General features: G+C 37.2%; 1 protein-coding gene across 1 annotated transcript; it reads right to left on the bottom strand.

Annotated features, from left to right (window-relative positions):
* Positions 1–71,271: 71,271 nt before the first annotated feature.
* On the bottom strand, positions 71,272–263,657 carry MAN2A1 (mannosidase alpha class 2A member 1; the record flags this gene model as incomplete). Its single annotated transcript, XM_084234307.1, has 22 exons — positions 71,272–71,424; positions 73,218–73,328; positions 83,718–83,912; positions 97,197–97,330; positions 100,540–100,681; positions 104,680–104,813; positions 122,262–122,376; positions 124,989–125,111; positions 126,029–126,247; positions 129,955–130,120; positions 167,294–167,361; positions 168,590–168,704; positions 174,191–174,373; positions 178,325–178,527; positions 183,636–183,813; positions 189,530–189,716; positions 192,899–193,069; positions 200,447–200,577; positions 221,540–221,711; positions 237,879–238,023; positions 240,689–240,946; positions 263,523–263,657. The coding sequence occupies 22 exons, from the start codon at positions 263,655–263,657 to the stop codon at positions 71,272–71,274; spliced, it is 3,438 nt and encodes a 1,145-aa protein (XP_084090433.1).
* Positions 263,658–288,358: the final 24,701 nt, after the last annotated feature.

Genomic DNA, 288,358 nt, shown 5'->3' with positions numbered 1-288,358 from the left:
TATACCATGGAATATTACTCAGCATTCAAAAAAGATAAACACATGCAATTTGCAGCAACATGGATGGCGCTGGAAGGGATCATGCTCAGCGAAATAAGCCAAAAAGAAAAAGAAAAATACCGGATGGTCTCACTCATAGCAGGAATCTAGAAAACCTAAATAAGGGATCAGGAAAATGAATAACTATAAGAAAGTGAAAATCAAAATCAACAAAAAACTATGAACCAGAGACACTTTTTGGGGGGTGGGGGCCGGGAGAGGAGGGATTGGGGTCAGAATGGGGCATGTGCAGTTGTATGGGGGAATATAAAAATAAAATTTATTATTTAAAAAAAAAAATGACATTCCTCCTAGGGGATAAAAACTGGATACTACAGGGCCTCCCTGGTGGCGCAAGGGGTTAAGCACTGCACTAGGAAAAAATTCGCAGCCTCTGCAGCACGAGTTCGATCCCCAGCCAGACAGGGAGAAACCCACATGGCACAGCGGACCTCTCCTATCTCACCCACTGCTCCCCTCAGCAGTGTATTTAGTCAATCTGTCTGTTCTGTTTCTCACTCTGTCCCTGATGGATCCTCTCACCTCCCGCATCTCTGGCCTGTACCCCAGCTCTTGTATGCGTAAATAAAATAAATCTTAAAAAAAAAAAAGAAAGAATTTAGACTCCTTCATATTTTTCTCAATTATTGTATCTATATTAATACCTATACCTATATAAACTCCTGTTTTTCAGCCCCTTAGCAGCAACCCCCTGGGGACCCATCTCTGCTCAGACAGTGCTCCTGTCCTTCTTATCTTTCTTTTTTTTTTTTAATAGAGGCATGTTTTATTTATTTATTTTTTGTTTGTTTTTGTTCGTTTTGTTTATACAAGCACTGGGTACAGTCAGAAGTGCGGGAGGGTGAGAGAATTCACCAGAGCCAGAGCAGGGAGCAGAGCAGGCAGAAGGACCGAAGTACACTGCTGAGGGGAGCAGCGGGCGGCAGGAGAGGTCTGCGAGCCATGTGGGACCCTCCTCCGGTGGCCAGGGAGCAGCCGGGGATCGAACCGGCACTGCAGAGGCCGCGGGCAGCTTCGTATCCCAGCGCTCAACCTCTGCGCACCGGGGAAGCCCCCTTCTTCTTATCTTTCAATAAAATTCTTGCTTTCCTGTCTAACTCTGGTCTCAACCGTGTCATAAGTTCCTTGAGCCCAGATTATTTTAGCACACTCTTAGATTGCCTGAGTGATCTGAAGGGGAAAAAAGATAAAATAGTGACAGTGGTTCCCCGGCCTCCCTTCCTTAACATTCACATTCTGAGTCCAGGAAACATAGCATAGCACTCTGTTAATTTCCAAAGGTCAGAAGAAGGTGATGGTGGTCAGCCAACAAAGTTCCAGTGAGCCATAGCCATCTGTACATCCCTGGTGTCCCTTTCTGTGTAACAGTCCTCTCAATAAGAGTCAGTGATGCAAATGGCAGTGGCTTCCATTGCATTATTGCAGCATTTTCTCCTTAGTCCCAAGTGTGGAGCAGTACTGGGTCTCTGCCTTGGAAGCCAAGGGACTCATCAAGCCTTCATCCACTGCAAAAGGTAGTTGCAGGAACATGAACCCCCTACAGCTGCAGGGATGGACCACAGGTGCCAAGTAACCACTAAAATAGATAAGACCTCAGCCCATAGGCTTCACTTTGGAGTCCTTGGAGTGCCAGGCTTGGTTGAGAGAGGACTTGGTGAAATTAGAAATGAGGCTTTGCACCCTGAGTACAACTATTTCTCTGAATCCCCACAGGTACAAAGCCCCAAATGAGAAGAAGTCTTCAACCTTCATCCTAACCATACTCTCAAGACTCACACTGGCATGCAACTTATAAGACCTACGAGTACTCTTGCCTTCCAAATGCCCCACAAAACAAGGAACAAGAGCCCTTGTGAAACTTTTTTCTCAGTAGTGGAGAAAAAAAGCATGAATCCATTCAAAATCAGTTTCTGAAAGAGTCCAATTAAGATTTAAATTTGGGGAGCAAGAGAGCTTCCACATCATTCATGTCTTATTCATTTTTTATTGAGGTAACATTGAATTACATTGTTGTTGATGTATTGGTAGTATAGGAGCCCCATTTCAGGTATAGTCACAGTAGTGCACGCACCCCCATATCATCCAAGTCCACCAGAGTTCATTGTGCTGCCTCCTTACTTTGTTCTCACTCCTCCCCCTCCAGATTCTTCACTTCTGTAGTCAGGTTTCAAGGGTTAGTTTTTAAGCTTGTCTTTTTCTCAGCCTTTTATTTATTTTTTTTTTTTTGGTTTCTCTATACTCCACACATAAGTGACACCATCCGGTGTTTATCTTTCTCCTGACTAATTTAACCAGAATGATCTCTTTCAGCCCAATCCATGTAGCTGTAAATGGCATGTGTTTATCTTTTTTGATTACTGAGTAATATTCCATCATATTTATATACCACATCTTCTTGATCACTCATCTGTTGTGAAGCATGGGGTTGTTCTCATATCTTGGCTATTGTAAATATTGGTCCAGTAAATATGGGTGTGCATGTTTCCTTTCAAATTAGTGTATTTTAGTTCTTTCTATAGATACCTAGGAGTAATATCACTAACTTGTGTGACAGACCTATTTTTATTCTTCTGAGAAACATCCATAATATTTTCCATAGGGGCTGGAACAGTCTACATTTCTACCAAAAGTGCAGGAGGATTCCCTTTTCTCTACATTGTCTCCAGAACTTTTCTGATATTTTCTTTCTTTCTTTTTTTTTTTTTTTTTAAAGATTTATTTATTTATACAAGCACTGGGTACAGTCAGAAGCGTGGGAGGGTGAGAGAATTCACCACAGCCAGAGCAGGGAGCAGAGCAGGCAGAAGGACCGAAGTACACTGCTGAGGGGAGCAGCGGGGGGCAGGAGAGGTCTGCGCGCCCTGTGGGACCCTCCTCCAGTGGCCGGGGAGCAGCCGGGAATCGAAGTGGCACTGCAGAGGCTTCGGGCAGCTTCGCAACCCAGCGCTCAACCACTGCACCACCGGGGAGGCCCTCTTTTCTTTTTTTTTTTTTTTAAAGATTTATTTATTTATACAAGAACCGAGGTACAGGCCAGATGCAAGGGAGGGTGAGAGGATTCACCAGAGACAGAGCGGGGAGCAGAATAGGCAGAGTGACTGAAATAAACTGCTGAGGGGAGCAGTGGGCGAGACAGGAGAGGTCTGCCTCACCATGTGGGATTCTCCTCTGCTGAGATCGAACCCGCACTGCAGAGGCTGAGGACAGCTTCAGAGTGCAGCGCTCAACCGCCTGCACCACCAACGAGACCCTTCTCTGATATTTTCAATAGGGGCCATTCTCACGGGTGTGATGTTGTCTCTCAGTGGTCTTGATTTGCATTTTGCTGATGATAAGTGAAACTGAGCATTTTTCATGTCTCTGATAGTCATCAGTATGTCTTCTTTGGCGAAGAGAATATTTAGTTCTTTTGCCCACTTTTTGATTGGATTATTTGTTTTCTTTTTGTTGATTTGTGTTAGTTCTTTGTAGATCTTTGATACCAGGCCTTTGTCAGAAAATTTATGGAAATATTTTCTTCCAGTAGGGTGTCTCTTTATTTTAGTTATAGTCTCTTTCACTGTCCAGAAGCTTTGTAGTTTGTTGTAGTCCCAAATGTTTATATTATCTTTTGTTTTCATTCCCACTGGGTATGAATTCACAAAGATATTTCTGAAGCTTATGTCATGGAGTGTTTGACATATTTTTTTATATATATTTTATGGTTTTAGGTCTTGCATCTAAGTCTTCTAATTTTTGTGTTTGGTGTGAGATAGTGGTCTTCTTTTGTTCTTTTGCATGTAGCTCTCCAGTACTCCCAATACAATTCATTGAAGAGGTTTTCCTTGCTGCAATGTATTTTTTGGCTACTGTATCCTAGATTAACTGCCCATGTAGATGTGGGTTTATTTCTGGGTTCTCAATACTACTCAATTGATCTGTTTCTGTTTTTGCTCCAGTTCTATGCTGTTTTAATTATTATGGATTATAGTATAGGTTGAAGTCTGGAAGTGTGATATGGCCAGTCTTCCTTTTTTGATCAGGATTACTTTGTCTATTCAGAGGCTTTCATGATTGCTTGTGATTTTCATTAAAGTGTTCCAGTTCTTTGAATAATGTCATTGATATTTTTATTGGGATTGCATTGAATCCATGTATTGCTTTGGAGAGGATGGTCATTTCAGCAATGGTGTATCTTCTAATCCATGAGCAAGGAATATCTTTTCTTTGTATGTCCTACTAATTTTAATAATGTCTGGTAATTTTCTTTGCATAGATCTTTTATGCCCTCTGTTAGGTCTACTGCTACGTATGTAATATTTTTAGTGTGATTGTACATGGGCTCGCTTTCTGATTTCTTCCCCTCCTAGCTCCGTGTTTGCATATAGAAAGGCTACTGAGTCCTACTGATGTTTGTGTATTGATTTTATAACCTGGCTTTTGCTGAATTGATTTACTGTTTTGAGTCTTCAGTGGAGTCTTCAGGATTTTCTATGTATGTTATCATGTTGTCTGCAAATAACGATAGTTTACTTCTCACCCAATTTGAATTTTTTTAATCATTATCTTGCCTAACTGCTCTTCCCTAAGACTTTAATATTACATTGAATAGTAGTGGTGTGATTGAACAGCCTTGTCTTGTACCAGAACTTCATGGAAAATCATTCAGTTTCTCACCATTGAGAATGGTATTAATTATAGATTTTTCATACATGACTTTTATTATGTTTTGTTACATTTATCCCATTTTTCCAGGGGGCTTTTTATCATAAATGGATGTTGAATCTTGCCAGATGCTTTCATGGCATCTCTTGATACAATCATCTTTTTTTTTTTTAATCTTTCTTATTGTTGATATGGTCAATGTAGGGTAAGTAAAGTATCAGGCTTTTCCGCCCTCCTGCCATTAGATTGAATGCATGCCTGATGGCGGACACCTGGAGTAGGGTGTAGGCACGTGTACACCTGAGCTGAGAGACTGGGCTTATACGGGTGGTGTCACTGGACGCCAGCAGAGTGAAAAGAAAGCAGAAGGAGAACGAGCAGGAGCGAAAGGAGCAGAGAAGCAGAGACCACAAGAGAACACCCGAGAGCGGAAAGAGTGAAGATTCGCCAGGGGCTAGGAGGCCTGCCAGGCTCCTGGCCCCCAGCACCCCTGTCTGCCATGTACCTGGTAAAGTCCCAATAAAACCCTGAAAAAACCACTGAGGGCTCCAGGACTCTTCCTTCACCTGACTGCTCAGGTTCATAGAGATCCTGCTCAGTGCCCATCCTGCCACTACAGTAAATTACATTGATTTTTTTTTTTTTTTTTTGATGTTGAAACACCCTTATGCCCCTGGTGTGAATCCCACCTGATCATGTTATATAATGCTTTTAATTTTGCTAATATTTTATTTGCTAAATTTTTATGAGGATTTTTGCATTGTTCATTAGGTAAATTGGCCTGTAGTTTTGATTTGTTATGTATTGTGTGTGTGTTGTCTCTGTTTGGTTTTGGTATTCAAGTAATTTTTGCCTCATAAAATGTGTTTGGAATTACTTCCTTTTTCAATTTTTAAAAATAATTTGAGCAGGTAAAGTATTAGTTCGTATTTGAACCTTTGGAGGTTGGGTAGAACATATTTGTGATGCCATCTGGTCCTGGACTTCTGTTTTTTTGTGATAGTTTTGATTACTGTTTCAATTTCTTATTATTTATTTGTTCAGTATTTCTATTTCTTCACTATTTAGTCTCATTTGATTATATAATTCTAAGAATTTGCCCATCTCTTCAGAGTTACTGAATTTGTTAGTGTGTAAATCCTGTTCATAGTAGTCTCTATTTAGCCTGTAAATTTCTATAGTTTTTACTCTTTCATTTTTGACCATATTTATTTGCAATTTCTCCATTATTTTCTTATTCAATGTAGCTAGAGGTTTGTCTATTTTGTTTTTTTTTTTTCTGAAGTTTTTTTTCTTTTTTTTAGATTTATTTATTTATTTATACAAGCACTGGGGTACAGTCAGAAGTGCTGGAGGGTGAGAGAATTCACCAGAACCAGAGCAGGGAACAGAACAGGCAGACTGATGAAGTACACTGCTGAGGGAAGCAGCAGGCACGGTAGGAGAGGTCTGCGTGCCATGTGGGACCCGCACCTGGTGGCCGGGGATTGAACTGGCGCTGCAGAGGTTGTGGGCAGCTTCGCAACCCAGGGCTCAACCGCTGCGCCACCAGGGAGGTCCTATTTTTTTTTTCTAAGAACCAGCTTTTAATTAATCTTTTGGGTTATCCTTTCTATTACATTTACTTCTGCTTTGATTTTTATTATTTCTGTTCTTCTAATTGCTTTGGGTTTTTTGTTCTTCTTTTTCTAGTTCCTATAGATAAGAGTCAAGGCTATCTATTTGAAATCTTTCTTGTTTCTTGATGTAGGACTGCATTAGTATATACTTTCTTCTCAGTACAGCTTTTCTGCCTTGCACAAGTTCTGGAAGGTTGTGTCCTTGTCATTTATCTTGAGGTAAATTTTTATTTCTTCTTTGATTTCCTCATTAACCCATAGTTTTTCAGTAGTGTATTGTTCTGTCTCCACATGTTAAAACATTTCTCTGCTTTCCTTTTGTAGTTGATACCCTTCTGGTCTAAGAAGATGCTTGGAATAATATCAGTGTTCATGAATTTGTTGATGATTGTCTTGCAGCCAAAATGTCATCAATCCTGGGGAACGATCCTTGTGCACTTGAGAAAAAAGTGTATTCTGCTTTATGGAGGAACGGGATTTTACAGACATCTACTCAGTCCACATGGTCTGATACTTTGTTTAAAGCCATATGTCCCTATTTATTTTCTCACATTGATTTGGCCTTTGGTGAGAGTGGATACTGAAGTTTTCTACCACAAATGTGTTTTTTTCAATGTTTGTTTTCAGAGTTAATAGCAGTTGCCTAATATGTTTGTGCTCCTTCATTTGTTGAGTATACATTGATGAGCATTAGGTCTTCCTGTTGTATTATTCACTTAAACAGTATATAGTGTCCACCTCTATTATCTTTTTTAACTATGATTTTTTTTTAAACTGATATAATATGACTGTCCCTGTCTTTCTTTGGGCCCCATACTTTTGTAGGATTGTTTTCTCTACTTTGAGCCTATATTTATGTTTGGAGCTCATGTATGTCTCCTGGAAACAGCATAAATAGAATAAAGACACAGATTTATATTTCTTAAATTCAGTTTAAAAGAAATTAGAACCTCATTTATTGACTAATTTCTCTGCACCCAATCCATAATGGACAATAATAAGTATTTTCCGCAAGTGTTACTAGATTTGGGTATCATATGAATGAAAGATGGTATCTTTTATTTTATTCTAAGGAGAATAAACAAATACCTAGGACATCATTGTTGAGGAAGAGGAAGGAACACAACATTAAAATCTTTTTGAGTTGGAAAAACAGAAGTGAGTACACTCAGAAATCTCTGTAAGACTTCAAATAAAAAATCTTTGTGTGACTCTTTGACAGAGCTGCACTTTCTCTAAGAGGTCCATCGGGCCATTGCAGTGTTCAAGTAAGACCTCCTTTTTCTTGGCATTGCCTTGTTCCCTGCTCACCACTTCTCTCATGCCCCACACTCCAGGATTTCTGTAGAGACTCAGCCCTCATAGTCCCATAACAGCCTGGCAATTCCATGGGTATCAGGAGAATTGTATGTTATCAGGCTTATATGAGATTAAAGTTAGTCATTATCTTAGAAGAGAGTTATCTCATGATGACAAAATCCCTCGGAGTTCACTGTAGAGAACTTTAATTTCCACATTCAAATGAGATTTGAATTTGATCAGGCATCAATTAAACACATCCCATTATGCTGTGACCTAACTTCTGAAGAGGCACAGCTTGCTCTGTGCTTATTCAACTTTTGGGTTTTGTTTCTACCTAAAACCATCATCAGAGGTTATAGTTCAGGCTCATAAATAAGTGGCAATACATTTACAGTAAAACCTAGGATTTTGATTGATGCTTTTAACAAGAACCATAATGTTCTAAATTACATACTCATTTTCCCTGGTAAACTTAGTTTCAATAAGTACAACACCACGTGGCAATTAAGGGCAACCAGGCAAGCCTGGTCACCATCTCATTCAATCACTTTTAACTATGTCAATTCAGGCAAGTTAATTAACCTTTCCAAGTTCAGTTTCCTCATTTGTAACATGGGAAATAATAACGAGATATTGAATACAAAAAACCTATAGCTCCCATGCCTGGTATAAAAGATATATTCCAAAAAGTGGCAGTTGCATTTAGCAGTATCACCCTTAGTATACAAATCATTTTCCACAGTTATTTGTTTATTTAGTCATCAAATACTTGTTGAGAACTGTCCATGCTATAAAAGAAGGTAATGGAGATAGAGAAATAAACATGTGTGGTCTCTGCTCTCAAAAGAGCTTCTCATTTGAGGTGAAACTTATTTCCCAGCAAGATGACACCGTGTTATTAGAACATACAAGTGTTCTGATAATATTGGAGAAGGAGCAACAAAATTTGACTGAAGAATTCAGAGACTATCTAGATGAGTCAGCAGTTGAGCTCAGATTTGAAGGGTAAGCTTGTGTTTAGGACACAAAACAAGGAGCATGTGCTGGCTCTCAGAGACATGGAAGGGCACAGCTTACTCATACAACTCTACACACAGGTCTGTCAGAACTTAGGAGATTTCAAGACAAAGGTAGAAGAGCAAGAGCTAGAGGATTAAATTCCATTGTATGTTCTCTATATGGAAGTAAAGGGTTTAACAGTTTTGCACATTGAAGACAAGCCAACTCGTTCATTTATACCTAGTCCTGAGATCTACTTCAATGGTTAATTGTATGGGCCAACTTGACTGGGCCCCAAGATGTGCAAATATCTGGTGAAATATTATTTCTGGGTATGTCTATGAAAACACATCCAATTTGAATGGGCATCAAAAAACTTGTTGAGGACCCAAATAGACTAAAAAGGCAGGGGAAAGTTGAATTTGCTCTCTTTGCTTGATTGATTGCGTTGACATCAATCTTTTCCTGCCCTCAGACTGGGACTCACACCAGCAAGTGCTCTAAGTTCTAAGAAATTTGGAATCTTTTGACTGGGATTTTTATCAGTTTCTTTCCTGAGTCTCCATCTTGCAAATGGTAGATGGTGGGACTTCTCAGTTAACATAATTAGGTGAACTATTTTTTTATAAAACATCTCATTAGGTATATAGATAAAAGGATGGATGGATAGATAGATAGATAGATAGATAGATAGATAGATAGATAGATAGATAGATAGATAGATAGATCTATAACTCATTCTGTTTATCTGGAGAACTAAATCTGTGCAGAGCATATGCTCATGTCACTAAATGTTATTGAAAGGTAAATTAATAAATGAATAGACTATCCCAGGATAACTGTGTCACTTTCAGTAATAAGATCAAATGTTGAGGGGGACAGGATTAAAGAGGGGAAAATGGAAATTTCCACACAAATCTGGTCCAACACCCTTTGTATTTTCAACAGGTCAAACCCCAAAACCCTTTTACTCATTTTACACATGTTAGATCACGGGCCATTCCTGAACACTTTTCCTGTTATGCGACTATCCTACTATCCTACTTTATTCTCAGATTTATACTCATTGCTACCTGAAAAGCAGCAAGTACTTACTGTAGGTAGGACTCAAGCATCTTTCCAAACAAAGAATTTAAGCACATGATTCGGAAATCCAGACGAGCCAGTGTCAATGCTCAAGTCTGGAGGCACTTCTGATGTGGCAGTTGCAGAAGGACTGGGCTGGTGGTGTGAGCAATGGAGGTGACCCTGTCAGGTCATCTAGGAAATGGGAAGAGAATTAATCCAGGAGGATGCTCTTATCCTCCCAGCACTGCATTTTTCATTCGTCTTTTTTTGTTTGTGTTCATTATGTGCATTGCTATGGGCAGAAATATTATCCAAATGTACATTCTATACTTTGAAAATTGTTGGCATACAAATAAATATTGATACCAATGAAAATTGTGAACATATAAGCCCAATTCAGTTGACTGATGAAGAAATATGTCATACAGAGTGTTGGAGACCCCTAAGGCATGAGATGCTGAGGCAAGTAGAACGTCAAGGTTGTGACTGGGAGACTGGTCAACACAGACTGGAAGACTGGCCCATGTCCAGAACAAGATGTCCTTTCTTGTGTCAGCAAAGCTAGGTCTGAGAAACAGGCAAGATTAGAAAGGGAGTAGAATATACCTGGTAATGCAGACCTTGCCAGTGGATGTGTGCCCCCACAAGTCTAAATACTAAGAGATTGATTCATTGAGGGGAGGGGATATGTTTGTATCAATGAAAATGAGTTGCACCTGGCACTTGGGAGGCTTGTTCTCAGGATGAGAAGTCTAGATCCTCCTTCTCCTAAATGCTATTTTGTGTCCGTCATTTCTTTATTACTTAGTTCTTTCAGATTCCTCTCTCAATCCTTTTCACCGGAGCTGGCCTCTGGTAACAGAGGGACCTTGTGAGGTTCCAGTTTTCAGAATTCATCTACAGACTCCTTGGGCACAATATTGTACCATAAACATAGTAAATCAGGTGGCATGGACAGCATGATTTTCATAGTCATTGTTTTCAGTAGGTACTGAAAAGTAACTGTAGGTAATAGCTTTAAAAATGTAGGGTAAGGTGGTAGGTTTTAAGAGTGTAAAGTAGCACAACCGTGTTAGTTACAAAGGGAGGAGAGAAAGAATGCATTGGCCCAGTGGAGTGCCCAATAAAGGGCTTGTCAAAATCTCTTTCTTGGAAAAAAAAGTAATTTAGATGCTATTTCCCTGACTAAATCGAACATTCTTTCTGAGTTCTTCTGTTTAGTAGAGGATTCACACTAGAAATTATTAACCTCTACTGGAAAAAGAGAAACATTAGTAATAATTTTTTTTAACTTTTATACTCAATCATTTTTCTGACCTCTGGCATGAGAAGAGAGTACCAGAGAGAAGAAATGTGTTTTGAAAGTCATTTTTTGTTCACTTGAAAGAATCTACATCTGCCAGGTCAAACAGATCTCTGCACCTGTGCACCATTAAAACACCCAGACTTTTTTTCTCTTTTACTTTTTCAAGGTCTTCCTAGCAATGTTAGCAGACATGAGAAGATTTGTTCTCACATGTTGGTCAAAATCACAACTTTTTTTTAAATTAAAATTCTCAAGTTTACTGAAATCAAACTATTAATGTGTATTGATTTTAATTGGTTTTTGCTTTTTAATTCAATTTAAATTTTTTATTTAGCTAATATTTGTTTATATTAAGAGGCATAGGATTACATTTCCTCAGATGCATGTCATCATACCTCACTCACCACCCAGTCATCCTCACTCCTCCACCACAGTGCATGGAGCCTCCTTCCCACTACTCTTCCTCCTCACCTTCCTCTCACTATTTTGTAGCCTCAATTTCATAGACAGATGGCTAGAGTTTACTGTAGGTTGGGTTTTGTCTGACCCTTTGTTTTCTTTCTCGATATTCCACATGTAAGTGAAACAATCCAGTATTTGTCTTTCTCCTTCTGACTTATTTTGCTATTCATAAACTCCTCCAGTTCCATTCATGTTGTTTCAAATAGCAAGAGTTTATCTTTTTTTGTTGTTGCTGAATAGCATACTATTGTGTGTATATACCACATCTTCAGCTATTTATCTCTTTGAACACGTAAGGTGTTCCCTTAAGTTTTCTATTGTAAATAGTGCTGCAATGAACATAGAAGTGCATATATCCCTTCAAATTAGTGCTTTTGCATTATTTGAGTAGATACTTAGGGATGGAATTGCTGGAATTTCTATTTTTCAGAAGCCTCCATACTCTTTTCCACAGGAGATGCACCAGGCTACATTCCTACCAATGGTGTAGAGGTTTCCTTTTTCTCCACATCCTCCAGGACTTGTTTCTGGGATTTTTGATATGGACCATTCCCACAAGTGTGAGATGCTCTCTCATTGTGTTTCAATTTGCATTTCCTTGGAAATATGAAATAGTTAGCATCTTTTGATGTATCTGTTTTCATTTGTTTGTCGTCTTTGAGGAAGTGTCTATTTCTTCTGCCCATTTTTTTCGTTGGGTTATTTGTTTTCTTTTGTTCACTTGTATGAGTACTTTATATATCATATGTGTCAGTCCTTTGTCAGATGTATGATATAAAAATATTTTCTCCCATTCAGTGTAGTATCTTTGTTTTTATGGCAGTTTCTTTCACTGCTCAAAGCTTATTTGATGTAATCCCATTTGTTTATATTTTCTTTGGTTTCTCTTCCTATTAGCAATGAGTTCACAAAGACTTAAAGCAATATCTGAGACTGTTTTGCATATGTTTTCTTTAATGTATTTTATAGTCTCAGGTTTTCCATCCATGTCTTTGATCTATCTTGAATTAATTTTTGTGTGAGGTGTAAGATTGTGATCTAGTTTCACTCTTTTGCATGTGGCTGTCCAATTTTCCCAATACCATTTTGGGAAAACTTTCCAAAGTATACTCTTTTCCAAAGTATACTCTTGGCTTCTTTATTGTAGAGTAACTGTTCATAGATGTATAGATTCGTTTCTGGGATCTCAATTCTATTCCATTGGTCTGTGTGTCTGGTTTTGTTTATTATCATACTGCTTAGTATTTGGTTACTATAGCTTTGTAGTTAGTTTGAATTCTGGAAGTGTGATATTACCAAACTTTCTCTTTTTTGTCAGGATTGCTTTGGCTATTTGTTGTTTTTGTGGTTCCATGTGAATTTCAGTAATATTTGTTCTTTCTTTAAAGAATACGATTGGATCCTTAATAGAGATTGCACTGAATCTGCATGTTACTTTGAGTGAGATGGCCATTTTAACAATGTTAATTCTTCCATCCATGAGCATGAATATTTTTGCCTTTCTTTTAACAATGTATCATAATTTTCTTTGTATAGTTCCTTTACCTCTTTTGTTAAGTTTAAGCTTAGATATTTAATTCTATTTAGTGTGATTGTGATTGGCTTGTTTTCCTGATTAATTTCTCTCCTAGATCATTGTTTTCAAATAGAAACAGAAATGATTTGTATATTTTGATTTTTTACCCTGACACTTACTGTATTGATTTATTACTTAATTTTTTTTTTAAGATTTATTTATTTATTTATTTATTTATACAAGCCCTGGGAGCAGTCAGAAGCACAAGAGGGTGAGAGAATTCACCAGAGCCAGAGCAGGGAACAGAACAGGCAGACTGACTAAACACACTACTGAGGGGAGCAGCGGGCATGGTAGGAGAGGTCTGCGCGCCATGTGGGACCCTCGCTGGTGGCCGGGAATCGAACCGGTGCTGCACAGGCCGCGGGCAGCCTCAGAGCCCAGCGCTCAACCACTGTGCCACCAGGGGAGGCCCTCAATTGTTTTTTTAATGGACTCTTTCTGGTTTTCTTTTACTAATATCATGTCATCTGCTGGTAGTTTTACTTCTTTTTTTTTTCTTTTTTTTTTTTTTTTTACCAACTTGGGTTCATTTTATATCCTGCCCAAACTATCTTTCTGTTGCTCTAGCTAGGACTTCCAATACTATGTTGAAATATAGTGGTGTAAGTTGACAATCCTTTTTTGCACCAGATCTTAGAAAAAAATATTTCAGTCTTTCACGATTGACTATGATGTTGGTTGTGGTATATGTCATATACGGTCTTTATTATGTTGAGTTATGTACCTCCAGTTTTTTGATGGTTTTTAACCATAAAAGGATGTTGAATCTTTTTAAATGCTTTCTCTTCATCTATTGATATGATATGATTTTTTATCTTTCCTTTTGTCGATGTGGTAAATAGTACTGAGTCAGCTTTTTTAAAAATTTTATATATATTTTTACATCATTTTTCATTTTTGTACAATGTATGCATTTTCATCTTGGTTATAGTCCCTGTAAAATTCCCACCACCCTTGTTTTGATCCTACTCCCTTCTCCCCCCACCCCCATTTTACCATGTTTGTACCCCTGGAATAAATCCTACTTGGTCATTATACATGATAATCTTGATATTGAATTCATTTAATATTAAGACTTTTTTGAGGATTTTTGCTTCAATGCCATGCTTTTAATTAGATTCCACAGTGTTTAGGGTAAGTAGTCAAAATCACTTTGTATTAGTCTCATTAACAGTTTCACATTTGGAGTCAGACTTCCTGGGAGTTGCAGCCACTCATAAGAGTGACCTGGGAAAAATTAGGAAGGGCCCACCATCTGTACTGTCCCAGAAATCCATGGCAAGAAAATGCAATTTCCTATGTTTTTTTTTTTTTTTTGCTTTTTTCAGGTTTTTTTTTTTTTTCCTTGTAGAGTTAGCATAATCCTTTCAAGGAGATCTATCTTTTGTATTCAGTGAACATATATTAAGACTCTCTATGCACAGGTACTGTGGGAGACAGCAATAAGTATTATTTATAGTTTTCATTAAAGATGGTTATATCCCATAATCATCTTATGAGACTTTCAGATAAAATACTATGGGAATTCAAAAGAGGAAGCTACTGATCACTTCAACTCAGAGGATAATTTGGCATTTGAGTTCTGCCTTAAATGGTGGATGCAATTTGGACCTATCTGGAGTGTTTTCTTGAAGTACTGAAATTTGCAAGTATTTTTCCTATTTTTTTAAAGTTATCATGCTAAATGTTTTAAAAGTAAAACATTCAGATAAGCATTCTCTGTGGCAATGGAGGTTCAGGACCAGCAAATATTTCATCAAACAACGCACAAAGCGTTTCAGAGAAGAGAGGACCAAAACACAAAGAAGCACACTGAATTTCCTAGATTCCCATTTGTACTTGCATCATGCAGAAGTTTATATAAGCAATGCATAACTTTGGCATAAGCAATAGAAATTTATATTTCTCAAGAACTTTTAGGGACTCTATGACCAATGAAGATATGTTCAAGGCCCTGTCCCAATCCAAAGCCCAGTCTAAGGCTAGGTGTGGGGAACTTGGGAAGGAATGACCCTTAGACTGGAAGTACTTGTAGGGAAGGTGGACTAGCTATTAACCGCAGTCCAACTTTCTAGAGTTGCCTAGCTAAAGATAGCAGATGTAAAATCATGCAGAATCTCAGGCATAGGGTTAAATCTGGCAGTTCCCTGAGATATGAGATGGGTCATGGAGATATTTTATTTTTAGTTGTGGTTAAAAATACATATCATGAAAGTCAACATTTTAAAGATTTTAAGTGTACAGTACAAGATCTTTAAGTATTTTATGTTGTTGTACACCCCACCCAATCTCGAGAACCCATTTCATCTTGCAAAACTAAAACTTGATAGCCATTAAACAGTAACTCCCCATTTCTCCTTCCCTAGACACTGACAGCCACCACTCTATTTACTGTCATTATAAATTTGTTTATTCTAAGTAGCAAACATGAGTGAAATATTAGAATATTTGTCTTTTTTTTGTAATTTGGTTTGTTTCACGTAGCATAAAATCCTCAAGTTTCACCATGTTGCTTTATGTACTAGAATGTCCTTACTTTTTAAATGTGTGTAATATTCCACATTTAAGACTATGTATATATACCATGTCTTCTTTACCCACTCATTCATCACTGAATACTTGGATTGCTGCTAGGATCCTCCTTTTAGTACTTTTAGATACGTATCTAAGGCCCCATCAAACTGTTTTCCACAGCAGCAGCATCACTTGACATTACCACCAACAGTGAATGATGGTTCTCATTTTACTACCACATTATTTCCATTATTTTCTGGTTTTTTGGAAGTAGCATTCTAATGAGTATGAGATAGCACAAGGACTTCAAGAACTTATGCTACTGTACTCAGTAAACAAACATGCCCATGCAGGGTGGTCTTTATTAAACCTGATAGTCAGTATGGTTTCAGTCACCTAGTTTAATGATACCCCCTTACCATGCCTGCATAATAAAGCAGAAGGGAGGCTTTCCAGGGAAGTGTTGCTTGTTGGGTCAAGCATACTGGCTCCCTCACAATTCCCTGACATGTGTATGTGTTACCCACTGTCTGATGCTATTGTACTGCAACACTATGGAACATTTTCAAAAAGTAAGGACTGCATTCGGCAAACTTGTAAGAAATGGAGCCTATTGCTCAAAAAGGCAGTTGTTAGGAGGTGAAGGTGAAGGGGACATGCTTAATCTCACTTCTAAAGCCTAAAATCCAAGCAGAAGACAGTGCAATACACATTGCCAAAGGCAATCCCACTAATTGGGGGTTACACACTATGGAAAGCAGAGCGGGTTCTATCCTGAGCCTAAAACAATCTATAGGTCAAAGAACCTAAACTTTCTTAGTGACGCTGAATAACACAATTAGCCCATCATATTATAGGAAGAACTGTGGGAAGGAGCAAGATACTAAAAAAATTTTAAAACACTGATGTGAGCATTTTGGAGGTGGACAATTGAATTGTTTTCCTGGTCCATTTAGAAAAATGCCCAGGATTCGAGTAAAAAGCTTCAACCAATAGAAGGATGACTCCGTTAAACGTAAATAGGCTCCTTTTTTGTCTGGCATCTCTAGCCCTCAGATCACACTGTAATTTACCCCAAAGGTCATTGTTCTGTTCAATAAGTGACAAGTCAGCTTGATTTGTGTCGTCGACTTGCGGCCACGCATCCAGATGCTAGGTTCCGTCAGTGTAATCGGAAAACGTAAGCATCCAAGCAATTCTTCCCCTGGTTCATAATGATATTTTGGGATACAATCTGCTATATAAAACAGCTGTTGTTGATTTACTTGGGACACATGCTGATTTTACGTCAAACAGAATATTATGTAAACTTCTCCAAGGAGTCCTAAGGAAAAAAAGAGGAATATAGAAGATCAGAACACCATTTATAAATGTTTGCCTGTATTTAAAATCCCCTGTGTAAAATTTTTCAGGCACCCCAGGAAATAATTTGTCTATCTGACTTCAGATTTCCCATCTCATCATCCATGCTTCTATGCTGATGTGAGGCAAATAGAAAAAGGAAAGCATTCCCCTACTGACAGTGCAGTACCCGTTACACTGATGATGCCTTTAGTAAATACTGAAATAATAATGAAAATTATATAAACCTTTATTTATTTATTTATTAAGATTTATTTATTTATGCTTACAAGAACTGGGGCATAGGCCAGAGGCGGGGGTGGGGTGGGCATGGCGGTGAGAGGATCCACCAGAGACAGAGCAGGGAACAGAATAGGCAGATTGACTGAAATACTCTGCTGAGGGTAGCAGCGGGCGAGACAGGAAAGGTCTGCTGTGCCATGTGTATGTGTTACCCACTGGTAGCTCCCTGGCAGGCTGGGGATTGAACTTGTGCAACAGAGGCTACAGACAGTCCCACAGTGCTGTGCTCTAACCCATTGCACCACCAGGGAGGCCCTATAAACCTTTATTTTTAATAAGGCACCTCACCTCACGTTCTCTTCCTTTTTCAAACTTCCTTTTATTCTCTATTCTCAGCCAACTTCCATCATCTTCATCTTTCTCCAAATTAAAGCTTATCTGGTTGAACACATTTCCTGTGCACATAGTTTCATTGAGAACAAAGAGCACATCAAATTGTGACTATTGTGAGAACATAAAATGGGTCTCTTAATTTCCTATCAGAAAGACTGACAGAGGTAGACAGTTAATAAATTCCTAAATAATTAAGTTGAATGAAAAGTCTAAGGAAGTTGGCCTCTACTCTGCACTCAGCCCTGTCTTCTGCCTTTCCACTGACCTTGAGAAGTTACACACATTCTAGTTACAGTGCCTCTTTTCTTGCTTTGTGTATCTTATCTGGTTACCAGGTTCCTAGTTCTGCTTTCTTCAGTGTGCTGAATCAACTATCTAGTTCACTCTTTTGCCACCTCACCCTTCTCCAATCTTATTCCAATTGCTTCAACCCACAGTCCCCATCCTGACCCATCTATATTTCAGGAGGGACAACAAAAGAAGAACAAGGTTTTTATGGTTTCACCAAAAAGCTAATTCCAAAACATATCCAAATGATCATTTTCCATTATATTCAATAATACACTGATATATCTAAGATGTCTTAGGGAGAAAAAAAAACACAGGAATTATTAAGAATCAGTCAGTACACAAAAAATGCTATTCATTATCACTATGAGAATAAAGACTAACCTGTTCCTTTAGTCAATACAGCACACTACTTCCTGTATAAAACAGTATAAACGGTTAAATTGCTTTCAGACCCTAAAACTAAAAAAATTAAATACTTATTAAAATTCTTCTCTGAGACTTCCTTCTATGGATACAACAGAGGTTGGGCTTATCTACTAACCTTGAAATGAGCTCTACCTAGAGTCTGCATATACAGATGAGGGTGTTATCCAGAGGCAAGAGACTCACCAACAGAAATTCAAAATCCCAGTTATCTGAAGAAAATTATCCTCATTCTTTTATGTATACGAACTGCTCTGTAACTAGTCAATGGACTTCAGTCAAGTCCTAATTTCTTTGCCTGTAACCCACTGTCAGCCAATGTTTCACTGCTTTGTTCTCAGCTCTGGTCCCCCCAAACCAACGTAACCTCATTTTCTTCTGAAGCAAGGAGGTAGATTTGAGTTTACCTCTTATGTCCTTGCCAACTGACCAGCATTAAAGTGTGTTTTTTTTTCCCCTAAAAAGTCCTGGTGTCATAATCCAGTGTATGCACATCACATGGAAAACCCAATGCTGGGTAACAATTGGGGACCCTGGGTGGGACTACCTCCTCCAGCTTCTGCAGCCCATGTAAAGAGCAGATCCCCCACTGCTGATCCTAAGTGGTCACCGAGACCTTTTTTCCTAGAGGCTCAGAAAGCAGATTCCCCTGCTCTGCACTGTGATCCAGGCTTCTTAAGTACATTATATTGTGAAAAAAGAAGTAGCTCTAAAATTAAGACATATCTCTAGTCTCATGATAACCTCATGGAATATGCTTGTACTTTATTTTTCTATTGGTCTCCTAGGACTGTGTATTCAAGTTCCACCTTAAGAGAGATTTTAGTGGATTAGAGTCCCAGCTGTGGGATGGAGCCCAGTGAAAATTTGGGTTAGAGTCCAAGAAATAAGGACAATATAAAAAGGACAAATGCTAAGAAACTAAAGTCTGGTCCTGGTTTCAAACCCAGCTCAGGTTTGAGTCTCGAGTAATCTGGTTTAATCTGTGTTGTTGTGTACCATTTTTATTTGTATGTTTGTACTGTGCTTTAACTGAATTTGGCTGAAATGGTTGAGTGGGAGTTAAATTTCTCCGGTAACTGAGAAAAAACCCATTAGCATATCAGATTATGAGGGTCCTCAGATTCAAAAGATGAGAGACACTGCTCCCTCCAGCCCACTGGGTGACCTTGTGGAGGTGTCAGTAGCCATATCTATAATAGGTAGTCATTTCGTAAGGCTTGCCGCTAAGAAAAGAACATATCGCATTCCTGGGTCAGAAGGAATATCTAAATGCCAAGAGGTAAAGGAAGAATGCCTAATATCCCCTTAGAAGCCTGAAATTCAATTGAGTACAGTGCTATGGGCATTGCCAAAGGATTCCTACTAATGGAAAGCAGTGCAAGAGGGAAAACAGCAGGTTCTGAAATTACGCAAAGCTGGAAGATGTCACAGTATGTGGCTCCTCATATGTGAGTTCATAGTTACAAGACACCACTCAAGCTAGGAGTGCAACAACATGGAGTAGTAACAAAGAGGGGAAAAGGAAAGCATTTCTAAGAATTTCTAAATGGTCGGCTGTCCTATCCCAGATAGTGTCCACGGTGCCCAGTAATCCAAATCAAAGGCTGCTCATGCAAGATGGTAATGTCCCTTCCATAAGAGCCTGGAGTTGGTACACACTGATGAGTGGTGGGTGACCTGGATTCAATTCACAGTGGTGGCTGAGGTAGTGACATGTGGCACTGATGAAACAGCTGTGCACCAGAAATCCAAAGGCTGGGTTGGAGAGTTGGAGGCAACAGCACCAGGAGGTGGTGCCAGACACGCTGGAAGTAGAGACAACTGTCAAAGGGTGGTGCCAAAAGGATTAGAAGTGGTTGACAGCTCTTAGAGGTAGCCCAGCATAGGTCAGCAATGCCAGGCAGCAGGCAGCAATGTGGAGGATTAGGCACCAGTGTTAAAGCTCTTTCAGAGGAATTAGAGCAGCGGCACTGGTCAGCAGGTGATGTGGAAGCAGAGCCAGAGACAGGACAGTGTTAGCAGCAGAGATAAGCAGGCTATTACAAGCAGATTTAAGATGCAAAATTCTTAAGCTGAATGAAGGTCTTGGTAAAAGAAGACCTCAATGAATGAGTGTCCAATGAGAACTCGTGATCAATGAATGGAGCTGGCTACTGTGACTTTCAAACTGGAGTGATCCATTTTCAAAACTGCTCTAATTTCCAAGATTTGATTGGTCTCCATGCGAACTCAAACCTGATTGGCCCTTTTACAAAACCACACAGGTTTTAAAACCAAACCCACCAGTGTATGTAACTCAAGCTGCACTGTGGTCAGGTTTCTCTTGCAGTAGCAAGCCCTGCAGCAGAGCTAAACAGGAAATTTCTTCTGCTCTTGAATGGTGCTGGCCATGTTCAAACCTGACTGATGAGTCTCCAAAACCACCACAGTGTTTCAAAGACCCAAACTCATCTCATGCCGGCTAACATGGTGGCGGCAAAGAACCCCACAGGTTCCTTGACTGCTTGACTGCTGAAGTGGGTTCCTCAGCATAGCTGAGTCTGCTGCATCTCCAAACCGGGAGGTGCAGGGTATATGTGGGGGTTAGGGAAAGAACCCTCTTTCACTTATATCCTGGCCTAAATTAATCTGTAAGTCATAGAACCTAAATTTTCTTAGAGGCACTGATAATAAACTGAACAGATTATATTAGAGGAATAACTGTAGGATGGAAGACAGGGAATGCCCACCAGGTAAAACACATAAGGGACTGATCCTCCCAGCACTTTGGGTAACACAACCCCACAACCTGATGTTCAGAATTCTCTGAGAACAGAAAAGGTCTGCCAGCCAATTGGTGACACTGTAAGAAGACATTCCCAAAAGAAAAACATTAACATATCTAAAATAAATCCATAGATTAAAATCAATTCACATATATAATTCATAATATGTGTGTGTGTATATATATATATATATATAGGGATACGAGATATATCCTTTATAATTTATTTATATGTATATATTTTACATCGTTGTTCATTTTTAAACAATCGTTGCTTTTTTTTCCCCTCAGGTGTAGTCCCCATAGAATTTCCTCCACCTTTTCACCTGTACACCATCACTCTTTGTCCTCACATGATAGAAAGGCAGAGGGAGATGTCTGAGGTCCCTTTTAGGAACATTAGCCTATTCATGAGGATTTGCCTTCACAACCTAATCATCCCAAATTCCCCTCTCTGAACACCATCACTTTGGGGGTTAGGATTTCCACATATGAATTTTGGGGAACACAAACTTTCAGATGAAAGCAGAACACCTGCATCCTAAGCTTACATCATGTATTAAAGATTCAACAGTAGACTTACAAAGTCTTTGGTCATTCAGGAATTTACATTTAGTTTGAAAGACAACAAAAAGCAAGTAAAATAAAAAAATAAAATATGTAACCTCAGATACTAATAAATGTTCTGAAGAAAACAATAATCAGTTTGAAGGATCATAGTGGAAAAGCAAGGGTCAAGTACTATTTTAGATAAAATGCTCTGGAAAGGTCTTCTCAATCAATTTTTCAAAGATCTAAAACAGACCCTGCAGCTTGTGAATACAGTAATTGTAAGGGTCTTGAAAAAGAAATAATTTTGGAATGGTCACTGAAACCAAGAAAGCTCACACATCCAGTATATGTAATAGGGACAGAAGTTGGAAATTAGGTTAGAGTGCTAAGTAGAAGCCAAATTACATAGGAGTGGTTGACCATGATCAAGAGTTTGGATTTTATCATAGAAGTTATAGGAATGTATTTGAGGATTTTAAGTGAGAAATTGCTGTATCTGATTTAAGTTTTAAAAAGATCAGGCTATTGTGGAGACTGGGCAGTTGAGAAGAAGTGAGAAATTCATTAAGAGGCAATTGCACAGATGACAGATAATGATATAGAATAAAAATTTCAAAGTGAGGAGTAACTAATTTGGGGGAGAATTTGGAAAATGGACAGAATGTTGCTGATAGGATATGAAGGAAACAAAAGATTCAAAAGTAAACCCTATAATTTTGACCTGCATAACTGAGTAGATGTATTGGATATGCTTAGTTTGAGAAATTTATTAGACATTAAAGATATCAGTGAGGAACCCTGAGATAAATTTGGAGTTTGGAGAGGTTAAGACTGCAGTCATAAGGTATATATAATATTTAGAGAATGAAACTAGGTGGAATCATCTAAGAATATAGAGAGGTTGGAGACATGAGTCCCAAAGCACCCCATTATAGTGACCAGAAAGAGAGGAGACACCAGCTCAGAAGCCTGAGAAGTACTTGAGGCACTAAAATGAATATCAGGAAATTACAATAGACTAGAGAACAAGTAAAGAGCATTTCAAAAATAAGAATTGATGATTTATATGAAAACGATGCTGAGACTTTACAAAGATGTCATCAAAGTGGTGACCACTAGATCTGGTAATAGGAGACTAATTGATTATGTTACAGAATGGTTTCAAAGGAATAATGAGGACAAACTCAAAGTTTTGTTTTTTTTTTTGAGTCTCTTTTTAACTCATTCTTTTGAGTTTTGTTTGGTACATATATACAATGGAATATTACTCAGCAATCAAAAAAGATAAACTCATGCAATTTGTAGCAACGTGGATGGAGGTGGAAAGGATCATGCTCAGCGAAATAAGCCAGAAAGAAAAAGAAAAACAGAGGTTGGTCTCATTCATAGCAGGAATCTAGAAAACCTAAATAAGGGACCAGGAAAAAGAATAACTATAAGAAAGAAAATATCAAAATCAACAAACAACTATGAACCAGAGACACACTTTGGGGGGAGGAAAGGAGGATTGTGGTCAAAATAAGGGGGGTGCAATTGTATGGGGAATATAAAAATAAAAAAAATAAATTGGTAACTTAAAAAAAAACAGACTCAAAGTTGAGAAAATATGAAAAGCATAGATAATTCTATTTTTTTCAAGATATACTAAAAAAGCACTAGGTAGAACAAAGTATGAGACGAAGTCAGAAAGATTTTGTGCACACAATTTGTTTGAAGATAATAAAATTAAGACTATTTGTATACTATGGGGATGAGCCAATGGACAGAGGAGAAAATTGATGATAGATGTTATGGACTGAATGTGGCTCCCCAAAATTCATACATCAAAGCTCTAATACCTAGTGTAATACTACTTGGAAGACCAGCCTTTGGAATGTGATTAAGTCATGAGGGGGGAGTGTTCATGAATGGAATTAGTGCCTTTCAAGGAGAGAGACAACAGAAATGATATCTGTCTGTCACATGAGGATACAGTACAAAAGGACAATCTGCAAACTGCAAAGAGGACTCTAATGAGGAATTAAGTTGGCCTGCACCTTGATCTTGGGCTTTTCAACCTCCAAACTACAAGGAAAAAATTTTGTTGTTTCTGTCACACAGCCTATGGAATTTTTTTCTATAGCAACCTGAACTGACAAAGACAATGCAGGAAGGGAAATGAAGAATTATTGGAATTAAGGAGGATGAGCTCCAGTTAAAGGGATAGAAATATTGTTTTATATTGGCAAAAGAATTCAAATCTGAATGTTTTCTTTTCAGAATAAATATATTCATTGCTTCTTTTTTTTTCTCCTTCAATGAAGACACCCCTATGGGCTATATAAGAAAGATAAGTGGAGAAAAAGAGACTCCCCTACACTGCTGGTCCAACCACTATGGATTTCTGTATGGAGGACCCTCAAATTACTAAAAGTGAAGATACCATATGGCCCAGAAATTCCATTCCTAGGAATCTGCCCAAAGGACATAAAAACATTAATTCAAAAGGATACCTGCACCACTAGGCTTATTGAAACACTATTTACAATAGGAAAGCTATGGAAACAACCCAAATGCCCCAAAATAGATGACCGGATCAAGAAGATGTGGTACATATACACAATGGAATATTACCCAGCGATCAAAAAAGATAAACTTGTGCCATTTGCAGCAACATGGATGAGCTAGACAGGATTATGCTCAGAGAAATAAGTCAGAAGGAAAAAGAAAAATATCACATGGTTTCACTTATAGGAGGAATATAGGGGAACCAACTAAAGGATAAGGAAATAATAATAATCAGCAGGCAACTATAAACCAGAGACACTCTGTAAGGGAAGGGGAGGTAGAAAAATCAAAATAATGGAGAGAAAAGCACATGGGACTATGGAGATGGTTCATGGGTGAATCAGTGGTGGGAATTTTATAGGACTACACCTGTAAGGAGAAAGCATACAAGCATGCATTGCAAAAAAATAAACAATGATGTCATATGTATATGTGTATAAATATATATACACACATATATAAATAAAAAGAAGAAAGATAAGTATTATTCCTTTCATCTTTTCACACACCAGGAAACTGAGACAATAATGGTTAAGTAACTTGTCTGAAGTCAAATAGCTAAAATCCGGATCAGAACCTGGATTCCTATTCAGCCTCTTTGTGCCCCCTCCACAGTTCATAATGCTTCTCCACACAGCACATGTATTAGTGATAGGAAAATGGAATGCCTCTCTTGGGGGGCCTATTCAAAATCACTAGTTCAGTATCTTGTGGAAATTAAGTAAGGCAAACTTTTGACGAAACCATTCAAAATGAGTTTCCTCAACTTTGATCTGCACCTGTCCTTTCCCCAATCAGCCTAGTCCAAAGACTGAGCTAGCAGATGGTTGTTATAACTTGTCAGGGGAGCACTACTGTCTTTTCTCTTCTGCCAGTCCTTCCAGATGCATTTCTTCTCAAATGGCAGTCTTAGCAAGTATATAGTTCATTCTGCTAGCAAATAGGCAAGGGACAGACTAGAAACATATTAGACAGTCGAGGGAAGATGGTCTGTAATTATCAACATGCCAGGCCTACTACCCAAATGTACAATTAACAGTGGACAATTGTTCTGGGCTGGACACAGTCCTGTAATGGTCAGATCAAGGAATAGTTCACAGTACTTAATTAAATTTAGACATTTTAAACTCTCCTCTCCTCAATATAAATTAGGAATTTGTGTAAGCTTTCTCCCTTAAAAAGATTTTTCATTTTTTTTTGTTTGTTTTCTATCTCCTACCATCTAACTTTAAAAATATGCTCAGATTCTTCCAAGGATAAAACCAGAGTGAGAGACAAAGAGGATATGAATCCGAAAGGTGGTCTTTGCTATTTTGCCACATCTGCTTAAAATCCCACAGCTGGCACTGAATCCTAGAGATTACTGGAATGACTAATGAATCACATAGCTCCCGATCTTAAATGTGCTTGTGAAAATGTTCAGGGATTTGACCACAACTTTTCAACATCAAGAATGAGAAGTGTAAGAGCTCCCAGAAATCAACTTGCTCATCTCTTGCCAGGTCTGAATTTTTCCCTTCTGGATAAGTTCTAGCAGATGCTTTAGCAAGTCTTATTTTAAACATCTTAAATGATGGCATCCCTCCCTTTTCCACTGAAAGGCTATTTCACAGTCCAGTGGGTCTTATCACCAGATTGTATTTTCCAGAAAGTTGCCTAAAATTCATCTTTTGTTAATTTCTTAGCATAATACACATTTATTCACTTTGATGACTCACCTGCAAGCAGCCTCTCTCCCTCATTGACAGTTAAGAACGGGAATCTACAAATGAGAGATCATCAATCAATCACTTCCTCTGTTCCATTTCCTGTTGGATAAATCCAGCATGCCGAGAATCTTTGGGCACTGAACACCTAGTCTTTTTCGGTATCTTTTACTCTGTCTTTTCAATTATCACTTCATCACTCTCAGACACTGCATGGACCATTCCCATCTACCAAACTTGGCAGGAGACCCAGTCAGGAGACTCAGTCATCCACAGAGTGCAGTAACTCACTGATTCCCTCGAAGTTTCTTACATTCCACAATCAGCCCTTGCCGAGTAGATACCGTCAGCTGAAGGGACGTGCTGCAACAAACGGTCAAGGGTGATGACTCCATTCATGCCTCGGTGACTCCATGTTTCTGCCACCGATGTTTGGTCATTCTCCTGCTAGCTCCTTCCTACTCCCCAAACTTACAGGAACTTTACTTTCAGCCATCCTCCTCAGTCTAGTAGCTACATTTGGCTCCTTCGCTTTGACTTCCAAACTTTCTTCTACTTCTTTTTTTTTTCTACTTTATAAATCTCATGTTGGTCTTTATTGCACTTATTATATATGCATATGTATATATATGTGTGCATATATATATATGGTAATCACTTTCATCCTTTTCCCTTTTGAACAAGCCAGTGAAGATATAAAACAGAGACTTTCTTCCAATTTTTCATATACCAGAAACAGAGAGCATGGTCACATGACTTATCTGAAATCAAGCAGTTAATATCAGAATCAGAGTGGGGCCCTGATCCTCCCAATCCCCACTCCTTTTCCACACAGCACACATGTCAGTGACAAACAATGGAAATAGGACTTGCTATTGATTCCTGTTTTTCTAGGGAGGGGCTTCATAAGCAAAACACACTTATTTTATGTGCTATGAGGAATCAACAGTCTGGCTTTCCTTTTTTATAAAAATTGTTTGTCTTGAGTGTTATTTTAAATAATTAAAAGATAAATGAATAGTTTATCTCAGAGATAAATTTTTCCCTTTGTATTTAGGGCAATTGTGCTTTATTATCTTGAGATACTTAAGTACATTATATTGAAAAATAGTTAATAGAATTTACATTTTGAATCCACAAAAATTCCATTAGGTTAAGAATTTATAAACACAACTTTTTTCTTGCTCAATTCTTGCTTAAACTAAACATCCCTCCTACACACACAATCAAGCAAAAAGCTTTCGTCTTCATGAACTAATGTCATTTGAGTTGTTCTGCTTTAGAAGCCACAGGACTAGAGTAAGAAAAAAAAAGCACCAACGGGAAAGTGAACAAGCTCAGGAGGATATGCCTTAACATACTTGCATACTGCTAACTAAATCACTCTGAATTTCCCATGATATGAACTACGGTCTCCTTCGGTGTCTATACCGGATTTTAAGAGCTTTTGTTTCACTACTCCATTTCAGTTTACTAAAAAAATTAAAATTAAAAAAATAAAAACACAGGGTTTCACATTTATGGCCAACTGCTTATCCTAAGCAAATTAAATTAAGCCCCTGGCATGCTGCTAAAAGTTTGTTTCGCCTAATTGAGCAGCTAATGGGTATGGATGAATTGAGGTACAGAAAAAAACATTCTTTTCAAAGAATCTGATTAGCATGCTCTGAAATGGGCAAAGAAAAATGTTTATGCAGTTATTTTTATAAACATGTTCAAATTCATTTATTAAATTCAGGGAAAATTTTAGTTCTGTCCTGTCTTCAGAAAGGTGTTATTCAATAAGGTGAAATGCTTAATGCTAAAAAAGAGGGCTAAAACCTTTCCACAAAGATGGCCAGTAATGCGGCAACACTCTACCATCTTTTATTACTCCTAGTGGAAAGTGAGCTCTTGCCAGTACCAGTTCGTGAGTAGGTCCCCGCTTGGATGAAACTCAATTGTTCTAATAAATGGTCCTGGTAGTACTGTGCCTCTAAAGCAACTGGTAGTAGGATGGAAGAGCAAAGAAACAAATAATTGAGGAAGATTGTCGGAGATATCAATGACCTAGAACTTGTTGCATTAGTTCCCTAACATTTTGCTGTGTTTGCTTTTACAGCATTCAATGTCAGGGCAGATAGTGATTTTTCCCTATAAATCTTCTACATTATTATATCCTTTTATTTTATTTATTCATTCATTCATTTATTCATTTATTTATTTATATTTTACATCATTGTTCATTTTTAAATAATGTTTGCTTTTTATTTTCCTCAGGTGCAGTCCCCATAGAATTTCCTCCACCAATTCACCTATGCACCATCACCACAGTCCCCTGTGCTCCTCCTTTTGCCTTCCAATCCCTCTCTCTCCCCCTCCCCTACAGGATGTCTCTGGTTTATAATTGTCTGTTTGTTTTTATTTTGTTGTGTTGTGTGTTGTGTTGTGATTATTTTTCCCCCTGATGTCTTATTTTATTTGGTTCCTCTATACTCCTTCTATAAGTGAAACCATCTGATAGTTTTTCTTTTTCCTTTTGACTTATATCACTGAGCATAATTACTATCTAGTTCCATCCACGTTGCTGTGAAAGGCATTAGTTTATCTTTTTTGATTGCTGAATAGTATTCCATTGTGTATATATACCACTTCTTGATCCAGTCATCTATTTTTGGGCATTTGGGTTGTTTCAACTTTTTACCTATTGTAAATAATGCTGCAATAAACACAGGGGTATAGGTATTCTTTTGAATTAATGTTTTTGTGTCCTTTGGGTAGATCCTTAGGAGTGGAATTGCTGGGATCTACATTGTTGGTAGATCAATTTTTAGTAGACTGAGGAACCTCCACACAGCTTTCCATAGTAGTTGGACCAGTTTGCACTCCTAACTATCAAATCAGCAATGTAGGAGAGTTCTTTTTTCACCACATCCTCGTCAACATTTGTTGTTGCTAGTTTTCATTTTTTTTTTTTTTGATATGTGCCATTCTTACTGGTATAAGGTGGTATCTCATTATGGTTTTGATTTGCATTTCCCTGATTATAAGAGATGTTCAGCATTTTTTCATATGCCTGTTGGCCATTTGCATTTCCTCTTTGGAGAAGTGTCTTTTAAGTTCTTGTGCCCATTTCTTGACTGGATTGTTTACTTTGTTTTTGCTGAGTTGTGTGAGTTCTTTGTATATCTTTGTGATCAGTCTCTTATCAGTTGTATAGAGTGCAAAGATTTTTCCCAATGAGTGGGGTGTCTCTTTGTTTTGGTTTATGTCTCATTTGCTTATGTCCTTTAAAAATAAGTTTTTATTGGGGCCTCCCTGGTGGTGCAGCTGTTGAGCGTGGGGCTGCAAAACTGCCTGCAGCCTCTGCAGCGCCGGTTCGATCCCCGGCCACCGGTCGAGGGTCCCACATGGCGAACAGACCTCTCCTGCCGCCCGCTGCTCCCCTCAGCAGTGTTTCTCAGTCTGCCTGCTTTGCTCTCCCCTCTGGCTCTGGTGAATTCTCTCACCCTCCCGCACTTCTGACTGTACCCAGTGCTTATATAAATAAATAAATAAATCTTTTTAAAAAAATAAATAAATAAGTTTTTATTAACAACAAACAAATGCATGTATTACTTTCCACATGTTATAATCATAAAAGGAACACCAAAAAACCATACTTACCCAATTCACATGTCACTCTAAAGCCACTTTAAAGATAGCAATTTTAAATGACCGCTATCATTGTGATGAATTTGACTCAAATCCCATCTATTTTTCCTGTATATCTACAAGTTTCTTAGAGTTTTATGTTTGTTTACCTTAATTTAGATTTTCTTTTCAGCTCTCCTGCCCATTTATGATGAAAGGATGGGGAAAATACCATGAGTAGAGACCAGTATGTTTAAGACACACACAAATAATGTCCCAGAGGTGCATTACCTGAAAACTGAAGTCAGACTGATGTGGGGATAATTCCCCAGCAAATGCATGACTCACTGGTCTGCTATGCATTTGCATTATATGGTCCAAAGAATTTGTCAATTACATTTAAAAAGAGAAATAAAATTTACTGTTTCAGGTACTTCCTGAACCTTCAGTAAGTTTCTGCTAGAAGTTTGTGAAGCTGAGTAATTTGTTTTCAAATGAGCACTGAGCTGATTGTCAGAGACACAAAAATGACCACCTTAATATAATTTATATTGAGCTAGGGCCATAGCATCAAGCAGACACTTTCAAGTTTCAGAAAATTTATGAAACTCATTTGAATTATAACTTCCACTTCTACCCCAAATTCTTATGTAAAGTTCCTAACTATCAAACCTCAGAATTTGAACCTAGTTGCAGACAGGGTAATTACAGAGACAACTGAGTTAAAAATGAGGACAATAAAGTGAGCCCTAAACCAATTTGATTGCTATCTTTACAAAAAGAGGAAACTTGGAGACAGATACTTATGGAGGGGGGATGATATGAAAACACAGGGAAAATACACCAACCTACAAGTCAAGGAGAAAGGTCCCCTACAGATTCCTCCTTTTAGTCTTCCATAGCAACTATTCTTGCTCACATCTTGATTTTGGACTTCTGGCTTCCAAGAATTTGAAGGATACAACTTCTGTTGGTTAAGTCATTCAGTTTGTGGTACATTATTATGGGAGCCCTAGAAAATTAATACAGATACTCATTTACTCATCCATTTCCTACACTCATTAAATAAATAATAGACACTGACCTGAAAAAGCTTCCACATGAGGCTTTCTCACCTCCACCTAGGCTACTGAGCAATTTTCAGAGAAAAAAATTGTGATGCCAACTTTCAGTCTGACTTAGATTAAAATCATTCTCACTCCTGGCTTTCATAATATTCACTTATTTTTTTTTTGCCTTTTTAAGGATATATAACTTTTCTTCTTACAAACTAATATTAGCCCATCAAGTCACTTCTTTCCACACTGAGATCAAAGTTCCAATTATATTTTCTTCTGGGTACACAATAACAGATGCTAACAGCACATCATTTTGCTGTTCACTTACAATAGCAAATGCATAGTCAGTATAAAGCTTCCCTTTATATAACATATGTATGTATACACACACATACACAAACACACATATACACACACATACACACACACACATACACACATCTATCTACTTTTACCCTTTCCACAAATTATAGATATGTGTTCTGAAGTGTCCATCCTGAAGATCATAGGCAGAGCTCTCACCTGTAATGGATGGGAAGAGAGGAAGTATCTGAACACATATTTATCATTCAGTGTATTAATATAAAGTTAAAATATATATTACCTTAATTCTCAAAACAATCTTATGAGGCTATTATTAATAATAATAATAATATTATATTATTACTTTCATAGAAAAAAATTATACAAACTCTGATTAGAAATAGTCACCCACATCTGTGTGTCCTGGTCAGGACAGACACCTTCCTTCTCCCACAAGTTTTCATTGCAATCCCACCCCCACACATATCCAGGTTTCCTCCTCTACTGGAGCAAACTTCTTAAAGGTCCAGGTGAAGGACTAATGCTTAGCCCTTATGTCTAGAGCAGAGTTTCCTCCTTGAATGTTTCCATGGAAAGACCATTAATTGGGCCAGGAGCAGTGGAATAGCACTTAGACACAAGAGATCTTGTCTCCTTCTTGTCAGGGCTCCCTTCGCATGCCATTCATCTCATGGACCCAGGGAATGTTTAATGAGGCTGATTTGGATCAGTGGAGATCAGTATTTAGGCTTTTCTCCAAGACCTCTAAAATGCCTGGGAACCATGCCCATTTTTGTCAAGGAGTTCAGTGCCTATTGTTATTTATTTTTAAAGAAACCTCTCTAACATTTTTGTAATTGCCAGTTCTATTGAAAGCTCTTTCAATTACTCAAATCAATTCAATCAGAATCTACTGAGCACCTATCCTGTACTTCAGGCATAGCAGAAGGAGGCAAGAAAACCACAAGTAATGTGAAGAGGCAAAGATGAAGCTATAAATGAGCTCAGATTGAGAGTTGTAGGAATTTAGACAAAGGAGACATCACTTCTGGTTGGGCAAAATCAGAAAAACCACATAGATAAGGAGTTGGCATTTGATACAGACCTTCAGAAATGCATTCAGTCCACCTCTTAGTCAACAAACATTTAGTGAACATCTACTGTGTACCAGGCATCGGCCATGTAGATGGGCACACACCCTCAACCCCTGCTGCCCTCAAGGCATCTTCATTCTAGTGATGAATTAGAGAATTCAATAAAACAATAAAACAATTAATTAATTATAGCTTGTTATTGAGCTAAGAATTGAATAAGCAGAATACATCAATATTATAAACAAGGTAGATGATATTGGTGGTGGGATACTGTATCTATTTGGCAATGTGGACAAAAAGATCTGATTAAAAAAAATTAAAGATATATTTATTTATGCATACAAGAACTGGGGTATAGGCTAGAGGTGTGTGTGGTAAGGGGATTCACCGGAGACAGAATGGGGACTAGAACAGGCAGATATATACTGAGGGGAGCAGCAGGTGAGTCAGGAGAGGTCCACTGCACCACATGGGCAGCTCCCTAGTCAGGGATTGAACAAGTGCTGAAGTGGCTGTGGATAGCTTCATAGTTGCATCTCAACCCCTTGTGCCAGCAGGGAGGCCCAAAAAGGTCTGAATAAAGAAGTGATCTTTAGTGGAGACATGAGGGATGAGCTAGGATCAGCCATTTGAAGAACAGTGTCAACACATTCAAGATATTGAGAGCAGTATGTGAAAAGCTCCTAAATAAGGAAAAGAATTTAAGATTATCTAGAAAGTCTCAAGAGGCCACTTTGAAGGGAGATTAGAAGCAATTAACAGTACAGGCCAACTTGAGAAGAGGGTAGAAAAGTGGATGAAATCAGGTCTTACAAGGCAGTTGATCTTTGGAAGTAGCCTGGATTTTTCTCCTGATTTCAAGAGTACCTTTGATGGGATTTAAGTTAGGTAGGGGCATGAGGCTAATTTGCATTTTAAAAGAGGAATCAAGTCAAACTACCAAGGGGAAAATGGACTCAAAATGGCAGTGAATTGCAATCCTACACCCACACATACATCCAGGTTGATGCATTCAAAACAATGTGTTTTACACAAAGGTGAAGTTGGGACAAACAAAGGTAGACAAATTTTAGATAGACTTTAGATTAAATAACAGCAAGAAACTACCAGATGAAGATAGAGCAGGACAATTAACTAGACAAAGCAAAATAAGCAAACAATGCAACCTAAACAAAGTTTCAGATGAGAACAATGGTGGGATGATATGGCTTTGAGGATACTAGAATTTCCTAGCAACAGAGCCATGAGAATAAGAGCATTACTCCCACTCCTGAATTCCAGCTTTATTTCCCACCCCCACCTCATAAATGTTTTGAGAGTTTATAAACACCTAATCAAACACAAGACAATGTATTCCAAAATGTATTGTGTGTAATAATTCTTACACAAGATCCTTCTTGAAAAAAGTGGGTCTTTGCGGTCAAATAAGTTTAGAAAATGACTTTGACATCCCCTTCCTGGAGAATTATAAAGTTACTTGACACACTAAAGACTCTGAGATGTCCTTCAACATAAAAATTTATTTAATTTTCTCAAAGGTTAGCACATTTTTCCCATACTAATAGAACTTCAGGTCCTTTATTCCATAGAATAATCCTAGGGATTCTGTGGAACCACTGCCTTGACCTGCACTACCAGCCGCATAGTGCAGAATCCAGAGAAAAATAAAAAAGATCCTGGCCTCCTTATTCAAAAGTCATTCAAAGGTCATTACTCAAGACGGGCCTCCCACTGTGGCTCAGGCGATTGAGTGCAGAGCTGTGAAGCTGTCCGCAGCCTCTGCAGTGCCAGTTCTATACCGCCGGCCTGCAAGAATCCCACATGGCGCAACAGACCTCTCCTGTCTCTCCCACTGCTCCCCTCAGCAGTGTATTTCAGTCAGTCTGCCTGTTCTGTTGCCCACTCTGTCTCTGGTGAATCCTCTCACCCTCCCGCACATCTGGCCTGTACCCCGGGTCTTGTATGAATGAATAAATATTTTTTTTAAAAAAAAGAATCTCAAGGCACCTCAATCTGAGCTTTGTAGGGTCTACCTCTTCATTGTAAGTCCCCGAGATGTACCCAGGAAGTGCATCCCACTCATTGCTCAGCCACCAGTGCCTCAAGAGCAGACAATCTCCCCAGTCTGGGTCATCAGGGGTCTTCAGCAAGCACCCAGACCTAGATCTTCACCAAGGGCCCCTGCCGCAACCATAAAGTTCATCAACTCAGCATTCAGCTACCAGTGTCTCAGGGGCAGATAGTTGCCCCAGCCCAGGCTGCTCAGGACCTTGATCTATATCTGGGAACTTTAATAACCCCCCCAGAAATAGGCCCAGAGTCAGAAGAGGTCCACTGCACCATGTGGTTAGCTCCCTGCCTGGGGATTGAACTCGTGCTGAAGTGGCTGCGGATAGCTTCATAGGTTGCTTCTCAACCCCTTGTGCCACCAGGGAGGCCCAGCAGGTGAGGGCCTCACCAGGTGAGGTCCCAGCAACTCGGCCTGTTGACCCAGCACTGCCCTAGTCATCCTAACCACCAGAACAAGGCCCAGGAGTGCTTTGGGAGAGGCTATAACACAACCCCAGATCCTTCAAGATCCCAATATCTGTACCTACTATCAAGTAAACATTCAGAAAAGTGGAATAGAAGGACTCACTTATAACAAAAGCCCCAACTACAGCAGAGCAAAACCAAACCAAACTATGGGGAGAAAGAAAAATATAGATGGCCAAGCAAGTCCTCAGGGGAACAATATACCACAGAAAGAAAATGAAATTTCAGAACCAAACTACAAAGTTATGGAAAAGCTTTTTTACCTATCACACATAGAATTCAAGATGGCCATGATCAAATATGGAAGAATGGGAACAATACAAGGAAAACTCAGAAAAAGAAATGAACATTATGAGAAATACAATCAAGAAACATAAGATTGAAATTGAAACTTTAATGCCTTTTGCAGCAACATGGATGGAGCTGGAAGGGATTATGCTGGGTGAAATAAGTCAGAAGGGAAAAGAAAAATATCAGGTGGTTTCACTTATAGGAGGAATATAGGATAATCAAATAAGGAATCAGGGGAAAAAAGACAAAACTAGCAGGCAACTATAAGTCAGAGACAATCAAAAAGAGGGGGAGGGAGAGAGATTAAAACAAGGATGGGAAGAACACAAGAGACATGGTGATGGTTCATGGGTGACTTGATGGTGGGAATTTTATGGGAACTAAACCTTAGAGAAGAAAGCAAACTGCACAAAAATGAATAATGATGTAAAATATATAGAGAAATAAATAGGAAAAAAAGAAAGGTTTTTTTTGTTTTTTTTTTTTTTTAGGATTTATTTTATTTATACAAGAGCAGGGGTACAGGCCAGATGCGCGGGAGGGTGAGAGGATTCACCAAAGACAGAGCAGGGAACAGAACAGGCAGACTGACGAAATACACTGCTAAGGGCAGCAGGCGAGACAGGAGAGGCCTGCTCGCCATGTGGGTTGCTCTGAGGCCAGCGGGGATCGAACCACCACTGCAGAGGCTGTGGACAGCTTCACAGCACTGCGCTCAACCACCAGGGAGGCCCCAGAAAAGAAAGTTTAAACACGAAAATAACAGAATTGCAGGAGGAAGCAAAAATCAGGACAAAACTATAGGAGTGGAATAAATCAAATGAAAGAACAAATCAATAATCTTGAAGACGAAAAAGAAGGAAGAAGCAAGATAGATAAAGAGAAACAAAAGAAAGACAATGAAGAAACACTTCAAGTGTTATCTGACTCATGAAGAAAAGAAATATAAGAATTATAGGAATGACAGAAGGAGAAGAGAGAGAGAAGGAAACTGAGAATCTAATTAAGGAAATAGTGGAGGACAACTTCTAAAACCTGAAGGAAATTAAGATGTAAATACAAGAAATAAGAAGACCACCAAGCTGTTTAGGTAAAAGTAAACCACACAAAGACACTTAATAGTAAAACTTCCAAGAGTACAAGACAAAGAAAAAATAATGAAGCTGAAAAAGTTGAAGAAACAGAAAACCTGTTTATATAAAAGAATACTGATTTATGCTAACATAAGATTTCTCTGAAAAAATACTATGGACAAGAAAAAAATGCAATATCATACTCAAAATTCTTCAATGAGGGAAAAAACAATAAAAGGCAGCCAAGATACTCTCTCCAGCAAGTCTCTTCTTCCTGTGTGATAGAAAGATAGGGACCTTCTCAAACAAATAAAATCTTAGGGAGTTTGCATTCACTAGCCCCCCACCTCCAGAAATATTAAAAGATGCTCTAGAATATAAACCAGGGCCTCCCTGGTGGTGCAGGGGTTAAGTCTCAGTGCTATCAAGCTATCAAGCTTTCTCTAGCCACTGCAGCAAGAGTTCCATCCCCGGCCAGGGAGAAACCCACATGGCACAGCAGGCCTCTCCTGTTTCACCGCTGCTCCCCTCAGCAATGTATGTCAGTCGGTTTGCCTGTTCTGTTCCCCACTCTGTCTCTGGTGAATCCTCTTACCCCCTGCACCTCTGGCCTACACCCCAATTCTTGTATGCATAAGTAAATAAATAAAAATAAAATAAACAGGTTATAAACCAAAGAGAGGTATGAATATAAAGAAATTAATAAGGAATTAAATACAGCTAGGGTCAAAATGTCAGTGTTGGACATTTACTTGCCAATAATCACTCTAAAAGTCAATGAACTGAACTCACCAATAAAAGACACTGAATATATAAAGCTGAAAGTAAAGGGATGGAAAAAAATACTATAAGCAAGTAATACCCAGAGGAAGGAAGGAACAGCCATTCTTATGTTACACAAAATAGACTTCCAGCTTAAAAAAGTAACAAAGGAGTGGAGTTAGGTAATGATCAAGAGGACAATATAACAGGAAGACATAACACTCATCATTATATACTCACCAAACAAAGGAGTACCAAAATAAATCAGACTACTATTATCAAATCTGAAAACAGACATTAGAGAAAATACATATTTGGCAGGAGACTTCAACATACCAATGGGGAGAGCAATGAGAGAATTTTTTTTTTAAATAATGAAAATTAGTGCCACAGATAGCTGAGTCAAAAGGACGAGGGCATGAGAAGTCTCGAGAAGTTTGAAAGGGTGGCTGGGGAGAGAGATTCTTAGACTTTCTCTGCTCTCCTCAGCACACCACTGCTTATATTAGCAGAAAGTTACAAAGCAAGATACAGAACTTTGGAATAGCAGTTCATTTTCTTATTTCTAAATATTCAGCATATTTCTAGCATGCATTCACCATCAAGTTTCTGCATTATCAAATTGTTCTTTTCTCACACTTTAATTGACACAAGAAAGAGCATCTGATCTAACATAGGCCAGTATTCCAACCTGTGCTGATGTTCTCCTTGTCTCAGCACTTCACACCTTAGGAGTCTCCAACAAGTTGTGCCTGGAAATAAATCTTAAAATGAGTTGGATATTTTTCTTTTTCCTTTTGGGTTATTTCACTGAGCATAATTCCTTCTAGCTCCATCCACGTTGCTGCGAACAGCATGAGTTTATCTTTTTTGATTGCTGAATAATATTCCATTGTGCATATATACCACATCTTCTTGATCCAGTCATCTATTTTTGGGCATTTGGGTTGTTTCCAGATTTTACCTACTGCAAATAGTGCTGCAATAAACATGGGGGTACAGGTGGTCTTTTGAATCAATGTTTTTGTGTCCTTTGGGTAGATTCCTAGTAGTGGAATTGTCAGGTCGTACGGTAGCTTGCATGATTTACTTCTGACTTGCTACTGAGGACAATTTCACTTTTTTTTTTTTGTCATCATATCGGTTTACTGCAAATTGTCACAGAACCTAACTACTTCCCTAAAAGCATTGTGGGAACAAAATATGGATTTAATAAATACAAGAACTTCCTAATTAGTGATGATTAAGAGAAGGGAAGAAAAGACAATAATTATCTGACTCTTGCCCTGTTTGAAAAAGAAATAAGTATTTTCTATCCACATTACATAAAGCATGTAACATAGTGTAAGTACTAATAGCTATACAGAAAAAAAAGTGTCTTTTCTCCCCTAAAGGTAAAGAAGTATATGTGGAAACAGAGTAAGCAAATTTTGGGAAACCTTCAATGCCCTGTGAAACTATAAAGCAGCCTTTGTAAGGATGCTTAGTTCCCCAAGAATAAAACAAGTGAAGTCTTTAAAGGACAGGACAAAGATGAAATCTTGAATGGGCCAACCCCAATTTCAGGGAAAGGATGTAGATGTGGGTAGACAGAACACAAGACCTTAAAAGGAATCAATAGGCTTAGAGAGAAAAATATAGAGAATCTACTCTTTTCCTACTGTGTTAGTCAGGGTTCTCCAATAGGATATTGTATATGTATATGTGTCTGCAAATGTGCATTATATGCCCTTACATAGATACACAGAAATGTGTAATTTTGTAAGGAGTTAGTTCACATCATTATGGAGGCTAACAAGCCCCACATCTACAGAGTGAGTTGGCAAACTAGACACCCAGAAGAGCTAGTGATGTAGTTACAGTCCAAGTCCAAAGGTCTGAGAACCAGGAGAACTATTGGCATAATATCCAATCCAAAGGCCAATTTCAACAATCAGGAAGATATAGGGCAGGAACTTCTGGGGATCACTGTGTGAAAAGGACCTACGTATGAATGATGTAAACATGTAAGATGGGAGCTAAGACATGAGAGGGGAGGGGAGAGAGGAGAGAAGGGAGAGTGAGAGAGAGAGAGAATGTTGATGTAATGTGACGTGATTTAGTGTGGTTTAATCCCTTAACTCAACTTTGCCTGGACATTTTAGTTCCATGAGTTACATGAGTTGTTTGAGTTTCATTTCATGCTTAAGCTGATTTAAGGTAAGTCCTTTTCTTTGGTAATCAATGAGTCTTGACAGATGCTGTGAGCACATTATGCTCAGTGAATAAGCCAAGGGAATGGACTTCTCTTATCTAAGAAGCAGAGAGCAAGCAACTGGCAGAGCAGATTTGCTTTCCAAATGGTCCTTTGAACTGAGTTACAGCATTGCTGAAGGCAGATGAGTAAGCTGGATTTAGCTCCTGAGGCTGAAGTTAAATCTATCAAATACTAATGTCATACTATTACCTAGAAATAATTCTGTTCATGAAATTCCATCACTTTGACATAAAAATCATCTTGTGTCATTTAATATTAGTATATACAGTGTACTGTCAGGACTGGGATAGGAAAGAGTGACAGAGTTTAAAATCCCATTCCTATTGTTCTGGGTGCTGGAAATAAAATTTGGTTTACTGTGTCATTCCAAGGATAAGTTATAAGTACAGACTGAGGCTCTCTTGATATGATCAAGATGGTGGAATAGGAAAACTTGAACATTCCTTCCTTCCACAGATGCTATGATTCAACAGTAATACAAAGACCACTACTCTTTGTGAGAAATCAAGATACTAGATGAAAAGCTCTTGTGTGCTACACAAGTGAAAATCAACCATATAAAAATCAGTAGCAAAAAAGGATAACCAGTTTTCACCGTGATCTCCACACCTAGTATTGCCCCATGAACAGGTGAGAACCCCAAGCACATTTCTCTCTAAGGAACAAAAGAGTTAGGTCACGTGTCTTAAATTTTCTGAGTGTGACCCAAGGACTGGCTTGTATCTTGTCTATCTCAGATTGTTGACATGACCCAGCATTCATTTGTCTCCTTGGATTTCTGAGAATAAAGTAGTGATTGGATTGGTATGCAAACACTCACTGCAGTTCCTCCCTCCAATTCAGAACAGTGACAAGGCCAATAAACCCCAACTCACAATTTTTCCCTAAGAAGGTAAAACAATGAATTATATGTTCCAAAATTTCCTAGTGTTTTCTTCAGTTAACTGACTACAGACTCACCTGTATTGGAGAATTGATAGGACCTTACATACAATCAACTTCTATGGATTACAGAGAAGAAATATAATAGTTTGATCTAGCATAAAAATAATAGCCTCTACTTCCTACCCAGTGTACAGAAAACAGGCAAAATACCCTACACAGACCCCCAACTTCTTTTGGACAGAGAATTCAAGAATAGAACTTTCGAGGAACTACATAAGGAACTGACTTCAATCTCACTTGTCTCAGAATAGAACCTGTCATATACTAGGTCCTACCAGTTCTAAGAACAAAGAAAACAGGTTGGACCAGATGAAGCTTTGAGAATTTTCCAGAATCTTTGGCTGTACAAATTGTTGAAGATTTTCTCTTATACATCAGTCCATGAGACTAAGAGAAGTGGCTGTTAGCATATAATACACAGACACCAACATAGAGAGTCAAGGAAAATAAAAGAAACAAAAACATATATCACCAAATATAAGTTTAATTGCCAGATGCTGACCATAATGATATGAAAATATAAGTTTTACCTTATAAGAGAATTCAGTTACTATTATGATAATGCTACAGAACAATGCATGAGCAGAGTGAAATTTTAACAGAGAGAGAAAATATTTAAAACTGCCAATGATACAAATCACATTGCTACAGAAAACTATAACAGGAATGAAAAAAATACATTAACCAAAGACACCTCAAGAAAAGAAAACTAACATCGAATATCCTGTTACAGAGAGACAAAAAAATTAATAATACCAGTGAATCAAATTCAACAGTACATTAAAGGGCTTATACACTATGACCAAGTATTATGTACCCCTGGGATGCAAAGACAGTTCCACATATGAAAATCAACACACCACATTAAAAGTATTAAAGGTAGAAAGCACATGATCATTTCAATAGATGAGGGAAAAAGTGATATAATTCAACATGCTTTCCTGATAAAAATGCTCAACAAACTAGAAATGTGCCTCAAAATGACAAAAGCCATGTATGAAAAGTCTAAAGCTAACATACTCAATGGTGAAAACCAAAAACTTTTTTTGTAAAATCAAAAAAAAATGCAAGGATACCTGGGAAAGGAAATTAAAGGCATACAAATTAGAGAGGCAAAAAATAGATTCCTTGTTTGGCAAAATGCATGATCTTACATATACAAAACCCTCAAGAATTCCAAAAGATTTTAAAACTAATAAACAAATTCCCTAATGTTGCAGGATACAAAGTCAACAATTAAAATTCAGTTAAACCCAAATACTAAACCATCTAAGATTAGGAAAACAATCCCAATTATAACATGATCAAAAAGAATAAAATACTTAAAAATAAACTAAAAAAGACATGCATTCAAAACTAAAAATAATGATGAAGGAATTTAAAGAAGATACAAATAAAAAGCCATTCTATATTTATGGTTTGGAAGACATAATAATGGTAAAATGTGCACACTTTCCAAAGTGATCTATAGACTAAATTCAATTCCTATCTAAATCCCAGTGACACTTCTTATAGAAACAGAAATTCCAATACAATCCTAAAATTCATACAGAACCACAAAAGACTCTGATTAACCAAAACAATCTTGATAAAGGAGAACCAAATTGGTGGTATCATGACTCCTTATTTCAGAATATATTACACAGCTATAATAAGCAGTATGGTATTGGCATAAATGCAAATGTACTGACCAATAGAACAAAATGGAGAGCCCAGAAATAAACCCACACATATACAGTCAAATGATCTTCAATAAAGGTGCTAAAAATATACAGTGGGAAAGGGACAGTCTCTTCAACAAATGATGTCAGATTGGATATCCCCATGAAAGGGAATGAAATTAATTCCTTATCTTACACTTCACAAAAAATGAACCCAAAATGGTTTAAGACTGAAACATAAAAACTCCTAGAAGACAACACAGAGAAAAATTTTATGTTTTGCTTTTTGCAATGATTTTATAGGTGTGACATCAAAAGTATAGGTAACAGAAGCAAAAATAAACAAGTAGGATTATATAAAACTTAGCTTTTCTATAGCAAAGGAAATAATCAATAGACTGCTAATAACAAATCAATAGGTAATTTATGGAATGTGAGAAAATATTTGCAAGTCATGTCAAAATACATGAGGAGCACATACAATTCAATAACAAAATAAAATCAAAGGCACTAATAACTTGATTTAAAAATGGGCAAAGCGTTTAAATAGAATTTTCTCCAAAGAAGACAAAACAAATGATTAATAGTTAAACAAAAATGTGCTCAACATCAAAATTATTGGTGAAATGAAAATCAAAATCACAATGAGATATCATATTACACCCATTAAAATGGTTATTATAAAAGACAATAGGTTTTGGTGAGGATATGGCAAAATTGGAACCCTTGAAAATTGTTCATAGGAAAGCAAAATAGTGCAGCCATGGTGGAAAACAGTATGAATACTTCTCAAAAAATTGAAAATAGAACTATCATCTAACCCAGCCAATCTCACTTTTAGTAATGTACCTGAAAGAAGTGAAATTAGTATTTCCAATGATATTAACAGTTCCCTGATCAATGACTGCCCCTCTGTTCACAATAGTGAAAATGTAGGAATAATCTAAATATCCAAGAATGGATAAGTTTTGCCAATATAGTATATATATATATATATATATATATATATATATATACAGTAGAATATTATTCTACCTCAAAAAAAAGTAAATTTTGCCATATACAACATGGAAAATCCTTGAGGACATTATGCTGCATGAAATAAGCACTATGGACAAATAGTGCATTTGTCCATTTTTGTATCCAAAGTAGTCAAATTTATATACACAAAGAATAGAATGGTGTTTGACATGATTGGGGGAAAGGAAGAAACAGGGAGTTGCTAACCATTGGCTATAAAATTTCACTTATGAAAGCTGCATGTTCTACAGATCTGATATACAACAATGTACCTATAGTGGACAACAATGTATTGTTCACTTTAAAATATACTAGGAGGATAGATTTCATGTTGTAAGATTTTACAATAAAACAATATAAGATAAATTTTTTAACTAAATGAAAGAGGCATAGAATTGGGAAACTGGAAGTATTAACATGTCAGTGATACTTTTAAAGAAGTCCAAGTTGATTATTAGATTATTTAAAATGAATAAGATTTTTAGATAATAATTTAAAAGATGACAATATTCCCTTTATAGTAAGCATAAGACTGTAGCTTAAATATAAAAAGTAGTATGCATTGCTTCAATAAATTTATAGGTAAATCAATAGGACAAAACAAATAGTCAAGACACCTATAGTGAACAATACAAGTATATATAGAGATGATATAGATTTAATCATTTAGTGTAAGATAAATGCCATATCACACTTTAATGGAGAAAATAATAATCTCTAATAAATAGTGTTGTGGCAATTAGGTCATTATTTGGGAGGGGAAAAAGCTGTTTTAATGAAATAAAACTTCTGATGACTTAGTAAATTTTAGCAATTTACCTCAAACAGATGAAAAAAAAGTATATAAAGTTTATTAGATCTTAATCATTGGAATGCCTTTTACAGAATTAACCAATGTAAGAACCAAAAGAGAAAAAGACAATAGAATTGGTCCTAAAATGAAAAAAAAAATTCTGATAGTATCTGAAGGGAAGATGGTATTAGAGAAGGTTTCCTTCTTCACTCCTAGGAAGGTAATCTAAGGGATCCAAGGGGACACTGGACTCAGAGGATCCTGAACGTTTGGGTGAAACTTGGGCACCTCCTGGACATCATGCAGATGATGACAGTAACACTGAAGAAATTCAACACTGAAGGTAGGCAAGAGAAGCATCTGGAGACTGAAACTGAGGCAGGAAGAGGCAGTGCAAACTTTCACTACTACATTTGACTGGTTGCCCTGGGAAGGGGAAAGTTAGTTGGTGTGGAGATACACCCTTGACTACGAAAAGATATATTCAGAGACACAGAAGTGAGCCAGACAGGCAAGATTCACAGTGAAGAAGATAGCAAGTAGAGCAGTGCTGCTCTCTCCTCCAGTCCCTATGGACTCAAGCTGATCCTGTAAATTGGCATTGAATATCAAGCCTAAGGATCGTGGAGCTACAGGTCTGGAAACCTAGTAAGGAAGGATATCATTAGTCCCACAAATATAGGACAAACCTGTACATCACTTTTACCAGTGACAGGACCCCTTCAGGCCAATCCCCACCCCCCTCAGTCAACTCAGAGATACAAATTGGTTGCCCCAGACAAAAAAGCACCATCTGCTGGAAAAGTGAAAATTCTGCACACTTAGTATATTTGAATAGATAGCATCCTTAAAAACTACAAAGTGTAGAGATGGAAGAATACAAAACATGACACCTTGAGGGCTTAGAGGAACATATTACCACATAGAAAGAAGAAATGTCCACAATCCAACTACAAAAACTTAGAAGAAATTTTCTTCCTATCAGATAAAGAGTTAAGAATTACCATTGTAAAATACTTCAAAAGAATGAGAGATAACAAAAAAGCTGATCAAATACACACACATACACATACCTATATATAAGAAAACTAAGAAAAAACAATAGATGCCCTGAGATAAATAATATTGAAAGAAAATAGAAATTGAAACTAAATAAGAATATAAGAGAGATGTGGGTGTTAAAAGTACAATAAAGGGGAGAATTCTGGAGAAAGCTATGGACCAAATGGAAGTGTGTCCTTTACATGTTTATTAAGCCCATTTGTTCTAATTCTTTGAAGTCACCAAAGTGACCTCAAAGATGATAATGCACAAAGAATCCAGGTATAAGAAGAAAGAGAAATATGGAAAAAAAATGAAGAAATACTTCATGAAGTCTCTGACTCCATGAGAAAAAGCAGTATAAGAACATTCTGTGTCATGGAAGGAAAAGATAGAGAGATAGGAACAGAGAATAATAGAATAAAAATAATAGGGAAAAAAACAACTTTGAAACTGGAAAAGAAACTAAATATACAAGTACATGAAGTTAAAAGAACGTCTGATTAGTTAAATATAATGGGATATACACAAAGATACATAGTAGTGAAAATTCTAAGAGCTCAAGACAAAGAATATTGAAACTGGCTAGAGGGAAAAATCAGATAACCAGTAAAGGTACCCCCATCAGGATTATATCTGATTCCTTTGAGGAACATTACAGGTAAGGAGATAGTGGAATGATGCATTTAAAATACTTAAAAATAAAAACATCCAGTCAAGAATACTTTATCCTACAAGATTGTCTTTCACATATGAGAAATAAAGGCCTTCTTAGACAAACAGAAGATGAATTAGTTTGCAAACATTACACTTCCCCTGCAAAAAAAAAGTTGAAAGGAGCTCTGTCATATAAATTGAAGAGAATAACATCCATAAAAAATTGAAAAATTAGATAAAACCAAAATACTAAGGACAAATTGGCAGGGGCAGATGATCATATATCAATAATCACCCTAAATGTAAATATACATAATTCATAAGCAAAAGGCACAGACCAGTTGGTTGGATCAGAAAACAAATTTCATCCTTCTACTGTCTCCAGGAATGCACCTGAACTACAAAGATAAATATAAACTCAGAGTAAATAGTTAGAAAAAGTATTCTACAAGCAAAGGGGACACAAAGACAGGGACAGCTATATTCATCTAATAAAATATATATCCAGTTAAAAAAGGTAACAAAAGACAGGATTGGACATTATATAATGATTAAGGGAAATGTAAATCAAGAGGACATAATATTCATCAATATATATTTACCAAATGAAGGAGCATCAAAACACATAAGACAATTATTATCAAATCTGTAAACAGACATTGGTAGCAACACAATAATAGCTGGGAACTTCAACACACCACATTCACCAATGGACAGATGAACTAGACAGAAAATAATCAAGGAAAGAATATCCTTAAACAAAGAATTAGAACACATGGGCTTGATAAACATGTAAAGGATACTATACCCCCACAAAGCTAAATACACATTCTTCTCAAATACACGTGGAACATTAGCATAGAACATGCAACTTATTTTTGTATCCTGTAACTTTACTCAACTAATTCATTGTTTTAATAACTTTTTAGTGGCATCTTTTGGATTTTCGATGTATATTATCATATCATCTGTAAATAATGATAGTTTTAGTTCTTTTTACCTATTTGGGACACCCCTTATATATCTCTCTTGCCTAATTGCTCTAGATAGGACTTCCAATACCATGTTGAATAGCAGTGATGAAAGTGGACATCCTTGTCTACTTCCAGATCTAAGTGGAAAAGCTGTCAGTATTTCACCATAGAGAATGTCAGCTATTCATTTGTTTTACATAGCCTTTATTATGTTGAAGTTATAAGAAGAATAAATCAAGAAAACAATCAAAACCACAATGATATATCACCTCACACTTGTGACAACAGCCCGTATCAAAAACCATAAGAGTTGACAAGGACGTGGAGAAAGAAAGACCCTTATCTCTGTTAGTGGGACTGTATAGTGGTCCAGTCCCTTTAGTGTGGGATTTTCTCAAAATATTAAAAACAGTTTTACCATATGGCCCAGCAGTTCTACTCCTAGGTGTCTTACAAAGACATAAACCTAATTTGGAATGATACACCTGCTCCTATGCTCATTGCAGCACTATTTACAGTAGCCATCTTATGGAAACAAACTAAATGCTCAAAGATAGGAAATGAAATATAAATAAGTTCTATATATATACAAGGTATACTATTACACTATAAAAAATATCAATTCTTACCATTTGTGTCAACATGGATTGAGCTGGAGTACATAATGCTAAGTAAAATAAGTCAGAAGGAAAAAGACAAATACTGGATGGTTTCCCTTATATGTGAATATAGAGAAACAAAAGACAGGATCAGATAAAACCAAAACAATAACAAACCCTAGAAAACTGATTGGCCTGGGGGTTGCAAGAAGGGTGGGTGGAGGGAAACAGAATAGGAATGAAGACATAATTGACTAAGGTGGAGGATTATGGGTACATTGGTGGTAGATGTGGTATGAAGACATGCATCTGAAATGCGGATCCTATGCCTTTGAATCGCACACAGTTTTGCAAACCGATGTTACTTCAATTAAAAATAAACAAAATAAACATGGTGTCTTGCAATTGCTTGAGGGAGGGGGTAGAAGAACAACAAACTCCCAATTCTCTGGTCATCTCGAAGTCTTTTCCAGTCAGGACAACTTCAGGTTTCCCTCTTCCCCTCTCCTTATAGTTGAATGACCATAGGAAAGTACTTAACTTCCTTGAATCTCCATTTCCTCAACTTTGAAATGGAGATTATATTATTTCCTAGTACTGTAAGGAAAGCATCTTTCCAGGTAGCATACACTGGCATAGCAGTATTGATTGCTAAATTATTCAACTAAATCAGCATAAGTTGGTAAATATCACTGCCCAAGCCCCCATAAGTTTCCCCATGGCCTCCTACTTACACTTCTCCATTATCTTCCTACTAAAGAAACAGGGGATCTTCAGGTCCCTGCCTTAGCACAACTCCGGGGTACTATTTGAATCATCCATAAAGAGTCTTATAAGTTGTTAAATATTTTGAATATCATCCTTGGTTGTGTAAATTAAGTACAAATAAGAAGATTCACAGGGGTTGAAAGAATAAACTGTAGAGATTCGTAACTGTTTTTTTTTTTTTTCCTTTCAAGAAACATAATTGTAGTAACCTATCCTGGTCAAAGGGATATTTTTGCCACTTGGGACCAAGATATGTCCTCTAAGAAGGTAAGAGAGACTTGAAGAAAAGGTGAAAGAAGAGCACAGAAAAGCAATTCTCTTGGCCTTTGAAGCACTGTCTACCCAAAGTTCTGAGGAGTGGGCAAAGTGGTCACTCATTAAGCATCACTATGTAACTACCAAAAGTGATTTTCCCTAGTCTTGTTACTTACATGTGAAGAACAGAACAAATCTTCTTACAATAATAAAAATAGATTTTTCTAAAGAGAAAGTGCATGGTATTAGATTTTAATAGTTCATCTGAATGATTTTGACGCATTAAGTTTAAGAGTTGAACTTCCGACCTGTCTCTACCGTGCCTGTTGGTCAGCAATTCTGACACACAAGAAAAAACACTCTGCTTCACGATGGTGGTGTTTTCTGAAGGACATTTTTTTAATTCCTTAGGAAAAACAGGACTTTCATAGTTTACGCAGAAATATTTAAGGTAACAACCACTGATTCTGGTAGACATCACAAATAATAGACAATCAACATTCTTACTCTTCCCCAAAACTTGTTTTTATATGAGATACTATTGAGAAAACTTCTAGACACTGATATTTATTTGTTAAAAAAAATAAGTAAAAAATTTTTAGAAATATGCCCATTAATGATGCTAAAATGAATATAACTTACTCAAGAATTAATTTTTGTGTGTTTTGATTAGTATGCTACAAAAATTACATGCATTATACAATTTCCAGGCAATTGCTATTTGCATGGAATAAGAATTTTATTAGTGGGATATAACTGAGATTTTCTTAAATGTCCTATTAAAAATGTAACCATTTTAACACTATGTTGTATTCATTTTCAGTCCCTGGGGAAAAGGAAACAATCTAAATCTGTGTTCATGTCTTTTTTGGACACTTAATTGTCCCTCTTGTACTGATTTGGAAATATAGTGTTTGATTTGATATTCAAAAGTCCCCAGTATCCCTAAAGACAACCTTATGAACTATTATTGGTTTTGTTTTGTTTTGCTTTGCTTTGTTTTGTTTCTCCAGGATCAGAAAACCTTAACTCATAACCAGACTTTTCATGAGGGTAGCTAGTACTTTTCACAGGTGTTTCTTTCTGTGATAAAGAACAAATTAAGTCTCCAAAAAGACTCATCTGCTAGCTTTTTCTGATGACTTCTATTTCAAGGTCTTCTCTCTCTAATTAGCCTCCCCAAATGGACTGTTTAATGCATAACTAATCTTGAACTTGCTCTTTTCTCTGACTGAAGAGAAAATTGCACTTCATTTTGTTGAGCTATAGTGCTTATGCTGCACATTTATCAACGAGTGATATTTTAGATTCTAGATGGCAGCTGTTCAGTTTCCTCATTGGCAATATTAGATTGGGAATTGCTAATGATGAATATATAAAACCTCTATAATGTGCTATCTAATCAAATTTATTCTAAATATTTAGTTTCTTAAATGCAAATTATTTTCCAACATTTAATAGTCTAATGTGAACAATAGTCATTCTTTTTAGGATCTAGAGGTAAGTTGAGCATTTATAACAATTTATCACACAGTCAAATAACTCATTGATAACAATGTAATGAGTACAATGTGCTGATTCTATTATCTTCCTACCTCTGTATCTATAACATTTAAATATATTTCTATATATATACACATATATATTCTCTCTATGTATTTCTACATATATTTCTCTCTCTATATATACTCAAATTTTTTTAAGGATTTATTTATTTATACATATAAGAAATGGGGTATAGGCCAGAGGTGTGGGGGTGAGAGGATTCACCAGAGACAGAGTGGGGAACAGAACAGGCATATTGATTGAAATGCACTGCTGAAGGGAGCAGCGGGCGAGTAAAGAGAGGTCTGCCATGCCATGTGGGTAGCTCCCTGGCCAGGGATTGAACTTGTGCTGCAGTGGCTGTGGATAGTTTCAAAGGTAGTGTCTTAACCCCTTGTGCTACCAGGAAGGCCCTCTATTCTTTCACTTTAAACAGTAGATAAAATACTTCCAAAAATTTGTCTGAGAAAAAATGTAGCTGTGCTGACTTTGTGTTGTTTTACCAAAGCCATTTTTTTGAGTTTGCCTTTTTTTTTTTGTTTTTGTTTTTCTGCTTCAAGTAAAGAAGCAAAAAAAAGTAAGTACATAAAAGCTGAAATACAACTGGCAAATAGAGTTCACCACATGATTCCTTTCAATTTTGATAACACATTTCTGTAGGGAGCAAGTAACAGTCTTGTCTGACTATATAAGCAGGCAAAGTTCCCTCAAAGAGAGCAGATACCTGCAGAGGAACTGCAGGACAAGTACTGAGGGAACCAAGAGCCCAGGTATGTGAACGAGTTCCCTTTTTGAAAATATAGCCATTATCTTTTTATAATAGTTTTGACTTGAAAACCCTTAGGGTTGGGGATAGGAAGATATAAAGCAAGAACATATCAAATTAGAAATTAACACATAATCAAAGAATGAATATATGAAATAGGTGCCATGGGGTTGACTTTGCAGATAGAGGAGGAACTTACCAGGTAGAAGAAGAGAAGAGAAAGTTCACGACACAAGCAAAAATAGAAAGATATGAACATTCAGTGATTATATACACAGCACCCCACCACCCACTTACACAGATTGGTCTCCTAATGATTGCAACAGGAAGGTAGAACCAGACTTGCTCAGTTCATGCTGAGGTTCTAAGACAAGAGGTGAAAATTACTTCCAGATTCAAATGATGCCCAAGACTTATAATAGACATGGTTCACATCCAATTTTGCAACCCTTAGCCACTCTCAAAAGAAAAGTATAAAACAGTTGAAATTAAATACTTGGAAAATAGCAATTACAGAAAAAAAAAAAATCCCCCTCACAGAGATATCTGCCACAGTGCTGAGTTTCATCCCTTCCTGTACTACCAACCTCCCAACACCAACCCGGAAAGGGATTAATGTTGGTCTCTCCTAAATTGAATCTATTGAGAATGCTTAAAATAGACCATGAGTAGAACCTGCAATGTAATCCCTGATAATAGACTGTGTAAGTCATACTTGAGAAATCTAAAAGTTAAATATACAGACTCGATTATATTTCTAACAGGTTAACTCCAGGAAAATTGAGCTGTGTTTTGAGGAAATATTTCATCAAAAATGGGGGTAGAGGGCCTCCCCTGGTGGCGCAGGCGGTTGAGTGCAGCACTGTGAAGCTGTCCACAACCTCTGCAGCACCGGTTAGATTCTGGCCGGGCAGCAAGGGTCCCACATGGTGTGGCAGATCTTTCCTGTCGTGCCCGCTGCTTTTCTCAGCAGTGTATTTCATCAGTCTGCCTGTTCTGTTCCCCAGGCTCTGGTGAATCCTCTCGCTCTCCCGCACATCTGGTCTGTACCCTGGTTCTTGTATAAATAAATAAAATCTTTAAAAAATGGGGGTAGAACAAAATGCTCAGGGGGTTATGAGAGGAAGACAGAATAATTAGCAAAAGAAAATCATTATTTCAAGGGAAAGTTGGTGACAGATTCCGAGCATGCTTATTCCCAAAAGAATCATAAAAAATACCCCAGGAAAAAGTCAACTTTAAATGTGTAGATATTTAAATTGATTGGTAACAACCAATAAAGACCTTCCCTAACACTTTGCCTCTGCTCCTTTCCTCTCATCTTTTGAGGGAGGAGGACATGTAAGTACTGGCAGAGTCAGGAAGCCAATGGCTTTCCATTCACCTCCCATTTGGGGCCCTGGCAGGTGAAGCTGGAGGAGGCGAGATAACTTTAGCTTTTGATAAAATGTGAAGCTTTGATTGGACATACTGGTGACTGAATTGAGACTACCCTGGATAGTAAAGGATATTTTATTAAAATATAAGTTAGGGCTTCCCTGGTGGCACAGGGTTTAAGTCAGCTATTAAGAGCAATATGATGTGGTATAAGCATTCTTCAGCTTACACAACAAATATGAAGACAGTAACATTTATAGATGGATGACTGATCTTGGTTCTGGGTCCATATGTGTCTCCCATATAATTCAGGAAACTGATGTCCAAATAAAAGCAGTAATACGTGAGTTTGGGTATGTCAGTTCTTCCAGAACATCAACACCAAAATGTGCCCACTACCAAAATTCTTGTGGCGCTGTACTGAGAATGCAGTTACCAACTGATCTAGCCATATGAGTATGAGCAACAGCTTTTAGAGAGTTGTGAGGAGAGAAATGGGCATAATGTGACCACAAAGCAAGATCAACTAGCCTGGTGTATCTTATATATCATCCCTACCAACTCTCCATCCTCTTCTCCATGCTGTGTATAGAAATGGACTCTTTTCACTAATGAACTACAAATAAGCTTTATTACATACAATCTTTCTCTGCCACTAACCAGTGGAGTGATGAAGACCATGATTTGCTCTTTGCCTCAGTTTTCTCATCTGCTAAGTGAGGCATAAAAAATATTTCATTTAAATGAAGAAAATGAACCCACCACTAGAGACATGTGATTCAGTAGATAAAGGGTTCCAATCTGCATTTGAGCATATTTAAGATGATGTTGATGCAGATGGTCCAGGAAAAAAAAAATTTAGATAAATGACATGTAAATTTTCTTGCACTTTAATCCTCTTCTCTTGTCTACCATGCATATTTATTGGACATTTCAGAATGCATAGTGCCTTATAAAAACCAGTATGCCCAATCAAAATATTTTTATTTGACATCTATATTCACTAGATACTGGAACTGAGTAAAAAGTATTGGGATCCTTGTCTTCATAGAACATCACAGCATTATGGTGCTTGTACATGGTAGGTTTGTTTTATCATTGTTGGTAGGACACTAGATTATTAGATAAAAGACCCTCATGTTATGACTCTGATTCCATTGATGACATATCATGAGGTCTACAATTAGGAGTTGCTAAGTTTCACTATTATTGGACCAAATATACATACTTCTTACAAGTCTCTGAGAAGTTAATCATGTGGTAAAGAATGTTGGTGTAAACCAGACCAATATGATATTGTAGGAAGATCCTTGCTTCTTTCCTGGGAGAATAATCTGTAAGTTAACTCATACAGGTACTTTGTTTTTTTTTTTTTTTTAAGTTTTTTTTTTTTTAAGATTTATTTATTTATTTATACAAGCACTGGGTACAGTCAGAAGTGTGGGAGGTTGAGAAAATTCACTAGAGCCAGAGCGGGGAACAGAACAGGCAAATTGATGAAGAAATACACTGCTGGTGTTCTTTGGAATTGATGTTTCTGTGTCCTTTGGGTAAATACCTAGGAGTGGAATTGCTGGGTCATATGGAAGCTCTATGTTTAGTAGGTCCAGAAATCTCCACACAGCTTTCCACAGTGGTTGGACCAGTTTGCACTCCCACCAACAGTGCAGAAGAGTTCCTTTTTCTCCACACCCTCGCCAACATTTGTTGTTGCTAGTTTTTTTAATATGTGCCATTCTCACTGGTGTAAGATGGTATCTCATGGTAGTTTTGATTTGCATTTCCCTGATGACAAGTGATGTTGAACATTTTTTCATATGCCTGTTGGCCATTTGCATTTCCTCTTCAGAGAAGTTTCTTTTAAGCTCTTCTGCCCATTTTTTGACTGGATTATTTTCTTTGTTGTTGTTGAGTCTCATCAGCTCTTTGCAGATTTTTGTGATCAGTCCTTTATCATTAGTGTTGGGTGCAAAAATGTTCTCCCAGTTGGTGGGGTTTCTCTTTGTTTTTGTTATTGTCTCTTTTGCTGTGCAAAAGCTCTTTAATTTGATATAGTCCCAGCTGTTTATCTTTGCCTTCACTATCACTGCTTTGGGTGATGTGTCTGTAAAGATGTCTTTGATGTGCAAATCACGTAGTGTTTCGCCTATATTTCCTTCTATATGCACTGTTTACAATAGCTAAGCTTTGGAAACAACCCAAATGCCCAAAAATAGATGACTGGATCAAGAAGATGTGGTACATATATACCATGGAATATTACTCAGCATTCAAAAAAGATAAACACATGCAATTTGCTGCAACATGGATGGCGCTGGAAGGGATCATGCTCAGCAAAATAAGCCAAAAAGAAAAAGAAAAATACCGGATGGTCTCACTCATAGCAGGAATCTAGAAAACTTAAATAAGGGACCAGGAAAATGAATAACTATAAGAAAGTGAAAATCAAAATCAACAAAAAACTATGAACCAGAGACACTTTTAGGGGGGCGGGGGCGGGAGGGGAGGGATTGGGGTCAGAATGGGGGGCTGCAATTGTATGGGGAATATAACAATAAAATTTATAAAAAAAAAATAAAAAAAATAAAAAAAAAATAATAATTGCAAAAAAAAAAATAAAAAAAAAAAAAAGAAATACTGGAATAATGGAAAAAGTAAAAAAAAAAAAAAAAAAAAAAAAAAAAAAAGAAATACACTGCTGCGGGGAGCAGAGGGCATGGCAGGGGAAGTCTGAGTGCCACGTGGGACCCTCGCGGGCAACCGGAGATCGAACCAGCACTGCAGAGGCTCTAACCAGCGCTGCAGAGGCTGCAGCCCAGTGCTCAACTGCTGCGCCACTGGGGAGGCCATCAGACAGGTACTTTGACCAGAGGAGCCTGTGGTTTGGGGCAAAACTATAACACCTCTTAGACATCAGAGACCAACAGGGACCACACTGGAAGGAACACTGAGGAGATTCATGTTATAATTAAGAAGCAGGTGGGGAAAAAAGCCTGGAGGATTATTCCAGGGTGGGAGGGTGCAATACAACCACAGTGCTGCCAATTGGCCAGTTTCCTTGGGGGGGGGGGGTGTGAAAACTGGAGTGTGAGGGAACATTATTTGACTGAAGGGAAGCAAGTGCAGGGCAGCTAGGAAGCTACCTGGACCAGGTTCCCAGTGAAAAGAACAAAGTAGTACATCGGGATGCACTCCCCTTCCCCAATCTTAGGAAATGGGTCTAATCTTGTGAAGTTCATTGACAGTTTGGAAACTGCAGAGACACAAAGAAATGAAAATATATTCCCTGATTATGTTGGCAAAAATGGATATGATTAAAATGGCCATCTTATCCAAAGCAATATATAGATTCAGTGCAATCCCCATCAAAGTTTTAATGGCTTTCTTCAGAGAAATATAACAAACATTACTGAAATTTATACAGAACCACAAAAGACCCTGAATATTCTACAAAATCCTGACCAAAAAAAAAAAAAAAGAAAAGAAGAATGGTATCCCATTCCTATACTTCAAACTATCCTGAACAGTTGCAGTAATCAAAACAGCATGGAATTGAAATAAAAATAGACACACAGACCAATGGAATAAAATTGAGTGCCCAGAGGTAAATGACACATATTTGAACAGTTAATCTACAGCACAGGAGTCAAGAGTATAAACTGTAGAAAGGAAAGTCTCTTCAACAAATTTTGTTTAGAAAACTTGACAATCACATGCAAAAGAATGAAAGTAGATTACTATCTCATACCATATACAAAAATTAACTCAAAATGGATTAGATTTGGATTTAAGACATAAAACCGTAAGATACACAGAGAAAACACTCCAGGACATTGGTTTCATTGATATCTTTGGAAACTCAACTCCAACAAGGGGGAAAAGAGCAAAAATAAACAGTTGGGACTACATCAAACTACAGATCTTCTTCACAGTGAAGGAATATATCATTAAAGTGAAAATATACCATACTGAAGGGAAGCAAACTTTTGCACACCGTACACATGACAAGGTGCTGATATCCAAGATCTACAAAGAACTCATACAACCCAGTAACAACAATAACAAGCCCAATCAAATAATGGGGAAAGGCAGCTCATCTCTTAAGACTTCCCATCTGTGTCTATGCAGTTGTCTCTCTTTTTATTTCTCCTTCTCCTAATAAACCTATCATTTGGGAAAAAAATGAGAAGAGTTACATTCACCTTTTACCAAGGCACACACATAAATGACCAATAGGCAACTGAAAAAATGCTCATCTCCACTTATCAGGAAAATTCAATCAAAACCATAATGAGATACCATCTCACATACATAAGAATGGCCTCTATCAAAAAGACGAGAAACAGCAACTATTGGTGAGGATGTTGATAAAAGGAACTATCATACATCACTGGTAGGAATGCAAATTGGTCCAGCCCCTATCAAAAACAATATTGTGGTTTCTCAAATCATTAAAAATAGATCTACCATTGATCCAGCAATTCTACTCCTAGGTATCTAGCCAGAGATTATAAGTACCCTTAAGTACCCTCATTTGAAAGGATATATGCACTCCTGTTCATTGCAGCCCTATTTACAAAAAGCAAATTATGGAAACAACCTAAGTGTTCAAGAACAGATGAGGGCATAAAGGAGATCTGGTATATAGGCAATGGAACACTACCTAGCTATTAAAAAAAAAAAGAACTCTTACTATTCATGATGGCATGATTAGAGCTGGAGAGGATTACGCTAAGCAAGATAAACTAGAAGGAGAAAGCAAAACTGGATGTTTTCACTCACATGTGGAATATAGGGGGGAAAAAATGGTTCAGACAAAACAAAACCAAGCCCTAGAAATATGAATGCATAATTGAAGCTACCAGAGTGGGAGGAGGCATGTCAATCACAGAGGAAGGAGGTGATCCAAAGGACTATGGTGAAGAATCAGAGATACCTTGGTGGTGGGTGAGGTAACATGTCTGAAGAGATGTAAACATGTAGCTCTGAATCATATACAGTGTTGAAAACCAATGTTTTCCTAATAAAATAATAATAAAGTATGCTGGTGTAGATGGTTCAAACATTACACATTCTGATTAAAACAAAACTTTTTTTTATCCTTCTGTTATCTAAGAAAGCCTCAGTTGTGGACAGTTTGAAATTTTATCTCCATCTAAGTTTCTGCCTTCTTTCTTTCACCTCATCCTTCTCACACTGGCATCTGAACATAAGGATAAACTTATGTGTGACATATACAATAAATGAAATATCCTTTGAATCCTTGCTGATCTCTAAAATGTTTAGCTTGTTTGGGCTCATGCCCCAGTCAGTACCAGTGGTGGCACCCAGGGAGACCTGCTTTCCCCGACCTGTTTCCTTCAAATACCATGCTGACACCCTCCATAGAAGGGTTGACAAACCTTTTTTTTAAAAAGATTTATTTATTTATGCATACAGAAACTGGGGTGCAGGCCAGAGGTTTGGGGGGTGAGAGGATTTACCAGGGATAGAGCGGGGAACAGAACAGGCAGACTGACTGAAAGACACTGCTGAGGGGAGCAGCGGGCAAGACAGGACAGATCTGCTGTGCCAGGTGGGTTGCTCCCTGGCCGGCCAAGATCCAACTCGTGCTCCAGAGGCTGCAGACAGCTTCACAGTGCTGTGCTTAACCCTTTGCACCACCAGAGAGGCCCAACAAACTTATTTTAAGGACCAGATAATAAATATTTTAGGTTTTGGAGGGTATAACTCTTGCAATTATTCATCTCCTATCATATTATCAGAGAATACAATTGTTTACAAATAGAGACACAAACACTCAATCTGCAGCACAATGAACAGAGGAACAGAATTTATATTTTAAAGGTTGAGGTGCATCATCAGATTTTCTACAGTTTACATTCCTTCAAAAGTATATGAAGGAGGGCCTCCCCTGAGGCGCAGCAGTTGAGCGCTGGGTTCCAAAGCTGCCTGCAGCCTCTGCAGTGCAGGTTCTATCCCTGATCAATTGCCAGGTGAGGGCCCCACATGGTGCGGAGACCTCTCCTGCCACCCGCTGCTCCCCTCAGCAGTGTACTTCGTCCGTCTGCCTGTTCTTCTCCCCGCTCTGGCTCTGGTGAATTATCTCACTCTCCCATGCTTCTGACTGTACCCACTGCTTGTATAAATAAATAAATAAATCTAAAAAAAAAAGATTGTTTCAAAAAAAAAAGTATATGAAGGAGTCCAACTTCTTACACCTCGTTATATGAGTTTTTATTGTGACTATTTTATTCTTTGATAATCTGAGAGGTAAACGATCACATTTTTTATTTGCATGTTTGATTATTTGTGAAGGCAAATATCTTTTCAAATGCTTATTGGTAAAATGCATTTCTTCATTTGGGAATTTGAAATATATATACTTTGTCAAATTTTTATGTTAATTTTTTATTTCCATAAGTTCTTTATGCATTAGAGATGTTAATTTCTGTCAGTAATCATCCTTTCCCATGGCATCCAGACTTAACTTTGCTAATACTCATTATATTCAAAAGTACTTACTTCTTCAATGTACGTTCCTCTCTCCGTAAGATCAGGCTTAAAATTGTCACATAAGGTGTTTTATTTCCAGCACAAAATCTGGTTCATAGTTAGTGCTCCAGAACCACTCAATATATTATGAATGGCAATATATTGCAAATAACTACTACTATAATTGTTTCTTCTAGCACTTTGCTATTTATGGCACACCACTTTAACTTTTATAATCAAATTTGTCTATTTGTTTACAGCTCTCAAATTCATACCATACAAAAAAAGGCCTTCACTCCCAAATTATTAAAATATTCTCCTGTGTTTTTCTACATATTCATTGCCTTAACTTTTGCAATTGAATTTTTAGTTTGAAAATTATTTTTGCATGTATTGGAGGTAGATACACATTTTATTTTTCTCTAAATAAAGATCATACTATTTATTGCTATACCTCCTTACCACTAACATGAAATGCAATTTTTATCATGTATTATGCAGTATAGCTATATATATGCTATATATGTATATTTTAGTATGTGATAGAACAAACTTCATTTTTCCTCCTTTAAGACTTTTTTTTTTTTGCTAGTCTCATACAAGGACATTTCCAGGTAAATGTGCTGTCAATTTTCAAATCTCTGTTGAGTTCAGTCATTCCCCAAAGAAAGCCAATAAGCTGGGCATTAGATCAGGGAAAATTATCTTGCAATCTGGCTTCCTCATTAGCTCTCTGACTCTAGGATACACAGCTTTCAAAGATCCAGAATCATACCTGTCTGACCTGCTTCCACAGAGGTATTGTGAGAGGAGAGAGTGTAAATTGATGTGCATATTAAAAATGCTCTAAAAATTAGAAGTTCCTGTGATGTGCAAATTATTCATATTCTCTGTTATTGACAAGTATCCAGCTATTTCATCTTGAAGACTTTATTCAAATTGACTGGAATGGGAGAAGTAACATTCTGTAGCAAATCAGTGAAAAGTCTTCCTGTTTTTATTCCAATTTGTATTCTAAATTGTCAGTGGTTAGGTAATCCCACAAAATGAATCAAACACTGAAGATGTTCTCCGCTAGTTGTGTCTTTCTCATCTTAGCATAGTGCCAAATATGTCACACATCAACACAATCCCACAGCCCTTCACTCTGACTGGATCCCAGGGGCCTGGGGACAGTCCCAAGTGCTTCTTCCGAAGGGGCAGTGGGATTGGCTGGATATATTCATTTGGGGACCATATTGGTTTCCTAGGGTTGCTGTAACACATTACCACAAACAGCATGACTTACGAACAGAAAATTATTCTTTCACAATTCTGGATGCCAGAATCTGAAATCAAGGTATCATCAAGACCACACTCCCTTTGGAGATTCTAGAGGAGAATCATCCCTTGCCTTTTCCAGTTTCTGGTAGCAGTCACCATTAGTTGTGGCTGCGTTACTTCTTTCTGCCTCTGTGGTCCATTCCCTTTTCACTGTGCTTTCTCTCCTATTTCTCTGCTAAGAATATTTGTCATTAGACATAGGGTCAGTCCACCCGATAATGCAGGATGACCTCATCTCAAGGTCTTTAATTTAATTATATCTGCAAGGACCCCCTTTTTTTAACAAATAAGTTAACATTAATGAGTTTCAGGGATTGGGACTTCTGGGGAGCCACTATTCAACTCACAGCAATGATTTGTATCATTAAGAAGAGGTAAATGCAAAGCAGGTTCAGTGCCTGCCATGCTTTAACTTGAGAACCAATAAGATACACCTGACATTAGCAAAAAGGAAAGTCATTCCTCCTCAGCGATGGATGGACATGACATTCAGACACTTTGAGTTTCTGAAATAAAATTATAGCTTTCTCAGACTCAAACTTGACTGAGTTTAAAATCAAAGATGATGTATTTTCAATTGTCTTCTTCCTGCTCCTACTCCAAATCTTCATATTCTACATAGAAGAGGGTCAAGACAGTATGGAAAGCTGGTTTCCTGTTTCAAATCTCTGTGATGAATCATGTAACAAAATAGAAGTCCCCTCACCGCCTTCTCATCTAGTGTTCTTCATGAAAGAAAACAGCCCAGGTACCGCTCACAAGGCAGTCTGATTATTTTCTTTCTCTTAATCTTCCAGAACAAATCTATACCAGGACTGATTTCTAGCCATAGATGACCAAAGGCTAATTTCTTGCCTTAGCTTCTGTTCCACAGGACTCCACACCAATCTGAACTCCCGGCATTTAGAAACTGCCCATGCTGACTCACAAATCAAAACCCAATGGTGTTTACATAATCCTTGTAGAATTTTCCACTCTTTAAATTCAAGCTTCCGACACTCTAGAGAAAGCTTCGGATTTATGTTGTTTCAGAAGGACTAGGAATTATAAAAACAAAACAAAAATGAGTTTTTGTGCAAAACGGATAATTCTGTTCCCATCCTCAAACATTTATCTTCCCAAAGGTGCCATAACCAAAACTTGGAGAAATAGAACTTCAAAAGTTGTTTGGCAAGAGCTTTGAGGGTTGCCATGGAGAACCAGTAAAAATGTGTTTTATTTCACATGCTAAAACAACTTTTGGCAAAGCCAGAGAAAGTGTTTAGGAAACCTTCTAATTTGGAATTTTGGCACTGTGGTTTTAATTAGTAGATCAGATAAAAGGATTTCTTATGAGGTAAAGTGACTTGTCCAAGGTCCCATGGCTACTTTTTAACAGAATTGCAATTAGAATCCAGATTGCCAGGCTCCCAGTCTAAAGCCCTTTCCAGTACCGCTGACAAATGTCCATTCTCTTCTGCAATTAAAATATTCCCTGAAGTGACAAACTTAGGGAGGTCGCCTCAGATGGTGCTACAGGTCGATAAGAGGTCTTTTTATTTTTTTTTCCCATAAAGGGTCCTTAGTAAGTATTTTCAGCCTTGCTATCTATATGGTCTCTATCACAAGCACGTCACTCTGCCTTTGTAACTGTAAGGCAGCCTTAGATATGGTATCACTGTGTTCTAAGAAAATTTTACCAAAACAGGTTAGTGGACTGTAGTTCTCAGTCTACAGTCTTTAGTCTGCATTCAACAGACTAAAATTGGAATTCAATTGCGTTAACCTTCATTTTTCTAGTATGTAAAATGGGTAAAATAATAATACATCCTTTGTGGGTGACATAGGAATTAAATGACATTTATGTGCTTTCAGTGCCTGGCACACAAGACAATAAATATTGACTAATATTATTGTTGTTGTTGTTAATATTATTATTACCTAATCACAATCAACAAGCAACTATAAACCAGAGACACATTGTGGGTGGGGGATTAGGGAGTGGAGAGAGGAAGAACTAGAGCCAAATAAGGAGGAGGGTGCAATTGTATGGGGAATATAACCAAAATGAAAATGCATACATTGTACAAAGATGAAAAACAATGTAAGAATTATATAAAATAAAATATTAAAAAAAGAAACATATTGTCAATAATAACAAAAAATATATATATTATTATTACCGAGGGGCTGGCGGCTCCCAGCCCAGCCCAGGGCTCCGGTTCATACCTGGGGCTCTGGGGCAGGCCCCTGCGCAGGTCCAGGTCCAGGGGCACCAGGTTGTGCCCTGGGCCGGGCAGAGCCGACGGCGGCAGCCCCGAACAGTGAATGATACCCCCAAGTGACCATTAAAAGCAACCCTTCCAGGGCCTCTCTGGTGGCGCAAGGGGTTAAGCCCCACACTATGAGGCAATCCGCAGCCTCTGCAGCATGAGTTTGATCCCCAGCCAGCCAGGGAGCAACCCACATGACGCAGCAGACGTCTCCTGACTCACCCACTGTTCCCCTCAGCAGTGTATTGTATTTCAGTTAATCTACCTGTTCTGTTCCCCGCACTATCTCTGGCAAATCCTCTCATTCACCCCCAGGCATCTCTGGCCTGTACCCAGAGCTCTTGCTCTATGCATAAATAAATAAATCTTTAAAAAAAAAGTGATCCCTTCCCCCCAAAAAAACCCAATATTATTACCACCATTACTTTACTTCTGACCAGATCATCTGAAAAAGGTAGAGAAACAAAAGAATCACTTACTGGTTTTTCGTTTTTTCCCTTGCCCCCAGATAAGTCAAGATCTGTTCACTGCCATGAGCCTCATTGCCTTACAAGAACTATCAGGTTAGCTGACTCATAATCACACAGATGGCTCCCAGGGTCCATATGCCCGAGATAGACACTCTTCTATTTGAAATCCTGGCAAGTTCTGAACTCTTACAGCCTCCTCACTCTCTGACAACAGGTGCTTAAAATACAAGTAGTTTTCTTTTTAAACCCTGAACAGCTTTCACTTTCATTGTTAAGATCTAGGGATTTTAATGAAGCCAGGTGCATAGCTTCACAGCCCAGTCATTGTTGCTGGTGTCCCCTCCTCCCCCCTTGTGTACCTTCTAATCTGAATTTTTGTACCCCAAAGAGCTCCACTTTCCTGTTCTTGTTAAAGCTACATGACAGAGGCTACAACTTTGCTGAAACCTCACTCACACCAACATGTTGTGGATTCAGGCTATATTGTAGGCAAGTTTTCACCTTACGTATTTTGTGCTGAATTACAAAACTTCATCATTAACTTCAGTAATACAAACCCAAGAGATTACAAGATGACAAGGTTTTACTAAACTTTAAAATAATAGACCCTTTAAAGCTAAACGAATTTTAATAATGTGTCTCATTAATTCTTTAACCTCTTATCAGGGTGACAAAATATTCCTTAGTTTATGGTTTACAAATTAATCTCCAGAGAGAGTCCTAAAATAGACTGTGGACAGTGAAAGGAGCTAGTTACTTCAATCCTCTGGAGAATTGTTCTGTCCGAAGTTAGATTAGAGGCTGTTTCACTAATAAGGCTTCATTGCATCACAAGAGAGCTCTCGAGTCAGCAGGCCTATATATAAGAACTTTACATTGCACAATTGTCTTAAGTATCACATGCTAAAATTGAAAAAACAACAACACAAATTCAGAGGTACATGTGATTTTTTTTCCTGTACAATTATTGATAATTATGTGTAGTAGTATTAAGGCTCCCTAAAAACTACACATGTGCTCCTTTCCTCTCACATTCCTAAATGTGTTCACAGACCAGTCATGGTGCGCATAATTTTCCATTTGAGTTAATCCTGTGGAGTCCAAAGTCCAGATACAGATTACATGGAGTCTTTAAATTAGACGAAGCATTCCAATTTAACTTCCAATGATTTCCCGTCACAAAACTTCCACAAGTCATCAGATGCCTCCTGTTTGAGTTATTGATGCCCTGACACCCTTGTCTCTCATGCCTCATTGGTGATGTAACATCCCTCCAGGCAGCTCAGGTCTCCCACTGCTTTGTCTTCCATCCTTATCACTCTAGGAAAAAGCAGTGTCTGCTTCAGTATCTATCAGTTGCACCCAATGCTAACATGCTCTTATCACTCTCTATCTTAGGAGACCTTAACTCCAAGCAGGAGCGCAGAATTATTAAAATCCCCCTTTCCCAGAGTCTTAGCACAGGTCCTCTGCCTAAATAACACCTTCAGTTAATGTTGATTGAAATCTCAATGCAAAATCTAAGATTATCCTGAAAGCCTATTAAAGGGAGTCCCATACATTCAATGATGATGATTTTGTAGATTTTACTGAAGAAAATAGATTGTAACTTAAAGTTAATGTTATTAACTGCACTTGAAGACAAAATGAATGAATCAAGTAGTTTTTCTTAAAGTCATGTTCAAACAGCTAGCCCAAAGTGATTTCAATCCTGCATGTGGCAAGGAAACTCATCCCCCCAAAAAGGAATGTGCTCTAATCTGCTCCAGGGAGAAAGTTTTGGATCAAAACAAATACCTCCCTTCAACTTTAGATCATGCTTTGAAAGCCTACCAACAAGGCTCCATTGGGTTTAGTTGAAAGAGTTTAAGATCTCCAGACCTTCGACACATCTTGCTTGTTAGCATTGTACTTAGACTTGGAGCTGGAAAATGAACCCCAAGGCTAAGCTTGTGAACAATGAGAGTGTTTTAGTTCAAACATAGAATTGGGGCTGGTTCCTGTGAAGCAAGATCAACTTTCCAAATGCCCAGAAAAACTGGAGCAGAGGCTAAGAGGACACAAGGGCTGGGGCAGGAGTGATGAATCAGTGGGGACTAGCTTCTTTGAACATGACAGATACCTCTAAATATTTTAAGATTTTTCCAAATAGATTTACATAATTGAAGGACAAAAGTGAATTTCTGAATCTCCAAACAGGTGAAGAGGGGAAATTGAAACAGTGCTTGCTATTTTAAAAGGGCATATTCTAAGTGCTTTCCATGGAGCCTGGTGTTCTTGGCCCCTATATGCTATATAACTTTCCGATTATTTTACTCATAAGCTTTGGCATATGCCAAAGGAAATGCAATCTTCTGGTACTTTACTAGTATACATATCCTTGTTTCATTTTGCATTTTTTAAAAAAAAACCTTTTCACCCATTATATCTGAAAAATAATTCTACACAATTAAGTGCCATTTTATTAAACATTTTTTAAGATTTATTTATTTATGCATATGAGAACTTGGGTACAGGCCAGAAATGCAGGGGGTGAGAGGATTCCCCACAGACAGAGTGGGGTACAGAACAGGAGGACTGACTGAAATACACTGCTGAGGGGAGCAGCGGGCAAGTTAGAAGAGGTCTGCTGCGCCATGTGGGTCACCGCCCTGGCAGGGGATCAAACTCATGCTGATGTGGCTGCGGATAGCTTCACAATGCTGTGCTTAATCCCTTGCACCACCAGAGAGGCCCCTTATTAAACATTTTGGGCTTGGGCCTCCACTGGTGGCACCATGGTTGAGTGCTTGGCTGCAAAGCTGCCCGCAGCCTCTGCAGCGCCAGTTCAATCCCCTGCTGGTGGGCGAGGTCCCACATGGCACACAGACCTCTCCTGGCGCAACTGCTGCTCCCCTCAGCAGTGTATTTCGTCAGTCTGCTTGTTCTGTTCCCCGCTCTGGCTTTGGTGAATTCTCTCACCCTCCCGCACTTCTGACTGTACCCAGTGCTTGTATAAATAAATAAATAAATTCTTAAAAAAAAACATTTTGGGCAAAGTGTGCAAGGTGGTGGGAACAGTAGGGACAAAGTAAAAGGCTGTATTTTGAGGAACTGATTTACAAGCAAGCAGTAGTCAGACAAGTATGCATATTTGATAGTGAAGTGCAGTGAGAGGCAGCAGTTGAAATGGTCCTCTCTCTTTAATGGCTGCAGCAGCTCCAGCATCAACACCTACATAAGACTGCCTTGAACAACAACCTATGAGGATAAGATGTTCTCTCCTTTTGAAGAGGTGGCAGCCTCTCCCAGAAGCCCAGACTGACTTCCAGGACAGTTTACTGGCCAAATGGTGTCACATGTCAACTCCTAAATATTCATGCAAATTGGAGAAATTACCATGACTAATTTAGAACAGTTAACAATTACCCTCCTGATGTCCTATATGAATAAAATCAGGATTTTAATAGCAAGGAAGAAGGTAGAGGGGCAGTGATACTCAACTAGTGTCTTCCACAGGAGGTCACTTATTTTGGGGAGATTAGGAATGCAACTTGAAATAACTATAATTTCTAGTCATGGGACCTTCCGTAAAGTTATTAAGCAGAAAAAGAAGATTAACAGATAAATACAATGAAGATGTAAGGAATTTTGCAGCTTCCTATTCTGAAAATTGTAATTTCTGTGTCTCAAAAATTACTGGTGATAAGTATATTTTCTTTCATTTACTAACAAATTTTTATTTGCCTCTGAAGCTTCAAGCTTGTGCACATAATTCTGAACAGGTGATTGAGGTTCTTGCCTTCTGCAGAACTTCTTTTCTAGTTGCATTTCTTATTAGTATCTTATATGTACCATATATTCCAGGCCAGTGCTGTCCTATACAGTAGCTGTGTATTGCTATTTAAACTAAACAAAAATAAGCAGGTGGGGGAAGAGGAAAATGGGGAAGAGACACAACAGACTATGGTGGAGGGCTATGGGTGTCCTAGGGATGGATGTGGCGACTTACAGCTGAAGAGGTGCAATACTGTAACTTTAAATCATGTACAGTGTTGTAAACCAGTGTTACCTCAATCAAAATACAATAAATTTAGCTAAAATAAGATTTTCAGTTTCTTAGCCCCACTAATCAGACTTTAAATGTTCAGGACCCATCAATGGCCAATGGCTACCATAATGGTTGGACAGTGTGTATGTAGCACAACCATCCCATACTGGGTAGGTTAATTTTTGGTTCGAGCAGCTGTGTTGGTGTCTTCATGCTCTCCACTGTTCGTTGCCACACTCCTTGGAACTCTGCTATTCTCCATCACACTCTCCGTCCACTCCACTGCGCTCCTCCCGCCTTGGCACCATGCCATGCAGCTTGGCCAAGTGCACTTATGCGGTGGAAGGGTGAAGACCCTGAAGCTTTTTCCTTTACCCCACAGCGTATAAAGAACCTTGTTATTCAACAGGTTTCCTTGCATAGTGAGGCTCAAATAGAAGAAACTGCTTCTAGTTGCTGTTACCATGTTGTAAGGAAAATCAGTTAATTCAGTATCTTTTTTTTTTTTTAAGATTTATTTATGCATACAAGAACTAGGGTGTAGACCAGAGGTGCAAGAGGTGAGAGGATTCACCAGAGCAGAGTGGGGAGCAGAAAAGGTCTATTCACTGCGGAGGGGAGCAGCGAGGGGGAACTGCTGCGCCATGTGGATTAGCTCCCTGGCCAGCTGGGGATGGAACTCATGCTGCAGTGGCTGGACATAGCTTGATAGCTGTCTTTAACCCCCACATCACCAGGGAGGGAGGCCCTAATTCAGTACCTATTTTACCTTCCAAACAACAGATAGCCTGTAATCTTGAAATGTATCAATTGTTTTCCACCTTTTGGATTTCCAGCAAACAGATGGGCCTTACATGTGCAACGATGTATCAGTTATGCAACTATAGGTACATGACAGTATGAAGGGGGCTAGGATGCTCAGTTGCTATTTGGTCTTCGCTCTGCCTACCAGCCTGCCCTCCTGTCTGAATAGAGGGTCCCCTGCTTCAGCATTAAAGGCATGTCAGATATATCTAAGGTTCTAAGATTCTATTTGTTTGCCTGAATTAACAGTGAACCTGCCCAGCCTGGTATGGTTGCACAATACACCTCATTCCTCTTTCTAGTCTTTATGGGAAACACAGCTATTGTCTGTATCTGCTAAAATCAAATGCACCTTCTAAAACTATTTCAAGTCTACCACTTCCATAGAACCTTTTCTGAAACTGAAATTAAGAGTGTTTTGTGCTTCCTTTAAAGCCACACATTCGATTTTTTTTTTTCCTCTGCAGTATATTTCTATTGTGCTTGCCTTTTTACTGTCTAAAGTTTCATAGCATCCAACTCCCTTGCTATACAATTCCATCTTCTGTGGGGTGGTGGTGACATTATTTCTCACTCATTTTGTTCATGTGATTTAGCTGAAACTAACTGTAACCTTAGCCACTGTTACTATCATGTGGCCAAGGACTTTTGCTAAAAAACTAGATAAAGGTGCTATTTCTACTGGGGTCACTATTCTGATTGGGTTCTCTGACAGCCATGTTGCCATCAAACATGCAGTACTTCTGTGAGAATCAGGAAAGAGAAACCAAGAGATAAAAGAGATCCTGAATGGCACCATCTCATACGTGGCTACAGCTATCTTTGGAATGCTCAAGCTACCCCTGAACATTATTTACCCGGGACGGGAAATTACCAGTTTTTTGCTTAAGCTGGTTAATACTGAAGGATCCTTGCCCATTACAACCTCTAAGGCACCTGCTTTGTCATATGGCAGCAACTCAGTCCTGGCTAGTTCTCTCCCCATTCCCCTCTAGCCATCCATGGTCACGATCATTCTTAGTTGGTTTCTTATTACAGTTCTGCAGGAGGTATATGAACATATATCTAGTTAAACTAAGTATTTCTTTACCAGTTTTAATATTATAACTTTTTAACATGTTGATAGCCAAATATTAGGGAGCCAAAGACATTTCTCATCTGCTTATGAAATCTCTTTATTAGCATTTGCTTTTATAATTTTGCATATATATTAAAAATTAACATGATTAAGCTCTTTATTAAGTCACCTTTAACAAATCCAAACTTCTTAATTCTTAATTAACATTCGCCTCACTATGCTACATGTACCAGGATATTTATCCTTCGCCAACCCCTACCTGTAGTGTTGTTTTTTTTTTTTATGTTTAGGCTGCTTTATTCTCCTAGCTATTATAATGCTGTTATGAACATTGTAGAACATACAGTTTTTTGCATTGATGGCATCATGTTCTTTGTCTAGATGCCCAAGAGTAGGATTTCTGGATCATATGGTATTTCCATTTTTTTTTAATTTACTTGTATATATTTTATATCATTGTTCATTTTTAAATAATGTTTGCTTACCACCACCCCACCCCAGGTGTAGTCCCCATATAATTTCCTTCACCGATTCACCAGTGCAGCATCACCACAGTCCCCTGTGCTCCCCCTCCTTCCCTCTGATCCCTCCTCCCCTGCAGGATGTCTCTGGTTTATAATTGCCTGTTTTTGTTTTGTTGTGTTTTGTATTGTTATTATTTTTTTCCACCTCTGGGTTTTAAAGCAACCCTCTGAACGCCACTAAAGCTGGGTGCTAGTAAGGGCTGGTGGGTTGTTGAAGCACCCCCAGACACATTCTTCTAATTCGCCTTACCTCTGGTTTGGCTCACATGGAGCTTGTTAGTTTCATGTCTTGGCTTACTCCCCTCCTCACTGTGTCTTGGAATACATGGACTCTGACCATAATCTGCCTATGTTCTAATTGGCTTAGAAAACCTCATGGGTACTACACTACTTCCTAAACTTGAGCCTCAAAGGTGAAAGAACAGGCCATCACTCATCCTAGCCCTCAAAATGTTTTTGTATCTTGTTTAAAAAAATTAGATTTAAGAACATACTCTAGAGAACCATGCACATAAGGTTTATCTTTTATTAGAGATTTTATATTACATATTCCCAAAAAGATATATAAAATCTTTCAAGAGAAAATATCAAAACTTATCGATTCCAAGGTAAGCATATAATCAAAAGGAAAGCAAAGTTTTTCTTCTAAGGAATGTGAAAATATTTTAGCACAAGTACAATAAAGACAAGGGAAGGTAATTACAATGTTTTTACAATACATTTATACCATTTTATTTTATTCAGTATTTGTAGAAAAGAAGGATGCTTGAGTTATCAAACACTGCAGTTATAACCCCGTATTAAAAATTAAAAAAAAAAAAGTGAATGAACTTCTTGGTCAACTGAACATCTGTGATAATAAATGTAATGAAACCTAAGCAAACAAATAAGTCACAGAGATCACGACTTAAGTATATGGTTTTTAGTGTGTGCTAGAAACACTAAATTATTTAATCAGTTCTTGACCACAACCAAAGCAAAAGCATCCTCTCTTCATTTCCCTGATGATTTATTCTAAAAATGAAAAGCAGAAACTTGCTGGTTAAAGAGAATTTCTGCTTTACTTGTGAACAGTTGGTGGCAACACACATTGAGTAAGACCCTGGCTGAAGTGGAACAGATCCATTTCAAACAACCAGAAGTGCCAAAACCACTGTTATTGCATCAAGATTGTTTACTTCAACTAATCAGAATTTCTGGAACAATTAAGTACATCCACTTAACCACAAAACACAGGGAACTCCCAGAGGAAGGTTTTACATTTAAGATGCAATGAAAACACTGATCTTATTCCTGGGATTTGCTTCTAGCAATCCTAACATCTGTAGATGTCCACAAAAAGGAAGCATTTTCTTTTTTCAGTTGTTTGTCTCCCCAGAATGAGAAAGGAAACTTACAGTACATGTTTATTGCATGAAATTATTCCCTTGTAATATCTTTATCAACACTGGTAGTGTTTCTTTAACTATTAAAGGCAAAAGAAGTTTATGAATTTAACATAACAATCTCAGGAGCTGCATCTTGATTGAAAATCCAGATGATAATCAGACTACATAATGACAAAGAAATTAGGTTTTAATTTCTTTACAAAGAGGTTAGAACACAGGAAGCTTAAAGTCAGATAATACTAAGTCTATCAGCTAACACAAAGAGAATTTTGCAGTGTAGAAAAAATCCTGCTAAAATTGAATGTTGAAAATGATGCCAATGTTGCTTTTATTTTAATGTCCAGTTAACAATGATCCCAAATAAATTTTATCAGAAATATTGTAATGGCACATGGCTTCAGAACTTCACTTTGAGGTTAGCGCATACACAAGTTTGGAATTCACTGAACAAATATTCTTTAAATAAGATAAATCATGATGGATTACATATAAGTGGGTGTAAAACAGGGTCTATTTTAAAGCATTCTCTCTTCAATATGGTTAACTCCCATAAAAATGGAAACAATATGTGAATTTTGCATGTTACCAAACCCTTGTTTCAAGTTGCAGTCTCCTTGGCAGCAGCATATTTAATTAACAGTATTTTTCTTCCTTGTTTTGTTTTCTGACATCTTAGTACATTCAAATAGTCAAAACGTTTAGAGTAACATCACCACAAATTCAATGAACCCAGTCAGAATGTGGCCAGCAATATCAGGCAAAAATTATACAATTTATGTATAGAAAGCACTCATGCCCTCCCCCAATCCATAACCTCCCCCCTTCCCCAAACAGTAATATGGACACCAAAAAATTTAACAAGACTTATAAAAAAATAAGGCACATTTATTTTTATATGGTAATGTTAAAATAGAAAACCCCTTTTCAGAACATCTGTATTCAAATGAGCTGTGTAAAAAGACACCTTGTGGTACCTAAAGTAGGTTATGGTACCTATGGAATTGCTTCTTCTATTTTAGTGACAATGGAATAAATTGCACCTATCCCACATTGTCAAGTAATGAAAATATGCTTCTTTTTCTACTATTGAATGATTTAAAATCTGATACTTCTGGAAATACTTAGAAAGGGTGGGAAGGGTAGGGTCAAGTGGTATATTAGAAAAAGGTGTGAAAATCAGCTATGTGTGTATATATATATATATATATCATAAGGGTTGATGGATTGCACTTTTCCACATATTTCAACACATAAATTTTTTCTCATGTGTATGAATAATTGCAACCATTTTGGCCATTAGCTATTACCCACCAGCTTTTTATTCCATTTTGGTAAAAATGGGTATTTTAGTAAGACTAACAAAGGATCAGCAATATGAATACTTAGAACAATCTCTTCACAACCCCAACACAGATATAATTAGTTAGCATATAACCTGAGATACAGTATGTTGAGAGGTTGTCTTTAGACATTTCTTCATTTGTAGAATCAATTCATACTTTAGTTGGCAGATCATAGAGGGTACTTAAAAAAAAAAATGGTTCATAGCATGGCTTTTCTTTTTAACTGAACTGATTGAAAAAAAAAATCACAGAACTCATGTTCTCACAGTAGCCAGAAGCTTAAATAATGTGCTTCCTTATTGCACGTAAAATCAAGAAGTATATAAAAGCTAATGTTTCCCAATCCAAATACGAAGTCAGGTTCACCTCAACTGGATTCGGAATGTGCTGATTTCCATGGGACTCAACTTGATTTCACTTATATTCCGGGCATCTGGAGGTGAATGCATCAAGGATAATGATGAAGGTATGAAACTTGCAACGGTAAACTTGCTAAAAAGTTTCTGTACCAATATCTAAAAAAACAAATGATAAAAATGCATATTTAGATTACCTTTGGACAAAGATTAGCTATGCACTTCTGTTTAGAGAAAAGTAGTGCAGGTAAGACTAAAACAGTATATTTGAAGTTCTCTTTAAGGAAAAGAAAAAGGGAGGTGGGCAACGGAGATGAAAATACACCTGCAAGCGCTTTAAAACGAAGACCCTCTCTGGAGGGAGACACAGGGAATTGGTAACAATGAGGGTGACCTGACTGGCATTCATTTTCTGTATTGCTTGAAAACTTAACTATATGCAGGGGCCACTTTTTCCATTTAAGAAAGGGCATTGGTGAGCCATAAAGCTGTACTCTCTTTCATCCTATATTTACCTTAACAGTGGTTGTGCTCAACCGTTTTTTCCCTATTCCAACAGAGTCGAGAGACAGGGGACACAAGGAAGACTCAGGGTATCAGAGTCATTTTTGTAGGATGAGGATACTTAGAAAATACTACCCTCAGCCACCAGGTTATTCTAATAATATGGTTTTCTGGATCGTACGACCTCCTTAAGGTTCAATGCCTTAATATTTGTATACACACGCTCACAAATATATTCAGAAGGTCAATAATAAAGAGGAGAGCAAATATAATTTAAAAAGTAACAGACATTAGTGTGTCTGTTAAAGTAAAAGAAATTCCAGATCCCTATCACATTTTCTTTTTCTTTTCAGACCTGATGGTCATGTTTTACAGGACTGGAACAGAATCACTTGAATCAGGTCTACAAAATATGTTTGGGGTTTTGGAGAAGATTAGGGTCAGCTGAGCTGTGCAATGAGGCAGACCTGCCTGAGTGCTAGAACCAGCCCAGTGGCTTTCTGTGAGTGACAGCCTGCTCAGAGTCAGAGGCTCACTTCCTTCTAAGGACAGGCTTCATGGAACTGTAAGCAAGACAAATGTAAGAGAAATTTAAATGGGCAGCCAGCAAGCAGTGCCATCCTGAGGATCTGCTCAATCAGCAACGTGGACTCATAAGCAAATCTGGCTTAATAAAGATCTTGAATAGTATTGTTCCCATCTGATAATAAGTGACTGGAGGAATTACAACTGCCTGGTGGGCCATGACTGAATTATCCCACTGGCCATATTTTCTTTTTTTAAAGATTTATTTATTTATGCATATAAGAACTGGGGTACAGGCCACTGGTGTGGGGTATAAGAGGATTCATCACAGACAGAGTGGGGGAGAACAGGCAGATGTACCGAAATAGAACGCTGAGGGGAGCAGCAGGTGAGATAGGAGAGGTCTGGTGCACCATGTGGGTAGCTCCCTGCCTGGGGATCAAACTTGTGCTGCAGAGGCTGCTGATAGCTTCATAGTGTGAAGACAACCCCTGGTGCCACCAGGGAGACCCACTGGCCATATTTTCAATGTTCCCTGTTGCTTTCCTATTGCTACCCTACTCTGCTTTGATTATTATAAAATTTGCTTTGGCTTCTGGAAAATTTGGATTTGTGATTGCTGAACAAGATCATACACGATTATGTCTGGGAGGAGGAAATATGGTGGTGAAGGAAAACAGAAAGTAACAGTTTTGTAGTTTGGAAATGGAAGGCCTCAGTATAAATGACAACAGGGTTTTCAAATGTACATATGCACCAGATGTGCATTCTGATGTCAAAAGGAGCATAAAGGTTGAGGAAATGCTTTCTCAGGATGGGAAGACTTCAGCTAATTTGTAGCTGAGGGGAACGAGTCAGTGAAGAAACCATGAAACATTACCATATTGTCAGAATTATTTGCAGAAAGTAAGGATTTCACTCACCTTTCCCTGGGTAGTGGAACAAAACAGCCCTGTGTCTCTGTGAGAGAAGCGGCAATCAAATCCCCTCCTGTGGAGGATCAAGGCTGCCTCATCGGGGTGTTTGCCGTCCACCTGCAAGAGAGCAGAGCACCAACATGCCAGAGAGACATTAAAAGGACTGTTAACACAACTGCATCCTTCATTGTCTTGCTGTCAGCACCCCCAAGCGACAAATGCTCATTTTATTTAGCAGTAAGCCAGGTAAGCTCATTTGCCCAAGGAGTCAGATGATAACTTGTTCTAAGGCTCCTTGTGACATTACCAAGAGCCTAGGTTTCTCTCATAGCTACTGAATATGGGTTTCCTTTTATCCACATATTACATACTTCAGAGTTTCCTCAAATAAAGCATTTAATTTTTTATTTTAACATATACATTAGTTGACTAAAGTGACCTGAATTTATTTTTTTTTAAGATTAATTTATTTATGCATATAAGAGCTGGGGCACAGGCCAGATGTGGCAGTTGGGGGAGGGTGGAGGAGAATCCACCAGAGACAGAGTGGGGAACAGAATAGGCAGATGGACTGAAATACACTGCTGAGAGGAGCAGTGGGTGAGTCAGGAGAGGTCTGCCTCGCCATGAATTTAATATTTATCTGATTGTTGAATGATGTACCATCCACTTTGAAAGTGAAACATGCTCCTTTATTGAGTATGAATGGTCGCTTACTGCATTAACATCCTTAATCTTTAATATATTATTTTATATGAGACATTTAAATTAATTAGTTATGCTTATCACTTGGTAAGCCAACCACATTTATTAGTGTATTTTCTTGTTCAGGCAAAAAGAAAAATAGAGAATGACGAATATATTGTTTCTTGAAGTAAAATTTCTTGATTTCATTTAAAAAATGCCATGAATGGTTCAGGTATTTGGGTATTTTAAATATAAACATTTTTTTTTAAAGATTTATTTATGCATATAAGAACTGGGGCACAGGCCAGAGATGTGGGGGGGGTGAGAGGATCCAGCAGAGACAGAGTGGGGAACAGAACAGGCAGATTGATTGAAATACACTGCTGAAGGGAGCAGCGGACAAGACAGGAGAGGTCTGCCTTGCCTTGGGGGTTTCTCCCTGGCCAGCTGGGGATTGAACTCATGATGCAGAGACTGTGAATTGCTTCACAGTGTGGTGCTTAATACCTTGCACCACCAGGGAGGCCCTAACTATAAACATCTTAATAAATTTTGCTTCCTAACGTGGGACGATGTTTATGATAATAAGCAAAACGAATTAAAAATCACTGCAATGTTTACGTAGTTATTCAAAGGAGAGTTGTGTATTGCATGGTGCTGACAACATGAGGGAAATGATCGATTTTCCTTTTCTGTGACTACAGATATGGATATGTCCAAGTTCTTGATCTTCCTCACTAGGGGACACATTTTTTAATGTGCCATAGAGTATCTTTTCTGAAAAACTGCCAGCATTTCCACCCTAATTTGATTTTAATGTGCCTGAACAATTTAAAGCTGTCCTCACCTCAGATTCTTGGCTGGAATAACCTGTTTTATGACATTTCACACTGGTATTTTGCAGTGGTACTGCTAAGATTTTTGTTTGAAGGAAGAGAAAAAAGTCATTTAAGGAACTCTGAGTCATCACAGGACCACATAATACACATAGCAAATTTAAATCATATGATAAATATTTGTAATTAAATTTCAATAAACTTCAGTCTCAAAATAGCACATGAAAAAATCCTTCATTTATTATAGTCATAAGATCTCCAGAGGAATAATAAAGAATAACGGTGAACCCTTGGAATAGTATTTGTTCTTCCTAAGCATCAGTTTCCTTGTTTGTTAAATGGAGCTAATGTATGTCTACCTCCTCCAGGAAGCTATGGTGTGGGTTAACCCACGCAACATTCTGTAAAGTAGCTTAATGGATAGAACAGAATATATTAGTACAGAGGATGCAGAAATAAGTGGCTTAGTATCCAGGCTGGGAGTCAGACAGTGTGAGATTTGGATCTTAGCTCTGCAATTTACTAGCTGCTGATTTCAGCAAAACAGGTTTTCTTTTACCACCAAAATGATATGAAATGAAATAGCATAACAAGGACTTTAGCCCAGTTAAGGGTGTAGCATAGGCCATCCTTAGTATATATGTGCTATTTTTACTTCTATCTATGGAATTCAAATAAATCTTGGTGATTATTTTCGTAATAGCTGCAAATTAAATATTCCAATTTAATGCCTAATTTATAAATTTCCTTTATTGACATAAATTTGCAGCTAAAGAATCAGAGAACTCCCCTCTCATTACAAGTTATAATTGTATACAAAAATTACACCAAAGTCCAAATTCAGACCCCACTGGTTTGATGACTATAATGAGGCTCTTCTACAAACACTTTTCATTTTAACCTAAAGCAGTATAAGAGATTTAAACAAGCACTACAAAAGACATAAAAATTTTCATTGATGGAAAAGTTGTACTTTTTGTAAAAAATAAATGACATCATTTTTATAGGAACTAGAACATCAAAAATAGCAATCATCTTGTCCACATTTTTAAAAATTAAATGTTCATGAAAGTATCAATTTTCAAGCTCAAGTACCTGAGGCCAAGCAGCTATTTTTTCCAGGTTCAAAATCTGTCTAGACATTTCATTTCCAAAAAAAACTATTTTTCAAAGTAGGGAAATTATGACTATGCATGGAGCACAAGATACTTCATAACCTCATACTATATGTTATAGGACAGTAATAAGATTTTGAAGGTAATAAGATATTCATTAACACATTAGTATATTGGGACTTCACGAAAGGAGGGAAGGCTATAAAGGGAATTTACAAATTTTGAAATCTCACCAAACACTGTGCTAGGTGAGCATATATTAAGTATCTTAGTAAAATATTTCAAATCACAGTTGTGGTGTTCCAAAGTCACACAAGGAAAATCCACTGCTGAACTTATTTCAAAGGATGAACCAATAAATATCCAGCTCCTAGTCTGGTGTGGCCAGGGAGACTTCTCTAGCATCTGGATCGACATTGGGAAGTTGGTCTGGTTTGCATGAATGAAACAACTAGGCCTTACAGTAAGCTGGATCAAAGACAAGGTTTGGGACTGTTATGAAGGAGTTACATGACTTTGAGTATCACTTAACTCCTAAAAATTCAGGGAGGTAGGCCAGAATCATGAAGAGCCTCTGAGAATTGAAGGCCAATCACAGTGACAGTAACTAATTGCAGCTAACATTTATTGAGCACCTGCTGTGTGTGTGTCAGAGTCTGTGCAGAATGCTTTTCATGGATGAAATCATTTCATCTCAGAACAACCTTTAAAATAGTTGAGGTGGTATTCAAGGTTGGTCTACTACTTTTAAATATGCAGGAATATTCCTCCCATAAAGCATTATGTCTCATACTCCAATAGCAATTATCACTAATAACCCACCGTTAGTCTTCCATAATATTTTGCCATCGATGGTTGATGTATTCATCTATGAGTAGCCCATTATTACTGAGTAGACAACAGAAAAACAGGCAGTGTATTTATTCCTCAACATTTTCAGCACTCTTGTTCCCTTTTGTTTCTCAGTAAGAGGAAAGGTTCTGGAGTCAGATACACCAGAAATGCATCTCAGCACGACCATTCACTGGCCTGTTAGCCAGAATGTGTATCTATCATTTCCAGGTGAGGTCATTCCCCCTCGTAGAAAATGGGGTACAAATATTGCCTACTTTCAGGAGTGTTATGAGAAATAAGTAAGATTCTTAACATAGTGTGTGGCATGTGGTAATTTTAGGTATGTTGTTTTGAAATATCTGAGGAATTAGTAATGAAGTATAAAAAGAAATACAAGCTAAACTGACATCAAGAAATACCTTGGCAATAAACTTTGACATTCTCCGATTCATAAAAAAAGTGCTGCCATTTTTACTCCATTATTACTGTACTAACCACTCGTGACAGACCCACCACAGCTGAAAACCTTTGCTGTCAAGCATTCAGTGCTTACTACATGCCAGATGCTGTTCTAAATGTTTTATAAACATTAACTCATTTAATCCTCTAATGTTGCTAAGGTGAATACTATTATCATTGCCAGGTTACTAGTGAGGAAATTGGATTTAGAGAATTGAGTGACTTGTTCCAAGTGACTGGTCAGCAAGTAGAGAAAATGTACTCTAATGGGGATGCTCTGACTCCAAAGTCTGTGCTTTTAACAGTTTCATTCTCCTGTCTTTGTACAAGCGAATGGTTGGTGGTGACAGATACCAACCAGGAGAGGAAAAGGGAGAACTACTTTCAATGTAATGTAACAAAATGCTATAAACTAAAGATCACTCCTCTATGTTTGGGAAAAAAAAAATCTAATCTATGACTCCAGCAGAGCTAAAAACATGATATATATCAAAACATATAAATTCAGAAAGAAAGGATTTGAAATTTTAATTGCTACCTATTCAACACCTATCCATCATCCCATTTTAACAAAATTTAAGGCCATTTTGAAAATTGCATATGCCTGACAGGCTCTCTTCAGAAAAGCAACAGGCAAGGGTTCCTCCACCAACATGGATGAGAACTCAAAATGTGAATGTGAGCTCTTCTCCCATAACAAGGGAAATCTGATTTATCCATCAATACAGTGAGGCTCACAAATCAGTAAAAGACTATTGAACATTGTATGTGTACATATTCTTTTCTGAGGAAAGAGAGGGGCCCTAGCTTTGACCACATTCCATAAGAGGGGTGTGGTTCCCCTCCCCCTACAACCTCCCTTCCTCACAAAAGTATGAGGTAGAAGAGATTTAGGCACAGCTAAATACCTGCTGGGAAGATTTCTCCAACCTGCACAGATTCCTTAAAAATGCCTAATAACAATCATCATTCAGTGCATTCTGGCAGCCGGACAGGTTAGAAAATTATAGTGTTCTAAGTCCTGCAACAGGAAATAATCAGTAGAAATTCACTTTCCAGGGCACTCATTAAAATGTCCCAATAACAGTTATCCTGTTTTGATCAACAAACTAACATGACAGAAAAGGAAGCAGAATAGCTGTTGTTAGATATGCACAACAAAGAGATATTTTGCCACAATTTTCACCTTTCCAGAAGCTAGGGAGATCAATAAAGCACCAATCAATTCTTATAAGAAAGGCAAAATAAAGTAAAAGCCTCAAACTGCCTCTTATAGAAAAGAAGGGGGGGTTATAAACAAGTCAGGAAAGAAAATCTTATTCAATAAGTGGTGCTGATGTTGAAATAATTATTTGTAAGAAACAGTTAAGGAAAAACCAAAATAAATTACATAATGAATAATTTAAATACAATATATAAAATATTAAATATGTCTGAGACGTTACTTAAACTTTTCATGCCTCAGTTTATTCATTTTATATAGAAGGCAGGAAGGAGGAGAATGATAATGGCAACAGTACCCGTCTCGTAGGAAGTTATTTATGAACATTACAAGAGTCCATGTGTGGGGCCTCCCTGGTGGCGCAGGCAGTTGAGCACTGCACTGTGAAGCTGTCTGCAGCCTCTGTAGCACGGATTCGATCCCAGCCAGCCGGCGAGAATCCCACATGGCGAAGCACACCTCTCCTGTCTCACCCGCTGCTCCCCTCAGCAGTGTATTTCATCAGTCAGCCTGTTCTGTTCCCTGCTCTGTCTCTGGTGAATCCTCTCACCCTCCCGCACATCTGGCCTGTACCCTGGTTCTTGTATAAAAAAAATAAAATAAAATCTTAAAAAAAAAAGTCCATGTGTGGGGTCCCTCCAAAATGATACCTGGTAAAAGTCATGTCTATGTGACCTAATATTAAGTAGCCTTACATAGGCTATTAATCAAAAATAGATCATCTGCTATGTAGACATTATGGTGAGGCATCCTTTGTTTGTACTGTCCTAACTAATCTGAATAAAAACTGTTAATTAACAGTCATTTTTAAAGACAAAGACAATGAGGCTTAAATGATCTAAGGAGGTATATCTAAGCTAAATACTAGAGGTCTTATGCCAGATAACAAAATTTTAACTAACTTACATAATCTTTAAAATCTAAACACTTTTTCTCTCATTTGCATAGAATGTGAAACTGAAAAGAACACATGGCAAAACTATATCTATGTACCTAAACATATAAGCAGTATACATAATCTGAAAAAAGATGGTCAAACTCCATATCATTTTTCAAGACATCAAGGCAGAATGGCTTCATGAAATGCTGTTGAATGGCTTAATCGAGTTCTTCCCTGGTCCTGGAAAGTGAGCATCCCAGGATGAACCTGTAATTCTAATATACAGAACCTAACCCATGATCGGTCCTCCCAAGTTTCTCCCAGCATCCTCTCTACAAAGATTCCCTTCTCCTTTAATCATCATCCTTTTCTGGTGACATGCATTCCTGTCTAGGGCACTTAAGTGGTGCTCCCGTTCCCCAGTTTTTTAACTTTTATAGAAGTTTCTTTTTAATATTTTAAGCTCTTAATAGTACAGGGAAAGAGGTTGGTGAAGAGAAGGATTTGGAAGCTGGGTCTACAGGATGAGAAGGTTAACAGTTAAATTTCTAGAGAGAGACTATGCTGTGAGCAGAGTTTTACGAAAGGTCTACTCTCCTTTCATCTGACTACAAATATATAGCATTCCCCACAAAAACAAACAAACGAATATGAGGAACAGATGCAGCAACTCTTAAAAACGCAAATATTATCCTCTGAGATCACAGACAACACTCAGATCTAGAAGATCTGGATGTAGGTCCTGATTCTATCAGTACGTGGGTAGTTTTATTTCAATCATTTGATCTCACTAATCCTTACTTCACCAACTTAGTAAGTGGTGGTAACTCTACAATTTCTAGTATCATGTAGAATTACCGATTCCGAGGCTCACTGCTCCAGACCATCAGAATCGGAATCTCACAGATGGGGAAACCTGTTAGAAGTCAATTTTACAAGTCTCCCCAGTGTTATCTACATACTGTGAATCTGAGGATAAGTAGTTGGAAATGCTGAGCCACCTAAATGGACAAGTACACCTCCAGTACCCCATCATACTTCTGTCACTGATACTATACCCCATAACCCCTTACTCCATGAGGAGCCACAGAGAGTCACTTAAGTTTAGAACTGAGGAGTCTTCAGACAGCGGCTGGGGGAGGGGAAAATAGGCATGGTCTCCATCACACAGCTGACAGAAGAGGGTAGGCAGGAAGCAAAACATGTCCTTCTCATGTCAAGCTGGTCCTCAGATGCATTTCTCACAGAAATACTGTAAGGTGGTAGTTAGGAAAAGGCTTACTTAGATACAGGTCAATGTAGACCTCTGGACTGGTTTGTAACTCAACCAATACGTCAACATTATTTCAATGGGAAAAATGTATTGCAATATCTAAATGAGCAATTCATTATTACATGCTGGCACACAAAAGCAAAAACACAATCAAAGTGTTTAGGTTTGGCTTCTGGATTTGTACCAAGGTTTCTTTGAATCAATACCTACATTAGAGTCCACTGATGATTATCTTCCTATTATCAGAGGTCAGGGGACAGAGAGCAATTTTTAAAGAAATGATATGGACAGACCAATCAATCCCTTGGATTACTAATGAGCTTTTAAACAACCACTAGAAATTTGTGTTCAGATTCAAAGTCTAACACAGAAACTGGTATCAATTGTTATGATAATACAAAAGAACATTTAGTTCTGATCAGGGGGCCAGCCCAGTAGTTAACTTCGGAATCATGCATCTGTCTTTGCCCTTATTAGTCAAAACTCTACATTCTTAGATTGCTCCCTAGTCCCAAGTTGGCATATACAGTAGGCATTGTTACAGTAGCAATGTATGTTTACAAAACGCTTTGGTTTTCAAAGAGCTTTCCCAGCATTTATACTTCTCAAGATAGAAGCAGGCATATCCAGTTATCAGCCCCATTTGAAAAGGTGGTTGAGCCAGCATCACTTACTCACAGGGAGTGGAGGGAATGAATCTGTGCTGAAGTGAGAAACACAAGTGGAAGTCAGGTGGTCAATGAGTAGAGGCAGACCACAGGGGGCCTGAATGTTCAGGGGTCTGCACCAATTCATCAGGCAGTAGGATTTTAATCAGGGATGTGGTCAGATTTGCATGACAGGAAGAGACCCAATGGCAGGCAGAAGGTAAAGCGAGGCAATGACTAATAAGGGACGACCTGGAAACAGATGCTAGCCTTACACTGTGGAGGGTAAAGCCCTTATGCTCATTGACTCTAGTCAGCTGAAGTTGCTTCCAGAAAACAATCATTTTTAAGCAATCTTGAAAAAGAGTTATTCAGAAATGAAGCTAAGTGATATGACTGCCAAGCTCCTCAGGCGACCTAGGATCCTTCCAGATGCTCTTTAACACCTGTGCCCAAAGGAGGTGATCAGAGGGCCAGAGTCTTTGATGCCTCTGTTCTGTCCATTTATTCCCTTTAATGAATAATTAATGACAGGTTATCTCAGCAAGGGTGTCCATCTGTAGGGTATTCTTGTTGACCCACAAAAGACTGTAGGAAAATCCTAGAAAAACAGGTTCATTCATTCAACAAATAGTTACTGCGCCCCTAGTACTATGTACAGTCATGGCTTTAAGCAGGAAAATTACAGGATGATTGTGAAAAAAGTTTTCTCAGGTTCTCAGGCTGTTTTTTGCCATGACCTTCTAGCACAGGTGGCTTAGTAGGTAACATGTAGCCTTGAGATGTATTCTGCATGTGTGCAAAGCAATAATCTAGGCATAAATTTGGCCCAGTGCTGGCTTTGTCTAGAAATCATATAAAAGCAAATAAGGCTTCTGCGGGGTGGGAGGCGGGTAGATGAAAGCTCTCACTAGTACTACTGCAGCCAGAGCCCAGGGGGCTGCCATGACCACTACTTACCACTGGCCACTGCAATTGCTGTTGCTGCTGTTGCTGCTGGGCAGCCCGAGGAGGCTGCCTGGGAGGGGAGGGCCACCCGGTTACCCAGAAGCTATTGCTGCCACTGCCCACATACTATGCTGACCACCCACAGATGCTGCAAATGTTGCTGCTGTACCTTGCCTCCTCCTCCTTCAGTGCAGACTTGTTGCTAGCCCTGCCAAAGAGCATCCTGACTTTTCTCTCTTCTGCTAGCACAATGAACCCAGGCAAGGATTGAGCTGGTACCCAACAAGGATATAACAGGAATCAAACAAAAGCCCAGCTCACATGCAGCCCCCATTCTGATTACATCTCCTGCCTTCATACTTGCTTTTAGTGCTGCCTAGATCATCTACCCCAGAAGTTTGTGTGATTCTTTTATTTTCTCACTTCCTTCAGATTTTTCTCTTTTCTGTAGGGCTCTCTCCAAATACTCTATTCAAATTTGTTTACTTTTTTCAAAATGCCCTTCCCTCCTCCTTTTTTTTTTTTTTGTTTCTCCATAGAAGGTATCACAATTTAACATATATTTTGTAATCAGATTTTTTTCTTTAATTACTTTTCTCCTCCCATTAGAATCTAAGCTCCAGAGAGGTAGGGATTTTTGTCTGTTTGGCTCACAACTATCCCCAAGTGTTATTAGCAGTAACTGGCACATAGATGCTGGTTATTTACATGGCAATATACACATGGGCCTCTAACATTCACTTTTATTCATTATTACAAGTCATATATATCTTTTCCAACATAGTCTGGCATAAGTTCCATATCTTGGACATACAATTTTAAAAGTCCTAAATGTCCAAATGTGTAGGCATTTATCTTGACTTTACCTGGTTTGCTCTAGTACTCTGTCCTTAAACTAAACGTTTTTCTTCACTTATGTTGTCTTCAAACATGAACAATATCTTTATACTCAGGTTATTTATTTTAAGATACTTGCCACAGAATCCGTAACCTCTAACTGTTTCCAGCTAAGCATATGTCATTTTACAATATCAAGATAGTTCCACAAAATGTAAAAAATGATATCAAGTGTCTAGTCTTTCTCCTTTTCAAATCCAATTTGACTTTAAAAGTAGGCATTTATGTAACCTAAAGCAGTATAAAGGAATTTAAATACTTCCCTAGCTCTTTCTCTAACATATCTTTATATTTCTATGAATAGTTGACTTCTCAAAGCAAAGGTCTTGGTTGCAGTGATTTTCAAAAGAAATAGCTGAATATACAAAATATTCAATACAGAAATAATTAAACTCTGCTTTCTATTTCTCTAGCTCCTGAGAAATACTAACAATGAGAAATGAATGGAAATGCTAGTGGACCTGATCTGAAGGCATGGTTTTCCCATCTACTAGATATCTGGACTCCAGCCAGCTTTAGCTTCCGTATCAAGAATAAAATTAATGAGTAACAAGATATAGTCTAAACTACAGAGTAGTAGACAAATGAAAGGCATGATGATTTTACTTAAACATGATGTCCTCTTTATGATTCCTCAAAGCATAGTAAAGCTTATAGTATTTTTTCTTCTTCCCAATCCCCAAATATATTTATGAAAACTAGATATACCTTTGACTGTATTGTCCTCAGATTAACCAGATGAATATCACAAGGCAAGGATGACTGCAATGGAGAGAATTCACCAAGCAGCTGAAGGGTGGGCATGTAAACCTTTTCTGCCATTAAAATGATGGCATGATTCATAAAAGAAGAAGTTATGTGGCTAAGGAGGGAAGGAAAACTGACCGACTTCTTTTCTTCTTCCTATCAAGAAAAAACAAAAATGCTTAAGAATGACATATTTGTCCTTCTCATCATATTAACTGAATTACCTATAGGATTTAAATAGAAAAAAATGCAAATACTTTGATTTCATTACATTTTAAAAATATTAGTCTTAGAAAATGCATGGCAGATTATCAAGTTCATTTCTAAGCAATACAAGAAAATGTGCAGTCTACTTAACTTACAAATTTAGAAATACTCCTTTTCTCTCGCTTTAATATTAAAAATCTTGTTATTTTTCACAAATATTTTAGAACAGGCATAACTTCTTCAACCTACACAAAACCTTAAAAGTAGATTGATTGTTCATATATTTTTCACACTATCAAATGATATCTCTTTCCCCCTAGGTCTTACCCATCATATACTCATGGCTTCATTTATACACTTACTTACCATAAAGTCATGTACTAATCCAAAGCTATGTTCTATAAATGTTACCCAATGATAAGAATTCTTTAAAAACTCTCAAAATAAATATGGCTTATTCATATACAAAGATATCTAGAGCATCTGTTTTCTTTAAATTTTGGTAAATCACTGTCAATTGCTTCACTCCACTTTATTTCAAAACCAGGAATGTTATAGAATAGTTATCAAACATTTACATGGATTATAGTTTTAAAATGCTTTAATGTTTGCTATAGTGCATACTTATAAACATTTCAGAATATTCAAACATTAAGTCTACCATGACTGGGATATCCATATGGCATACACAATTATTTAAACCATAAGTTTAAGAGTGAGTAGAAGCTTAATCAATAATGCCTAAGGTCTAAAAGCAGAGAAAAGCAGTGAAAAGAAAAAAAATAATTCATGTAGAAAGGTCTTTTGACCTTTTTTTATAGGTGGTATTTTTATAAGTGGTATTTCACTGATAACTTCTGATTTTGCATTCTTTTTGTAATATAGGCCTCAAATCAAAGGCTTAGCTACTATCTGTGTGAAAAGACAAGATTTATTGAAGACACAGAGCTTAAAATTCAGAATGTCAGATTAGCACTGAACAGAGGGTGTTAGCAAAGAGTGATGAGCATCTTGCCAACAGCAAGCTGTAGATGTCATTACAATTCAGACCATGGAGAAAAAAATTTTTTTAAAAGACAGCAGAGGGACACTACAGTATTAAGATACTGACAAAAAAATATTAGATCTGAAAGAGTTGTAAAAAAATGTATTTATTCCACATTCCCATTTGTAAAGGAAAGATTAAGAAATGCAAATAACATGTTCTATAATACTGAAATTTAATGCAGTTTATAGAATAACATTACATTTATTCTACAATTTATTCTAAATGAAAAAGAGGATATTTTCAACAAGACACTTTCAATGTACCCCAAGATCAAAAGACTGCATAATTTAGATCAGGATTGCTGACGGAAACATTTTTAAGTAATAAAAGATGAAAGTTTCCAACAGAAAGGAAAAACACCTGCTTTATAAGGTTCAGGAGGCATGAAGGCCATTCTAGGACAAGAAACATTCAGAAAAAAGCTCTCCAACTTTGTCCTTTCCTCTTGGAGGAATCCCTGGACATTTTAGTGGGATACTTCTTTGACTGGTGAGCTACATACCTCAGAAGCAGAAAAGCATGTATTTCCTGTTCTCTGACCCTCAGGGATTCCCCACACTGACCATCTATATAATGACATGCAGAGCTTTAAAAAAAAAATGTATCTCTGACCCAAAACCCTATTTACTGAATCAGAATATCCAGGAGGTGTGGTCCTGGGAAGGTAAAGCTTACAAGCCTTCCCAGGTAAATCTCACCTAGTCAGTCCCAAATTACTCTGCACCTGTGTTAGGAAACACCACTCCAGACATACTCAAAAACTTCTAAGATTACAGAGAGCTCTCTTTGGAATCAAAACTAAGTCTCTTTTCTCATCTAGTTTTAAATTAAAAAAAAAAAAAAGATTCAAACTCAAGGACATTTTAATGAAAAGTCTTTTCAAAGGAGACAATGTAATGAGCATAAATCTGGCCTCCTTGGTGGCACAACGGATTAAAGCACAGTGCTGTGAAGTTATCTGCAGCCTCTGCAGCTCTAGTTCAGTCTCAGCAGGCTAGGGAGCTACCCGCATGGTGCAGCAGAACTCTCTTGTTCTCCTCTCAGCAGTGTATTTTAGTCAGCTTGCCTGTTCTGTTCCCTGTTCTGTGTCTGGTAAATGCTCTCACACACCCCCTACCCCCCGCACATCTGGCCTGTGCCCCATAAATAAATAAAAATGCATAAATAAAAAAATCTTTAAAAAATACTTCAAGAACTGTGCAACTTACTGTCCTAAGAAAAGATAGGTTTATAGAATTGTGGTTCAAGGTCATAAAAGCACTATAAACAAATAACACTGATGGAAGATAGGCCAAGTGGGGCAAAGTCCCATAGGAGGCTGTATTATTTACCCACATATTATAGTATTTATAGCAATAAAGGGCTCAACAAGACATTTAACTGCTGAACTATTGCTATTTTTATTAATACCCTAGAAAGGTAATGTTTTACCTTTAATGTTTTACAGTTAGCCTTATAAGGCCAATAAAACTTTGGGAAAAACCCAAATGTTATGACATACCTTTGCTATTGGAAATTTTATGTTTCTTTAGGCTATAGGTAAATTTCTCAGTCTTACAGTAATTAATATACTACTATAAACATCATTTGATTTTATGTTGGTTAGAAGACTTCAGACATGTATACTTTTGTTTTCTCCTTGCAGCTTACCTGAAGTCAAAATCATTTCCAGCACATTTGCATCCAAATTACATCAAGTTATGATCATCTCCACTGTGGTGTAGCCCTTTCTTCATAAATCAGAATTTATTGCCAGGTTCCCTATACTCTTCACTCAATCTACCTGAGTTATCTGATCCCTAAACATCAAAGGTTTCCATTTCTTCCACTTAAGAACTCACTAAACTATGTAAGATAGTAAAAATTGTTTTTTGGTCACCTTTATTTATTCATTGGTACAAGACTCACGGTGAGAACTTGATAACTGTTTGTGGAACTTAAACTACTACTGTAACAAGAAATTACAATATAAATAAATGAAAAATATATGGGGGAGGGGAGAAAAGGCGGGATAAAAAGACAAAAGAGAAGAGAAAATGATGAAAATATGTTGAATCATAACGTTTAAAGATATATATCATTCAGCACAGAGCTGAAGCTTGGTGGTCTACAGGCCAAATTTGCTGTAGACATGTTCTGGAAAATACCCTGCTTGGAGTTAAGTTGTGTCTCCTAGGTGTGATGTGCCCTCAAATTTATCACAGATCCTCAGGTCATCTAACTTAAACATTTGCTCTTAAACCTGACCAACCTCAAAATACCAACACTCTCCTGTGCCTTACAAAATTATAAGTTTTCCATCTGTATCTCCCAACCTCCTTTCCTTAAAAGAACTGGTATTCAGAGGTAAAATGATATTATTACAATGCTTGAACACTTCTAGTAATTCTAATCCCTACCAGTCACCAGCAGAAGGTATAGGGAGTAAGTAACAAAGGAAAATATCCTAAAGGGGCTATTGTCAAAGAGACACTTTCTGTTTTCCACTGCAGTTGAACTGTACCATCATTACCATGGATGGTAGTCAACCCATGCAGCCAGTCCTCCATGGGCATCTGCAGAGATTACTCTCATGAGGCTTTGGAGGGCCCAAGGTCTCCCATGAAAGCACCTTCCTGGTCCAGAGTGTCTATTCACCTCAGGTTCTACCATTGATAATTCAGATAATAGTGTCTGAATTGAAAATAAAAACACTCCCTAAAAGATTTAAATAATATGTAACATTTCGTAAATATCTTTTAATGTCATTAGAAATTAAAATGCATTTTCTATTCTTTAGAGCATATTTTCATTTAAAAGAAATTATTTATTCAAGCCTAAGAATCTATAGTTGAGCAAAAGAAAATTTTAACCAACTTAGATTTATAAAAACATTAGAATAGGGGGGCGGAGCAACATGGCGGCGAGGAGACGCTGCGAGTAAGATCTCCCATTAAAAAAAGTTAATAGGGAGGAAAAGCGGCAGGTCCCAGTGAGAACTGGGACACGGAAGATAAACGGACGACTCCAGCAAACTGCCCGAAGAAGAAAGTTGCCATAAAAGAGGACGAGAAGGGAGGGAAGCGCAGAACCCTGCTCCCCTCCCCCGCCCACAGAGGCGGCACTCTCCGACCGGCAGAAAGGAGGGAAACAACAAACCAAAACGGCCAACAAGAAAAACGGACGCAGCAAGTGGGACTGTGAGTGGAAAGGAACTATTGCAGCCACCACACCCCGTGAACGGGAGAGGCGAACCCTGCAGGATCCGCCGCGGAGGTGAGCTCCAGCCGCCATTAAAGAGAGCCCCGCCCACCAGGAGGAGAGCAGCACCAGCACACAGCCCCGGCCACCCGGTAAGGTTGCCTGCGGAAAGCGGCGCGGATCCGGACCGGATCGCAGCTGCCCAGGTCCCCGCGCCTGCGACCTAGGCTTGCAGGGAGACGGCGGAGGCCCTCCCTGAGTGAGCAGGAACAAGGCGCCCAGGCAGGGGAGCGGGATTCAAAAGGCGCCATTCCCGCGCCACTGATCTGGGCTACAGCCTGCATCCTGGAACTGAGGGCTTTGGAACTGAGACCCGGGGCACGAAATTAGGGGGAGACTGCGGAGGCCCTCCCTGAGTGAGCAGGAACAAGGCGCCCAGGCAAGGGAGCTGGATTCAAAAGGCGCCATTCCCGCGCCACTGATCTGGGCTACAGCCTGCGTCCTGGAACTGAGGGCTTTGGAACTGAGACCCGGGGCACGAAATTAGGGGGAGACTGCGGAGGCCCTCCCTGAGTGAGCAGGAACAAGGCGCCCAGGCAGGGGAGCGGGATTCAAAAGGCGCCATTCCCGCGCCACTGATCTGGGCTACAGCCCGCGTCCTGGAACTGAGGGCTTTGGAACTGAGACCCGGGGCACGAAATTAGGGGGAGACTGCGGAGGCCCTCCCTGAGTGAGCAGGAACAAGGCGCCCAGGCAAGGGAGCTGGATTCAAAAGGCGCCATTCCCGCGCCACTGATCTGGGCTACAGCCTGCATCCTGGAACTGAGGGCTTTGGAACTGAGACCCGGGGCACGAAATTAGGGGAAGACTGCGGAGGCCCTCCCTGAGTGAGCAGGAACAAGGCGCCCAGGCAAGGGAGCTGGACTCAAAAGGCGCCATTCCCGCGCCACTGATCTGGGCTACAGCCCGCATCCTGGAACTGAGGGCTTTGGAACTGAGACCCAGGCACGAAATTAGGGGGAGACGGCGGAGGCCCATCCTGAGTGAGCAGGAACAAGGCGCCCAGGCAGGGGAGCAGGATTCAAAAGGCGCCATCCCCGCCCCACTGATCTGGGCTACAGCCTGCGTCCTGGAACTGAGGGCTTTGGAACAGAGACCCGGGGCACGAAATTAGGGGCGTGGGTTCCCCACGACGGTGGGGCACAAGGCAGACACAGCACCCCAAAGCCGTTGAGGTGTACCCTACCATCCCCGCTCTGCTCCCTGTCCCACGGGGTGGAAAATCAGCTCCCCAAGGGCTCTAGGAGAGATCTCTGGCACCACCTAGCGACTTGAAGCCAGCAGAGGCTCCTGAAGGAGCTAGTGGCCAGCTGGGGAGTTTGCCCACACCGGGCCCCTTCCGAACAAGTAGTCTGAGCCCACAGGGAGAGCGAGCACCCACAGCCGGGGCAGACCAGGTGCGCAGAAGAGTGTGCCTGAGACCAGACACGCAGGGAGTGTGTCCCACATCACCATTTTAGAACAGGGACATTTCTTCAGTAAAGACTACCTGCAGAAGGCTTCCTCAGGAGCCAGAGGTGAGCGGGGGAAGTTCGCCCACGCCAGACCCCCTCTGGCCTGCAGTCCAAGCCCAGAGGGGAGCAGGAACCCACCGCCGGGGCAGACCAGGCGCACAGGGGAGTGTGTCCCTACATCGGCATTTTAGAACAGGGACCTTTCTCCAGTAAAGACTGCTTGAAACTGACAGATGACTCCTGGAAGAACCAGAGGGGAACAGAGAAGCCCACCCAAGATGCCGGCCAGTCCCAACTACACAGTGTCCCAACGCATACGGCAAATTAGAAAACAGACAGTAGGGAAGAGAAGAACCACACGCAACCTAGCAACTCTCCAGAGAAAAAGCACACCACAAAAAGAAAACCAGCCCCCAGATTGCAAAGACAATAACTTGGAAGAATTTCTGAGCCTTCCAGAAAGAGAATTTAAAATTGCCGTGATTAAAAAACTAACAGAAGTCATAAAGGAAAACAATGATAAGGGAAAAATAATCAACGATCAGAAGAATGCAATTGAGTCCCTAGAGAGGGAAAACAATGGTCAGAAGAAAGAAATTGAGTCCCTAAAGAGGGAAGTAAAAGAAATGCAGGAGATCAAAGAATTAATGGAAGAACTAAAGAATTCTGGGAAAAGCAATGAAAGCAGAATAGATGAAATGGAAGAACGAATAAGTAATCTTGAAGACATAGAAATAAAAAGAACCAAAACAGAAAAGGAAAGAGAAGTACGAAGGAAAAAGAACGAAGAAAGACTTCGGGAACTATCTGACTCCATGAGGAAAGGAAATATAAGAGTTATAGGAATACCAGAAGGAGAGGAGAGAGATGTAGGAACAGAGAAAATATTCAAAGAGATAATTGAAGAGAACTTCCCAAATGTGAAGAAGGAGCTGAAAATTGATATACAAGAAGCAAGAAGAACACCAAACTTCCACGACGAAAGGAAAAATACAGCAAGACACATAATAGTAAAGCTCCCAAGAATCCAGGACAAGGAAAAAATAATGAAGCTGGCAAGAGGGAAGAAACAGATAACATTCAAAGGAAAACCAATCAGACTGACATCAGACTTCTCCGAAGAAACACTACGGGCAAGGAGAGAGTGGAGGGACATAGTCAACAGACTCCAAGAAAACAGATGCCAACCAAGAATACTCTATCCCGCAAAGCTCTCCTTCCTCTTTGAAGAAAGAATATGGACCTTTCCAGACAAACAGAAACTCCGGAATTTCATTGCAACTAAACCCCCACTCCAAAAAATACTACAAGGAGTCCTAAAGCCAGAACCTCAGAGGGACGAATAACAATGAAAGAAGGCCAAAAAAAAAAGTTATTAAAAGAATAAATAAATAAAATCAAAGGAAAGACAAACACAATGGCAAATACAGATGTTAACATATCAATAATAACTCTGAATGTAAATGGACTAAACTCTTCAATAAAAAGACACAGAGTTGCAGCCTGGATTAAGAAACAAAACCCAACCTTTTGCTGTCTCCAGGAAACACATTTAGCTACAAAAGATAAAAATAGGCTCAAAGTTAAAGGATGGAAAACAATCCTACAAGCAAATGGACCAAAAAAGAAAGCAGGAACAGCTATACTTATATCAGATAAAACAGATTTCAAACTCAAAAAGATAAAAAGAGACCCCAAGGGTCACTACATTATGATCAAGGGGACAATACTTCAAGAAGAAATAACACTCATTAACATATACTCACCAAACGAAGGAGCACCAAAATATATCAGACAACTGTTGTCCTCTCTGAAAACAGACATCAGAGAAAACACATACGTAGTGGGAGACTTCAACACACCACTATCAACAATGGATAGATCAACAAGACAAAAAATAAGTAAAGAAACTAAAGCTCTAAATAAGGACCTAGAGCAATTGGGCTTAACAGACATCTATAGAACACTAAACCCCAAAAAAACGGAGTACACATTTTTCTCAAGCGCACACGGATCATTCTCCAGGATCGATCACATACTGGGGCACAAGACAAACGTCAACAGATACACCAAGATTGAAATCATATCAACCATCTTTTCTGACCATGAAGGCATCAAACTAGAAATAAACCATAAAAAGAAGGCAAGGAACTTTCCTACCTCATGGAGATTAAAAACCACACTACTGGAAGACCATTGGACTAATGAGGAGATCAAAGAAGAAATTAAAAAATTTTTTGAATTGAACGACAAGGAGGACACCAATATCCTAAATGTATGGGATGCAGCAAAAGCAGTAATAAGAGGAAAATATATAGCAATAGAAGCTCACATCAAGAAACAAGAAAGAACGCAAAGAAACAACCTAATCTCGAAGCTCAAAGATCTAGAAAAAGAACAACAAAAAAACCCCAAAACCAGTAGAAGAAAAGAAATAATAAAAACCAAAGCAGAAATAAATGAAATTGAAACTAAAAAAACAATCCAAAAGATCAATGAAACCAAGAGCTGGTTCTTTGAAAAAATCAATAAAATAGACAAACCCCTAGCCAGGCTCACAAAGGAAAAAAGGGAGAAAGCACAAATAAACAGGATCATCAATGAAAGAGGAGAAATCACAACGGACACAGCAGAAATCAAAAGAATAATCAGTAACTACTATGAACAGTTATATGGAAACAAGTTCAACAATCTAGAGGAGATGGACAAATTCCTACAACTCTACAATCACCCAAAGCTAGATAAAGAAGAAATAGAACACCTAAACAGACCAATTACAATTAGCGAAATTGAAATGGTAATAAAAAACCTCCCCAAAAACAAAAGCCCAGGACCTGATGGATTTACAAATGAATTCTACCAAACATTCAGAGACGAATTAGTGCCTATCCTTCACAAACTCTTCCAAAAAATTGAGAAGGAAGGGACAATACCAAACACGTTTTATGAAGCCAACATTACACTAATACCAAAACCGAACAAGGACAACACAAAAAAGGAAAACTACAGGCCAATCTCCCTAATGAACACTGATGCAAAAATCCTCAATAAAATTTTAGCTATCAGAATCCAACAATGTATCCATAAGATAATTCACCACGACCAAGTTGGATTCATTCCAGGGGCACAAGGATGGTTTAACATCCGAAAATCAATCAACGTTATCCAACACATCAACAAAAAGAAATATAAAAACCATATGATAATATCAATAGATGCTGAGAAAGCTTTCGACAAAGTGCAACACCCATTCATGATAAAAGCCCTTGAAATTCTTGGGATACAAGGAACATACCTCAACATCATAAAGGCCATCTATGACAAGCCAACAGCCAGTATCATTCTCAATGGTGAAAAGCTGAAAGCAATTCCATTAAGATCTGGAACAAGACAAGGATGTCCACTCTCACCATTGCTTTTCAATATAATACTGGAAGTCCTAGCCAGGGCAATAAGACAAGAGAAAGACATCCAAGGAATCCAAATAGGAAAAGAAGAAGTCAAACTATCACTATTTGCAGACGATATGATATTATATATAGAGAACCCCAAAAACTCCACAGAAAAGCTAATTCAACTCATCAATCAGTTCAGTAAAGTGGCAGGATACAAAATCAACACGCAAAAGTCAGTAGCCTTCCTATACACAAACAATAAATCTGAAGAAGAAGAAATCAAAAAGACCATCCCTTTTGTTATTGAAACAAAAAAAATCAAATATTTGGGAATAAATCTAACAAAAGAGGTAAAGGACCTATACAAAGAAAACTATAAAACACTGTTAAAAGAAATAGAAGAAGACACAAAGAAATGGAGAGACATCCCCTGCTCATGGATTGGAAGAATAAACATTATTAAAATGGCCATCCTTCCAAAAGCAATATACAGATTCAATGCTATTCCAATCAAAATTTCAATGTCATTCTTCAAAGAAATAGAACAATTATTGATGAAATTCATATGGAATCACAAAAAACCCCGAATAGCCAAAGCTCTCCTGAAAAAAAAAGAAGGGAATGGAGGCATCAGACTCCCAGACTTCAAACTATACTACAAAGCCATAATCATCAAAACTGCATGGTATTGGAACAAGAACAGACATACAGACCAATGGAATCGAATAGAAAATCCAGAAATAAACCCACAGATTTATGGTCAACTAATCTTTGACAAAGGAGCAAAGAATATGCATTGGAGCAAAGAAAGTTTGTTCAATAAATGGTGCTGGGAAAACTGGGTCGCTACATGCAAAAGAATGAAGCTTGACCACCACCTCACACCATACACAAAAATCAACTCAAAATGGATTAAAGAACTAGACATAAGACCTGAAACCATAAAATATATAGAAGGAAATATAGGCGAAACACTACGTGATTTGCACATCAAAGACATCTTTACAGACACATCACCCAAAGCAGTGATAGTGAAGGCAAAGATAAACAGCTGGGACTACATCAAATTAAAGAGCTTTTGCACAGCAAAAGAGACAATAACAAAAACAAAGAGAAACCCCACCAACTGGGAGAACATTTTTGCACCCAACACTAATGATAAAGGACTGATCACAAAAATCTGCAAAGAGCTGATGAGACTCAACAACAACAAAGAAAATAATCCAGTCAAAAAATGGGCAGAAGAGCTTAAAAGAAACTTCTCTGAAGAGGAAATGCAAATGGCCAACAGGCATATGAAAAAATGTTCAACATCACTTGTCATCAGGGAAATGCAAATCAAAACTACCATGAGATACCATCTTACACCAGTGAGAATGGCACATATTAAAAAAACTAGCAACAACAAATGTTGGCGAGGGTGTGGAGAACAAGGAACTCTTCTGCACTGTTGGTGGGAGTGCAAACTGGTCCAACCACTGTGGAAAGCTGTGTGGAGATTTCTGGACCTACTAAACATAGAGCTTCCATATGATCCAGCAATTCCACTCCTAGGTATTTACCCAAAGGACACAGAAACATCAATTCCAAAGAACACCTGCACCCCTATGTTTATAGCAGCACTGTTTACAATAGCTAAGCTTTGGAAACAACCCAAATGCCCAAAAATAGATGACTGGATCAAGAAGATGTGGTACATATATACCATGGAATATTACTCAGCATTCAAAAAAGATAAACACATGCAATTTGCAGCAACATGGATGGCGCTGGAAGGGATCATGCTCAGCGAAATAAGCCAAAAAGAAAAAGAAAAATACCGGATGGTCTCACTCATAGCAGGAATCTAGAAAACTTAAATAAGGGACCAGGAAAATGAATAACTATAAGATAGTGAAAATCAAAATCAACAAAAAACTATGAACCAGAGACACTTTTAGGGGGGCGGGAGGGGAGGGATTGGGGTCAGAATGGGGGGGCTGCAATTGTATGGGGAATATAACAATAAAATTTATTTAAAAAAAAAAAAAAAAAAAAAAAAAAAAAAAACATTAGAATAAATTTAAATCAATTATAGTCCAAAGAATTTTAAATAGGAATAAACAAATGATTTAAGTTCTAAGACGAAGTCTTATAGATCTGAAATGAAAATTCTTATTGTCAGAGTTAACAGAAGTGTTATAAATTACGGCAGAAAAATCATAAAAGCCAGAAATATTTTCAAGAGGAAAAAAAGATAGTAATTAGCAGCACCCAGAATATGACTAGGCTTTACAATTTTAATCCTAACACTAAGGTGGTACTTGTTTTAAACTATGACTACCAAGAACTGGTGTAAGTTTTAACATCTAAAATGGATATTAAAATCATCTTCCTTAAATATTCTAGATGTAAGAAGAACTCTCTGCTTTAATTAGCTGTTACAAATTCATTCAATCAACTAGTATTTTATTTATAAATGCCTAACACAGGCTAGGAAGTCCTGTGGGGCACATATAAATCAAGTAGACAAGTCCATGGAATCTCATGGGGGGAATAGAATACACATATGGTGACTAGGCAGTAAGCAGTGATTGTGATAAATATAATAGCATAATGTACCATAACAGCTCATTAATTTACACATTTTTGTAGTCACTCACATAATATATTTTAGGTGTTTCCTTTACCAGGAATCTTAGAAGCAGTGAGAGACCTAGTCTCTTATCAGGGAGTTTACGGTCCAAAGAAGACAGTGATCAAATAATCACCATATATATGGTTTTGAGGGAGCATAGAAGAGGATCTGATTCATCAAGAAGTAATTAACAAAGTGAGTTCTGATCTAAACTGAGCAAGGAGGATAAAAATAAATGTGCAAAAGCCTGTGGAAGTGGAATGTATGAGAAGCACTTTGGATGAGAAGAAAACCCATGAGCCCAGAGCATAAGGCAACATGAGCAGAAGGCAGGGTTCATGGCATTAGGGCTCTGTAGGCCATAATAAGTATTTGGGCTTTTAAGACATCAGAGAGACTAAGCAGGGGAATGTGAGGTCAGATCTGGTTTCTAAAAAACAAAAACACTGTTTACTGCTGAAGAACAGATATGCAAGAATAGGGGAGCAGAAAGGATGTGTACAGGCTACATTCAGGAAATACATGATGCTATTTTAGTTTAAGGTGGGCAACAAAAACAAGTTTACAGATTTGAAGTATTTAGGCAATGAGACAGCTAACAATGGTGATTTCTGCTAAGGTAAAATGGCCAATGAGAGAGTTTCTATCAGAGATGACTTCTGATTGGATGAAAAGCGTTGGTTGGTGGTTACCAAGAGAGGAAATACTGGAAAAGAGCCAGTTTGGGTGTAAGGGAAGTTATGAGAGTGAGTTTTGCGTATTGGAACTTGAGGCGCACTGAGAAAGGTAGAAAAAAAAATATCAGGAAGCAAATAGATGAGTCTGAGGTCAGAGGTGAAACCAAAGCTGGGGATATATATTTGTGGATTCCATCTGTGTGAAGGAAGTCACCAAAGCCATATAAGTAAAAGAGATTACAGAGGGATTGAAATTATACAGGGAGAAAAGGAGAAAATGTGGGGGCACACTTGATGGCTCTGTTGTATGGTCAGGCATTTTAACATGAAATGGGGATTTTTTTGCTTTGAGAAATGAAGTAAGAGAACTAAATCCATTTTCAATTGATGAACCTAAGATTACAATCAGTACGCTATGATTTCAAATACATTTTACTAATCAAACAAATTTCCTAAGTACATGATGAGCTCCTTTTTAAATCTTATTTAGCCCAACCCTTCAACTCATTTCTTTCTTTCAAACTAACTGCAGAAAATTTCACCTCAGTTGATTCCTTAATATTATCTTCTACATAATAAAAAATAAAATAAAATGACCTATAAACAAATCTAATCTGAGATACACACACACACACACACACACACACGCAAAATCTTCATTCTGTGAAGACAGGCTAAATTTATTATAAAGTTCTCAATATTGGAAATTATTAAAAAATAAAAAAGTGAAAAGTTATAATCTCAAAATTTGGGTGGCAAAGGACAAGTATCAGAACAAGAAAATTAGTTTTTTTTTTCCTACCATATTTATGGCACTTCTTTTTTCTAGTAGTATTCGAAATAAGCTAGCTGTGATCTTGTTATCATGGACACCTTGGTCAAGGCCACGATTGTCATCTTGCATGAGTCTTCGATCCATGATCACTTCAATCTGACCTGACAAACAAACAAACACAAACCGGCCAGGGTTATTTAATACAAACATACAGAGAAGATCAATCAACTACAAGGCACAGTCTTGGTTGAAGTTTCTCTTCCAGTCAGGAGATAGATCGATAACACCACCCACAGCACTGTGGGCTTTGTCTCAATAATAGCTCAAAGCAGTTAGTATAAATTTATAGAACAGGATATTTTCTCAATTATTCATTAATCTGTAATAAAATCTGATAAGACATTTTAAAATGGACAGGGCAGATGAAAATTAAAGTGAAACTTAAAAAAATCTAAATAGTAAATTAAATCTTCCAACATTTTTGGTGGCAGCATTTAGAATATAAAAATGTGTATGAAATTCATGAGGAAATGCGTATCACACATGGTGTAATGAGACAACTATAAAGGGTATGAACCTGAAAAGGATTTGAAATAAAATTTAGGTTACATCATGTGGTGAGTCTTTGAAGAAGCTCTAGAACTTGAAGACCCCACAACTTCCACGTAATCTCCCTGATTACTACGTCAGTGAGAGCACCACACTGCCTCCTCAAGCTCAAAAAGTAGTCATATTAGGCTTCTTTTTTTTTTATGCAATAATTCCACATCTCCACTAGTTTAAATTGTATGCTAGTTAGGAGACTATATTTAAACATTAAAAAAAAATCACTCAGAGCCACAGTTATGTATGTAGGATTATACTAAAAAAAAGTTGTATATATTTTAAAAATATATGTACATTCATTCACGAATCCATCTATCTATTCTTTCTTTTTTTAAAGATTTATTTATTTATTTATTTATTTATTTATTTATTTATTTATTTATTTATTTATTTATTTATTTATTTAGACATACATACATACAAGCACTGGGTACAGTCAGAAGCGCGGGAGGGCGAGAGAATTCACCAGAGCCAGAGCGGGGAGCAGAGCAGGCAGAAGGACCGAAGTAACTGCTGAGGGGATCAGCGGGCGGCAGGAGAGGTCTGCGCACCATGTGTGACCCTCCTCCGGTGGCCAGGGAGCAGCCGGGGATCGAACTGGCGCTGCAGAGGCTGCAGGCAGTTTCGCAACCCGGTGCTCAACCGCTGCGCCACCAGGGAGGCCCTATCTATTCTTTCTTAATGCTACTGTATTAAATGACTATTTGGAATAAAAGGGCAATGCAGAAAATATTTTAATAATTATTACTCTTATACAGTTGCACCAGTTGTACCTAGTTTCTTTGTTCTCAGTTTTGGTATCTGGCATATAAAATTGGCACTGATGATCAGAACTTTCCTTGTTACTACATTCACATTCTATAAGAAAATTGTCTGGAACTTGCTCCTTAGGCACTGGGGATATGAAGTACAAGGCAGTCTTGGTTTAAGTTTCTCTTCCAGTCAGGAGACCAGTTTGATCATTTCATACCCAAACTAGTACATTAGTATCTGGCCATTTCTAACTCTTTTCCCTACCTCCAAATGTTAGTCCATATAATATCTGACACTCAGTAATTTCCTGGACTGTATTCAAATTGCTTTTATGCTTACAGCCCCCTCCCCCACTTTTCTCTTGCTCATTTAAATCTTTTTAATTTTTTTAATTTTTATTGAAGGATCATCATTTTATATCCTTGCTAGTGTTTTGATCATATAGGATTCCCCCTCAGGAGTAGTCACCACAGCACTTCCATCATTGAAACATATGTAGACCTGTAGTTCTTCACCACAGTCCATTGTGCTCTACGTCCCCCCAAAACCTCAGAAAGCTGCAGCTTTCAAAGGTTGGTTTTGTCTGACATACAGTTGTTTGGTTTTTTAATATTTCACATACAAGTGACACCACCCAGTTACTTTTTCCCTTCTGGCTTATTTCACTTAGAATCATCCTCTCCAGCTCCATTCATGTTGCTGTAGTTGGCATGAGTTTATCGGTTTTAATCACCGAGTAGTATTCCAATGTGTATATATATCACATCTTTTCAATCACTAGGAACAGGGCCAGAAGATCGTTCTTTCTCAGATGATCTTTATCAGTAAAGAGAAATGACACTGTTTGGTTCCTCACTGCTTAAGACCTAATGGCTAGTCCCCTATTTAGAGGCCAACTTTGGAAATTTAAGACAGGATTTAAAAACGGGTGGTTCAAGAGTTACATTTAGCAGAGATGTTTTGCTTTGATTTTCAAAAAGTTTTGTCAACATTCACAACTGAGCAGTTTCACAAAAAATTACAGACTTCTGGATTCGTCTTCAAACACTGAAAAATTTAGCAACGCTGGCCTCCCTCCCCTTGGTACAATGGCCGGCACTAGGTAATGACTGCCCCACTATACACCCTCAGTGCACTCTCCAGTTTACTCAACTCCCTAAACCTTTGTTAAATCCCTGATGTAAGACCATTATTTTTCTTCTATTTGTGTTCATGTCTTTATGGCATGATCTCATGATTATGCCTAATGAAGACTACAAAGTAAAATGTGAAGCAGTGTAGTTTTTGTGTGTGGAAGCACAGAATGTATTTATAGATCACATATAAAATGTGGGCTTGTGTCAAGGATACACCAGACATCAGCATTCATTTATTATCTCCCTGACTCCAGGAAACATTGGTATTAGCAATAATTAGTACTAAGGAAAGAAGAATGATTGATGACATGTAAATGATACTTAAATATATGTATTATGAAGAATAAAGGCCTCCCAGCAGCAAGTTTTATAAAAATTAATCAAACTCTACTACCCATTTTCTCTTTTGGAACCCTAAAATCATGCTTATCACCTCTGAATCCCTGTATCAATCAGTATCTTCTCTACTGCCTTTTTTGTTCAAGTCATGGTGACCTAGAAAGATTTTGAAACAGAAAAGAACCTAAGCTTGAACTATAATCTCCCACCTTTGCAGACTCAGGCAAATTATCTAAATGTTGGGGTCTGAATTTCCTTATCCATGAAATCATGACAAGAGACTTATGCAAATAGCCAGCTACCAAGAGTAGTGAATTAACTTTAAAAATAATCATGATGCAGGGTCTTAGGTTTTCCATTCTTTTTCTGAAGACTGAGGAAATTCATTATTTTATATTGTTCTCACAATCCTCCAAAATTAATAGTATGGTTTTCAAAACAAGAAATCTGAAGATAATAATCAAAATATATGACCAACAAAAAGTAACACACTTGGAATGGAAATTTATAAGAATAAAAAGCTAAACAATACATACCACTTTTCAAACTCGAAACACCCAGAGACTGAGCAGAGAGCAGAGATAAGCGGTTCTCGGCATCCTGGATATAAGCCATAGTAGTCATTGGATAGACATTTGCTTGAAGAGGCAATTTGCTCATTGTCATTCTAGGTTGAATCTGTAAGACCAAGCAATTCTCTTAAAAAAACAAATCAGTAATACTTACATATGTACTTTAAAAAGTTAGTATTGACTACAGATGACTTTTCTTCCAAAAAGAAAAAAAAGGTACAACTTCCTTTCTCAGTCAGAGGGAGAACTAATTTAAAAATTAAAACATTCCTTAAAACAACATAAAGAAAAACATGAGGATCTTAGAAAGTAATTTTAAGTGAGAGAGATAAAATTTGTCCAGATTTTTCAAATAGGCATTCCTCGGGATAAAAATCCTTAACAAAAGTCTTTTAAACCCTCCAATATTTGCATAAAACAAGTTATAAAGGTATTAAGTATTCATTTCTGATCTAAATCTAACAGACTGCTTTTGTAATGAATGCTAAGCATAATATCTTTCTATTCCCTTTCAAGAAATATCTTATAATTCTTAAATCACTTTTATTAAATACCACAGATCTCCTCCTCAAATCCTCTAACACATTACATTATAATAACCAAATGAGTATTTATTTTTAAAAAACTAATCAATGATTACTCTTCCTGTTCAGTTTCAATGTAGATAATTTTCAAATATCAATTTTTATTGGTCTTGTATCTGAATGCATGAAATACCACTCTAAATTCATTTTTTTGATAAACACTGACAATGTACTGAGTGAGTCTGGGTCACGGAGACTCACTCAGTCTTCAGAAGGAGACATCAAGTGGAGACCCTGCTATCAGGAATCAGGAATCTTATTCATACAACATAAAAATTTCATGTCTTTTGGGCCTCCCCTGGTGGCGCAGCAGTTGAGCGCGAGGCTGCCAGCAGCCTCTGCAGCACCAGTTCGTTTCCCGGCCGCAGGCGAGGGTCCCACAAAAAAAAAAAAAAAAAAAAAGTCATGTCTTTTAATGTCCTTAAAGTTGGGAAGTACAAAGTTAACATCAACAAAACATAGTATTGGGTATTTATTTATTTATTTATACAAGCACTGGGTATAGTCAGAAGCGTGGGAGGGTGAGAGAATTCACCAGAGCCAGAGTGGAGAATAGAACAGTCAGACCAAAGAAGAAGTACACTGCTGTGGGGAGCAGCGGGTGGCAGGGGAGGTCTGCGAACCATGTGGGACCCTCTCTGGCAGCTGGGGATCGAACCGGCACTGCAGAGGCTGCGGGCCGCTTCGCAGCCCAGAGCTCAACCGCTGCACCACCAGGGGAGGCCCAGTATTGGGTATTTAAAAGAGGAAATCTTTAATGCTCACAACCCTGTGGTATGTCCTCCAACTTACCAGTTGTACTCAACAGTGTCTTGCAAGCTCCCCCGCTCCCCCAACCTTGGTCCATTTTCACCCAAAAGCTGAAAGAGGTCTCTGTACATATTAGTTATACCGGATTAGAGAGGGCTCTAATCCAAGGACTCCTGTCTTTGTAAGAAGGAGAAAATTTGAACAGCGACATATTTAGAGTCATAAGAATACCAAGTGACAATAGAGGAAGAGATTGGAGTGATGTGTCTTTAAGTGTAGGAATGAGTGCTGAGGATGGTTTGAAACCTCCAGAAGCTAGAAGAAACAAGGAAGGGAGTGTGGTCCTATCGACACTTTGATTTCAGACTTTGTGTCCAAAACTGTGAAAGAATACATTTTTGTTGTTTTGAACCACTAGTCCGAGGTATTTATATCATAGTGCTATGAAATTAATAAACTGGTCAAAGGGCCTCCCCGGTGGCACAGCGGTTGAGGACCAGGTTGGGAAGTTACCCGCAGCCACTGCAGAGCCGGTTCGATCCGTGGCTGCTGGGTAAGGGTCCCACATGGCGTGCCGCTATCTCCTGCCGCTTGCTGCTCTTCAGCAGTGTATTTCGTCAGTCTGCCTGTTCTGTTCCCCACTCTGGCTCTGGTGAATCCTCTCACCCTCCCGCGCTTCTGATTGTACCCAGTGCTTGTATAAACAAACAAACAAACAAACAAACAAAAATTTAAAAAAGAAATGTTGGTTTCTTAATCTTTAAAAAAAATAAACTGGTCAAGAAAAAAACTGCAAAATGTTAAAAAAGAAAAACTAGGTGAAAGAATTCCCCTTTTCAATTCCAATCCTCCCATTTCAACTTACAAAAAGACATTTTATTTATTTTTTTGAAGATGTATTTTTATTTATTTTTGCAAACAACAACTAGGGTATAGGCCAGAGGTATGGGGGGGTGAGAGGATTCACCAGAGACAGACTGGGGAGCAAAACAGGCAGACTGACTGAAATACACTGCTGAGGGGAGCTGCGGGTGAGACAGAAGAGGTCTGCTGTGCCATATGGGTCAGTTCCCTGGCCGGGGATCAAACTCATGCAGCAGTGGCTGCTGATAGCTTGATAGTGCTGAACCTTAACCACTTGCGCTACCAGGGAGGCCCTAAAAAGACATATACATAAACAGCCATAACTTGTTTTTTTCTTCGTTGCAAACAGCCATAACTTGTTTTTTTCTTCGTTGGGTCAAGATACCAAGCTTTGCCCAAGTATTCCTCTTTTCAAATCTTAAAAAAATGGTCTTTCTTAAAAGCAGAAATATTTAGGTTATAAACTTAAAAATAATATTTTCCAATTTATTCAAATGAACGATCCTTAAAAATAAACATTTTTATTCATTTTCACTAAGTTTTTTCATTCATATGTACACCCACACATAGAAATAATTGCTTCTGTAAGATTTCAAGAAAAGTCTTTCTTTTGTGTAAAAGAAAAATGAATCACCAAAAAGTTGGAGCTTCATTTAACAACCAAACAGCTGTAGTAGAATTAACATGTTAATTTAAAATGTATGCTGCAAATTTTATGCTTTGGAAAAGGATTAAATTTAACTTTTGCAGGAAATCATAAAAGAGAAAATAAGCATAATTTCTTCCACTCATTCTAGTTACAGAACAGAAAAAAAAATACTTGTCATGAAATTTTTTCTACTCTTCTTTTTCCAAAAATTTCTAAAATACTAATGCCTCAGAAACCTGGTTTTAATAGTATCATGTCAAAGACATGCTATAATGTATACACTCTGAATACAGGTATTTAGGTAACAATCAAAAGCTCTGTAATAAATTATCTAACTGACAATCTGAAAAATATTTATGAATCAATTGCCTTATTACCATTTCAAACTATTTGGTGAATATTTTGATTAAAGACATACCTACCAATAAATAAATGTTTTAAAAATAGTCTCTCAAACATTTGTTTTAACTTTGGGATTCTGGTTGAATACAGAGGCTACAAGTTTCTTTTGAAATTCAGCTTTACTGTGTGGAGATTTCTTGACCTAATAAAGATAGAGCTTCCATATGATCCAGCAACTCCACTCCTAGGTATTTACCCAAAGGACACAGAAACATTAATTCAAAAGGGTACCTGCACCCCTATCTTTATAGCAGCACTATTTACAATAGCTAAGCTATGAAAACAACCCAAATGCCCAAAAATAGATGACTGTGTCAAGAAGATGTGGTATATATAGACAATGGACTATTACTCAGCAATTAAAAAAGATAAACTCATGCAATTTGCAGCAACATGGATGGAGTTGGAAGGGATCATGCTCAGTGAAATAAGACAGAAAGAAAAAGAAAAATACCAGATGGTCTCACTCACAGTAGGAATTTAGAAAACCTAAATAAGGGACCAGGAAAAAGACTAATAGCGAAAAGTAAAAATCAAAATCAACAAGCAACTATAGACCAGAGACATACTACAGTGGGGAGTGGGGAGAGAAGAAGAGGGATTAGGGTCAGAAAAAGGGGTTGGGAATTGTATGGGGAATATAACCAAAATGAAAATGCATACATTATGCAAAAATGAAAAATGATGTAAGAATTATCTAAAATAATTCATAAAAAATAAAATTCAGCTTTATTTTAGAAATAATTTGTAATTCTTAAGGTTATTTTCAAAGAACCCATAATTAACTGCTCATTATCATATATAAAAGCTTCACACTAGCATAACCATCACTTAGATATATTAAAAGAACATTACCTGGTATCCATTTAGGTCAGTATAAAATTTATTTTGGCTGTTTATGTTAGAAGAAATCCTCATTGCAATCTCACGGTTATATTCTTTTCGGATGTCCACAATATTGGAAACTTCCAGAGACTGTCCTTCTATTCCTAAATTTAAAAGAATATACACATTAATTGAAAGAGATAAACTATCTCTCTTTATTACTCAGTATTCCTACCAAAATTACAAATTGCTTTTTTTGATTTCCTAACTTTACCATTCATCACAAGCTAAATAGTGTCACAATTCAAAGATATCCTTTTCTAAAACATCAGTTGTAGATTAACATTCACTAATGGGAAGAGAAAGATGATGAGATTGGGATGAGATAAATGTAGGTGATATAACATGTAAATGATTCTCCAAAGTGTCCTACAGTGAAAGACATTCAAAAGGAGAAAAGGCCAGCCATACTCTAGTTCAGTGCACCTTTTTCTACATTGCCATTACCCAGTGCAGCCACTCCAGTCATATTCTTCACCATTCTTTCCTTACGTACTGGAAATTCTGAGCAGTAAGAAATTTATAGTCTGTTAGTTCAAGAGACAGGGGAGCCAATGAAATGATTTATCGCCAAAACTGGTATTAACATATTTGTAGTTGTATAGTATAATCTGGACAGGTCCCCAGAAGTTAAATCAATTTTAATTGAGTTTGATATCTCTTAGGAACCCCTTGTTATAGAATGATTCATTTTCCCTCTGCTATATAAAAGCAGACAACATCTTGGAAAGATCCCAGATGCATGAAACATTTATTGCATAGGACTACATTGTTTACAAATTTCTATCTCATTCTCTCTTGAGAATGCTCAGGTGATTCTTTGGTTAGATCTACTTCAGAGATGGAGAGGAGAGTTTACAAAGAAATCCAATGCTCTTAATATCAATTTGCATGTTCACTGTAAAATCTTAAGATCTTCTAAGAAGGAGAACAATTAAGAATATGATCAACGGGCCTCCCTGGTGGTGCAAGGGGTTAAAGCACAGCACTGCGAAACTATCCACCACCTCTGCAGCATGAATTCGATCCCTGGCCAGTCAGAGAGCTACCCACATGGCGTAGCAGTCCTCTCCTGTCTCTCCTACTGTTCCCCTCGCTACTGTATTTGAGTCAATCTGCCTGTTCTGCTCCCCACTCTGTCTCTGGTGAATCTTCTCTCCCCCCACACCTCTGGCCCATATCCCAGTTGTTGTATGCATAAACAAATAAATATTTATTTATTTATAGATTTATTTCTACAATAGCTGGGGTACGGGCCAGAGGCGCGGGAGGGTGAGAGGATTCACCAGAGAGAGAGCGGGGAGCAGAACAGGCCGATGGACCGAAAGCAATGTTGAGGGGAGCAGCGGGCGAGACAGGAGAGGTCTGCTGCACCATGTGGGTATCTCCATGGCTGACTGGGATCAAACCCATGCCGCAAAGGCTGCAGACAGCTTCACAGTGCTGTGCTCAACCCGCTGCGCCACCAGGGAGGACCACAAATAAATCTTTTTTTTTTTTTTTTAAAGAAGAATGTGATCAAAAGAAGAAACTGGTCCTATTCCATTTCATACAACTGAGGTTTTCTGAATTTCCAAGAATCCCAGACACTTATCGGCGGTCATTAACCGCCTCTCTCTACCCTTTACACACATTCTGTCACTCTGAGCTAATCATCAACACACTCTTTAGACTAAGAGAACTGTGTAAAGAAACCTGGGGTAGGAAAAGGAGCAATTAAGGAAGACTTTTTCTAAGAATCAAGAGGAATACCTAGAGCACAAAGAACGTGACAGTAAATGAAGAAAGGAAATTCAGTAAATAGGGAATTTTATAGCAATATGGCCCATCTCAATAAACATGAAAATCTCAAGTAAACCAATCTAACTTTATATCTAAAGGGATTAGAAAAAGAAAAAGAAACGAACCCCAAAGTCAGTAGAAGGAAGAAAATAATAAAATTCAGAGTGGAAATTAACAAAATAGAAAACAAAAATGTACAAAAGATCAATGAATATAAATTATCTTGAAAAAAAACAATCAACAGAACTGACCAACTTTTGACCAGATGCACTAAGAAAAATGTAAAAAAAAAAGACTCAAATAAATAAAATCAGAATTTAAAGAGGAGGCTTATGATAGATCCAAAAGATACAGAGGATCTTAATAGTAATGTAGCATATATATGCCAATGAATTAGGCATCTTAGAGGAGGTGGATAGCTTCCTTGAATTGTACATCATCCTAAGACTCATAAAAAATGAGAAAATTTGAAGAAGCTTATAACAATAAATTGAAACAGTAATCAAAAACTTCCCACAAAATAAAAGTTAGAGCCAAATGGCTTCACTAGTGAATGCCATTAAGCATAGAAGGAAAATCTGATACTTAACCTTCTCAAATTCTTCCCAAAATATCAATAAGGAGGGAATGTTTCCTAACTCCTTTTATTAGGCCAGCATAACACTGACATCAAGATTACAGTATATGAAAATTATAGGCCAGTATCTCTAATAAGCATAGATGCAAAAATCCTCCAGAAAATATTAGCAAACCAAATTCAACAATACATTAAATAGATCATATACAAAGAGAAAGTGGGATTAATTCCAGCAATGCAAGGATAGCTCAACATACACAAATTCATTCAAGTAAAATTAAACATAAAAATTAATAGATGCAGGAAAAAATTAGATAAAATTCAACATCCATTTATGAAAAAATAAAAATCTCCCAATAAAATGGGAATAGAAGGAACAATCCTAAAGATAATACAGGATACCATGCCTAACCCATAGCTAATGTCATAATCAATGGGAAAAACATACGATTTTTTTCTCTAAGATTAAAAGAAGACAAGAATGCCCACTCTTGCGCCACTATTATTTAACATAGTAGTAGAAGACCTGGCCAGAGAAATCAGACAAGAAATAGAAATAAAAGCAATTCAGATTGGAAAGGAAAATGGAACGCTGTTACGATATGCAGATGACATGGTATTATGTATAGAAAAACCCAAAGAATTAAAAAAAAAAAAACTGTTAAGAAATAAAAAAACAGTAAAGTTGCAGGCTACAAAATCAATACATAAAAATCCATTGAGTTTCTATATGTAAACAATGAACTAGCAGAAAGAGAAGTGAAAAAGAATACCATTTATTACAGCATCAAGAAAAATGAAAGACCTAGAAATAAATTTAGCTAGTACACTGAAAACTATAATATAAAGACATTGACGAATACACAAAAATAAATGTAAAGACTTTCAGCGCTCACAGATTGGGAAAATCACCATTGTCAAAATGGCCATTCTACCTATAGCTATACATAGATTCAACACAATTCCTATGGCATTCTTTGCAGAAATGGAACAAAATATCCTAAAATGTGTATGGATACACAATGACCTTAAATAGCTAAGGAAATCCTGAGAAAGACAAAAATTGAAGTATGTTCCCTGGTTTCAAACTATACTACAAAGCTACAGGAATCAAACAGTGTGGTATTGGGAAGGCGGGGCTACAGGAGGTTAATAAAAAACCAGGTATAGGGAACAAGGGACTAGAATCAAGAGCGCAGAAATAAAACCACACATATATGGACAACTAATTTATGACAAATGATCAAAGAGCATATAACAGAGAAATAAAAGTCTTTAATAAACAGTGCTGGGAAAACTGGATAGTCACATCCAAAAGAATAAAAGTGTATCACTATCTTACACTATATACTAAAATCAATTCAAAATAAAGACTTAATGTAAAATCTGAAATCAGATAATACATCGAAAACAGGTATTAAGCTCTTTGATATCTACTTTAGTGATGTGTTTGTGGATTTTCTCCAACAGCAAGAGAAACAAATGTAAAAATAAACAAATGGGACATCAGAATAAAAAGATTCTGCACAGCTAAAGCATCATCACTAAAATGAAAAGGCAGCCTGCTAAATGGGAAAAATAAGTCAAACAAGGTGTTAATGGTCCAAATATATAAACAATTTAATGACATAAAAACAAATGACTTAATTAAAAAGTAGGTAGAGGATCTAAACAGACATTTCACCATAGACAAACTCAAAGCCAACATACACATGACAGTATGTTCTATATCACTAGTACTAGCAAATTGTAAATAAAACCACAATGAGATTTTATTTCATAATAGTTAGAATGGCTATTATCAAAAAGTCAAAAAATAAGTGTTGGTGAGAATATGGAGAAAAGCAAACCCTTGTGCACTGTTGGTGGGAATATAAATTGGTGCAGTCACAATGGAAAATAGTATATGATCCAGGAATCATATATCTAGGTGTTTGTTTACCTGAAGAATATTAAAATGCTAATTTTGAAAAGATATATAGATATATATACACATCCCTATGTTAATTGTAGCTAATTGTTCATTGTAGCTGTTCATTGTTAACTGATTCTAGCACTATCACAATAGCCAAGATATGGAAATCACCCTTTTGTCTCATAACAGGTGAGTAGACTAAGAAGATATGGTATATATAAACAATAGAATACTATTCAGCCATATAAAGATGAAATCTTGATGCCTGGGACAATATGATTGCATCTTGAGGGTATTATGCGAAGTGAAATAATTCAGAAGACAGACAAATACAGCATGATTTGACTCATTTATGGAATATAAAGAAAAAAGCAATGAAACAACCAAATCTCAGACTCTTACAACAGAATGGTTGTTAATAGGGGGGAAGAAATGGGAGGGTATAGGAGGGAGGTTAACTGGTAGTGAATGGTGAATGTATATTTAGTGATGGGAGTGGGATGATATATACAGTTGCTGAGGTGAGCAACTGTGCACTTAAAACCTATACGCGGTTGTACATTAATGTTGTCTCATTAAAAAGAAAAAATGAGAATAAAAGGCAAAGACTGCCCTATGGAACTTGAGAGGTGGGGGAGGAGAAAAAGGAAGTTTGAATCTGGAATTTGTGAAAAAGAATGTAACCACAGATAGTCTAAGCACAACAGGTTTAGATGAAAATCACACCGGAAATTACAAAATATTATTAATAATATGACAATACTATATGGTCTGAAGCCTCTAACAACAGGAGTTTTAGAATGCTCACAGTTCTTTTCTAGTAGATGTTCTTCCAACTTAAACTCCATCAGAGTAAATTTCAATTTCTTACTATGATCATAAAATTACAATGCATGTCATTCATGGGTAAGGGTGCCTTTTTTTAATTTTTGGTTTATGGTCACAGTCAGACTCACTATCCTTTGAGATATATACACACACACACACATTCTCAGAAGGAAAAAACTCAAGGCCAACATACATATGACATTACGTTCTATATCACTATTACTAGGAAGTTGTAATTCTGAGAATTACAAGGAGGATCAGTTAAAATAGCTAGATAACTGGTCCAAATATTTTCACTACTATTGGGAAGTTAAAAGTAAAAAAAATCACATATACAGATGATAGAGTAACAGTTTATTCTTGAAATGGAAATTTATTATTTTAAACATAAATTTTCCTTTCAGTATGCTTATATTAACATGAATTTTGTCCAAAACCAATGAAGTTTATAGAGTTTTAATACACAAGTTTACAAATGAACCAAAGATGCTATGGAGACAAAATGCAGCACTAGGGACTCATGTCCCATTTGGGAGACAGGCAGATCACAAGTAAATTCTAATCTTCTGGAACCATCTTAGGAGCCTTAGCACAGCTTTATATTTTTTCCTCTCTAGAGAGCATATTCTTGCCAGGTCAACAGAATACATGAAATGAAACACAGCCTTGGGTTCATTAATTTCCAGTCATGTATCTCTGGAAAACACTTACCAAAAAAACATGCATCAAGAAAAATAAAAAATTAATAGTTTTGTTACCTCTAGCAATAATAAATTATTTCCATTGAGAAAATCTTTTCCAAGTTCAGTATTATGTTTAAATGCTGTTGTGGCAATAAATGCCTAAAGCCCATTTAAAGCATCTGTGTCCATTCACAATCAGCAAGACAGCCCTTTAAAGTGTGTGCTAGGACAGACTTTTAAGATAAAACTTATTATATACTTATTATGAACAAACTGAATAACCCCAATAATGGTCTTAAAGCAAGGAGGTGTCTCTGAATCCCACAGAAAATATATTATTTTTAAAAGAGTAATTTGGGTAAGGAAGATAAGAGGATTACCAACTTTCCCTATTCTGTGTCAAGAATTTCCTAAGGTACATCATTCTCAGAAAAGTTCACGAGATAAAAGAGGTAAGTCCCTGGGAAGCAGGGTACCAAGTCAATGGTTCCAGTGTTCTGATGGATATTTGCAGCAGCAAGAAGCACTTTTACCAACGCAATTCTATCTGGGCAAAGATTGTCGGGCCTTTCTAAGGGCCTCTGATTTTCCTTTGTAAGGTCCTCTAGTTTTTCAGTTCTAGTGGGGGGAATAAATGGATTCTACTATAAGAGTAGTCCATGGATGAGGGAGTCGGGTGATGCTAGCCCCAGATTTCAACAAAACACATAAGCGTCCTGAATCCTTGAAGAAGAGAGAATGGAGACTGCTTATCATAATAGAACAGGCAACGGAAGTAAGACTAGACCAGAGCACAGGCGGAAAGCTGTCCCCCAAAAAGTCAAGAGTATTTCAGAATCCTGGAGCTTGATTTTTCTCCTTCCTGGAGACTGTTAGCTTCTCACAGACTGTCTTACACATCTTCTTTGTGTTCCAGTTTTTAACACCATTTTTTTTTTGAAGATTTATTCATCTATGCATACAAAATCTGAGGCACAGGTCAGAGGTATGGGGAGTGAGAGGATTCACCAGAGACAGAATGGGGAGCAGAACAGGCAGATTGACTTAAATACACTGCTGAGGGGAGCAGCAGGCGAGTCAGGAGAGGTCTGCTGTGCATGTGGGTGGCTCCCTGGCTGGGGATCAAACTCATGCTGCAGTGGCTGCAGATAGCTTCAGAGATTGTGTCTTAACCCCCTGTGCCACCAGGAAGGCCCTTTAACACCATTTTGGGTCTCTGGTAGGTGCTGAATCACTATTAAACAGAATTAGCTAAGATGTGAGGGGCTGTCCCTTATCAAGTAGAAGTTAGCTGACATGAAAAAGCAAGATGGGTTATTTTCATTTTGAGCAAATATGTGTATATTAGAATATAACAACCTCATGAGTAGTGACGATGTCTTATTTATCTGTTTCTAGCACATAACGGGTGTGCAGTAAGTATTTACTGAATGAAGGGCGGCAGCTCTATGGGAAAATGACAACAGCCAATGACTGCTGAGTCCTTACTATGTATCATATGCTTATTATTTTCTTTAGATCTAACATCTCACACAACCTAACCCTAAGCCTTGAGAAAATTCTTCGTTCCAGATCACAAGAGTGGCAGAATCAGGACTAAGCTTCTCAATCATCAAACCAACCAGTAGATAAAGTTGAAGTCACTTTGGGATAAAGGGAATAGTTACTTGCAGTAACTCCAAGTACAAAGTTGACCTCTAGCTAATTTTTTAAAAAGGCGACTGGTCACAATCTGAAATCTGATATTGTACAAGAACTATGAAATTGTAAACTGATGAAATGAAACTAAGGGTAAGGCCTTCCAGAACACAAAGCTTTAAAAAGTCAATAATACAATAAATATTAAATACTAAAGATATGGTTATCACTTATAAGTTCCTCCTCACTTATCCTTCTCTATGAGCACTAAATATAGCACAGTACGTTCATCTTGCACAGGAACAAGTGCAAAATGGGACACACATGCCAACTGTTTTTCCTAGAGGGAAATAGGTAGGCAAATGAAAAGGAGAGAGCTCCCAGTTCTGGTGTAAAAAGGCCTTAAGAAAAAGGATACTGGAACATTTGTAGGGTGTGATGAATTTTATACTGAAAACAGACACACAAACACAATATATCTTTACATGTGCATGTTTGGATACGTGCATCTGTCTGTGAAGACATCTGTATTACCTCTTTTGAGTAGCGAATAGGAACAAGGCACAGACTCCAGGGGGATTTTAACTTCTATCTGTAATGTGTGAAATTTCTGTCAAAAGTGTACATACATATTATTTTGATACATTAAAAAAATAATTTTAAGTACTTGTAAAGGAAGAACATTGTCTAAGAAGGGTGGGAATAAGTAAACCTAAATTGGGAACAGGGTCAAAGATCAGGTGCTGGGCCCGGTCAGAGCTAACATGTTTCCAAGTGCGATAGCCTCAGGCTTAAAAAGTCATCTTGAAATACTGGTGTTCTAAGAGTCTTCTCCTCCAAAGTGGATCAGGAAATGAATAGACAGAAAAGAAAAGACATCACTCGCTTCTCTTAGCTGCTTACCACTAGTCTTGAGGAATCCAAGAAGTTACTCCAGTTTGCACAGAAAAAAGCTGGAAGGCATCTCTCACACATCTCTCACGTATAAAAGATGAGGTGGAGGAAACATCCAGAGAGTTTAACATGAGGAATGCAGATTGAAAGCCTCGGGGTTCACGGCTTTGAGAGCAAGTGATGGCCTTTGGAGAACCTAGGTGGTCATTCAATCTGTACAATCTCTGTACCATCAGATAATGATAAAATCTATGTTTAATAGTCAAATCCAACAATGTCCAGCAGAATCTAAGTTGGTCTAACTTTCTCTTCCAAGTCACCTTATTGTAGTAATTTTGAAATTCAAAGTATAATTTTCCAAGGAATATACCTAATTATCACCAGTCACCAAATCCAAATGGTTACAGTAGTGAGAAGAGAAAGACAGCAAGAGTCCTCACTTACACCCCAGCAAGAATCAACTATCTTATTTATTTCTGGCATTCAATGTGTGATTAGGGTCTTATATCAAGATTAAAATAATAGCCACTGGCCACCAGGAAAAGGAAACATATGGTGAGAACCCAAAGAGAGGTGTGTAAGTCTTCAAACAAGTACAATTGAAGTCTGACATAAATATGAAATTATATAAATCCTGGGGAAAAAAAAAAAAGCAAGATTACAAGGAAGGTCTTCAGTGAGTGTTCTAAAAACACGGGTCAGGTTCTTGGGCTAAAATTGAACTTTGCTCACTATTTGTGTCCTGGTCCCTTTGCCTGCAACCTCTGTCTAAACAGAGAGGTGATGGAGCTGACACTTCCATACAGAAGTAGAATGGTAACAACCAGGACTTCTATTTTGAAAATATCCTCTTCAGTCTGGGGAATATGCTGGCTTGTAACTAACTCATCAAAAAAGTGAAGATATCTTTCCCACTATGTATTCACTTTTGTTGTTATGGTGAATTTATCCAATTTAACTGGGAGCTGACAATTATGGTTATTAATTAACACACGCTGTTTAGTTTATCACAAACATTTAAATGACAATTATCACAACAAAGATAAATTTAGTAGGTCATCATGGAGATGTTTCTACAAAGCAGATATTATGATTATATTTTAAAAAAACTGCCCATACCTGGAAGTATCAAGTATAAAAGTAGTAATAATTCCCACAACTGTATGACCTTTTCTCCATGCTGACTTATTTGACTTATCATCCATTATAAGATCTAATTTATCCTCTCAGGTACTTGCTGATTTCCAGGTCTACTAATGTTCACATTGATTATTCTCCACAAGTGAAAATTTTAGCATCTGCTTTCATGAATACAAATTTTAGATTTCATTCCGAGTCTCAAAACAATTTTGCAACAATTTATTTTATTTATAAAACAATAAATAACAAGTTTACTAATTAATTAATAGCTAGGCACCAGTTCATATATTTTACATTTCTCATTTCAATAATAAAATAACAAAAATAAATGCATAATGGGAAAGGTACACCACTTTGATCATACAGATTGCAAATTCTGGTTAAAGATTATACCAGCTAAGTATAATATACTTGAAGAAAAGCTAATAATTAAAAGATATACAACAAAACTCAGAAACTGCTTGCCCCCCTACCCCTCCCAATAAACACTGATTTTAAGAAAAATAGGTTTTTTTTAAGCTCTGTTTTGGAGGACATAACATCTACATGAGTAATATTTTAAAAAATCCAAAATAGACAAGGTCTAACATAAACCCTCTCCTGGGAGGTAAAGAAAGCAGTTCACAGCCCTGGAGATTTCCAGTTACTTTCCCCTCAATCCCAGTAGGGGCTGGAATGGGAGAGGCAAGCAGAGGCAAGAATGCCGGAGTTATCACAAAAGTCTATCTATATCTTCCCCATTCTCTACCCCCATACACACACTGAAGGTCATTCTGAAATTCTCTAAGCCTGTTATCCCAATCAGCTCCTTCCCAAGGTGCTCTTAGACAGGATCCCAATTTTCCTCAAATTCATCTACCTGAAACAGGCCTGCCATGGAGGCAATTTGGTTCTTCCTTTTTTTGTTTTTACTAGGCTTTCACTATTCCTTCTTCCAACTGAGAAAGAAAAAAAAAAAAACCAAAAAAAAAAAAAACCAAAAAAAACAAAGCAGCCCCAAAGATTTCTCAACACCTCAATTCTACAAGGTGCTGGACAAAGACAATTTGAAGTATTAGCATCTGATTGAATTTTAATGACTGAATAACAAATATTTTTGCAAAACATATAGGTTCCAGTTGTTTGCTTTCAAAAAATTGAAGGTGTACCTAATCAAGTTGATTAAATTTAATGTTTGACAATGGATCACTCTGATTTATGGATTATAACTCAAAAGGAGTCAGGAATTCAATCACATTTCTGTAACGGAACAAAAATGACATTCCCACTTACTTACATTAACAACACTCATTTGTCTTATAACTGTAAAAACAAAAGATAAGAACAGAATAAATATGAAGCCCATCTTATTTTAGTAATATGTAATATATACCTATAGTGAAATCAGTATTTGATAACACAAAGGGTACAATATACCTCACTTAGAGAAGTATTCCATTAAAATATATGAAATAATTTATCAAAAAAACACATTGTCTTAATTTTATAGTGTTAATAGTTTTTATAACTCAAAACAGAAAAAATATTTAAGCATCTTAGGATGACAGAATTTTTAAATTTAAATTTATATATGTATATACATGTATATATAGCAGAAAAATAATGAAGGGCTGACCAAGAACAAAACTCTCAAGCATAAAAAATTACATTAAGATAAAATTCTGTTGGGTAAGATGGAAGTATGAATTCACAAAGAAATGATATGAAATCTATCTGTTAAGGAAGAGCTTGTTTCAGTTTTGTAAAAAATGCATGATTTGGTATAAAATTACTACCCACTAGATTTGTTTATTTGAAAATGTCAGTATTTACCATATATCCGGAATTACATTCTTCGTAATTACTTACAAGTATAAAGAAAAACTAGATTGTTACAGAAAAATATATACTAGTCACAGAATTCTTCAAATCTAGGAAAAGGGAGTTAGATTTAACCAACCCAAGGTCAAAAGATCTTTTCTTCCTTTCTGCCCTGGCAAGTGATATTTCTTCAGGACCTAACATCTCAAATCTTCTCCAACTCCCATGAAAACCCTCTCCCATAGCACTTATTGTCTAACTCATCTGGCCAGCACATCTTCTTGGTTAGATATACAACACTTATTATGTGCCTGGCTTTCTGTACATTAACACTAATGAATCCTCCAACATTCCTATGAAGTAGAGTTTTAATGTCACCATTTTCAAGGATGATGAAACCAAGGCCAGGTAGAAAATAAGTTGCACAAGGCAAACAGCTGCAGCACTGGCCTGGAGGTAGGAATGAAAGACTTGTTGGCTGACTGAGGAGCCTGAGCTCTTAACCAGCACCCTTTCCCTGGGCTTCTAAATCCTCTGCCCTTCATCTAAGTTTAGTATATATAACACATATTTAAGGGGAATGAGGAGGATTCCTTGCTGAAAAACTATGCTTTCAATGCAGCAGCTGCCATCACACAACCCCAAAATAACCTCTGAGTTCTGAATTGTGTAACCAAAATGCTTACAGTCCCTTAAAATAACTTCCTCTTTCATGTCTGCAGGGAATAATCAGATTCGACACATAGCTACTTATTTCAATTTTCAAAAGTTTCAAAATCCTTAGCAATTAACTGTATATTTTGATATTCTAGAAATGGAGTTACCTATGTCTGCCTAGCTGTAACTTACTTAATTCTCTTTACTCTTGAACTAAATGGGTAACATAGACCTGGAGGGAAATGAAAGATTGATTGCAAACTATTTTAACATCTGCATGAATCTTTTTATGGAAATAAAAACAATTTTAGTAAAGCTTAGAGATGTTGTTTACAAGTTGGAGAAAACAAGTGGGGAATCTCCAAACAATTCACTGGTCCTTAAAAGATGAGTTTAGAAGTAGGGAGTCAAGCATGAGACACTTTTTATGATACTAACTTTCCTGACGATTCTTAGATGGTTATATTTAGTTGACCCACTAGTCTTTCTATAGCTTAAGAAACTGAGTTCCTAAGAAATAGAGGATAAACTCAAGGTGACTCTAGTTAGTTGTGAGGTAAAACTGTAAAGATTTAGAACTGTAATTCCCAAAGTTTTTCTCTGTTTAGCTAGATGAAGTTCATTTTGGCTTTCTAAAGTTCAAGGGACATGTTACAAATCCACTTAGATTACTCATTCAAAATAAAGAAAACTACAACAAGCTTGGATAGCTAAATCTGCCCCCACAAGGAAATTATTCTGTCATTTTAGTCAAAGGAAAGTCTTTTCTTCTATACTTCTTGATGGCAGTTTATTACATTTTACTTCCAAGTAACTTGCTTTCTTTTAGCAAGAAACATTATATACGGGGGTGAAAGTATTGCATTTAAGTTTTATTTCTCTTAAGTGCTGAAACATGGTTTATATACACATACTCACTTACAAATACCTGCCTAGGAGAACATAGGCTCCGGGGAGGGAGGTGAACCCTTGGAGATATACATCATAACAGATCTGGAGTCTGACCCTTGTGCCAATGAAAATGTGTATGACACATTGATTACCCACAGCAACTTAATTTTTCAAAGTAGTTGATGATGTCAGAAAATGAGGGAACTATCACCTAAAAATAACAGCTTGAAGACAAATGAAGCCAGAGCTAGCAAATGTCATTTACTGATCATTATGTCACTGCAAGGTATGCACTTTTTGTGACAGTGTAATATCAAATATAACAAGAGAAAACATGGGTTTCTACTTGTCTACCCTCTACTCTAAGAAAATTAACACCAAAGCTAAAGTAGCCTATCTGGTAATAAATGTTAACTGCAAGAGAAATTAACCCCAACCTCTCCTACCATTTTCCTACAGAAAATTATCATTTGCTACAAACAAAATAATCTTTTAGATATCATGAAACAGTTCCAAAAGGCCATTTTATTAAATTATGGTTGCTATAAAATAGATTCTTATTTGATATGATAGAAAACAAAACACTGTATTGTTTCATTAAAAATCTCTGCTCTTTTGGAGCTTTTAAAGTCTGTGGTCCAAAGATTTCCTCTAATTTATAATTTCTAGAAAACTTTTAAATATAATGTCTGAAGAGTAATTTAAAAAAAAAAAGAGTGTACTTTAGTAGTTTAAATGATTTTAAGAGACTAGCCTGCACCTCTAATCATTTTCAAAATCTGGAGTGAATGCAAATTGAGAAATTAAAGTTAAATACCAAACCAAGAACAAAACCAAAAGTCAGATTAAACCTGGGCCTCTCAAGTCAGTTTGTTTTGAAATCAACAGTGACCATACAATGGGTATAATTGGGAAATGGTTGATTTTTGTTCTTGATTTTGTTTTCTCCCTAAGCTTAACTTGACCAAATTACTTTGGGTCAAAATATTCAAAGAATGACTAAAATAGACATTGAAGAATTTAAGAATATTTTGCCAGCCCCACATACTTCATCTTTAAAAAAAAAAAAGATTTATTTTTATATAAGAGCTGGGGCACAGGCCAGAGGCACAGGAGGGTGAGAGGATTCACCAGAGACAAAGCGGGGAGCAGAACAGGCAGACGACCGAAATACACTGCTGAGGGGAGCAGCGGGTGCAACAGGAGAGGTCTGCTGTGCTATGTGGGTATCTCCCTGGCTGGGTGGGAGTTGAACCCGTGCTGCAGAGGCTGAGGACAGCATCACAGTGCTGCACTCAACCCGCTGCGCCACCCGGGAGGACCTACTTTATCTTTTTTAAAGAGTTTCAAGTAAACTGAATATGAAAGATTTAGTATAGACACTCAGTAAAGATAGCACATAACATTAACTTGCTTTTTGTTTCTTTATCCTTGCTGCTGAGCAATAATTAATGATTTTGTGATCTTAACAGATTAAGTGATCTAATACAGTTATGGTATATAATAAAAAAATAATACGAGTCTCTGGTTCCCATACCCTGTTTCTTTTTGGATCATAAATTCAGTACACACAATAAATAGGCTCTATACATACATACATACACATCCAAATAACTATATCTGGCCAATTTAAAGTGGAAAATAATAGCTTCCCAAATAGTTTAATAAGTAAATTTGAGAATAGATAACTTCTGTTTTTTAGGAAATATTAAACAAAAGTCAAGTTACAAAAGCATGTAAGTTGACTGGACTTTTCTTTTGCCTCCATGATGAAAAACTACATTTTATCTATGCATCTTGATCAATGACCCAGAAACCTGGTTTGTTTAAGGTCAAAGCTTAAAACACAGGAGGGTTTTCAAGTGTCCCATAGTACTGTTGTTTTACTCTGCATACCCAACACCCTTTCAGACAGTTTGAACACCTAGAGTCAAATACTTGAAGATTTTAAATTTCTGTTACAGGTATCAATTAGTGTTTTAATTAAAACCCTAAGTAACCTAAGCCCTGTCTATGAAAGGACAGATTGGCCACAAAGGCTATTAATGAAAGGATCCATCTCCATAATTGGGATTAATTTTTCTAGGAGGGTGATTTGTTAAGAGGAACTCAAATATAAATATAGGAGGGTATACAGTTTGGAAGAAAAGCCTTTCAGGTGAGTTGGTATCTTCATCTCCCACCAACTACAATCATGTCAGAAAATAAATAAATAAATAAATAAATAAATAAATAAACGTCCTGGGCTTGGAAGAGCAAAAAGAAAGATTGACATGCCACTGTGAGTAGTGACGTACGCTAGTTTCAGATTCAGTCTAGGCAAGCACGGTGGTAAAAGTGATCTGGAGAAGCACTCCAAGTTAACTTCACATTATATCTAACTTAATTATCTGTCATTTCCCACAACATCCTGAATCTTTCTGCTTTCAAGTTTAAAAAAAATCTACTATTTTTTTTTATTGTACTAATAATACTCAAGTGCCCTGTTTAGAATAACTTCTATTTCTTAACTGACTAATAAGAGAGCTGTAATGCCACCTTGGAGGGACGATAAAGTAAATTAAGGCTCAGTGGCCCCTGGTCCTGAGCATTCTGAGCATTCTGAGCTACCCAGTGTGGGTGAGGAGAAAAGAGGAAAGGAGAAAAGACATTACTCTGATGAGTGTATGCTGGAACAAGTCAAGGCAAATTAGAGCTTAATTTCCAAATCCACAAATGAGGCATGCTGGCCAGTTAAGCTTACAGTCACCGCTGGAGAAGAAGACCCTCTAAGGATTTACAGAAAGCATCCTTTGATATGAAATCCAAATCTTCTGACAACCTAAAAGAACTTAGAAGCTGCAATAATAGTGATGGACACAAATAAACAAAAGCAAAAGCAATTAGCAAATACATTTGATTGAGAAGTTACAAATTTTTGATGAGCTGTTTAGCACTTAATTTAAGATACAGACAATCCCTAAATATAACTGATGAAAAGCAGTGGTAAAAGCCAAACTTAATGACACAGGTCTATGCCAAAGTGTCTGCCATATTGTACTCAAGGAAGACTTTCACTAAGCAAAACTTTAAAGAAAATTTAAAAGCAAAAATGTGCATCTCCTGTGTGATAATGCCATTTTCTATCCTTCAAAATAAAACTCTGGGGCCTGCCTGTGGGCGCAAGGGGTTGTCTCAGCACAATGAAGCCATTGCCAGCCACTGTGGCATGAGTTTGATCCCCGGCCAGAGGGCTAACCTACATACGGTGCAGCAGACCTCTCTGGTCTTGCCCGCTGCTCCCTTCAGCAGTTTATTTCAGTCTATCTGCCTGTTCTGCTCCCCACTCTATCTCTGGTGAATCTTCTTAATACCCTAACCTACACCCCAGCTCTTGTATGCATAAATAAATAAAAAAAATCTTTAAAAAAATGAAACTTTGGCCATAGTGAAAAAGTAATTTTAGAGCTCTCAGGAACATTAAATAATGGCTCACATAAGAGTTCAATGGGGTGGACATAAATATTGTTGCTGACTTATTAGAGGTTTTTGGAAACTGAGTAAAAGATCATTTTAGAAATAAAAGTAAAGTCACATTTAGGACTCAAAGCACGACTTTTCCTGCCTTCTGGAAGAACTTTTATTTCTTGATTCAATATACTGATCATGGAAACATTATTTCCAAAGAAATCAAATGTGAAAATGTCATACCTGAAAGTCTAACAAAAGGCAAAACATTAATGCAATTTGAAGATAAAAGTTAAAATAAAACAAAAGTAAATTTAGACACTGGAAATGGAAAACTGGCCTTGAACTATTCAAGACATTCCCTGAACATAGTATTCCTTTGCTTACTCCTAATAGCTAGAGAAGTAAGTAGAGTCTGTCCATACTTTTTAATCACTAGTTCGTGAAATGTTCCATTGTTCACCTGTAATGAAGAGCCAGATGATAGAATATTTTTCTTTTCCAAATTATTTCAGCTTAGATAAAAGCAAAGAAAAACTTTATGGGGCCCTTTTTCTAAAACTTGATGCCTAAGAGTTCTGGTTACTAGGATTATATTTGTGGTTGGAAAAGTATTCCATTCTAAAAAACAGTAACTTCAAAATCAACCAACCCTTACTTCTGAGAGTGCTTGGAAACCTAAGCTCCACACAGATCCCACCAAAGGACCAGAGCCACAGACCACAGTTAGGTCTACAAAGGGATCAAAGCTGTTTGCTATCACTTTGGTTAACAAAGATACTTCTCCATATTGTCCTAAAAGCAATAAAGAACTGTTTGATTTCATACTCTATTAGCTGAAGAGCTATAAAAAACAACCCAACTAGCAAAGAACATTTTCTTATAAATTCCAGTGATGTGGTGTTGTTATGTAGTCAGTATGTATGGCAGGTCATGTTTATGCCATTGCCATGGGTAGTCAGTGATCCACATATTTAAAAGCAGTACGTGATATAACTTCCATTTTACAAAATTAATAAAACAACATTATTTTTTGATTACAGAAATAGTTTCAAGGAATGAGCTCATGACTAAGACAAATACTGTGGTAAGAAAGAAAAAAACATGTATATACAGGAAGTTAAATGTGATACCATTTTAGATGATGGGAAGGTACATACTACAGTTTAAATTATACCAAGTGTATGATAATAAAGTTCAGACAGGTCATTACATCATATCCAAAAAACCAATAACTAATTTATTAAAAGTGACACAACAGCTAGTAACATGTGTTTAACAACTACATTTGTTTTCTTACCCTGTATGTGGTACAATCGGACTCTATGGACAACATGTTCAAAAAAGCAAGTCACATCTGAAAAAAACTTCCCATGCTGCACTCTGACCAAGGGTGGTGTTGTGTAAATATAAGGCTGAAAAGAAAATGACATTTTTAAGAAAAATATGTGGACTTAACATTTTCAAAAAATATTATGGTTGTTTCCAAAATATTAACTACACACACACACAGACGCACAAACACACACATATATTTGCAATTTTAAGTGAAAAGCAAGCTTACAAGATATTAGAATATGCACTCGCTATAAAAATGAAATGTCAGGTTTTTCATTAAACCAAAATTGCTGAAAATAGAAAATATAAATGTTCACAATTTGATTGACCCAGATAATCTACCAATATTCCTCCCAGGTATAAATATTTCTAATTAAAATCCTTTATATTGTCCAAATGTTATTTATTAGAAATAGCAATAGTTCCACAGCAGTGACATTTTCCCAGGCAAACATTTATTACATCCACAACCCCCTAATGTTTGGAGGTCATGGCAGATGTCCAAGCAGACCACAGGGAGTCATCTAAACAACATGAAGAAAGATTCAGAAACACAGCTTACTCAGAGTTAGGTTTAACTACGCAATAAAACATATTGTCCTCTTCCATGAAATAACAAGATGAATATTAAGCAAATTTACAAACTTGGAAAAAGGGATGGCGATCAATGGTTTAGTTTTCATTATTCAGAATCTAAATTCAAGAAAATATGGGAGTAAAAGGCATACCTTATGTGAAACAGAATGAATTTAAAGTATTTATTAAGAGTTAGCTTTGAATATTATACTGCTTAGAAAGCTCAATAGCAACATAAAGTACTACATTTGCAATGTGACTATTTAAGTAGCATCAGATTTTTCAGAACTGTGTAATTATCTTCCAAATTTACCTGTTTGGCTAGAGAAAAATATTCAAATGTTAATATAATTTTTTATGGTTTACAGTTATTGTACCTAATTACAACATAGCTAGAAAGTAATGGACGGGGGAATGGAACCTTTGACAGTGATTTCAGGGATTCTGCCTGATACACCCAGCAGTCTTTTCCCTGATATTCTTTTATTTTCCCTTTGTAAACATGTAATTATCTTTATCTTTCTATTTAAATTGAGAACAATTTGAATATAAAATAATTTAAAACAAATTAATTTACTATTGTCCATGCATAATATCCCATAGTATGGCTTCTTATTTTTTTTAAGTATAAAAACAATTTAAAACAAAATGATAAAAGTAGTTAACTGAGAACACACTAATACAGTTTATTCTGAGAATTCAACATCTATTTGTAATACCATTATGATCTGTAGTTCATCTTTAAATTATCATCTAATTAAAAAAATGAACAAGAAAGTAGAGTCCTTAGTGCAGCCTATACACTTCCTTCACATCTATATTTTAATTTTGATTAGCAGGTTTTCTAAATTGTAGAACAAAGGTAACTTTTTCAGAAGGCAAATCACTAGACAACAATATTTGGAGAATCTTTAACATATTTTTACATGGGGAAAGCCTGTAAAAAAGCAAAGGAAATGCTGAAGGAAAAAAAATACAGAATTGACTACATAAATTTTTTTTTTAAAGATTTATTTATTTATTTATTTATACAAGCACTGGGTACGTCAGAAGTGTGGGAGGGTGAGAGAATTCACCAGAGCCAGAGCGGGGAGCAGAGCAGGCAGAAGGACCCAAGTACACTGCTGAGGAGAGCAGTGGGCGGCAGGAGAGGTCTGCGCGCCATGTGGGACCCTCCTCCGGTGGCCGGGGAGCAGCCGGGGATCGAACCAGAGCTGCAGAGGCTGTGGGCAGCTTCGCAACCCAGCGCTCAACCACTGCGCCACCAGGGAGGCCTGATGACTACATAAAATTTTAAAACTAAGAGAAAAATAATGAAAATAAGTGCCATATGGGGGAAAATTATGCAGTTTAGTAAAAAGAATTACTCTTATTATATTTACTCTCTTAGCAAATTTCAATTATACAATAATACGGAGTTGTCCATTATAGTCATCATGTTATACATCAGGTCCTCATGCATTATTCATCTTATAGCTAAAAGATTTTAAATACAATAGTGTATATTATAATTGTGTTTTCAAAGAACACACTATCAGATTGTGATCATAGTGATAGATAAAACATACACATGAAACAAAACTTGAAAATGAGTGAAAATGGATTATGCACAGAATAAATGTATAGTATTGACAGTAAGTTTTACAAGTTTGTGAAATAGTTACAAGTTTAGTGTTTTCTTCATTTTTTAAAACATGTCGGAATTTGCACAAATTACCTTTATAGTCAAGGATGAGATTTTTTTTTTTTTATTTAGTGCTAAAAGGTAAGGAGATTAATGGCCCAGTGGGCAATCTATTTTGCCATATAGTTAGATATTTTATACTTAATATATGCCATATTACCTACATATATAATGCCACAACAGCACTCTAACCCCAAATCAAATCTAGCTTTATGCTGGAGAGAACTTGTTCATTGCAGCATACTAGCTGAATTCAAACTCTGAAAATTATTTATTTCTCAATATTCAATTACAAAATGCAAAGTGTCAATAAGATACAACAGTGATACATTCCAACTCCTGAAAGATGACAAAATGAGACACACATTTTTTCCCCTCATTACTCTTTCCATATGTATATTTTCCACTGCTCAGTTCTCCAGCACTCACCTTGGCTTCACCATCAGGTAAGAAGAGGTAGGCACCACTTTTGTCTTTTTTACTTGTCGTTCCATACCATGAAAACTGCACTTTTACTTCATGTCGTTTACCATCTTCTTTACTTATTATTTCCTTAGGATAAAAAAAAATACATTTTAAGGCAATTCACTATTAAGGTATTAATTATATTGTACCTGTCATATGCACACAATTAAAAAATTATCTCAGGATAGACTAAAAAATGCTAAAAATCAGCTTCTAATATTCACAATTCTTGGATGAATACTAAAAATGTTATACTTAGCTTTGGGATTGAAAACTTTTCACAACATGAACCAAAAAATCAGAATACACTTATCAGGCAAAAAGAGATATACAAATTAAAAGAGATAGGCCAGTACTTTCCAATTTTCTGTAGCAAAGTAGCCAGCATAATTTTATTTCTAATATACATGGACCAAAAGCTTTGTAAAATATAGCAAAAGTGAACTACTGGAAAAAATAAAGTGCTATACCAAATATGTACTCATATTTTTACTAGTAGATTCAATAGGCATAAATTTACTTTACTAAATTGCTTTCAAAGTTCCAAAAACACTTCTAAACAGTCACAACTTTATACTTATCTTCTTATGCGCCAGTAATAAAGCAGCATAGACCATATTTGTTGGGGGGTAAGCAGTCACCTAATTTCCCAGAACTAATAAAAGAGATTAGCCCCCACATAGAAAAACCTCTGTGAACCCCAAACAGGTAGAAAAACATATCGTGGTATATCATGTTACTTCCTCTCATCTCCTCTACACAAAAAGGGAAAATCTTAGAAGCAGTTAGGAACTATAAGACAATACTGTCAGGAATAGGTTATCAATACATAGATAAACTGTCAGTAAGATCACAGATTAACACATAAAGGCAGATCCATCCTTTTTCCCAGATTATCTGAAATAGTCCTACTTAAATAGACTTTTCTACCTTTATCTAAGTAATCGGCACATATAACAAATGTGATAAACCTTCTATGAATTTCAGAATGGTTCAGAACATACCTCCATAAGCCCTGAATGAGCAAACCGAAGTTTAATAAAGGAGTTCTCTAGAGTTATATCTTCTTCAGCACTTTTTGAAGTTTTGATGTTGAAAATTCCTTTATCTTTTATGTCACCATTATACAGGCCATACTTAGCTAAATGTGTGTTCGAATTTGCTAATTCCAAAATCCTATATACTTTCAGTCCCAATGGTGGCATTTGTGCTAGAAAAGAGATCTTTAAAAAATAGAAAAGAAATTTATTAAAGAGACATGTAATCTACTGAAAGGAAAATCATTTAACTTCTAATAAAACAACAAATGACCATGTGTTTTAAAAAGAATATAATACTAAAAATGTGTTTTGATAACATACGGGTTAGAGGACTCACATCTCAGTTTATCCAGGGGACCTAATAACTTCAAGTTAGGAGGGCCATCAAAGGCATGAATGTTTTCATTTGATATATGAAATTATCTTAATAGGTGCTCTTAATGGATGCTCAGAGTAGGAAATTCTCCATGAAGATACATGAAGATAAGGGCTTACTATGCATAGTAATTTTTCATAACTATTAGGACTCTTTTTATAATACTGTGATATTTCAGTACATTAAAAATTAAAGTGATAAATGGACTAACATTAAGCATTTTAGTCTAGTCACCACCAGTCACTGAATGCCTGGGGTTTAGCAGACAATGACCAGGCACAGAGAGGATGCGCACACTGGAAACTCAATCTGTCTTCCAGTAAATATTTTTACATGAATTTTACCCCTAAAACTTGACCAAAGCTTTTCCTTTCTACGTAAAAGATTATGACTTTATGAAAGCATTTAACAGTGGCTCTTAACAAGCAGAAGAAATTCTGTTTTAGAGTTTATAGCTTATGGCTAAAACCTCAGAAGTGGTTTAATTTTTTTTTTATTTAAGTTTTGAACAATATATGATTTCTCTCTGTAGATGTGGTCACCATAGTTTTCAGAAGTAGTTTAAATTACATTCCAGACTTTAAAAGCTCAACCTTTCTAGTAGCCTGAGAGTTTGGTCTAATACTGCTTATTTTAGGAAATTTTCCCCCAAAGTATCCAATACTTGAGTTCAGAATCTCCATTATTATGTTTCAGAAAGGAAGACTATTACTTATTTTTAAGAAGTCTTTTTTTTCTGGTATGTTATATAAAGTTGAAAGTATTCAAAGTTATTTAAAAGGGTGGGATTATTTTAATTTAAATGTGCATAACTGTCATGAAAGTTTGACCCAAAAAATTCAAAATTTCATGAGTAATGATCATAATTCAATTCAGGAAAAGGTTACAATATAAATACAATGACATACAACATAATTATTAATAACTTGTGCTAATAATAATACAGCATAACAGGGCCTCCCTGGTGGTGCAGCAGTTGAGCTCTGGGTTGCAAAGCTGCCCACAGCCTCTGCAGCGCTGGTTCGATCCCCGGCCAGCGGTTGAGGGTCCCACGTGGCGCACAGACCTCTCCTGCTGCCCGCTGCATCCCTAAGCAGTGTACTTCGGTCCTTCTGCCTGTTCTGCTCCCTGCTCTGGCTCTGGTGAATTCTCTCACCCTCCCGTGCTTCTGACTGTACCCAGTGCTTGTATAAATAAATAAATAAATAAATCTTTAAAAAAAAAGTTAAAAAAATAATACAGCATAGAAGGCTCCCGGAGGAGCCAGAGGTGAGCTGGGAAGTTCGCCCACACCAGGCACCTTCAGGCCTGCAGTCCGAGCCCAGAGGGGGAGCGGGAACCCACCGCCAGGGCAGACCAGGCACGCAGAGGAGTGCGAACCCGCATCGCCATTTTAGAACAAAGACCTTTCTTCAGTAAAGCATGCTTGAAACCAGCAGATGGCTCCTGGAAGAGCCAGAGGTGAGCTGGGAAGTTTGCCCAAGATGCCGGCGGCCAGTACCATCAACACAGTGTCCCAATGCACACGGCAAATTAGAAAACAGACAGTAGGGAGTAGAAAAACCACACGCAACCCAGCAACTCCTCAGGAAATAAGCACACCACAAAAAGAAAACCACCCCCCAGATTGTAACGACAGTAACTTGGAAGAACTTCTGACCCTTCCAGAAAGAGAATTTAAAATTCTCATGAATTGGATTGGAAAAATAAACATTATTAAAATGGCCATGCTACCAAAAGCAATATACAGATTCAATGCTATTCCAATCAAAATTTCAATGTCATTCTTCAAAGAAATAGAACAATTATTGATGAAATTCATATGGGATCACCAAAAACCCTGAATAACAAAGCTCTCCTGAAAAAAAAAAAAAGAAGGGAATGGAGGCATCACACTCCCAGACTTCAAACTATACTACAAAGCCATAATCATCAAAACTGCATGGTATTGGAACAAGAACAGACACACAGACCAATGGAATCGAGTAGAAAATCCAGAAATAAACCCACAGATTTATGGTCAACTAATCTTTGACAAAGGAGCAAAGACTATGCATTGGAGCAAAGAAAGTTTGTTCAATAAATGGTGCTGGGAAAACTGGCTCGCTACATGCAAAAGAATGAAGCTTGACTACCATCTCACACCATACACAAAAACCAACTCAAAATGGATTAAAGAACTAGACATAAGACCTGAAACTATAAAATACATAGAAGGAAATACAGGTTGAAACACTACATGATATACACATCAAAGACATATTTACAGACACATCACCCAAAGCAGTGATAGTGAAGGCAAAGATTAACAGTTGGGACTACATCAAATTAAAGAGCTTCTGCACAGCAAAAGAGACAATAATAAAAACAAAGAGAAACCCCATCAACTGGGAGAACATTTTTGCACACAACACTAACGATAAAGGACTGATCACAAAAATCTGCAAAGAGCTGAAGAGACGCAACAACAACAAAGAAAATAATCCTGTCAAAAAATGGGCAGAAGAGCTAAAAAGAAACTTCTCTGAAGAGGAAATGCAAATGGCCAACAGGCATATGAAAAAATGTTCAACACCACTTGTAATCAGGGAAATGCAAATCAAAACTACCATGAGATACCATCTTACACCAGTGAGAATGGCACATATTAAAAAAACTAGCAACAACAAATGTTGGCAAGGTTGTGGAGAAAAAGGAACTCTCCTGCACTGCTGGTGGGAGTGCAAACTGGTCCAACCACTATGGAGACCTCTGTGGAGATTTCTGGACCTACTAAACATAGAGCTTCCATATGATCCAGCAATTCCACTCCTAGGGATTTACCCAAAGGACACAGAAACATCAATTCCAAAGAGCACCTGCACCCCTATGTTTATAGCAGCACTGTTTACAATAGCTAAGCTTTGGAAACAACCCAAATGCCCAAAAATAGATGACTGGATCAAGAAGATGTGGCACATATACACCATGGAATATTACTCAGCATTCAAAAAAGATAAACACATGCAATTTGCAGCAACATGGATGGCGCTGGAAGGGATCATGCTCAGCGAAATAAGCCAGAAAGAAAAAGAAAAATACCAGATGGTCTCACTCATAGCAGGAATCTAGAAAACTTAAATAAGGGACCAGGAAAAAGAATAACTATAAGAAAGTAAAAATCAAAATCAACAAACAACTATGAACCAGAGACACTCTATGTGGGTTGGGGGGTGGGGAAGGGAAGGATTGGGGACAAAATAAGGGGGTCACAATTGTATGAGGAATATAAAAATAAACAAAATTATATAAAAAATATATAAAAATATAGCATAACATATGTAATAAAATTAATGTACTGGAAAAGAGGAGCTATTTTCCTTCATTTTGGCCAGCTAAACCTTTTGATATTTACAACTTTAAGCACTTCACATACACTGTAGCTCAAGGGGGCATGCATTTTCATTAAACTATCAATATTTATTGGTTATACTTCTATAATTATGCCTCTTTAAGTTCTATGGTGACAACATACCTCGTAGGTTGTCTGTGAAATAGTGCTCGCTGCTTCCCACACTGCACTAACTTGAATGTCCACAGGCTTTCCAGAAGCAGAAGACACTTGTACTATGGGTGAACTCACGAAGACAGAGACCACTGTATTTCGCTCTTGATCTGAAGGATTAAAGACCACAAGATTCCTGCAAAAAAGAGCTGCTTTACTACTGGAGCCTGAAAATATTGTTCCTTACTTCACACTTTTATTAAGACCTCAGTTCTCGAGCCAAAACACAGAGAATTGTAAGGAATATTCTGGTAAAACCTTTGAAAAAAGGGCAATTTAAACACAACAAAATCACACAGAGCGAAAGGTTATGAGATGATTTACTTTCTAAGAAAAAAATGTTATACAAATGGAGGATATTAATAGAATTGTGATAAATTTATTTCCATATCCCAGAAAATTTAAGATTGTCTGAATCAACTCTATACAAACTAGTATTCCAATCACTGCCTAATCTCACTGAATAAGAAAATATATAAATGTCCTGCTTGCAATTTTGCTATTAATTTTAATTAAATTCCTGACATTCACTTTAGATCACTCACAATAAAAATGTATGGCTACACATGCAAAATCACATAATTCACACATGGATTATGTATGTGTATATACATACATATATATATACACACACACATATACACACGTATATCTTACATGTATTTATTCTCAAAGAGAGGTGGTTCTGGAAAAAAAATTAAAATTAGGGCTAAAACTTTAATAAATAGTTGCTGAAGAAAATATTTGACTTGACAGCTAGGAAAAGGAAAACAAACTGCTAATGTAAGTCAGGGGAATATTTGCAATTATGCGCAATGCTCAATAAATGAATGAACTGGGAATTCTGGCAGAACTGTTCCAGAATTTTTTTCAAAAAATATTTTATATTAGTACATTCTAACATCCTTCATGTAACACATTTTTTTACAAGATGGCTTTAAACAACTATTTTTATATACATAGTTCACAGCATAACTCTTTGAGGAATTAATCACTTTTCCTGATGATCTGTGCTCTCAATTCTTTGATATTTAAATAATTATCAGTTGAAGAATCTTTCAACAGCATAACTCTGCCAAATTCTCCTTGTTTCATGACTTTGCCTATAGTAGAAACATTTTAACCATGATGTCACAGACTTCATGAAATCCACAGGCTTTACAAATTTGTGATTTTACTTTATAATCAATTTGTATCATATCACCTTCAAATAAATCAAGGGGTATTTCAAAGAGGATGTCTGACAAACAATATAACTCAGATTCACTAGTGGATCTTTTCATGCTCTAGAATATGTTTATTTCCTATACAATTTTGTGACTGCAGGACATAGAAGTGAATAGTCAGATAGCAACTGCTTCCCAGTGGTTTACAGTCACTAGGTGTATCAGAACTGGTAGAAGCAAATTCGCACTGCTTATTTCAAACATCAAAAAGTCGAGCAGTGCTGTTTTATCCACATATATGTACTATATATTTCAAGTTTATTACAAACCTTCCATTGAAAAATTAAATTAATGCCTACAGTTACCAAACTTAAGTGAAGATTGTTTATTGGGAGAAGCACTTGTGATTGAAACAGTATTCTCATAAAACAATGGTGATAATACGACAGTGTCTTCAATTTCTATTAGGTTTATAGTATGCAACTGAATCACAGAACCTAATTCATATCAGTTATGTTCTTTGATTATATTAGCATATGTATATGAAAGATGAAAGCAAGTAGAATCTAACAAATGCAGAGCAAACTGTATCCAACAATGTATTAAAAGGATTATACATACGACCAAGCAGATTTATTCCAGAGACACAAGGAAGGTTCAACATCCAAAAATCAATTAATGAAATTCAACATATAAGCAAAAAGAAAAATAAAAACCATATGAGCATATCAATAGACGCTGAGGAAGCATTTGATAAGGTTCAACATCCATTTATGATAAAGGCCCTCACAGTACTCAGGATAAAAGGAACGCATTTTAAAATAACAAAAGCCATGTGACAACATCATTATTTTTTTAAAGATTTATTTATTTATACAAGAACCAGGGTATAGGCCAGATGCACGGGAGAGTGAGAGGATTCATCAGAGACAGAGTGGGGAACAGAACAGGCAGACTGATGAAAGACACTGCTGAGGGGAGCAGTGGGCAAGACAGGAGAGGTCTGCGCAACTTGTGGGATTCTCGCAGCGGGGATCAAACCCGCATTGCAGAAGCTGAGACAGCTTCACAGTGCAGTGCTCAACTGCCAGCGCCACCAGGGAGGCCTGAACATCATTCCTTTATATATATATATATATATATTTTAATAGAGGCATGTTTTATTTGTTTGTTTGTTTGTTTATACATGCACTGGGTACAGTTAGAAGCGTGGGAGGGTGAGAGAATTCACCAGAGCCAGAGCGGGGAGCAGAGCAGGCAGAAGAACAGAAGTACACTGCTGAGGGCAGCAGCGGGCAGCAGGAGAGGTCTGCGCGCCATGTAGGATCCTCCTCCGAGGGCCTGGGAGCAGCCGGGTATTGAACCGGTGCCGCAGAGGCTGTGGGCAGCTTCGCAACCCAGCGCTCAACCGCTGCGCCACCGGGGATGCCCCTGAACATCATTCTTAATGATGAAAAACTGAAAGGCTTCCATTTCAGATGTGAAACCAGACAAGGATGTTCATTCTCACCACTGCTTTTCAATACAATACAATACATCCTTGCTACAGAACTAGGTAAGAAACAGAGATATATGGAATACAAACAGGAGGGTATAAGTACCATTATTTATAGATAATATAATAATAAGTGAACCCTAAGAAATCTATGAAAAAATTAAAACAATAAACCAGTTTAGTAAAGTAGCAGGTTACAAAATGAATACACAAAAATAAGTAAGCTTATATGCAAAAATAGGTCTGAAGGGGAAGAAATTAAGAAAATATCCCACATACAATTGAAACAACAAAACACCTGACACCTGGAAATAAATCTAACAAAGGAGGCGAAAGACTTATACAAGGAAAATTACAAATCACTGTTACAAGAAATAGAAGACATAAAGAAATGGAAAGATACTTCTTGCTCATGGACTGAATTTCAAATTCAATGCAATTTCAATAAAAATCTCAATTGCATTCTTCAAAGAAATGGAACAAATATTGCTTAAACTCATTCATATGGAATCAGAAATAACCTCGAAAAGCAAAAGCTCTCCTGACTAAAAGGGAAGAACAGAGGTATTATACTCCCAGACTTCAAACTATACTACAAAACCATAATAATAAAAACAGCATGGTACTCGAACAAAAACAGACACATAGACCAACGGAATCAAATTGAACACCCAGAAATAAAGTCACACATATATAGTCAAACAATCTATGACAGAGGAGCAAAGAGTATATATTGTAACAAAGCAAGCCCTTCAATAAATGGTACTGAGAAAATTGGACTGGCACATGAAAAAGAATGAAATTAGAATCCTATCTCACACCATACATAAAATAGATAAGACTTGAATGTAAGACCAGAAACCATAAAACATAAAGAAGAAAACAAAAGCAAACACTCTGTTATATATACTTCAGAAACATTTCATCTCCAGAAGCAAGGGATACAAAGGAGAAGAAAACAACTGGCACTACATTAAACTAAAAAGCTTGTGTACAGAAAAAGAGGCAGTATCCAAAACAAAGAGGCATCCTATGGAATGGGAGAAAATATTTGCATACCATACAACTGAAAAGGGATTGATATCAAAGACATGAAAGCTTTCACAATTCAACAAAACAAAGCAAATAACCCAGTCAAAAAATTGGGTAGAATAGGGCCTCCCCTGTGGCGCAGCAGTTGAACACTGGGTTGTGAAGCTGCCTGCAGCCTTTGCAGCTCCAAAACGATCCCCGGCCGCTGGCGAGGGTCCCACATGGCCCGCAGACCTCTCCTGCTGCCCGCTGCTCCCCTCAGCAGTGTACTTCGTCACTCTGCCTGTTCTGCTCCCTGCTCTGACTCTGGTGAATTCTCTCAACCGCCCGTGCTTCTGACTGTACCCACTGCTTATATAAATAAATAAAAATCTTTAAAAAAAAATTAAAAAAAAATTGGGTAGAATAGCCAAAAAAGATACTTCTCCAAAGAAATGAAAATGCCCAAAAGGCATATTAAAAACTGTTCATCATCACTAATTATCAGGGAAATGCGCTTCAAAACGACAATCAGATACCACCTCACATGAGTGAGATGGCCCATATTAAAAAAAAAACAAAACTGTAAACAACAAATGCTGGTAAGGATGTGGAGAAAAAAGAACCCTCTTACAGTGCTGCTGGGAATGCAAACTGGCCCAGCCACTATGGAAAGCTGTGTGGAGGACCTTCAAAACACTAAAAATGTACCTAAGTTATGATCCAGTGATTCCACTCCTAGGACTGTACCCAAAGAACAAAAAATAAAATAAAAAACACTAATATGAAAGGAAACCTGAACTCCTATGTTTATTGTAGCACTATTTATAATAGTCAACATATGGAAACAACACAAATGCCCCAAAACAGATGACTGGATCAAGAAGGTATGGTATAGGACCTCCCCTGGTGGCACAGCGGTTGAGCGCTGGGCTGCGAAGCTGCCCGCAGCCTCTGCAGCACCGGATCAATCCTCGGCCACCGGTGAGGGTCCCACATGGCGCGCAGACCTCTCTTGCCGCGCCCACTGCTCCCCTCAGCAGTGTATTTCGTCCGTCTGCCTGTTCTGTTCCCCACTCTGGCTCTGGTGAATCCTCTCACCCTCCCATGCTTCTGACTGTACCCACTGCTTGTATAAATAAAATAAATCAATCTTTAAAAAAAAGAAGGTATGGTACATATACATGAAGGTTTCCCTTTCAGATGTGATCACTACTCAGTGATCAAAAAAGATAAACTCATGCCATATGCAGCAACACAGATGGAGCTGGAAATAAGAGAAATAAGTCAGAAGGAAAAAAATATGAAATGGTTTCATTTATAGGTGGAACATAGGAAAACTGAACAAAGGGTCAGGAAAAAGACAAAACTTGCAAGCTGAATATAGATTTGAGGCAAACAGCAAGAAAGGGGAGGGGAGAAGGGTCAAAAGAAGAGAGGGAAGAGCACAAGGGACAATAGTGATGGTTCACGGCAGCTGTGGTGATGGAGAAGTATGGGGACTACATCTGAGGGAGAACAGAGATTTAAGAAAAAAAAAATGCAAAAATATGCATAGTTAAAAAAAATGAAGTCATGTTGTGAAAAATAAATTTACAAAGTACAGTGAAACCCCTCTGTACTAGGTGAAACCTCACTTTATCCACAGAAACAATTCTCAACCAACTTATCTGAAGGATTTGTCAGTCTGTACCATCCTACTGTCCTCCACCAGAGCTTACGTTCATCTGATTCTTTTCTAATTATAAGCACATCTGGAGAATCACAAAACGACTACCTTCTATCAAATGGACTATAATACTACAATCTTAGAATGGAAAGGGAAAATGTTGAGGATCATGCATTCACTGCACCAATGATGCTCAAATCAGTATCCTAGAAAAGAGTGATTTACTGGTCCTCCCTGGTGGCGCAGGCAGTTGAGCGCAGAGCTGTGAAGCTATCCACAGCCACTGCAGCATGAGTTTGATCCCCGGCCAAGAGCTACCCACATGCCGCAGCAAGACCTCTCCTGACACTCCCGCTCTCCCCTCAGCGGGTGAGTATTTCAGTCAGTGTATTTCAGCAGTATATTTCAGTCAGTCTGCCTGTTCTGTTCCCTACTCTGTCTCTGGTGAATCCTCTCACCCCCCACACCTCTCACCTGTACCCCAGTTCTTGTATGTATAAATAAAATAAATAAATCTTTTAAAAAAAGAAAAAGAAAAAGAGTGACTTACTACTGAACATCATGTTCCCAGAGGTTTAGAGATATCAAGTGATGAACTCTAGAAGGCATGGTCTGAGGACTTATGCTAGGCCTGCCTCTTAACTGTATAAAAGTCGTGAGGCAGAGTTAGGTATTGAGCCTAGAATTCTGAATGCCAAGTTCTTTGGATGCTCCAGGTCATAAAGGCTTAGATAATCAAATAGAACATGTGCCCATGCAATAAATTAGATAATAAGCATACAAAACACTGATTCCTTCCCAAGGGAAATGGGGGAGGGGGGATGACTCACATTTAAAGCAAGTAATTTTAACCATACATTTGGTTTTGTGCAATATTAAATTGCTTTTTATAATAAGCTGTGAACTAGGTTCTGTTTTGTTTCATTTTAGTAGCTAATTAGTATTTGACCGTAATGATGTTTCTACTGTACTGAATGATTATGTAATTATCATGCCAGGAATCTATTCAAAAAGTAAATGTGCAGAATGTATAATGAGTATAATGTGGCACTAAGAAAATAATTTTTTAACATAATTAGATATTCCCAGCATGTTCTTCAAGTGCATCACCACACAAATTTATCTAACACACAAACTCTATCTATGTACATTTTATGTAGAATATAGACAAGGCATGGTCATGTATGAATTATTTCCTTGGGAAATAAATATACCATCCCAAATTACCTAAATTTTCATTGCTATTGACATGATTGGAGGGCAAACATTTGTTAAATGCTGATATCTCCAAACATGGATTCTTCTGATTCCTTCAGCTATGAATGAAACCAACTGTTCTTAATATCGCATCACAATATTATACTAAGTTATTGAAAATTAATATTTGGTCTGCACTAAGAATATTTATATACAGAAAATGGCTATAGTTAATTCCTATGTTCATTGTAAATTGTATAGGAAACTCAGAACTCTTTTCTCCCCAATTTCCCCCATATTTGCATAAGCTTCCTATCATCTGTCACCAAGTTAGGTCCAGTCTCCTAGTTTTCATGACACTAAATATTCACAACTTGTAGTTATGGACAATTATCTCAACACCTTATATACAATGAACAGTCTTATACTTCATGAGGACAAAATGCTCTCATGTTACCTGCCAATCAAATTAGAGGGCAGACAAGGATCTACTACAGAGAAACATGAAAGGACACCTATTGCTCATGTCAAACTGTAAAAATCAATTTATGGAAGAACTAGAATTCTACTGTAAACATGACTCTGTACTTGAAATTGCAATGTAGATGAGTATCTTTAGAATTCTTTCACTCCTTTTGTAGAAATAATTCATGTCACGTCAAGAAAGGCAACTGCAATAAACCCTCTTTGAGGCAAATCTAAACAGAGGCCCCTCTGAACACAAGACTAGCACTACACAGGTTTCCTTCTAAAAATGAAGGGCAGAATGGAAGGAATATGCTCACTAGTCTGTGTGACCTTGGAGTTGTCACTCACAGTCTTTCCTGTATGGTGGGCCAAGGGCCTCAGGCCTTTATTGGCAACCCACAAAGCACAGTCTTCATCTTTCCTACTGGACAGAAGTAGAGGTTCAGTGAGCTCAGGTATGTTGCCAAGACTCATCTGGCTAAAACATGCCAGAACAGGGCTTAGATCTCAGTCTTACTCCCACAGTCATCTTAATTATTTCACTAAAAACCAAAGCGAGGAAAGATTTTTTTGAGAGTTGGTGTTTTCTGTGGAGAGTCCCTTAATTCCAAATCCGTATGTGAAGAACTATCTCCTTACCAATGTCAAAGATCCCCACAGAGTCTCTTTTTAAGAAGCTCAATATGCTCAAAGGGCTATTTACATTTCAGTATATTTGACAAAGAAAATGTATAAAGTGGAATATTGTAACAAAAAATATCTTGCAATATATACTAAGGAATTACCTTATGTATTCATTGCATAAGATGAACAAAAATAACAAGGAAACATTTTAAAAACAGTACATATTTTTATGACTGTGCAAGGAAGACACAAAGGAAAAATATTTATAGGTCCCCTATAACTGCTATTAATACTATTAAACCAGTTACTCAAACAATAGGTTAAGTAAAAAAATAACTAATTTCATGTACCTAATGCAGAATATATTCTATCCTAATGTTCATTAGGATAGAATTATACTCAATACATAGCTGATGAACAAGTAATTCACAAAAATTTCACTAGAAGACAGTGTGGAACTTAGTAGTTTTAAAGGATCACTTTCATTTAGATAATTTCAAATCCTAAAAAATGCCTTTAAGGTTGACATGGTATGTAATTAACCCCTTCATAAATATGGGGGGGAAATGACAGATGCAGGATCATAGGTAAAGAACAGAGTAGAGCTAAATGTGTCTGATTCTTAATGACAGCATATGAAAAAATACATTTGAGACAAGAATAAATTCATTTTATCTAAGTCTCATTAAAGAAGTATAATCCAAAGAAAAAAGAAAGTAGTACTCTTTTTACAGTATTCTGAGTATGGAAGCACATGGAATTATGTTTACAAAATTGCCATTTCTACATTCTAAATCCTTTCAATATAGTCTATCTAGTTTTTGTTGTAATGATTACCCTATTAGACATCAGTAAGACAAATCAAAATACTAAATACAAAAGGAGCCTTTCTGAGATATAGCTGCAAAAATCCCATTTAATTCTGTGATACCTGGGATCTAGAGTCAGATAACAGTCAGACACACCCAAGCTCAAAACTCCAGTATGGCACTTAGAATTTCAGTGGCGTTGGACAAGTTATTTTATTTTTCTAAGTCTTAACATCCTCATCTGTAAAGTCAGGAACAAAATTGTTCAGGTTTGATGGAAATGTGTCTGGAAAATCACATAGCTCAGACCTTATCCAAAGTAAAATTTCAACAGCAATTAATCTCTCCTTTCCCTTGTAAGACCCTCCTGGCATTCTGACTAGAGAGCTGGGTATGTGAATCATACTGCATGGTAGAGTAACTGCTTTAATTAACTCTGATCCTAAGCTGCCTTTAGTGCTTTTTTTGTGTGGGGGGCATATATAGATCTAACTGAAATACAAGAACAAAAGCACACGTGATAACACAGATGCCTTAAGAGTTTGGAAAACATGGTGGGAGTGGGTGAATAAATGCACAGGTGCACAGAACATACACGATGAAGTAACCATGTGGTGTATAGTTGAGTGAAAACATTTAAAAAGTACAGAAGGACATATACCTCCTGGTATGTGTACAGTTATAAACTTATGAGCGTGAATACATAGTTTCTGTCATGGAAGGACCTATAGCTTAGGAATGGAAAGAGACAGACTCTAACTGTTAAGTTCAATATGATCAGGTAGGTAACAGACACAGGTATGTATAGAGGGTTCTGTGATACACAAAAAAGGTAGCAGTTATTAGGATGATTAAAAATTAATCAAGAAAACATTCAAAAGAAAATAAATTTTATACAAAATGACACCATACCTAGATGAGAAAACTAAAATACTGCAAAAAAGACAATTCTCCCAAATTATTGAATGAATATGATGCAATGCCAGCCAAATGCCAATGAAATTCTTGTTGGGAGAACAGTGAAGACAGAAAGAGTCACTGGCAAGGCAAAACAATTCTGTATCTACAATACCTGCAATAATGATGAGCAAGACAAATGGATGAACAGATCTATTTAAATAATATGCTAACATTAATTTCAGCTGAATTTTAAAACATTACAAATGATATAGAATTAGTAAGGAAAAAACATAATTTTGTGGTATAAAAAGTCTTTCTAGGGCCTCCCCGGTGACGCAGCAGTTAAGCGCTGGGCTGCGAAGCTGCCTGCAGCCTCTGTAGTGCTGGTTCGATCCCCAGCCAGCAGGCGAGGGTCCCACATGGCAGGCAGACCACTTCTGCCACGCCCGCTGCTCCCCTCAGCAGTGTATTTCGTCCGTCTATCTTTTCTGCTCCCTGCTCTGGCTCTGGTGAATTCTCTTACCCTCCCGTGCTTCTGACTGTACCCAGTGCTTGTATAAATAAATAAATAAATCTTAAAAAAATAGTCTTTCTAACCATAATATAAATATATACTGAAGTGAAATTTGACAGATTAGATTACTAAATTTTAAAATTTTTTCTATCTTAAAAATAAGATTAGGGCCTCCCCTGGTGGCACAGCAGTTAAGCACTGGGCTGCGAAGCTGCCTGCAGCCTCTGCAACTCCAGTTCAATCCCAGCCTCCGGTGAGGGTCCCACATGGCTCGCAGACCTCTCCTGCTGCGCCCGCTGCTCCCCTCAGCAGTGTGTTTCATCAGTCTGCCTGTTCTGTTCCCCGCTCTGGCTCTGGTGAATTCTCTTACCCCCCCCCCACGCTTCTGACTGTACCCAGTGCTTGTATAAATAAATAAATCTTAAAAAAAAAAAATTAAAAAATAAAAGGAAATTTGTAAAGTGCTATGACAAATCAATAAATAAAAAGTGAGCATTTTTCTGCAAGCAAATTAAAGTTGGAAAATAAATAACTCTACTTAGAGGAGAGATGGAATAGCTGAAGACAAGACATGAGGTGTCTTGGATTGGTCAACTAAGAAAAATCAGATAAAAAAATGTAGTAAACATCTACCTGAAGCAAAAGAGAACTGCTAAGAAGGAAAAAAACCTCTGAAAAGTACATTTCTTCATAAACATTTCACAGGAGCGCATGCCATTTCTAAGCACAGTACAGTCTATGTTCTGCCAAATGCCTAGAACACACTCTAGAAAATGATCCCCTAGAGGCCAGAGAAGTCAAAGGGCATCTGTTAATGACGTAGGAAACTTCAACTATACATTTGCTTTTCTCGCAAGGACATTGCAAATAATATTCAAAAACAAGCCATCACAGATGATTAGATAAAGAAAACGGGTCTATAAATACAATGGAACATTACTCAGAATAACAGATGAATTCCTAACAACATGGTTGGACCTGGAGTGAAGTAAATCAGATGTACAAAGATAAACACTGTGATTACACTCATATGTGGGACATAAATTAAAAAACAAATGATCTAAATAAAACAAAAATAAACTTTTAGACTTTAAGACCAATGTAGCCATTACCAGAAGGAAGGGGTCAAGTAGGTAAATCTGGGAAAAGGGCTCAGCTGTCTGATGAAGGATGGAATTGAACTTTATGGTAAACTTGATGTAGTATACAGACACAAATGTTGATTTTCAATAATACACACCTAAAACTTATATAACATTATAATCCAAAGGTACTTCAAATAAAAAGAAATTAAAAAGGGAGGCTTAAAACCTAAAAGAAAGCTACTGAAAAACAAAGGAGAAATATTCCATACAATTTTAGCGACTAGCAGTGTGTAGAGCCAACAGAATATATCAGGTTTTTAGAAGGAACTGTGATGAGCTAGATGAACAAGGCATTGTGTGAACTGGCCTCAACTTACCACAATTGAATATGAATGAATGGTCTCTAGAAGAACATATTTCTTGATAGTTCTATAACATTTTCACACAATTGAGCCACTTATATAAAATTCCCAGACATCATGAAAGACTGAAAAACATGATCAAACATCAAGAAGAAAAAGACACAAGAATCAGAACTGTACATATTGGAGTTAATGGATGCAAAGTACATCAGTACGTGACAGCACATGTAAGAAAGCTGAATATTAAGTTAGAGGAGTGATAAACATACAAAATAAGACAGAAATCTGAGAAAGAGGTGGGATTTTTTGGTTAATATATTTTTTTTTAATTCCACGGGGGAAGAGTGGGTGGTAAACAGAAGTAAAAGTCCTCTGTGACTTACTGTTTCCACTTACAGTTGGACAGGTATGGTGTCATTCTGAAAACTGAACACAATGAAGTATGGGTACTAGGTAGAGGTTTCAAGGTGAAGGTGATATATCCAGGTTTAGATTTATTCAATTTGAGATGCCTAATGAATATTTATATAGATTTACTTGAATGCTCCTAAATATCTACAACATCCAGAATCCATTTATCTACTAGAAATACAAAAATTAGTTTTCCAGCTATGATAAACAGAATTGCCCCCTGAAAGGATACCCACATCCTAATCTCCAGAACCTTTTTATATGTTACCTTACATGGCAAAACAGACTTTGCCAAAGTGATTAAGAATCTTGGGACAGTGAGATTTCTTGGACTACCCAACTTGGCAGATATAATCAGATGGGTCCCGATAAGACAGATGCAGAAGCAGTCAAGTGACAACAGAAGCAAGAGGTCGGAAAATGAGTGGAAGGGGCCACAGGTCAAGGAATGCAGGTAGCTTCTAGAAAATAAAAATAAAGATAAATGCAAATAAGCAGATTGTCCCCTAAGAGTGCCCAGAGGAAAAAGCCCTGCGAGTTTCCAATGAAAATGATTTTGGACTTTTGACCACCTGAACTATAAGACAATAAATGTGCATGTGTTTTTAAGAGACAAAATTTGTAGTAATTTGGTACAGCAGCAAAAGGAAACAAATAAGCCAAGTCAAAACACTGATATTCTCCTCATGCCCACTTGGTACATTCTGTGCTGGTATCTGAGATCCAAAAGGTGTTTAATTCTCCCCCAAGGCTGTGGGAAGTTCTCTGTGTTATACCTCTTTAGTCAGCTGTTAGATGTTCCCTTTGGAAGCAAAGTGAGGAACCTCTTCTATCACCATCTTAGTGATAATAGGGTTTATTAAATAGGCAAACATTTAACTATTTTTCCATAAAAAATCTATCTCAAAGCCATACAATAGCAATCCTACTTATCTTTATATACCAGAAATTGAAATTTACATTTGTAAACAAAAAATTCAGGTAATAAGCATGACCTCATCGATGAAGAAAAACAAATTCAACACTAATGAACAAAATATTCTTTCTATCAGCAATAAAAATTAGCATTGAATACAGTACTACATAAATATTACCTGACCTTGCTAACAATTTCACAATTTTTCCCTTTATTTGGGAGAAATGATTTTCTTAAAACTCACTGACAAAGATATTTTGAAGCTACCATGTCACTGACAGGCATTTGTACAAGGTTAAGTTACAAAAGGAAGCAAACAGCATGTGTGAATGAAACCATACACAAAGCTGCCTTTCGCAAAACAATGTGATTGCAGAACCTAAAATGGCTGTTGGCAATTAAGTATTAAGTTTCTGAAAATATCTACAATCTTGAATTTAAGAATGCTATATTACCAGTAAAAATTTTTAAGTTAGATAAAAGTATAAGATTTGAGAAAACTTTCTAGGAAACATTACTTTGAGTAGATAATTGTTTATTTTACAATACACAGAAAGCAATAAGTCAAAAATAAAATTGCTTCTTAGACAAATACTGTAAAAGAAATAGAAGAGGACACAAAGAAATGGAAAGATATTGGGTGCTCATGGATTGAAAGAATTAACACTGTTAAAATGGCCATCTAACATAAAGTGATATACAAATTCAATGTAATCCTTATTAAAATACCAATGGCATTTGTCAATGCAATACAACAAAATTAAAATTTGTATGGAGGGCCTCCCAGGTGGCACAGTGGTTGAGTGCTGGGTTGTGAAGCTGCCCCCAGCCTCTGCAGCACCAGTTCCATGCCTGGCAGCTGGGCTCCCCTCAGCAGTGTACTTTGTCAGTCTGCCTGTTCTGCTCTTGGCTCTGGCTCTGGTGAATTCTCTCACCCTCCCGGGCCTCTGACTGTACCCAGTGCTTGTATAAACAAACAAACAAACAAATAAATAAATCTTTAAAAATAAAATAAAATTTGTATGGAGCCACAAAAGACCCCAAATAGGTCAATTCTGAGAAAAAAGAAGAAAATGGATGTATCATGCTCCCTACTCACATTATACTGCAAAGCAATAATAATCAAAACAGTATTGGACCAGAATTAAAACAGACATTCTGATCAATGGGACAGAATTAAGAGTCCAGAAATAAATCCAAACATATATGGACAGCTAATTTATAATAAAGAAGCCAAGCATATATACTGGTGAAATGAAAGTCAATAATGTTAGGTAAACCGGACCGCTACAGCTAAAGAATGAAACTAGGCCACTACCTACTACTATACAGAAAAATTTATTCAAAATGAGTAAGAGACTCGAATATATGATCCGAAACTATAAAATATTTTAAGAAAGTATAGTTACTATGCTTCTTGACATCAGGCAGAGAAATAATTGTTATTTTTATCTCAAAGAAAATTTCATTTGGCAGGTAGTTGTTATTCAAATGTAACAGTCACAATAACAATAATACAAACAGCTAGTAATATTTAATGAGTATTTAGACAGTGCCTATCATAAAATATGTGCTTTCCTTCAATTAGCTCTGCTCAGCCTCCTCATCAAGTTAAGAAGTCTTAAAATCATAACCAACATACAGATGTAAATTTACATTTACACTTTGCAGAATGATTTATTATACTGCTTATAGTTTTATATCCATTTAAGTGGTAGAGCCAGGATTCAAAGTTAAACTGTCAGGCTCTTGGGCATCTTGAAGGTAGAGGAGAAGGCCCATTCTCTTCTCCAGTGCTAAAACACTCACAGTGCATGTGTGAGGAGCACACAGATGTGCCATCTGCGGCACTCAGAATTCCATCAGAGTCCCATTTCCCCAAGGTTCTCAGAATACTGCCTCGTCATAGTGTTCTATATCCATCCAGAAAATAATCTTTACTCTAAGAGTCTCCAACCACATTTAAAGGCAGAACTGGGATAATGAGGGTTTATTTGAGGTGATAAAATAGAGGCTAACTGCGCCAGCTATTATAAAAACGTATGGTACTCTTTCAGTAGATTCTGACTTTTTGTAAGAAATGGTAAAAATGGAACAACTATATAATAGGTATTCATTAGTCATACTTGGAGAATTGTTTTTTATTTCCCAGTTATTGGACAAACTTGGTTATATTCCAGAATTTTCTATCGAAAAACTTGTTTCTCAGTTTTAATCTAAAGTTTAGAAATGGTTTAGATTTTAACAGAGAATAAAACCCAGTGTCGGTTGGAAGTGAGCCTGGAGCTCAAATCCTTTAGACCCTTCTCTCCCCTATAACAAATGACTAAGGTTTCAAAAAAATCAAGGTGCTTTGTGACATAGGTGGGACTAGAATGAGCTCATGACCCACATTTCAATGCTCCCTTCACAAGATTTGCTTTTTCCTGTGTCTAATAGTGAGATCACCAGTGCACAGCTCACTGGTATGGACATTTTTAAGAGTATCATGAATGTTATCAGAATTTGTAGATCCAAATGCATCTTAATATTACAAATTAAAGAATTATTTTTTTTATTTTTTTATTTTTTTATTTTATTTTATTTTATTTTTTTAAAGATTTATTTATTTATTTATACAAGCACTGGGTACAGTCAAGCACAAGAGGGTGAGAGAATTCACCAGAGCCAGAGCGGGGGGCAGAACAGGCAGAAGGACCTAAGTACACTGCTGAGGGGAGCAGCGGGCGGCAGGAGAGGTCTGTGCGCCATGTGGGACCCTCCTCCAGTGGCCGGGGAGCAGCCGGGGATCGAACTGGCGCTGTAGAGGCTGCAGGCAGCTTCGCAACCCAGCGCTCAACCGCTGCGCCACCGGGGAGGCCCACAAATTAAAGAATTAAGCCTCAGAAGCACTATATATTACCAGGGCTGTATGATAATGGAAAAAGTATTTTTAAAAGTATACATAGTTATAATCAAAGTAGAATCCACATGTGATGTTATAACTTTTATACAAAAAAGAGGTCTGAAAAATCTTGTAACTACCTATAAGGCATAACAGAAAACAAGTCAATGAAAAGAATAAACATTCTTTTCCCACTAATATTCTAATATTTTTGATACTATCGTAGTAAAAAGAAACAGAAACAAAAACTGTACATAATTTAGCTGACCCCAAGAGTGTTGTCACCGATTAAGTTCCTTTCACTGAGGGAATTCTGCCTAAAACAAAAAAAAACATCTGTTTTACCAAAAACATTAAGATGGCCTATTTTCCTGTCAATTCAGAAATCACATCTGTAGTCATTTTCTGAAAACACAGCAAAAGACATTGTATTTATGGGTGACTGCATAAGGAATGATATTCAATCAAATTGCAATTTTCATCTACTCAAGGAAAATTTCATTTCTCCAATGACTATAACTTTAGAGCAACACATTATAGAAACAGGCTGATTTTTCACAATTAAAAAGACTTCAAAAATTAATACAGTAAAATAAGTTTCTTTTGTTGCTAAAGACAGAAATGGCAGATGTTTACATTTACTTTGTATATATCTGTCAACTCAAATCTATCTTGTGTGAGATTTTCTGGTGAATAGAAGAGAAAACGACGACAGCTTTTTATCAATGCTACATTTCTTCATGCTAGTGAACCATTACATAACAGGTAAAAATATGAAAACGACTAAACACAAACCACTTTCTATTTTCCTGGGAAAGGCCCAAACAATATTGGTCTTGCAACCCAATGAACCAACTGAGAAAGATAGAAAACACTAAAGGTAATATTACCTTAAACACGATATCATGGGGCTAAAGAACATGTTTCAAAGAAAAACACATAAGGCACCCAACTGCCTATAATCTGAGTATATATTAAGTATTAAAAAAAAAATCCAAAACCCAAAGCATGTTTTATAGTCTATAAAGTAGCCACACTGTATATATATAAATCTTGCCTAAAAAAAAGTAATGGAACTCTTCAAAAAATGACGAAATTATTAAATATAAAGTCTGTACTATTTTTTTATTAACCACAAAATTGCAAAGTATTAAGAAGTTCAAGATGGATTTGAATCCCTCTCTGAGTTTTTCAGGATCAGGACACCTTCACTAAAAACCTTTTCCTTGTTCCCATTGTAGCACAAATCTATTAATCTGCATTTAGAAGGTGAAAAGAAAAAAAAGATTGCTGAGAGGAATGGAAGACTTTGAAATATGCAATATCACATTGTTCTATGCTCTGAATTGCTTTGAGTAAACTGGTTTTATATTAGCAATTTCAGAAGACATGATGTAGACCAGAAGGCGACAGAAAACAGAGGACCAAGTATACAAAAACTAGAAAAAAAAAAAAAAAACAATGAATGAATCTCTCATATAAGCCTACCCCAATACAAATCATTTTTTAAATATCACTCAGATTCCACATATTTTAACACTTTTTTAGTTTATCATATACCTCCATAACAGGGGGAGAAACTTTGTCGTTACCGTAATAACAGAATTATTTGAAATTTGGACTATCTGACAAACTCAACAAAACTAATGCCAGCAATTCTTTAACACTACTTCATTTCCTTTCCAAAGTATTCCTCAGCTTCTCTAAAGATACGGGTTTCTGGAGATTATAATCTCTCCGAGATTATAAATGGTAATCTCCATGCCACCACCGCCTGTATCAAAGTAGGTCATCATAACCCTACATATATCCTGTGTATGTTTCTTAATGACGGTACATGACAAGGAAATTACAAGATGTTATAAACACACAAAATCACCTCAATTTCATTAGACAAATCACACAACTAAACTCTCTTTGTAACTGAATCCACTACAGAATAATATGATAATAATAAGCTATAACTATATGGCCAGTTAAGAAAGTTTGATTTAAAGTATAAACAATAAAACAGCAATTAAAAAAGTCTAACCAGGCAATTTAGCAGGTGTTCACTAAACATATAACTACTTTGACATTGCTTTAAAAGAAATAAAATTTAAAGCAACATTTAAAATGCAGTCTGTTCAACTACGGGTACAAACAAAATCTGAGTCCAATACAACCTTAAATTTTGCAAATTCACAGAAGTATAGGATCCTGGGAAGGAAGATTATTGAAAAATTCACATAAAATTGATGAAAAGAATGACTGAAGATATCTTGGCCTGAAAGTCTTAAGTAGATAAATGCCACATCACTTAAAGATCAATGTGTGAGACTGATAGTAGTCCTACTGATAAATATGTTCAAATTTCTAAATGACAGTAAAAATGCATTATAATTAATATAAAATTATATTATTTAAAGCAGCCTAAGGTAAACTTTAAATGCCTAATGTGAAAATTATAAAAAGTATTATTTCAGGTAATACCAAATGGGGTAAAACTAAAATTTTTTTTATTTTCTTTTTGTTCCATTTTTTAAAAATTTTATACATTTTTATATCATTTTTCATTTTCACACAATGTATGCATTTTCATCTTGGTTATAGTCCCCATACAATTCCCACCCCTCTTGTTTTGATCCTACTCCTTTCTTCCTCCCCTGTAGTATACCCCTATATTTATAGCAGCACTATTTACAATAGCTAAGCTATGGAAACAACCCAAATGCCCAAAAATAGATGACTGGATCAAGAAGATGTGGTACATATACACCATGGAATATTACTCAGCAATCAAAAAAGATAAACACATGCAATTTGCAGCAACATCAATGGCGCTGGAAGGGATCATGCTCAGCGAAATAAGCCAGAAAGAAAAATACTGGATGGTCTCACTCATAGCAAGAATTTAGAAAACCTAAATAAGGGACCAGGAAAAAACCTAATTATAATATAGTAAAAATTAAAATCAACAAGCAACTATAAAACTAAAAAAAAAAAAAAAATGATAGGAAGCCTGAAGCCTGAACACTCCAGAGTTAAGGAAGGGACTCTTGCAAAGAGAACATCAATACCTAAATAACTGTGCTTAGAGAATGTGGCATTGAAGGATGAAGAGTTATCCAGAACTACAAATCAACAGTGAAGATTTCTTGAGAGACAGTTTCCAGCAGACTTTGAAAGGCATAAGAATCTGAACAGAGAAAATGGTAACACACTCAAGCATGATGCTAATCACAATCCAATGCAATCATAAAAGTCATAGTGGTTTCTTTATTAGAGAACTTGCTAATTATTCTAAATAATGTCATAATTCTTCCAAATCATTACTCTACAAGTCTGCAATCTCTCTCAATATCCAAAAAGCTCTCAAAATTCAAGATATTTTCAAAACTCATTTGGTGGTAAAATCCAAAGTGAAATGTCATGAAGTTATTAATACTTATCCCATTGGATCTGAATATGCAGAAATTATTAAGGATTTGGTGAGACTTCATATGATATAATATGCCACATTGTTCTTCTAAAGTTAAAAAATTCTGAATTCACAAATATAATTAGCCCTAAAAATTTTGTGTAAAGGATTGAGGGCTTCGATTTAGGGGCAGGATATACAGAATCAGAATCAAAAACTACTTGTAAAGATTCCCTGCCTGTGTGGGTTTTAAATAAGAAAGAATAAATAAAGGAAAGGAAAACTAAGGGTGAATACAACTCAGCACAGGGTTGCACAAGGCAGAAACACAAAATGCAACTGTCACTGAAGAGCTAACTGAACCACTGAATAAGTAATTTTAATATCATCTTAAATAAGATGACATTAAGAAAAATAAATGTTTAATACTTCATTTTTTTAATTGTGCGACTATCCTATATACCAATAGGATTTATATGCTCTTATTTTACAATCTTTTACCTTCTCTCTCTCCCAATTCTTCATTTTGCAATATCTAATTATGTCTTGGTTTCAGAATAAATAGAAAATGTTTCTTTAATAAGTGATTGATATGGTTTTTCTTCCTACTGATAAAATGTCTTGAGAACAAATTTTTAAGAAGCTTTCAGCACCCAGAACTGATTTATTTATCATAGGTCTGTTTCTACAGGGTATATAGAACATAACTCAAAACTGAGCTAAAGAGGTCAGGGAAGAGAAGCCAATAATCAGAAAATATGACAACTGCCTTGGGGTACAGTTAACGAAGATAATGAGCAGATGCTGCTAGTTGCCTACTCAGTAACCACTCTTATATTCTCCTTTACTGAGAGAAACCCAATTGTATTCAGGAAGACAACAATCGTAGCTGAAAAATGATCAAAACAAACAAAAAATTTTGAGTGCCTGTGCTAGGGATGTTCATGTGCCAAGGCTCTGGCCAGCCAATGAAATGTAATAAAAAATTCTGTAGGTGGAACTTCCCATCAAGTTATTATAGCTCTGGGCCTCCCTGGTGGCACAGGGATTAAGACGCAACCTATCCGCAGCCACTGCAGCACAAGTTCCATCCCCGGCCAGGGAGGTACCCACATGGTGCAGCACACCTCTCCTGACTTGCCTGCTGCTCCCTCCAGCAGTGTGTTTCAATCAATCTGCCTGTTCCATTCCCCACTCTGTCTCTGGTGAATCCTCTCACCGTCCCCCTGCCCCCCAAACACCTCTCGCCCATATCCCAGTTTTTGTACACATAAATAAATCTTTTAAAAAAAGGCATTGTAGTCTTACTTTATGACAGACTCAACTGACATAAGTTTTATCCTTTCCCCTTCTTTGAATAACAGACAAGAAATTTCCACATAGAAAGGCATAACCTTGAGACTGTGAGAACAACTACCACAGACTAAGGATGGTAGAGCTGAAAGGTAAAAGGAGTCTGGCCTTTACATGACCTCATGGAACATACCTTGGAGTCCTGCAAGACCTATTTTGAAATTTTTTCGTAAGAAAATTTAACTGTTTTTGTGAAACCAATGTAGTAAGTTTTATCTGTAGTTGGATGCAATCCAAAGTGAAATACTGCACACACAAGAAATAATAATGAGTAACACAAGGAGGGCAATAAGTACTAAAAACCTTATATAATCTTAAAAGAAGATAGTACTGAATGCAAGATGACTCTACTAAAGCAATAATTTTCCCATAAAGATTTATCACTATAGACATACTTTTCTCCTTAAAGTTTGATTATTTTAAAATGTCTATCTATGAATTATTCACATAACTTCTTTCTTAAAATTTTTACGTTGTTCATAATTTTCACCTCACTTTTTAGTTTTAAATTAATAAACTCTCCTATGTGCCAAGCACTTCTTATTTCACTCAACTATTCAAAGTTCTTTAATTCAAAAAAGTCATGATCATTTTCTTCACAGAACTTGAAAGGTAGACTTTATAAAGACTTAAGCTTACCTCAGAATTTACCAATCCTATGTTGTTTACATTACAACAAACACTAACCTGGGCATCTTTTTTTAAACTTTATAGAATTTTATGATAGCCTATCTGACCAATTTATTAATGGTGATTGTTAATGGATATGTAAGATTTTTAAAATATTTGTTCGGGCCTCCCTGGTGGCGCAGGCGGTTGAGCACAGCGCTTGAAGCTGTCCACAGCCTCTACAGTGCCGGTTCGATCCCTGCCAGCTGCGGAGCAACCCATATGGGGTGGCAGACCTCTCCTGTCTCGCCTGCTGCTCCCTTCAGCAGTGTATTTTGGTCAGTCTGCCTGTTCTGTTTCCCATTCTGTCTCTAGTGGGTCCTCTCACCTTCCCACACATCTGGCCTGTACCCCAGTTCTTGTATAAATTGTATAAATAATAAACCTTGGAAAAAAACACACACGAAAAATAAAATATTTGTTCATATAATAAACCTAGGTGCTGTATCCCTTTCCAAAATTTTCTTCATCTATATATGATTACATCTGCAGGACAGATTTTTCAGGTGCAAAACCCAGTGCAAAATGCTCCGGGCACACATTCCAGCGTCACTTTTCTGAAACATTATCAAGACAAACATTAGAATGAGTACATGCATAGTCCTTTGGAGGCATACAAGTCAACACTTTGGGGCCTCCCTGGTGGCACAAGGGGTTAAGTATCAGCACTATGAAGCTATCAGCAGCCACTGCAGCAGGAGTTCAATTCCTGGCCACAGAGCTGACCCACATGGCACAGCAGACCTCTGCTGTCTTGCCCACTGCTCCCCTCAGCAGTGTATTTCAGTCAATCCACCTGTTTTGCTCTCCACTGTCTCTGGTGAATCCTCTACCCACCCTGCACCTCTGGCCTACACTCTAGCTCTTGTAAGCAAAAATAAATATATCTTAAAAAAAAAAAACACAACAAAAAAAAACCACCTAGCTCTCACTTATGGACATCAGGGAAAGGTCCCAGAGGATGTTACATCTGAGTCCTAAAAGATAATGTGGGATTCAGGGCATCCCTGGTGGCGCAGGGGTTGAGTGCAGTGCTGTGGAGCTGTCCAAGGCCTTTGCAGCGTGAGTTTGATCCCCGGCCAGCTGGGAGCAACCAACATGGCACGGCAGAACTCCTGTTTCGCCTGCTGTTCCCCTCAGCAGTGTATTTTGGTACATCTGTCTCCTCTGCTCCCCACTCTCTCTGGTGAATCTTCTCACCCCCCACAACTCTGGCCCGTACCCCACTTCTTAAAAAAATAAGAAAAAAAAGATAATACAGGATTAAAACGATAAATATGTGTATGTTGCTTTTGGAGAACCATCTTGTCTTCAATGTTATTTTCTCTTAAGATTAACATTAAGTTTTTCAGTGTTGATGTCCTTCCTGTGTTGCCCATTACTCGCTCTGTGTGTGTGTGTGTGTGTGTGTGTGTGTTTATGGGGATGGAGTATGAGAAGCTTTTGGTAATGGTTTGTTGTTTTTTCAGGTAGCAAAGGACTACAAGTAAAACAAAACATGTCAGAGAATGGATAAATTAAGGGCTGGAACACAAAATGTAGGCTGGAGTGAAGTGCAAGATGATGCTTGAGAAACTAAAATGCAGACACACAAACCAAGTTAAAGACTGAATTTTATCTGTAGGACAGCAGAGAAAAGAAAGCTCTTGAGCAAGGAAGTTATAACATCACTACTCTTATTTGCTGAGTGCCTATAAGTGTTAAATCCTATACTGTTAACTTATTCACAATGTAATTTAATGCTTCCAACAAATATATGAGGCAGGGATATCTGCCACAGAATTGTCACAATCATTCAGGGATGATTGATAAGGGATGGTAACAGCCTGAAGTAGTGTAGTGGTATTGAAGATGAGAAATAAGCAAAATTCAAAGTCATTCAAGAAATAGAATGAAAACCTGGTGTTTGGATACAATTGGAAAATAAAAGAATCAAGTATGAAATCAAAATGTTCAGAAGAAGTTAAAAAAAAGAAAAGAGATAATCAGGCTAATATCATAATTTATTGGCCCAAGCAGTACCCTTTCAAGAGTAAAAGGGGGCACTAATGTAAAACTGGAATATGTGGTCACTCTAAAATTATGGTCCCGGTTTCTGGCCTGGAAACCTGAAGGGCCATGCTAAATTTTTTGTTTCAGACCACAGAAAACATTCCAGTAGGAAGGAGTTCAGTTTTAAACACACTGAGATGGAGTTGTGAGTGATCAGCCTGAGGGAGCTATTTATCTAGCCTGTGAGCACGTGTGGAACTCCAGAGACTTTCCTCAGTAGGGATATATATTGGGGTAAGTCAAATGTACGCTGGCAATAAATGAAGCCAATGGATGTTAAATATCACTTTCATCCAAAGTTTCTATCTTTCAAATCATCCTCAGACAAAATAATTATTTAAGGATTCATATATGTTCCTTCTTCTCTACATCTTTCAGATGCTAACATAACCCATAACTATAGATCAAATTTTGTTAACTACCTTTATACTACAAAAGTTCTGTCAAAAGTAGATAGACTGGGGCCTCTCTGGTGGTGCAAAGGGTTAAGTCTCAGCACTATGAAGCTATGTGGATAGCTACTGTAGCACAAGTTCAATCCCCGGTGGGGTGGTGACCCACATGGCACAGCAGACCTCTCCTATCTTGTCTGCTGTTCCCCTCAGCAGTGTATTTCAGTCAATCCGCCTGTTCTGTTACCCATTCTATCTCTGGTGAATCCTCTCACCCCCTGCATCTCTGACCTACACTCCAGTTCTAGTATGCATAAATAAATAAAATAAATTGTTAAAAAAAAACTAGATAGACATTTCTACTTTCAGTTTGTTAAACGAATTTTCAATAATCATTTGGAGTGCAGTGTATCTATTCCCAGTGCCTTGATTTTGATAAATATATTGGTACATAGTTACATTTATCAAGACTATTTTTAAATTCTACTTTTAAAAATGTTTTCATATTTGAAAATGTCCTTTTGTTGCCGTCACATTTTGAGTATAAAATGACTCAAAAATCCCATTCTTATCATCACAGAGAAGCAGCAGTCTAGATTTTGTCCCCTATTATATAACATCTGTCTTTCTTGCATGGATACAAATGTCCTTTTCCTTTTAAGAGTTTCCAAGACGTATGAGGGATGTATCTCTTTTCATTTACATTGCCTAGAAATTAGTTCTTTTCATATATAAACTTCTCAGTTCAGAAAATTTTTCATCATTCACATCTTTGCTCATTAACTGTTCATTTTTTCCCTAAAGAAAATCTATAATTCTTTACTGAAATCTTGTGCCCAAACTTATCATCTTCTTGCTTATTGATTCTACTCATCTTCCTTTCTTCTATGTTCTTGAAAAGAATCTCTTGGTTTTAATTTTCACGGCACTGATACACTCTTTCACAATGAAAACTTCATTCTTCAGCATCATTAAAGAAGACTGTCACACTCCTCCCCAACATCTTTTCTTATCTCACTCCTCCCCATTTCCATATAATCTCACCATGTTTTCAGTGCAGCTTTCTTTTTATTAGACCTCATGATTCAAATTTATAAAGATTCCCAAATAATATTTTTTCTAGTCTCTGTAATAAATCATTTTTTTAAAGATTTATTTATTTATTTATTCATACAAGCACTGGGTACAGTCAGAAGCGCGGGAGGGTGAGAAAATTCACCAGAGCCAGAGTGGAGAACAGAACAGGCAGACCGAAGAAGTACACTGCTGAGGTGAGCAGCGGGCGGCAGGAGAGGTCTGCGTGCCATGTGGGACCCTCCTCTGGTGGCCGGGGAGCAGCCAGGGATCGAACCGGCGCCTCAGAGGCTGCGGGCAGCTTCGCAACCCAGCGCTCAACCGCTGCGCCACCAGGGAGGCCCTGTAATAAATCATTTTAAGAGGTAATATGGCCTTCTGAGTCTTCATGTCACACCCATTTTTTGTCATTCTGATAGAATTTTTCATAGGTTTCCTATAGCTTCCTATTAACTATCCACATAGAAATAGACTTCCATCCAGATTCTGTGTATACTAAAGATACTCTTGGTCATTTTGATTGTGGTATTGGTAGAAGTCCCTCTCTTATCTAGAGTTAGTTCATTTGACCTACAGTGTGCCAGATATTTGCCAGGAGAATTGAAAGCAAACAAGCTCCTTGCCCTCAAGGAGTTAAGTAATTTTTGCAATAAGATAAAATAAATTAAATCAGTGTTAATTATGTCATAAGTTAGAAGATGCATAGATGGAGAAAAGAGTGAATAACAAGTTCAACATGTGTATACATGCAGCCTGATACATATTGTCAAGAGGCTACCAACCAAGGTGGCGATGCAAATGGTCTTCAGTCTCCTATACCAGCTCTGGTACTCTAAACAAAGAACTTCTTTCTTTAACAAAGGAAAGCATTAAATTCTTCAGGTTCATGGCACTATCAACAGAAATTCCCTTCAGTGGGCACTTCTCTGGATCAAAGCTCTACCATCAGTCCCCCATTTGTTCCTGCCAATTTTGCTTCTGGCAGATTCAGTCTACACATTAGTTGTAAAATGAAAGACATATTTGAAAGCCTGCTTTTCAATGTGGTCATAACTGGCAAAAGATTTGTTAACTAAAAGACTTAAATTTAAAGGTGACTTGAAGTTATGTTAAAGCAGGACATCTTTATTTACATGTGCATTAATTTTAATTTATACTCTAGCATAAAATACTTAAATTACATCATTTCTTAATGTACTGACATAAAAGCAAATGTTTTGCTTCGAATAGGGCACTACTCTTTGGGAGATTTGTGTCATATTTTCTGCATAACACTATGTGTGATAAACTATCAAGTATTTCAAAAACTGGTTTACAGTTTTCTAAAGTAGAAAAACAATTCAACAATACCAAGCAATCTCAGTACAAATGGCTTCTACATCTTTATAATTCCTTTCAAAATCTTTCACAGGCATCTCATCAATATTTATCAGTGACTCACCTTTGCTGAAAATTTTCAAAGCAGTCAACTTCATATTAAAAAAATCCTTCTACATAATTTATCAGTTTAACAAAAATTAATCAAATATGAGAGAACAATAGCAAGAATAACTTGTCTGGGAAAAATCATTATAATCACACAAATCACTGAAATTCTGGAGGAGAGTAGTGTGCTGCCTGCCAGCTGGTAGCCTGTTAGCGATGTTAGGGTGCCATGGGCACAGAACAGTAATGCAGACAGACTGTTAAGTGGTCTGGATGGTTAGTTAAGTGGAAGTTGGCTAATAGAGATCTTAGTCAGAGAGGACAAAATAGAACAGAATAGCTACCTGTCTGCCTAACAGCCTTAAAAAGTAGTATCCTACATGTAGGAAAAATGTGTCCTTTTCTTTCAGATCATAAAATACCAGAATTTCAAAGCCTTGGTAGCAGGCATTCCAAAAAGGAATAAATCTCAACCTTGCTTTTATTTCTAACTATTGATTAGTGAGTGATTTACACTTTTCAGTCCAGTGTGATGAATTTTTCAGTTTGTGGACATCTTACATTGTGACAATCAGTGGCCTGTCAAACCATGATTTAGGTGTTCCTCTCATCATCTTTTATGTTTCTATGAGTTTTAATAGTAAATTAAGAGTCAATCTCAGGGGACATAGTCACCATCATATAAAAATGGTATTACCATAGGCACTTATATTTCATGTAAGTCAATCTATAGTTGACACAATAATTCAGGAATTAATATTCATCATTTTTCATCTCATAAAATAGATCAAAATTTTACAGATGGGAGAATACTGTAAGAAAGGTGAAGCCCTTTCATCTACTCCATTCTCCAATGAAACCAGGCAGAAGACATGTTTGTGAAGCATTGATTCAGAACAGCAAATACCAGACACGTTTATTTTATACTGCTATCCAAATACAATTATTACAAAACCAAATCTGGACAGAGAAGTTTTAACATAAAACTAACTAATGAATCTGCTGAAGGAACTTCCAGTACCCTAAGAAACTTTTGGCTATTTAGGTGTCTCCCTAGTGGCACAGGGTGTTAAGCATAGCATTGTGAAGCTATCCATACCCTCCATAGCAGGAGTTTGATCTGCAGCAGACCTCTTCTGTCTTGACTGCTGCTCCTCTCAGCAGTATATTTTAGTCAGTCTGCTGTTCTGCTCTCCACTCTGTCTCTGGTGAATCCTCTTACCCCCTGCACCTCTAGCCTACACCCCAGTTCTTGTATGCATAAATAAATAAATCTAAAAATAAAAAAGAAACTTTTAGCTATTTAAATAACATACTATATTCGGCTCAGCCTTTTGGGTAAAACCTCCCTTCTGAAAACATCCCAGCAGATTATAGATAAGGTAAACATGTTCTCAATAATCAGAAATAGTCAATCTCAATCTAGAGGACAATGAACAGGACATAATACCACTTAGATGAAAGTAGATGAAAAAACACAACTACTTTTTATAAGCAATTAATACCTAAACAGGAAAGCAGCTCAGAGAAAAATACAGTAATGAGTATAATTTCATAAATGAACTATGCTATTAACATCTAGTAGACTAGAATAGCTGTTATTTTAAGAGTCTCACATCACCCAAAGCAGTGATAGTGAAGGCAAAGATAAACAGCTGGAACTACATCAAATTAAAGAGCTTCTGTACAGCAAAAGAGACAGTAACCAAAACAAATAGACACCCCACCAATTGGGAGAAAATTTTTGCACACAACACTAATGATAAAGGACTGATCACAAAAATCTACAAAGAGCTGATAAGACTCAACAAAAACAAAGTAAATAATCCTGTCAAAAAATGGGCAGAAGAGCTAAAAAGAAACTTCTCCAAAGAGGAAATGCAAATGGCCAACAGGCATGTGAAAAAAAAAGTTCAACATTACTTGCAATCAGGGAAATACAAATCAAAACTACAATGAGATACCATTTTACACCAGTGAGAATGGCACATATTAAAAAAAACAGCAACAACCAATGCTGGCAAGGATGTGAAGAAAAAGGGATTCTCCTGCACTGCTGGTGGGAGTGCAAACTGCTCCATCCGCTATGGAAAGCTGTGTGGAGATTCCTCAACCTGATAAAGATGGAGCTTCCATATGATCCAGCAATTCCATTCCTAGGTATTTACCCAAAGGACAGAGAAACATTAATTCCAAAGGGCACCTGCACCCCTTTGTTTATAGCAGCACGATTTACAATAGCTAAGCTATGCAAACAACCCAAATGACCAAAAATAGATGACTGGATCAAGAAGATGTGGTACACATACACAATGGAATATTACTCAGCATTCAAAAAAGACAAAATAAGTGAAATAAGCCAGAAAGAAAAAGAAAAATACCGGATGGTCTCACTTATAGCAGGAATTTAGAAAACCTAAATAAGGGACCAGGAAAAAGACTAATTATAATAAAGTAAAAATCAAAATCAACAAACAACTATAAACCAGAGACAAACTACTGGGGGGGGGGAAACATGGTAGGAGGGAGTAGGATCAAAACAAGTGGGGTGTAGGAATTGTATGAGGACTATAACCAAGATGAAAATGCATACATTGTGCAAAAATAAAAAATGAGGGGGGCTCCCCTGGTGGCGCAGCGGTTGAGCGCTGGGTTGCGAGGTTGCCCGCAGCGTCTGCAGTGCAGTTCAATCCCCGGCCACTGGTGAGGGTCCCACAAAAAAAAAAAAAAAAAAAAAAAAAAAAAAGGCCTCCCTGGTGGGGCAAGGGATTCAGCACTGCACTGCGAAGCAATCCGCAGCCTCTGCAGCACGAGTTCGGTCCCCAGCTGGCCAGAAAGAAACCCCCATGGCAAAGCAGACCTTTCCTGTCTCGCCTGCTACTCCCCTCAGCAGTGTATTTCAGTCTGTCTGCCTGTTCTGTTCCCTATTCCATCACTACCTTGAATTCCTTGGGATAATTTTACAGTAAAGCCCAGCATTTTCAAGAACAGAAAACCTCAATCTTCCTGACTGTCCACATCTATTTTGCCACTAACTCATGTGTAGACATTTCTATACTACTTTTCTAGAAGGCAAGATTTGTGCTTAAATCATTATAATGAATTAGCAACAAAGAAAGTTCATAGACTAATTACCATTATTAACACATTCCCACGCACCTCAAAGAACACTAGCCAAGCACAGGACTCCAATTTCTCAGACTACACTACTTTGGTTCAAGATGTGAAATATCACTTTGGTCCTGAAAAACAAATATTGTTGCCAACTGTATTTTATAATAAATACTATTGATAGAAACTGAATGGTTCTTTAGAATTGTTTTCCTAGAAAATCCAGTTCCAACATTAACAAAAAAGGCTGTGAGCTTGGTTTCTTCACATAGAACTTAGGTCTAAACAACTGGCATAGATAGTAGATAATTCATTAGATATATTCTGACTTAATATAAAATACATTAATGGTATGGTAACCAACAACAAAAAGTGATCTACAGATTTGAATACCCATAAACTAAGAGATTATTTCCTGAAAAACTATTTTTGACAAGATTGAAAGTAAAAAATATACTCAGGCACAGAATCTGTGTCAATAATGAAAGTCTCATATAAAAATAGGTTTTAGGACCTCCCTGGTGATGCAGGCGGTTGAGGACCGTGCTGTAAAGCTTTCCGCAGCCTCTGTAGTGCAGGTTCAATCCAGCTGGCCAGAGAGCCCAGATGGCATGGCAGACCTCTCCTGTCTTGCCCGCTGCTCCCCTCAGCAGTGTATTTCAGTCAGCCTGCCTGTTCTGCTCTCCGCCTCTGGTGAATCCTCTCACGCTCCCACACATCTGGCCTGTACCCCAGTTCTTGTATAAATAAATCTTTTTAAAAAATAAAATTAAAATTAAAAAATAGGTTTTATGTAAACATAAGTTTTTACAAAAACTGATCTGATATGGTCAAGATTTTGGGTTATCTTTTGAACCAATTCATTCCATTCCGCAAGAATGGAATCTCGGGCCTCCCTGGTGGTGCAGCGGTTGAGAACTGGGTTGCAAAGCTGCCCTCAGCCTCTGCAGCACCAGTTCGACCCCCGGCTGCTCCCCAGCCACCGGAGGAGGGTCCCACATGGTGCGCAGACCTCTCCTGCCGCCTGCTGCTCCCCTCAGCAGTGCACTTCGGTCCTTCTGCCTGTTCTGCTCCCCGCTCTGACTCTGGTGAAGTTTCTCACCCTCCCACACTTCTGACTGTACCCAGTGCTTGTATAAATAAATAAATAAACAAACAAACAAATAAATAAATAAGTCTAAAAAAAGGGGGAATCTCAACAAAATTAATTCAATAAGACTACATGATATTGCAATGCAACATAATTTTTTTTCAGTTCCAATGGCATGAAACTCATTTGGAATGGCAGTTGTACAAATACTGAGTAAATTCAAAGATCCACTGAATTGCTGTTTAATTTATTTTTACTTGCAATAGCAATATAAGTTCAGTGGCATCCAATCTTCAAATGTTAGATGAAAGAACTATATGGGTGTTAATAGGTTACCACATATTCCATAGAATGGAGATTGTGTTCTACATATATCTGGTATCTGAAGTTTAATATTCTCTTCTATCAATAATGAAGTGTATTTAAACAAGCTTTTATTAAATTCTTATTATTCTAAATATAATGAGCATAGTGGTAGAAATAAATGAAATAGTTCCTAGATGGAAGAAGTTTACAATCTAATGGAATGAATTTTTAAAAATTATACTGACAAAGTAAGTCAATATTTATTCCCACTTATATGAATAAGCAGCTTTTAGTTAATTTAGATGAAATTCTGGGACCAGTATCATACTAGGAAGAGCCTTTCTGTATCTTGAGAGAAACATGAAAGGTATGTGAATTGAGAACTTTGATAGTCTCCAAAGATGACTAATGCCATGCCATTGCATTTGCTTCCTAGACAGGCTTCTCACACAAAGTTAGTGGAAAATAATTCCTTTTTCCTTTAATCATGACTGACCTTAGCAACTTACTTAACTAACAGAATGTAGCAGAAATGACTTCAGGACATTCAAAGCTAGGTCCTAAGAAGTCTTGCTACTTCCATGCAGGTAATGTTCTCAGCTTCTGCTGTAAGCAGATTAACAGTGACAGTTACATGTAATAAATGAGGGTCACAGAGAAATGAGAGACAAAAGAGCAAGAAGGCATCGCAGTAGTTCAAGGAAAACATAGACAATGGCTTAAATAGGAAAGGAACAGGCAAAGGGTACGGCTACTGACCTGATTAAGTGCACTGACAGCACACAGACTGCCATTCTCAGATCTGGAAACCCAGAATGGAGCAGATTAAAAAGTGGAATGCGTAGCACCTCAAGAACTCAAGGGACTGTGACATCAGAAAAAATAAAAAATGATCCAGAAACCACCATGAGAACATGGACTATTACATCTCCCTACAAAATTCATAGATTTGCTATTACAAACAAATACAAAGAAATAGAAAAGAAGTGAAAAGAAGTAGAAATCGAGCCTTAATTAAATAAACACAGATTCAGGGGCCTCCCTGGTGGCACAGCGGTTGAGCGCTGGTTTGCAAAGCTGCCTGAAGCCTCTGCAGCACCGGTTCGATCCCCGGCCTCTGGCGAGAGTCCCACATGGCCCACAGACCTCTCCTGCTGTGCTCACTGCTCCCCTCAGCAGTGTACTTCATCAGTCTGCCTGGTCTGCTCTCCTCTCTGACTCTGGTGAATTCTCTCACCCTCCTGTGCTTCTGACTGTACCCAGTGCTTGTATAAATAAATCTTAAAAAAAAAAATAAAAAAGAAAGAAACACAGATTCAGGATGTAAAGAGGTAGGAGGAGATATATAACACAGATAAAAGGTGTCAGCCAAGAATACTATATCCGGCAAGATTCTCTCTATCAGATATGAGGGAAAAATAAAAGCCTTCTTAGACAAACAGAAGCTGAAGAAGTCTGCCAACATTAAACCTCCCAAACAAGAATTGTTGCAAGGAGTGCTTCTTTCTAAAAAGAAGTCCACAGAACTTGAAAATTGAAATAAATAGCTACAGCAAGAAAAGTAAACAAAATGGCAGAAGCATATCTTCAATAATCACCTTAATGTAATGGACTGAACTCATGAATCAAAAGAAAAGGATTGGATGAGAAAACACAATCCAACTTAAACATAGATCAAAATAGAAGGATGGCAAGCATTCTTTACAAGCAAAAGGTACTCTGGTACGCTAAAACAGGCAAGGACAGTCACACTTAGGCAAAACACATTTCCAGTTATAAAAGTTAACAACAGACAGGAATGGAACACACAGTGATTAAGGGAACACAATATACCAGCGAGGCATAGAATCATAAATATATATGTATTAAACAAGGGAGCATCAATATGTACAACACAACTTTTAATAAACCTGAAAGCAGACATCAACAGCAACATAATAGTATCAGGGACTCCAGCACCCCATTTGATCAAAGGATAGATCAACCAGACAGAAAATCAGTAGTCTTAAATGAGAGGACAGAACAAATGGGCTAACAGGTATCTATAGGACACTGAAGCTCTTAAAAGCTGAGTACACATTCTTCTCTAGTGCATGGGGATACCATACCTTGGCCTTAAAATAAGTGCCAATAAATTCACAAGAGGGCCTCCCTGGTGGCACAGGTGGTTGAGCGCAGCTCTGTGAAGCTGTCCACAGCCTCTGCAGTGTGGGTTCGAACCTGCCAGCAGCAGAGATACCCACATGGCACAGCAGACCTCTCCTGTCTCGCTGGCTGTTCCCCTTAGCTGTGCATTTCAGTCAATCTGCCTGTTCTGCCCCCCCACCCCGTCTCTGGTGAATCCTCTCACCCTCCCGCACAACCAGGCCTGTACCCTGGTTCTTGTATGCAGCTACTGAATAAATATTGAATAACAAGAAAATCAAAGGAGAAACTTAAAAATACCTACAGACACATGAAAATGAAGAGAGCAGCTACCAGAACCTATGGGATGCAGCAAAAGTATTATAAAGAGAGATGTATATAATACTGGTCTATATTCTTGATAGACCAAAGGAGATCTAAAATAAGTAATCTAACTTTACATTTTAAGGAACTAGAAAAACAAAAGAATACATAAACCAAGCTCTCCTGGAAAAAAACTGAAATAATAAAAAAGCAGAAATAAATGAAATAAATTTAAGAGACAGACTGAAAGATCAATAAAACTGAAAGCTGCTTCTTTGAAAAGATCAACAAAATAAATAAAACTCTTGGTAGGTTAACTAAGAGAAAAAGGGAGAAAAATTTAATAACTAAAATCAGAAATGAAAGAAAAGTTACAGAAACCATATCATACATATAGAGGATCCTGTCAAGCTACTTAATCTTTATGCCAATAAATTAGATAACCTAGAAAAAAGTGGACAAATTTTAAAAAGTATTCAACCATACATTATTGAATCAGGTAGAAGACCTGAACAGATCATTTACAAGCAGGGCAAAACAATCAAGAATCTCCCAAGAAGACAAAACCATAAGAGGAAATGATTTCAACCAAACCTTCAAACACATACTAGTAACTACCCTTCTCAAACTTGTCCTAAAAATTGAAGAGGGAAAGCTTCCAGATGCATGTTATAGGGTCAACATTACTCTGAAACCAAAAATAGACAAGGATACCACAGAAAATTAAAACTAAGGACCAATGTCCCTAAAGAAAAGAAATTAAAAAAAAAACAAAAAAAACCAAAACACAAACACAACAAAATCTTAGCAAACTGAATCTGTAACAGGGTGGTCCCCAGGAAAGGGGGAGGTTCCAGGTTCCCTGCCCCACCCAAGGAAGGGTGGAGCTGAGCAGGAAGAGGAGAAGCTGAAGAAGAGACTGAAGAAGGAAGCAGGATGGAGCCAGGAGACCTGGAGGAGGCGCATGGAGCCTAGAGACATGTAAAGAAACCGTGCTTGTCTTTTGGTCGTGGACTGGGTGACACAGATGTGGGTGAGACCCGTGGAGAGGTGACCATGGCAGCTTTTATCTTGATGTTGATTTTGCTCTTTTCCTTCTGGGCTTGTCTGGTTGTTTCTGACTCTTTTCTGTGGGTCCCCACTGGAAGATGCTTTAGACTTGTGGCAGGCTTTGGGGCCTTGCTCTGGGCCGATCCCATATGGATGGAGTTTTACCCACGAGGGGACGGGTAACTTTGGGTGCTTCATTTAGAAACTAGACTCTTTGCCTTACCTGTATTGTTTCCTAGTTTTATTAAAGTTCCTTCCCATTAAAGTCTCCTATGTTTTGTGTTGATGCGGCGGATGGCAGAACCCACTTAGAATAGACAGGTTTGCGGGGTTTGGGCTGCCCCTCTCCCTGTCCTACAACAAATCCAACAATACATTAAAAGGATCATACATCCTGACCAACTGGGATTTATTTCTGAAATGTAAGGATGTCAACGACTACCACTATTCAACACACTATTGGAATTCCTGGTAGAGCAATTAGACAAGGCAAATGTATAAAAAAAATCCAAATTGAGAAAGAAGTGGTAAAGCTATCACTATTTGTAGAAGACATAACATACATAGAAAAATCTAAAGACTCCATTAAAAACTATTAGAAACTTACAATGAGTAAGTACAACAAATGGGAAAATACGAAAACAATATACAAAACCAGACTGTGTTCCTATATGCAAGCAACAAACTGGAAAAGAAATTAAGAAAATTACTCCATTTATAATTGCATTAAAAAGAAATACATAGAAATAAATGTAACAAGGGAAGCAAAAGACCTATACAATGAAAACTAAAAGACATTATAAAAAGAAATAGAAGACACAAAGTAATGGAAAGAAATTCCCACTCATGGATTAGAAGAACTCGCAGTGTTAAAATGGCAATCTTTCCAAAGCAATATGCCAATTCAGTGCAATCCATCCTACCAAAGTAATATACCAATACAATGCATAATAATGTTTCAATGGCATTCTTCAAAGAAACAGAACAAATGTTAATGACATTTATATGGAACCATAAAAGACCCTGAATACCCAAAGCAATTCTGACTGAAAAAAAAAAAAAAAAGGAAATTCTACACTTCCAGACTGCAAACTATAGCACAAAACTATGGTATCCAAACTGCATGGCACTGGGCCTCCCTGGTGGCACGGGGGTTAAAGTCTCAGCGTTTTCAAGCTATCACCAGTCACTGTACATGATTTCATCCCAGGCCAGGTAGCTAACCCACATGGCACAGCAGACCTCTCCTGTCTTGCCTGCTGCTCTCCTCAGCAGTGTATTTCAGTAGATTCACCTGTTCTGCTCCCCACCTTGTCTCTGGTGAATCCTCTCACCTCCCACACCTCTGGTCTAGACCCCAGTTCTTATGTGCATAAATAAATCTTTAAAAAAAAATTGTATGGCACTACAGTGAAAAAGACACACAGACCAATAAATAGTACTGAGATTCCAGAAATGTACCCACATTTATATGGAAAGTTAATTTATGACAAAAAAGCCAAGAGAGTACAATGAAGAAAGGAAAGTATGTTCCAAAATCAGTTCTGGAATTGAACAGCCATAAGCAAAACAAAGTATATATTAATAGTGTACGCCAAACACAAAATTTAATTCAAAGTAGATTATATACTGAAATCCCAAAATACATAGAGAAAAACAGAGGGAAAATACCCAGTGTTATTAAGTGATGTCATTGGGAACTTGACAAAAACAGCAAGGGAAACAAAAGGAAAAATAAATGGGACTACATCAAATTAGAATGTTTCTGCACAAAAAAAGAAACTATGGTGAAAACAAAGACACCCTACTGAATGACAGATTTTTGCATATCACAAATCCAGCACAGGGCCAAAATCACAGATCTATAAACAGCTCCCACAACTCAACAAGGGAAAAAAAATAATCTAATCCAGTGGCTGAATTATTACTTACTACTGGTTGAGACTAGACTGCATACAAAAAAGACACAGAGCAAGTCTCTCCCTCTAACCCATTATAGCCCCATCCCCATTTCATCCCACCCACCCTAAAATGCACTCACTGGAAAAAGTGGGTGGGGATAGATAATGAATACTTGTAAGAAGCATAAGTCATGCTTACAGACAGCAAAAACAGAGATCTTCCCTCATCAAAATAGGAAAAGAAAAATAAAGCTAATATGAGGATTATACCAAAAGCCAAACAGATTTACTGATACCACAGTTTGTTAGGAACACAATATTTAATAAAGAACATACAGCTCCAAATTCTTCAAACTCTTTCTTATTTTAACACAGTGAAAACATTATGTAACTTTATAACTGATTATTCTTTCAGTAACATTCTTTTGTTCTTACTAAATTTGGCAATATGAGGACTTTTAAGACTACAGCAAGACATTACACTGAAGACTTAAACTTTCTGGCCAAAAGAAAGATTATTTATGATACCTTTAGTATTATTTTAGTGCCACTTTATTATTTCTTTAGTGATACTATATATTACTAAAAAACACTTGTCTTCTTTTTATAAGGTATGAGCTGAATATTTACTTAGTGGAAAAATTTAGTCAGCTAATGCTTCAGTTTAAGCTTTACTGAAATCTCAGCTTCATACCAATTGTAAATCTCATGTTAATATTGATTTCATTTATTTTTACATAATTTTAACAAAGTCTATCTAGAGAAAATCATGAATTACTTTTCACATTATTCTTTAATCCTATAATTTGTATATTAGCTTTCTCTATTTAGAGAGTAAAAAATCGTATTACAACAGTACACTGTATATCTAGGTACAATAGATACTGACCAACTGCTATATGGTGGTAAAAACAGATGATCTGATAGTGAAATGCTTGCCAATAAAAACAAAACTTTTTTTTTTTTTTGTAAATTAGAGGCAATCACTAAGTAAAAGTCCCCTTTTGTAGGTTAGTTGAACACTTTGAACACTTTCCACTTTCTTTAGCATAAATCAATAGTTCTAAAAATGAGAGAATCTGATCAACACAGAAACAGTTATCCAGTCAACAATTTACATGAACCCTATTTTCTAATAATTAAATATGTTCCTTTATTTAACAAATAGAATTGGATATTAATGAAACTGCAGTAAGTAAACTAAAATTAATCACAAAAGAACATAATCTAATTATGTAATATTAAAGAGATGGATTTCTTTTTATCATAAAGTGACATATTTACCATATCTTATCAAATATCTGTAAGAAATATTATATAATAGTTATTAAACAATCAATGTAACAAACACTGTTAGCATAAAGATAAGAGTTATGGGAGAAAATTCATTTGTTTAGAAAATCTTCTGAAGCAAATTGACTAAATAAAATATCCCCGTCGAAATTTCTGGTGTCTAAAAAAGAGAATTAAGAAAAAAAAAGTCAAGTGAGAAAAGCAGTAAAAGTTTATAAGAAATTATATATTTACCTTGGCTCCGCACTCAGACTTATTATATTATTTTGTGGCAGAGAACTTTGGGACTTTTGTTTAAAATCCTACGAAAATGAACAAAGATTTTTAATTTACTTTTAAAACTTAATTTCAAAATCGGCTGTACAATATAGTACTGAGCAAAAAATCTTAAAAAGGGCACAGCAGAAAAAAAATCCTCTTTACAGTACATGAAAGTTTAAAATAAGAAATTCTTACATGTGCACATGTATATTTAAAATTAAGTATATTCATTACAGAGACTGCAGTCCATAATGGGTAGTTGCAATTCCGAACTACATAGAACAGTGTTCTAAAAACATTTCACCAAAAAAGCTTTATTACTCTGCATCATGCTTCGTATCTTTAAGAAATTGGTATCTAGTGCATGTTTAACATGAACATGTATAATTCCGATTTGATTATAAAAATCAGTATATGAAAATACTGAAGCTAGATAACTCCATACATGTAAATTCAAATTCCATATATGTAAAATTTTAATGCCTATCATTCCCAATAGTCTAATGATAAATTGCATTTTTTAAATATCTGAGTTGTCAAGTAGACGTGTAAAGAGGGTTGCAATCAACCACATTTTCAACTGTTCTTGACTACAGAACTACATGCTCTTCCTCTCAGAGCACTTTGTGTTACAATTAATCTCATCTGATTCTATTAACGACATAAGTCACAGCAGATGCTATGATCCCATTTTACAGATAAATGGATAAGGGCTCTCAGCTAGATATTAAGTAATTTTTTCAAGGTCCATTATACAAGTTGGCACAGAGACTGATACAAATACCTATCTCTTATTTTCTCAATCAGTGCTCTACTTTACACGTTTTCAGTACTGCCCATAGCATTCTTCAATTCATTCTCAAAACAGAACATAATTTAGGACCATTCAAATTGAAATTAAGAAGAAGAGATTATGGATTTACAAAAGTTCAAATATCAAGGGGCCTCTAATTAAAATCAGGTGAAATAAATAAGTCCAGTTACCTTACAATATAATTTTCACAATGTTCTAAAAACCTTTTTTTTCACATACTTTGAAATAAGTTTATTTTATTTTTATGCTAAGATTTAATGAATGCCATAAATCATATGCAGGACACTTACACGAAGGAACATAGATGTTTTTCACATAATACAGTAAGCTCTTTCAAGTAATGCACAAATAACCTTATTTCAATGTTTATATTCATTAAGCATCTAACCTCCTTTTCCAGTAAAAAATAAAGGAATGATACATTTTAATACTGATTATAGAAGATATCAACAAACCATGTCTAGGAGGGTATCAGAAGAGAATAAGTCATACGAGCGCTTATCCTTCAAAATAAGAAGTAGTGCAGAATGTCCAATTATCTTCTTCAAACTCAATAAGGAATGAAAGAGCCTATAAAGAAAAAATTTGACTAGTATGAGAAGTAATTCAAACATTTGCAAATGGTATTTTCACTATTAATAATTGCCAATTCACCATTAACTTCATTGCACATTCACAGATTAAAACTTACAATAAATCTATGACAAATTAACTCTCTTATACAAGAACTAAGTATGAAGAAAATATTGGATAATAACAAGAATTCACTAATAAGAATTCATTTGAAATGTAAAATTTCAGGCCTCCCTGGTGGCACAGGGGTTAAAGACACAGTGCTATACATGGCCCAGAAGACCTCTCCTGCCTCGTCTGCTGCTCCCCTCAGCAGTGTATTTCAGTAGATCTCCTGTTCTGCTCCCCTCTTTGTCTCTAGTGAACTCTCTCGTGGCCCCCACACCTCTGGCTTATACCCCAGCTCTAGCATGCATACATAAATAAATGCTTAAAAGACATAAAATGTAAAATTTCCTGGATACCTGAAGCACACAGAGTTTTTCAAACTTCTTATGCTTTCTATGACTATCAAACCAAATCAATAGAACATCTAGCATGGTCATCCCAATAGCTTTACAGCATTCTACACAAAGCAATGCTTTCATGCTTTACTTCAGGAAAAGTTTTAACAGGGGTTGAAAAAATAACAAAAGAAGACATGAGTTTAAATTCTCATTCACAAGAAAATTCAATCAATACACATTTCAAAAAATTTAAATTCATGAAAAATTGAAATAGTTATTGAGTTTAGGTTCATGTTCATGTTCAAAAGATATAGGAGGGCCTCCCTTGGTGGCGCAGGCAGTTGAGCACCGCACTGTGAAGCTGTCCACAGCCTCTGCAGTGCCAGTTCGATCCTGGCCAGCTGGTGAGAGTCCCACATAACACGACAGACCTCTCGTCTCGCCCGGGAGCCTCAGCAGTGTATTTCGTCATTCTGCCTGTTCTGTTCCCTGCTCTGGCTCTGGTGAATCCTCTCACCCTCCCGCGCATCTGGCCTGTACCCTGGTTCTTGTATAAATAAATAAATCTTAAAAAAAAAAAAAATAGGAAGTTTTCCACATATCGGTATAATGAAACTGTCTTTGTCCTTGTTACTTTTCTTCATCACTGAAACTGCTAAATATATTTTTATGTTTGAGGAACCAGAGGGATACAGATAAATCAATTGATTCAAGATCAATTCTGGAATATAATCTTGAACATTGCCAACTGCTGCTGAAGTAATACACATGGGAAAATAACCTACTTTAAGTTTTTTTCCTTCAAGTTTGATTTTTTAATTTTTTTTTAAATTTTAATATTTATCAATTTATTTTTACACTTTTTAGATAATTTGCTTTCCCCCACCCCCTTCAAGTTTGATCTTTTTAATTAAGGTTTTAGAGAGCAGGCATCCCTATGCATCTATTATACTGATAGGAACATATACTTTTCCCAACAAAAACTTTTTTGGATGCCTAAAAAGATATTTTTGCCAGCATGAACTAATAACAGCAAAAGTGTAAAAAACAGCGAGAAATAACTTCTTCTTGCAGAAGATTAAGATTACTTTCAAAGACCTAAATGATCACAATCAAGAGTTTCTAATTAAAAGCATTTATGTATAAATCTATATCTAATAGTATTAAAATCTTATCGATTTGAGTTCAGGTCATCTTCCAGCTACTTTCTCTTTCTCAGTTTATTCAAATGTCTTACTAGAAGATAACAATATACTAAAATACTGTATGAATGAATACAGTTCAATTATAGAAACAAGTCCCTCAATATAAATTTATTTTAGTTATCTACACAGTTATATTTATTAGGCCATCTGAATCTGCAGAATAAAAGTCATGTTTTCCATCAGCTGAATTTGTTTTTATGTATTTTATGTATTTTAACCCTAATTAAACTGAGTGAATACCATAAGTCAATGTTCACATCCTAAATGCACACACAGCTTTCTAACAATATGAGCACTAAAGAGTTGCATAGCATTCCCTCCAAATGCTTTCTCTGGATGCATAAAGCTGTTTTGTTTAAAACAAGGCTAAACTTAACACAGAAAATAAGTTTTGGAAACACTGAGTAAAATAAATTTTTTGTTTCAACATTTTATTAATGTCGGATTTCTCTGAGCCTCTATTTTCTATCATGCCCTCTTTCTACTATTATGGAATAGTTCAGGGAACATTATCTAAGAATCAGACTTCTAGCCTGTTATCATTATTGACATTTAGTCATCATATTTGTCATTCAATAGTTTGATCTATGGTAGGGTGCTCAAAGTTACCTACTTTGTGAGTTTTTCTCCTCCATTAATTACAATTTATGAATTGGCAGAATTCTAAATCTTTACTTCATTATTTCTTCTCCTCCTCCACAGATACATTATCCAAAGCTGAACATCTAATTACAAACACTATCCCAGTTTGATTCATTTTTTTATAACATGATTAGAATTAACTTCCAAATATACCATGTATATTCCTGCTCTGCAGTTTATAATTATATATAAGTATTGGATCTACAGCTGAGAGCATGACTGTAAGAGTCACCCTTAGATGGCAGGTTTCTTTCATATGTATAAAAATATAAATACATTGTTTTGGGTTGCTATTACCAGTAGTCAAATGTAATCCTTAACTTATTTATTTGTTCGGAGACATTTCTGTCTACATCTGAATAAATTACTGAATAAACAGTAATCAACATTCCAATAACAAAAGAATACTCAATGCTAACTGTCTCTTTGTTTATAATTCTCTAAGTTGTGTTTTGAAATTTCCTACTTAAAATATCTGCGCTAATGACTTGATAATTGTTTATGACTTTACAATGAAGTGTGAAGTGCTCGCAAAGCATATTTACAAATGTCAAGTACAATTTGAGAATTAGTGTGCCTTTTTTCTGTAAGATATGAGTTTGTGCAGATATATATTTACACGCTAAATGCAATATAAAAAACAATAAGAACTAAGGAGACAGGCATCAGAAAAGATTATGAGACAGAAAATGTCCCGTAGCAAAATCTCAATGACCTACAGTCAAATCTCTTTCAGTACAGCAATCAGATAGAGAACAAGTAGAGATGCAGAAGAATGACTTCTCTACTGCCTCTTAGGAGCTCTACTGTGGTTTGATTCTATTAGTCTCACTTTTAAATTCCCTCTAAACCAAGTAGATAGGAGGAGGTGAAAAGGATAAATGGAGGCTCTGAACTTACTAACAAAAATGCTTTCTATGGGGAAAAAAACATCATTATCACCCAGTGAGTACTTTCCAATGTAAGTCTAAAAATCACAGCATAACCTTCAGTAGGTAGATGCCAAATGTATTTGTTCACACATAAGGTGAAAAAATATTCAAAATACTACCTCAAATATATTTTTATATTTAATTTTTTTATATTTTTTAAGATTTATTTATTATTTATTTATTTATTTATACAAGCACTGGGTACAGTCAGAAGCGCAGGAGGGTGAGAGAATTCACCAGAGCCAGAGCGGATAGCAGAACAGGCAGACTGACGAAGTACACTGCTGAGGGGAGCAGTGGGTGGCAGAAGACGTCTGCGCGCCATGTGGGACCCTCACCCGGCAGCTGGGGATCGAACCTGTGCTGCAGAGGCTGTGGGCTGCTTCACAACCCAGCGCTCAACCACTGTGCCACTGGGTTGGCCCTATTTTTAATATTTTATTTTATATAGTTCTTACATCATTTTTCATTTTTGTACAATGTAAGCACTTTCATTTTGGTTATATATCCCATGCAGTTCTGCCCCCCTTATTTTGACCCTAATCCCTCCTTTCCCACGCCCACTCCCTAGTAGTGTGTCTCTGGTTTATAGCTGCTTGTTGATTTTTATTTTTTCTTTATTATAATTAGCCTTTTTCCTGGTCCCTTATTTAGGTTTTCTAAATTCCTGCTATGAGTGAGATCATCCGATATTTTTCTTTTTCTTTCTGGCTTATTTTGCAGACCATGATCCCTTCCATCTACATCCATGTTGCTGCAAATGAAACATTAATTCCAAAGGACACATGCACCCCTATGTTTACAGCAGTACTATTAGCTAAGCTATGGAAACAACCCAAATACCCAAAAATAGATGACTGGATCAAGAAAATGTGGTATATATACACAACGGAATATTACTCAAATATATATATATTTTAAACATGCTTTTTTTTTTAAAAAAGATTGATTTATTAATTTACAGAAGAATAGGGGTACAGGCCAGATGCACGGGAGGGTGAGAAGATTCACCGGAGACAGAGCGGGGAACAGAACAGGCAGACTGACGAAAGACACTGCTGAAGGGAGCAGTGGGCGAGATAGGAGAGGTCTGCTCGCCATGTGGGACCCTCGCTGGCCGGCCAGGATAGAACCAGCACTGCAGAGGCTGCGGACAGCTTCACAGTGCTGTGATCAAGTGTCTGTGCCACCAGGGGAGGCCCACAAATATATTTTTAAGGACTCAAGTCACCAAAGGAATTCTTAAGATATTTTCCTCATTTGCATGGCAGTCAAAATATTATAATTAAAAAATTAATTAACACTTATTACAATTAGTAATTGATCATTTGCAAATCAATTTTTTAATGTTGAGTTATGTGCTGTAAATACTGTCCACATGTGGGAATATTTACAGAAAGGTTATTCACTTTTAAAATCTCTATTATCAGAAAATCACAGCACATTCTTAATGATTTAAAAATATTATTAAACCATGCCATTTTGAGAGGGAAAATTTGAAAGTAATAGTCTGAAATAATAATGAACAATACTCAAAATTCCTTTCCCAATGCAGGAATGCTTTATGCACTGACCTTATTACATAATCATCCAAACTGGCAAAATAAGGGAAATTTCATCATCACAAAACATAAGTCTTTCAATTTTAAGGAAGTTCTGTTTGCAAAGTCCTCTGCTACTCTGAAGCAAAGTGTGTATTGTTTCTAATTTTGTAATATGAAAAGAACTAGGCTTTTATTCCCTCATTCATATGATAGATCTTCAAAGAGTTAAAGATGGCTTTGATATCAACATTCAAGCCATATATGTCAAAGTTTCTGGGTTCATTGTATTTTCTGGTGATGCTTCTAGGTTACTGTTTGTTATCAGTGCCCCAAGCTATCCAGAAACAAATGAACATGAAATAAATCAAACTGCTATACAATAAGGTGGGACACTTTATTTTCCTGAATTATGATTACGATTTATATGATTCCAAATCCTTACACTGTACTTAGGGAAAAAGTGACATCAATTTTACAATAACTTTTACTAACCTCTTCGCAGAAATGTACTGCAATAAAAAGTTAGGAAAGCTAGATTTTATGAAAATTTCTTCAAAAATGTTTTGAAATTGGTGTTGCTTTTTTACAGCATTATTAATGTGGTCTGAAGATACATTAATAAACAACTTCATCAAAAGTTATATGCTCATGACTCAAAATATTTAAAGATTCAGTTTATTCAGTTTTAAGATCACCTTTCAATAATTATATTACCTGATTCCATAATCCACCACGACCCAATCTTTTGCAGTTCCTGTGATAGCATCATGATGTTGAAACAGTCCCAAATTCCTTCTGGCTTCTGTCAGTGCCGTGTAATGAGATGACGAAAGAAATATATCTATGTCATATTTCTGAGCTTGTTTCAGGGCGAAGTAGTAAAGAATTTCAGCAGCCCTAATTGCATGAAACAGCCATTAATTTTTATATCAAAGCAAGTGTCTTAGTTTACTATCTAAAATATGTGGAAATGATACATTTAAAATAATTTTAAATCCACAATTTTGGTGCAAACAGTATTTGAGAAGGATATTGATGATAAACATTTCCAAAAAAAAAAAAAAAAAGTATCCAAGTATCCAAAGAATCCACCTAATAAATATTAATTCTCAACTATCAAAGTATCCACCTAATAAATCTTAATTCTCAACTATGCTGTTACATAGATTCCTTACTTTACTGGTTTCCTACAAAGAAGCCAGTACCATTAGCAGCAAAATAGGTTTTTTTATATATAGCATATTGAAAAAATTATCTTAACACAGCCATTAGTACTAGATATTTTTGTTTATTTTTCTCCTTGAGAGCATCATATATACCATGAACATGATCAGAACTCACTTACTCACAAGTACAGATTAGAAAGACAGATGGAGAAAGAATGGTCACAAGAGGAGAGAATAGAAGTAAAATGATGTTTCAGTGACAAGTTAGTCTAAATGTGAAATAATAAAATACAACAGAGAATTCAATAATATAAACTGAAGAATGATAATATAAATTGGGGTTCTCATTTATTTTATTATTTTTTTAAAGATTTATTTATTTATACAGGCACTGGGTACAGTTAGAAGCGCGGGAGGGCGATAATTCACCAGAACCAGAGCAGGGAGCAGAACAGGCAGAAGGACCGAAGTACACTGCCGAGGGAAGCAGTGAGCGGCAGGAGAGGTCTGCACGACATGTGGGACCCTCACCGGGTGGCCAGGGATTGAACCGGTGATGCAGAGGCTGTGGGCAGCCTTGCAACCCAGTGCTCAACTGCTGCGCCACCGGGAAGACCCCCTCATTTATTTTAAAGTAAAGAATAGTTTAGTGTGAGACTAGTTTCCAAGCAAGAATATGGGGGTTTAGATTTTCATCTTTTTTTTTAATGACAGGATATAATTCAAGATAGATTTCTAATAAGTACTTTAAAAGGAGATACTGGGGAGGCCTCCCTTGGTGGCGCAGCAGTTCAGCGCTGGGCTGCAAAGATGCCCGCAGCCTCTGCAACGCCAGTCCTATCCCCGGCCACCAGTGAGGGCAGTGGCACACAGACCTCTCCTGCCGTCCTGTTGCTCCCCTCAGTAGTGTATTTCGTTGGTCTGCCTGTTCTGTTCCCCGCTCTGGCTCTGGTGAATTCTCTCACCCTCCTGCACTTCTGACTGTACCCAGTGCTTGTATAAATAAATAATCTTTAAAAAAAAAAAAAAAAAAAGGAGAGATACTAAGGACTCCTTGGGGGCCCAGGGGTTAAGTCTCAAGTGCTATCACACTATCACCACAATGGCCTGAGTACAATGGCCCAAGTTTGATCCCTGGCCAGGGAACTAATCACATGGAGCAGCTGACCTCTCCTGTCTTGCCCACTGTTCCCTGTCACCGTGCATTTCAGTAAATCTGCCTGTTCTGCTCCCTACTCTGTCTCTGGTGAATCCTCTCACCCCCTGCATCTCTGGCCTACACCCCAGTTCTTCTCCACAAAAATAAATATTTTAAAAGAAAATTAAAAAAGATACTGCTTGACGGGTTAAAAAATGTAACAAAGTTCTTTATACCAAACATCTACAGATGGTGGAGAGAATCAAGGCAAACAGAAATGTATCAAGATTCAGGAAAAGGAGAGGTTCAAGATACTTTTTTCCGTTAAAAAAAATGAACTCTTTTAAATTGTTGAAATAATGAAAATACACTAAATGACCTCCACTTTTAAATTCTAACATTTCCAAATTTCATGGCATGGGAATCAACAAATTTAAATTAAGGAAAGGGGTGTTTGTGTGTTCATTTATATCCATATCAAAAATTTCTGATTTTGAAAAGAGTATATATACAGTAAAACAGTTGATTATAAAAAAAATTTCTTCATGAAATTTTTCTATTTTATCTTTCTTTTTCTTCCATTTTTTTAAAAGATAGATTTATCTATTATTTATTTATTTATTTATACAAGCACTGGGTACAGTCAGAAGCACGAGAGGGTGAGAAATTTCACCAGCGCCAGAGCAGGGACAGAGCAGGCAGAAGGACCGAAGTACACTGCTGAGGGGAGCAGCGGGCGGCAGGAGAGGTCTGCGCGCCATGTGGGACCCTCCTCCGGTGGCCGGGGAGGAGCCGGGGATCGAACCGGTACTGCAGAGGCTGTGGGCAGCTTCGCAACCCAGCGTTCAACCTCTGCGCCACCGGGGAGGCCCATTTTATCTACATTTTTTACAAATAAGTCATGAAGATGAAAGAAAGATAACTATTACCAGATAATAAACTCATTTTCAAATAAATTAATATTTTGACATTTATAGTTACTGTATGACTTTCTGTTGTTTTATCTTAATAGAGCATTTTTTTCTAAATATATAACCAGCAATAACTAGTTCACCTTAAATATGTTCAATCAACTAAGTTGAACCAACATTAGTAATTCCTTACAACTAAAAAAATACTTGATACTTAAAAATCACACAGTGATCCAAAGAATCTCTTTGATATTTAGTAGTTGCTCTGCTTTTATCATAGTTTAGAATAACATAATAGATAACTAATAAATATTCATTTAGGTAAGAATGTACAATACTGCATAACATGTAAATACTCTAAGTATGATATTTATTATATTAATTTATTATATACTTATTATATACATATAATACAACATATATACATATTATAATACAACATATTATATACATAAAATACAACATATTCGTATTTTTAATATTTGCGAATATTTAAAAAAAGCAGCCCAAACTTAAGCTACTGAAATAACACACTATATAATAAAGTAGAACCCTTCATCATTTTTATAAAAGGGTTTCCAAAATGTACTCAGTTTCTGCAACTCTTTACAAACAGGTAGCTATAACTTTTTAAGACTGAGACTAATATGCAAATTAGTCATCATGAATTCATTAAATGAATTCATCATGAAAATGAGTTACTCTCCTGGGCTACACACACCTAGAAAAAGTCTCAGGAATCCAGGGGACCTTACTAAAAACCTATCAAATTCACTCAGACCCGTACTCTTGAGGTGATAATCACAAGTCACATGTGACTATCTACAGTAAATTAACTGAAATAAAATGAAGAGTAATTCCTCGGTCACACTAGCCACCTTTCAAATGCGCCACGGCTACATGGTATGCCAATATGTAGCTAGTAGCTACCTATTAAACACTACAGAAACAGGAATAAAATATCTCTATCACTGCAACAAGACACTAGACTTAGGTAACTAAAAATTCTACTAAATAGAGCTCATTTAGTGTTTTTGCTTTCTATTGATTTTTCTGTCTTCTCCATGTCAGTTTCCTTTTCAACCAATTGCTCTGCCTCTATCAGTTCTTATCTTCTTCAAATTTTGTTCTCCTAAGCAGAAAATCATACCTATAGAAATGCATTTCAAATAAATGAGAATGGAGATGGAGTCTCTGAAGTCTGCTAACACATAAAATACATCCATTTTAGAGTATGAACTTTGACCATTGAGATACATTTGATATTTTGACCCTTGTCCCTGTTACAAATATTCAGCCTGCAGGACACTAACTTGCAGCCACACATAACAATATCACTGAACAGTATCATGGCATGAAAACAGTACAGATAATTAATATAAAAAGTATAAAACATAGACTACAATTCCCAGAACATCTAATTAACTGCTTCAACTTCCAGAAAAAAAAAACACTCGTAATAATTCAATTATGCTGAGGAGGCATCTCTCTGATTGCATTAAAATTTCACAATTACATTAAACACATCCTAACACTGCATAAATGTCACATATTATGCAAAACTGTACTGAAAAGACTATGCTAACATAAAAGAAGTGAATTAATAAGTGTAGGTATCTAAAGGTAAATATACCTTAAATGGGATTCCAATATCCTATCCAATCGTTTGTAAAAGGGCCTGGATGTAAAGTAACCACTCCAGTAGTGATCATCACGGTCCGCATAAGTGAAAAAATCTCCACTTAGAACAGGGAACAGCAATTGGCTATTCTCTCTACTGGCTGCATCTTCTTTATCCACTGCATCAAAATAGTCGGACAAAGTCCCAAATTGTATCTGTTAAAAAAATAAATAAAAGGTACAATTAAAATTACCTTACACTGTAAGGAAAAGTCATGAATAAACATTTAAGATGTGATTTCAAGTTAAGACAAACACAGCTTAGATTTTATAAATTTCAAAATCAGGAGAAAATACTCAGTGACTCTTTCTTTTACCTGCATGAAGTTTGAGAGAATTTTTTTTTTTTTTGAGAGAGAAAATGTATACACCTAAGTAGTTAGAAGAAGAGCCATTTAGATCTACAAATGTAAGGACAGAAAAAGTCATACAAATCTCCATAATTTTAAAGTGTGCAAGGGTAAGGGCATGGAACAGTGCAGAAATAAATAAAAGTTGGGGGAATGAGCAAAAATGAAAGACATTTGAGCAAAATGTTCCCACAAGTCTGGAAGAAAAGTTTTAGTATCGTTATTAAGTATATGAATGTACCATGTATACCTGCTGTATGCCCTGCCCTGCCCCACCCAACACTGCTCTATTTGAACTCTTACAAGGACTTAGGAAAAAATTCTGCAAATCATTAAAAAATTGACTTTCTATTTAAGAAGTAACAATGAGTAGGAGTAAAACACAAAGAGTGATAAAAACTGCAAAGTTGACAGTTGAAACAAAAAGGTCTTTCAGACTAAAGATTAAAATTACCAGTAGATAAGCCCATTTTTATAAGTCCAAACTGTTCTACAAATCAAAGGAGAAAGAAACATTATGCAAGACCATGTTAACATATACAAAGACACTGTTGTTAGAAATAAACACATAATTCTACAGGGAATGCGTTTCATTTTAAGAGTAAGATGCTAAGTTAGTTGATTCCTTCCTTTTACATACATAGACAAACACCCCCCACACACACACCTGATAGTTATTTTGATTCATTGTAGTAGAAAAATAATTAAGAATAATTAAAAACAGTAGATACTCTATAGCAAAGTTGCTAAGTGCAGGAATCTGGATTCAGATGGTACGTGTTAGAATTTACTTCTACCTAATTTGCTTGAGCATATTATACAGTGCCTCTGTGCCACTCTGTTGCAGCCAGTAGGGTTATCAGTAAAATGTTTTGAAATATGACTGGCAAACAATGGTGTAAGTTTTAGCTATCATTTCTCCACTGCAAAGGCACAATTCCAACTAGAAAAAAAGAGATTTAGTAAGACAAATACTTATTATATATTTGTGATATAATAAATTTTGGTAACAGCAAAAGAGATTACTGAGTCTTCAAGTTTACATTAGAGTAGAGAAATACAAACTTCAACTATATTATCTACTCTTATCTTGGTTTCACAAGAAACTGTCTTGGACAGTTAATTTATTTGTTCCTCAGTTTACTAATCTATAATGGGAGTGATTACAATTTTTTGAAACAAATCATGTATAGAGAATTATTTTTCAGTCCTTCAGGTTTGAATTAAGTGTCCGGAGCCGTCCGGAATATGTGCCATGTTGCATATGCTTGCCATGAGTTCGCTTGCCATGAGTTCGCTTTACCATTTCGCCTATTGGAGAACCACAGGTTTTTCCTGTTAAAGCACATAAGACTGGGAGGTACAGGGGGAGGAGCTACGAGGGTATAAGAAAGGAACCTCAAGGGACTGTGAAAGAGGACTGCGAGGAAACTGTAAGGAGATACGGCAAGGGTTACTGCGAGAGGAGCAGAGAGAAGGCCAGGGAAGTAAGAAAGTCAGGATAAAGGAAAGACATGTAAATATAGTAAAAGGATAAAGGAAAAATAAAGAAGCAAACGCTAGCGTCAAGTTGTCAAGCCCCTCATTTCAATCCTCAGCCCTTCTCTTCCCGTGCCTCCGAATCCCGCGGGTCGGGACAATTAAGTTTGTGAAAAAGTCCACTAGTCTACTTACATAAAGTTTACTCTTCAAAATTACCAAGAAGGAAGTATTTTCATTCGGTTAATACCAAAACTTAATTATCTTTAAGAGGTACATTCCTTTGTTAATGTTAACTGTACTTGCCATGTATAACCAAATTTTGAACAGAAAGGGATTTTTGTTATCTGAGAGAAATCCATTATACAGATGAGATCACTAAGTATTTTGCCATTATAATTATGCATACTTCCCAAGCTCACTTATTGGTCCAAAGTTAATGTATTTTCCTGTATATGAATTCCCCAGTGTTCTCGTGTTGTACACACACTAAACATCATCTACTCTTTCTGTTATGTTCTGTTACAGAATGTGACAAATAGTATTTCCTGTACCATGGTCTGTATAGTAATGTGAATAAATGAGTAGTAACACTCATAATATTAGTCATAATATTAGCTTATTATTTGCCATTAATATCGTGTTGTTGTTTTTTCACTTGAGCAGTACTTTATTATTTTTATTTTAGTTTTTTTAATTGAGGTAATGCTGGTTTACAACACCGTAGATGAGACCTACAGTGTAAAGTTCACACCTCTTACCACAACCCAACCATCACCAGAGGACTCATAATCTTCCACCTTAGTCCATTTCCTCCCCATCCCTAACCTCCCCCACATTGTAGGCTCAGTTCTATAGTCAGATTTGTTGGGTTTGTTTCTATTTAGATTTGTCTGTTCTTTGTTTTTATTTTTTTTAAATTCATGTCTTTTTCCTTTAGATTCATATTGCTTAATATAATCCCTTTCAATTCTATTATCTTGCAAATGGCATGATTTTATCTTTTCCTTATAGCTGAGTAGTATTCTAGTGTGTATACATACCACAGCTTCTAATACATTCATCTGTCCTTTTGCAGGGCAGAAAGTTAAAGATCTTAAGGCTATACAGGCTAAGAATCTCACATGTAATCTTGAGAAATGCAAGTCAGAAGACTATCAAACATTCAGATCCATGATAAAGCTATAAGAAGTTAGAAAGTATGACATTAATCAAATAGACAAAATTGAATAGAGAATCCAGACAGACCCCACAAGTGCAGTCTCACTCAGGATAAAGATTATGCTGCAATGGGCAAACTACATCATCTCAATAAACTATGCTGCATATCCTATAGCTGAAATAAATATCTTGATCCCTACTCTCAGATGATTCACAAAAATCAATTCCAAATTACAGATGATAGACCTAAATGTTGAAGGCAAAACAATGAAGCTTCTAGTGGATAGCTTCATAAGATATGTATTTTCACAACAATAGTGTAAACGAAATTTCCTCAATAAAATATAATTAGTACTAGTCATTATGGAAAATGTTGTTATAGGAGACTTAATTAAAATTAAGCATTTCTGTTTATCATAAGATAGCATTAAAGGAAAAAAACAAGTTACATAGTGAAGGAGACACACCTGTATAACTTTTATCTGGAAAAAAAAGATTCAATTCAAAATATATAAAAGAAATAAAATAGGTACAAAAAAGACAGACAGTGCAATTTAATAAAAAACAAAACAAAACAAAACAAAATACCAAAGACTTAAACGGGCATTTCACAAAAGAGGATACCCCAATGAAAATAAACCTATGAAAAGAGGCTGAACCTCACTATTCACCAGAGATATGCAAAATAAAACCATCACATTTATCATAAAGGATAAAAATAAAGAAATTTCAAACAATGAAAAGTCTGAGCAATTGAAACTGTCATACAACACAACAACAGGTGCATCTATCTCATAATACTGTTAAGCAATATCTACTTAATAATGTTGAACATGTGCATACAAAGTACCTGAAAAACCCAATCGCATTTTACACCCACATAAACACATGCACACAGACACCAAAGCATGCATGAAATGTTCAAAGCACCTTCCACTGTAGTAGACAAAAACTGGAAGCAACCCAATTTTTTGTCAAAAGCAGAATAAACGCTTTTAGTATTTTAATTACCTTATGAAATTGCTCAAGTGGGCAAAGAAGGAAATAGGTAAAATATGAAAAACAGGATCTAATTCTTAAAATCAGGCTATAAATCTTTTAATGAATCTTAAAACTATTCCCCAGGAAAACATATTTAGAAATAAGAGAACCACTTTCATACATTCTCCCCTCTGATCAACTGTTCATGAATGAGATTCATCTTTGAGGAGATTACAGAGATGATTTAAACATGGTACTGTATTGCTTAGATTCATAATCTGGTAGAAATTCACTTGCAAGTATCTTGAATAAATATGATATTCAAGTTTATTTATGTACCTAATACTATTTAAATTTACTTAATAGGCTTGAATTTTCACTACATAAAATGTGTTCCAGGATCAGTTATCTAATTTCCTACAAAGTAAAATTACTTGCTTTCTAGAGTATTTTCATATATCTTCTAATGTCATAAAGGTGACTAATAATATGTTGGATAGTTTTCTCATGTAAGGTCTTGTTTGAACCCTGACACACACTAAGCACCTGTTAAGCACTGCTTTTATGAGATTAAGAAAATTTGCAGCTAATCGGGATATATTATTGAATTATTGATTTTTTAGATGTAACAAGGGCATTATTATATTTTTATTAAACAGAGGTTTTATCATTTAGCTATACATACTGTAGTTGTTATAGACAAAACTGTATTATTTCTGAGATTTGCTCCAAAATAACCCCAGGAAGAGGGGTAAGATGAAGGTGGAACATAGCAGAAATAAGAGTAAGTTTGCTTAAAGTTTTCCATAAGGGGACAAATAAAGAATAAGAACCATAGGCAAATGATTAAAAGTCTTCTCATTTAAAAAAATATGCTAGTGTATTCTCTAGACATAATACATATGTTTGCAAAATTCTCTATGTGTTCATCTGTATCTGACAATCTAATTACTACTAAATCATAAAAATGCAATTGTCAGAGATAAACAATAAATTTTCTGATAGAAAAACAGGACCACTGAAAAATGAGTATCACAACTTAATAGCACGTTTCCAAGCCCAAACAATACTTCTTTAACCCTCAAGGAGTAGCAGGAAAGGGACAACTTTAAAAATGTAACTATAGTATAAGATAATTTCCTCTTAATAAATTATACTTTCACATAAGGACTACATATCCTAAGAAATAGTGGGATGTCAGACAAAGAAATTAAGTCTATGGTGTTTTTTTCTCATTTAATAATGAAGGCTCAACCATGAATACAGTATCAGATATAAATGATTTCTCATTACCTTAACATTAAGACTAGGTTGAGAATTCATATAATCAAAAAGCATCTGGTAATTCTTGAACTGATGATCCCATTCTGTGCGTTCACAGTAGCGGAAGTCATCTCCAAGTGGGGCCAAAACAACTTTAGTACGGAAAAGTTTTGACTTTTTTCGGTACTGGTCTAGAAGCATCTCAGCCCTACAAAAGAAAAAGGGGAGATATGAATAACATTTTACCTACGTTCCAGATTAGTATGATTTTTAAGACAAATTGTTGAAACTACCATACTAATTTTCATGATTAAAAGATTGACAAATTCTTATCAGGCAGAAAACCCTATAGCTTTTAATGAATATCCTTGGAGAAACAGTCAAATACCATCTTTAACATACAATTATTGGGGGGGGGGGGATCAATGCCTTCTTAAAGTCCAGCACAGAGACTAGATCCTAGATAGACCATATTTTAAAATAATTTACTTCAAGAAGACAATAAGGATTTCTTATCCATATGAACTGTAGAGTTTGCCTTGCCAAAAGTTTTTTTTTTAGATAATAAATTTTATTGTTATAATCCCCATACATTTGCAGCCCCCCCATTCTGACCCCAATCCCTCCCCTCCCACCCCCGCCCCCCTAAAAGTGTCTCTGGTTCATAGTTTTTTGTTGATTTTGATTTTCACTTTCTTATAGTTATTCATTTTCCTGGTCCCTTATTTAAGTTTTCTAGATTCCTGCTATGAGTGAGACCATCCGGTATTTTTCTTTTTCTTTTTGGCTTATTTCGCTGAGCATGATCCCTTCCAGCGCCATCCATGTTGCTGCAAATTGCATGTGTTTATCTTTTTTGAATGCTGAGTTATATTCCATGGTATATATGTACCACATCTTCTTGATCCAGTCATCTATTTTTGGACATTTGGGTTGTTTCCAAAGCTTATCTATTGTAAACAGTGCTGCTATAAACATGGGGGTGCAGGTGTTCTTTGGAATTGATGTTTCTGTGTCCTTTGGGTAAATACCTAGGAGTGGAATTGCTGGATCATATGGAAGCTCTATGTTTAGTAGGTCCAGAAATCTCCACACAGCTTTCCACAGTGGTTGGACCAGTTTGCACTCCCACCAACAGTGCAGAAGAGTTCCTTTTTCTCCACACCCTCGCCAACATTTGTTGTTGCTAGTTTTTTTAATATGTGCCATTCTCACTGGTGTAAGATGGTATCTCATGGTAGTTTTGATTTACATTTCCCTGATGACAAGTGATGTTGAACATTTTGTCATATGCCTGTTGGCCATTCGCATTTCCTCTTCAGAGAAGTTTCTTTTTAGCTCTTCTGCCCATTTTTTGACAGGATTATTTTCTTTGTTGTTGTTGAGTCTCATCAGCTCTTTGCAGATTTTTGTGATCAGTCCTTTATCATTAGTGTTGGGTGCAAAAATGTTCTCCCAGTTGGTGGGGTTTCTCTTTGTTTTTGTTATTGTCTCTTTTGCTGTGCAGAAGCTCTTTAATTTGATGTAGTCCCAGTTGTTTATCTTTGCCTTCACTATCACTGCTTTGGGTGATGTGTCTGTAAAGATGTCTTTGATATGCAAATCACGTAGTGTTTCACCTATATTTCCTTCTATATATTTTATGGTTTCAGGTCTTATGTCTAGTTCTTTAATCCATTTTGAGTTGATTTTTGTGTATGGTGTGAGGTAGTGGTCAAGCTTCATTCTTTTGCATGTAGCGACCCAGTTTTCCCAGCACCATTTATTGAACAAACTTTCTTTGCTCCAATGCATATTCTTTGCTCCTTTGCCAAAGATTAGTTGACCATAAATCTGTGGGTTTATTTCTGGATTTTCTATTCGATTCCATTGGTCTGTATGTCTGTTCTTGTTCCAATACCATGCAGTTTTGATGATTATGGCTTTGTAGTATAGTTTGAAGTCTGGGAGTGTGATGCCTCCATTCCCTTCTTTTTTTTTTTTTTCAGGAGAGCTTTGGCTATTCGGGGTTTTTTGTGATTCCATATGAATTTCATCAATAATTGTTCTATTTCTTTGAAGAATGACATTGAAATTTTGATTGGAATAGCATTGAATCTGTATATTGCTTTTGGAAGGATGGCCATTTTAATAATGTTTATTCTTCCAATCCATGAGCAGGGGATGTCTTTCCATTTCTTTGTGTCTTCTTCTATAGTTTTCTTTGTATAGGTCCTTTACCTCTTTTGTTAGATTTATTCCCAAATATTTGATTTTTTTTGTTTCAATAACAAAAGGGATGGTTTTTTTGATTTCTTCTTCTTCAGATTTATTGTTTGTGTATAGGAAGGCTACTGACTTTTGCGTGTTGATTTTGTATCCTGCCACTTTACTGAACTGATTGATGAGTTGAATTAGTTTTTCTGTGGAGTTTTTGGGGTTCTCTATGTATAATATCATATCGTCTGCAAATAGTGATAGTTTGACTTCTTTTCCTATTTGGATTCCTTGTATGTCTTTCTCTTGTCTTATTGCTCTGGCTAGGACTTCCAGTATTATATTGAAAAGCAGTGGTGAGAGTGGACATCCTTGTCTTGTTCCAGATCTTAATGGAATTGCTTTCAGCTTTTCACCATTGAGAATGATACTGGCTGTTGGCTTGTCATAGATGGCCTTTATGATGTTGAGGTATGTTCCTTGTATCCCAAGAATTTCAAGGGCTTTTATCATGAATGGGTGTTGCACTTTGTCGAAAGCTTTCTCAGCATCTATTGATATTATCATATGGTTTTTATATTTCTGCCAAAAGTTCTTTTTTTTATTTAAAATACGACTGATTAAACATTAAAAAGGTATTTTGAAAAAACTGAATCTAAAACCTTACTGCTCTTTACAGAAAGAAACTATCAGTAACACACACCTGCCATCAATATGCTGAGTCCTGTCACCATTCAAGATCCGCATCAATACTGATCAACAGATAAAACTAAAGAATTAAAACTTACTTTGCTTTGGACCTCTCCAGGCCATGACTCAAAAGGTCAGCCAAACACAACATATAAAAGGTAAGCTTTTATAGTCTATATTCTAGCATTATGCAGAAAACCCTCTGCGAAATGTTTTACCGGGGTACCATTTCAGGAAGTCAGGAAATACAAACTACCTAAGAGAAGGACTGACAAAAATGAAATTAAACAGAGTAGTTCTCAATATTTATAATGCCAAAGTTTAATACATTAGTGATAAATGACAAATATGCTCTTCACCCAGAATTTCAATTTTTCTTTCAAGGGTTATCCAGAAGCAAACTCCAGTTCACACTATGAAGACTTATGAAAGGAACTCAAAAACATCAATGGTGGAAAAGAGTATTTTCTAGAAATTATGAAGACACTTCACTGATTTTAGAATCTTGTATCTTTGTCTAATGATAGTCTCTAAAAATGCTTTGTAATTATTATTAGCAAAAATGCAATGGTTTGATAAGCAAACTATAACCATACTATTCTTATATAACACACAACATACAACATTTAGTTTCCTGAGATTAGCATTTGGAAGAGTACTTAATATTTAGTAGTATGTTTTAAATATTCCAGATGTCACCAAAAGATGTAAAATTGATTACTAGTTAAATTAAAAAAATACAAGATTAATCACATAGGAAGATATATAAAACCAAAAGAAATAAGGGGGAAAAAACCCAAATATGTAGTAACAGATATAAGATAAACTTTGACTGAGAATATCAACTCTATCACCCAGGTAACCAGTGTAAAAAACATCATTTAATTGCTTCCTGAGGTTTACTACAAGATATGTCACATCTTACAAGTAATACAATGTAAGTAGAAAGAAATCACAAATAGTAAAGAAGTCCCTTTTCCCACATATGCATCTATGCAACTCTCGAGTTCCTGCTCAGAAAGCATCAACTCTGGGACAGCCACGGGACCACCTGTGCCATCCTCAAGGTACGTGATGAACTAATGACAAATGAATTAACAAAAACATTTTAAGATGTGCAAGTGTAATATGTCCTTCACTTATTCTACCAGGTGAGAAATGTCAAACTACGTAGAACCAAGAGAAAAAAAATCTCTGAAACATGGTATCATCTCATATACAAATCATTATCACATTAAAATATATGGTACTAGACCAAAAGCGAACTTGGTGAAGAATGGTATTTCTGCATCTATATAGTGAAGGAAATCTGCCGAAATGAAGGTAGCAAACATGTCCTCTTTAAGCTACAGTTAAATCTCATTTCCTTTACAGTATTAAAAAGTCAATTCCACTAAGCTGGAATGCCCAAGTTAAATTTATTCATCAGAAAACTAAAAGGAAGCTGGTATCTGAATGTTAATTAACCAAGAAAGATTAACCAGTCAAGATTATTAAGAACCTTTTGAAAAAAATCTACATAAATATTACATAGACTCACTCATCTGCCCCCAGATACCAGTCCACTTGCAGAATCATGGAACTGAATGAGCTCTTTTGGAGACAAATATCAAAAGAATGAGACAAGGAAAAAAAAACCAACTTTTTTCCCTTAATAACTCATCTTAAATAGTATTCTTAGCAGCATCCAAAGAGAAAAAGAGGGATCTGACAACACCTGCAAGTGCACAGGAACTCCCGAATTGAAACATTTGACTAGTTTTCAAGAAATTCCCTACCTCTGACCAACTTTGCTGAGAGGGTTAGTATAAATACCTAACTCCACGACAGATGTTTTCTCAGGCAAACAAAAAAGGGATTCCCCCTCCTCCACATACCACACTCCTCTTCACTATACCCTTTTCTACCTGTTACTACATAATATACTGGATTATTGTCTTTTGCCTAACTTGTCTAACCCTAGAAAGCAGACTTTGGGTATTCCCCTCTGATTCTCACTAATCAAGAGCATGAAATCAGGCTGATCTCTAAATCTTGGACATTTTTTCTAAACAATGAAAGTCAGATTTTGATAGAAGTTGAATCAAGATTAGGTGTGCTAAGATATTTTTGTGTATGCCACAGCAAGAAGCTCAGAGTGGAATATTTTCTTAATGAACACAAACAAGAGACCCAATCTGACCTTCAACCTCAAAAAACACTAAGTGTTTAGAAACACATTTTTAAAAAAGCAATTTTTTAATAAATAGATGTGATAAAGAACCGATAAAAGATGTTACTTCATTTAAAAGCCTATTTTATTTTTCTAGCAGAGTTAAGTGGTTTATATTACAACACAATATTTATTTAAATGTGTTATATACTACTAGTCTAAAGTAAAGAAATTGAACTTTTAAAGCACCAAAATTAGTTATGTTGGTTTAATGAGATGCTTCCATAATTAGCACAATTTTCTTAAAAAAAAAAAAAAAAAAGATTTTCTGTGATTTTTATTTAAACATCTTTAAGTACAAATTTTCCTAATTAAAGTTTTCTAGAAGTCAAAAACATCAGAACGATGCAATGATATATATTCATCAGAACTGGGCAGTATTCACTATTATTGAAATTGTTATTAAGGGAATAGATAATTATATTCTCCATGTGTTCCATTTCAATAAATGTGTTTTTGTAGTTGGGCTACTTTTCATAACAATTTATATAATAGAGACCAGAAGCTTTATTATCAACAAAAGCATATGAAATCATTCAAACACAGTAGAAGGCTTTTACAATGAGGGCAAAGGAGATGATAATAACAGTGTATTATAGGTTATCCATTGTATATTGATCTATTATTGTTCACTTTCCATTAAGTTACCACATGTAAGAGGAATAGTCAAGGCTCTTGCATATTTAAGCTGCTTTATATCTGGTTTGAATGAATACCTTGAACAAGGCTAATATTGGCTACTGAAGTTTGTTTATTCAACCCTTTAGCAATAAGCAGCTGAGTTGCTCTTTGTTTGAAATGTCTTATGAAATGTATATTTTCATACCTGTTTTGGACATTTTGATGAGTTATTGTTTCTGGGGGGACTCCCCAGGGACAACCAAATCTGCCTCCAGGAAACCGTTTAAAATCAAACTGGCAGCATATTTTAGGATCAGGTCCGCAAGTGTGAGGGATGTCATAGCTGTAGAAGGGCATCATGTGGCAAAAAATATCTGTGCCAGATCCCAGATCTAAAATAAAGAGCCAACAGACAAACCTGCATTTATAAACTTTGTTTTCCCAAAACTGTTCAAGATGCCAGTACATACACAAGTTCTACCCTAAATCAACCACCCCTTTAACTACTAGTACACATGCCCCAACAGTATTTAATGGTCACCAGCCTGAAGGAGAGTATCACACTCAGTTTCTATCTACCTCTCCTATCTAACCTTAGCAGAGACAGAAAAGTCCCATCACAAACCAGCACGTGCTGACCTGGAAGGATACACTGTGCAGAAGCAGCAGTTAAAATCGGTTCATCCACAATTTTATGGCCACGTCCATCCCTGGCTGCCAGTTCCTGCCATATCTGTTCCCATCTCAGGTAAAAGGAAACCCTGAGAGAGACCATTATATTAGCTGCAGAGGCTGAGTGAGAAGAGAGAAAGGGAATAAAGGGGGAAACTGAAAGAACAACCGAAGAAGGGGGGAGTTGCTTATGAAAACACTGAGCAAATTCCTATCCACTTCTTGCAGTGAGAAGGAAGTGCAACCAGGAGAGTTCATGGAGTTCCCTGAAGTCTATCAATAGCAATGGGACTTTTCACCAAGAAGATGCACAGGAAAAGAAAAAATAAATTTCAAAATCAAAAACAAGTACAAAAACAAAGCAAACAACAAAAAGGGTATGAAAAATGAGAGACAATTTCTGATGCTGAGTTGTTGATTAAAACCTCTATGCCAACATATACTTATGTCATTTCCCTTAATAGGTTAGAAGCCTACCACCAAGTGAGATTGGAGGACTTAACTAGTAGTTACAAGTAGTCACCTTTGTATGAGCCTAACCTCTAAATATCTCTCCCATTTATTTTTGCATGGGTTTATAATTTTCAGCAATGGGTATGTTATCATTTTTATAATAAAAACAGACCAAAAAAAAGCAAAAAAGCAACATTAACATTTTAAAAAATGAAAACTGCTTTCATTAAGAATCAGAATACACAGGGGTCTCCCCTGGTGGTGCAGCGGTTGAGCGCTGGGCTGTGAAGCTGCCCACAGCCTCTGCAGCGCTGGTTCAATCCAGTCCCACATGGCACGCAGACCTCTCCTGCCATGTCCGCTGCTCCCCTCAGCAGTGTATTTCGTCATTCTGCCTGTTCCGCTCCCCACTCTGGCTCTGGTGAATTCTCTCACCCTCCCACCTTTCTGACTGTACCCAGTGCTTGTATAAATAAATAAATAAATCTTAAAAAAAAGAATGTGTGTTAAAAACATATTAAAAAAAAATCAGAATACACAAAGAAGTTCAAATTAATTTCAAAATATATTTTTAATGCAACATGTTTAAATCTATCAGACAAGTCCTAAAACATTCCACTTTCATCTCATATTCCACTTAGTTAAAATAATTACCAGTTCTTTTCCAAATTTTAAAGCTGTTATAATCTGTGCATTTCTGTGCTGTTAGTCATGTCACTGAGTCACCTTCATTAAGTGTGAAACCACAGATGCTGGCCACCAGTGCTTGCTAGCTGCATAGAATTGTGACATGTCCCAGAACTGAACGGCAATTTCCTATTTCTTTCTCCTATGGGTCAAAGATCCACTCAACACCCCTCTTCTACTCCTCACACCACACTATTTAGCAGTTAAGTTACACATTTCAGTTTATTTGCTGAATTTGATGGTGTTTGTTTTTATCAAGTTAGACTACAATTACCTTGTGGACAAGGATGTTTACTATCTCTCTCCAAACAAGGTATCAAGTACAAAAAAGTACTCAGTAATTCTTCCCTGACAGGCATAAGGGCAACATGAATGTAGGCAACTGTTTAAGTCGGGCTCCTTCAATTAGCAATTCCTTTTTAAAAATTATTATGTTTCTTTGCATTTGATCTAATTATTCAAGATGCAAATGCTGCAAGTTCTTGTTTACCCTACAGTCTTTATTTTGCAGAATGAAAATATTATACAGCTAAGTCTTTCCTTATTGAAAAAAACAGCAATACATAGACTAAAGTTACTGTTTAGACTTACAAGTGATTTTCTGAGACACTTAAGGGAAGGGGAATGTCAAATTACACACAAAAGCAAGTATGAAGTAATGCAATAATTTCTGAACATTGTTTTAGCAACAAAGCCCTTTTTTCAGATGAAGTCTCACTGAGAATTCAATACTGAGAAGGCGTTATATGCCAGGGGTTAGAAGCCAGGGCTTCAGCAAAGCTTAGGGCTGGATTCAAATCTGGGCTCTGCAATTACTTTCTCTAGGACTCCTGGCATGTGGCTTCATCATATCTGTGCCTCCATTCCTTCCCCATTTAAGGAGGATAATAATGGAACCCAATTTAAAGGAAAATTATTAACATTCAATTAGAGAGTGGATGTATCGCACAGAACACAATGCAAGTCTATAGACTCAATAAATAAAAATAAATTTAAAAAATAAGGCATTCAGAATTAAATGAGGGTAGACACAGGCAAAGGTTTCCTAGAGGACTTGTCTCCTCTTCCCTAGCAGGAGCTGTAGAGGTGTGTCCTTGGAACACCTAGGTGCCCACAAAACAGTGTGAAAACAAGTGATAGGAATTATGAGGGTGTTGTAGGCAGACGGGATTAAGCTTTAAAAGGTAAATTTTAGTATACGCAGAGAAAGGAGAGTCTGAAAAAGAAACACTGGCTGAATATGAGATGACTCACTAACAGTCCTAACGCATGTTCAGCTTTGTGATGAAACGGGTACTTTGTAAAACAGAAGTAAAGTAAAAGCATTATTGCAGGGGAAAGCATTATTTGCAAGATTGACTCCTTACATTTACTTAAGCATAAAAATATCTTCTATAAATACTTTCACCATTGCTTAAAAGAATCTTAACACAAATGCACTGCATGTGCAGCAGACCTCTCCTGTCGCGCCCGCTGCTCTCCTCAGCAGTGTTTTCGGTCTGTCTGCCTGTTCTGCTCCCCACTCTGTCTCTGGTGAATCCTCTCACCCTCCCATGCCTCTGGCCTGTACCCCAGCTATTGTATAAATAAAAAAAAATCTTTAAAAAAATACATTGTATAAATAATCGGAAGAATGTGTATCTATAGGTAACCCAATTTTCAAGACTGACTTGAACAAAACCCACACTGGTATGAGTTCATAACCTTGTGAATTAAGGTCTAAGTCAACTGAGATCTTCAACTTTCATCAAAACCTACATACCCCAATTCTGTCGCCAAAAAAACTCCAGTGTTTTATGCAGTGCAAAATGCTTTTTCACCGCATAATGTACTCTCTGGATAAGCATATGAGAAAATCCAGCACGCTTTAGAAGATATGCCATTGTTGGTGAATGTCCAAAAGGATCAACAGCCCAACCAGATCGAGGTTTCACTCCTGTTGGTAAAGAAAATAAGTATTATTTTTTAAATTGATAAATGAAGTAAAAAGAAGTCCCAATACAATAAAGCCCAATACAATAAAGATTTATATGGTCTCCTGTATTCTAAGGCAAAGGAGCAAACTAGCATTATCCTATAACACTTCCAGCAGGACTCCCTGACTGGAAGATTCTGCCACTGTCATGTCCTCCCAGGCAGGGGGACCACACTGGAAGCTAATCATTTGGAGTTGAAATAAGCAATCTGTCATGTTACAGATATTAGAAAGCCACTGCCTTCAACGAAGCTAAAGAAACAATTCAAGATCTCACAATACTGTCTTCTGTGGAAATGGAAAACCCAACCACTTGCTGTTATATAAAGAAATAAAAGCTACCCTATTTCAACTCCTACTCCCCAAACCCAAGATTAAAGAATTTTGAGGCTGTCTTTTATATATTACACAGTTCCAAATCATCTTAGTATATAATGCTAAAACTGGCCAAAAAACATATTTCATGAAATCTTAAAGATATTTGATACTGGTGCTTCCTTTCTATCTTGAAAGGATCAACAGAATTTTGCACACCTGACACACCCCAATTATAAGAGATATTGACACTTTCACAGAGGATAAAATGTAAAAATTAATGTACAGATTAGAATTAATGAAATAAGATTATTCAACTGGCAGTATACAAACATGAATTTTTATTCAAGATTCTCAAATAAGGCTTCTACATACAACCTATAATATTACTGTGTGTGTTTTTCTTATTTATCTATATTTTTAAGACTGCGACAGGCCCTAGGATTAAAAAAAAATGAGCTAATTCTATCTGCACAGACTCTAGTTACACAACACATGTTACACAATATCCAGAAAAGAGTGGAGAATTCTGTAACAATACTGAAGACTAAAGCACACACAGAAGTCAGAAAAGGATACTGAGAAGGAAGTCAGATTTCAGTGGGCCAGAATAGGTCTCAAAATTCAAAGAACTGACCACACAAGATTTTTGCATTTCAAACGCTTAAATTCCTCAAAAACTATAAATAAATCTTAAACTCTATTAATTTGATATTTTTATGGCAGAATAGCATTAACAATTCTGAAACTACCATTCATATATTCCAAAATTAGAGCAAAGAAGCAAGGCTTTTTCCTGTTAAAAAAAGGACGTAGAGGGCCTCCCCGGTGGCGCAGTGGTTGAGCGCTGGGTTGCGAAGCTGCCGGCAGCCTCTGCGGCGCCAGTTCGATCTCTGGCTGCTCCCCAGCCACCGGGGGAGGGTCCCACATGGCGTGCAGACCTCTCCTGCCGCCCGCTGCTCCCCTCAGCAGTGTACTTCAGTCCCTCTGCCTGCTCTGCTCCCTGCTCTGGCTCTGGTGAATTCTCTCACCCTCCCGCGCTTCTGACTGTACCCAGTGCTTGTATAAACAAAACAAACAAACAAACAAATAAATAAATAAAATATGCCTCTATAAAAAAAATAAATAAATAAAAATAAAAAAAGGACGTAGAAATATGTAAATTATGGGAGGGGATATGTGATATTGAAATAAAAGATTAGTAATAACTTTATACATACACATACACACACAAATATGTAAGTTATTGTGCACACACGTGCACACGCACACACACACATTTCCAAGGCACTAGGAAGGTTCTAGATGTAGCAACATCTCAGTACCAATAAACACAGTTCAGCATCCAGACCTTGGTCACTAAATATCTTTTTCTACTAAAAAAAAACCTCAAAGAAATGACTCATTCCAATATAATCAATAGATATAACATTGTTATAAACTAACAACTTTTATTTTGATACCTCAATTATAATCTATTGATATATTGGATAAAATAAAAATGCTTGAATCCACAAAATAAATAGGAAATAAAAAAAATAAAGCCACTCCTTTTAGTAGGATGCCAACTAATAATGATGGAATGATGCAGTTAAAAAATTATGAATGGATCCTAAAACTGAAAGTTTGATGAAGAATAGGGTATTTACCTATTATTAATGTATCACCCACCAATTAATAATTAATTAAAAAGGGAAAAATATAACAACAGTATAGCAAAGAAACTTAACAGACACAACTTAAGTAACTTGTCAAGGCTCGCATCACCAATACTGGAACATCATGCACCTCCTGAAGGATGCAATAAGAACCACAGAACATGATGCAGCAGTATACTAGTAAAATAAACAGATGGGACAAGACTACATTAAAAGATAAAAAAAAAAGCTTAAATAGTATTGTTCAGTAGTCACCCCCAATTTGCAGGGGTTAGGTTCCAAATCCCCCAGTGGCTGCCTGACACTGTGGATAGTACCTAACTCTAATATATATACTATGCTTTTCCCTACAAATACGTGTAAAAGTAATGAAAACTGTAAAAAATTAAAGATGTACTAAAATACTAAAATAAAATAAAATAAAATAAAAGTAACAGCTACATGGATGACAGATAGATAGATAGGATTGAAGAGATAAATAACTTGAATATAACCAAGCAGAAACAGACAAACTCAAATTAAGAGAATTTTTACAACAAAGGTCTACACTCCTCAAAAATGTCAAGGTCAAGTAATCCAAAGCAAGGTTGAGGAGTGGCACCTGACAAAGATAAAAGAGATATGACAACTAAATACAACACATGACCCTGTGTCAGATCCTGGACAGATTAGATCCAGGAGGAAGGAAAAATCAAAAACCAGCGTTTATACATTACTGACTCAATAAAATTTCAATATAGCAAATGAAGTAGACTGCAGTACTATATCACTCCTTCTATACCTGATTTGATAACTATCTTTTGCCCCAATTTTTAGGAAATACACAGTGAATTATTAAGAGAAAAAGGAACAAGATGCTTCCAACTTATACTCCAGTAGTTCAAAAAATATGCGTATGGATCTAAGGATAGGTATGTGGGAATCCTTCCCAAGGACTATGGTGGACTTTTTTGTTGTTGTTGTTGTTTTAAAGATTTAGTTATTTATGCATACAAGAGCTGAGGTACAGGCCAGAGGTGTGTGTGTGTGGCGGGGTGGTGGTGAGAGAGAGGATTCACCAGAGACTGAGTCAGGAGAGGTCTGCTGCGCCATGTGGGTTGCTCCCTGGCCAGCAGGGAATCGAACTCGTGCTACAGAGGCTGCTATTGCCTCATAGTGAGGTGCTTAACTCCTTGCGCCACCAGGGAGGCCCGGTGGACATTTTTGAACCTTGAAATTATAATCCAATTAAGTTATAAAGTAAAACAGGGCATAGTAATCATATGAACAAGAGTAAAACTAAAAACCAAATGCTACAAAGATGTCTGAGATTTTAGCATCACTGGCGTGAGTCTTTTACAAATTAAATCACTTCATCTAGAGGAGTGACAACCTTGCTAAAAGGGGATTTAAGAATTCCCGAGAGGTAATGATGTAGAAAAGACAGAAAGTAAACTACATTTTGTATAACGCTGATATGAAAGGATATGAGCTAGGAAGAGACCCAGAGAAGAGCCCAGATTACAAGTACCTCCATAGGGTTTTCCTTGGTGTATGTGAATATTTTTTAAAAGGCAGTAAAGGGACACATTTAGGGCAATGTACAGCATAAGAAAAATCCAAAATTTTATAAAAAGGGCATGTTTGTCAATAAAGGTAAGAAAGATGATGGAAAATATTTTGCGCTTTTGTGCAAGAATGAGTTACTAAAATATAACAATAAAAACTATTAGAAAAAATTACAGGACTCATACCTATTTTTAGCAAACCTAATAGACTTGAAAATTAGAACATAAATAATATGAATAATATAAATAATAACATTGGATTATTCCAAGCACATTCAATAAAAAAGCATAAGAGAATGCAAGGGACAGTTTAAAATATGGATATTTTGGGCAAAAGGCAACCATAAAACCTCAAACTTTAAAAAAGTCAAATTTGCATAATAAAGTTCATAAAGGAAGAAATTAGCAATCAAAGATTAAATAATTTAAAAAGCACCCCATAACTAAATATAAAGTCTCCAAAATGTGGTGTTCTGAATTGTTTAGAAAAGAAAGAAAATACTAATGAACAAAATGCAGCAAAAACTACAATAAGAACAAACATTCTCAAATGTATATATTATCTAAACATAAGAACTAAAACCATGAAACTCCAAGGGGAGGAAAAAAAAACAAAACACACAGGAATAAATATTTATGATACCGGGGTAAAACAATGGTTTCTTTCCTATGACATGATAAATACAAGGGCAAAAAAAAAAAAAAAAAGTTAAACTGATCCTTACCAGAATTAAAACATTTGTGTATCAAAGGGCACATTCAAGAAACTGAAAAGACAGCCCACAGAATGGAAAAAATACCTGCAAATCCCTATCTGACATGGAACTTTTATGAAGAATATAAAGAGAACTTTTAGAAGTCAACAATAAAAAAACAAAGAACACAATTTTAGAAGTAGGCAAGTAATTTGAATAGACATTTCTCCAAAGATGATATATAAATAGACAATATACACATAAAAAGATGCAAAACATCATTAGTCTTTAGGAAAATGTAACTCAAAACCATAATGAGATAGCATTTCACAAACACTGGTATGGTTAAAATAAAAAAGACAGACAGAAACAGATGTTAGTGAAGATAAAGAAAAATTAGAATCCTCACATATTGCTGGTGGAATGTAAAATGGTGCAGTCATTTTGGAAAACAATTTGGCAGCTCCTCAAAATGCCAACATTACCTCAGTAAAAATAATTTTTTAAAATGCTAACATACAGTTACCATATAACCCCACAGTTCCACTCCTAGGTACGCACCCCAAAGAAATGAAAACACACAACTCACAAAAAGTTGTAAAAATGTACATAGTAGCATTATTCAATAGTTAAGAGGGAGAGCAATCTAAATGTCCATCAAGTTAAGTAGAGTTAAACAAATGTGGTATAGCTACACAACTGAATATTATTGTCATAGAAACCAGAAAACATCATGCCTAGAGAAGGAAGCCAGACACAGAAGGTCATACTGAATGATTCCATTCATGTGAATTTCCAGGAAAATCAAATCCATAAATACAAAAAGCTAATCAGTGCTCATCTGGGCCTGGACAGGAAAGAAGGAGTGAAAGGGGTGTCACTATCAGTGGGCACAGGTTTATTTGGGGGATGTTGAAAAGTTCTAAAATAGATTGCAATGATGGCTGCACAACTCTGTGACTATAAAATTATTGAACAGAACATTTAAGTGGGTGAATTTTATGACACAGGAAACACAATTATAAATTTCAAAAATTGTATGCTGAGCAAAAGAAGCCCAATCCCAAAGACTCAGTTCATGTATTTATGAAGTTCTTACACAGGCAAAACTAATCTCCAGTGACAGAAGTTAGAGAGCATTGAGTAAAAGAGGAATGTTGAGGGGATGAGGGACCTTTTCTGAGGTGATGAAAATATGAGTAACTTTAATTCTACAGTTAAGGTTGGTAGGCTTCACTGCATGTAAATTCTATGTCAGTAGCAGCTAAACAAAGAAAACATCCATACAAACTGAGATTAATAAAGTGAACATTCCTGGCTTAGAACATAGCTAAATATTAAAGAAAAGTAGCAGCATGTATGGGGTGCACAACTCCACCTCCAGGCTGAATAATTTGCCAAGAAAACTTACAGGACTGCATATAGTCATACTCAACTGCCAGGATGAAGTATAGTGCGAAGATACAAAGCAAAATCAGCAAAGGGAAAAGGCACACAGGGAGTAATCCACAGGTAGTCAGGAAATGAGTCTTCCCCTGTGTTGTCACACAGTTTGTATTTAATCCCTCTTGCATTTAAATGTGTGTTCATGTGTTCATGATATCATGTGTTCATGATATGCCATCAAACCAAGGAAGCTCATAAGAGATTCAAAGTCCAAGGATGTTATTGGGGGTAGGTCAAGTAGGCACCTTCTGTCTAGTATATATAAAGATTCTAGATTCCCATAGGGAAAATAAGTATTAACATAAACTACATTATTTTCACAAACAATTTAAACAGATTGAGAAACTTAGCATTTAGAAAATTCAAGAATTTAGTTTAGGGTGAATCTTGTGGAAGACCTTTGTAAGGATAAGTTTCAGACCTGCTATGTTATCTCTTTTGCATAGGCATAGCTGTGTCTTACTCTTAATAATAACAAAAACATAGGATGAGGCAGGGAAAACTTATGTTGAAATGTTTATAACTGGTAAATCTAGTTCAAGAGTTTATACAGGAGTTCTTTGTAGTATTCCGACAACTTAAATTTGAAATTATTCCAAAGTTAAAAGTAAAGAAAAAAATAATGGGAGTATGTGGGACTTTATCCCTAACAGAAAAATACCTTAAAATAATGCCTTAAAAACTTCAATTAAAAAAATGTATAGTAACCATACAGAAAACTATAAAGCTACACTGAGAAATATGATATACTAGAATTACATACTATGCCACACAATACAAGCATTATATTCCAAAGAGTTCAATTAGTCAATTCCAGATTTTTATGAGTTGTATAAACACCTGATTTATCAATGCAGTCTTCTCTTCCCCATTTCTGACCTTCTTCCCCACTCATATGGTTCAGATATGGCTGAATCTGTCTTCCAAAAACTCCTCTTCCTAATAATCATTTCAAACAAACAAGGTTTCTAATTTCAGCTCCTCTATCTCTGCCCAAGGTAATGGCTCAGAGATAAAAACCCTTGACTCAAATAGGGCTAATTAGATAAGGTATTAAGTATAACTCCGTATGGTTATTATACTAAGAAAACAAGAGTCCCAGCTGCCTATGGTCATATTTCTATGAGAGAGCCAAGAGAAGACTAAGGTGATACAAAGAAGCAGAGCCAAAGGAGACAGTGCCCAGACAACATAATTTGAGTTCCCAAGGTCCAACCTCACCTAATGCTACATACAATATATCACTAAAATTCCTAATGATAAAACTAATAGTTTTCTTTCTCTTTTTCATTCTTTTTTTTTTTTTTTTTTGTTTAAGCTAGTAAATGAGGTTTTTCCTCTTATGATCAAGAACCTTAACTAAGATCATTAAAATCGCAGTGGGAATTCTTAGGAAAAAAATATTGCATAATAATATAAATAAATTAATTGATAAAATAACAGATGACAGAAGGTAAATGACCCTAAAAATGACTATATGTTATATATTACATAGCTATCTAGGGGTTTATGATGAAAGAGTTTATGATAAATTAATGGAGAGTAAATTTTTCAACAGTAATCAGTACTGGGAAAATTAGTCATTTACAAAAACAAAATAGAGCCTCATCTCACATTCCTCAAAATTAATTGCCCAAACTATCACCAATGAAGGGAAAAGGCATCAATACATACCTCCTAGATTTTTTTCCAGCCACTGATGTCCTTCAATTAGTTGGTCAATTATGGCAAAATAATGTGTAGCAGCTTCATCAGGCATAACCCAGCCACCTGTCACAATTTCAAACTGACCATTTGCTAGTAAACTAAGGAGAAAATGATAGTTTATATTAACATATATATCAAACAGTTCAAATAAAAAATTAAAATAGCATAAGTATTATGGACAGCCAGTATTTACACTAATCATTAAAAAAAAGTTTTTAAACCAGTGAAGGAACGTCACCCGTGAGGCCTGGTGAAAAAGATTCCTTAATAAAGTGTCTGAAGGAAAAAGAAAAATATTGGATGGTTTCACTTATAACAGGAATATAGGGGAACCAAATAAGACATCAGTGTAAAAATAATAACAACAGTACCAAACACAACAAAGCAAAAACAGACAATTATAAACCAGAGACATACTGCAGGGGAGGAGAAGGGAGAGAGGTGAGAGGGAGGGAGGGAGGAGCACAGAGGACTGTGGTGATGATGCATGGGTGCCTTGGGAAAGGAAATTCTACCGGGGACTCAATCTGAGGGGGCAGGGGGGAAGCAAATATTGTCTAAAAAAAAAATGCAAAAAATGATAAATGTTAAAATAAAAAAATTAATAAAAACCTAAATCATTTAAAAAAAAAAAGGGGGGGCCTCCCAGGTGGCGCAGCGGTTGAGCACTGGGTTGCGAAACTGCCCGCAGCCTCCGCGGTGCTGGTTCGATCCCCAGCTGCTCCCCGGCCACTGGAGGAGGGTCCCGCATGGTGCGCAGACCTCTCCTGCTGCCCGCTGCTCCCCTCAACAGTGTACTCTGGTCCTTCTGCCTGCTCTGCTCCCTGCTCTGGCTCTGGTGAAGTTTCTCACCCTCCCGCGCTTCTGACTGTACCCAGTACTTGTATAAATAAATAAATAAATCTTTAAAAAAAAAAAAAAAAGAAAAAAGAAAAAAGAAATGAAGTGTCTGAGGTGAACCCACTTCCCTAGGCAAAGCTACAGAGTTCACTTCAGAAGTTCTCTTTCAAAAGAGTATAATCTAGCACACAACCTCAAAAGATTGCTGTCAGGAATCAGATCAGATTTACTTCTGAATCTTCAGAGCACCTAGCAAGTACATTACTCAAGAGTACGTGCCTAGTGTTGTTTATTGGAGGACTGTCAACTTAAGCACAGTATTTGTTTCAATAGACCTATATCAAAAAAAATTAACATTCTAGTCCTTCTAACAATAATAATTTAATCTTGCAAACTACACAAAACTAATAGCAATAAAGGTGAAGTTAAATATCACAAGTCTCTGCAAATACACACATTATAAAGCACTCTGCTCCAGATTCAGTTAAAATATAGGTTATAATTTGTTCTTCATTAGTAAGTGAAAAACATTAACATTATTATCATCTGTCCACATAGTACTCCTTTGCCGTAATACCATGCAAAGTAACCAGATGTTCAACCCTAGAAAATATTAATTGTACACGAAGATACCTTCCTCTGTGAAGGAAAATAAAAATTACAAACTTAAAAATTTCAAGAAATAACCTGAGAAAGTATGAAAATCCAGAATTTAAGCAAACATGTAAAACCATAGTTTGAGTTTGCAACAAGATGGTTTGGAAAACAGTGTAAAATTTCAGGAAGACAAGAAACTTTAATAAGGATACTGGTCAATAGGTGCCTACATCTAACAGTGAAGTACAAAGTAAAATTTAGTTGATATAGGCTAAAGACATAAAAGACAAATAAATATTTTCTATAAAGCATGTAACAGAAGCCACAGCAATATTACAACATCTGATTGATTCAAACATATGTGTGATCATATGACCAGTGACAGAGTAAATTATGGACACAATTTTTAAAAATAAATAAATGAATGCATAACTAATTACTTGTATAAATTTTAAAAGACACTAATTAGGCCTGTACTGGCATAGGGATCACCAACTAAAATAATTTTACATGGAGAATCAGATGAATTAGTATAATGGCTAAAGAAATGTCCAGTCAAACCTCAGATTGTTACAAGTCCAAATCAAGGACTTATGCTAAGGAAGCTGGAAATTTCTAAATATTGAATTTCTTTAAGAACACAACAACAGGGCCTTCCCTGGGGCCTCCCCTGGTGGCGCAGCAGTTGAGTCTGGGCTACAAAGCTGCCCACAGCCTCTGCAGCACCGGTTGGATCCCTGGCAGCCAGCGAGGGTCCCACATGGTGCCCAGACCTCTCCTGCCGTGCCCACTGATCCCCTCAGCAATGTATTTCGTCCGTCTGCCTGTTCTGTTCCCCTGCTCTGGTGAATTCTCTCACTCTCCTGCACTTCTGACTGTACCGAGTGCTTGTATAAATAAGTAAGTAAATCTTAAAAAAAAAAAAAAAAGAACACAACAAAACATCAAATGGTATTCTGTCTTGTTTTTACTGCCACTGAAACTTTGCTCAGAATTAGTCCTATTCCTTATCTTTGTAGTGACATCTGATTTAGACACACTGAAAGTCACACTCCAGAGACCTCCCCTTATGCCTTAAGACCAGTATTGGGAAGCTGTGATGTCAGGACAAATTGGGAATTTAATCTCTGGTCGTCAAATACAGAAACTTGACCTCCTTATCTCAACATCCCAAGAAGCAGATCTTTTGGTAAATTTCAGAAATAAATTAGTCAAAACAAAGAAACAAAGTCTTTGCTACTTTGGAATAGAGAACAGGAAGTACAGATTAAGAAATCTGTAAATTAAGTGGAAAAAACACTAACAGGGAAATGTTTCCTCTATATCAGTTTTGTTTGGCTATATAGACCCTGTCCCAACATAAACAGGCTCCAAAAAGTAGCCAACCAAGCAAATAATCACAGATGGTATTTCCCCAACTCCACTTGTGAACAATCTTTTTTCCTTTCCCCATGATGCATGAGATGCTCCTGTGATCATTTTATGCTGAGATGCTATTCAGATGTACTGAATTCTTATCTACACAAATAGCTAAAGACTATCCTGTTTATTAATCTAGGGGCAATAACTTTCCCATTCATTAAAATGTTTTCCAAAATATTCTTACCTATTTATTTCATTCCCATCATTCCCAGCCTGGCTGGTTCCAGCTGCCCTCAAGTCTCAGCTCAAAAAAAAAGGTAACCCAGAGAAGTTTCTCTAAACATTCAACCAAAAGCAATACACTACCACACAACAGCATTAATCAGAAATAAAATCTACCAAGTTCATTTACAGGTCTCCTCTCTCCTTTCCCATCCTACTCACATTAGAATGTAAGACAGCAGGACTAGTGTTCACTTTTACTTGGAGAGCACCAAGAAGCATGCTTGGTACAACAGGGGCACTCTAATAGTGATTAGATGAATGAGGAAAAAGTAAATGAGACTCTCAGTTTAAAATTAATATTAACGTTGAGCTTTTACATTAGATGAATCTCACAGACTTATGCAGAATAAACTGAACAGAGAAAGGTCAATTGAATAGGAGTGTGAATAAACATGGCATGAGATGAATTGACCTAAAATGCAGAAGAGGCAGAAATATAGAAGAAAAGAGGGGAGATGTTCATGAAAAAGTAACAGAGGGAATGATGAAATAGAAGATTAATGCACATCTGACTTGGAGTTTAATTCCAGGTCTCTAATGGGGTGGTAGTGTTAATACACAGACAGTAGAAATGAGTGCATAAGGGAAATGACCCTGCAATTATAAATAAAAATTTGAACAAGGCTACTGATCTGACAGTGAAATATCCAGAAAGAGGTAACGGTAAAAGTTTTTAAAAAGAACAATATTAAGTTGTGAGGAATAAAAACTAAACAAGAATGAGAAATCTGAAGAAAACAAAGAGTATAAAGGGCCAAACAGCAGGAAAACATAAGAGGAAATGGATGTGGTAAGAAATGCTAAAGTAAAGACAAAAAGAATAAATCATAAGTAAGCCTGAAACATTCTAGAAATAGCAATAAGACCCAATCTGCACTTCTATTGATTATCAAGGAGACATCTCCATAAACTGGGCAGGTACCATTTACCCATCCCCATTTCACTGAGGGTGGAGCTGAGCAGCCAAGTGATATAACACAGAAGGTAGGTGGGCTCTCAGGAGCAGAAGAGGAGAGAGCTCTTGTTCCTGTGGCCTTTTTGCATGTTGGTAATGCCAGTAAGGAGACATGGAAAGAGACACATGGAGAAGAGATATTTACAAGAGATACATGGGTGAGAAATACATGGGAGACTGACAATGGTGGCCTTTACTTTGATTTTGCTTCTTTCAACCTAGACTTGCCTGGTCCTTTTTGCCCTCTTTCTAGAGTTCCACACCAGTGCTTAGACTTGCTTATAGGAGTCAGCAATCCCACATCAGGCCAACCCTGTTTGGCGTGGCATTTACCAACAAGGGGATGGGTAATTTTAGGTGTTTTATTGGGAAAAATATACTTTCTTTTCTCTATGCACACCATTTCTATTAAAAATCTTTCACAGGGCTTCCCCTGGTGGCACAGGCGATTGAGCATTGCACTGTGAAGCTGTCCACAGCCTCTGCAGTGCCAGTTCGATCCTGGCCGGCCGGCGAGGGTCCCACATGGTGTGGCAGACCTCCCCTGTCCTGCCTGCTGCTCCCCTCAGCAGTGTATTTCGTCATTCTGCCTGTTCTGTTCTCTGCTGTGTTTCTGGTGAATCCTCTCACCCTCCCACGCATCTGGCCTGTACCCCAGTTCTTGTATAAAATAAATAAATAAATCTTTAAAAAAAATCTTTCATACTAAAAATCTTTTTCTACCTTTGTGCTCAAGGATGGCTGGATCTCTTTGAGAGCCTGCAAGTCTGGGGTCCCTGGACAAACCTGGGTGCACCTCAGTCTTACACTAACACTTTCATGTTGTCAAAGGCATTTAAAAAGTAACTTCGACTTACTCAGAAGTAGACACATCCATCTCTAAGAGAGAAATTTTTTAAATACTTGAATTATTGAAATCGTCAACGAATTCAATCACAGTGATTAAAGCAAGCTCATAAGAAAATCAAGACAATATGTCATGGAAATCAGGGCACTGATTATTGTAACAACATGCTCACACAAGTTTTTAAGAAAAATTGCACAGGTAGGTGATAACAAGCATAAAGGACCTTTAACAGCAGTTTAAAAAGAACACAGGGTTCAGTTTTTCTTGGCATAGTTTCTCTAGTAAGGCAGAACTAAAATCCGAGGGAAGGAAAGAGAAGACATGATTCAAAATATGAAGCCATATCACAAAGACTGGACACCTGGCTGACTAGGCAGTTTAGTTGGTACTCTTAGTACTGCTTGCTTTGTCTGTATAAGAATTATAAACCAGAAGACTTGATTTGGAAGGAAGGTTTGGTGTGATATACAATATCCACCGTGGGCCTCCCTGGTGGAGCAGCGGTTGAGCACTGGGCTGTGAAGCTGCCCGCAGCCTCTGCAGTGCCTGTTCAATCCCCGGCTGCCAGCAAGGGTCCCACATGGCACGCAGACCTATCCTGTCACACTCGCTGCTCCCCTTAGCAGTATACTTCGTCAGTCTGCCTGTTCTGCTCCCCGCTCTGGCTCTGGTGGATTCTCTCACCCTCCCGCACTTCTGATTGTACCCAGTGCTTGTATAAATAAATAAATAAATCTTAAAAAAAAATCCACTGTGTTAGGAAAAAACACTTGTCCAAACCAACCAGAAATTGCAGAAATGCACAAATTTGACATGGATAGTCATGTACTCTAGAACACAGGCAACAAGCACATAGGAAGAATCTGATGAATAAGAGAAAAAGAAAAAAATGGTCTGAGATAAAATGTTGACTTAATAATTGAGAAGCACAATGATCACCATGTAGAGATAGGCAGAAAAGCAGAACAGAAAATCTTACAGAAATAGAACCTGAGGATAAAATTTAGAAAATAGTTATACACAGTGAGTGAAAAGCTAGGCTAGCCTCCCAAAAAAATGTACCATATTCAAAATCACAATTGCTAGCAATATGAAAACAGAAGTAAGATAGATTGCAACTGTACATTAAGACTTGATTTTTTTTAAATCAAGGAAATAGGAAATACCTGTATCTAAAGGAAAAGCTATTTAGAAAAAAAACAGGCATGCTCAACTATTTTTAACTCAGTGTTTAACAAGTATTAATTGAGCTCTTTCTCTGCGATAGTCCAAGGAATTGAAAGTTGAAAAAGCTACACTCAGGGCCTCCCCAGTGGCGCAGCGGTAGAGTGCTGGGTTGCGAAGCTGCCCGCGGCCTCTGCGGCGCCAGTTCGATCCCCGGCTGCTCCCTGGCCACCGGAGGAGGGTCCCACATGGCGCGCAGACCTCTCCTGCCTGCCGCCCGCTGCTCCCCTCAGCAGTGTACTTCGGTCCTTCTGCCTGCTCTGCTCCCCGCTCTGGCTCTGGTGAATTCTCCCACCCTCCCACGCTTCTGATTGTACCCAGTGCATGTATAAACAAAACAAACAAACAAATAAATAAATAAAACATGCCTCTATAAAAAAAAAAATTAAAAAAAAAAAGAAAAGAAGAAGCTACACTCACCCTCTAAATTCTATTGCTTAGTTTCTCCCCCAAAAGAGGCTCTGGTTTCTGACAAACATTTTGCTGCACATAACCTTTCTCTAACAGTCCTAATCAGATCTAGAAACAAAAGTGAAAAGATTCAGGGAAAGAATGAATGAGGAATATACATGCAGCAAATCCAAAAAAAGATTTTTAAAGTGACTGACTTGTAACTACAGGTGAAGATATTACCTACTTCCATTTTTCTAATATTTCATTGCTGGAAAATGTTATCAAAAAAAGTATAAGAAAATAACTGATGCAAAATTAAGCTGAGTGTATCTGTCACAATTCACTTTGTCTAAGACGCAGAATTTCTACTTAACAACTTACTACCAAGCACAACCTGAAGCAAGTAATTTTCTCTGAGTGTCACATCTCCCCAATGTAGACTCATCACACATCTGAATTCTGTCACACACAAAAGGATACAGTGAAAGAGCATTTTGCTTAATGGGGAAATTGTTACAGATAACTTAGTAGCAAACAATGCGTCTGTTATCCAGCCTCCCAGAATCACAAATTAATTTCACATGAGAAAACAAGTTAAATTGGTAATCACACATCTGGGGAAATATGAAATAATACTGGGATTAATTTGTAAATAAAAATTAGTTAACTGTTAAATTCAGAAAGATGGACGTTCGCAATGTATCACTTAATAATCTAAAGACATTTGCTTATCAGATTATTTGCTTTATATGCCTTTCAAGAGGAGACGTGAGAGTAAAAATATGTTTTGAAATCCTCCACATAATATTTGGGCAAACTCACTGTCTACTTATGAATACCATCGATACCTATCTCTAAAATTCAGTACATGAAGGACAGATGGCCAATTAGTCACCACTTCATCATTGTTTACTTACTTGTTCCAGCCACATGTCTTTTCATAAGTTCATTGTCAAGGTATTTGATTAACCTGCAGTGTTTTCCCACCCAATCTGACTCAGTGGCTCTTATGAATCCATGAGAAACCTTCCCTAGCCACCACAACCCACCAAAACCCCACCTAGATTATCTTTCATAAAATCCAAAACTTTCATAACATTCATCAGAAAATTTAATTACACTGTTCACTTTCTTCCTCAAGACACTATAAGCTCCATGAGGGCAGGAATCACACCTGCTCTGTTCAACATTTAACACTCAGTGTACTACACTTACAAACTCTAAGAAAAAAGTACCAGGAACACAAAATGAAAAAAGCAGGAATTTCAGAAATAAATGGCATCTAAAAATGAAATTTAACCTCACTCATAAGGAAATGCAAAATTAAAACTTCAATGATCTGCAGCCTGTTATCTATCAGATCAAAATGATCAAAATGTTGTACAATACACTATGATGTCGTAGATAATGGAAACAGGTATTTTTACATACTGCTGGCAATAACTATAACATTTTAAAATACATTCATATTGTTATCCATGCTCATTTATGCTCATTCAAATTAAGTCAGAAAATATGTAAAAGGATAAAAACAAATAAAAGCATTACATACTCTCAAAATAAAGATACACTACAAGCATTCACAAAAGATCAGAAATAAAACTACATGGTTATTAACTGGGAGAAACTGAAGGTCACTCACAATGGTAAATTTAAAATGGTAAACTTTGTTATAAATATTTCATCACAATAAAAAAAAAAAACAAGAAAAACCCAAACAGTAAAATGTGCACATTAGCATCTGTATGTCTATGCAAGTAGGTACATGAGTGTATCTTTCCTCAGATATCTACAAAATAAAATAAATGAGTCTAGTCCTACTAGCTACTCCCTGTGCGATAAGCTAGAGGATAGAGAGACAACAGTGAGTAATACCTTTACATCTCATTGTGTACCTTGTAGATATCTAGACTTATATTAAAAAAATAAATGAAGGGCCTCCCTTGGTGGCGCAGCGGTTGAGCGCTGGGCTGCGAGGCTGCCCGCAGCCTCTGCAGCGCAGGTTCGTTCCCTGGCCGCTGCCGAGGGTCCCACAAAAAAATAAAGAATAAAAATTAAAAAATAAAATAAATGAAATGAAAATTTTCTTCTAAACTATAAGTGGTATACCCAGACTTTTCCTAATCAGTCAAAATAAAACTATAATTTAAAACAATTATTTAAGAATATTTCTCACATTAAATGGTTAAACTAATAGTTTTATAAAGTTTTAGAGAGGATATACTGTAAATATTTCACTGTATAGTATACAGTACTATACAGTGTATCTTTCCTCAGATATCTACAAAATAAAATGAGTCTAGTCCTACTAGCTACTCCCTATGCGATAAGCTAGAGGATAGAGAGACAACAGTGAGTAATACCTTTACATCTCATTGTGTACCTTGTAGATATCTAGACTTATATTTAAAAAATTTCATTTCTTCATTTTTCCAAAATAAGATGCTCAGTCAAAATAAATTAGAAAATATATGAGGTTAAAGAGAAGATTTAAAAACTCACTATTAATAGCTTGCTATAAAATCATAAGAGTAGGCACAATTTTTAACTAATTTTGCCTATAACTCTAAAAAATGCATATATAGTATTATGCGTATGGTTCTATTGTATTTTTGAAAATATTTTTTTATTTTATTTTGGGATATATCTCTCCATTTATTTAGATCTTTTGAATTCTCTTCATCAGTGTTCTAACATTTCCACTTTGATATTCCCAAATTTATTTTTTTTAATTACTGAAGTACTATTTTCTTACATTCCTTTAAGTGTGTTTTTTTTTTTTAAAGATTTATTTATCTATGCATACAAGAACTGGGGTACAGGCCAGACGTGTGGGAGTGAGAGGTCACCAGAGACAGTAGGGAACAGAACAGGCAGATCAACTGATATACACTGCCTAGGGGAGCAGGGGGCGAGACAGAAAAGGTCTGTTGCACCATGTGGGTAGCTCCCTGGTTGGCGTGGGATCGAGCTAACACTGCAGAGGCTATGGAGAACTTCACAGTGCAGCGCCTAACCCCTTGTGCCCTTTAAGTGTCTTGACATTATATGCTTTCCCACCTCAGGCGCAGTCACTATGGTACTCCCACCATGGAAGTACGCATAGTCCTCCACTACAGTCCACTGTGCTCTTCTCCCCTTCACACCATTCCTCTTTTCTCCCCCTCCCCGTGCATGCCTTAGATCTGAGAGTTTAAAATTTGTCTTTGTCTTTGTCAGATCCTTTGTTTGGCTTCTCAAGTGGTATTTATCTTTCTCCTTCTGGCTTACTTCTTTAGTATAATCCCTCCCGAGATGCATATTCTGGCCAACCCATAGTGTTGTTAGTCTTCTTTTACTTTAGCCATTCTATAGTTTGGGATAGTATCTTGTAATTTTATCTTACATCTCACTGATGACATAATACCTGCATGCCCACCCTCCCCCGCACTATTGCAGACTAATAAATTTCTGTCGGGTGTCTGAACATGCCATGATTTTGCTAATTCCTGGTCCATAGTCACTTCTTCTAACCTAGAATTCCTTCCTGACCCTCTGCCACCCCTCCCCCTTCCCCTTCTGAACATGCTAATCCTAATCCATGCAGATTTCAGCTTGAATAGGACCCCCTTCTCCTCTAGATAGAAGGAAACACTCTATTACGAAACTGTTTAATTCCATAGCTTCCCTGTCCCACCCTGAGTTGGGTCAGGCTTGTTCACCTCCTGTATACCTAGAGTCTAGTGCAGTAAATATCTGTTGAATGACTGACAACATAAGTAAGAGAAAGCTTTGGAGGTGAAGTGGTATTTCAGCTGAGTCTTGAAAAATGAATGGGTCTGACATTCAATACACAAAAGTGAAAAAAATCTGCATAAGCTCATAAGAAGAGGAAACAGGAAGCATTGTCTGAGGACACTGACATGGCTCAGTGGCTAAGAGGAGAAAGGTGTGAAACAGGAATTGATGAGAAATAAAGGTAGATATGTAGGTGGGTATCAGAAAGCACAAGTCAGTATGTGCCAGGTAAGTGGACAACGGTCTGTACGTTTTGACACTGAAAGCATTTTAAAGCCAAGAAGCAACATGGGTAGACTCCAGTGTCAGAAATGTGTTGGTGAAGAGGGTACCACTTAGAAGTGGCACAGCTGGAAACACAAAGAACAGCTGGAAATTTTTCTAATAGCAGGAATAAAGAACAATGGTGGGTGAAGCAGAGGGTCAGAATCAGAGATACAGAAATACTAAAAATGCACAAGTGCTTAAAGCATAGAGCCTGACTGGGTGTGGTACAAATGGCATAGAGAAAGGCAGAGGCAAGATAGTTAAGATCAGGGCTGCTGGGTTCTGGTCCTGACTTTACACTTACTTATTAACTGCTCCTTAAGCACATTCCTTAACACCTCTGCCTGAGTTTCTTCAACAATGGAATGGTGATGATAATAAAGGATTTTAAGTAGGAAGCTATAGCACTGACTAAAGAAGCATATATGAGTGTTTCAAACATGGTCTGGTACAATCTAAGCACTAAAATAGTATTAGCTGTTATGAGTCTCCCCAAGTATCCAAAAGTAGAGTTTTCTTGTTTGGTATGATATGGTAGGTTATTTTTAGAGTCTGGATGCTCAGATAATTTTCTATATAATTTAATGGAAATAGTGTTTCCTGGCCCCAACTAAATCATAGCAAATAGCAACACTACTACTTTCTGGGATAGCAGGAGAGCAGATAACAGGGTAACCTGTGTCATTAACTAGGAAAAAAGAAAGAAGTCATGGTGGGAGTTTTAGATGGGGAAGTAGCCCACATACTTGGTAATTAAACATCAGTATGGATGAACATGCACAATGAAAAGAGGAGAACCAAGGGGTACAGACCCACAGGTGAAAACAGGCACATTTAAGGAAAGGGCAGAGGAAGAAATCAGAAATGATGACAAGGAATGCTCATTAATGCAGGAATAGAACGAGAAGAGAAAGAACTCTGAGTCACACAAGACCAAAAGGAAAAAAAAAATTGAGAATGATCAGTGTCAATGCTACAGAGAAATCTTCCTTGTGGACTGGGAAGTAACCAATGGGAAGAGCAGCTGAAGAGTTCTTTGTCACTTTTGCCAGTATCTAGTTATCTGTGATAACTAGCAGCCAGTGAAGTGAATGAGAGGCAGAAACACAGCTAAGCCACTGGAGAAGAACTGGGATTGGAGGGGGCAGGGATGGGGTACATACTTTCTAAAATAAATATACACCACTACTTCGAATATTAGAAATAAACTTAATTTAGACAGTGATGCACTGGCTTGATTCCTTTGATGAAATACTAAGTACTTTTAGGTTTCAAACTCAATTCAAATCTGAAATGTACTTTGAACATTGTAAGACACTGTAACTTCTCAATGCTCTGCAACTTTTACAGCACTCTTTGGTTAAATACCTTAAAATGACTTGTATAAAATGTATAATAAATTAGACTGTGTAAGAACTCTGAAGGTACAGATTTCTGGTGAAATTCAAAATGTACATCACTAAGTTTGAATGTGGGATATTTAAGAAACTAACATCAAACATTTCTCTGATTTCAATAAGCAAACAGAGTTAAGAAGACAGAGTAGAGGTTCACTTAAATATAAATCATAAGAGAATGGCAGGATTAGAGAAAGACTGCATTCTTGGCAAACCCAGCCATGTGATAAAGATTCAGTATCTACAGTAACTGATAACATCTTTTCTTCCAGCACATATGTGCAGCCTTTCATACCAAAAATCCGCACACACAAATGTTGGTCAATACTTTGACAAAAACATATAAACTATTCTAGGTTCCAATAAACCAGTGGGTTCCTCCAATGTTCAATTGCTTACTGGTCTCTACAGCAGAATCAGATGTAATGTCAGAACTGGTTCTTTTCAAAGTCCAGAGAGGAAAAAAGAATATGCAGGGGAAGGAAGGAAGGGCCAGGGGAAAGAAAAGCTGAGGCTAATGTTTCAGCTTTTTGACTCTGAGTAAAGGCTCCCAATTTTGATGTATTATAAACCTCATGCAGTACTTCACTGCAGTTAGTCAAGAAATATTCAAGTATAAAACCTAAAAAGTAAAAAGAATGTTAAGAGTGCAGTTTGGCCTCCCTAGTAGTACAGGAGGTTGAACACACAGCAGACCTCTCTTGTCTCGCCTGCTGCTCCCCTCAGCAGTGTATTTCGTCAGTCTGCCTGTTTTGCTCCCTGCTCTGTCTCTGGTGAATCCTCTCACCCTCCCGTGCCTCTGGCCTGTACCCCAGCTCTTGTAAAAAAATAAATAAATCTTTAAAAAAAAAAAGATTGCAGTCATTTTCAAAATAAAACAAGTGTAGACAGAAAATGTGCCAATTATTTCACTGAAGGCAGTTTCTTTAAATCCATTGCATATATGTTACAAAGTAGGTATCTTGACCATAATTGATTAAATTACTTTGAATCACAATAAATAAATAAATAAATAAATAAATAAAAAGCTAGATGTTTGCAAGGATCTCTGTTTAGTTAACTAGATTTTCATTTTTAAAAGCTTATAGAACTGAATACTCCTGTCACAGAGCTTAAGAATCAAACAAGTTATTGCTAGAATAGATTAGAGGGATAACTTGAGTAATGTTTCTGTTAAGTTTCCATAATCAATTGATATTCTTTGGGGACAATAAAAGCTTACATGCAACTATGCCTGAATTGACAGGTTCAGCTCTGCAACAGCTAGCATACAAATTTAGGCACAGACATTTAATCCATAGAATCATCTTCAAAAAGGGAAAAGCAAGCCATTACATAAGCATTTCACTAGTAGTCAAAAAATTCTGTTAGTAGTGTCACTCAGCACAAGCTCAGAATTTTAAATAATGGTAGCAAACTTATATACCTATTAACTTTGTCCCCAAAACATGTATTTAGACAAAGAACTCTAAAAATGTTACTTTTAAGTAGGGGGAAAATGCTATCATCTTTGTTACACAGATAAAAGTGATGAATGAATGACAGTGAATGCTTATAGCTAGAAGGGAGAGAGCTTTAGCAAAGCTTGACCGAAACAACTCATTTGCCCTTATGTCTCTATGGAACAATTTTTTCCTCAGGCAAAATTACATCATTAAGGATTAGACCTATATTCCATTTTACTTCCTACTACCAAAACAGCAATTCTCAAAAGGAGTTTAAGTAAAGACAACAGTTTAAAAAATAATTTTTTTTTGCATTCCCACCCCCAACATCTTAAGATGCTCTACTCTTAATGTTGAGTTGAATCACATGAAATTGCCATTTCTGTATATCAAAAGTAGCCAAATATTGGCAATTTCATATGAGCCAAACTAAGTAAAACAGCCAATAAAATTTTAAAGAGACAGAGACTTGCAACCTATTAGTCATAAAATTGGTTACATGTCTGATAGACATTATGCAGATGAAAGGAACAAGACTTAGTTAAGCATTGACCTGAACTGACCTGCATGAAAAATCAGCATTAGAGTCCCAAATCATAAAAAGAGAAGATTCTGGGCCTTCCCGGTGGTGCAGCGGGTTGAGTACAGAGCTGTGCACAGCCTCTGCAGTGCAGGTTCAATTTCTGGCTGGCCAGGGAGATTCCCACTGGCGTGGCAGACCTCTCCTGTAGTGCCGCTGCTTCCCTCAGCAGTGTATTTCGGTAGTCTGCCTTGTTCTGCTCCCCACTCTGTCTCTGATGAATCCTCTCACCCTCCCGCCCTGACCTGTACCCCAGCTCTTGTATAAAAAATAAAAAATAAATCTAAAAAAGAAAAAAAGAAGATTCTGAGAGATTCTGGCAATAGCCCCTAATTTGTAGGATCAATGGCTGAAGCAAAATTAAATGTTGGGACAGACGCTAACTACAGTCACCATTATTTTATGAGCCTCCATCCTACAGGAGCCTCTCCAATCCTAGTCCAACTACTGGACAGAGCTGCTCAATAATGCAACTGTACCAAGATGGGGCCAAGCACAGTCTTACCTTCCTAAAGGCAGAAGTAGCCAGACTCTTTTCCTTCTGAGATGACTGTACTCTTTCTTACACAGTGAAAAGCAGCACCATCAGACAGGCCACAGATCCTACCTGCCCATAGACAACACAAAAGTTGGCATCCTCCCCAGCTCTCCCTGGTGTTCATTCAATCTTCCAAAGTTTAGCTCTTCAACAAAAGGTCTGAGGAAAAATCTACAGCTAGTTTTCTTGTGTACAAGCAACAGTCTGAAATGAACTGGGAAACTAACTCCCAGACATACAGAATTGAGGATGGACTAAAAGTCCAAGTTTAACAGAGGGCTGAAGGAGTATGAAAGACCATGACACAGGGGCCACAGGAACCATATCACAGGACAGAGAGTCCTGCAAAAGCACTAATGCTGTGAAGAATGGATGACCTGCAACCTTCCCTCCATGTCTGCTTCCCTGAATCTGATCTGTCCACCTTGTTTCACTTGAGTCAAAACTCTGGGGAGTAATATATTGATTAGCTAAGCTAAGGCCATAGCTGACCTGTCAGAGCTATGGCCTGACTTGTCTGGGAAAACCTTTTCCCAAAAGAAAATAGGTAAAATGAATGAGAAAAAGTATTAGAAAAGGAAGGTATTTGAGGTGAGTTACACTCTCTGTTATGGGACAAATTCCATGTGTGGATACATCTGTTAATACTCAAATTTGAAAAAGGGGAAAACATTTGGATTTACAGACAATAAGATAAAAAACACAAAACTACGAAGTAATTTTTTAAGACATAATTAGAATGGGGACGGGAGGGAATCCTTGAGCAAAATCTCCCAAAATGTAGTAAACATAGCAAAGAAATTAAAATTAAAATTCATATGCAAAAGAGACTAGAGATGCAATAACATTAAATTCTAAAACAATAATATCAAAACAGTAATTAGTAAGCATGAGACACGCTCAAGAAATATTTAAAATGACAGATGGAAGCCCTCCCTGGTAGCCTAAGAGTTAAGTATCAGCCCTATCATCACAATGGCTTGAGTTCTATTCCCAGCTGCAGCAGACCTTTCCTGTCTTGCCCATTGCTCCCCTCAGCAGTGTATTTCGGGTAGATCTGCCTATTCTGCTCCCCATTCTGTCTCTGGTAAATCCTCTCACACCCTGCACCTCTGGCGTACACCCAGTTCTTTTATGCAAAAATAAATAAATAAATCTTAAAAAAAGAGAGATGGAAAATTTAATAGTTATATTTAACTAGGTAGATTGTAAAAGTTTAGATTTTTGTAGATAAAATTTTAAAACTCCTAAAAAACTCAGGTGGGGACCAGGGATGAGAAGCAAAGGTTATCTTCTCTGAAGCATTATATAGGAAGCTTTTTAAGGATATAAAGCATTCATTTTATAATTAAGCTCTCCTTTTAAAAGATAAAGACTCCCAAGGTAACTTCAGACTGAAATCTATATTCCATATCCAAAAGAAATATTCAAAGTGGCAAATAAAAGTTAAAATATTATTAAGGATATAAAATGTGACAGGCACTATGCAAACCATGTTATTTGTATTCATTTACTCCTCATAAAAGCCAAATACAGTGGATTCCAATATTAATCCCATTTGACAAATGAAGAAAATAAAGCACATAAAGGTTAAGTAACTTGTGCAAGGTCACATAGTAGATGGAGCTGCCAGATTTGAATCTATGCAGCCTGGCGCCAGTGCATTGTCATTTGAACTACCACTCTAAATTGATGTCCATAAAGTAAAAAGGGCAGCACAGATCAAGCAAATCCGAATAAACAACAAAAGAGTGGAAGTGACAGCAATTTTAGTCATTGGAAAGAGAAAAATGGAAATTTATCAATGATGAATGATACAATTTATAATCACACACACACATACCCCTCAAACTTTACCTGCTCCCTCTCACTATTGGTGTGCACTATGTGTTAGGAGCTGTACCCCTTAGGACAAAGAAATATCCTGGCCAGGAGTGCCCAGAATCTTGCAGGCCTGACCCTATAGCAGATATTCAGGAATGAATAAGCTAGTAACGAAACAAACAAAGATCAGGATTGAACATTTATGTGAAGAATTAAAAATAATAAAATACCTAAACATAAAAGGAAGTTATTGGAAAATAAGTGAAATAACATCCTTAAGACACAGTAGACAAAGCAGAACCCAGCTGAACCCAGTCACGCACGGACACACTATACACACACACACACAACCCTCAAGCCCCACCTGCTCCCTCCGTTCACTGCTTGTGCTCACTATTCATTAGGAGTCTTACCCTTTCACATCTGTTGAACTATTATCCATCGAATTTTATATCAAAGCCCATTTTCCACAACTTGGCAAAATTTCACAGTATTTACCCCCCAAAAGTCCACTTCCACAAGCAAATTTCAGGTCTTCTTCAAGATAAAATGACATATTTACTAAAGCACTTTTTAACTTCTTAACCATTTACCGTGTGTAAAGCTAAGCTAGCATCATTATTAGTGTCTATCTTTTCTGTCCGTTTGTCATTAACTAATTATTTGGGCCTGCATCCTGTTCTCATTTTTTCCATAAACTGTGTTTTTTATACTGTACAGTTCTGTATAACATGGTGGTTTCTAAGAATATGTATGTGGCAATACAGCAGAACTAACTATATATACAGATGAAAAGTTATTGTAAATATAGACATAGTAGATATCCACCAAACTCTACGAGCTACAGACACCTTCTTTTCAAGTACCAGAAGGTTCCCTGACATTGATCACATTAAGCTATAAAGGAAAAGGTTTAAAAAATCCCAAAGAGGGCCTCTCCTGGTGGCACAGTGGTTGCGTGCTGGGCTGCAAAGCTGACCACAGCCTCTGCAGCACCGGTTCGATCCCAGACCACCGGGCAAGAGTCCCACCTGGTGCGCAGACCACTCCTGCTGTGCCTGCTGCTCCCCTCAGCAGTGTATTTCGTCAGTCTGCCTGCTCTGTTCCCCACTCTGTCTCTGGTGGATTCTCTCACCCTCCCGCACTTCTTACTGTTCCCAGTTTTGTATAAATAAATCTTAAAAAAAAAATTCCAAAGAATAATACTTGTGTAGTCTGTACTATGATGAAGTTAAGGCATTAAAACTAGTTTTTTAACATTGAAAGTATAATTGGGAACAAAACAACACTTGCAAATTAAAAATTATTTTCCTAACAGAACAAAATTCCAAGAGAAAGCAGTAACAACAGCAATAGAACATTTAGGGAAAATATAATAATGAAAAAATGGTATATAAAAAAATTTTGAAAGCTAGAGCACCACTAAAAAGCATGCATATAGAGATGTATTCCTTATTAAAAGAAACTGAAGAAACTGGTTCATTTTGTATTGGTGATAGCAAGAGAAAGGAATCAGTAAACAAAACAAAGATCAAGACTATAAACCTGTAAAATATTGTTTTCTGATGCCTGGAAGGGAGACCAAAAGAAATAATAAAATCACAAAAATGTTAGTTTTAGCCAACCTAATCAAGATGAAGAAAAAAATCAAATTCCCAAATAATAAAACAAAACTACACCTGTGATATTCTTAAAATCTGAACAATCTCAGTAACATCTCTAATATAATTTTTATGGAAAATATGACATCAACTGTACTCAAAGAGTAAAGTAAGACCTAAAACACAAACATTGTTAATCTTAACACTTGATCTCTAAGACAAACACTAGTTCCATAAGGTTTTTATAGGACAATTCTTAATTTTTAAAAGGTTGCAAAGCTAGGTAGCTTAAGGATTCTGTTTGGTTGTGTGTGTGGGTGTGTGTGAGCGCAATGTGGTGTTAACCTAAATTAGCTAACATTTAAATTTAAAAAGTCAAGATATTTTACATAACATTTTGGAATTCCAGCTTATCTTGAATAATTGGAGGAATATCTTGACAACTCAGACATGTGTGGTTGGAGTGGAAGAATAGGTAGGCCCTCTGAGTGCGGCATGGATTTTTGGTCCATCTGTTACCCCTACTGCCCATAGCACTTCAGTGTGGCACATTCCTGGAGAGCCTTATAAGCATTTTTTAAGCTTGCCATCAAGTTAAAAAAAAAAAAAAAAATCCCAATGTATGATGATGGAAGACCAATTCCCCTCAAATTACCTTTAAATTTGTATTCCTATTTTCATCAAAATATTTTTAGGGCCTCCCGGGTGGTACAGTGGTTGAGCGCTAGGTTGCAAAGCTGCCCACAGCCTCTGCAGCGCTGGTTCAATTCTGGCTGCCAGCGAGGGTCCCACATGGCTCACAGACCTCTCCTGCCGCCCGTTGCTCCCCTCAGCAGTGTACTTCGTCAGTCTGCCTGTTCTGCTCCCCGCTCTGGCTCTGGTGAATTCTCTCACCCCTCCCACGCTTCTGACTGTACCCAGTGCTTGTATAAATAAATCTTTAAATAAATAAATAAATAAAATACTTTAAAAAAATATTTTTAATAGGATAGGAATAATTTAACAAATTATTCTAATACTCTTAGGAAAAATTAAGTGGTCACTCACAAAAAAAAAATTTCAATAAAGAAAGACAAGGGGATGGGCCTCCCTGGTGGCGCAGTAGGTTGAGCGCAGCGCTATGAAGCTGTCTACAGCCTCTGTAGCACGGGTTCAATTCCTGGCCAGCCGGGGAGATACCCACATGGCATGGCAGACCTCTCCTGTCTCGCTTGCTGCTCCCCTCAGCAGTGTATTTTAGTCAGTCTGCCTGTTCTGTTCCCCGCTCTGTCTCTGGTGAATCCTCTCACCTTCCCGCACATCTGGCCTGTACCCCAGTTCTTGTATAAATAAATAAATCTTAAAAAAAAAAAAAAGAAAACAAAGACAGGGGAAAACTTAAATTAACAAAACATAAAGCTGTAACAATTACAGTGAAAAAGAAACTCCATGAAAGAGATCCAAACAGCAGAAACAATGAATAGTTAAACATAAGACATGGCACTTAAAATCAGTAGAAATGAATGGACTACATGAATCTCAGGGAAGCAGCCCCACAGGACAAGGGACTAGCCCCCAGGGCCGGACTGGATGGCATTCCTGAGCAGTGGTCCAACAGGGTGCCCCTGCATTAGCAGTGTCCTTATCTGCAAAATGAAGATAATCACTGTATCTACTTCATAGGATTGTTGGGAGGATTAGCATTTGTAAAGTACGAGTACTGTATAAATAATCTTAAATAAAAGAAAGCAATTCATTCTAAGATAATCCTTAAACTACTAGAAAGTGTGCATGAAGATTTGAACAGAAACTTCCATCACACCACATTAGTAAAATAAATTCCAGGAGTTTAGATAGTGAAGGGCAAAAAGTTAAACTAGGGAAGAAAGGACCATTTATTTGATCTCCATATTGGGGAAGACCATTTTAAATATGACAGCCAAGTTAGTATCAAGAAAACACAGTAGATTTGACTACATAAAAATTGTATAAGCCTATATGTCAAGCACTGAAAAGTAAGAAGAAAATTAAAACTATAGGAAAAATAAGCATTGTTGTATGTGTATATATTCTTACAAATTCTTACAATCAAGCAATACACAAGGTTCTGCCTGCATCTATGAAAACATATGCAACTTTATATCACTTTTAATCAAAAGTACAAACTAAAATCCTTACTTGTCAAATTGGTCAAGGTTTAGAAAAAATAATGTTGTTAGTCAATAGGCAGAGAAATTGGTTTACTTCTATATAAATAATACACTGAAATAATCTTTCTAGGAGTCACTTTGATTATATGCTTAGAAAAACTTCTAAAATATTAAGACCCATTAATTCCATGAGTCCATTTCCAGGACAAAGCTGGAGCACAAGGATTTCCTCTTTTTTTTTTTTCAAATGGAGCTACCATATTACCCAGCAATTCCACTCCTAGGAATATACCCAAAGGACACTAAAACATCAATTTGAAAGAAAACCTGCACACTGATATTTATTGCAGCACCATTTACTATAGCTAAGATATGGAAACAACCTAAATGCCTAACAACAGATGAATGGATCAAGATGATATGGCACATATATGAAATTGAATACTACTTAATCAAAAAAGATAAACGCATGCCATTTGCAGAAACATGGATGGAATTGGAAGGGATTATGCTCAGTGAGATAAGTCAGAGAAAAAAGAAAAATGCTGGATGGTTTCACTTATAAGAGGAATATAGGGGAAATAAATAAGGGATCGGGGAATAAAAAAAAGACAAAACTAGCAAGCAACTATAAATCAGCAATATTCAGCAGGGGAGGAGGGAGAAGGATTAAAACAGGGGCTGGAAGAGCACAAGAGACTATGGTGATGGTCACAGGTGATCTGATAGTGGGAATTTTATGAGGACTACACCTGAGAGGAGAAATCAAACATTGTACAAAAATGAACAATGATGTAAAATACATATACAAAAATAAATGCAATCAAAAAAAAAAGAAGTCATTTTTTTCAGAGCTGAATCATAGTTAATGAAAAAAGTATGTAAAGAAATATTTTAAGTTGCAGATATAAAACTATATCTTTTAAAAACTTAATATCTGTCACTGTATAATTAATGTTTAGTATTATCAAATTTCAAAAGAAAATTTTAAAAACTAACCTTTTAACAGCATCCTTCTTCTGAGTATCTATGGTATCCCACCACTTAGAAAGATAGGAGATCTCAGACCACATAAATTTCCTCCGGGAGTCTTCTTTCAGCTTGATAACCATGTTATTAAAAATATACTGAGTCTTCTCTCTAAAGTACTCATCAAAAGTCTTCAACCAACCTAAATCAAAATACAAATATACCATAAAGGTCTGGTTCACCTATCTGATTAAAACTCAGGCACAGTTCATTACATTACCTTTGGATACTCTTAGATGTTTCATTCATATGAAGATATATCTTAAAATTTAATATGTATTTTCAAATTATGAAATTCAAGTAGAATGAACAGGAGAATCAAAAAATGACCATGTTGAAAAGAAAGAACACTGAAAACTGCAAAAATTTAGAAATAAGAAAAATATGATCTAAGACCTAAAAAGCATTTATTTATACTAAACAATTAGTATATAATTCAACATAGTCTCTTTTCATAATCTCTCTCTAGTTTAAGAAACTTTTTAAATTGAAAAAAATCTAAAGTGTTTACAAGTTAGCTGGACTGTATTCATAATAAGGAATAAATGTTTATCTCAGTATGCCACATCTAAATTGCCCTACCCATTAACTAAATTAAACTAAGGAAAAAAGTTCCAAGTACAAGCTATATCTAAGTATCAATATCAGAGCAATAATTAATTATAATATTACTATGAATATGAAAAAAGCAGAATTCTGCTCCAAAATATTCATTAGTACTGGAGATTTCATTTTTACACTTCTGAAAACACCAACTGACCCTAATCAAACAACGAATGTGTACATATCTATGCAAAGTTTTTTTAAAAGAAAATTGCTGATGTTGATGACTTAGTTTTCTGACATTTCATACTACTCAAGTAAACTAGAAATTTTATTTAAGACATTTGCAATTCAACTATAAAGAAACATTTTTAACAAGACCTATTAATTCGAACATCTGGCAGAACTAAAGCAACATGATGAGTGGCTGCGGGAAAACCTAGTCACCAATTCCACCTACTGCTGGCGAGCAAAGGGGACCCTCTGGATAAACTGCTTATCTATGAAATCTTATGGGAGTTTCTATTCTTCCAGGCTGAGCTGCTCCATTTTTTTACAAACCCTCAAACACATGAGTTGATTTAAGGAGTCTAACTGGCTTTGGACTATAATTAAGTGATTAAGTTCATATTCAATGAATATGTATAACTGCTAGCAAAAAAAATAATAACACTCACCAGAAGAGACAACACAACTATTTTGAAAAGAAAAATATGTATGAACTTCTGAAAAGGACACTGCCACTTTGTCCATCTCCCCTGCTTTCACTGAAAACCATTCATTCTGTATCTATTAGCACCTACCAAATGACAGATATGAATCAAATAGAAATACAGTACAAAATACTCTTTATAACACTTTTTAAATCCAGGGCATTGTATCCTGGTTTGTCACCAAAGAATACTACCTTGAACAATTCAACATATTTAAGTTTAAATTTAAAAAAACCTGTAACTGTATTTGGAAATAGGGTCATTAAGTAATTAAGGTAAAAGGAGGTTATGAAGGTGGGACCTAATCCAATATGGTTTTATTAATTTTTTAAAGATTTATTTTATTTATTTATGCATACAAGAGCTGAGGTGTAGACCAGAGGTGCGGGGGGTGAGAGGACTCACCAGAGACAGAATGGGGAGCACAACAGACAGACTAACTGAAATACACTGCTGAGGGCAGCAGTGGTCAAGACAGGAGAGGTCTGCTGCGCCATGTGGGTTAGCTCCCTGGTCAGTGGATCTAACTTGTGCTGCAGTGGCTGGTGGTAGCTTCATAATGCTGAGACTTAATCCCTTGCGCCTCCAGGGAGGCCCCCAATATGGTTTCATAAAAAGAGACAATTATGACATAGATACACACAAAAGAAAGACCATCTGCAAGCCAAGATGAAAGCTCCCCCCAAGACACCAACACAGCTGACATCTTGATTTTGGACTTTTGTAGGCTAGACGCCTCCAGTAACTTTGTTAGGACTACCCTTGCACACCAATACAGTCCTAGAAAAAAATTAGTGTTACTAGTATACAAAAAATAAAGATAGCAACGTGGGGAGAATTTATTTTACCAAATATCATTGTAATATATATAACGTACATCCACCATCAAATTGCAAACCTGAGCTGAAATAAAATGTAAGTAATATCTATTTTTGCGCCATGCTATAGTTATATATGATCCATAAAGACCATGTGCATTATTTAAATGGCTCTATTGAATATTGTCAGTACATCACATAAACCTTTTGTTTAAATTTTAAAAGTAAAAACCAATCCCTATTTAGCTATTAACTAAGTTAAAGAACTGTGAGCAAAAGATAGCTTCCAAAACTAACTTAGTAATACAACACTAGGGCCTCCCCTGTGGCGCAGCAGTTGAGCGCTGGGCTACAAAGCTGCCCGCAGCCTCTGCAGCGCCAGTTCAATACCGGCCGCCAGCGAGGGTCCCACATGGCACCACAGACCTCTCCTGCCGGGGCCGCTGCTCCCCTCAGCAGTGTATTTCGTGAGTCTGCCTGTTCTGTTCCCTGCTCTGGCTCTGGTGAATTCTCTCACCCTCCCGCGCTTCTGACTGTACCCAGTGCTTGTATAAATAAATAAATCTTAAAAAAAATAAATAAATAAACACTAGTAATCTAGCACAAAAGGCAATTTTAGAATAGACATTGTGAAGATTAATAAGGGTTTTTTTTTAATACCATTATTTATTTTCATTACTTATAATTTATTATGGACTAAGACCATTTCAAAGAATAGTTTGTCACAGGAGTTTTTATAGTGGAATCATAGTGACTGATTAATCCTCTCTGCCTGTAACACTTTATTTGCCCTTCAACAATCATGCAGAAAAAATGTCAAAGATATTTACGCGAGCCAAAATAAAAGTTCAAGGATGTCAGTTTAAAAGCCTTCCATAAAACTCAAATAATAGATACTAATATCACTACAATATAGCACAATTAATGAAGAATGAACTGAAAGATAGCCTCTTACAAGTTTCAATATTGAGTAATATAACAGTAAATTAGTTTTTATTGCTCATACAATAGAGTAATCAAGTATTGTTTTTTATACTTAATTGACTTTTTTTCTAAATTACTGTAAAAGTACAATTGTACATTAACAAGAGACCAATCAGAAAGACTGTATTTTATAAAAAGCTTTATGTGATGAATCTGTGTAACATAAAATTTTATTCCTATCTCTAGATTTCATAATCTTAGGACAATGAGTTGCAAACTGATTTACTTAAGTGGTCAGTTCACAGCCTTTCTTCCTTTCCCTTGAATACACTTAACGGTTGAACCAGGGCTAGAAAGCATTAAGATACCTTTAAATTTTTCTTTTTCTCTCAAATGACACAATGACCAATGAACAGCTAAGAGCAATTTTAAGTAAGTTGGGAAATATTTAAAGCAAAATTATCTATAAAGCAGGCCTGGACTGAAATTAGATATTTTAGGATTAAAAAAATTTAAGTTCTTAAATACAAAGTTAATAAAGTTGAAAACACTATTTTTAATGTATATGAATAAGTAAATACCTAGTAATTGTTCAAGGACAAAACATAATTTACTTTTTTAATTGCGACTTTTAATCACAGCTCTGATGTCTAGAGACTTTGTATAGATCTGATCCTCATAAGAAACATTCAGCTTTATTTGGTTCAAGGGCATATACGGCACCACTTTTAGTGTCTGCAGAGGGACCCATCCTGAGCCCAGAACACTAAAGGGATATTCCACTGTTCCTCTCACCATACAGTAAATCCACAGGGCAAAGAATTTGCCCAACCAGAGTCTGTCCTGTCCTGTCCTGCCCTGCCCTGCCCTGCTCTTTTTAGTAGTTTGGATCCAGAAATCTGTGTCCAAACAACCCTAAGCCAGATTCTAGAAGGGGATGGAAAACAACACTGGGATTTTCTAAGTCCTTCCAGTCACAACAGTTGACCTTGCCCTAGCCTGAGCAAAGGCCCAGGGATTGCAGTTTGTAGGGGTGTGGAAAGAGTGCTGGGGTGTCTCCAATATCCCTTCTAGTTTAGAACATGGCCAAGGGTCTAAGAAGAGGTTGGGCTGCTAGATAAGCTGGCATAACCCATACACCCCTTCACATTACACTGGGGAACTGGAGTCAAAGCAATCTAAACCCATACTTGGCTTTCTAGATCAGTGAGTTTGTTCTCATGGGTAGAGGAAAGGAGCTATCTTCTTCAACAATGTATTTATTTGATCTGTAACTCTTAAAAATTTAGACATTAGGTATGAGGGTCTCTGTGTACTTCTTAATTCTGCACCAGGTGTTGTAAATTTTAGAAGCAGGACTGGATACACACTGCAATTTGAAATTCAAATCAGTCAATTCTCAAGAATCTAGCATTCAGTACATAGCCTACAGCAGCAATAGTTGAACAGATACTTAACAGATGAATGAAATGTATGGTCAAAGAGTATGTACACTTTGACAATTTTTTTTCTTCAACTAGAAATTAAATCAAAGGTAAAATTAAATTTAAAGTAAGTAAAAAAAGCATACTATTAGTGCTAATGTCTGTTTTGATGCTAACCAAATAATCTTTGCCCAATAAATTTAAGTTTCTATAGTATTTATATTTTAAAAAGTTCTGTCAAGATTTTTTTTTACTAGTCCATTCTTTTTTATTTTTTTCTCTTTTGAATTTTTTTATTTAAATATTTTATTTAATATAATTGTTACATCTTTTTTCATCTTTGCACAATGTATGCATTTTCATTTTGGTTATATTCCCCATACAATTGTACCCCCCCCCTTATTTTGACTCTAATCCGTCCTTTCCCCGCCCCTCACCCCCCAACCCCCTATGGTGTGTCTCTGGTTTATAGTTGCTTGTTGATTTTGATTTTTACTTTGTATTGATTAGTCTTTTTCCTGGTCCCTTATTTAGGTTTTCTAGATTCCTGTTATGAGTGAGACCATCCGGTATTTTTCTTTTTCATTCTGAGTTATTTCGCTGAGCATGATCCCTTCTAGCTCCATCCATGTTGCTGCAAACTGCATGTGTTTATCTTTTTTGATTGCTGAGTAATATTCCATTGTGTATATGCACTACATCTTCTTGATCCAGTCATCTATTTGGGGGCATTTGGGTTGTTTCCATAGCTTAGCTATTGTAAATAGTGCTGCTATTAACATAGGTGTGCAGGTGCCCTTTGGAATTACTGTTTTGGTGTCCTTTGGATAAATACCTAGGAGTGGAATTGCTGGATCATATGGAAGCTCTATCTTTAGTAGGTTGAGGAATCTCCACACAGCTCTCCATAGTGGCTGGACCAGCTTGCACTCCCACCAGCACTGCAGGAGAGTTTCTTTTTCTCCACAACCTCGCCAACATTTGTTGTTGCTAGTTTTTTTAATATGTGCCACTCTCAATGGTGTGAGATGGTATCTCGTTGTAGTTTTGATTTGCATTTCCCTGATTACAAGTGATGTTGAACATTTTTTCGTATGCCTGTTAGCCATTTGCATTTTTTTTTTTTTTTTTTTTCATTTGCATTTCTTCTTCAGAGAAATTTCTTTTTAGCTCTTCTGCCCATTTTTTGACTGGATTATTTTCTTTGTTTTTGCTGAGTCTCATCAGCTCTTTGTAGATTTTTGTGATCAGTCCTTTATGGTTAGTGTTGTGTGCAAAAATTTTCTCCCAGTCGGTGGGGTTTCTCTTTGTTTTGCTTATTGTCTCTTTTACTGTGCAGAACCTCTTTAATTTGATGTAGTCCCAGCTGTTTATCTTTGCCTTCACTATCACTGCTTTGGGGGATGTGTCTGTAAAGATGTCTTTGAGGTGCATGTCAGTAGTGTTTCACCTATATTTTCTATGTATTTTATGGTTTCAGGTCTTATGTCCAATTCTTTAATCCATTTTCAGTTGGTTTTTGTGCATGGTGTGAGGTAGTGTTCAAGCTTCATTCTTTTGCATGTAGTGACCCAGTTTTCCCAGCACCATTTATTGAACAAACTTTCTTTGCTCCAGTGCATATTCTTTGCACCTTTGTCAAATATTAGTTGACCATAAATCTGTGCGTTTATTTCTGGATTTTCTATTTGATTCCATTGGTCTGTGTGTCTGTTCTTGTTCCAATACCATGCAGTTTTGAGCATTATGGCTTTGTAGTATAGTTTGAAGCCTGGGAGTGTGATGCCTCCATTCCTTTCTTTTTTTTTTCCAGAAGAGCTTTGGCTATTTGGGGTTTTTGGTGATATGAATTTCATCAATAATTGTTCTATTTCTTTGAAGAATGTCATTGAAATTTTTATTGGAATAGCACTGAATCTGTATATTGCTTTTGGTAGGATGGCCATTTTGATGATGTTAATTCTTCCAATCCATGAGCAAGGGATGTCTTTCCATTTCTTTGTGTCTTCTTCTATTTCTTTTAACAGTGTTTTATAGTTTTCTTTGTATAGGTCCTTTACCTCTTTTGTTAGATTTATTCCCAAGTATTTGATTTTTTTTGTTTCGATAATAAAAGGGATTTTTTTTTATTTCTTCTTCTTCAGATTTATTGTTTGTGTATAGGAAGGCTACTTATTTTTGCATGTTGATTTTGTATCCTACCACTTTATTGAAATGATTGATGAGTTGAATTAGTTTTTCTGTGGAGTTTTTGGTATTCTCTATGTATATTGTCATATCATCTGCAAATAGTGATAGTTTAACTTCTTCTTTTCCTATTTGGATTCCTTGTATGTCTTTCTCTAGTCAAGAAGATTTAAAACACCAATTCCTAGGAAGACAGCCCCCTCAAATCGTTGTTTTGCTGTTATGATTTTAACTGTTACACAAATTAGTTTGTACATTCAATAAGTATATTAATTCCACTTGAAAGTTAAACAGGTACCAACGGTTAGGAAAACAAAAATATTTCAGTGAAAAATAATTTATCTAGATAATAAAATTTTAAAAAACGCAATTTAAGCTTCAAGTTATTCCATTTTAACAGAATATCTCAAATTACAAAAATACAAATAGAAGTTATAAGAAAAAAAACTTTGTTTTATTAATGGAGTTATTCTCTATAACAAATGATCACAGGCTTCTTCTAACACTTGTCAAATTCTCTAATATTTGACTGCAACACCTAGTCTTATATTTAAGAAGCCAAATACAATCTTAACTAGTATTAGAATAACTCAAGTATGCTGCTGATTAATTTTAATTCCAGTATTTCCATTATAAGTTAAGCTTACTTTCCCCCGTGATAAGCTATAAAAGTTTCAATTAATGTTCCATTTTGGTTTACTCAAACACAAACCAAGCATATAATAAGAGCAAAACAATAAAGCTAAGCTAAATGAAAACGTTCTACAGTGAAAATAAGAATAAAATTCTGTGGGAATAGACAAAAGGGGAAATTCCTACCAGAAGGCAACAACAGAGATTCTTAGGTTAGTTATCATCTGAATAGAGGTAAAAAGGTTGAAGTTCCAAATAGCAGGAAGAACATATGGGAAAACACTAAGTCTTAAAGGTGTGTGTCAATTTTAGGGAGCAGAAGCAATTGAGTATGGCTGCAATGTGTTTACATGGACGGTAAGTAGTAAAAAATAAAAGCAGGGGCCAGGTCACTGAAACCCCTCTAATATATTTTTGTTTTACTGAAAACAAGAGAAAAGCAGCTAAGGTTTTCTGATCTGTGCTTTTAGAAATAACAGTAATACATGTGAATAGGATAGAAAAAAAAAAGGTAAAGGAGAGAGATACAGGGAATGATTCTTAAAAATGGTTACAGATTGCTGTGGAAATAGACAAGAGGGAAATAAGAGGCCAAGAAAATGAAAAATGAAGAGAACCTGGTAACTGACTCAAGTTTTCAGTAGGGAGTAGAGGGAGCATTCAAAGACGAAAATGAGGTTTTCCAAAGATCTGTGAGTCTTTCGAGACCTATGAACATGCTGATTCCTCTAAAATGCTTTTGAACTCAGGTTTCCAAAATAACCTAACCTTTTTCCAGGTGATTCAGTCAGTGTCATTTAATAGTTTTCAAAGCATATCAACTTCACTTCCATTTAGTTGTTTGAGACACAGCACTTTCTGAACCCATGTAAGATGCTGTCACAGGAAATTTTATCCCACACCCTAAGAAACTGTTTGCCTTGCTGTTAGAAGAACTGAGGTTCTGTTCCTCCTGCAGCTGTATACACAAATTTCCAAAAGCAACACTTCACTGTACAGCTTTTCTAAGTGCCCTTTAAAAGACCTGCTTACCTAGATACTTGAAAACTGCAATTGTGAGATCAACCTCCAAAATGATTTTCTAAATCTTTGCTAAATTTGCTTCTCTCCCTTGTTAAGGATTCCATCCATGAGTATCTGCTTGCACAGAATGAGGACACTTCAGGCCTAATAATTCTCCCCCAAACAGAGCTTGGTTGTTTGAAATAATGAAATGTATCTATAATATGACAGACATTGTTAGAAGTAAAAGAAAAATGACTTCCTTTGAGGAGTTCCTCTAGAAAATGTAAGGAGGCTCATTATCTTTATGATCAGGCAAATACAGGGCAAATTATCAAAGTTTCTAGAAGAAGTCATGTTAAAGGCTGGAAAACAGTGCTTCTAAATCACTTTCTAATTGTAAATTATGTAGCAATGAGGAAAACCACTCACCATCTCATGTACTAATGAATAATGAAGTATTTAAGGGCAGACATATCCATTTCAATGAGGACAGATCAGAAAAATCAGAAGAAAAAAGGATACGAAATATTTGGTAAGGTGTCTACTTTTGCAATACAGTTAAAAAATCTCTCATTTGATTAATACTACTAGAAGTTCTGCCTGTGGTTTTAGAAATGTTACCTGCAAGAGGCAATATTAAATAATGTGCTGATTCCAGAGTAAAATGTCTTGGGTTCAAACATATTATTTATCCTCTTTTCAGCCTTTTCTCATTTGTGAAAATGAGGGTAATAATAGGACTTTTGTCTAAAGTTGCTAAAAATAATGAATTTAGTATATATAAAGTGCCTATAACAGTACCTGAAACATATTAATTCTCCTAGTATTAGCAATTGTCTGTATAACCAGGGCACTGACCAGCTCTGAAATACAGTCTTGAAAGTTATACAAAGGCAACTGAAATGAGGGGAAACAGGAAATGCTTAATGATCACTAACTTTCCATAGGTACTATCTAACCACAAATGCTGAAAAAACACAATCCAAGAATACTTCCTTCTAAAAAGGAACTATACTACAATTCTAAAGATCTCTTAAAAAGACAATTCTAAAGAGTCATGAAAATATTTAAGTATTAAATGCCTTCATTTTCTTAAAAATTAATATTGCCAGAGAAAATAAAGGATGCCAAGTTAAATTTAACTTTTAGATAAATAACAAATGTTTAGTATAAGTACGTTCCATACGATATTTGGGACACATCTATACTAAGAAATTATTCATTGTTTATCAGAAATTCAAATTTCACTGAGCAGCTGGTGTGTGAGTGTGTGTGTGTGTGTAGACACACACACATATGTAGTGTGTTTTGGCTAAGTCTGGCAACGTTATTAACAACCCAAAGTTCAGATAAACATGCTCAACTGGCTACTGTCCATAAGGCAACAAGAAATAGAATCATTTGAACTAAATGAAATATTTCAAGAAGCAGTATGGTAAAGGGAAAGAACAGGGATTTTAGAATTAGGCAAACATGAATTTCAATTCACCATTTATTTATAATTAATATATTTACAATCAAGTATAACTGATTGATCTTACATTACTAAACCTACCCTCATTACCCTCACCTGGTAAATGGATTTATCACTTTTCAGAGTAGCAGAACATATTACATAAAATAACATGCCCCCAACTCATACCTGATACAAGACAGGAAATGCCAGTTCTCACTTTTTCTCAGAACTTCTTAGCTTCAAAAGCTCAAATCTCCCATGATAGTAGTCAAAACCAAAGAACTCATTTTACCCCAGAATCAAATACTGTTCAAACTGTGCCCACATACAAACCTCTCCTTCTTTTGACCTACTCATACATGGTGGGCAGAGCTCTGAGTCTCCACGCATTTCATAATGGATATTACCAAATTATGGCTAACCATAACTGTTTTCTGCAGACTGTGCTTAAACAATATTTTAATAGAAAAGCGTTAAAATAAGATAATAGTGTGAATACCTCTGTAAAGATGAGTTAAAAACCGTAATACTGAAACCGTGGTGGTCATGATAGTCACTTCCTATTTGTGTTTATCTTGCAAAAACTGTATGACAGGCTTGTGACAATGGGACAAAAATATTCCTACCTATTTTAAACAAAGGGTAAAAAAAAAAAAAAACAGTTTTCATAAGTTGACAAGTTGTGTTTCAGAGCACAGGTCCAGAAAAGCGCTTGCTGTCCTTGAGGTGACAGCTCATTGCCTGGACCAAATATAGCCATGAAAGATAGAAACAAGATGACTGACTCAAAGTTTGATGAATACATTCAGAAGCAGAGTGCTTGGGACCCAAATTTGAGTTACAACATGATTTAGCAGGAAACAGACAATCAGATTCTACCAACTTACATTTTCTACATTTATTCTTCAACCCCATCAATACTGCACAAAGCCCCCTCCTCGGAGAGATCAGTTTGAGAACCTGGTCTCCAGTCTCCTGCCAGGTGCCTTGCATTAAGCTGGTTCACTGAAGGAATGGTTTTTTGGCTGCTATGCCATCAGGTATTGGGCTCGTGCTGAGCAACAGGATCCAAATTGATAAAGATAATGCATAAAATAAAATTGTAACTATGGGTGCCTTGGGTGTAGGGTGGTAACACACATGAAGAGATGGAAACTATATTTCTAAATCATATACCATGTTGTCAACCAATGTTACCTTAAAGACAATAATAAAAATATTCAAAACTATTTAAAAAATACAATTGGGAGACCGGTAGGGGACTGGAGTTTATGCACCACAACCAACCACTCAGTAACCAGGGTTTAGAACCACCTGCATCACCTACATTAAACCAACAACCTAACATTCGGAATTTGAGTTCGGAGAAATGAGGCCAGACTTCTCACAGAAATCAACAAATTCTACTGGCTTCAAAGAGAACCACCTATTACTGCACTGACATGTGGGAATCCCTTCCTTTTGCATGTTTTTCTTCCACCCTTCAAAGAGCTGCATTATTTTACATGTGGCAGGAAAATCTGTCAATATAAGATCAGCATTTTTATCCCACATATTGAAACACTTATACTAGTTAGACATATTTGTGACTCCTAGACTGCAGTTCTCCTGAAAACCCCAAATAAAGCTTTGTTTTCACTTGTAAGCTAAAGTCCAGCTCATTGTAGGATGTTTCTGACACCTCACTACTTTTTGTTCTTTATTAACCAACATTTTAAGTACAAGTATACATAAACTCACTTAAAATCATCACATACTAAATGCAAAAATGTTTTCTCAATTTTCTGAAAATGAATTAAAAGCTAAAAAATGATATGAAAATATATTTAAAAATAATAAAATATATTTGAATGTACAGTAGACAAAAAAAAAAGCTGAAGAACCCTCACCATTTGAGTCATCTCATTTGAGTCAATAAAAATTCTATGAAAGAATTCTTACAAATGCACAAAGGAAATTATTTTCCACTGTGACTCCTGGGCCTAGTTCTTCTTTCTGTTTTATAGTCTCACCACATGGGGGATTATTTTCTAATGTTCCTTTTATAAACGGCTTAACTAACAATATATATCCGACCTTCCATTTAGTATACCTTATCTACTCTTTACACACTATGATTTCTTTGAAGAAAAATTAAGTAAATATTTCAGAATTTAACTGGGAAGTAAAGAATTTTTAGTGGGAAGTAAAGAATTAAGAGTATAGATACAAAAAGTGCAGTAATTGTACTTTAATCGTCTTACAAAATATCACATGAACATGTATCAATCAACTAACATTTAATTTCATGGTCTATGATTCAAAACTTTTCAAAAGCATAATAGTACAAAGTTATCTGCATTTATTTAACAATTCCTTCTAATTTTGCTTGAATTCATGGAGACCATACAAAATAGTGTATGACTATTTTTTACAAGTCTTTATAGACTGGAAGAACACCTAATTAGGAATTTTACTAAAATACAAACATAATTTGAAATTTCTTTCATGCAAAGTATTACCAACTCAGTCCAGATAGAAAAATATCTACAAACATGAAAATACAGCAATATAATTTTTTAAGTTAGTAGAATATAGGAATCTTTTAAAAATCTATCTCAATCATTTCTATCGCTAATAGACAAAACTTCACTGATGAAACAAATTACTAAGCTAAAGTTTGTTTTAAATTGTTACTGCAGAAAATACAAACATATCTTAATAAATCTCATTTAGAAAGTAAATTATCTAACTGCACATTCATTGAGTAGTAGGACACAAGGATTTCCTATTACAGATTAACATCCTACTTGTAATATTGTGTACATATCTCTTCCTCAATTGAATGAGTAGCTTTTCCATGATATGAATGATTCAGTTTCTCACAGAATAATTTAGTTTATCTAAATTCTACTTTTGGTATGCAACAGTGAAAATTATTAAGTCAGCAGGTTATTCTCCAGCATTTTGCTTGATAGAAAAAATTGCTTTAGTTTTAAAAGGTCTGTTTCTGACCATTATTTTTTCCTCAAGTGGAGAAAGCCCTGAGGGTAAGGGTCATTAGCATCTTTTACTAAGACAAAAAGATTCAATGCTGGTTGCTAGGATACCAATGGCCAGATTCATTTACTGCAGTCAGAATAGTTATATTAGGATGTCTTCTCAGAACAATATAAAACTACAGTAGGAACCATAATGCAAACAATAAAGCAAAATCTAATGGCAGAGGCAATCCTGCCCTTGAAGAGCTTAATATTAAGTGTTATTGGTATTTAAAATTACAAGCTGCATTTAAAATAAGATGTTTCTTAAAGGAATAAATTAAGTAGATGGCAGGAAGAGGGGACACTGAAGAAACAAGTAGGCCAAGTAATAAAGTTAAATGTTTCATCTGAGTCTACAGCCACAGATTCCTGGTTCATTAATTCATTCAACAGAACCACAGTTTAATGTTCAAGCATTAGTGGCCTGGTGATTAAGAGAAAGTCCAAGCCCTCACTGAGCTTAAATTATAATGAGGAGGCCAAGCAAGAATGCTGGAAATATTTACATATGCCTGTATGTGTGTACACAAATGGTGGGAGAAAGTTGCAAAGGGGCAGACAAGTCAGAGAATATCTTGCACATCTATTTAGTGATTACTGTATGTCAAATGTTAGGCTAGGTGATGAGAATAGAGTTTAACAGTTGACATAAGTTCTCTGTCACACATTTGAGTACGATTCAGGTAAATTATCAATAAAATACTCTTACTACCTGTGTGAGCTTGGCAAGATGGTAACACCTTAACAAGAACAATGGCACTAACCATCAAGGGTTATGGTGAGCATTAGATGTTCACAGAACACCTGGCACAGTACCCAGTAACAAGTTTTATTTATTACAGTTAAAAGTCCATGTTATAAAACAGTAAAATAGGAAATGAAAATTCATATGGCAAGATAATAAAGTCTTTAAAAGGAAAGGATAATGAAGTCTTTTTAAAAAAATCAAAAAGGACACAGAGTTGGGTTCACAAGACACATTGCAAAAATGTTACCTATATATTATATATTGGAATCATATCACACACTCAAGTGACAAGATTTAAACCACACAATTGGCAGGGAGAAAGAGAAGGAAAAAACAATTCTACAAGTGGCTATGCCACCATTCACTCAATAAGGGAATATTCCAAAGTGGATGAGATTTACAGAAAAAAATCTGCAGTCTCCCATGTAGTCTAAAGTCCCAAGAGTGAAGTGCGACATGCGCGCACTATACCTCACCTTAGTTCATTAAGTGTGAATCTAGGTATAAATAAAGATGTGTTTTTCCAAAGCATCACCGAAATGAAAAGGTACTATTTAATCTAGTACTCATGTGAGTAAATAACAAAAGATTTTTGATTAGATATGATTTTCATCACCTTTTGTATATACTTCATTAACTACTGCTTGAGATGCTACTCCACCTATCCAGCTTTATACTCTATTTTACACAGACATAAATAACGGTGCTGGGGGTCAGGATATTCTATAAAGTAAAACCAAGACACCTCATTCTGCATGCCTCCAAATCCCTAAGAACTTTCCACAATGCCCAGATATAACTGAGTTGGGTTTGAAGGGGCAGCCTAAGATTAAGGAAGAAAAGATTAAAACATGTAAGAGGAAATGTTAATAAGACCAAGCAGATGGCCTCCCTGGTGGTGCAAGGAGTTAAGTCAGCACGTGAAGTTATCTGGCAGCCACTGCAGCACCAGTTCAATCCCCGGCCAGGGAGCTACCCACATGGCGCAGCAGACCTCTCCTGTCTCACTTGCTGCTCCCCTCAGTAGTGTATTTCAGTAGATCGCCTGTTCTGCTCCCCACTCTGTCTTTGGTGAATCCGTTCACCCCTACCCACACCTTTGGCCTGTACCCCAGTTTTTGTATGCATAAAAAAATACATGTTAAAAAAAAAAAGACTAAGTATGATATGTGTAAGAAAGGATAAAGACATCAAGACTGGACACAGAGACATCAAGTCAGATGTTGATAAGTGGTAACTGCTCATCACCAATTTCTAAAATATTGATGTCATTTATTTTATACCTCTGTGTGTACTAAATATCAAAGTACCCTGTAAATTTACACATTTCAGCATACAAGTTTTATCTCCCAGACTCTCATACCCAAAAACAGCAACACACACACATACCACCAAATCATATGTCCAGATATAAAGTAACAAGTTCTGCCTTAGAAAAAGAGAAGTTCATGCCAAAAGACTAAGGGAAAGAATTTAAGTAGGAGATAAATGAATGTTGGAGGGGAAAAAAAAAATCAAATTACTAGGTGAGTAGTGATATCTCTAACTATAATGATGAAAATGAGAAAAAGAACAAGTAGAAGTGATGGGGTGAAGGATGTCCTGAGCATACTCCATACAGGCTTTGTGGACTCCACCCCCACGACACTGTGAACTACAAATCCCATGATCACCAAAGGGAAGGTTGCGAGGACCTGAGGGCGGAGTTAAGCAACTAGGCTCTTGGTTTGGGTATTTAACTGACCATGGTTGGGGGAGAGGGGGTGGTCGCCCTCTTGACCATGAGGCATGCTAGGTTTTTGCCAGCTCGGTGGGTAATTTGGATTCCAGGAACAGGTAGGACATATTACAAACTTATCTCCTCTTTTTCTCCCTGAGTTATTCATTTCCCATTTCCCCTTCCCTTGTAAATAAACCTTTTATCAACCTTTTGTGTATGTCTGCAGTTTAGCATTAATAAGTCCCCTTTAAGCGCAGGGGTGAGGACCCACAGTCAGGAAATCCCATTTTATATCAGGGTTTGCCCTGTAACAGAAGCATAAAACAAGTCCTTCAAAAGAAGTCTTTGAAAGTATATTCAGAAAAATCCTGCAGCAGATCATTGAGAATTTTCTCTGTACTTGTGTGCTCACATTAACAAGTTTATATAACACATTCCCCATTATAATTTTAGCAATTTTCCTCTACCTTGAGGGAAAAACCTCTGGCTCCAAAAAATAACTAAAGTTATCATATTAAATAACTATAGCAATCAATAATAACAATGGCAATTAGTTTTAAGCCATACACTATGCCTTGATATTTCACCTTATGAAGAGATACTTTATTCTACCAGATTCTACCAAGGTAAAAATGTAGTCGCAAATTAAGTAAATTGCCTTAAGTTGTCTTACACTAATGGATTTGGAACTCACACCCATGTGTACCTGACACTAAGGCTCTTAATCACTTTATATTGCTTGTCCATTTTAAATATTTAAACTCCCCCATAAGCACTATGCCTTTTTGTTAAATATGAGTTTATGGAACCAAAATAATTTACTCACACAGTATTTTATAAGCAGTAACTAAAATTAACTCTCAGTACCTTACATACATGCAAGTTTTCACACTCCAAAGCTAATACCTTCTTGCATTTATTACTATTTCATACTGCACAAGTACTATGCTTAAATAGCACATAAATTAATAAAATGAGAACTCAAAACACAATGACACAGAAAAGGACTACGTTACTGTTAGAAGTTGGGAAGTGGGTCCTATCAGATTATCATTAAAAAACTCTGTGACTACAGGAACTTAATAACCTCTAGGTTTTTGAAGTACAGACTTTACCTGGGTCATTATGGGAATGAGGCACCACAAACACTTGCAGGGGCTTAGTGTCCCATTCATTTGATTGATAGGTAATGTCAAATCCTTGCTTCCAAACTCCACCATCTGGATTGTCAAAAGGAATTAGGCTATAAACATCCAACATCTAAAAACACAAAAGATAATGGGGAAAAAAGTTCGAACATGTATAACCATTATTAATCTATGTTGGAAAATATTTTCTCAAAACCACTTATAACTGTATTGTGTGTATATTTTACAGTCTAAAACTATTTTTGTAGGCAACTGAAATGTTAAAGGCAGAAAACATTTAATCATTCAAAGGTTTTAGTGCTATTTATGTTACATAACTATCCTGACAATTTCCTCCCCATCTGCGTCTAATAAAAAATAATATCAACTCCTTCCTCCCCTGTTCTACTTCCAATACAATTTAATAGAAATTTGATAGGAACTGCAAAGCAAACCAAAAAAAAAAAAAAAAAAAAAAAAAAAATTTCTGATGAAATCTGATGACCAAATATTTCAGCTTTTTCCAAAAACAGTACTAAAAGTGATTATTTAACTTGAGATATCTTTATTTTACAATCAATCTCATCTATTTTAAAATCTGTATCAGAATGGAAATGTGTCTATAGTTATTCTTTCATTCAACATGTTATGTTTACCTTGTTTTACTATAAAAATAAAAAATATAACAGGGTCAACCAGGTAATCATTTAAAAATGAAAAAAATTTTAATTGATATTTAGCTTTTAATTGATATTTAGCATTATAACCACTTTCTGAGGTTATAATGAAATATTCCTTTCTAGATAGTAATTTGGAAACAATGGAAAAATTACAAAAGAAGCTAAAAGATTGTATTCTTCATACTCTGTGTAATACTTAATGTGGCAAGAACACTACCACTTTTTGGTAATTTTAAATTATGTAAAAATTATGTAAATTATGTAATTAATAAATAAATGGGTTACAGAAATATTTATGATATCAAGCAAATTATACAAAAGAGAACACAAGGTATTTTAAGGCATTAACTTAATTCTCACTTCAGAATTTATGACTTTAAATAAAACCCAAGGATGAGCTGACAAATCTTTGGAAACCAGGTGGGCAGCAGGACCTGTTAACAGACTCTGTTATTCTTCTTTCTTCCTTTGACCCTGCATCTCTCCTGGCATCCTGCTGCCCCTCTCTGCCTGCCTCCCTTGGTTGCTCTGCCACTCCTTTCTGTCCAGCTCAAAGTTTGACCAAAAATAAATAAGTTTGTTGCCCCCCTTTAAAAGGGACTTAATTAAAATGGAAACAAGTCAAAACTAACTTGAACTTCACACACAGTAGCTGATAAGGCTGTAGGTGCAAGGACAGGCCAGTGCCACTGTTCCAGGCTTCTGGTTTGGTCTGGAGATCCATGGTCTTGTTCCCAGGATTTAGTGAAAACTTCTACACTGAAGCAGGCCACAACCAAATCATTTTGTGCAACTTTAAAATGGTCATACATAGAGTCCTCCCTCCACCTTTTGGTGTAGGGTGTAAGATTAAACATAGCTCTCTGCTAATTTGTAAAACAGAGCAAATATAAGCGACATACCCTAATTTTAAGAAAGGTAGATATCCGTTCTGACCCTAGTTTTCACCTCCACTATCCTCTAGAACAGCCCTGTCCAAGAGAAATATAATGCAAGTCAAATATAAAAATCTAGAATTTTCTAATAAGTGAAATTAACTTTAACAATATTTTATTTAACCCAGCATATTAAAAATATTATCATCTCAGCATGCAATCCAAATAAAAATGATAAAATGTTTTACATTCTTTTTTCACTAAGTCTCCAAACATTGTATGTTTATTTACACTCGGAGCACATCTCAATTCAAATCAGCCACAAATCAAGAGCTCAGTAACCACATGTGAACTGTGGTTTCAGTACCAGACAGCACAGTTCTAAAATATGCCCTCCCCTCCTGTAGGGGCAGGATGACACAGGGCAGGTTTTCTATGATCCGAGCAGATGGGGTAAAGGAGGAGTCCTGGAGCCCTTAGTGGCTTTTCAGGCTTTTATTGGGATTTTACTGGGTACATAGCAGGCAGCGGTGCTGGGGTGCCAGGAGGTTGGCAGGCCTCCCAGCCCCCAGTAAGTCTTCACTCTTTTTGGGCTCTCCGGCATTCTCTGTTGGTCTCTGCTTCTCTTTAGCTCTCTCTTTCACTCTTTTCGCTCTCGATCTCTCTGCTTATGCTGGAGCCCTTAAAAGCCAAGTCTTGGCCCAGGTGAATCCAATCTACATATGCCCACACCCTATTCCAGGTGCCCGCCATCAGGCATGCATTCAGGACTGCAAGGATCCATCATCAATCCGAATGGCAGGAGGGTGGAAAAGCCTGATACTTTTTCACTTACCCTACACCTCCCATAAAGAGATGTACAGCAAAAAGAATATAACCCTATACTGTGTGAAACTTATAAGCTTACATTAGAAAGAGTAGTTTTTCTTTTACTCTCCAAAGATAAGAAAATCTCTTTAGCTAAATTTAAAGTACTCTTCAACTAGTACAGAAAAAAAGATCTAGAAAGCACACCTTAAAAGGTCATATTAACAACCTATAAAATAATTTTAAAAATTGAGGGAAACAGAATTCTGGAATTTTATCATTAAAAAGAACAATAATGATGATGTGATTAATCAAAAATAGAAACTAGAATCCAGAAAGTTTAAGAAACGTATTGCGTTAATACAGACATCAAATTAAAAAAAAAAAAAACCCAACAAATTAAAAAAGTTCAGTCATTAACAAATGTATATATTACCTGCACATCTGAATTCTGATTTCCACTTTGTGAAGCAAATAGGCAGTCTTCAGGGTCAACTGTGAGAGCCAAGTGTTTCGATGGCAGAAAAGGTGAGCCAGCATCTTGGCTGAAATTGCCTTGTGAACTTTTCGGACCGTCTTCCACAGACTCACTCAAATTGATGACCGAGTCTCTAATATTTGAGATGATCTCATTATTCTCAGCTAGCAAACGCTCCAAATGGTCTATTTTTTCTTGCAACATTGATAGCTGGCCCTACAATAAAAAAGAAAAAGGCAGCTATATGAAACTAATATAGCTCTGCTGAGACACACACTTTTTTTGTTTTTTTAAATTATATACCTGCCCGTGAGGGCAGCCACTACCCTTCACTTTCCACTTTGATAAGGGGGATCAAAAAAATCATGAGCAGCTGGCAGGGTTGAAACATCAATTTACAGCAGAAAATTTTCTCCATGGTTGCAATCTCTCTTTAATCATATTATAAAATATGCAACAGAAGGACCAAAAAATTTAGAGATATATTTCCTATTATCCAAAACTTAGCCTGAAAATATTTTTGGGTCTCTAAGATCAATAAGAATAATAACATAGTATATGGCAGGCTGAAAGGTATATAATTTTAAATTAAGTATAATTGATTCTAGTTACTCAGAAGGTTCAAAATGTATGAAGCTGAAAAAGATCATTCCATTAAGTCAGCAACACTAGCAAAAATCCTAAAAAAGAAATATCATCTGTAGAAAAACCAATTAGTCAACTCTTAAATATAACTACATGCATGAAAAAGACTAGCATGAACATCCCCCAAGTAACCGAACTTTTGGTCATTTAGACTGCTTCCACTGCACTGTATTACATTTAGGTGTCTTCGTTGATCCTCACGTAAGAGGCTTGCACCTATATAACATAAACCTCATCATATAGACTAGCACCTCAGTTATGAGAGCAAGACGATCTTTGTCTTGTCCACTCCTATATCCCAGGCCCCAAATACATAGTAGATGCATAAGATTTGGTCTGAACACACATGGTGACAATATAACTAGCCCCAAAAGGCATACATTAAGTTTAATAAACCAACGTGTCTACATTAAGATTTAATAAAGAAACCATATGCACAGTGAACAAACAACTCTGAACTGTCAAGAACAAAAAAAATCTACCAAGAGTATGTAACAGGTAAACAGAATGGAAGAGGAAGGAAAAAGACATAAGTAAACCCTTAAATGCCCCAAGTAAAGAACTGGTCATCTGTAAGATGAAAGTTTTTAGCCACTGAAAATATAGAACTAAAAATTCTCCAAAAATGAATATATAGGAAGGGACTTTCAGGCATTACAGTGGAGTAAAAGCAGTTTAAATATAGTATGTATAAAAAAAAAGTATGTATGACATGATCCCCTTTTGAAAAAAATATACATATGGAAGGCTATCCCAGACATGGTAAAAACTGATTATGATATTTATGTATATACTGTTCTTTAGTCTGTTACGAGTGTATGTTGATTTTTTAACGGGGAGGCCAGGAGAAACAAGAATTCTATTCACAGAGTATAGGCCAATTCAACGAGGGCAGGGGAGAAGTCAACAGGTTGATGGTTACAAAGAGAATTTTTAAAGAAATTACAATTTTAGTAAACTGTGTGAAACTGACTAAAGACGGAAGGGACCACAGAAGATATTTTGGAATCAGAAAATAAGGTGCCAAATTTAAAAGCAAATCAGTAGCAAATGATGTCTGTGGGAAGGAAGAGGGGGAGGAGACAATATGGGATGAGTACCCAAAGCCTAGATGTCGGAGAGGCAAGGAGCGCAAGATGACCATGTGAAAGGAGCCCTCCCAGGTCTCTCCGCTTAGAGGCATGTGGCAGGAGCAGCTCCCCACACATCAAAACTGCACTCTTTTATGACAACTGTCATCAACTACAGTAGTGTGGGATGTCGCTACAAGGTAAAACTCTGAAGCCTGTTCATCCGCACACACTGGAACAGAAAATGCAAGATTTTAGCAGAGAACTTACCTTAAGACAAGCCCCATTTCCCCTAGTGAAAAGGAAGAAAAAGAATATGCATCTAGAATGAATATTCTAAAAAGGACAAAACAAGAGAAATTTGAGAGATTATTATAGCACTGACTCAGGTCTCGAAGAGAAACTTGAGCATGCAGAGTCCAGATCACAAAGGTGCTGAGCAACATCCGACTCCAAACCCTTCTTTATAAATACACAGGATGTTGACTGAGCGGTTTTCAATGGGAAGGCCAAAGGGAGCCCTTGGCATACCCCAAGTTCACCCAAAAAAGTCAGGCACACAGCTTAATCTGTATGTATTTTCCTAAACAGACATGCAATCATAGCCTGTCTGAAATAAAGGGAAAACTTTTCCTCCCTCATTACCACAATACTACCAGACCGCAGCTTTTTGAATTCACATTTGATGAATATTGTTGAATATTTCCAGTACTGAAGAAGTTAGTCTACTCCGGTGATGCTTGAAATTTCTACCGCAGCAGGTGAGAACAGTAAATCAAGTTCCTCTAATTTTAAGCAGAATTAGAACATGTTGACTGGTAATGCCTGTAAGTAAAACTACATACCTCCATAAAATAAAATAAAACCTTAGCTTAGTATAAAATCCCATCATCCTAGAGTTTTTTCTAAAAATGCCTTTGTCAGAAACTTCCAGTGTATAAATTAATATATGTGCACACATTTCTTCAGCTCTTCCTGTATTTTCAGAAAAAGCTGATTTTGGAGCCATGCACACAGTAAAGCCACCTATGGCTTGGCAAGCACACACTGAGAAAAGAGAGGAGACCTTCTGGGAGTATTTTTACTATGGTCCCATAACCCATAAATGAAAGTATTATTCAAAATAAACAGAGGAGATGGAGGTTTTATGAAAGAGAACCCTGCAGGCACTAAAGATGACTTTCAATCACATTGCAACTTTAAAGATACAATTAATGATCAGGACCTAAAATTTTGTACTGAATTTTAAGTCCACGGAGAAAATTGTGGCCCAGGGATATGTTGGCATAATGGACTAATGAAAATTATTTTTTAAACAATATTATGAAGTGGAATAAAATTTCCCTCCAAACAGCTAAAATTCATCAAATACATATACCTCATAAGCAAATTCAAAAACATGAGAGAAGAATGCTATGACCTTAAAAGGATGTGCTCAAAATAATTTTAAAAAAAAAATAAATAAAGTAATAGAAATCATAGATAATGTTTCAATTATACTGACAAGTCAAAGAATTCTGATGGTAATATTGAAAAAGACAATTTTCTGCAGGGCAAGAAAATCACTTGTGAGAAAACCACTTTATTCTTTGATTTGCTAATCAGTTCTTAGGGAGGCCACTGGTGTTGAAAATGCTGAAGACTGGGGAAGGAGGTCATGATATTTGATTTACTCTGCTTTTGGCAAAAGAGAAAACTGAGCAAAAAAACACTGATAACAAAGACTTTGAGAAAGAAAATTCAGAACCTATTACCAGGCAAAATAGAAGGAGTACCCATTTAGTTTTATGAGTAAAATCAATCAGTGTGCATCTACAGCAAAAATCCAGAAACATATTACATAATTATTTGTTCCAGGTAAGACAGCTGGGACTGGCATCACTAAAATAAAACAGAATCTAAGTATCTTTCTCTTTCCTGTTACAAATGAAAATACCTGTGCCTTCCCCTCCCCACTTCAAAGGCATACACTCTCCTGGTGAGTTCCAAACATATTTTTCTCAGAAGCTCAAAGGCTGTATTCTTTTGGTTAAACTGTCTCAACACCTTTTCATAAAGGCCCCTTTTCTTATTAGCTGCCTTTCTTGCAAACTCCATTTTGCTCATCGTCCCATTCCACTCAGCATCTGCCCACCACTCTACCTTGGGAAAAACTCCAAAGGTTTTCATGTTGTTAAACCTGATAAGCAAACATCATTTTCAAATTATCCATTATCTCTAGAAGCACTGTGCACAGTGGAGCACACCTTTCCTCCTGGAAACATTTTCTTATTTGTTCCTGACACTGCATGCCCATGGTTTTCCTCTCGAATAGTTCCTCTCTCCTTATCTCAATATCTAAATGATGGAGAGCATCAAGTTCGTTCCCAGCTTTTTGAATACTGTATACTGTCAAATTATTTCATCCACTCCATGGTTTAAATTCCATTTTTTACCAATATGTCCCATATTTATATCTCCAACTGAAACCTCTTCTTTGAAAAACAGATGCATATATCCACATGATTATATAATTTCTTCATTTGGGTTTCAAACATAAATCCAAAACATAGCCTTCCCAAGAAAGACTCCTGCTGTCCTCAGATCTTCAGTAAATGACTTTAATCTCTGCCTCCTTTATCAGTCCTGAAATCTTGATGTCATAATTGATTCTTCCTCCTTCCTCAACGTGCTTACACACCCTACCTATTCACAAGCTCTTTTCATCCTACCTCTGATATATTTCTTAAATCAGTCTAAAATCCCTACATTGTTTCAAGCGAGCAACAATCTCTCCTCGCCTAGTATGGCAGCCTCCCAACTGATTTCTCACTTCTGTGTTTATATCCTTCAATCATGACCTGCTCAGGTGCAAAACTTTCCTTCTTTGTGCACTTAGAATAAAATCATACACCTAAAAACCAGTAAGGACCTGCATTTTACTCTCCCTCTCTCTCTCCCAACTTAACTTTGCCCTAATCTTATCTCAGTTTCAAGTCAGCTGCCCCAAATTCACCTCAATACCTATGCCCAAATTTTCTTTCTCCCAGACTTCAACTCTCCTTAAAATGTTCTATCTGCATTGCCTTCCCCAGCCATCCTACCTAAAATAGGCCTTTTCATGTTATTCTCTCCATCTTCTTATTTTTGTTTCTTCCACAGCATTCATGAGATTTTTATCTACTGTATTCATATATTGTTTACTATCTTCATCACTAAATGAATCTCCATATTAAGAACAGGGACCATAACTGTTTTATTCATCGGTGTGCCCTAGTGCCTAGCTCAATGCATGGCATACAACAGGATCACAAACATTTCCTGGGGGGAAGGAAAGAAAAATACATGTAACTTTTTCTAAGACAAGAAGTATTAAATGTCATTTTTGGCACATACACCTACATGAAAAATATTAAAAAAAAATGAAGCACTCCAAAATTTTTAAGGAAGAAAACATAGGAAAAACCTTACTGTAACACAAAAAGCAAGGACAGAAAAATGAAAAGTAAAATCATAAATAGTAGGAAATGTTTTCAAGAACTTTTTTGGGAAATGATACAGAAACTGATCCACTGGGTGGGTGACAATCATAACTACAGGGTGACAATCATAACCACAGAAATAGGGTAGAATATGTGGCTTTTTCTGGGGCAAAGATTATGGACACTGTATAGCACAACCAGAAGTATTCAATTTCTACTACCATCTGTAGCCATGGCTAAATGGCCTATGATTGTCACAAGATGTGGGTGTAAGAGGAACAATAAGGAGCAACTTCCAAGGCAGTGGGTTGTGCTCTCAGCTAATTACTTGGTAGAAGTTGGAGCTTTACAGCTCCACCCCATGACATAATGAGTGGTGAGTTCATGGGAAATAGGGATGGAGTTAGAGTTTTGGCAGTTAAACCACTGGAGCTTTCACAGTTAAATCACCAGAGCTTTGGCAGTGAAATTGCTGGTATGTGGGCAATTATAAACCTGGCATGTAGAGCTATCAATAGAGAAGACACCAGCTTGCCACATTTGGCTTCAGCTTGAACCCCGGTTTCTTCTAGCTATCAGGGTAGAGATGGCATCTGGCCACATACTGGCCAAAAACCTCTCTCTCTTCTCCTCCCTCCTAACCCCCACCACTCTCCCTTTTCTCACTCTTTATGTAAATAAATTCTATTATTGTTGTTACCTAATGTGCCTGCTTTTGAGCTGCATCCTGCAGTCATAATAAGCGCATGGGTGAGGAACTAACAACTGGGTGAGCACCAATGGGGCAGGCTTGTCCCATTTCATAAGTATGAATGGAGGTTGGAAAAGAACTCCAAGACAAATCTGGAACCCTTCCTACCATTATAGATATATAAAAACTGAACAAAATTAAATTTCTAGTTAACAGAACTGTAGAATAAATATAATAAACTAATGGCAGCATTCAGAGTGAGTGTGTGTATGTGCGCACGCACGCGCATGCATGCACACACATCATCTTGCATGTTTGCAATTTTCCCCTCTAAATTTAACTTTGTTAAATTCAGCATATCATTTCAACACCTCAAAATTTTTCTGGACTTGGAGTCTATCATCGAACAAACAAAGCTGGTATGATTGAGTAAAGATAAAAAAGGCCATATATAACAAGTCCACAGCTAGTATCATATTAAAAGGTGAAAAGTTGAAAGCTTTTCATTTAAGATCAAGAACAAGACTGGGAGCCCACTCTCAGCACTCCTATTGAACATAGCGCTAGAAGTCCCAGTCAGAGAAATTAAGCATGAAAAAGACACAACAGGCATTCACATATGAAAGGAAGAAGTAAAACTGCCTTTGCAGATATGTTCTCATACACAGAAAATCTTTAAAGACTACACCAAAAAACTGTTATCATAATCAATAAATTTAGTAAAGTTGCAGGATACAAAATCAATGTACAGAAATCAGTTGTATTTCTAAACACTAACCACAAAATATCTAAAAGGAAAGAAAATAGTCCCATTCATAATAACAACAAAAAGAGTTACCATAAATTTAGCCAAGGAAGTGAAAGATCTGTAACACTGAAAACTGCAAAACTGATGGGTGAAAGAAAAAAAAGCAAACACACACTGAGGGCAAAAAAAAAAAAAGGAAAGATATTCCATGTTCAGGCAGTAGAAGAATTAATACTTTTTAAATGTCCATATTACACAAACACATTAATGGATTTAATGCCATTACTGTCAAAATTACAATTGCATTTTTGACAGAAACAGAATAATCCTAAAATTTCTGCAGAATCACAAAAGACCCCAAAATACAAAGCAATCAAAAGAAAGAATAACAAAGCTGAAGACATCACATTTTCTGATTTCAGACTGTATTACAAAATTGTAGTAACCAGGGCCTTCCCGGTGGCGCAGCGGTTGAGCACTGGATTGCGAAGCTGCCCACAGCCTCTGCAGCGCCTGTACGATCACCGGCTGCTCCCTGGCCACTGGAGGAGGGTCCCACATGGCGCGCAGACCACTCCTGCTGCCCACTGCTCCCCTCAGGAGTGTACTTCGGTCCTTCTGCCTGCTCTGCTCCCCGCTCTGGTGAATTCTCTCACCCTCCCACGCTTCTGACTGTACCCAGTGCTTGTATAAATAAATAAATAAATCTTAAAAAAAAAATTGTAGTAACCAAACAGTATAGGACTGGCATAAAATTAGACACCAATACAAAAGATTTAAGAGTTCAGAAATAGGGGGTGGGAGGGGAGGGATTGGGGTCAGAATGGGGGGGCTGCAATTGTATGGGGAATATAACAATAAAATTTATTAAAAAATAAATAAATAAATAAATAAATAAATAAATAAAAAGAGTTCAGAAATAAATCATTACATATACAATCAACTAATGTTTGACAAAGGTGCCAAAAATACTCAATGGGGAAAAGATATCCTCTTCGATAAATGGCATTGGGAAAACTAGATAATCACCGTAAGATGGAATTAGACCCCCACAAAAATCAACTTGAAAACAACTAAAGCCCTGAAAAACAAAAACTATAAAATGCCCGGAAAAAAATATAAGGAAAAATCTCCTTGACATTAGTCTTGGGAATGAATTTTTTTTTTTTTTTTTTGGTTCTGACACCAAAAGTACATGGAGGAAAAGCAAAAAACCACAAGTGGAACTACATCAAACTAAAATGCTTCTGTACAACAAAAGAAACATCAACAAAACGAAAAGGTCAACCTAAAGAATATGTGGAACATATCTGCAAATCATGTATCTGATAAGCAGTTAATAGCCACGATATAAAAAACTCATACAACTCAATAGCAAAAAAGCTAAACAACACAAATAAAAAATGGATAAACTGAATGTTTTTCCAAAGACAAAATACACATGACCAACGGGTACATGAAAACATTGTCAACATCACTGACCAGAAAACATTGTCAACATTACTGACCAACAGAGAAATGCAAATCAAAACCACAATTAGCTAGCACCTCACTCCATTAGAATGGCTGTCATCAAAAATACAAAGTGTGCTACTGATGGAAATTTGAATTGGTTGAAGTACTATGAAAAACAATATGGAGATTCCTGAAAATTTTAAATCAGAATATTATAAGGTCCAGCAATCCCACTTCTGAGTATGCAAAGGAAATGAAAACTGAATCTTTAAGAGATAATCTGCATCCCCATGTTCACTGCAGCATTATTCACAAAAGCCAATACATGAAAACAACCTAAGTGTCCACTGATGAATGGATACAAAAAATATGGAATGAATGTTTGCATGCATGCAAACACACCACATACACACTAGACTACCACTCAGCCATTAAAAAAAAAAAAAGGAAATCCTACTATTTCTAACAACATGGACAGACTTTTAGGGCATAATAGTACAATAAGTCAGACAAAGAAAGATACATACTGTATGACATCACTTATATGTGAAATCTAAAAAAGTTGAATTCACAGAAACAGAAACTAGAGTATTGGTTATCAGGGGCTTAGAGGTCAGTGGAGATGGGCTGATAATGGTCAAAGGGTACAAACTTTCAGTTATAATACAAATATTTTCTGCGGCTCTAAAGCACAACACAGTTATTAAAGTTTAATATTGTGGTATTACATACTTAGCAGCTGGTAGGACAGTAAATCTTAAACATTCTCACCACAAGAAAGAAATGCAGTTCTGTGGCATGATCAAGATGTTAGCTAAAGCTATGGTGGAGGGGCAGGAAGGACCACTGAGCAGGTTTACTGATCCAGCAGACCGGGTAAAGGAGGAGTCAGAGTCCTCAGTGGTTTTTGCAGGTCTTTTTTTTGGGATTTACCCGGTGCACAGCAGGCAGGGGTACTGGGGGAATGGGAGCCGGGCAGTCCTCCCAGTCCCCAGCAAATCTTCACTCTATCTGGGCTCTCCGGCGTTCTCTGCTTCTCTCTCTTGGCTTCTGTAAGGGCAGGAACAGGCACAGTGCAGGTTTTCTGATCCCATGCAGACCGGGTAGAGGAGGAGTCAGAGTCCTCAGTGGTTTTTTGCAGACTTTTTATTGGGATTTACACGGTACACAGCAAGCAGGGGTGCTGGGGGGCCGGGAGGCTGGCAGTCCTCCCAGCCCCCAGCAAGTCCTCACTCTATCTGGGCTTTCTGGCCTTCTCTCTGCTTCTCTGCTCTTCTGTTTGTTCTGCTGCTTCTTGGCTTCTTCATCGGCTTCTCTTTCGGCTTCTGCTGGCGTCCCCGTGACGCTGACCTTAAAAGCCCAGTCTCATCCCAGGTGAATCCCATCTACATATGCCCACACCCTACTCCAGGTGCCCGCCATCAGGCATGCATTCAGGATCACAGGGTTCCATCATCTATCCTGATGGTGGGAGGGCAGAAAAGCCTGACATTTTTCCTTACCCTACAGCTTCTCTTTCGGCTTCTTTCTCAGCTTCTGCTGCTTCTCTGCTTCTGCTGGAGTCCCTGTGAGGCCGCCCTTAAAAGCACAGCCATAGCCCAGGTGAATCCCATCTAACCTATGCCCACACCCTATTCCAGGTGCCCGCCATCAGGTATGCATTCAGGACCACAAGGATCCATCATCTATCCTGATGGCAGGAAAGCAGAAAAGCCTGACATTTTTCCTGACCCTACATATTGTAGCAATTTTTTTGTAATTTATGAGTAACAAATCAGTACTTATACACCTTAAACTTACATAATGTTATATGTCTGGTATTTCTCAACAAGTTCCGGGAAATGAAAATAGAGCCCAGTCAAATTTAACTCATGACTCTACTATAAGGCCTGTGTAAACTTAGGCATTTTATGTAACTTCCTATGCCTGAATTTCATCATCTACAAAATGGGTAAATGCCTATCCCATGTGGTGGTTACTATACGGAAATCATTTTAAATAGTGTCTACTGTGGAGGAGTAATGGTCCACTGGTGATGTTCATCCCTAATCCTTGGAACCTGTCAATCTGTTACCTTACAATGGAAAAGGGGGCTTTGCTGATAAGATCAACTTAAGGATTTTGAAGTGGGGGAATTGTCTGCAAAGATACAAACAGTAGGTTCAATGCAACAGTGGGTCCTTATAAGGAGAAAGAAGGAGAGTCAGAGCCAGAGGAGATATGATCCCAGAAGAGGAGGTCACAATGATGCTCAGCTGGCCGGGGCCTGAAGCCAAGGAATACAGCCAGCCTCTAGAAGCTGAAAAAGGCAAGGACATTGATTCTTCCCTAGAGCGCTCATAAGAAAGACAGCACTGCCAACATGTTGATTTTGATTTAGTCCAATAAGATCCATTTCAGACTTTTGCCTACCAAATCTGCAAGATTGTTCTTGTTTACCAATTGTTGTGATTTATTACAGCACCAATATGAAACTAAAATAATATACTTTGCAGACAGCTGGCCCTATATAAATAGTTTGTAAAATATTCTGACACTTGAAGACCTAAGTGAAGTCTGTCTAAATCCCCACCAGAAGAGATGGAGAGCTGTGAGCCTTAGAGCTGATAGCAATGGACAGTAAGCCACGGGACTTTATAAGCTGGTCCTAGGGGCATATTTTGGTCTGACAATGCTATATAGCTACCTTTGAATAAAGAGATAGGAAAAGACTTTATTCATAAAAATATTTTTTTCAGGGAAAGAAAAAACACCAACAGATTCATTTTGAACAGTTGTGGGGCTTATTTATTAATGCATAGAAGAACTAACTGGGCAGGCCAGATCTTCTAGGCATAAAAAAATAAATCTTAAAAAAAAAAACATGTGGTGGGAGAGGGGCAATAAATAAAGAGTGTTTTAAGCTATCCTGGAGCCAGAGTGAGGCCAGTGGGAAGTTTGTCAGGTAAATGCCATGTAGTTTGACCTGGGGCAACAGAGAGGGAAGAATGTGAAAGGATCTGTCAGGATAGTGGACTGGGAAAGAAAGAAGCAGGAAGAAAAATGGCCTATTTTTTTGCTAGGTCAACCAGAAGAATGATGGCTTAGGAAAACAAGGGAAGGCCGAGGAAGTTTCAGAGAAAGGGGCAAAGGTTCCATTCTGGAACTATCAGATAGTTCAATGCAGGTATCAGGAAGACATGCAAGTCTGAAACGCAAAAGAATATATAAATGTGAGAGGTCAGAATCAATATGAATTAAAGCAGTGGGAACGAATGAGATTACCTAGAGAAATTGCACAGAACCAACCTTTATAATCATAAAAGTTCACCAGGGGGTTCTCAGACATTCCCAGTTAAGAACCACTATATTAGGGTCTCCCTGGTGGCGCAAGGGGTTAAGACGCAACCTATGAAGCAGTCTGCAGCCTCTGCCGGCCAGCCAGGGGGCAACCCACATGGGGCAGCAGACCTCTCCTGACCCACCTGCTGCTCCACTAAGCAGTGTACTTCGGTCAATCTGCCTGTTCTGTTCCCCACTCTGTCTCTGGTGAATCCTCTCACCACCCCCCAACTCTGGCCTGTACCCCAGCTCCTGTATGCATAAATAAATAAATCTTTTTAAAAAATTATTTAAAAAAAAAAAAAGAACCACTGCATTAAAGCTAAATAGGAACTTGGATTCAGTAAAAGGTATTTCCAGCATGGGTAGCACGTTATTGCAATAGTTCCAAGTCAGTCAGCAGCTATTAAACTGCACTGAAAATTCCTGCTATTTGGTCAGAACTCAAGGAAGGCATTTGGTTTGACAAGATAACAAGTAACCACTCCACTTCTCAAGATGTGCAATGCTGAGGCCAAAAAAAAGAAAGTAAACTGGGACTGTGGCCACAGTCATGTATATAACTCTACCTCTCCACCAAGTCACAAACCACAATTACATGACCTTTTGTGATATTTTCTAAACCCAGGACTTGTAAGTACTGTCTTTGCACTTCCACTTGTCTTTTCAAAGAAATAAATGACCTTCACACGTGACCACAGAGTAGTTAATTACATAATACCTGGCCAATACACAGGCCCTGGCAAAATTCATAAATTCCATACCTACCTATATGTGATGGTCTGGAGGCTACTCCGATGCAGGCATGAGACAAGAATGCCAAGTGACTCTGAAGACAAGAGTTGGGGCTATTCCAAACCCACCAATATGTGCTCCCGGTAGAGGGCCCAAAGGACTAGCAACTGTACCTGGGCAACAACTCTGCGGCTGCCACAATTAAAGTAAGAAGATCCAGCCGTGACCCAGAATAACAAAAGGCCACGCCAGTTTTCCCCACTTTTTAACTAATTCCAAAAATGTGGCCAGCTTGCTGGCACTTTCTCTAGATGCAAAGACACAGCTGGATTTCCACCCTCTGAGTTTCCAGTGTGTATTTAGATTAGAGCCATAAGTCCCCGGACATACCAGCCCAATGCAGTTGCACAGAAACCACCACTTGCTGAGGCAATATTTTGGCACTAAGCTACTTATAAAGTAAGATTCTATAAAAATATAACTTTTTAAAAATGACTATTAGGGGAAAAAGGCTTGCAATTAGGGCAAATATTTGGATTATAAAATATTTTCATAAAATGCAGTTTTATCACTTTCAAATGATCTATTTCCAGCAATTAAGAGGCAACATGTTTATTAAGTGTTCAAGAATAGAATTCTTTAATGCAGTACTTCCCAGACTGTTCTATAGAACACTTCTTTGTTATTTGCAAAAAATTTTTAACCACAGATTAGTCATCTAAAATGTATTTTTAATATGTTTCTATTCTAATACATAACACTCTGAGATAATAGGTCAAACACATATCCCATTCATGAATGTGTATGAAAATTCATTGGCTGTAATAATTCCCAGGTATTCAGGGTCATGCAATCATGTTATCTGATCACTGACTGCTGGTCTTGATATTAATCTGTCTTATATTTTTGAAATATACCTGTCTTTGTACGTAAGGATTATTATGCACTAATTATACTATTTAAACTCATTCCCCATGGCTGAATAGCATATATTTATTGTATCTTAGGAGCTACTGATATAAATCCCATAAACATTATTATTTTCCATGTTATTTTGAGAAACACAGTTTTAATGTAAAAGGAGAATATCAGTAACAGAAAAAGCAAATCAACCCAAACAGTGTTAGCCTTTTAAAATAAATGCAATTGACATGTCTAAGATGGCTTTTCATATAGAAATACTTTCAGGGAGCCTCTGAGGGCAGGGCTGTATTAAGTAGACAATCAGTCTGCCTACAATCTTACTTAAACTAAGCATTCCTGAATTCCCTTCTCTTCCTTACTGACATTAGACAGGTATTTAGACAAGTCACATCTAAATTATTATAAATTCCAATTTCCTAAATATTCTTTAAAAGCACCAAAGATTCTAAATTTTTTACAAATCCTTTGCTACCAACCTTCTTTACAAAAATCCATCTGAGCCAATTGATCTACAAGGACAAGGTGAGGTATGGCAAATACCACAGAACTCAAGTCCAACAGTAAAGCATAATATAATATGTAAGAGTAAAAATAACAGCAAACTTCCAAATACCAAACCAACAGCTAGAAAATATGATTTGAAGACACTAATTTCTTGGGTTCTTCTCAAACCTTTTTTTTTTTAATTATTATCTAGATCTTCTCAATAAAAGTCACAAGAAATAGTTTGCATCTCCAGTAGGAGTTCTTAAGTCTTCAGTTGGAGTGGGTGGACCATTAATCACTAATCAATGGGAAAGGATCAAGCAGTATAAAGAGTATTCTCAGAAATCAGTTTAATCTTTAGAATAACCCTGAGCTATGTGAACCCTATTTAGAATGTTGCTTTCTGATAATAAATATCACTCTAGTTCTCTCCCGCCACACACACAAACACACACACACAAATCTATTTTCGGTTCTTACAACATAGAAAAAGTAATTTAGTCCCAGAATTAATTTGAGCCAAAAATGAGAAGCATCATTTTTAGTTTTCTACTGAAATGCTTCTTTGAAATCCTTCCTTATGATAGTCTTATCTTTTCTTAGGTATGCTGATCAATGAGCTGGTTTCTGACAATTTGAATGCAAGCTGCTTCATTTTATTAACATCTGCTACACAATAATCTTAATATAAGAAGAACAGTTTTGGGCTATAAAAATGTACTTGGCTCTCTGCTCTCTTCTCACAAAGCACAGTCAGAGTGAGCTCATTCATTCCCCACTATGCTGATGCTGCCACTATGCTGATGCTGCCCCAATCAGCATCTCCCCTCCCTGATCTCTCTCTGGCACTTCAGCCCACTTGGCTAGTTCCATATATGAAACAACATTCGGCTTCCCAAATCAGTTTATCTTTCAAACTATCCCCTTCTGGAAATAGTCTCCAAACACACCAAGAAAAGAGGTGGAAGAAATATTTTTACACAAGCCATCCATCATTACCCTTTATTAAATCTGTTACAGAGTCCTGATGCTACTTTTTACAAAATGTGGGGACATTTTTCCTCTTCCTCTTGATTCTAGCCAATTCAGTACTGGTACAGAGATTTACTGCCTTATGTCTGTATTACCTCAAACAGATTCTCAGTTGCCTTTCTGCTTCTGAGTCTTCCTACACACTGCTACCAGAATAATCTAGATTGAATATTCTCTTCGTTCCCATTCCAGGTCTAAAATTTTTTCTGGAATTAATTTCCCAACACTACTTTTCTCAAGCAGTTTCATAATATTCTCAATAACTTTGAATGATTCATTGCCATATAACTAAACTGCACAGATGGGCACTCAGGGCAATTCACAATCTGATCCCAAACTACCAATCGTGTTTTCACAAATAGTCTACAAGCACCAAAGACTCTAAACCAAACCAATCTCCTCACCTTTCCTAATGGTACAGGCTCCTTAATGATTCCTTCATAGGCAATGCACTTTACAGGAGTAATGTTCTTTCTCCCTTCAAAATCCTGGCTTCTGTACCAAGTCCTCTGAGCTAGGCCATTTAGCAGAACTTAGTTGTTTCTGAATTCCCATTAAGGCCATTGTCCTCCTATCAAGAACATCAACTAATTATCATAGACTCTTATTTTATTTTTAGCTCCTGCACCCACAGTTGTTCCTGGTATATAACAGGAATTCCATAAATCTTGGTTCACTGGTAATAATTAGTAAATCATCGGTAAATAATTATTGAGCATTTACTATGTGCCAAGCAATAAATATTCTTCTTTTAACACTTACAATGAGCAATTAAGTAACACTTAATTGTCTCTAATTATGTCACAAATGGCACTTGTGTCTCCTCAAATAACTAAAAGCTCCTTCAAAGTAACACATTGTCTGCCATATTTTCCATACCTACACATAGTGCTTAGAAATAGTAAGTTATCAAATATATGCTGATGTAGTACAGATATAGTACAACATAAAGATCACTGAATTATAGGCCAGCAAGTCCACTGCAGGTCCCAGATAAGGTATGACTGTTTATGGAACCCAAGGCAAATTGCTTAAGTCCAATTTATGTGCCCTGGTTTCCTTATCTGAAATACCATAGGCTAAGTTACCTAACCTGGGAAGACTTCCTACACTAAAATTCTATGTCTGACTTTTTCCATACCATGGCGTTTCTGATGTGTTGATGACTGTTCGGAGAAAGACTTCACCCGATTCTAAAAATGCAAATTCAGGCCATTTTTTATGTAGAATATAGTTCTGAAAATGATTCAGGACAACTTCCCACCACAAAGCTAAATCTATCAGTCGCAGAAGAAACATGGCTTAAAAGGAAAAAAGCATTGCCAAATTCCCTACTTCTCTAGACTCCCAATTCAAGACAGTGAGGTTCACTGGGGCCGGGGTCACATTTGGAGCCTGCAATGTCCTTGTAAAAACATTTAAATTTCTCTGACTTCCAAAGGGGACTAGCTGCAAAGGAAGTCAATGAGAAATCCATTTACATGTAAAAACTGTACATATGCATATATTTAAAAAATTAAAAAAACTTAAAAATAGCATCACCACTCAATGAGACATATTGTATGAACTCTGATAAGACTAAATGTACTACAAGGAATGATGATATTGAAATCTCTGAGAACACAAATGGGATGGTGGCCTATTCCACAGGTAATGAAGAAAATCACAAATAATCTTTTAGTAAAGAAGAATCAAAACTTATAGGAATTAATTGCACACTGATAAGTAGAGTAGCCTTCCAATACCCCTGCAGGCATCCTGGTAGTTGTCCACCTACAGTTTGTGAAGAAAATACCCACCCCATGCCCAGGTTGTCCTTCCACAGTACTAACCAAAACAAACAGGTTAGGCTGGGAATTATAGCAAATTCAAAGCATTATAAAGTCATGGTTTTCAATCTTGAGACAATGGATCAGTTTTAGATAGCTTAGAACCTTCCATTCCCAGAACAGTCCGTAGGGAGAAATCTTATATGACAAATGGGAAACAAATTACATATATCAAGCAGGTCCATGCTCTAGCATAGATGTTCCCTGAAGAATTTCTTGGAAATCCATAAAATATAAAAATAACACTAGTTTTAAATCACATTCTTAAAACACAAGCTAAGTTTGACCAATGCTTACCTAAAAAATCAGCACACAAGTATTTTGTTTGTTTTTAATAACTCCACCTCTGCTTCAATAGTCTTGACCATACTATTTGCCTCCATCATTAATTAATAGAAAAATACAGTTTAAATCAAGGAGTGGCAAACTTTCTGTAAAGGGTCAGAAAACTTAGGTTTTGTGGACCAGATATTTTTGGCTCATCTATCTACTCAGTTCTGCCCTGGTAGAATGAAATCAGTCAGAGATGATTCCTGGATAAATGAGTGAAATAAGTCATAAAACTTAGCCATCTAAAAATCATTAAGAGCCATTCTCAGCTTGTGACTCAGCAAAAACAGGTGTCCACAGGATGTGGCCCACAGTTAGCTGACTTAGGCACAGTTCAAAGCCAGAGGTCATGGGGCAAAAGGTAAAGAAGGGGCATTTTTGCCTAGAAGCTCATTCTTTTCCTATCCCTCCCTCCATCACCTTTCTCAAAGCATGCTCTTTAGAACAAAATAAAATGATGAGGAAGGTAGTCTCCATCCACTTTCTTTCTTTTCAATTTCTTTCCCAGCTTCTCCTCACCTCAATAAGTAAACAGAATAATCAGAATTAACAGACATAAAACAAAGCAATACACTAAAGAAAGTAAATAATTTGCCTAAGAAAACTTCAGACATCTCCAATTATTTTTTGTGTATGAATTTTACATTATGTTATTACTAGTCAATATATCTTATTTTCTCATCGTAAAAGGCAAGAAGAATAAATCTGGACTACTGCCAAACTGAAATTCGGCTTGCAGAAAATAAAGATCTATTTACTATCAACTTAACATAATGCATTTCTCAAAATAATGAGTATATCCAATTTTTTAAAATTAAGTTTCATTATAATAATCTTTTTTCTTTCAACTGACATATGAACGTAACTTATCCTTGCATTTTCTATAATATACTGCACTTCAGAATCCTAAAATTTCACCTATTCAAAGAAAGAATACATTTCAATCATCAAAAAATGTTAGTTAACCTTCTGAATATTAGATTTAGTCTTTTGTGCAAAATGCAAAATGCTAACAAAGTACAATGGGTATAAAGAATAAGTACAATAGGGCTGATTTTTCTCTAAGAGCACACTGAGCAAAGGTTGGAGACATTTTTTTGGTTACAGCAGCTAGAGAAAAGGAGGGAGAAAGGTGTTTCTGGCATATCCTGTGTAGAGATCAAGGACACTGCTACACATCCTATAATACATAGAACAAAGTCCAGCATATTTTACTATGTCCCCACACCAAAAATTACCCAGTCCAAACTAGCCAGGAGATTTGAAAACCCTGGCCTATGGCCAGTCAAGCTAAAATGCTTCAACATTAATCTTTTCTTTAGAAAGCACTGTTAGTTTTTTTTCAAATTTAACAAAATATTTAACTGAATATCTACTATGCACTTGTCTGCATTAAAGGGCAAATAACACTACCTTAAAAAAAACTCTATCTCACAGAAAAGCTATGCTATGACCTCAAGAGACCAAGTTCATCTAAATCAAATGATTTCCTTCCTTCCTGCCACAAGCAAATTTAACAATACTCAGTACCAGGTCTGAACTCCATTTCAGTATAATCAACTCTCCAATTTGCTTGAAGTGAAACATGATTTCAACCTTAAAATTAGCAGTTTGGTTTGAAATCTGTAACTGAAACATAAACCTATTTTAGCTAAAATGGTCTACTTCCTCTCCTGATCAACCTATTAATGACAACTATGAAAAGAAGCAATATTTATTTTAGAGTTCCTCATTCTCTCCTTAGTTTTCCACATATTCTACATAAAAGCCGATGCTGACAGCTTAAAAAGTCAAAAACCCCATGAGGCCTTCACGATCCAGCAACTAGAGATTACATTCCAGCTGTTGCATAGCCTCCCATTGTATTAAAGATTTGTATGGAAGTGAAGGGACAACTAAAACAGCTGGACCCGACTAGCTAAGGAGAAAACCAGGGATCAACAGCAGCTACTTAATTGCTCCTTCTAGGAAAGCCTCAACATACTCCATTCTTTCAAAGAAGTCTAAAGTTATAATGATTATCACAAAAAGCAATGGCTGACTCAGAGTAGGAACAAATAAAAGTGGTAATTTTCATCAATGTTTTGCCCACAACACAGATATTCCCTAATGCTAATTATCAAAGGTCAAAGAGAACTCCCCTGAATAAAGAGAATTACACCTCCCAAACAAAAGTATTTAGTCACTGATAACAGAGTTGATCGGAGAACAGCATATTCAATTAAAAATAAATAAATAAATGTAAGTCTTCAGAACAGATGAGTGATATCTCAATTGACTAATAGGAAAAAAACTGGGTTCTTAGTGAAACAAGCTGGGCAGGATCTCTACAGGATTACTAGACGTGAAAAGGAGTGGAGAAGATTGCCCTCTCTAGAGTCTCATGTTCTTGCATTCCTAAGTACCTGACTGCCACAATGTCCAAAGTGTCATCACTTTCCGAAAAGTTAGAGATCTCAAATATTACACCCCCAAGAAATGAGATAGTCATAGACACCTGAACAAACTCCAGCAACAAGTGCTATAGTTTATAAATAGGATATACTGGATTGTGGAATATCCTATTTTTCCCATATGTCATTCTTAAGTAAAAGTCAGAAATTTCTGAAAGCAAAAATACAAGTAAAATAACTGGGGAACTGAGGTCAACTTTTATTTCCATCAACATTGGATTCTTTAAAACATATTAAGCATATTTTTATCTGTGCATTATATTTTTACAATAAAAGTTAAAAAAAATCAAAAGGCATAAAAATTCACATCTTCCAAAGACTTTCAATCAAATACTTATTTAAATATATTTTTCACTTTCTCATTTGATAAATGCTATCTGAGCATAAAAATAAAGTCTGAACTTTACTTTCACATTTTACATCAGAGTCCCACTCTCTGAAATGACTTTCAAGTGTTAATATTAATCCCTGCGGTCATCTGCCATATCAGTTATTTAAGGATTGATTTGTTATACAAAAGCTGATTCATTAATTTAAATCCCCAAATCCAAACGTAAGACTTTAATAAGGCATCTTAGTACACACAAGGTTGACAGTAAGCACCTTGTAAAATCTACTTGTAAGTGTTGAAGAATTTCAAGAAGACCTCACAGCAATGTTTCTCCTTTCCATATGCTTAAAATCTTACAAGTTACCTCAAAAGACCCTCAGGCCAGTAAGTACAGGCTAGCCTCTAATTCAGAGTGGAATCTTTATTAATTTTTCTAGCTGAGATTAGCTCTGAAGTATACACACAAGTTAAAATAGGTAAGGCCACCCGTTGCCTCCAGGCCTCAAAGGAATCCAGCAGCTCAGGTGGGAAGCCTTCTAAAGACTTTTGTTAGAAGCAGGCAGCTACCCCCCAGGTGTAAAGACACTGAAGTTCTTGAGCTGGGGTCAGTTCCTCTCTAGACACTGGTCAAGTAGAAAGCAGATTTGTGAGAGAAAAAAAGAATGAAAGCCAGAATAACAAACAGATCACTCTCAATTTAGGACAGTTTTAAAACATTATCTTGCTTACAAGATAGATCTATACCTTACTGAAGGTTCTAATATTAACTGAAAGTAACAAAAATGGAGAGTTCAAAGAAAATAAACCCCTTTCAAGAAAAATCATCCTACCAAAAATAATTTAATGAGTGACTAATTAGCTTGGTTCTATCAAAACTCAGTACCTAAATTCACCAAACCAATATATTACAACCTACTTTTGCCATTTGGTGCTTGCATCAAATTAAGGCTTACATTGGAAAGGAAAGTAGCAAAAAAAAAAAAAAAATACATAATTCAATTCAAATGCTGGATACTGTGCTATCTGATAGTTTTTGTTATAATATTTAGCTGTGAAATGAATTAAATTCTGGGAAAAGTATAAATTCCAGGCATTTAAATGTTTCAGAAAAAAGAACACATTCATGAGGGCCTCATAATAAAAGTTCCTCTTAAGAAAATTCTTACGCTACAGCACAACTTATTGTCTTCTACATCAGAATTGGGGCCTAAACAGTAGGTAAAAGATTATCAAGACACAGTGTATAGCACAATGGCTGAGAGCCTATATTCCAAAAGTTGCCTGTTCAAATTTCAACTTTATCTGTGTGGCTTTGGAAAAATTAATCTCTTCATGTCTCAATTTCTTCACCTACTGGGTGGTGACTATGGGAATTGAGTTTATCATGTAAGACACATACATTGGGCTGACAGAGCCTTATTCTGTCCATCTGCTTGGAGATTTGGTGGCTCTCCAAAATTAAATCAGCTTTTAAAGGGTGCCTTCTTTCTGGATCAAAAATACAGTACTAAAAATCTGAGAAAGGCAACCTTAAAGACAGATAGCTCCACCTTCTAAACCCTCTTCTCTTCCATTGAAAACAGAATACTAACAGGGTATTCTCTTCCAGCAGCCACTGTCACTTTCCCTGAAGAGATCTGCACACTAAGTAAAAGTTCAGCCCCTTTATGTGGAATAGGAATGGATATTAAAACACTGAAATTAACTTTGCCTAAAATTTCCTAGTAACTGAATGAGTCACTCTATTAGAAATAATAAAATGCCAAGGCTGCAGAGAATCCTAACCCCAAATGTTAGTATAAATCACTTCCAAGTGATCATCAAGTCAAAGGCAGAGGACATTATTCAAGTAAATATATTGGTTTCTATGACTTTTCCTGTAATGAAAAAAAAATTCTGAAAATGGGAGGAGGGTAATGACTGGGGGGGGGGGGGTTGGGGGGAAGGGAGAAGGGAAGAATCACAGTATATTTAACCCCAAATTATACAACATATTAGACAGGCTCAGAATACCTCCTCTTGCTCTGATTTCAGAGGGTTTATCCTTCTTTTGAATTATTTTCTCCAAATTCATGAACAAACATTGTACAAACTCTAAACTCAAGATTTAAAGCTATCCCATGGTAGTTATCTTACCACATTTTATCATATCTAAGAGAAGCAGACGCTTTTAAAATGTTCACAACAAAATTTTTAATTCTAATACCTCTCACCTGCAAACTATTTTGAGTGCTCTATATAGTCAATAACATCCACAAGGGGGGTCATTTTCCACTCTCATAATAATTCAGGAAGTCTACAGTTTCAGTTAAATTCAAACCATCTGTCCTAGTCGATCAAAAGAATAAATGACAGAGGTACCCTTAGGTCATTTAAATTACCACTAAGGGAAAAAAAGTTTAAAATAACCTGACATCTTCAGGTTTATTCATTACTGGGGTTACTACTACAGAAATGTTACCGAAATTTCTGAAGGGTAGGTTCATTCGCACATTACTTGAAACCGAAATCGCACACACGACACAGTATCCTTCCCAATAGAGCAACTGTGTTCATTTACTTATTTTAGTAACTTTAAGTACTAGACTTAAGACGGGTCGTTTTCTCGATTCGTCTGACAATTTGAGCAGCGGGCGTGGGACTGAGCGCCCCACAGCTTCCGGCCGGAGTATAACACGCGCTTCCAAGGAGGATCCCCACCTCCGCTGCAAACCCCACAGAGGAGCTTAAGAATGACGCCACTAAAATCAACCTTACAGATTCGCGTCGAAAGGGTCTGCACCACGATAAACTTTGGTTAATTTCCCAACCGACACTGGGGGAGGAGGAAAGCACCCCCCAGATCTGTTGATCCATTTCCGCTACTCGGTGCGCGCGGGGGGTTCCCGCAGCTTAACCCTGAGGGGTCCGAGCTGCCACCCACGGCCGAACGCCGGCCCCGAGCCGGCGAGGGGGCGCCCCGCGCCGCGCCCGGCCGCCGGCCGGCAGGTGCCCCGGCCCATCCCAGCAGGCCCGGGCGCGCGAGCCGGAACATGGCCACTTCCCGGAGGGATCCCGCCACCGCCAGCCGGCCGGCACTTTGTCAACTCGGCGCGCCGGGGAGGCGGAGGCCCCGGGGTCAGAGCCGCCGCCGTCCACACGCGGCGCAGCCCCGGCTGGAGGACAGGCGGACCCTCCTCCACTTCGGCCTCGTCCGCCCGGGCGCGGAGCCGCGACGACATGGAGGTCACCGAGCAGAGGGAAACTGTGGGTCCCCACGACCCGGCTCCCGCGCCGCTTACCTGAGGAAAGGAGCCCTCGCGGCGCGGGCTCTTGGGGTAATCTAAGTGACCCCGGTCCAGCATCAGGTAGAGCGAGAAGATCACAACACAGAAGATCGCGCTGCCGAACACGGTGAACTGGCGGCTTAACTTCATTTTTCCTCGATAGACTCGGGCACAGGACACCGTCCTCCCCCGGAGCAGGAGGCAGACTGGACTCCTGGAAACGGCCGCCAGAGGCTCCCTGCTCCCGGCTCGCGCCCTCCGCGCTCTCGGCTGCGGGCGCCGGGCCCGGCCGCGCTCAGCACCGCGTCTCAGGCGCCGCCACGCGCCCTCGGCCTCCGCGCCGGCCCGCCGCCCTCCCCGGGGCCGGGATGCCCTTCTGAGGCGGGCCCGCCGCGCCGCCCGGAAGGGGCCCCTCAAACTTGATCTGGAGCTCAACGTCCGCACCCGGCGGGGCGCGCGGGGCAGGCGGAGAAACCCTGCCCCGACTTCCTGCCACCGCCGCCCCGAGCGAGTCAGCAGGAAAAGTTTTCTCGACGAGGGCAGGCGTGTCCACCTCGCCGAGGAGGTGCAGGTTCGGCGGCTGCGGCGCCGACGGCGCTGAGCCGGGTCGGAAGAGCCGAGGGGAAAGGAATCGGGTCGGGAGGAGCCGGGCCCCACAACTTAGCGCCGGGATGGCCAGGTCCGCCCCCGCGGCGCCTCCCCCGCCAGAGCCCTTTTCAGATGCCGCCGCCGCCGCTGAGGCCAGACTGGGGTGCACCCTGGGCGTGGGGGCGCGCGGATCGGGCAGGAGTTCCCTCCAGCGCGGGTTCCTGAGCCGGCTCGCCCCCCACCCCCACCCCCCGCCGCCCCTTCCTCTCCTCTCCGGGACCCGGGCTTCTCCAGGAGGGCGCAGGGGGCGGGCGGCGGCGGCGGCGCACGGAGGAGGAAAAGGAGACGGAGAAGAGGACTGTCCCCAGGGAGAAGCCGCTCCAGCTGCAGCCGCGAGTCCCCTCCTCCTTCCCGCCCCGCAAACGCGGAGATGGCGGCAGCAGCTGCGAGAGGAAGCGCCGGTTCTCCAGCGCCACTCGGCGCTTCTGCACCGCCCGCCACGAGCAGGAGGAGACGGCGGCGGCGCAGCGGCAGCTGGGTCAATGGGCGCCCGCAGCCCGAGAGCCGAGCGGGCGCTGGGTCCGCCCCTCCCGACGCGCCCGGAGCAGGGGGCGGGCCCCCGGGCGCCCAATCACCGCGCGCCGCCCGCTGCGCCCGCCCCGCGCCCGCCTGCCTGCTGGCGGGCGCAGGGAAGCCCCCGGACGGCCTGTGTGACCCGGGGGTGGGCGGGCAGCGGCGCTGGAGTTAGGACCCTCGGCATGGTTAGGGCACGGGCAGACCTTGCTTCACAGTGTCTGCGCTTTCTCCCAACTACCCTTTTGCTACCCGGATCTCCTCTCTTTCCGGAGCCGGGCCTGAGGAGCCTTGGGCGGGAACTCCGTGAGGAGATGTAGGAAGAGAAGGAGGCTGCTGATTCTTTCAGGCTCACCTTTTCACACTGGCTTTTGGTGAGATCCTGGTGAAACTCCTGGGGTCAAGATTAGCCTGCCAAAGCCTCCAGGCGGGTGTAGACATCTGGCTACAAAATCTGTGAGGTGAACCTGAGAGGTGATGTTTGTAAAGATTAATGATTTATGTTGTCTCTCAATTTCAAATTCATCCTTCTTGACTGTACTATGAAAATGGATCTGGGCCTTTTTAAGTAGCTTGAGCTTTGCCAACTGGAGCTGAAACTTTATCTGTAGAGGGCGCTGAAGAAACATTACAGGAAGACAATACTTTTCCTTCCTGAGTTTGGTATCCTGGTAGGCAGGCTCTTGCAGATACCTGACTTTAGCCTCTGCCATGCTCCAATCGTGCTTGAGGGCCTTCAGTTTCCTTTAGGTTTTGTAGTGGAAGGCCTAAGATAAGGCAATACCCCGTGAATAGCTGTCCAGACACTCTAAAAATAAGATGTAGCAAGTTTCAGAGGGCAGATTTTCAACAAGTTCTGCCAGTGTGGCAAGTGTGCTGACTTCTGTTTCAGGGAGCCAGACTGTGTCCTCTCCAAAGGGACCTAAAAGGGACTTAGGAACTCTTATCTCCCAGGTGTTATTTATAAGGTCAGTTCCTTATAGCTGTGATTTCTATATCCCCTAGAATTCTCTCCTTGCCAGTTAATCCATCATTACTCTAATCCCCTTTTATAATAAGTATTTTTATTAAGCTTTACCTGTTCCTGGAGTTGTACCAAGAAATAGACCTGCAAAAATGAGATTAAGAGATTGGTTTGATTAGGGCTTTGGGCTGAAGCTCCTTGCCAAAGGGAAATTATATGCTAATAATTCATGGCACACAGGGCCACCAATTAATCAATTTATCACCTGTGGCTGATAGTGATGCAGTACCAAATGTGGCACTGTCTCCTATACCCAAACAGCAGCTACACTTATCTGTTATGGCTATACAGTGGTATAGGAAGGATTTTATTGTTTTTAGTTGCTTTTAAGGTTTACAGAGAAAAATCACAAGCACAGTTTGGATTTGTGGTATGACAACCAGAAAACTTCCATAACAATTCTAGAAGACGCACTTACTATAGCAACAAAATATTATTGCTGAAAGCTAAACACAAAATTTTAATTTTCAGGTTATTGAATTATAGCTGCTGTTGAATTCACAGATGTGCCAAATTTCACATGTAAAAATATTAGGGTGCTGACTGGTTAAATAGGATTCCAAAACTTGGAATAGGGTGAACCCAGATGAAACTGACCATCTTGCACCCACAAGTCAGACTGAGCCTCTCCTAACAGTAGAAGTTGCCCTCCGATATTTGAGGAGGCTATGCACCTCTGCTTGGAAAACAACCTTATATGGAAGAGATGACTTGAGAGGAAATTAATGTTCTCCTCAAATCCCACCCCTATTGCCACTACTCATAACTAGGATCAAATCTCAGTGTGCTCCTGTGATGGAGGAATAAATAACTTATGCACCAAAATCACTACAAGACCCCAGTAATGTGTATTAGGAGAAACAGACCAGATGTGGGAATAGATTCTAAGGGTGTTAGACCATGGAGGATGGAATTTAATAACATTGAGCCAAATCTATTGCTATGGTGATAATTATATGTGTTAGCTCATACAATTAGAGGTGGTTCTAACAGCTTAATTTATTGCTTGATTGACAGAAACTTGGACTCGTGATGGCCTGTAGTTTGTCAAGTTGAGATGCTTCTCTGATAATGATGTGGAACAGAAACTCCAAAGTTTTAGGGATTATCATAAGAAACCTGCAAACCTATCTCCCAACTGTGTTCCATGCAGAGGTCCAGAAGACATCCCCTTCACTGAAAACTTAAGAAACATTAGTGACAGGAACACATGCATCTTTAAAAATCTCTGTGGATGTTCCCCTCTGCAGGCCATGTTAGACTACAAACAATGCCACTATTAAGATTGGCTCCCTATTTCAAGAGGGATGAATCCCAGAAAAGCAGAGACCAAGCAGTACTTAATCACCAAAGAAAATGTTGGCATATCCACATTAAAGGGCAGCAGATGGGTATAAGCAATCAGAATGTCTTGGCCCAAAGAGATGCCCTACAAACAAAATAGATAGGCAAACTTACAGAAGTGTTGCTTGAGACTTATAACAAGAAAAGTTCTAAGTCAGATAGCCAAAATCTGACTTGAGTCACCCCAGTGGACAAACATAACCTCTCAGTTTTCAGAATTAAATAAGATCACAGACCCAGAATCACTGGATTGAAGGACAATCATGTCCTCTTCTGGAAGGACCTTGCACCATTGCCACTGTACATACTGCAAATGTCCCCCATTCTTCCCCAAAGAGATGTGTGGCCATTTACTAGTGCGAATGTGCTTTGGAAAAATGAAAATTTGTAGTTCTTTGGCGGTTTATTAGACACTCATTCTGAATAGGTTCCTAGGGCTACAAAGAACACAGCTGTGACCCTCCAATCAAAGTTGAAGTTTATCTTGGTCATCAGGAAGTCTTAGGTCCAATTCACAGTTGTCCTGTTAGTTTTGTTGATCCAACACCATCTGTGAGGTTATTTTCTCAGTCTTCGAACTGAGATAGACTAGCTAACAATATTCGCACATTATTTTTCTAACCTATGGAGTGAGGGCCATTATATTATAGTAGGAAGAGCTAAATGGAAACTTTACTCTCTTCCAAGACAGTAAATAAGAAACAATTAATGCCATCATAAAAGGCTTAGAAGAAGCAGGAATGGAGCTACCTATCACATTCTCATTTAGTTCACCAGCAATAATAAAAGTCGTATGGATCTTTGGAAATGACTGAATCATTATAACTTTAATCAGGAATTAATTCCAGTTGTGACTACTGTCAGAGGTACAGTTTTTTGTGTTTTTTGAGTTTTTTTTTACTGTAACAAATCAACACATCACCTGACAATTGATATATAGCAATAGACTTAACTAATGCCATCCTCTCTATATATGTGTTTTAAAACACAAGAAGCAACTGGCTTTTAAAACACAGAGCCAACATGTTTTAGTTCTGTATTGCCAACAGTATTGCCTCAGAGATAACTTAATTCTCCTTAACATAGTCCATAGAGTTGTTGATTGTCTTGACATGTCACCAGACATCATGCTAGTTAACTTTGGTTGTCCATTACAATAATATTCTGCTAAATTGGATCTGATGAGCAGGAATTAGCAAGAATTTTAAATGCCTCGGTAAGATAAACTTGAACTACATGTTAGAAAATAATATTCATGAGGTAGGATATTTCTAGTTTGGTACAAGCTACATAAGAAAGAAGTTACTAAGGGCCTCCCCTGGTGGCGCAGCAGTTGAGCACTGGGCTGCAAAGCTGCCCGCAGCCTCTGCAGCACCAGTTCGATCCCCAGCCACCAGCGAGGGTCCCACATGACGCACAGACCTCTCCTGTCTCGCCCACTGCTCCCCTCAGCAGTGTATTTCATTAGTCTGCCTGTTCTGTTCCCCATTCTGGCTCTGCTGAATTCTCTCACCCTCCTGTGTTTCTGACTGTACCAGTGCTTGTATAAATAAATAAATAAATATTTTTAAAAAAAGAAAGAAAGAAGTTACTAAGAGATGAATCCAGGCAAATGCTATGAATTAGAAATAACAATGATTGGAAATAGGAGTGAAGTGATAGCTGGTTACACCAATCCTGTGACTGTGGAAAGAAAGCAACACCCATCTGGTAGGAAAGGAATACACTGATTGCTGGAAAGTCAGAATTTAGTAGAAGAATTATTATCCTCTCTTGGTTCTTACTTAGTCTGCCATTCTTAACTTAGATCTTTAGTCCTAGATCTTAAACTAAGGACCTTTCAAATGGATGTACTCCACCTGAGGTTGCTAGACTGTTACTGTGGTCTCTATCATCTAAGAAACAAATGATTTTTTTCTTGTCTCCCTAGACCATAGCTAATGCTCTGAATGTAATCACTCCCTCCTGACCCTACTGACAAAAAAATTAATAGCTTTTCTTTTGAACACTGAAGAAACAAACCTTGACATCCATGTCAGAAAAATACTATTGTTGAAGTAACTAGAAACCTATTAGCAAAATGTAGTTCACCTAGAGTAATCCACATATTAAAGGGAGGCTGGTTGGCTATGATAGCCAGATTGTTCTTTTCAGAAGCACACCTGCCTGCTTGACAGGAATTATTTAGCTCTAAGCAAAGAGTTTGTCTATCACAAGGGACACAGAAATGACTCACTCATGTTCCAATAAATGATACACTCAATACAGTTTATCCTCCAGTAAGGTATTACTTCTCATGTTGACATCAGTCTATATTTGCCGCCATACATAAACCACTCTAAATCACTAATACAAGTGATTTAGACAATCACATTGCCCAGACAATCTGCCGACCAGTCAAGGTAGAATATATTCAAGTGCCAACACCTATTGTTACACTTTGATTAAAAGGTGGAGCAAATATCTCCTACTTCATAAAAAGTGCTTTGGCTTTCTAAGATCTGTCTCAGTGGCACCTGAGACATTTTTGGTTGGCTTGGCTCTACATGGGGAGTTTGCTTATTTTCATACAATGAAACTCAAGCACTATTTCTTCAAATGATAACCAGATATTTGTTATAAATCTCATTTTCTGGAAATATCTGAATTTTTATCCCTCCTCTAAATTGTCTAGCATTAGATTTTTATTATTCATCTTTAGTCTATTTATCCTGAATGAGCACATGATGTGTTCTGAATCAGAAAAATATTTCTTATTATTGCACAGTAAATAAGAACAGCATTCCCCCCACTTGTCCAGATCTTACCTCTGGGAGATGTGAAGAAAGTCATATATTTTCTTACATGAATGGCCAGACTCTGTAGATAAGAGCCAACATACTTTGGCTCTGCCAACAGTATTGCCTCAGAGGTAACTTAATTCTCCTGGATTTGTCAGGATTCATCTCTTTTCTCTGTTAATAAAGCTGAAGGAGGTAGATGCCCCCCTCCTCTCCTAAAAATGTTTCCTCCTTACTCCAGATGTTTCAAAGTTGAAATTTAAGAAGAACAGTTACACTCCAGTCTCCTCAGCACCTTCCAATCTGACATAGGTGCCTATACCAGAGTATAGCCTTTTTGCTTTTGGGAAAATGAAAGTTTTATTCACCCTTTATATCAGAGCAACTAACTCTATCATTAGGGGAAAAAAACATTACAACAGTAATCCCTGTAGTATTAGAAAATATATCTAGGAAAAAGTGAAAGCAAACATTCTCAAAAATGCGTGTATCTGTGGCTCAAGAAGCTAGAACTTTGTATAGAATCACTAAAAAAAAAATAAATAAATAAGAAGAAGAAAAACAAAACAAAACAAAAAAACAGGGAGATTTTATTTTCCCATATCTAGAAACTACATGAGGGCAGGATCCTCATCATAAAATTCAATTTGGTTCTTTCTCCAGAACACACAAATTTTACGATTTTAGGACAGTTACACAATATCTCCAAAGCTCTGTTTTCCAACACACCTCACTGTGATAGTAATATCTATCTTTCAGCATTGCTGTAAAATTACAAAATATAACATTGAGGATGTTATGAGAGCATTCCCTAGATACCTTCTATGGAAGATGGGTTCCATGAAAGGGTGAATAGGTTAGAGAACATTTGAAATAGCTGCTGTGGGAACTGGATAATGGAGTTGCATGGATAATTGGACCGCATCAATTTGTTGTGAGGCAAGTCTAGAATTTTCTCTCCCTGTGATTGGTCTGTGGCTGGAGTGCCTGGGGAATATGGACTATGAGGAAGATAGTGGTAGGAGCCTTCTACCAGGATCTAAATGCAATAGCCATACACAAAGTATTCATCACTGGGATCATATCATACTCTATCCTTTTTCCTACCCCCATACATGTATTTTTGCAGTGGAGGTCTGTCAAAATGAGCAAAGTAATGTTGAATGGAAAGAGCCTGCATGAGATTTCTGAAAGGTGTGACGTCTGGTTCCATGCTTTAGATAATGAGAGAATTTAGATAATGAAAGAGCCTCTTGGGCCTCCCCTGGTGGTGCAGCGGTTGAGCGCTGGGCTCCGAAGCTGCCCACAGCCTCTGCAGTGCCGGTTCGATCCCCGGCCACCGGCGAGGGACCCACATGGCACGACAGACCCCTCCTGCCGCGCCCGCTGCTCCCCTCAGCAGTGTATTTGGTCAGTCTGCCTGTTCTGTTCCCCACTCTGGCTCTGGTGAATTTTCTCACCCTCCCGTGCTTCTGAATGTACCCAGTGCTTGTATAAATAAATAAATAAATCTTAGAAAAAAATATATATATGTATAAAACAGAGCCTCTTGGTTATACTTGGTAACATCTGGAAAATCTATCTCTTCCCCTGTCAACTACTGCTTTAAGTCTGGGTGAACTCCTCAGTTGACCCTTAATATCTGATAGTATTCTTTATACTCCTATGATGTTTTTCTTTGTTTTTTGAATTCCTTTAAAGGGAGTTTCCCCAAACATTATTTTGTTAATTTTCTCATTCATTAAAAGAAGTTCAATGCGACCATACAAAGAAATAAACACTCTATAGTAAGAAGCAAATCCATGCTACGTGCTATACTTGTTTCCCCATTTAAATCTTACAATTCTACAAGACTATATATTAACATCTCTTTTCTATATAAGGAAAAGTGGGTACAAAGAGGTTAAATAATTTGTTTTAGGACACTTAACTACTAAATGGTTATAGATTTTTTTTTCTGGTTTGAAGACTATTCTTTTTGCTACAGCATTCTATAAAGTTGTGATACTTTACACCTTGTACAGCAAGGAATAGATTTTTCCATTTAGGATATGTATCAGTCGGGATTTACTGTAAACAAATAGAAACAATTCCAGGTATTTTAGACAGGAAGGTATTTAATAAAGAGTGCTTACCAAAAGTTTTGTCAGAATTGGAGAAGTGAGTTACAGACTGAGCCTTCAAGAATGAATGATTGCGTGGGCCTCCCCGGTGGCAAAGCGGTTGAGCCTGGGTTGCGAAGCTGCCCGCAGCCTCTGCAGCGCCAGTTCGATCCCTGGCTGCTCCCCGGCCACCGGAGAAGGGTCCCGCATGGCGTGCAGACCTCTCCTGCCGCCCGCTGCTCCCCTCAGCAGTGTACTTCGGTCCTTCTGCCTGCTCTGCTCCCTGCTCTGGCTCTGGTGAATTCTCTCACCCTCCTGCGCTTCTGACTTTACCCAGTGCTTGTATAATTAAATAAATAAATCTTTAAAAAAAAAAAAAAAAGAATGAATGATTGCAGTTCAATACAGTGTCGACTCTTAGTGGAGTTATTACTGATGAGACTACTGCAACACTGGACTTGATAACATAACCCTGTGGTACTAGGTAGAGTCAAAAATCTGCTGGTGTCCACAACTGCGCAACTGCTCACTGTCTTATGGGAAGCTAAATAATGGGTCATGGAATATTGCTGCAGAAAAAAAAAGTTCAGTCTTTAATTATAAGAGAAATACAAGCTTAATCATAACAAGCATACAGTCAAAACTAGTCAGGGGGACACTTCCACTCTCCTTATGTTTTCTAATTCTTTCATGAGTGTATCTAATTAGCACACTTCATTCATAGCTCTATGGTGCAAAGAAAGTCTAGGAAGTGTTTTAAGATTCTAGTCTCTGCATTATGAAAGCAGATAGGTAGACATTGAGTGACTCAACCTGAAGTACTTACCTTGGTAGTATTGGGAGAAATGCAAACACTTATAGAGAGAGAATGGTTTCAAATGTTCAAACCTGACTTCATTCAGAAAAACTTTTTTGTAAGATACTTATTTGAACTCCAAGCTCCTGACATTAAAATACATATGCCTCAGATTTACCTTTGGTAAAATATCTTCTATGAACTTTAAAATTAAGGACAATGATATATTTAAATGTGCACATATTAAACACAGGAAAATTATTTGTAGCAAAGATCATCACTTCCATTTGTCTACAACCTTTTGTTGGTTGACTGTTGACTTGATTTTGGAAGTGATTTATTTCCAGGAGGCTCCAGGCCATTCTCTGACTTCTCTGTCTCTGATTTCCATATGTCACAGCAATATTTAAATAGCAAGCTTTCTTATCTAAAAGCTTCAAAGATATCCAAATGTTTTACATGGTGGCCACAGTGAATCATAAAGATTTGCTTAAGATCTTATAAAGATTAGATTAGAGGCCAAGTTTTCTGGCTCTTTGTTGAAATTATTTTTTCATAACAATTAAACCAAGCCTTAGGTTGTACTTCCTATATACAGTGATGTGTGTGTGTGTAGGGTAAAGAAAATATCAGGCTTTTCTGCCCTTCCGCCATCAGGATAGATGATGGATCCTTGTCCTGAATGCATGCCTGATGGCGGGCACCTGGAATAGGGTGTGGGCATAGGTAGATGGGATTCAGCTGAGCTGAGACTGTGCTTTTAAGGGCGGCGTCACGGGGGGACGCCAGCAGCAATAGTAGCACCAATAGCAGCAGCACCAGTAGCAGCAGTAGAAGCCGAAGCCGAAGCCGAAGCCGAGAAGCAGCAGAACGAACGCTAGAGAGCCCAGATAGAGTGAAGACTTGCTGGGGGCTGGGAGGCCTACCAGCCTCCCAGCCCCCCAGCCAGCACCCTTGCCTGCCATATGCCTGGTAAACCCCAAATAAAAAACCTGCAAAACTACTGAGGACTCTGACTCCTCCTTTACCCGGTCTGCATGGGATCAGAAAACCTGCACTGTGCCCAGTCTGGCCCTTACAGTGTGTAACTCTGTTTATATCTAGTCCAAAAATGGGTAAACTAAGCAATGTTTTTGGGAAAGCATACTTACAAGTTGAAGTATGATAGAAAGCAAGGAAGGATTAGCCATCAAAGTCTGCTCTGTGGTGGTGGTGGTGAGTTACTACAGGGAAAGGCCTATGGGGATTTCCAGGGTGATGGCAATGTCTCGGAAACTCACAGTTTTGTGGGATTAAGCTTTTATAAAAGAAATTTTGAAACCCAATATATGGATCTGCCTTTTGTCTTAAATAACAGTTTCAGTGCTTTACTAGATGACAGGTTCAGGCTAAGTGCTTCCCTTGGATTACTTCTTTAACTTTCACAAGAACACTATAATGGAAGCACTATTATAACCCCCATATTATAGATGAGGAAACTGAGGCTCAGCCTTTACTAAGCTGCCTAAATCCACAGTTAAGTAGCAGAGTTGGTTTTAAAACATCTGATTTCAATATCAGGTACTTAGCACATCCAGCTATGCTAGCAACCAGAAACTTAGAGTTGAGTAAATTATGGACCCTTCTATTTATTACTATAGTCACAAAAGTTATAGCTATAAAAACCATATTAACAAAAGAGAAAAGCAGTATGCAAAATTGTATATGTATAAAAAATTGTAATTACATCGATCTATATTAAAAATATAAATGCTAATTTATAGAAGACCAGAATATAAGACAATGACAAACTAGATAATGAAAATATGGGTGCTTCCCCACCCTGTTTTCCGAATTTATTTTAAAGTAGCCATATTAAATTTACAGAGGGAAAATGTGTTCTAAAATAAACTTCCCATCCACCTGAAATTATGTAGAATTTAATTTCCATGCTCTTCTCTCTTATAGCTTTGTATAATCTCTTCTGCTCAATGAGTGCCTTCATTACTAAATTGATGGCACCAGATCACTCTAGCTATGCAAATCACAAAACCACAGCCAGCTGAGGAAAAGACTGATAAAAGATAACATTAAAAATTAAAGCAATGTGTGGAGATATGGAGATAATGTGCTTACAGTTATTTCTACATATTTAGCATTTATACAATTACAAATTCAGTCATGACAAATCTCAATCTTGAGTCATACTCCTTTTGCCCTCTGATATTTTTGACCTTGAGCTGAGATTGCCAAACAACATCCAAAATATGGCTGTGGGAGAAGAATTTCCTTTGGCCTGTAAATGATAAATGCCTTTTTTCTTAGAAAGTGATCTCATTTCTTCCTAGCCTTTGTTTATTTTCAATGCCTTGTAATTTTGTACTCTGTTATATTCTGATCACCCTTGAAAGCACTGGGCTTTCAGTCTTCCACAGTTTGTTTGTGTTGCTTTCTGGTGCTGCTGCTGTGATGTGTTTTCTGTCAGAGGAAATTTACAGGCACATTAGCCTACTTGACAGACACAATGAGCCACAAGACTCCTAAGGAGAAACTTCCACGTGCTGTGGTGTGGTTTTCTCTCTCTCTCTCCATCTCATCCTCCTTCTTACACCTTAATACACCAGTATGATTCAGGTACAAAATCCCAACCACTTTTGTGTAGTTATTGACTTGGACCCTAGACTTAACTCCATGGTTCCTGGTAACAACATTATGTTTTTTCTGCAGTAATGTATTCTTATTTCTAAAATAATCTGCCTTCAGCAGTTTTTGGATAAAATCAATGTCTTCACTTGTAGCCATAGCCACACAGACTCCAAGAAAGGAGTCAGTGGAAAACTTTAATTTTTCCTATAAGGAGTCTTTGACTCAAAGAAGGGAAAATAGCATCCAAGAACTATATAAATGAAAAGTGATATATTTCAGTTGTATGAAGTGTGTTTAGAAAGGAAATTATGAAATGCTTTTCTCAATATGTCATAGAAAAATGGTCAACAGAAATCAATAAAACTTATTAAAAATTCAAAAATATAAAATCAGACATAACTAAAATAATAAACTTTTTTCTTGGCCAATTCCTAATAAACTAAAATATTTCCCTACAGTCTTTGGGGAATGAAAACCCTGTGCATTTTCAGTTTCATATATATTATGCTTCCCCTTAGGGAGTAAATTTGCTAAGACATAGCAGTTCTGGGATATTAATGACATGATGTTAAGTTATCTCTCTAACTTGATATCTTCCAGGCCTTTTTAATAATTTTTGAAGGGTGATTTTATTTTTGTGGCTTTTGATTTGTCCTTGGTATGTTTGACCCATAAACATGTACCTATGTAACATATGGAATTATTTAGAAAAACAATCCAAAATCACATGTAACTTTCTTGCTTGATTCTCTTGCAGGAGCAGAGATATTTACCAACCCAAGCTGTGATAGTGGTTTGAACAGCTCTGTTTTGTGAATGATTTAATAGTGGTTTGAACAGCTCTGTTTTGTGAATGATTTAATAAATGAATGAAGCATGCATTATTTGAAGCTAGGAATAGGTAGTTTCATAGAGGCCTCACTCTTCTATTTTTTTTTTTTATAGAGGCATGCTTTTATTTATTTATTTATTATAGTTGTTTGTTTGTTTTGTTTATACATGCACTGGGTACAGTCAGAAGCGCGGGAGGGTGAGAGAATTCACCAGAGCCAGAGTGGGGAGCAGAGCAGGCAGAAGGACCGAAGTACACTGCTGAGGGGAGCAGCGGGTGGCAGGAGAGGTCTGCGCACCATGTGGGATCCTCCTCCGGGGCCGGGGAGCAGCCGGGGATCGAACCGGCGCCGCAGAGGCCGCGGGCAGCTTCGCAACCCAGCTCTCAACCGCTGTGCCACCGGGGAGGCCCTTCTATTTTTTTTTTTTAAGATGTATTTATTTATTTATACAAGCACTGGGTACAGTCAGAAGCGTGGGCGGGTGAGAGAATTCGCCAGAGCCAGAGCGGGGAACAGAACAGGCAGACTGACCAAATACTCTGCTGAGGGGAGCAGCGGGCAAGGCAGGAGAGGTCTGTTGTGCCATGTGGGACTCTCGCCAGTGGCCGGGGATTGAACCGGCACTGCAGAGGCTGTGGGCAGCTTCGCAGCCCAGCGCTCAACCACTGCACCACTAGGGGAGGCCCAGGACTCACTCTTCAGAAAATCAATTAGGAACATTCCTACTTTGACCCATCTTAGCTCAGGCGGCTATCAGAAAAATACCACAGACTATTGCAGGTGGCTTATAAATAGCAGAATGTATTTGTCATAGATCTACAGGCTGGAAATTTGACATCAGCATGCCAGCATCATTGCCTGAGGGCCCTTTTTCTGCACACAGACTTCTGTCTCTTCATGAGCAGAAGGGAGCTCTGCAGAGTCTCTCTCTTTTTTAAAATATATATATATTTTTTATTTTATATATTTTACATCATTCTTCATTTTTGCACAATGTTTAAGCTTCCTCCTCTCAGGTGTAGTCCCTATAAATTTCCCACCTCCAATTCACCTGTGCATCATCACCATAGTCCTTTGTGTGCTCTCTCTCTCTCTCTCTCTCTCTTTTTTTTTTATAAGGGTATGAATCCCTTTCATGAGGGTGGAAGCCTCAAAAGCCCCATCTCCTAACACCATCACCTTTGGGGATTAAGATTTCAACATTTGAATTTCAGTAACACAAATATTCAGGCCACAGTATGGCAGCTTCTTTTGCTCTTCTTGTCATCATGCTCTCCAAATGTTTTCAGAAAAACTAATTGCAGCCACTTTTCACCTGTGCCCTCTGTCCCTTAAGAGGATAAATAAGACTTTTTCCATTCTGGAAGATTCGTGGTCCTTGAAGAGACTGCCTTATTCCTCAGGCCCCCAACCAGTGAGAACAGAACACAGATTCCCATCTTTAGAATAGTTTTTCCTTATTCTGATTTTCTGCAATGACAGGGACTCTCCTCTCTGCCTTTTGTTCTCCTATAATTACTTCGAGGATGAAGAAAGGAGCTGTGGAGAAAGTGGGACTGAGTTTTCCAGAATGTCAGGATGACTAGAAGTCCCTTCATTTAACCCAGAGCAATGACAATAGATTTCAGTATCCTTACCCACCATCTAGAAAATACAGAAAACTGGAAGAACAGGAGTTATTTCGCCTCAAATTAAGAAAACCAAAGATTCCAGTCTCTGGACTTATTTATAGCCATTCTCCACCTAAAGGTCTTTAGACATAGGATTCATTGATTTAGAGTGATTTGAGTAGATTCTTTCTGAAACAAGAGACTGATTTATTTATTTATTTTTTTAATTTAATTAAAATTTAATTTTTATATTCCCCATACAATTACAACCCCTTTATTTTGACCCCAAGCCCTCCTTTCCCCACCCCCCAAGCCCCCATAGAGTGTCTCTGGTTCATAGTTGTTTGTTGATTTTGATATTTTCTTTCTTATAGTTATTCTTTTTCCTGGTCCCTTATTTAAGTTTTCTAGATTCCTGCTATGAATGAGACCATCCGGTATTTCTCTTTTTATTTCTGGCTTATTTTGCTGAGCACGATCCCTTCCAGCGCCATCCATGTTGCTGCAAACTGCATGTGTTTATCTTTTTTGAATGCTGAGTAATATTCCATGGGGTATATGTACCACATCTTCTTGATCCAGTCATCCATTTTTGGGCATTTGGGTTGTTTCCAAAGCTTAGGTATTATAAATAGTGCTGCTATAAGCATAGGGGTGCAGGTGCTCTTTGGAATTGATGTTTCTGTGTCCTTTGGGTAAATCCCTAGGAGTGGAATTGCTGGATCATATGGAAGCTCTATGTTTAGTAGGTCAAGAAATCTCCACAGAGCTCTCCATGGTGGTTGGACCAGTTTGCACTCCCACCAACAGTGCAGGAGAGTTCCTTTTAAAGCTTGACTACTACCTAACACCATGCACAAAAACCAACTCAAAATGGATTAAAGAACTAGACATAAGACCTGAAACCATAAAATACGTAGAAGGAAATACAGGCGAAACACTACAAGATATGCACATTAAAGACATCTTTACAGACACATCACCCAAAGCAGAGATAGTGAAGGCAAAGATAAACAGCTGGGACTACATTAAATTAAAGAGCTTCTGCACAGCAAAAGAGACAACAACAAAAACTAAGAGAAACCCCACTAACTGGGAGAACATTTTTGCACACAACACTAATGATAAAGGACTGATCACAAAAATCTGCAAAGAGCTGATGAGACTCAACAACAACAAAGAAAATAATCCTGTCAAAAAATGGGCAGAAGAGCTAAAAAGAAACTTCTCTGAAGAGGAAATACAAATGGCCAACAGGCATATGAAAAAATGTTCAACATCACCTGTAATCAGGGAAATGCAAATCAAAACTACCATGAGATACCATCTTACACCAGTGAGAATGGCACACATTAAAAAACCTAACAAGAGACTGATTTAAATAACACCTCATTGGGGGCCTCCCTGGTGGCGTAGGCGGTTAAGCCCAGCGCTGTGAAGCTGTCTGCAGCCTCTGCATTGCCAGTTCGACCCCTGCTGGCCTGGAGATACCCAATGGTTTGACAAACCTCTCCTGTCTTGCCCGCTGCTCCCCTCAGCAGTGTGTTTCAGTCAGTCTGCCTGTTCTGCTCCCTGCTTTGTCTCTGGTGAATCCTCTCACCCTCCCGCACATCTGGCCTGTATCCCTGTTCTTGTATAAATGAACAAATCTTTAAAAAAAAAAGTCTTAAGGGCCTCCCCTGGTGGTGCAGTGATTGAGCGCTACACTGCGAGGTTGCCCCCAGCCTCTGCAGCACGGGTTCTTAAAATAAATAAATAAATAACACCTCATGGCATCTTTAAACTCATGTTTGACTTGTTTTGTTTTTTAATTCACAGGGTCATAAAATGTGCATAAATTTTCATAAAGAATATAAGTTCCTGTCCACATCCAAAGCAGTGGGATTTTCTCTAAGTTTATTTATTTTTTGCACTATTTTAAGTTTTTCTTTTTTATTTTTTTACATCAGTGTTCATTTTTAAACAATATTTGCTTCTCCCTACCCCCTCAGGTGTAGTCCCCAGAGTTTCCTTCCTCAGTGCACCTGTGCACCATCACCTCAGTCCCCTGTGCTCCTCCCTACCTCTCTCTGATCCTTCTCCCTCCTCCTCCCCTGCAGGATGTCTCTGACTTAAAATTGTCCGGTTTTTTTTTTTGTTGTGTTTTGTACTGTTATTACATTTTACAATGATGTTCTCTAAGTTTAATACTGAATTATTTTAACAAATAATCATCAAACACCTACAATGTGGTAGACAATCCTGTAGACACAAGAAACAGAACATAATATGAATATTAAACCTTCAATATGCTGAGGGCTCTTGGGCTCCTTTGGTGAATCCACTCACAATTTCTGTACCCACTTATAGTTTAAATTGAACTGCAGTGAGCTCTCCAAATCATGGGTTCCACTTGCCACCCTCATCCCCTAGGACCAAACCAATGTGATGAATCCCAGCACCTTCATTCCAACCCCAGTCCAGTACACCCATTTTCAGTGGGATGAGTATATTCAGGAGAAGAATTTGTCATCTCCCCAAAGTCCTGAGGAATTTTTTTTTTTTAGTATCAAGAACTCTTAATGAAAGTCAGTAACCAGGTAGATAAACTGCCAAAAAGGAGCTGAAACATGGAAGTATTTGCCAGTCTTGATGTCTGCAAGCGTAAGTCTTTGGAAAACTGCTACAAGATCGTTGAAGAAGGAAATTACTCACTTGGAAGCCTGGCTGTCAAGAAAAAATCCAAACCCAGGGGCTTTTTTCCTAAGAACCCCTAGACATTTTATTCTTTAAATAAATCTTTTCTTCCTCTCCTTAGGTGAGAGATTGACATTTTAAGATCAATCATGCCTCTGCTTTGCAGGGTTGGTAGACTTAAAGCAGGATAAATGGAAATTAAGTTAAATTTCCACTTTTGAATAAAAATGCTCAAAATAGCTATATTCTAATTCAGCATAAAGGAGGGGTGCTCTTACCCCAGTGGTCATTCTTATTACTATGGCTGTCATAAGACCTATTGATGTCAAAATTTCACTCCGTTTTCTATAAAAGAATCATTCTGAACATACACCTGCTGTTTGAATAACAAGAGAAAGCAAAGGAATCTCATATCACATTTTCTTTCATCACAATCAACGGTGTGTTAGCATTTCAGTTATAACTTTTCCTACCCTTCACTATCATGAGGTAAGTTTCAGTCTTTTACCACAGGCTACAATTTAATCCTTTCCTCCTGTTTATTCAGTAGTTGCTCTTCCTGTTCACAATGGTCTATTTTTTAGCAATTGATTGCCTTATTCAAAAACCGTATTTGCTCAGCACTCTTAACTAATTTTAAATGACTTTGAAAAAAATATTAATGCTCTCAGGTCATTTTGTTAGTCAATGAATACTTATTGTGAGCCTTCTATGTTGCAAGCACTGGAATAGGTTTGGGGTACCATAATATTCCAGGGCACATTTGGTGGTCAAAAGGGTCCTAGATGATAATTAGAAGGCAACATTCTAGGACCGGCATTAACCTGAACTAACGGGAGACCTAGAAAGGGTCTTCACCTTCTGGGGTTCCAGTTTTCTCACATACAAAGTAAGGGGTAAAGAGAATCAGGCTATGATTTCTGTTGGCTTAGTTAATTTACTGCATTGAAATCCAGTGGCCTTGCAAATGTGAATGCTTTTATAAACAGTCTCAGAGAGTCCAAATTCCAATCTATGGAGCTAAGGTAAATGACCTTTAAAGACCAAAAATGACAAAGAATGGATACATACTTGTTTAACTTTACTGTATTTTACGTGTTTAACTTTACTGTACTTTACTGAGCATACTTTTCCCCCAAAATGCTTACCTACCTTCTAGTTACTAGCCATGTAAAGGAGAGCAGTCTCCAAGCCTGTGCGTCAAATAGAATTCTAACTACCATGTTGTAATCTCTCTAGGGTAATAATTAATCAAAGGTGGAAAACAAGAGATATGGCCAGATAATTCTGGATTTACATTAGTGAAAGTTTATCAGGGCAAGTTAAAATTCCCTAGTGCCTTGGCATTTCAGTAGTTTCAACTATTTTCAAAGTATTTGAAGCTTCCTATTATTGCCTATCCCATAGTTAAAGTGAAGAACAGGTAGTTAACATACAAGTTATATTGAGTATTACTCTGTTTATTTGTATTCACAATAAAATAAAGGCTTGCTGTTTGTGTACTATTGTGTTGCTTCTTGTTGCCACTAGATATTCTTCTAATATGTGAGAATTACTTTTTTCTTCTGTCTTCTCACTATATAAAATGAACTTTATAAAATATTTTCTAAATGCATTTCAAGTTGCAAAATATGCAACAGTTTTGTACTGGAACCAGTCAGATTAATTGAAATTCAATTTGATTCCCTAAATTCTGACATAGAAAAGCAGGAGGGGAAAGGAAAGGTATTACTTTTTATCTCATCTTTCTGCATTTGTGGTTAGTTCATTTCAATTCCTTGGATCGAAAGAATAGTGTAACTTCTCCTACAACATTGATCTGAGAAAGGAGAGTTTCTTATTTCTGTTTTTAAAAATAAGACCCCACCAAATATCATACTTTTTTTTTTTAATGAAGAACAAATAGTAAGGTATGAATTATATTGGGTATCTCTATTTCCCTGACTTCCTAATAACATTTTATGACATTCTCTTCTCTTTTCTCCTTCTCTCTATGAATATAGAGTTGGCTTTTAATGCTGCATTTCATGCATACCGCTCAGGTTTGCAAATTAGGTATTGATTCCCTGTCTCCTACCCTGCCTCACATTTCCAAGTCTGGTAAAGACCCACAAAGAAAACACAATAGTAAAACCAAAAGTTGGATTTTATACTTACTGTGTTGGCCAGTTTTAGTTCTCTTCAGGCATGGCATAAGGCAGCTTCCCACTGAACACTTTGCTCAACGTAAAGGTAAAAAAAGAGAAACTGAGCAAGTGATACAAATAGAGAAGGGGAATAGAAATGTTGACAAATAAGCCTTCCTGTAAGCAAGAAATTCTACTCTCTACTCCAAACATATTTTTTTTCTTTACTGAGGTAACATTGGTTTACAACACTGCATATGATTTAGGGGACTAGGTTCACACATCCTCATGTATGTTCCCACATCACCCCCACCATTAAACCACCTATAGTTCTTTACCCTAGGACATTGCACCCATTCTCAGCCTTCCTCCCCCTCTAGCAAGCTTAATTCTGAAGTTATATTTTTAGGGTTTGTTTTGGTTTAGTTTTGTCACTATCTTTGTTTTTTTTTTTCTTCTCTATATTTTACATATGAGCGAAATCATCCAGTATTTGTTTTCATCTTTTCACTTATTTCACTTAGCAGAATCTCCTGCAGTTCCAGGATAGCATATATCCCTTTGAATTAATAATTTTGTGTTTTCAGGTAGGTACCTAGGAGCAGAATTTCTGGAGCATATGCTATATCTATTTTTCATATTTTGAGGAACATCCATACTGTTTTTCATAGGGCTGGAACAGAACAGTTTACATACCCACAAACTATGTATGAGCTTCCTTTTCCACATCCATGGAGCATGTGAGGTTTCTGGAGTGAGGTGGTATCTCATGGCAGTTTTGATTTGCATTCCTGATGATAAGTGATATTGAACATTTTTTCTGGTGTCTATTGGCTATCTATATGTCTTCTTTGGAGAACTGTTTAGCTCTTCTGCTAATTTTTTGATTGGTTTTTTTTTTTGTTTTCCTTTTGTTTAGGTGTATAAGTTCTATGTAGGTCTTGGGTATTAGCCCCTTGTCTGATGTATTATGTGCAGATATTTTTGCCTTTCAGTAGGTTGGTTCTTCTTTGTTTGTTTTAATATTAGTTTATTTTGCTGTGCAGCAGTCTTTAAGCTTGGTGTAGTTAATACATGTTTGTTTATATTCTCTTTTGTTTATTTTGCTTTTGGAAATGAATACACAAAAACTGTACCTAAGCCCATGTTATAAATTGTTATGCTTATGTTTTCTTCTATGTGTTCTATGGTTCAGGTTTCACATCCCATTCTTTAATCCACTTAAATTATTTTTGTGTATGATGTGAGATAGTGATCTAGTTTCATTCTTTTGCATGTAGCAGTCCAATTTTCCCAACATCATTTTTTTAAGAGGCTTTCCTTTTCCCAATGTACACTCTTGGCTCCTTTGCTGTAGATTAATTGTCCACATAATGATAGGTTTATATCTGGGTTCTCAATTGTATTCAATTGATTTGTGTGTCTATTTTTATTCCAGCACCATACAATGCATTGAAATGATCATGCAATGCATACATCATGATCAAGTGGAATTTATTCCAGGCATAAAAGGATGGTTCAACATACCAAAGTTGATTGATATAGTTCACCACATCATCAACAAAAGGGAAGAGAAAAATCATGTATCACATTAATAGATGCAGAGAAAGCATTTGATAGGATTCACCATTCACTTTTGCTACAAACCATCCCCAAAATGGCTATATAAGGAACATATCTCAATACATTAAAAGCCATATATTACAAACCCACAGCTAACATCATACTATTTGGTGAAAAACTAAAAACTTTGCCTCTAAGATCTGGCACAAGACAAGGATGCTGACTTTCACTGCTACAATTCAACCTAATGCTGGAATAGAGATATTAGGTAAGAAAAAGATATAATTAGAATCCAAATTGATAAAGAAGTAAACTATCACTCTTGGAAGATGACATGATAATATATGGAGAAAACTCTAAGCACTACACCAAAAAACTAATGTATAGGGTTGAAGAGGCTAGCAGTCACACCTACCACCCAAGTGCTCCAATATGAAAGAACATATATGAATAACAGTCTTGGAATGATAACAATAAGGCAACCACACTAGTGAAGGACATGGCCAGATACATGCTGGGAAATTTATTAACATTATTGCACTTTTCACCATAAACCTATATATTTCCCTACATTCACATAATTGGAAATTGGGAGCAGTGCCCATTAAATAGAACAACTTGAACTCATCTGCTGAAACATCAGATTATTTACAATATCCCCTAAGTTATTGTTTGTTCTCTGCCCCAGTCTAGTACTACCTAAGATGACTGACTAGAGGGATGACATAAATACTTACAAGGAAAAGACAAATTGTGGAAGTAAGAAAACTTGTACAGCAGAGAAACTAGTTTGCACCAAAGTAAATGTAAATTGTAACCCAAAAGAGAAGTGATTAGGGAAAATATCCTCCTCTCTCTCTTTCAGAACCTAACACAATATGGGTTAAAAGCCAGTTACCAATTAACTCCAATGAAAGAATTTTGGTTTTTAGTCCTAGAGATATCCAGAAAAGTACTAAACAAGAACACTTGCCATGTGTCATCTTACCCAGCAAAGATTAGACCGACTCAAAATATTCAACTTAGAGTGAGATAGCTCAAGCCAACTTTCTCCACAAACTTCCCTCTGAGATTACTTCAATCTGTTGAAAACTGTTTTATGACTCAACAGAGATAAAATTTCAGCAGCACATATCTTCAGATAAAATGCTTCATTCACATTGAGCAGTAATTAAATGTGCAGGGCATGAAATAAGCAGCAAGTTTGGCTTCAGAGCCATCTTGCAATCTGTAAGCAATCCAAAATAGACCATATGCCTTTAAATCTAGATGACTACATACGTATCTAAGAGAAAACTAGCTGCCATTTCTACACAAGTGATCAAAATATGAGAAAAGATAAATTTCTGCATCTTGTTTGATAAATGTATGTCAATATATATGACACCAAGATTTGGTAAACTGCCCTTCACTTTCCCTTTTGGTTCTTGATTTCATTTCTACTGAAAATATATTTAAACTGATGACTAAAATCAGCATTAAGCAGCTCATAACAATGGACTGAGGTAGTTATTTGCATAGCTTTTGTCTGTCTAGCAAGGATTGTCATGTACTTCTTTTGGTTCCTTAAAGAAATTTCTTTCCCATTCCACACCGGGGCTGTCCAGCACTGTGCCACCCTAACTCCTGAATACAGACTTGCCATGTCCTATGTGGGTGATTGGTTCAGTCATGAACATGTGACAAGCAAAGCAACCTAAATCCTCCTGAGGATTTTGATACAGGCATGGGAAGGAGAAGTCTTTCATCATGGGCTTACTAAGCTAGAATACGTGAAATTTGGGCTGCTGGTATTCATACAGCCACCTTATGAAGGAGTTTGAGTGAATATATCAAGAAGGGAAAGCGTACCATGGAAATGGAGATGTGTTCTGACTACGTTCTTTGAGCCTCTGAATCTTTGACATGTATGATGTCACTTCAAGAACTTTGAGTTAGTGAAAGAGTGTCTGGCAGTTCAGGACCTGCATCTTTTTTCTTCCCTCTTTGACTGTGGCTACTGCCAAATAAGGATAAGGATTCGAGCCATCTCTGACAACCAACACCATTGTTTCTGGATTTAGAGGAAAGGCAGTAAAATTTATTGGAAAATGATGAGCAATGCAAGCTGCCTCTGCATCTTGCAGATATCTGTTTGGAAACAGACATTCTTTTTCAGTGTGCTCTTACATCTGAGAAAACCACTCAACCATAGTCATGTTTGTTCAAAAAACATCTTATTTCCTGAGGCAGTTCCTTAAACTCTAAAGTGGAACCTACTAAAGAAAGCAGATTACATAAGGACCTTAATGGGCATACCATTTTCCAATGGCCAATTGTATGAAGGTACCAATCTACAATTGTTTGTTATATGCCAGTTGCACCATTCTATAGAAAGCAGGCAATCCAGTGTTTTAAAAAAAAATAGAATATATCAACTTGACACTGTTTTTTCCCACAATATATTTTTATTGATACCACATTAGTTTTTAACACTATATGAGTTTCAGGTATATAGCCCAGTTCTTCTTCTTCTTTTTTTTTTTAAAGATTTATTTATTTATTTATACAAGCACTGGGTACAGTCAGAAGCGCAGGAGGGTGAGAGAATTCACCAAAGCCAGAGCGGGAGCAGAGGAGGCAGAAGGACCGAAGTACACTGTTGAGGGGAGCAGCGGGCGGTAGGAGAGGTCTGCGCGCTGTGCGGGACCCTCCTCCGGTGGCCGGGGAGTGGCCGGGGAGCAGCCGGGGATCGAACTGGCGCTGTAGAGGCTGCGGGCAGCTTCACAACCCAGCGCTCAACCGCTGTGCCACCGGGGAGGCCCTGGAGTTCTCAAATTTTTAAAGTGAATCTACTCTATGGCAATTACACCCTTAAGTATCTACCCAAAGAATACAAAACTACTAATTTGAACCCCCGCACACACACACACTTCTATGGGATAGATAGATAGATATATATATATATACATATATATATATACTTTTATATATATATATATATATATATATACTTCTATGTTCATTGCAGCTTTACTTAGAATAGTTAAGTTATGAATCATCTTAAATACTCAAGGATATAGCAGTGGATGAGAAAATTGTTGCCTATACACACGGTGGCATATTACTCAGCTATAAAACAGAACAAACTTCTGCCATTTGAAAAAACATGGATGAAATGGAAGATATTAGTGCCAAGTGAAATAAATCAGAAGGAGAAAGACCAGTGCAATGGTCTCACTTATATGTGGAATATAGAGAAACAGAACAAAGATCAGTCAAAACCAAACTGTAAATAAACTCTTAATATCTGACTGCAAAACGGAGGCAACCAAAGGGGGAGGATTTGGGTGTGGGAGTGGTGAAGGGTGTCCAGTGGAACATGGTGAAGAATTGTTGGGACACTGGTGGTGGGCAGGATGTGAAAGTATAGATTTATAGAGGTTCGAACCTATAACTCTGGGTGCAGAAACAAAGATGTAACACTACTTTAACTCAATAAACATAGTCTAAATTGTTACAACCAAGCAATCTGTGGTGATCATATGGGTGCACATATCTTTTTCAAGTTAGTGTTTTCATGTTCTCCAACTAAATGGCCAGAGTGAAATTGCTGGATCATGTGGTGTTGCTATTAAATTTTTTGAGATACCTTCATACTATTTTCCTTAGCTGCTGCACCAGTTTTCATTTCCACCAACAGTATTAAGGTCTCCTTTTCTCTACATCCTTGCCAACACTTGTTTCTTGTATTTTTAATAATTGCCATTCTCACAGGTATGAGCTGATGCTTCATTGGTGTTTTGGTTTGTATTTCCCAATAATAAGTGATGATGAACATATTTACATGTGTCTGTCAGCCACATGTGAATGTCTTCTTTGAAGAAATGTATGTTTAGGTCTTCTAACCATGTTTTGTTCTTTCTATTTTTTGATTGTTAACCTCTTGTTGGGTATATGATTACAATTATCTTCTCCCATTCAGTAGACTGCCTTTTCATTTTGATGATGGCTGCTTTCACTGTGTAGAAACTTTTTTGTTTGATGTAATAACATTTGTTAGCTTTTGCTTTTTTTTCCTCTTTCCTTTGTCATAGTGTTTAAATTCATGAAATTCATGAAAGCCAGACAGCATGGTGGCATTGTGTTAAATATTAAATATTGTGTTAAATATTATAAAAACCAAAGAATTTATAACTGGAATGGTACCAACAGATAAAAGAAACCAAGGC

This window comes from Talpa europaea (genome assembly GCF_964194135.1).
Source record: "Talpa europaea genome assembly, chromosome: 5".
Taxonomy (NCBI): Eukaryota; Metazoa; Chordata; class Mammalia; order Eulipotyphla; family Talpidae; genus Talpa; species Talpa europaea.
The sequence above is the reverse complement of the archived record's forward strand: the minus strand, read 5'-3'. Positions and strand labels throughout refer to the sequence as shown.